Below are 288358 nucleotides of genomic sequence, written 5' to 3'. Positions count from 1 at the left end.
AGTGTCTAAAGTTCTTGGAAAGCAGATTGCCTGACTGCATGATGTGACAGTTGTTAAAATATGGGGATAACGGCATACATTTTCACTCTCTCCTGAAAGATTGTCATAGTGTTGACCTGGTAGCGCTAACGAAAAGCGACAGAAATAGTTGTGTAAAGTGATGGAAAAAAGGGCTAAATATAGAAGTTCAAATGCTGGGTCCTTTCTGACCTTCCTACAGCTGAAGTGGGTGTGCACAGTGTTCGGTACACAGAAATTGTCTCTTCTTTTGCCACTTTGTCACTGTGTTTGTTATTGTCAAGTTTAACCCAATCGCTTTAATAAATGTTGGCTTTGTATCTTTGTTTCTGCAAGCCATGGATATGCTACATTTATGTGTTTCATATTTTAACTTTATATGTTTTATATGTAGCTGACATGATATGTTGAAACATTTCAATTTTCAATTTTCAATTTTAGGTTTTGACAGCTCTGTGGTTAGGTTTAAGCACAAAAACCACTTGGTTAGGGTTTGGAGAAGATCATGTTGTGGCTTAAAATACCCAATTTTGTCATAACAAACACAGCTGGATATGTCCCTTTTTGTTGTTTACATTCCAGATCTTGTCACAACTAACTAGGCTGTAAATGTCCTGACATGTTGTTATAAAATACCCAGTCTGTTGCAAAAAAAAACATGGCAGGAAATGCCCCAAGTTGTTAAAAAATATACTCAGTTTGTCTTAACAAACCAGGCTGGAATTGTCTTGACGTGTCGTTAAAATGTGTCCGGTTTTGTCAAAACAAGCATGGCTGGTAATGTTTCAATGTATCATCCAAATATACCCGCTTTTGTTGTGTATTGGTCTCCCCTTGGTGTCACGTCATTAACCATCCCCTCCTCCTCCTGATGAGAAACTCACCTCATAAACGGGCAATCTGTACTATGTCACTTAACAAACGTTGATATGATAATTACGTAATGTACAAATGTAGCATATCTGGGGTTTGCAAAAACGTACAATGCCAACATTGTGTTCCGGCCACTGAATTGAAAAGTTTTGTAACTGTTTTCTCTTTATTTGGTTGACTTACTACTCTTGCTTATATGACACTAGAGTTGGCAGGGTGGAGGCCTGCAACTTCTCTTTGAAATCAAACAACTTTGTAACTTTAAACTGATCCACCAGTTTTAATAAATGTGAGCTAAACAGTGATATTAAAAGGGTCCTGTCTTAAAAAGCAGTGGCGGAAACGAGGGGGGAGGGATGTGTTTTAGGATTTTGAAGGAACTCATATCTCAGATTCAAAAGTTGAGATGTTACTACTCCCTCCTCTTCTCTCTCAGACTGACTGTGAGCTTGTGTATACACTATCTGTATATGTGTGGAGGGTATATTACAGCATATTACTACACAAATGACCCCTGTGTGAAATGAAAACTGCCAAAGAGGGAGTAAGGGAGGGAGGAAAGGAGAGAGAGATTTAAAATATAGAGGGAGAGTCATTGATTAAATGCTGCAAAGTGAGAGTAATTCTGCGAGCGCTGGGAATACACACACCACACTCCTTCCATTATTCATGCCTCTACATTTCTCTCTTCACCTTCCGCTCCTTTCATTCTCTGTCCCTCTTTCCAGCCTCTCTCTCTTTCATCTGTGGGCTGGCTGTCGATGACAGATGATGAATTGTGGCCGGTGTAGAACCTGCATTTAGTTCTGTCATTATTCAATAACAGGTGCAGCAGAAATCAAGGCAGCCTGGCAGTTATTGTACTGCTGCTGGCGCCATGTGATTATTCGCCATAATTTACTTTACTGCCCTGTCCTATAGAACCAACGTTAACTTGAGTTGTTTGTCTAACTGGGAGAGGAGAGAACTGTGGGTGTCCACCCATCTGAGTAAGTGCTTCAGTTTAATAAGAAACAAAGTGTTCCACAGTCGTAGATAATGAGAAAGTTGGCAGCGCTTTATCGGGAAAGTGGTGCATGGTGGCATTTATCTTTGGCAGCTTGTGCAGACACAACATGGAAGCTGCAGTAAGTATACTCGAGATATGGATTAAAGAATGGTTATAATCTAAGGTAGATAAACATATGCGATATTAAACAGAAATACAGTTCTGTTCTAAATACACGTCTTACGAGAAGTCATAAAATTGTGAAAATGCCTGTCAGAATGTTTCCCAGAGTCAGTGGTGATGTCGTTATAAAGCTTGTTTTGTCTCTTAGAAGTTCAGCGTCTGTGTGAGACACATCGCACTGTCCACAAACTCCAATGTAAACCTATTCACTTCCTTGATAGATGCTAAAAAGCAATGGACATAGTTTAAAGAGTACAAAATTACACACATGGTGGGTGGAAGGGGAAATGGATGGATCCAACAAGCACAGGACTTTGACCCAGGAGACTGTTTTTCAAGACTAACAAAACAAAAACATAATTGGTGTCACTCAAAGCCAGCTTTGTATTTTTATTACCTCTTCTTTAACTTTTAAACGCAATGCCAACATTTGCCTAACCTTAACCAAATTGCTGTGTTGCCTAAGCCTATGATAGGAGTCTGTGCATGAACCAAGGGTTCTGGTTTCAGGGTTCTACACTTTACACTTTCTTCTGCAGCCACCTCCTTGCAAAGCCTACATGGAACATGAATGTAGTGTTTGGTAACCTGAAAGAAACATAGTCTCTGAACATATACCAGGCAGATATAACAGTGTTGGGAAGGCTACTTTTGAAATGTAATAAGTTACAAATTACTAGTTACCCTATTAAAAATGTAGTAAGTATTGTAACTATATTAATAACTTCATCAAACATATTACAAAACATTATCATTATTATTATTAATATAACAAAAGTTTTGATATTGGCAATAAAGCTGAAAAATGTTTGGAAACAGGCTCTGCTAAAAGAAGAAGTTCCTGCACGATAAAAAGATGCAAGGCAATAGAATAAATGTGTATACAGTGCCCTCCAAAAGTATTGGAACAGTGAGGCCAATTCCTTTATTTTTGTTGTAGACTGAAAATATTTGGGTTTCACATCAAAAGATGAATATGGGACAAGAGATCAACATTTCAGCTTTTATTTCCAGGTATTTACATCTGGATCTGATACACAACTTAGAAGATAGCACCTTTTTTTTGAACCCACCCATTTTTCATGAGAGCAAAAGTATTGGAACATGTGACTGACAGGTGTGTTTTGTTGCCCAGGTGTCTCCCAATAACATTGATTATTCAAACAATAAATAGCACTGAATGTCTGAGCTCAGTTTCAGATTGGGTACGATAGGTTTTGCCTGTGCAGACTGCATTTAGAGGTGGAACCAACATGAAAACCAGAGAGCTGTCTATGGGTGAAAAAGAAGCAATTGTGAATCTGAGAGAAGATGGACAATCAATCAGAGCCATTGCACAAACATTGGCCATAGCCAGTACAACCATTTGGAATGTCCTGAAGAAGAAAGAAACCACTGGTGTACTAAGCAACAGACATCGAACAGGTAGACCAAGGAAAACATCAGCAGTTGATGACAGAAACATTGTGAGAGCTGTAAAGAAAGACCCTAAAACAACTGTTAGTGACATCAGCAACAACCTCCAGAGGGCAGGAGTGAAGGTATCACAATCTACTGTTCGCAGAAGACTTCATGAACAAAAGTACAGACGCTACACCAGATGATGCAAACCACTCATTGGCAAGAAGAATAGGAAGGCCAGGCTGGAATTTGCCAAAAGGTACAGAGATGAGCCTCAAAAATTCTGGGAAAAAGTTTTATGGACTGATGAGACAAAGATTAACTCCTTAACAACTCCAAAGTGATGGAAAGGCGAAAGTTTGGAGAAAGAAAGGATCTGCTCATGATCCCAAACATACAAGCTCATCTGTGAAACACGGTGGCTTGGGCTTGCATGGCTTCTTCTGGGACGGGCTCTTTCATCTTCACTGATGATGTAACACATGATGGCAGCAGCAAAATGAACTCAGAAGTCTACAGAAACATTTTGTCTGCTAATTTAAAGAAAGATGCAACCAAACTGATTGGGAGATCCTTCATCATGCAGCAAGATAACGACCCAAAACACACTGCCAAAACAACAAAGGAGTTCATCAGGGGCAAGAAGTGGAAGGTTTTAGACTGGCCAAGTCAGTCTCCAGACTTAAACCCAATAGAGCATGCATTTTACCTGCTGAAGAGGAGACTGAAGGGAGTAACCCCCCAAAACAAACAACAACTGAAAGAGGCTGCGGTGAAAGCCTGGAACAGCATCACAAAAGAAGAATGCAAAAGTTTGGTGATGTCAATGGGTCACAGGCTTGATGCAGTTATTGAAAGCAAAGGATTTGCAACTAAATATTAAGTCTCATTCACTTTAATCTATTTTAAGTTTATATGTTCCAATACTTTTGCTCACCTAAAAATTTCGTGTTCCATTACAAATAATGCTATCTTCTAAGTTGTGTATCAGATCCAGATGTAAATACCTGGAAATAAAAGCTGAAATGTTGATCTCTTGTCTCATATTCATCTTTTGATGTCAAACCCAAATGTTTTCAGTCTACAACAAAAGTAAACAAATTGGACTCACTGTTCCAATACTTTTGGAGGGCACTGTAAATAAAGTTTTTACGGAAAATAATATATATTCAGATGTAACCCCTCTGTAATCACCAATGTTTTAGTTAGTAACTGTGATTTAATTACATATTTATTCTCAGTGCCTGTAACTAATTACAATTACATTTATTTTGTAATTTAATGACATAACTCTGTTACATGCAACTAATTACTCCCCAACACTGCCGATTACGTTGCCACAACAACGTAATTAAGAAAGCAGTTCAGTAACACACAAATGTAATTAATAGGAGACAGGTATGGCCTGGCATGGCGATGATTTCATTGCTCTCCATTGACTTTGTATTGAGTGAAGGTGCCTCCTTGTCTTTTCAGCCAACAACAGAAAAATGTCTAAAAGCTGCTGTGTGGTGGGATGCACTACTAACGAGTTAAGGAAACCAGATATAAGTTTTTATAAGCAGCTTCTCTGGTAGACATAAGGTGTCAAAATAAGCCTTTGACATTCTGATATCTATTGTTTTTAGGGAGCTACAGGCATTTTGTTTGTTGTTTTGTTCAGCCCTAAGTTGCATGTTGGCGCCATTTGTTTCCCACAGTGGGCATGGTTTTCAGAGTACGATGCATTGCTCTTTGTCACCAGTGTGATGTTGTGTTGATTTGGGAAACACAGTTACACAGTGTTCAACTAGAGTTGCAAAGCTATGCCTGGATGGCACACTCTTAATGGGAGAAGTTTCGTGTACAGTCTGTTGATTGCTTTAGTAGTAGGTTGAATGCTGTTGGTTATGAACTCATACACATTGCCTGAGAATGTTTCACGTGTATCATGACCTCTACATTAGTAGTTTTGATTCTCTCAGCTGGCATCGTGCCAGCCCAGCCTGACCCCCTGCAACTGTAGCAGATATATCAGCCTGCTCAGCTTAAACCACATTGATATGTGGGGGATTCATTCCACAGTATGTTAAGCCTGCGGGCTGCAGCCTGCTGACTTATATTGGAGCCGGCCACAGCGATGGCCTACAAGTGTTAATGGGTTGGCAGTGGGAGCTGAGGACACAGGAATTAGGCCTCTGCTACTAATTGCACAAGGGAAAGATTTATTTAAATTGGGAGGGAATAAGCCTGCTGGGATGCAGTGGGGGGTACTCAGGCGAATATGTCGAGGCAGTGGAGAAGTGGGGCTGCATCTATGGAGCTTCACTGACAAAAGCAGAAACAGGGGGAGTTGCTCACTTCATGGATATCACAGATTTTGTGGCACAAGTGGAGGTCGGATTCTTCTTTGAGTTCAGGTCAAGCACAGAACGTTTAGGAAAAAAAATAAGCATTATTTGCAGAATGATGATATTGAAATAGAAAAGGGAAGATTTTATTGATACTGATGCCATTATTTTTTCTGCTTATTGGTCCGATTCTTTGTCAGTGCCCTTATTGATTCTTGATCAGTTTTCTGTGTGGAAGAAAAATAGACAGGTTTTCAGTGTCAATGCAATCATTTTATTCATCATCTAAAATGGATGAAATGAGAGAATATGAGTGTCAAATACATGGCATTCCTGAAACTTAAATCCATTTTGCGTGGAAAGATATTTCAGCATATTGCAGGTGCTTCCACCTTCACTTGAAATGATCATTTTACAGACATAACAAGCAGCACTCTTGAAATGAAGCCACGCTTCAGAACATTCATTCCTCTTCTCCATGACTCTGTCTTGTTGCAAGCTTCCAGCATTGTAGACACTTGAGTTTGGTGTCTTGCTCACTAGCTTGAGCCTTCATCCAAACATACCACCACAGTTGGAACTTAAAAACTTGTATTCATTTTTAAAAGCAAGTGATGTGAGCACCAAACCTGGCGTCACAGGGTGTTTTGAGTCACTGTCCCCACACTGCTAGCACTCTAAAAAGCCCTCAAAACTTTCCTCTTCAGACTCGCCTTCCAAGGAGCCCCCCCATCCTCTGTGTTCTTATTCCCTAGTTGACTTGATCAATTTTAATTTATTGTCTTTATTAAATAATTTACTGTTTTATTTTTTTAGTTTTTTACCCCATATATCCAATTATTTGTAAAGCATCTTTGAGGACTTTGAAAAAAGTGCTATTATCACTCCAGTGAGCTTTACTGTTTAAGGAAAATTGCTTTCAGTCCCACAATTTAATTCCTTACACGCCTTCTATTTATCAATTTGTATATACAAACCTTCACACTGTCAAAATGTAAAAATTAGAGATGGTCTTGATCTGATCCCAAAGATCGTTACTGGGATCAGCGATATTTAGCCATATAGAGCCTGATCCGATCCTTTATTTTACATCAGCTGCCACACAGGTGTTTTCACTGGTGAAGGTTTCATGCACAGTAATCGTCAACTCACCACCTCTCCATTGTCTGTCTGTCCTCCACTCTGTCGAGCTCCATATGTGTATAGAGCAGGGGCTGAGCCCCGCCCACCATAAAACACCACACAATATCATGTCCGCAAAACGCAGTATGAACCTGTTTATTCATGTTATTTACCTAAGATATGAGCACTTGTTTCATTTCAGCTCAGTCTGAGTCTCTTGCATTTTGCTGTCATCAATGGTGTGTAGTGTTTTTACTGCCCTGCTTGGAGAGACAGACAGTGTCATCACAACCACGCTCATCATGCCACTGCAAGTGCAACAATGGGACTCATTATCAGCAGATTCTCATTATTAATAATGACTCAGATCAGGGTTGGGAGCAGGGGCACAAAAAACCTGACTGGGACATCCCTAATAAAAATCAAACCTACACTATTTTTTGTTTTTCAGCTTTGACACAAATCTCTGTTGTCACTGTGCTTTGTGCACCCACCCAACCATCCTCCAGCCACTGCTATTACTTTTTCTATTCCTAACCAATAACAAGTAATCATCTTACCTCTTCTCTAATTAGGGACCTCGGCCAAAGAGACACAAAAATGACCACTGCGGCCCGTAGGAATGTTGTAGAAACATCAAACCAAAACTGGCTTGTTCGTCTCTACACCTACAAATCACATGCTGACACCCCTGACCTGAATCCAACAGGAAGTGAGCTAGTGCCTCTGAAAGTAACATGAGCAAATGTGGAGACTTCTAAAACTTTTGTCTTTAACTGTCTACATGAGCTGGAGGCTGAAACAGCGTGAGTCCGAGGTCCTGCCCAACGCTGCTTGCAGCTTTAATTTAAAATGTGACCACTATTTGATCATGTCAGGTAGCTAATCCAATTGTGCCTACATTAATGGTAAACATAGCCACTGATTGCTGCGGGATCCCAGAAGTACAAATGATTAGGAATGATGTTACAATGAGTTGAAGAATGGATGCAGAGTAATGACAATCAAGTGGCTCATCTTATGTCCTGCATATGTGTGCAAGCTTCTCTCCATAGCTTTTCTGCCATAGCTCCGGTTCCCTGCTTACCCTTCTACTCATTAAGTTTTTTTTGCAATTTGAGAATTGCACCAACAATAAATATCGCTTGTTATTCCCAAACTCCACATCCCCTTCTTCCCTCCTGGCTAACAGTTGCTAATCATGTTCATGTTTCTCCCAGCGGTGCTCACCGAGATGGTGTTTGAAGCTGGAGGTTCCACTCTCGGATGCAGCTGAGGATAAAAAGGCTCTTGTAGCGTATGTTTATTAAGCAACAGATGCATTCACGTCCCTTTCTTTATAAGCTCTTTTGCTCTGTTTCCCCTCTTTTAAATGTCCTCCTCCTCTTCACCCCTCCTTCTCTGACGCTCTGTTAAGCCTGCTATCTGATGTGTTAATGAGGCATTAATGAGACAAGGTCCGTCTTAATCTAAGGCAGAGAATCGGAGCGCCGGACGATTTTAAACAGTCTCTGGGATTAGCAGAGGGAAGGGCGTTTCTGTGAGGTAGGGCGTGAGAGAAAGAAAAGGAAGGAGAAAGAGAGACTGATGGAGACAAAGGTGAAAAGCAGAGTTGTATATATGAGTGTGTGTTGTAAATTAGCTGTAGACTTAGTGCACTGTTCTGTGCTGATGACATTAGAACATGAGTGGGTGGAAGGAGTCAGTATCTGTAGAAGAGTGTTGTGACCCTGATGGGAAACAAATAATGAGGCAGTTGTTGTGCACACTCAACTCCCACACACTTGTTTTAAAAAGAAAACAGACAGAAAGCACAATCTTCATCCCTCGTGAAGTCTCTCTACTGTCTTTATTGTCTCAGCATCTTTCATCCTCTCTCTCAGGTCCAGCTGTCCTGTGGCCGTCCCTTTGTCTTTCCTCGGCTGAAAGATGAAGGGATGTCCTTTATTTCTCTTGATAAAAAAATGAGGAGCTTGGCTGCAGATGTTCTGACGCTCCCATCTCATTCACCGTTGGGATCCCACTAATCAATCGAGTCAGTTACCACTGAAGTCTCATCATTTCCCCTCATCACACGTTGATTTGTGTTTGATTTACTTGAAAGTTCGCCAGAGTGACTTTATCTTGACTCACACGAATTCATGGTGGGGAAGAGATTTTGATTTTCTTTTGCCTAAACTTGGAGGCATAAATTATCTCAGGAGCAGTGAATTCCTTTCTCTCAGATTGTCACTGCTGGCTTTGCTATGAGTCAGGGGTTTGAGAACTTTTGACTTGCCGCAAACTTGCAAAGCTGACAGCTGATTTCAGCTGTCCCAGTCTGAACTGCGGCTGTGAAGTTGCCCTCCTGCTTGCCTTCACACTCTTTTTGTCTGACGCCATATGTTGCTTTTTTGACCGAGATTCTGCCCGAGGGATTATCTCGGATTATCCAGAAAGTCTCGTCTTCGAGCTCCAATCCCACTTCTGGCTTCTTCCACTGACTTCTGATTCCCCTCTGCAACCAGAAACTTTTCTCCTGATGATACTTGTAGAATTGTCCAACATCTACTTACCATTGAAATAAAATGCAAAATACTCTGAGCACAGACGGATGGATTCTCACAATTACCTGAAGCCTTTCATAAAATTTGTCTCGGCTGAGAAGTAGTAGTCGTTTCATACAGAATAGGAAAAGTTGACTTTTACCAAAACTTAATGCAAATTTATAAAACAATGCAAGGCATAAAAAATGGAACTACACAGTCAATTTACTTTATGTAAATATGTGTAAAATAACTAAAATCTTTTTATACCCATTAACTTTCTAATGTTGTAGTTAGTTCATTTATGATGGTAACAGATGGCAAAAGAAAGTCAAAAAATTACTGTCAATACACATAAAAACAAGCTATATGCATTTTTTTTTTTAAACTCAAGGTCCACTATTGGACGGAGCTTCACCCCTGCCTCTGGTTCCTCTCAGGAAATGCCACTAAGTGGACACTTGAGTTTTTCTTTTTTGTCAAATTATTTTTTGAGCTTTTACACTCAGGTAATATATTTTTTTCCTTTTATACTGCACTTAGCTTTTGATTTATTCCTGATGCAGTGTACTGCTCTTAAATGATGCAGCTGAAAATATGTCAAAGTACTTAATTGGGGGCGGCAGTAGCTCAGTCCATAGGGACTCAGTCCATTGGGAACCAGAGGGTCGCCTGTTCGAGTCCCCATCCAGACCAAAAACTATGGAGCGTGGACTGGTGGCTGGAGAGGTGCCAGTTCACCTCCTGGGCACTGCCGAGGTGCCCTTGAGCAAGGCACCGAACCCCCCAACTGCTCGGGGTGCCTGACCAAAGGGCAGCCCCCTCACTCTGACATCTCTCCACTTTGTGCATGTATAGGTCCTGTTTGTGCATGTGTATGTCTTTCGGACCTGTGTGTAATTGACAAGCAAGAGTGAAAACATTGAATTTCCCCTCAGGGGGATTAATAAAGTAAATAAACTTAAACTTAAACTTATAAAGTAATAACCTATTTACGTTTATTGACTTAATGTAATTCATGACTTTTACCTGTGAATAAAAAACATAATCATGGCTGGCTTTATGAGGCCAGAATCACACACATATATAGTACCATATTACTCATAGACTGATTAAAGGATAATAATAGATTCTTTTTTCCAAATAACTAATGTGTGTTAAAGGTTGTGGCAGCCTTTTCCGTTATGTTGAGATTACCACAACTCGGTGAAAGCACGAACTGCTATTAAATTCAAAGTTTAAAGTTATTTATTGTCAAGTAAACAACAATGGCATGAGCAATCATTTCCACTGAAAAACTTGGGTCACACACTCCCTCCAACAATGCAATTTAAATATGTAAAAAAATTAATAATATTAAAATCACATAGGTGAAAAAAGGTTTAAAGTAGAACAAGCTATAATAAAGGATAAAATATAAGATTATACTAAAATTAAAGGGAATCTTCACCCCCCACCATTCATTGTGTTATGTTGAATTCGAGAAGAAAGGTGCCGCATTTAATAGCAAAACTATAACAAAACATCTGTTTACAAATGGACACACATCTCATGCCGTATAATCCAAGTCTCGTTTATTTAGTCAGATGCTCAGTACTTCCCAAACACTTATGTGAAAACCTTACTATTTAAATCATGGAAGACTAGTGCGACTGCACTGTTTATGCAGAAGTAGCAGTGCATTCAGTAAAGTTTTGCTGTCGTTAAATGTGTTCATTAATGATGTTCACCTTCTTTTTTTTTTAGATTCCTCTTTCACTGTGAAGACATGCAAGAAAAGCTATGTTTTCCTCCTGAATTCAGCGTATACAGGGTGTGTAACTGACATGCAAATGGTCATTTGAGGGGTGAAGTATTTCTTTAAGGCTTTACTGCAACAAATATACCTCAGCAGTGCGACACAAACCACGGGAGATTTATGCAATATTGTGTTTTCCATCCTTTATGTTCACAAGTGTGTAAATTTTCCACCTCAATGGGAAATGTTAGAACATGTTCACATCTACTTCTTGGTTATTATGCATAAAGAAAAGTGTATTAGAATACATGTGAGGATACATTTGATACCATGCAGGATGTTTCTTGTATAACGTAAGTGACAGTGGGATTATGGGAAGCGGAGCAGCAGCAATCTGTCTCCCCGCAAACAGAACTGGGTCTCACGCCACATCATGCCACATGGGGGAAAGTGTCAGGGAAGTGATCTCTTTTTAAGGATTTGCTGCTGTAATATTTAGGACACACACACGCCACACATGGGCTGTAAGGATTGTGCATGCAAGCAAGCAATGAGATATACACAAGCACTGTGTTTGAATTATGTACATTATGCTTTCAGTACACACACAAGCACCCCCCCCCCCCCCCACACACACACACACACACACACACACACACAAACATTGCTGCAGATATGCTTCAGGCAGGCGCCCTGTGCACTCACAGGCAACCAGAGGCAGCTCCTGTTTGCATGCCAACTGTAACATACTTGAATTGTGTGAACTCGAATCCACTCAAGTGATTTATGCAGGAAACGTACAAAACAGCGACCAGAGAGAGAGAGAGAGAGAGAGAGAGAGAGAGAGAGAGAGAGAGAGAGAGAGAGAGAGAGAGAGAGAGAGAGAGAGAGAATGGAGGAACGCTGCCCCACTTGAAAACTGAATATTTATGACACCATGACACAATGCACTTCCACTAAGGCCTCCTCTATCTCTCTCTCTCTCCTGTTTAAGTGATAAATCTATTTTCCAAGGTTGGTATTACATTACATTGTTTCATTTCTCACCTCTGTGTATCCCCATGCAAATAAACTGAACTAAGCAAAAACTAAACAGAATTTAAATGAACAGAACCAAAGTCACAGTAAACTAAAATGAATATAAACTGAATTAATATTTCCTCTCCCTCCCTTTTTTTCCCTTTGTTTCATCTGCTATGGTCCAGAAACAACAAACTTTTCACGCTGTTTGGGTTCCCATCTCTCAGCCAGCTAATACATGTGCGTGCACCTGCTGCACGTGGCCATTTCATCATTCCCTCCTGTAGGAGGAATGATGTATACAGGCCATACACATTGTATGAATATGTCAGCTACAGAGGCAGACAGCGTAACCTAATACACTAATGCATAACGATATGTGGAACTATAAGAAGATTGGTTACGCTCTGATATACACAGTAATGTGCTCTTATACATATATATGCACACACATAACACCATTCACTTTTATTCATGGCAGCTATCCAGCACAAACAATATAGTAATGAGTTAGGTTGTGTATAAATGTATGAATACTATGAATGCTAATCTGACACTTAGCATAATACTCTTAAAGACTTTAGTTTTTACTCTCCTTCATAACAGCAATTTACAAATTTCTTGATCAGCCAAGTTGCTGTCAGATTTTAACATGGGAAATGATTTATATTCCAGCCATTAGCTACTGATGTCTGACCCTTTAAACTCACACAACATAAATGACATTGTGAAAACTAGAGATGGGAATGGCTAACCATTAATTGGTGAACTGCCTAAAATATTTTTGACCAATCACACATGTCGGTATATAGGTTAATTTTGCTACTCTTTAGTTTACTGCACTGCACACCACCTGCGACTGGTGGGAGCTAACTTTAGCTAGCAGCGCAGCACTGCTTGTAACGTCATCCCAACTCAACAGCGTTGCTGTAGAAACATTCTGCCCACCCTCCAAGTTGCCCCATTCAGTAAGCGGCCCCATTTTGAGTCGCAAACCCCTTTAACAGCGTTAACTACTTGTTCGTACAGTTAGCACTGTCAGCACGGCCAGTGGTGCAAACATAATTAAAAGTGTTAAAGGAGTTTTGCGGCTCAAAATGAAGCAACTTGGAATGAGACAAGAGGGTGGCCACCATGTTTCTTTAGCAATGCTGTCCTGCCACCATTGCTAGCAGTTGCTAGCTCCCAACTGACCCAGGTGGTGCACAGTGCTGTGTTACATTAGCTAACAGCTGGAGGGTGGGCAGTGGGCGCTATATTTCAACACGTTAACATGGGTAGACGGCTGTCTGTCAGCAAAGCCAACTGGAAATTTAAGGCAAGACATTAAAATAAAAAAACATTGAAATTTCACCAACTCTAAATGGAAATGTGGTGCTAAAATTCACTGAGTCAATGGCGTGTCAAACTAAAAGGAATTTTACATTATTTTGCGTTCTTTCTTATATTAACTGGTTAGTTACTGGTTAATAGGTGTCCGACTATTGAGAGTTAAATTAACCGAAACTGACATCCCTAGTGGGAACCCAAATATTACATTTAAAGATGAGCAACAATATCCTCTGTCTCACAGACAAAGCACTGACAGGCTGTCAGGAGAGCTGTGACTTGCACAGAAGAGTGCTGTTCCTCTTCAAAGTGGTAAACCAGCTTGGAGTCACTGACCTTTTCACTGCAATTAAAACAGAAAAATGTTTGACCATTTCCCAACAGTTGTAATTGTGGCATGCACTGAACAAGGAAACACACAACATGGCTCACATATAGAGCATAAATCCAGCATAACTAATCACATTCAACAACACCAGACTCATTACAGGATTTGCTCTCCCACATGTAGACTGAGATGTGACAGTCACCATCTGTATCCAAAGCAGTTTTATTGTGTATGACAGCTGAAGCCAAAGGTCACTTAACACATTATGTGGTATATGATTTGATTTTACAGTATATGCTGATTAAAATGTATATAGTAGGAATTTGAACATAGATGAAGGTGAAGAACAATATACATACATATGCACATACATGTAGCAAACACGTTATTTAATGTACAGTATGTTTATGCAGTGAATGGACCAGAGACACAGAAGGCAGGTGTTTTGTACATCTATTTTTTTTTTTCAGAGAGGCCGAGAGGGACTCAGTTGCCAGTTTGTGAGGTGATACTTATGGCTAAGTTTACCCCAGTCTAAAAAACAGCTCTGCAATAAATGCTACCTTCATCAATGTTTGGGTTTTGTTTAAATTGATTCAGAGAGGTAGTGATTCAGTATCATTAGCGTGTTTCTGCATGGTGATTTGGTTGGTGGGTGTAGCTTGGTACAAACAAAATAGTTCCCCACAAAACTGCTCAAACCAAGGTCTTTCGATTATCTGGAGTAATCAGGTCATGATTTCTGAAAAGAGACCTTGCTGTCATGTTTTTCTAACATTTCTTCGGGCACTTTGAGCACCACAAGTCCAGTGCCATCGAGTTCCTTATATTGGAGAGAAGGCAAACATCTTTACAGCCAATATCTCTAAAACTCAGCAACTTGAATTTATATATGGACTCTTGGGAGACTAGACTTCATCTAAAAGAGATCCAAATAAACAAATCAAAAATGAAAGTAATCATAAGTTGCAGCCCTAATGTAAGGTCAATAACATTTTCGCCATACCTGATCTACTTAGTTGAGATGATTGATGACCGTAAATGCCTCTGTGAAATCACATCACAGTAATTGTTTTCTTAAACCTTGCTATCTCTGCCCGAGACTTTACCACTCTTCTTGCAAACCTGTCACGAGAATAAAAACAGACACTTACAGCGAAAGGACCTTTGTATCGTCACTCTCTTTTATTGGACAACTTTTGAATTCAGCGGACCCTCAGAGCTTCAAAGCTTGTCAGAACTGTACTTCCTAGAATTATGTTATTCAGCATCGCCTCACGTCAGATGAAAAACTGGCTGCCCACTTTTAAAAGCAGGCAGATTAAATGCGGTGGTAAATCTTTCACCAAGCAAACTGTAGACACTTGCCAGGCCCCTGTGTGTACTGATGTGTTTTTCAGGGTGGCTAATTAAATACCTGTCTTATGAGTCCTGATTATGGTAATCGACTGCCAAGCAGGCAAGTCTCTGTAGATCAGACAGTGGATGTCCTTGTGATTAGAAGAGTAGCAGAGCTGGAGAGGACCAGGGAGCAGATCATTAGTAGGTCTAAATGTGGTAGCACCACTCGGGGGGCCCTATGATCACTCCTGAGAGAGCAGCAGGCACAGAGAGAGGACGGAGATTGAAGATTGTGTTTGTGTGAAGGCCTGTTTCCACTCAATTTTGTTCCGTGGGCTAAGGCGGAGAGTGAGGAAAGGTTTAGAGTAGATTAAACATCAAGAAGATAAGAGATGATGGATATCTTTACTTCAGCACCTGAGTCTTACCTGATCTGATTCCAAACTGAGTTACTTTGATGTAGCTGGGAGCTGAGTACGGCATGAGCAGGGCGGTTTTTAACTGAATTTTTATCCACTATGGTTTTTAACGACTCAACATTTTAAGAGTTTGTTACCGGGGCCAGATTAACCTGTTAAAGCATCCCAGGGCAAACGTTTCCTGTTAACCCAATGAACCAACTTCTTTGCAGTGTTTATGTACCAAGGGGTCTGAATGATAGGCCAATGCCAAAATGCTTTAAATGTGCATTCCTTCTAAAGGCCAACAGGGGGCGACTCCACTGGTTCCAAAAAGAAGTCAAATTGTAAATAAGTCTAAGAGAAAATTACTTCTCACTTGATTTATTGCCTCACAAAATATTTTCCTCACGAGTACATTGTCACAATCAATACTTTTAAGTCTTCTTCAATAAAGCAGGATATTCATTTAGTAAATGATATCTTCATTTAGAGTAAAATAGACGATAAATCAGGGTTTGCTTTAGGGCATGGCTATCATGTGTTTGAGAAGTTGCTACCACAGCGGTGTCCACAGGTTGTCAGTCAGCTTCACCCTCTTGTCCAAATATGGTCACTTCTGGCTCCAAAAGACCCAGATGGCAACAACCAAAATGTAAAACCCAAGGCTTCAAAATGGGCAGTCCACAAACCACTGGGTGACATCACAGTGTCTAAGTCCACTTCTATGTTTGACTTTGTTGCCTCCATGTTTTCATTAAGTTCATGGCAGCTTCATTTACCCAAACATCAAGTATTACTGCCATGCTGGGATAATATTACCTGTCAGTTAGTTTGTGGAAATTTTATTAAATAACTTTAATTAATAATATACACCATGTCAGTAAAAAATAACCTCAAATACTGAAGGTGTTATGACTAGATTTTGACACAGGGCTCGTTTACAAGATAGATCAGCTAATAATGCTTTGTTGATATTGTGTTTTAGCTACCAACTGGCACACAATTAACCTGGAGCTTTTGGGTCTTCATTTGTCAATGTTTTTGATCCAAATACTGTATGAGTAAGAGCATTTTAAATTGATATTGGTTATGGTCTTTTTGTTTATTATATGACAGTTCTGTTTGCCTATTGATGATTTCTGTGTTATTTTCCTAACGCTGCTTTTATGCTGGCTTTTCCCCCAGGACTCTAAAAAGAGAGCTTATTATCTTATTGAGATATTAATTAAAGCAGGGATGTCAATTTCGTTTTATTTTATGAGCCACATACAGCCCAAATTGATCTCAAGTGTGTCGGACCAGTAGGACCAGTAGAATCTTTGCATATTACCAAATTTACCCTTTCTTTTTAGTGTCAAGAAGTTTATTCTGAAAATTTTAATCTATTTATAAAACAGATGATGAATAGCCTGAGATGTCTGAAGAAAAACATTCTGCAATTTCAGCAATACGTCTCAGTTTTTCCACATTCAGTTCGTCTACTACTCACTGCCATTACATGTGAGTTTTACCATTCATTTCCACTCCTGTGCACCACTGCTGGCATCACCACACCAAACTAAGTGGAAGCTATTGAGGAAGCAATTTCAGTTATGCTCCGCTTCACAAACCATTCACAAATCTAGCTTTGACAGTGCCTTAGTAATATGGTTCCACAATTACTGTTTTCAGATTGAAGTACAGATTCTTTTGTACTGAAGCTGCTGATTGACAATATTTTGCACATTGTTGGATATTTTTAAACATGACCACGGTTAGTATTCATTGATTTTTAGAGAACTGTATCCTGGTCAGGGTGTAAAAGCCTCTGACACACACATGAACTAGGCCATTTCCTGTTTAACTTGCCCCTGAAACCTGGCACTAGGGCTGCCTTTTGGAAGTCAGAGAATCATCAGTTGGAGAACCCCTCAGTTGACTGAGATTTGCTAGTCAGTGTGCTGTACAATGTACCTCTGGGGGCATTTTGGGCCCCAGACTTTGCTGGGTAGTGAAAGCTCTTGAATTTCATGCTACTTTTTGGTACAGACAGTTGTGGACAGGATGCATCGGCAGGGAGGAGGAGAGACTTTGCTCCTTAAGGCTTTGAGATAACATTATCTTCTCTCTTTTGCTTAGAAGAGGGGAATTTACAGCTCACAGATACTTAATATGACACGGTCTCTGGCTATTGTTTGATATCTAGTGTTGGCAAAAAATGTTACCATATTACGGGAGTGCAGCGGTCACTCTGAATGTCCTGTTGAGCCCGTTCTACCTTTAGAACTTTATATGGAAAAAAAGCAACTTGTCAAATATTCATATGGAATAGCCAAATCTGATTTGACTGACATAATTCTGGGTCGGGTACGGTTTTACCTGGCACCTCTTAGCCTTCACAAGTGCATCAAGAATAGGTGTGCAAAGCCATCCAGTGGACCATTGAGGACCGGTTCTGGCTCCTGGGTTGTGTATTTGACACCCCGGAATTAAAGGAAAACAATGAAAGAAAGAAAGAATATGGTTGAACTAACAGAGGCAGTAAAACATTATGCAACACCGAATGTACTAAATTATGGAACTTTTTTTTTTTTTTTTTTTTTACACCTAGTACCATTTAAAAGACCTTTACAAACCCAAATATTAAACTTAAGTATATGTGCTTAATCAATCTTGTTAACATATATGTAAGTAAAAAATCTTCAACAATGCAGTGTGTCTGTCTAACACAAAGCACTGACACAATTGTGTACATTTTATTGAAAGGTACTTTTAATATTTCAAATCTGTGAATCTACTTTGAGTGGATGAACAGTTAGAAGTAATCAAATCAGAAATAGCCTAGATATTTTGTACATGCAGAGGTCATAATGAGATGAACTTTCAGAAAACTAATCGACATGAGAGTGATTTATTTGAATATTTGCATAAAAACGGTTGATCTGTGTTAGATATAGGAATAGAGATTACATGAGGTGAAAACTGTTCACAGCACTGATTGTGTCTGAGCTCCGGGATATGTGATGAGATTAGTTGTGCTGCCATGGCAACACTATCTGTGACCCTAATGTGTATGGAAAATATATGGAATAACAGTAATACCTACATGCTGACACGTGTGTGTGTGTGTGTGTGTGTGTGTGTTTCTGCATCACATTCACAATACACAGCTACTGTCTGTCTTTCTCTTTCGCTCGCTCCCCTCCCATCTGTCACACACACACACACGCGCGCCGACCACACATACGTGTATGCGCCTCTAGACCCACCACCAGCACTGTGCACGCACTGCAGAGCACATGCTTTGTGTGTGCTCGGAGTCCGCTGTGCTCTATTTGACATCATATTGAATTTGGTGGGGTTGAAGACAGGGTGTTTGCTGAGCCTAATTTACCTGGGCTAGACCTCACAGAGGGCCTGGGAGGGGCTGATAATTAAAATGGCTTGCTGCTGCTGGGATGGAATATTCATGGGAGATTACTTCCACCCTCAAACATCCCTGCACTTCGCTGAGATGTGTGTGTGTGTGCAGAAACATGCTTGTGTGTGTGGTGTTGCGTCTGCGCGTACGTGTGATAAGAGTGTGAATGTTGTCAATGACATTTGTGTGTGTCAGTGTGATTATGTGTGTGTGTTTGTGAGTTTTGTACTTGTCTACACCCCCCTGTGACCTTTCTCTCTCCCCATAATGTAAAGTCATCAACGCGCCGCACAAGATATTTAGGTCAGTGTGAGACACCCCACACAAGATGAGATGAAAGACAGGCGGAGTGAGAGGCGGACAGAGAGAGAAATAATGAAATTGACGGGTCCCATGAGGTGATGACAGCAGGCTGTCCTCACTAGTTGATGGATGACAAATGCTCAGTGTCCATGTCTATCAGAGTCCCTGCACATCTCTGTCAATACAGCACAAGTTAAACAGGAAGTCTGGCCTTTTGGCTTTAATTAACTTTGTCACTGACATTTTCTCCCACAGATAATGTTTTTGTGACATGTGGATCAGTGAGGATTTATAAAGTGACGCAAACTCAGCTTTGCCAGGGGAGTTGTTGGACATGAATATGTGTGCAGAGCCCTGGCTGCATCATACCTTTGAATATTTGCTATTTTCCTCCTTAACGTGCACACTGGAGGACAAACTTATGACGAGTCCTTATGTGCCTGTGAATGACCCAGTGGATATGCAGTCTGGAAAACTTTGACCTTCCATCCAAGGGGTGAATGAGCCTGGCCCCCCTCTTAGCCACTCTTTTTCCCCCATCTTCCCCCTCTCCTCCTTCCTCGCCTCATTACGGTGAATTTGAATCTGAGGCCATTAAGGAGCGTGAGGCGAGAGTCTGAAATGAGATGAAAACAGTAGGAAGGCAATAAAAAAGCCTTGTTAGAGGAATTTTATTACCGTTTTCCCCGCTCATAGTCTGGAGAACAGCCTGCGTCACACCAGGCGCTGGATCTATATCCGTCATAATGGAGCTGGGAAAAGACCTTTACTTTTTTAATTTTTCTTATGTTTAACGCAGACGATTTAAGAAGCAGTCTGGGCCATTTTCACTTACTCTAAAAACCAACAGCAGTGAATTTCTCCCCCCTGCTGATATCTAAAAAAAGTGCTCTACTGTCTCGCCATTTGCTACAATTTCTTTGAAATCAAGCAGCACGTGACCTCACTGTGATATTTCGTATGAGGATCCAGAGTGGGGTATCTTTTATATACCTGCGCAGCTTCAGACCCCTGCTCCGACCATTAATCATAATTCTGTGGCGTTGTGTGTGAGGGAGAGATAGAACAGCAGATGAAGACACAGAGCAGATTGAGCTATTTGTTATCACAGTTTATCCCAACACCGGGATGCCTGCTATTATCCTGCCAACACTGGGAATGGCAGGTGGAAAATGGGATTCCGCCCTCTGCTCTGTTATTTTATTGGATTTTTTTTCCCCTTTATTCTTTCTACTGCATTTTCGGACAGATTGAGAATAATTTTCCTGCGTGCATTCATGGAGGCTGTGGAGGCGAGGGCAAAAATCTGGGAAGAAGGTGGCGGAGGGCAAGTCGGGAGAGGAGGAGGAGGGAGGGTGGCTGACATGCTGATAGTGAAAGATAAACATTTTTCTGCAGTTGTTATCCTAGGTGAGGCTATGACCTCTCTGGCTTGTTGATTGTAATGTTTGGCCAAGGCGTTATCTCTCTACCACAGAGAGCAGCAGATACTGTCTGGGATATTAGCCTCATGTTAGCCGGGCAAAGACACTGGGATGCGGGAGCTTTGTTCTCCTTAGGAATGTGTGCGCGTGTGTATTTCTAAGCACGTCAGGTGAGCAAACACACCCAGTATCCTACGTATGGTGCTGCATGTTATCCAGCTCATTTTGCACGGGATCCTAAAGGCCTGTGTGTGAGAGAACACAAAGCTTCGGTGCCACAGCATGAATGAGTGAGAGGAAAATATGAAGTGTATTTTTAGCTTGGAGCGGCATGCGTGCCTTTACCTCCTGAGGTCAGCTCACAGGGGGGTTGCGGGGATTAAAGATAGCGTTCAAGTAGATTCATTATTTATTCATCTGCTTCCACCTACCTCCACCACACCACTTACATCCTCGGTGGGTGAGTGCAATGCAATTAGATCTTTGCAAATGAAGACTCACCTTATCTGAAGCAAACTGTGGATGAACTGCGTGTAGGGTTGAAATATGGGCATGATGAGTTACTAAGCAGTTTTGTGTAGTGAGAGGCGGACTGATTCTTTACACAGCATCGGTTCCTTCGAGTTGATACATGCAAATTCAATTCAATTCAGTTCAATTCAATTTTATTTATAAAGCCCAATATCACAAATCACAATTTGCCTCACAGGGCTTTACAGCATACGACATCCCTCTGTCCTTAAGACCCTCACAGCGGATAAGGAAAAACTCCCCCAAAAAAAACCCTTTAACGGGGAAAAAAAACGGTAGAAACCTCAGGAAGAGCAACTGAGGAGGGATCCCTCTTCCAGGACGGACAGACGTGCAATAGATGTCGTACAGAACAGATCAGCATAATAAATTAACAGTAATCCATATGACACAATGAGACAGAGAGAGAGAGAGAGAGAGAGAGAGAGAGAGATGCAGGTAATGACAGTAGCTTACAGCAACATTAATGAAAGTAATAATATTATAGTTATAGTTCTGGCTACTGTGGTACAATATGTTGAAAGTATGTATTAATATCTGACAGTATACTTGTGTGACAATAGTCATATGTGTATAATAACAAATGTTTCCAACCTTCCAAGTTTTGATACTTTCTGCAAAGTGTGGTGTCAGTTTCTCTCTAACACTCTGTTATAGTACACCCACATCCGACAGTTAGTGCAGCCCACCCCACAAAACTTAAATGCATTACCTCTCATCATGTAAAAATTCACATTAATAAAGATAAAACATTCATTTCAATGCATTGATTCATCCCACATGTATGTAGGCAGGCTTTGTAAGCTCAATACCATATTACAGAAATCTCACTAACTAATGACTTGCCATTCTTTGAGGGGCAAGCATGGGATGTATAAAGAGAACTGGATACAGCTTTGGAGGCAGAGACCCATTCATTTTAATGAAAGTTGCTCTGTGGCTCATGAAGCAAAAAAGGTTGAACTTCCCAGGTATACATGTACCTGGATCTTCATAGTGAAAGTTCATAGAGCAAGAGCTCTATGAACTTTCACAAGCTAACTTCCAGTTTAGCCCTTCGCTAACTTGAATGGGGATAAAATGATTTAATCTTGCAGCTCCTGTGGACTTTAAAATGGTATTGAACCAAATGGATCAAATCTCAATAGGAAAATGAGTCATTTCATAGGGGGTTGTGACATTCAAAAAATTAATTCATCGATTTGCATACATTTCTTTCCCAGTGTAAGTCTAGAGCAGGGTGTCCAAACTTTTTTGAATGGGGGCCAGATCAAACAACGTGAAAATACCTGGGGGCCAACTGATTCTCCCATCAAATGGGTTTATAAAAAAGTAAAACAAATGCAACCATTCTTATCTTTTATTTAACTATTACTACTCGATGCCTCAGCAAACTCTATGGTAGTCCTATCATTGTGAGGTGAAGGGTAAAAATGCAAAGTGATCTTGCTCAATTAACCATTATTGTGTAAAGGGCCACATATGGTATATTTTGAAAGTCAAGCCGAGGGACGATTAAAATTGGTCTGCAGGCCACAATTGGCCCCTGGGCCAGACTTTGGACATGCCTGGTCAAGGGGAAAAAGTCTTTATGGGCTCACTGGATTCATGTGACAGATGCGGAAGTTGTAATTCCACCGTTTGGCCACTACACTTCCTGGAGGCCTGTGGATGAGTAGCAGACATCCCAATTACCTTCACAGATCTGTTTCCTTTGCTCTTCATTATCAACATGTTGTTTAAATGCTGAGCGTGTTAAAATGCAACACATTTTCTTTGTAGCGTCCATATTGTTTCCACATTACAACCACAAGCTCATGAACACCGAAGTCAGAAGAATGACCATCTGAGGAGCACATGAATGCACCATCGACCTTAGCTGGCACAGATTTGACTCAAGTACGATTCGATAGCTTCTTGTGTACTCACTGTAGCACGCAGCCTGATCAGTACCCTATGATAACAGCAGGTGGGCAGGTGAAAAAAGTGTATTCATGGGTGTTGAGATGTTCAACAGGCTTACCTGGTACATAATGGATACTAAAAAGTGTCGCTCAGACAGATTTGTTCGTTTATTTTGCATATCGTGTCTGACTGTCGTGAGAGATGTTTCACAGGTTGTTGTGTGACTACTAAGTCACACTAAGTAGATAAAAATGAAGGAAGGATTAGGTTGTGATGAAGCTGAAGAGGAAGTTTAGCATTATGTGTGTGATGCAGTTGCATGAGAGAGAAGCAGAGTATGGGGGAAAGAAGATGGCATGAGTTCCTGTGGATTTGTGTCAGTGGGTGATTTCATGTGCGGGTGGACTGTAAGCATGCAGTGATGGTTGTGTGTGGCAGAAAATGAGGGCATGTGTGCATTATGGCGTGCCGTGGTGGCGTGAGTGTGTGTATATGCATGCGTGTGACCGTCTCCATACCCTCTGGTCAGGTACGAGCACTTGAGATTGGGTCAGCTTACCCCTGCTGAACAGATGGGGGTCAATTGGATGCACCCATGCAGAGCCAGCCTAACCTTGAACACTGGCACTGGGTGCAGGTTACCTTTCCAATTTACCCCTGGCTCCCACTGCCAAGTGGAAGAGCCATGCCAGCCATAACCAGCCCCCTCCTCCTCCCATCCAATCTACAGTGCTCGCAGCTGCCAACTACCCCCTAAGCCACCAGTCAGAGAGAGGGATGAAGTGGGGGAGGGAGAGTTGGGCGTGTGAGAGACGGAACAAAAAAGAGGGATTGGCAATGATGAGGATTTACAGAGAAAATGAAAGGAGAGATGTAGAGATGGCACGGTGGAAATGGGAGAGGGGAGATTGAGACAAAAAGAGAGGATTGACAGAGAAAATAGGTTAAATCAGGGAGGATGTGTTTTAGTAAGAGGGGCCAAAGGGGAGGGAGAGGGAGAGCTTCAGCCCCAGTGGCTTTCTGGTAAGCATGCATGCAAGGCCTTCTGATTATTGTATCTCATTGGCAGCCATTGCAGGGCTCCTTCATGTGTACTAATTGTCTGCTGAAAAAATGCAGACAATGGATTGTTTAAAATATTACACTGGTCACGATCTGCTGCGGGCAGAAAACAGTAGAAAAAGACAAAGAAGCCAAATGCCAAGTTTCCCCGAGGCCAATTACAATAAGCTGAGAAGACACTGTATAATGGTGACAACAGAAATTACTTCCACTGAGGCTTTTTGTTGAAAATGTAAAAATGACAACTTAATAATAGTTTTTGGTATGCAAAACACCAAAGGAACTTATTTCGTTTGCAAAATTGAGCCCATTTTCCACAGAAAACAGGAAATGAATTTTTGACAAATGCAGTTCAGCTCTCAACGTCACTCAATCATTTCTACTACATCAGCTGTAATTGGATGTGTGCCTTTACCACTACGAGTCTGACGAATTCACGTCTTAATGGCTGTCGTTTACAAGTAATGTGTCTCCCACCTGTATCGGTCAGCTCTGTTGATGGGTTACATGAAATGTTATCCTGTTGTTGAGCAAAATCAAGTCCACTGCTGAAGGCAGCCATTAACACTGACAATCTCTCATTTGTGGTGTGGAGGTACTGTAATCTTTCTGGTTACTCTGTTGTCCTTGTAACAGAAGTTGTTGGGAACCTGCCTTGGTGAACGCAGACAGGAAAATGTGGCCTGTATATAAAATACCATAGCTATGTGGGCCTCTCTAGTGTAGTGGTTCAAGTACTTGTTTTCCATGCAGAAGGTCCAGGGTTTGAATCCTGCTGGGGTCGACGTTAGCAAAAGGCATGTGGTTGCAAGAAGTTCCCACTGCGAAATCAAACGGGATCAGATTCCTTAGGAAGGCTTCAGGATAAGAGAGAAACTCCGGAACTTGAGCCAAATCAACAAGGGCACATCTCACCTTCCATTGTAGACAGGAGGTTCCAGACGTAAAATACCATATAAAAAAAAATAGGCTAAAACCTAAAATGTCTAAAGATTTTGAATGTTATGGCTTCAGTGAATTTTCTTCTTTCAAACCAATCAGAATAAATGCTGGCATTGCATGTTTCTGAAAACCACAGATATGGTACATTTGACATTTCATATGTAGTGAATATGTTGAATCTTTACAGCGGGGATGCCTCATCACAGAGGAACGGGAAATTCTAGGTGCCTGCATCTGTTCGTTTCTTTATGTTTCAGTTTTCTATTCTATGTTGTGACAATTATGTGGTAAATATGTGGTTAGGTGGGCGGCATGGTGGTGTAGTGCTTAGCACTGTCGCCTCACAGCAAGAGGGTTCCTCGTTCAATCCCAGGAGGGCGCCCTTCTGTGCGGAGTTTGCATTATTTTCTCTGGGTACTCCAGCTTCCTCCCACAGTTCAAAGACATGCAGGTTAATTGGTGACATAAAATTGCCCATAGGTGTGAATGTGAGTGTGAATGGTTGTCTGTCTCTATGTGTCAGCCCTGCAATAGTCTGGCGACCTGTCCAGGGTGTACCCTGCCTCTCACCCAATGTCAACTGGGATAGGCTCCACCCCCCCGCAACCCCCAAGAGGATAAGAGGTTACGAAAATGGATGGATGGATGTGGTTAGGTTTAGGCACAAAAACCACTTGGCCATGGCTCATGTTTAAGCTTAAAATAGTTGCTTTTGTTACCACAACCACCACTGAAAATGTCCCAACATGTCCTTAAGAAATATCAGATGGAAATGTCCTAATGTGTCCTTAAAAATACTTGCTTTTGTTGTTTGTTGGTCTCACACAGTGATCTGCTGCTAGGCTGGCTTAGCTCATATACATGTAATTTGAACCATACACTTTAGAAATGTTGATATAATACATTATCTAATCGTGGTATGCAGAAAAGTACAATGCCAACATTTTCTCCTGGCCACTTGGCGGCTTCTTTTGTACCTCTCACATCTAAAATACAGTTGCTTGAAAATTGTCTCAAACAATGGTAAGAGCTTTTTGGTGAAGCCAAACTTTATAAACTGAAGAAAAGGATGGAAGGGAGTGGCTTGTAACAATTTTCTTTCATGCATTTGTTTTAGCAGGAGAATTTTAGCACACTTTTCTGATTAAAACAAACAAACAAAAAAAACCTGAGCCCAAATTATAGTGTGGCTGCTGATGTAGTTTTTTTTTTAGTTTTAGTTTCTTTTATTCCCGTGTCATGCACCTAAAAATGCCCAACCCTCACGGGTTTATAAGACACCAAAAGAGATGTAAAACGTAGGCGGCAGCACCCAAAGGCTCAGCAGGACAACTGTAAATTAGATCCTTCTTTCCAGTGGAAACACACACCACATGAACACACTTAAAATGATAGATGTTGTATGTGACTCTAAGATAGTACATTGGGTATCTGATGTAGACAGAATTGTGTGTGTGTGTGTGTGTGTGTGTATGTGTAAGAGAGAGAAATGAGAGTATGTACAGCACATGCTGTCAAGTCCATTTAATTCATTCAGACACGCACAAACATGGGGGAAAACACACACCCCCACAATCCCCTGACATCTCCGCAGTCGGCATGTTCTCCAATCCGACGTTCCCGGGTCCGGTGACAGATTGCAGACGAGCCAAGCACTTCCTGGTTTCTGCTCTGCTTCTCCTATCAGAGGCCACCATCTCATCTGACACGGCCGGCCGAAAGCCCGTCCCGTAATCACATCAGAGAGAGAGCAGGGGGAGTGACAAATCACATTACAAGCACTGACTCACTGCAGTCATTGTGTAGCCTCGATCCCGTTCTCCGTCTTTGTCCGTATCTCTCCGAATGAAGATTCATGGTTTGGCCTGTGGGAGGAAGAGTAATGTGATAGAGAAGGCAGGCTGTGAGTGAGACTGGATGAGTGTGTTTGTGTCTTTGCAGGTGTATGCAGTCTATAAAGCTGACACTCGCCAGCCCACAGGCAGGTGGGACGTTTGGTGGGCTGGTAGTTCAGTTAGCCTGGTTTTGTTCAAGTGACTGTGCTGAGGTGAAGTCATTTCTTTTCCACATTTCCCATAACTTAACTTTTAATTCAGTCTGCAAAGCTAAAGGCAACATATATGTGTGTGTATGTCTGTGTGTGTGTGTGTGTGTGTGTGTGTGTACATGCACCAAAACATATTCTTTCGATATTTGTATGTATGACAACAGTGGGTGGGGGGTTGCAGTGAAAGACTTCATTTGAAGAGATATTTATAAATCATATTCAAATGATGTGTATCACCTGATGTATGGACCCACATAATGAATGCTTTTGGTGAAAAAAATGATACCACTGAAAAAATGCTATAAAAATGTTAATAAGTGAAATAAATACTGAGATTACCTGAAACATTTAAAGGAATAATTCAACTTTTGTGAAATAGCCTATTAGCTTGTCTTTCTTATAGGCAATTGAGCAGATAGCAATGGGCGATATATCAATGTATCACAGCTTGTTCGACGTGGGATGTATGAAATGATATATATTGTGGATATTGAGTATAAATTTGCATCATTTTTTCAAGCCACTGGCACAAACATGATATGACTAATACATTCCCCCACCCATCCAGACCATTCTCTCTGCTGGGCGATAGTGTGTGAGCCGAGGAGTGTGTTTTTGTATCTGCAGGGCTTCAGACCACAGCCATTCAGTTGCATTTTGTGACCATGGAGCACCAGTGTGCTATGCAATAATTATTAACATACAAACAGAAGAGCTCTTAGTTTGTTAATTGCTCACACTGAGTGAATCCTCACATTTAACAGTGCTGCTGTTAATGGTTTAACGTTCTGCTAAGTTGACTGCTTACATCCAACTGTCGACAGACAAGTTCACAGCAAAAATGATTTATTTCATAGTAACAATACTTTATTTAACTTTATTACAACAGTACTTTATTTAACTTTATTACAACAGCACTTTATTTAACGGTATTATAACAGTACTTTATTTAACTGTATTATAACAGTACTTTATTTGATTTTATTCTAACAGTACTTTATTTAACTGTATTATAACAGTACTTTATTTAACTTTTTATATCACTACTTTATTTAACTTTAAGTACTGTATTAACTTTTTAAAACAATGCTTTAACTTTTTTACCACAGTACTTTATTCAACTTTTTATTACAACAGTACTTTATTTAACTTTATTATAACATTAATTTATTTAATTTTATTCTAACAGGACTTTATTTAAGTTGTTTACCACAGCTCTTAATTTAACTTTTTAAAGCAGTATTATTTAACATCATTCTAAAAGTATGGTATTTAACCCTTTAAACAATACTTTAACTTTATCACAACAATAATTTATTAAACTTAATTATAACAGTACTTTATTTAATTTTATTATAACTACTTTATTTAAATTATTTGCCACAGCACTTTATTTAACTTTTTAAAACAATACTTTAACTTTATTATAACAGTACTTGATTTAACTTTAATATAACAGGACTTTATTTAATTTTATTACACCAATACTTTATTTAACTTTATCATAACAGTACCTTATTTAATTCTATTCTAACAGTACTTTATTTAAGTTATTTACCACAGCTCTTAATTTAACTTTTTATAGCAGTACATGAAGTACTGTATTTAACCCTTTAAAACAATAGTTTAACTTTATCACAATAGTACTTTATTATAACAGCAATTTAACTTTTTTATCGCAGTACTTTATTTAACTTTATTAAAATAGCACCTTATTTAAATGTATAAACAGTACTTTATGTAACTTGATTATAATAGTACATTTACTTTTTTACCACAGTACTTTATTTAACTTTATTAAAATAGCACCTTATTTAAATGTATAAACAGTACTTTATGTAACTTGATTATAATAGTACATTTACTTTTTTACCACAGTACTTTATTTAACTTTTCTGTGACTGTAGTTTATTTTGTAGTTTAGTATATTAGTAGTCTACAGTAGAGAAGATTTCAGAATATTGACAGCCTGGTAATGAAGCTATGTTATTCACAGGCCATATCATCCAGCCGTATGAACAGATTCTCCACATTGGTGAACTATTCTTTTAGCGGAAGTTTACAGACGATGCTATTTGATATATTTTCACTGTGGATGTAGCATTTAATAACACTTTTTGGTGGATATTGATTGAGTGGATGCTTCTTGTTTCCTTCTTTTGTATTTTTCACTCCTTGGGTTAAAAAGCAGAAGGATGCCCTTGTCTTCAGAGAAATACAATGCAGCAATAATTTGAGTGGCACTGGCAACGCACCATGAATGAAGCCAATCAAGTACAAATCGCTGTGTTTATAGATAACCCTATTAGTGCAGTGCCTTTGGAGCATAATTACAGGGATTTTTATGCTTATGAGGCTCCAAAGTGAGGGATAGCACCCTTCATGGAACAATCAGGCAGCTCAGAACAAGAGATTTTTTTTCCTGTGTAATTTACATAATTATGATGTAGACCAGTGGTAGATAGCAAGGTAAGTAGGTTGGTGGTACCGTATGAAAGTGACATTTAGAAAATGAGATGACTATTTCTCTGTGTTAGGGTCGGTATTCATCCAGGTTTGGTGGTGCTTAACTTTGATCAGACACACTGCTGGTCATATACATTGGCAAGTCCTGAAGAGGGCCCGAATTGCAGGCTGCGGGGATTTTCTCCTCTCCTCTCCTCTCCTCTCCTCTCCTCTCCTCTCCTCTCCTCTCCATATTGATTTGTTACTAGTACACCATCGGGACACACATGAAGCCTTACCACCCTCGTGCCTAGGAATCCAATATCAGAACACACAAGCTACACTGCGGTGCTGTAATACAAAAGCACAATACAATGACAAGCACCTGGTTAAATCGATGACGACCAGGTTCACACACACACACACACACACACACACACACACACACACACACAATAAACACACCAACACCAGACCAACCTGAGGGTGCATTAGGAATGGGCTGACTGGTATGTAACAGGAGTCTGAGAGGAATTGGGCTCAGGCTCAGGGCTTTAACAGCGTCACTTAGAGTGGTTTAATTTTCTACTGATGTCCTAACATCAGCGCTCAATTGACCAGAATGCAGGAAATTAAATGTTTGACTCTCAAAATTTTCTGGCAGAGGACGCCCAAACCCACCAATTCATACGTCCCCCCCAATGTTGAAACAAGACCATGTGTGTATTCACAAGTCTTTACGTGAGTGAGCATGCATACTGTACTTTTTTTTCGTGTGCATGTACATGTTTATGTCTGCATGTGACTGTGTATATTTGTGTGTGTGTGTGTGTGTGTGTGTGTGTGTGTGTGTGTGCGTGTGTGAATAATAGAGTATTTATGTCTACTCAAAGGCATAATTAGAGAGACTGATGTAAATAAAGTGTCAGCAGTGTGACAGCCGATATTTCTGTAAACGTTTTCTCTATGATCGCGTGGTTTAAATAAGGACCATCACTCGGAACACCTCAAGTTGTGTGATGTCAGCAATGTCAGGGTAAAGTAGGAGAACAAAACACCTCAATGGCGTAGCCTTGCAGTTTGTCTGTGATGTATAAAACATCTGATCCAGTATCATGGCAGTGCTCCAGAGCTGTGAGTACGACTGCTGTCTAGCACAAGCTGTCTTGGCTTACACAAGGACTTTTACTCTGCTGCAACTTGATGAAGTTACAAAGTGGACTGATGTTTTGGTCAAAGCAATAAGGGCATCCTGTTTCTGGGTCCAATTAATTTGCCACCAACTATCTCCACAGTGCTGTCTAATTCCCCAAGGCCTCCAGTGCCTATATTTGGCCTTTCATCTCGTCATTTTGGGCTGAGGAGGAGGGAATGGTTTACCTGATCTGCACACTAACTTTACTGTTCCCTCACTTTTCCCAATTTATGCGTTTAGAGGTGACTTTTACACAGCTTCTAAAGAAACTGTTGAAATGTCATTGCAGTTCCCCGTGAATGCAAGTGGCACACACAAAGCAATTTGAAAACCAGATGTAATCTCAAAGCATATGCACGCAGTGAAATGCATATATACACATAATCATGCACACACACATAACAAACAGATAGGATCTCGGAGCCACATAAAAAGAAACGCTGGCAGGTACAAGCACATGCCACACAAGCAAATAAACAAAAACAAAGTGTCAAAAGCAGACAGCTCATAAAAACTCCCGAGGAAGAAAAACTGCTGATTTTTCTTGCCTACACAACCCAAATTAAGCTTTATGCAACACAGTGTTACATATTTAATGCCAATGGAGGGTAAAGAAAGTTCAGCCAAAGTTTGAGGAACAATTTTTCATTCACACGCCTGGAGAAATCCCGGAGAGAGGGACCGCAATCGGAATGCATGAATATTCTGCTCTGGATTTACATACACTTAGCTCTTCATCCTTTGGCCCGCTTGTACCTGGCTCCATAGGCTGTAGGTGTAATCAATTATGCAAATAGCGCTGTTGTCCTAGCAAAATTGAGCACTGTCAGCGCACATTGGAGGCATCGGGGAGAGGAGTTGAAGGATGTTTACACACCTTCTTATCTTGCACTTGTAAATAAGGCAAAGCCTCCAGTAGCCAATGGGTGTTTGGAAGTTGTCAGGTGATGTCAATAGAGTAATGTAGTATGACTCAACAACTTCCTTTTAAGGATTGACAGACAGCCGAAAACATGATGTATAAGCAGTTGTTTGCTGACGTGAAGAGGAGTCCTTTGTCAGTTCTCTTATACAAGCAGTTTTTAAAGTTTTCTGTGCTGAAGAGTTTATAGCAGTTGGAAGTCACAACAGCCTGTTGGCATCGCCTCAAGCCTTTTTATTTTGGATTTCCTGAATTGACCATATAGAAACGCAACAAATTGGCCAGGTATGGGCTCCAAATCTTCTTGCCCCAGCAGCACTTTCAAAGGAACTTTTTGCTGTTAGTAATGGTGGTATCCGGCTTTATCTGGTGCTCTGTTACAGCCATGACTGCAAAAACATAATTCACATTGACAGGCCGATCAGTGCTGACAAAGAACCTGTCCCCACCATGACAGCATGCACTAGTAATGTAGTGATGATTCCCCTTCAGCCCTTTTTTCCCAGTTTAATATCTTTAGTTTCCTGTATCACTGCTACCTCCATGGCTATAGTATGTGTGCTACAATCATCACCAGACCAGTCGTAATTCACAGAAGCCAAAGAACCTCTCCTGGGAATCAAACCCCTGGCTTCTATGATTTGTGATCAAGATCTTTAGCCCTTGTCCCACCTGGGGTCCAGGCCTTGGAATCCACCCTCTCCTCCAGGTTGACTTATGATGTGAAACAGAGGTTTCTCAGTTTAAGTTGGTTAGGATAGAGGCAATGTCAGACTCAAGATGGAACGAGTTGACAATTACGTCTGATGTCAGGCAAACATGGGTCATAAGCTCCATGAAAGCAAACTTGGTATCACGTGTCTTTGTTTTTGACACATAATATGCAGCTTTACAATGCACAAACAACAAACAATGGCCATGAGGAAGAGGAAGGTTTTGTGTGTCTTTAAAAGGCAGTTGCTCACAAGTGGTGGAATGAGACTACAGAACGTCATCATGCTGAGCTGCACCAAACACGGCTTTACAGTCTTGTTATGGTAGTGACGTTAGGTCATGTGACCATAGTGTGGTTTGGTTATAGCCTGACATTAGCTTTTTACTACTGGTGATTGCATTTAGGCTTCAATCATCACAAAAGTGGTGTTCATTTGTGAAGATTATCTTGCTGAACAAACCATATAAGTGTCATGAACGTTTGTTTGCCACAAAGCTCATTTTCAGCAATAATTCAGAATCCAATGGAAAAATCGCATAGGCTTTTTGGCAAGGGAACTACTGCAATGCTAACTTCTGCGTCGGCCTACAGAAAAATGTCATCCCTGGGGCACTCTGTTAATGAAGGCACAGCCTAATACCCACTGCAGGACTTAACGATAGGTCAAAACATCATTTAACATTAACACAGGGCTTCCATTTGAATACTCACATAATATTTGTCACATGTCACTATGTGTATTAATGACGTCAGTATTTCAAGTTTTGGATTTTCTCACAATCATTTGTTAAAAATAGTTCCAGTCCATTTATAATTTCTGTGCACATATTGCAGGGTATCACTTTCAGAAAGACAATCCAAACTCTTTCTGTTGTAATCATATACAGCCCACACTCAGAGACTCTTTTCTGCACCGAGCTATCAACTGCAATCTACCTCTGGTGATTCTTTCTGTGAGAGTGGCCAGAAATAGAGAGAGAGAGGAAGATCTGCCATCTGTTAAGCTTCAAGATAACGGCATGGAACGCCTCAGTTCTCACTGCAACCCAATCTATGGCAGAGTATTGATATGAGATTGGTTTATGCTGTAAGTGGACCGATGTTATTGCCAGCCTCCGACCATTATATTCATATTCATTTTTTTGTAAGATCCAATCTTAGTGCAATTTGAAGTCCTCATCATCCGGCAGCAAGGAATAAACAAGGATGATAAAAACAGTTTGACCCTGGTCGTAGACCTCTATAACACCTCCCATCTATGCAGGAGTCTGGCTGTGTGCCTGTCTCTTTCTCTTCTCCAGGCCATGCATATTTCTCTCCCTCCCTTTATTGTCCTCTCAGTTGGCCCCGCAGTAACCTAATGTCTGCCAACTATCCAGTCATTGCTGGACCCCCGAGGAGCCTTTCCAAGCCTTCCAGTCAAATTTCGTTCCATATTTTTTTCATTTTCTTGCTTTTTAAATGTTTTTGTCTAGCGTTTGTGCATTTTAATATTTAAACTTTTCTGGTATTTGTAGTTGCAATCCCTTTTCTCACGGGCCAGCTGGATACTTCAAGCACATACACAATGCACAAATATTACTATATTTAATATTACTGTCATAGCTGTTCACAATACAGTGTCACACACGCACTTGCATAATATCCAGATATATTGTTGGCTGACATTAAGACATGCTAAAGAAGAATACAACGTGTTTTTGTTTGGTAATCTTATGTATTTCCTTCCTTTGTGTTCCTTCAAATGAGCTTTATTATCCTTTCCTCTGATATGCGAGCAGCTTCTTCTGTGCGCGCGTCTTTGTGTGCATTATTCTCCACTGATGCTCATTACGAGGAGCAGTAGGAGGGTGAAGAGCCGATTTCTTGCACGTCTCTATGACTACAGCGAGCAGAAAGTTGGATGTCTTAATTGCTGCAGTGAAGATATTATTAAACTACCTTTGATTTGCGTAGCTGTAATCTAATTTACACACCCTGTGCCCTGTATTAGGTAGCTGCTTAATTACACAGTGTGCCACACATGCCACTGCACATTTTGTATTAGTGAAGTGAAGCTGAACCCTGCGACTCAAAGCTGTGATGAGATGACGCTTGCAAAACAATTGTGGCTGCGACTTTACGGTGACATTCTGTATCTCAATAAATTAGAGCTCTACATCCAGCAAATAAAGACACAGCTGCTGAAAGTACTGTGTATAATATATTAAAGGGACAGTTCACCCCAAAATCAGAAATAAATATTTATTATCCTCTTACCTGTAGTGCTGTTTATCAATCTAGATTGTTTTGGTGGGAGTTGGAGAGTGTTTGAGATTTTGGCCGAGAGATGTCTGCCTTCTCGAGATTATAAAAATATAGCAATTAGGGCTGGGTATCAGTACTCCATACCTTTAATGTATCGACCTAGATAGCAGTACCAAGAAATTGAATCGTCACCAGTCACCAGAATATCTGCACTTAATCTTTTTTTGTGCTGGGGGTCTGATCCTGGACCACCCTGATTCCCTTCTGGATTAGCATACTTTCTGTTGCTGACGTATCAGCAACTAGTCTCCTCAGCACACAGTCAGTTCATTGCCTGACTGGTTAGCACGAGCTAACATAGGCAGCAGCGGCTAAGATCCAAATCTGAGCCGTTAACCCTTTGAAACCTGAGCAAATTGGCTTGATTTATTGTAAACATGGGAAGAAGGCAATGAGTAATGAAATAAGTGACCCAGAAAATTAGCAACAAATTCAAAGAGAAAATTAAAAACAAGAAAATTAGTAAAAAAAAATAAATAAATGAAATAACATTAAAAATAAAAAAATAAATAGGAAAGAGACAGTTATAAACAAACAAACAAGCAAGCAAATGACCTCAAAAAGAGTGCTTGAAAATTAAAATAATTCTATTACATAGTTTTAAAATTTGATAATAAAAACAATTTTTCTGTTTTCCATAGTTGTTTTTTTTTTTTTTAAATAATTTAAATCTTTTATTTATTTTATTTTTTTTAAGAAATCGCACTAGTTTGCCCAGGGTTCAAAAGGTTAAATGGTCCCAACAAACTCAGAGTGACTCTGATGTTAGCTGGTGTTAGCTTTGTGATGTTAGCCCTGTCACTGCATATGTGCAGATGGGCAGACTCTTACAACTGTCCCTGGTGCAGAGTTCACACTTTTGCAGCAGCAGCTACAACCCATACACACAGTCTGTGTTGAAGTGACATTGAGCACAGTGTGTTTGATGGAGTTGGCAGTTCAGCGTGCCGAGAGGCTGCTGAAATGTTTGCCATCTTATATACATTACGGGTATCAAATGAAGTACCCTGTTGGTATTGGTATCATTTTTAGGGTACCAGTACTGGTGTCATAATTCTTTAAACGATACCCAGCTATTGCACTCATTTACATTTGACTGTGGGTTATCTTGAGTAACTGGGTCATGATTTCTGGAGGCATTGCTGTTGAGTTTTTCAAACGTATTTTTTTGGCTATGGAGAAAGCAGACATTTCTATGGCTGATATTTCCAACACTCTGCAACTCACACCAAAAAAATCTAGATTGATAAATAGGACTAAAGGTATGAGGAAAATACTGTATGTATCATTGATTTTGGGGTTAAGATAGAAAGTAACATAAAGTAGAAAATACTTGAGTGTGTTTATCTTATTTATCATACTATTCGACTAATAATAAAATTCAAATCTTGATGTACACAACCAAACAAATGTAAAAACATTTATGTCCATACACTGCACACATCCATCAGTGCTGCCTATTATTGTATCATGAAAAAGGTTAAACTGTTATTAATAATATTACTGTCATTATGCAATGCAGAATTGGAGGTAATCATGTATGACCATATGCTGAAGAGAAACAATGAAACAACCTACGTTGCACATACATGGTCACATGTGTAGTCACATACACGCATACACACACACACTAAGAAAAGAGGGATACCACTGCAATATAATTTGTCTCTCGTGATGAATTCCCAACAGTGTCCCCTGAGACATCCAGCCCATGCTGACAAACCAACACATTTTTCACTCTCAGTCCACCGCTGCTTCTTCTTCTCTCTCTCTCTATTTCCCCTTGTACTTGACTCAATTGATTTTTCATGCCCTTCTTTCTCTCACCTTGCCACCACGAGGAGAAAAGAAATGTACATAGCCCCAAAATGTGGCCAACGGCTGCTGGGATCACTCTGGTTATTAAGAACAAAATTTGATGCTGTGGGTCTGACTGTTGTGGCACATACTGCGCTGTGCTTTATTTTCTCAGCTGGAGCCAGCAAAGTTGGTTTTGCATGTTTAGCTATGTTGATAGTTCACACTTTTTGGCACATTTCCTAACATGGCCCACTGCTGTTTTGCAGTAAAAATGAATCACTGCCGTTTTTTTCCTCTAGAGGTTATCCTTAAAAATCTTTTTTGCCTTTCCATTTTTAATGATGAAAATTTAGTTCAAGTTTCTAATGTTCCAGAACCCAGAAGCAATAAAACACTAACTTTGCATCTCATAATTTTGTCTTTGTGAAAAGCAGAAGGAGAGTCATCATTTTGTTTTCAATGTCACTGCTATAGAATTGTGACTGCAAGAGATAGAGAGATTGAGACAGCAAAACAGAAAGCAGGCAGGTGGCAGGAGGAAAAGAAGAAGTGAGGCGGAGACATAAATGTTACAGAGGAGAAAAGGTATGTAAAGGTAGGAGAGGAGGGACAGGAAGGAAAAAAAGATGGTTAAAGGAATGAAATAGAGGTGAAGAAAAAGCACAAGAAGTCACAGTTGTTCCATTTTCTTGGCTGTCTGATGTCGCCTCTAAAAATTGGAAACAGTGGCGTTCCCTAATCTCCCATCACCTGCACAGAGTGTATTCAGTGTCTGATAAACCGCCCTGCAACCCTGAACTTCCACACATACGCACACACACACGCACACGCACTGAGATTTAAATATAAAAGGATCATCCTGCTAAAGAGGAACAGACACACAGCTCCATACAAACCAAGGCCATCTGTGTAAACTGTATAATTGAACTTTATCTTAAGTCACGATAGGTTTGCACTATCTGTGTTGATATTTAAAAATACTGGCGCAGAAGCAGTGGTGGCTGGAATAACAGTCCTTTGGAAAAAACGATATGGGATTCGGTTCCTGCCGAGTGAGTCGCCTCAGAACCAGCCTGCTGTGGTTGAGAAATGAGGCCGCCGGGCAGATGTCATATCCGGGAATGTGTTGGCGAGCGGTAGATCACACTGTATATTCCTGATTACTTAGTCATGGGCCTTATCTGCAAACTGCCACATGGCTACTTGACAGTTGGCTTGGCCCTGATTTCACTGTGTCCTCCTTTCTACCTCAACATTCCTCTTTTTTCTCCTGCTCTTTTGAAACGTTTTCATTTTGGTCCACACCTTTTCTTTCTTGGTGTCCATCTGCCCTCCTTTTGTTCCGTTTTAGTCTCTCTTTTCACCCTGCGGCAACAAAATTAAAAGATGAGTTTCACAGAGTACAGATAAAAAGTTGGTCGGTGACAACAGAGCAGGATTTGTTTCTCATGTTTATCTTTTCTGCCAAAAGGTATCTAATACCTTTCAGGATAACGTCATGCTCAATATGATCTAGCACTTTTTCAAATGTTCTTGCCCTCTTAATTTCAGAAAATTGGAGAGAATAATGTGAGCAAGATGTTGTTTGTGACTGGCATTAAAAATTGAACCCCGCTGTGCTTCCTTGTTATCCCAATTGCCGGAGTGCTCAGCCAGAAATGTCAGGTCAGAAGCAAAAAAGCGAAAAAAACCCGTCTGGAAACAGGCCCACTTCAAAAGCAATATCACCCCAATTACACAAGATTTTTTATTCTTAGCCACAGTGTCTGTAAGTACTGTGATCGCGCTAATTGAAGGGTCTAATTCTAAAGTGAGATATGTGCCACCTACTTTTAGAGAATTAAATCATCCAACTGTAACAAAGTCCAGAGAAAAGGACCACAAGTACTGAACAAAAATGTGGTTGCAAAAATTTTGTTTCTGCCCCCCTTTTTTCACGAGTTGAAATAAAAGATCCAAGACTTCTTCTTTGCACACTGAAGGCTCTTGAATTTTGGACACAACTTTGAAAAAAACCTTGTTGGTGAGTATTTCTCCTTTGCCAAGATGCTGATTTAACAGCATGGTTACTACACATGTGTGCCTTGGGCTGGTCACAATATGAGGTCACTTTAAAATGCACAGTATTATCTCGACAAAAAAGAAACCTGTTAGGCACTTTGAACTATGGATTTCACATGACTAGAGCTACAGCAATCCATTTTTTGGTCACACTGGATTAATATGTAAAGAGACCACTTTTCCAAAGTGCCAGACGTCATTGAAGATGAGCATACGCCCACCCAAGTTAGTTACAATGATGAACAGCCCTCAAGTTAAGACCCTGCTGAGGACGACAAGCATGCAGATGGTCTTCCTAGCTAGTTGGATGTACTACGAAATTCTCAGAAACAACTTAAGTGATGGCATGTGGTAGTGATATGAACATTGAGTTCACAGTTTTAGTGGACATTCCAGCAGTTAGCATGGCAATGGCATACTCCCTCTAAACTCGGGTCATCTCTGGCATTGTGTCATGTGATCACACTTTTTGTTGTGACCAGAAAGAAAATTCAATGTTTAACACAGGACACCAACAAAAGTCTCCTGGGTGAAAGTCCTATGACCCATCCACCACCTTCCCTCCCTTCTACCCTACTCTGACTTTCTCACTCTTTATACCATGTCATTGCCGTGGATGGATTTACACTGAAGTTAACTGAAAGCCCAGTGCATCTCATGCAGACACTATAGGTGCCTTGTGTGTCGGAATCACACACTGAAGACCATTAACCAACCTGCTGTATTTGACGGCCTGGGCATGAGAAGGAGCTGTAATAGTACATGATAATTCTTTACTACCAAGTAGGATTTTCAGTGAAGGACTTTTACCTGTAACAGAGTTTTCCTACATTGTGACATTTGCATTTTTACTGAAGTAAAGAATCTGCGTCCTTCTTCTACCACTGAGCCCGCATCATGTCCTGATGCTCTCTAAAACTTTTGAGTGACCTTGATGACACCACAAACTCTTTTACCCGGAACTAATTGCAACACCAGGACTCATTAGCCAATGACAGTCATCCTCCCATGGGCCACTTTACCCATTTTTCCCAGGACGCATCACTGGGACACCAGTGTCACCTGCTTCCCAAATGAGACTGATGTAAAGATTTTAAAAGAGCAACTCCGTGCCGTAAAGTCTCAAATGTTACTTATCTGACGAACTACAACCTTTCCTCCCTCTGTTCTCACTTGTGACGTCTTACAATCATTTTAAGTCTGATTTACAGTCAAAACACATGTGAAGGTTATTATCTCATTTGCATTAATAAAGGAAAAGTATGATTGTAATAAATCTAACGAATCACAAACAGGCTATTTTAGAAATACTAATGAAGGCAATGAAAACAATCTGTCCAGAGATATTGTTTGAATGTATCTGTAATCTAATTTCATTATGAGATGTTGGTGTGATTAACGCCTGGCAGCCAATCATGTCGTAAAGGGAATGATGACTTTCTGCTCACCCATCTGAATAAAGAAAAGAGTGACGCCCACTCCCCTGTGCCCATTTAAAACACTCTGTATCTATTATAGTCACCACAGCTTTGTGTGTGGCATGATGTGTGTATGGGTGTGTTATCGCAAGACATCCTTGTGTATGTGTGTGTAAGTGCTCTGTATATGTGTGTAGGCGTGTATCTCTTTCAAAGACACATTAACACCTTTTCACTTGGCAGCGTTTGCAGGGTCCCGTCTTGGGAATAACACAGCTATGGTACAATACATCAGGGACTCGTAGCCTACTGTTATCAAACACCCGCTCTCTCCACCACCTCCTTCCCTCGCCCCGTTTCCTCTCCTCCATCTCCTTCCCTCCTTTTCTCACCTCCCACCACAACCACTCTTCACTCCTCCTGCGCTTCTCTTTAATCCCAAAGGGTGTCAAAAAATGACTGTGACATTATGCAGAAGGAGGATAAAGAGGGGGGGCAGTGGGGTTGTCAAACCTGAAAGTGGTCACCCTCGTTATTGTGACTTACACCATGTCCACACTAATCCCCCTCTCACACCGGAGACATACAGTACATATGAAATTGGTCTACTTAACAAGCAGGAGACTGCAGTCTGACATGTAGTTCCATAAACTTTTTTTCGATAAACCACTTACACTGCATAAAAAATAATCACCAAATAAAACTTAATGTCCCCCTCCACTCAAGAATTCTTCCACGTATGTTCCCTAACATGTCTGACCTTGACTATACCGTCTTGTATCTGTGCAAAGTTTGTCACCAGGGAGGTGTTTTCACATTCCTCTGCCAAGAAGGCAATGTCCCTAATGTGCACTTCCCTAAAATCTGAGATTCAAACATGTGCCTGGCAAGCTAGATTAGGTACGTCACTAATATGAAAAGCAATTGCTGTCTAATACAGGAAACACATACAGTATGAACGGGGGAACAGACTTCAACACAACACGGGCAACAAAACCTGAAACCTCCAGCACAAAGCGTACTTGTCAGTACAGAGAGCAGAGTTAGCATTAGCATGGTGAAAGTTTTGATAGCAAACTTTAGCAAGTTTTTGAATGTAAACTGGACCCTGGAGCTTTCTTCCACTATTTATTTTATTGTTGTATGTTTCACAACCACAAACACTGTGTCAGTCACAGCCATTAACAACATAAACTAATATAAGATGCTAACTAAAGCAGTCCGGTATGATACAGTTCAGTTTGTTTCCAAAGTGAAAAGTTGTGGATGGTACCAATGGAACCGTTACGTACCGTCCCCATTTTTGGTCCCCCTTCTGTTGGGGTACCTAGCACACAGATCTGGTAGCTACTAAAAGGTGGAGCTGTGAACACTGCAGGGCGTTGATTGGTCAATAGCGGATGGTCACTCTGCTCATGTAACCCCTGTTCATATCGTGGAGAGTTCTACTAGTAGACTGTTACTATAAAAATGGAAGGATGTTTTGCTGCCTCTTGCAGCAGCTGTAGTCTGAGAAAAAAATAACTTCATTCACTGAGCCAACTGCTGGCGACTTTTAAGGTGGAACGTTAACTTGTAGAGTTACTCAATGCATGAGGTGACAGTATGAATCAATCAGCACACCTTAAATATTCCATATGACAACTTTGGTTTTTATATGACATGCACTTAGTAATGAGTGGGCCGTCAAGTGTTTATATATATTAATTTTGGCTGGATTATGTGATCCGCATATTCTTATCCTCAGAAAATAAAAAGCATTGTGGAGTGTTGTTCCTGTGGGCTACGGCAACACTTCACCCCTGAACTTGCCTGAGAAGGACTAAATGCACAAACCCGCTATTTTTAAATATCCCATGGAGAGAGACTCTCACTGCAGCCTGTTTTATTTTGCTCTGAAGATGTTGGCTTGCAACCTCGTTCTGTGGATGATAAACGAGGTGCAGACTTCCATCTGTGTCACTGGCAATGAGGAAATGCATTGAGTGCTGGACAGAGCAGTGAGTGCCACCACCCCCGCCCACATATAAGGGCACTGTTTGCAGGGGAAATGCTGGGGTCTAGGTACCATGTCTGAAGGGTTACTTTTGGTTCCAATGGTACCATACTGTCAGTTTAGAGCAAGATTCCAACCTGCGCCTGGCAGATTGAGAATTTCTCAATGAAGAGTAGTTCTGCTTCTGGACCCGTCTTTGAGATTTTTATTTAATTATTATGTGGGGAAACCATATTAAACAAAATACTAGTATTAGTACAAGTATTTTACTTAAGACATAACTGGGCTGTGACTTAAAGTTTCAGTTTCACATCCCTCCAATATGCTCTCTCTTCCTCCCCTGACCCACACACAGATGCTCTCCATTTCTCTCTCCTCCATCCTTTCCTTTCTCTCTCTCCATTTGTCTCTTCAGGGAGTTGGCTAAATGACATTTAAACTGGGTTCACAATCTGTATATCAAATGAATTTTCATCCGTGCTAGAAATGGCAGTTCACTAAAGCCAAGCAGCATCTGACCTGTGTCTAACCCTGGTCTTGAAGGAGGTTTAGCTTACACACATTGATTCGGATGGATCATAGGTGTGTGTGTTTAACCAGCGTCACTGTGCCAGCCTGAATGGGGGAATGAGTCAGCTTAATCTGAAAACGCACATCTTTTTTTCTCTGTTTTTGCCCTCTGTTCGACACTAAGTTGGCATTTTTCATATATATAAAAAAGTGAGCTTTTGAAAATTCAGATACAGATCAGATACGTCGGAAAATGTCACCATCATGTTTAAATGTGGATGTTGAAAATTGGAGCTGTTCAGATACAGTTACAGTCTGTGAGGCAGTAAAGTAAAGAAAAATACATAAACTACAACTGTAGTTATTTATCTCTGTTAATGTGTGTTTTGTTAGATGACTTTGTCTTCATATTAAAATATAGTATACAGTGGAAATCATGAGCATAGAGTAGAATTTGGGGGTATTTTTACCTTTTGTTGACAGTGATGGGTAGAGAGGTGGTCAGGAAATTATATAGGGAACCTTGGTACACATCTTAGCCCTTAGGCCCCCGCAACTCCTCAGAGCAGAGGTTTACCCAGCTGACACTCCAGCAGAGTAACTGAGCTGTCTGTCCCACTCCTTACCAGATGATGGCTGTGGTGCACAATTTTGTTGTTTGCATACTGAAATAGAAGGAGGGACAAATTTAGCTTTTTGTCAAATGTTTCATTCTAAATGGAGCTTTTTACCGAAATGACCTCAATTTCAGTGTTTGCAGCTTTATGCCAGCTTTGTGTGGATGTAGTCTTAAACAGTCGCATGTGTATGATTGACAGTACACATTGCATTCACGCACCTCTTCTCCCATTATGTCTTTGTTCCCCCCTCGTTCTGCTTGGATGAGTGGGGGAACGGCCGGGGAACAGAAAAGGTCAAGTGACTCTGCTCCCTCCACTCCTCCTCCTCACCTCCTCTGCCTCTAATGTGTGTGTGAGGAGGAGGAGAGGGGCGGGGCCAGCAGAGTGCATCAGCATAAAATTGTCACATAGTAATGAACCTACAAAACTGAGCTGCATGAACGTGTATGTGTGTGAGGTATGTGCTGGAATTGACATCTGTTTACTGCTTCAATGCCCCCCCCCCCCCCCCCCCCCCCCCCCCCCAAGTTTGTCAAGGGGAGATTCAGGCAATGGTGGACTGCATGGCACCTAGGTATGACACCTGCTATGCTGCAGACCAACCCATGTTAACAAGTAAAGTTTAGCGCTTCATAATATCCTGTTTGGTTCACGCATGACAAAACGTAGTTTGGTGACGTCACCGCGTTATCTGGGGCTCTGTCGGCAAGGGCTTGGTGGAGAAATCTTGTGTCGTGTACTGTCGTGTCGTGTAATGTGAAGACGCCTTCAGGATATCCAAGTATTTTTGTGCCTAAATCTAACCACATGTTAACCACAGTGTCATTGAAATGTGAAGGTACATTTTCAGTTTTAGCATATCCACAACAAAATAACACAAAGCTACATGCGTTGTAGTGTTTTTTCTTTTTCTTTTTTTTTGTTTAGTTTGCTACTGAAAAACAGTCACTAGTGTGTATTAATGCACAGTCATAGTCCCTGGCAAATGCACTATTTAGTCCTGACTGACTGATGTTTATTAAAAACTACAGTACCCAGCTGTTTCAGAAAACTGCTGAGCCTTTTCAAAAGATAAAACTTCATATTTGTGACCCTTTGTTGAAGATTTACGTTCTCATAAGGAGCAGATGGGCTTGAGGCTGAGTGTCACAGACAGAGTTGGGAAGTCAGGAAGTATTGAAACACAGATTGTTGGTTTTGGTCTTTTATGGGTTTTGTTGACAATTAGAAAAATATAAAAAAACAACATCCTTTAATTTAACTGTAAGAATTCAAATGACAATATGCGCATCAGTGATTTTATAAGCTTGCTGTAAAACGTGCTACATTTTAAAATGTAGTTTTGAAATTTAGCAGATGTGGTACTGGCAAATATGTGATGTGAGACTGGGAGCATGCAGGAGACTGTGTGTATGTAATGGACTGTGAGGGGAGAGGCACAGAGTGAGTGAGTGAGTGAGTGAGCGGGGCTGTTGGCCTCTGTCCTTGGTGAGTAATGACCACAGAGGAGGACAGATGATCATGTTCATCAGCTCCCAGAACTGAGGCTACCAGCCCCCCTGCTGGGGAGGATCAGTCAGGCTGATGGCCCATAATCTGTGTGTGAGTGTGTGTTTTTGTGAGTGTGTGTGAGCCTGTGGTTGAGTAGAGAGAGCAGGGATGGAGAGGGGGCTGGGTGACGACATTGATAATGAGTCATACTGTTGATCATGGTGCATATAGGATGGAGCGTGTGCAGCTTATATATATGTGTGTGTGTGTGTGTGTGTGTGTGTGTGCCATTGCACGCAGAGGGGTTTGTGTTTGAGTGTGTGCGGTATTAAAAGTACTTACTACATTTATTACAAAGCTATTTTATGTCCAACAGTTGCAGGGCTTGCTTAAGGGGAAAATTAGGTGTGCTGACTAGCCTTTTCATTAGCACGTCATTAAAGTTTGAAAATAAGCTAAATAGCAGAGGCTGGAGGTACATATTGAGGAGCTGCCAAGTGGAGGCTCAATATCATTAATGCAATTCTATGGCCAATTTATGTTTTTGAGGAAGTCTCAGCTTTAAACTTTGAACTCAGCACTAAATGCTAAAAAATAAATGAAACCTTAACGTAAATTTCATGTGTAGTAAATGAGTGTACTTTGACTTTTTTGTGGACATCATTACACAATATTAAGTAATTGTATTTTGCAGAGCTACATAGCCTGAATTGTTCTTTAAAGGAGCAGTGTGTAGGATTTTGTGGCATCCAGCAGTGAGCACATTGCAACCAGCTGAAACTACTCCCAGTTAGAATTCCTTCAGTGTTCATTGTTTAAGAGGTTTTTACCAGGAGCCGAATTATCTGCAGAGGTCTCTTCCTCTACAAAACAAATGGACCGGATGATTAAAATCAGCAGATACACTGAATAAAGCGGTTTTTCTGATGCTGTTTGGCATGTAGCACACAGGCTGCTAGCCCAGCACCTGCTAATGTGTGCTCACTTTTTTTTTCTTCTAAAAACTAGATTCAGACATTTAGGAGGTTTTTACCAGGTGGTCTCCTCCTCTTCAAAACAAATAGACTTGGTGATTTAAACTGATAAAAACACTGACTATAGCAGTTTCATGTTTGTTGTTTTTAGAAGTTGCTCATCACGGAGAGGCTGCTAACTACGGTGGCTGACATGAAAATGCAAATGGCCATAGCTAGAGCCAGTGTTTGGTTTGTCCGTTCTGGGCTACTGTAGAAACATGGTATAATCGATTTCTTCTATCCCCTTAAATCCTACACACTGGACCTTTAAATGAAAGAATAAGAGCCCGTCCCAATACCCCCCCTTAGCCCTACCCCTTGGCACTACCCCTAGATTTGCGCGTTCCCGTGAGGGGTAGGGGTGTCCCAATCCCTTTGCGTGTAGAAGTAGGGGGCATAATGAGGGGTAGTGGGTATGAAACTAGCCCTTCTGAGTGAGGGATTTCAGATGCTGACTTGCCAGCGAGGGGTAGACGTCACCATACATGTACATATAATTTCGCAAATAAACATGGAACTTTTGTAAAAACGTTTTCGAACTGTAACTGTGTATTTGTGTAAAGAACGGTGTAATGATTTTTTATTGCTCACGAGATAGATTAGATTGGAGTTGACAGAAGGCTAGCCGGCTAGCTAATGTTACTGTCGTCAGGTTGCTTGTTAGCTAGCTAGCTAGCTCACACTATCTGGCGGCTGTCATCTGTCCTGTTCTGCAAATTGTCCGATTTTTCACATTACGGTAACAGGCCAGCTAGTATAACTATGCTGCCTCGTAATGTTAGCTTGTTAGCTAGCTAGCTAGCAGAAGTCCCCTGTCGTACATATCATTTCGTCGTCTGTCATTCATCAAACGAAGCATCATGAATACAGCAAACGCGATCGGTAGGCTGAACTCAGCTGGATACCACATTGTAGATGCCAGTTGGAAATGTAGATGGCTCACGGCTTCCTGTTTAAAATAGTTATGTATGCGTGAACGTAACCGACGCGGTGACGTAGTGAGTGGTGTCCCAATTCCTAGGGAAAGATTTCAACCCCTGCTCCTCGTTGCTTCATTTTGAGGGCCAAGGGGTAGTGGGCAAGGGCTAGGGGTAGGGCCAAGGGCTAAGGGGTAGTGGACAAGGAAGGGTATTGGGATTGGGCCTAAGAAAACATTTTTAAATACAACCAAATTCAATTAAAGGAACTGGTAGTGTACTGAACAGTATATTTATGTTCTCGGTGAGCTTTGTCGACAAGACCCACCATCTGTTTAAAATTAGGAATGAACCATGTGACGATTTCTAAAAATGCAGTGGAGAGAGCTCTGTGAATCTCCTGCAGCCTTCTCCTCTCAGCTCTCAGAAAAGACGGAATTGATCGGAGATTCAACCAGTGTTCACATCACTAGTTTTCTCTCTGCACAAAACAGTATCTAGCTTGTCAATCAGCAATATACTGTATTGCTTTCCAAGCTAAACTGTGAGAATGATCAATTCAGGGCAATGCTTGTCTACGTGTGTGTACACTCTGTGTGTGTGTGTGTGTGTGTGTGTGTGTGTGTGTGTGTGTGTGTGCGGCTATGACAATGAGAGATAGCGCAAGGGACATTTAAGTGTAGTCTCTGTGTTACAATGATGCAAACCCTTGAAACAGCACTTCCATGTTTCAATTCATCTTGCTCCCCTACTGTCTGGAGGAGCATAAACAAACCCGGTAGAAAAGCTTGATAACATTTGCTCAGTGCGGAATACTATGAACACATCTCCTCACTTTAAGTCAAATCAATATCCCCTGAGAAAGGAAATGATTTCCATTATAGAAATTGTCTCAAGTCAATTTGTGGAATAGGTCTGAAAAGAAAAGTGTTTAAAATGTTAAACTGTGTCAATTATGCAGATTAAACTCGGCGGTGTTACTGTAGATGTTAAGTGGAATGTTTTGCCCAAGTAGGCTTGTCAGTGTTTCTATATATATGTCAAAGAATTTAGGGACATTTTTGCCATGGAAAACTTGTTATATTTTCATTGTTGGTTTAGAATTTAATTTGTTCTAATGTAGTACTGTATCTCTGCTGCAGGGGAGAAGACAAATCTGTATTCATTATAGCATCTTTATAGATTATTGTGGTGACATAGGTGTCTGTTTAGCAGACATGGAGTCAAAAATGATTGTGGTGCTTTTCACGACTGTATTTGATATTGTCTTGTATGTGTTGCATTGTCTATGAATGGACAAACTATAGTCTCTGCTATTAATGCTGCAGTCTGTTCAGTTTAGTGATTATGTGGTAATCTGCTTTCTGTTCTTTATTGTGGTAGACAGTCCAGCAGCATTTGCATGTTGTGCATGTGAGTCCCTGTGTGAGTGTTTCACTGGCTAGCTAATCGTTGCTGCTCTGTACTACTCTCATACTGCAGTTGCTGCTGATAATCCTGACCCAACTCATGCCATTGTCATGGAAGCATAGTACCCACCCTCTGGTCCCCACCCACCCCAGGTTTACTGTTAACTGTGTCAGCACTGTTGCGGTGTTAGCACTGTTTACACTCAGCTGCCTCTATGTGGAGAACTGCAGGCTGATCTTATGCACTGTTTGTACATATACCTACTAAAAGTAATGACCAGAATTTGGCTATAACCCATGTAATCAGGAAGGCTGCGATCATATTACCAGTGTGTTGACAAGATTTAAGAATAACATAGTATAAAGAGTGAAAGTACGCATCACGAGGCAGCTTGGGGTGATGGATCGGTCAAACAAACACAGGACTTTCCGCCAGTGTGTTCATGTTCTGTGTGAAACCAAGTGAACTTTGAGTTTTTTTAAGATACCTTGTCACCATGTTCCTTTACTAAACCTAACCTGCATGACTTAACTGTCCTAAACCTAACCTATCTAACTTTATGTTACGTAATGTGATGATGCCCAACCATGACTCTTTTCCCAAACTAAACCAACTTTAGGCCTTAACCTATCCTACTTAACTTTACATTAAGTATGTAACATAACGAGGCCATTCATGGGTTCTGATTAGGTAGATACCATACACTATGTTGTATGAGGTTATGTTGAGAACCATATGCAGATGACCTGAATCAAGACTCTGAATCATAGACATGCTCTGAATGTCATATGCAGCTCCTTTAAAGTCTCACTTTTTTTTTTTTTTTTTTTTTTTGTTTACATTTTTGTCCATATAAACAATAATTAGGATAATCATAAGTGCTTATATCATAGGCAACTGGACTTGCTTGCGTTTCTTGAAGATGTTTCCTCTCATCCAAGAAGCTTCTTCAGTTCCAAATGACTGGTACGAATTGCAGGCTAAAAACCCTGTGTGGGTGGGAACCCTTGCTGAGTTGTAGGCGTCACATGAGCAGTATGTACCAGTTCTGCAGAACTGAAGAAGCTTCTTGGATGAGAGGCGAAACGTCCTCAAGAAACACAAGCCAGTCCAGTTGCCTACTATATTAGCACTTACGATTACCATGACCTGGATGACTGAGAATCTTCCCTGACAATAATTAGGATAGAATTAAATTCACATAAAGCCTATAATTGATGGGTCTGTCAATTTATCAAGACTAAAAATGTGCTGGATTTAACTAAGAATTGTCCCCCAGCATTATTTCCTGTAATCCAGAGCTGTCAGCTTCTGTTTGGAGTTGTTTGGGCCAGCATTTTGCCACATTTATATCCAAATTATAGCCACCTAAATGAAATGATAACACCAAATTGAGGAGCACCTGCGGCCCCTTTAGGATCGCCTTTTAATCTCGCACCCTGCATTTGAACCAATATTCTGAGTTCGTGAAACAAGCTCACAAGACTCTGTGAACAGAGGAGTAGCCTATAATCCTCACTAAACTCTCTGACAGAGCACCCAGGTCCTAACTTACCGAACTCCCTCCACCCTATAAAATGACAGTTTAAAAAAAAAAAAGGCACTACTGCGGGCGGACTGGGTCGACTACAGTGGAAACACCTGGCGCGGAGATTTCAGGTTGCAGCTCCTTGATAGGTCGACCCTCCCGTACCCTCGACTCCACATCCCACTTCATTGCGCTCGCCCGATGTCAATCTCGTCTGTAAAACCCTCCCCCGAGATATCAAATAGGCCGTGTGGCTCCCTGGATCCTGCACTATTTGCCCAGACGGCATCCGCTCCATTCAAACACTGAGTGCGTCTCTGCTGCGGTGCGTTGCGCGCAGGCTGGAGAGAGATGACAAGAGCCCCGCGGAACTGGCCAGACAAACATGGATCTCCGTAAAACGCTGATTTCGGTGCTTTGGATATTATTGCTGAACCTAAAGGAAGACTGTCACGCAGAGGAAGGTATGTGAAAACGTGTGCTTTATTTTGTGTGTTTGTTGTCATACCCAAACCGGTCGCCGCAGCAGGCAGTGTTGATCGACAGACAGATGTCCGCGGCGGAGATAGTTTGGCGTTTGTCCTGTGGTGAGAAGCAGGTGCGTTTATTCCACCGATGAGACGGCGTGGATAGTAGTGAGAGTTAAAACAGTCTTTAAATGGCTGTTAAACCGCACATGTGAAGGAGAACATCTTTTTTCTGCTTGTGGAGAGACGCGTCTCAGAAAGCTGTGCGGTGGCAGATTTACGCATTTGTGCTCAGTGAACTCAACGCGTTTTCCCCCGAATAACACGGAACAAGCAAGCAAATGTGTTTTTGTTATATTATCACGAGTTAATTGCTTGTAAATCAAACTAAATAAGCACGCCACTAGAGTATTATAGTGTCAAAAACCCATAAAAATTGGTTATTATTTACAGCATTCACTCCAGTTTTACAGATTGTGAGCTGAAAGACTTATGTGGACAAGTTCCCCAATGATCTTGTCCAAAAGACAAAACACAGTAGAGCCACTGTTTCCTCCAATATCCAGTTTCTGATTTATTCAAAAGTCAGTTTCCTTCAGGCAGCCGTTCCCCTTATACGAAATAAATCCCCGCTATGTTGTCACAAAGATTTAAATTGTGCGGTGGGTTTTTGTCACGGCATCTTTGTGCAACTGGTTTCTTTGTCTTTTCATATTCTGACAGTCACTGATGCTGTGGCACGGACGACAGGATGCATTATAAGCTGATGCCTCACTGCTTATCCCACTGCATGCAACTCTCCTCCGTTTTTTTCAGCTCAGATCCTCTCTAACAAAACAGCAGCTTTTATTGGTCTCAGTTACTTTCTTTGTCTTTCCATCAGCATTACACCAAGAATCATTATTAAGAAGAGTAATGCAGGAGAACATTGTGAGATTCACTTTGTCAAGATGTAATGCTGATGTGGGATCCGGATTTGGATTGCTGGCTTTAATTGCCCCTGTGCATCTGCACTGGAGTGTGTGAGAGAGTGAGGGAGCTGGGGAGGTGCTGCTGTGGTCCAACAATTTACCAGCAGCCTGGCTGATTGCCACAGATAAATACTCTGTTCACTTGTGAGTTAGCCAAGATATTGTAAATTTATGTAACTTGCATCAGCTCAAACTATGGCACAGCGCTGATTGAATGTGTGTGTTTCTGAGCGGCTGGCTCAGGTGAAGCCAGAAAAGTGTTCCTGATCAGTTCCGAGATTGTGAAGTGGAAAAGAACATAATGGCTCCAGACCCTCAGGCTCTTTCTAAAGAGGGGCTTTTATTGCCAAGGTATAGCTGAGTGGATTTTGGATCCACATGCATTCATGTGCATACAAACACACTCATCATCGTCCCAAACACAGACTCACATATACAGTATCCTATATGCACTCAGGAAAAGTACATTTGGCACACTTCACAGCCATACATCACACATTAATGCACTAGTGGCACACACGCAACTCAGTATCAAATGCACACGCTCACTTGACATGTATAGGTCTCACTTGCATGCGAGCCTTCTCATGAAACATACACACTTGTCCACACAGGGTCCTTTTGTGCACGCACATGCAGACACACCCGCGCTCTCGCACCCTCTTCCATTTACACATGCACACACACTTCCTCTTGAGCATTGGATGCAGCACATGCGGACTCATTGCCAGATTGATTTGGTTCCCTGGAATGCTGGGTAGCCGGATTTGGATGCTAGCTTTTGTTTAATTGATGTTGTGACAGCGATTAATTGCTGTGAAAGCAATGTGCTCCTGAAGGCTGGTATTGGCAGCAATTCTTCTTTCTGTTCCTAAGGATTTGGGAGATAGAGAAAACACTGGAGAGAGTTTCTCCCCCTTTTAAATTCACTGCCATTATATCCATATTAAATGAGGCAATTTACTTACCTGTTTATGTGTGTCCTGTTGGAGTGCAAAACGCCATGGGAGCTGTGTTTTAACAAAAGAAGAGTGTGCATAAGTCTTCCCTGTATTTGAGATTTTGAGAGTATCTCTTTAAACCTATTATATTATATTACAGTATTAATGTGTCTCTTTGATCATGATTCATTAAATTTCCATTTTGCAGACTGTGCTTGTTCATATTTTAATCCTTAGTAGCTTATATTCACAGTATTAAATGTCCCTTTGTGTTTGTCTTTGCTCTTATTTGATTTCTCCCCATGTGCCAACAGTGTTTCCCTGTGTTGCATCTATATGAGGCTGCATTCTTATGTTGTAGTTCTTCCTTCCTTAGCGCTCCTCTCTTCCCTCTGCCTTCCTGTTTTCCTTTGTTCTTCCAAGTCTCCTCTCATATGTCTTCCTCCTCATCTTCCTCTCCTCCACTCCCTCCTTTTCTCCCTCTCCTGTACATGCCTCCCGCATCCTGAGCTGACTTAGCAAACACTAATACGACCTGGGGGCTCCGCACAGGCAGAGCCGGCTGTCCACTATCCCACACCGGCACCTCACACACAGTCAATCTAGCCAACCCCCCCCCCTCCTCCCTTTAGGCCGCTTTTCTCATTCCCCATGCCTCACCGCTAACACACCTTGGCATCTCATCGGGATCTCATTTACTTCCCCTCTCCTCCCCTCTCTCCCCTCCCTACCTCTGCATCCATCCATTCTGCAGCAAGTCGAGAGAGCGAGAGAGGGCACGAGCTCGGCACAGAACAATAGAGGCAGAGTGATGGAGAGCGGTGGAGTGATTGAGAGCGAGAGAGTCTCAGCGTAACCTGTGGGATCATCCTGTTTGTGCGGCCGTAGCTTTGTTTGATGCCTTGTCGTGTCAGAATTGCCGGGGTGACTTGACTGCACTGTGTTCTTGGCAGGCATTCAGCCTATTGTTTACCTGCAGCCTTATTACGCTGCTCTGCCTCCAAAACCTCTCATGTCATGTGTAATTTCAAATTTAAAGCTGACATTTTCCACCGGGATGCTTTGCGATGCTGAAGTCACAATATTTATTTATACTCTTAAATGTGTCAGAAATCTGGAAAAATATCCATCCATGGCTGAAAGTCGACTTTTTTAGAAGTCCACTCCTCTCTTGAGGACAAATCCTGATATAGTTTCACTTTAAAATAAGCGTACCTTTAGGTTTCTGTCAGAATCTGTCTTATCTTAAAGGTTAAAAGTGCTGTGCGGTCTCATAAAGCCTTTGTGAAACAGTAGGGGTTCTTTTAAGGTTGTAATCCAGCATGCTCTGATTCTGTAGTGCAGTCTGAGTTCAGTTTGAGTTTAGGGTCCAGGAAGTTATGTAGGAAAAGTTTTTGAGTTTCAGGTTGGTGGAAGGGCATGCAGCTTTAATTCCGTCTCAACGTACCCATTGACCCCGTGTGTGTGTGCAAGTAGAGAGACTGGCTGTGTGTGTTTGCATAACAGCTCAGCCTATGACTGATCTCAACTTTCAGGGAACTCTGATTTATTTTCTTTTCCTCCAGTTTCTCTCCTTTCCCCTCTTGTCTCTGCAGGTTCATGAAGAGGAGTCACAAGGTTTTGGCGTAAGCTCAGTTTTTTTGGTTCAAGCGGAAACATTTTCAGCGTGTTCAGTCGCTTCTTCGCCTCAATTTGCACTGCGCTAGGTGATTTTGCTGCCACTTGAATCTTTTTATTGACTTTATATGCAAGCCTTCGTCTCTAGATTCTCTGTTGTGTTTGGTCAGAATGTTCATAGCTACGTGACTACTGTCCATGAGCATAACCAGGAGTTTGGCCTGTGGGACCCGAATCATATATTAACCACTGTTGCACTTTACATTGGAACTTGATTAATTCATTTGAGGTTTTGCACAACATTCTGGAGAGCAGGGTTTTCCATGGGTTTTTTTTGAGACCAAGGTGGCAAAGGCCTGTGGCGGGGGGCATCTTGACAGCTGTACTTTTAGGTACCCCCCCCATTAAATATGAAAGGAGGCCCCCACATGCTTGAGCTTTGCACTGCTGACTTGTATAATCAGAACAGACATGTCCTGTGATTTTCAGCTTTCTATGATTATATTTACCCTTTACAGCAGCCACATCCTGACAGCTGAGAATATTACTGTCAGGTATTGTCCCCCCTCTATTAAATATGAAAGGAGGCTAAAAATCACAGGACATGATGACGCAAGTCCCTGAAGTGTGTGCTTCTCTTCTATAATACACATTCTACATCTCTCTTTCCACATACGGTCTTCCTTTGCCTTTCAAACGGGGTAGAGCTCCGTGGGAAACAGTAGGAGAGACACAGCCTGAGGGGGAACCGGGATCTGACATAACACTGGAGGGAGAAGCAGGTCCGTGGAGGCTATGGCGTCGCTTTGGGTTGTGAGTGCACATGACGCGCGTCTACATTGAAAGTAATGGGTTTGTGCGCGCAAAAGACGCTACATCTGAACGCCCCCCATGCATGCACGCATGCTTTAACCAAGGTGGTGGCCAAAATCACCCATGCCTTTGTCTTAGATAGGCAGGGAAAACCCTGGAGAGTGAATTGCTGCAATTTAAAAAATCCTGAAATGCCCTTTTCTGTTTTAAGGTGAGGCAGAGGCAACCTGAATCAAAATGTGACAAGGTTTAACTCATCAGGCCTGCTGCTGTTATTTCTATAACTTCTGTGATATCAATTTTAAACACTTGCTTATTGAGATGAACAGCCTCGCTGTCTTTGTTTACTGTTAACTTGAACGCAACATAATTCAAGTGACTATTCATTATTAAACTCCACTCATACGTCATATGATTACCGAATCTTATAATAAGTGCTTAGAAGCAATCTGACTAATATTGGGTTTACCAGCAATTGCCAGGCTGGCAGAGAAGAAGCACTACACCCTCCACCCAGGCATCAATTGGGACTAATTGTCTGTGATTGATGCAGGCTTATTTCTGCTCTGCTGCCGCTGCTGGGCCCGATTCACTGGTCCATCTTTGGCTGGCAAGGACAGCCTTGGACCTGCGCGTGTTGGATCAGATGACTGTGACCTCTGCGAATATGAAAGGTCAGAGTGATTTGTGAAGACGGCAAGCGTAGCGCCGTGACATTCTCTCGTCGAGGCCTCGGGGACGCTGTCATTTCCAGGAGGCGTGTGACGACTGGAGGAAGGGTAGAGGCACAGGTGCAGCAAAACGAATGAATGAAGGGGACGGCGGGGTGGAAGAAGAGTCTCATCCAAAAAATGATGCATTACAAGCAGAGAAGGGAGAAGAGGTGTGTCAGGTTAAGGGGTGAGGAATGAGGGAGGCTGAATTAAAGCAAAAGCTAGCAGCGGCAGATGAGGGAGTGACAGAAATGAAATTGGAAGAGAGTAAAGGCATGTGGGAGAGAGCAGAAGCATGAGGGAATTGTAAGCTGCCACCACTGCTTTGTTCCACAGCCACTTGTATGTTACATGTAATCAAACAGACCGACGGTTCCTATAACAAGTCAATGCAGCAGCTCAGCCGGGTCCTTATTTACCTCCCACTCCACTGGAACACATTGACTGAGGCTGATGAATTGTGTGTCTAAGAGAGTGTATGCGTGTCTATTGGATCTCAATAGGGTCACCTGATTTCTTTTGTTTAGGGTAAAGACATTACTACAGTATCGAAGCTATTCTGCTGGATCGGCAAGAATGAGCCATTGGAGAGGGTGGGAGGGATATTGGAGAGGTGTGTGTGTATGTGTGTGTGCACATGTGGCAGGAAAGATGGGGGGTTTAGCAGGTGTTTCAGCCATATTGGACAGTGAGGAAGGGGCTCTGTGCAGCTGCCTGTGATAGATGAAGGAACTGCGGATGGACTGCGCATTTGGGTAGTCATTTTATTGATGAATCTATGCTGAAACACATTCAGCTGCTGTGTGTATGTGTGTAAGTGCGTCTGTGTGGGGGAATGCGACAGCCGCTGTGTATGTGTTCTGCACATACTTGTGTACATTTGCTTGCATCAACATTTCAATCTAAGTTGTTTCTGAGAAGCATCCTCAGAACGCACAGCTCGGGGAAGAGTTAAGTCAGTGTAAACAAACTGCATTCTGCTCAACGCATCTTAAGCAACTTGTTGTTGTTCTGGAGAATAAATAAATAATAATAATAATAAATTAATGAAATGAATGAAATGTTATTAATTTGTGTGGTTGATAATTAAATCATCGCAGCAGCAAAAGTAATTCAGCATGGAAGAGGACGTAGAGGACAGGCTCGTATCAGCAATAGGAATGAGAGAGAGAAAATACAATTTTAGAAAATGGGATAATGCTCATAACACAAAATTAATGTTGTTGCATACCATTCGTTAAGAAAAAAACATCAACTTTCACTTCCCAAACATGGAGATTTGCTGCTCTTGTCTATTTTGTTTTGTTTTTTAAAGCAACCCAGGTTGGAATTGAACCTGGGCCACTGCTGTAAGGACGTAGTCTTGGTAATTGGGGCACATGCTCTGCCAGGTGAGCTAACAAAGCGCCCTCTCTTATCTCATATCAATTTAAATTGAATATCTTTAGGCTTTTGACAGGACATTTTTGCCTTTATTGATAGAGCAGCTGTAGATTGACAAGAAAGGTGGGGGGGAGAGAGAGGGGGGATGACATGTAGCAAAGGGCCGCAGGTTAAAATCGAGCCCTGGCTGCTGCAAAGAACTCAGTTATATGGGGTGCACACTCTACCAGGTGAGCTAGAGGTGACCCTGAAGCTTCTTATATTTATAGAATAACCAATTAATAGATTATTCAAATACTAAGTGACAATGGAAATAATATCTAGCTTCAGCATTGAATAGAATATAAAACAAATTTTTTTGGCAACATGTACAACATGTTAAAGGTATGCTATGCAGGAATTGTCAGCTACTGTTCACTTGCAGTAATTAAAGTGAAAGCCAACCCCAGCTGCTGTTTTTTGCGCTTTGTCCGCGATTTTCATAGCTTCGTCTTGGATTTGTCACCTGCGTGCTGTTCCCAGGGAAGTCGCAAACACAGCAAGATGACAAGATAATAAGAAAATACAGAAGAGGGCAGAGTCTCTGCAGATAAAAACACCGTCACACTCTTCTCGTGGGTCATGACAGAGAGGGGTTATGTTTATTTGAGTCCATTCATTGGTATTTAAGAAACTCCTGCATAGTATACCTTTTAGGTAGTGGTGCAAAGACAAAATGATTTAACATTTTAATTGGTTTTCTTACTGGAGATTGTGGACACACTGTACATGCACACCCTTAATCAATAGAATTATGGCTGTAACTAATGACTGTTTTCATTATAGATTAATCTGCGGATTTTTTTTTCTTGGTTAGTTGTTTGTATCTAGTATATTCATCCAGGCAGTCGGACCTTTATGCTCCTACCTGCAATATTTGTAAGCCTCAGCTACATTATCATCTAACAGAAAGGACAAGAAAAAGCGTAATTAAAGCTGCAAGCAGCGATGAACAGGCCCTCGCACATTCACACAAATCGAGGATCCTTACAGGATGCCAGCTGATGCCGCTGCCGCTGTGACTATGCCGACCAAATTTGAGGTTGATCTGGTCACACCTGTGGGATAAGTATGTCAAATTATACAACAGATTGTACAATGTATGCTCAAGTTACGACAACTTCCTCTTTTATGGCGAAACTTGCAAAATGGCCACCATGCCACGGCAACTTTGTTGATGAAAACTCACAGTTTCCATTAGGAAGCATCATCGAGGCCTTGAGACTTTTCTGTGCAAATTTGAGGAGGATGTGGTCAACCTGCTAGGAGAAGTAAGTGAAAACATAAAACTTGGCATTTCCTGTTGCCAGTAGGAGGTGCTATAGCTGGAGTTACAAACATCTTCCTGTTTGGTGGCGAGACATGGACGTTTGATCGGTTCGACTTTGAGTAACTTTTGATGTCAAAGGTCTTTAGGTGGTACAGACAAAAATTGAAGTCAGTCCGATCAAATCCCTAGGAGGAGTTCATCAATGTACAACCCCTGGAAATGGCCAAAATAACACATTTAATTCAAAATGGCTGACTTCCTGTTGGGTTTAGGATGTGGTACCTCTTGGGATGTAACATGTCTACCAATTGTCATACATATAGATGAAACAGGGCTGCTTAGTTAAACGTTTGGAGTGGGAGACCCATAAAATATCAAATTTTCACCACTTCTGATGAGTGCGCTAAGTTTCACGAATTTTTGAGCATGTTAAGTCCCTCAAAAGAGCGACCTATTTCTAGTAAGAAGAAGAAGAAGAAGAAGAAGAAGAAGAATTCCTTCAATTTTGAGAGGATCTTTGCACCGCATGATGCTTGGGCCCTAATAAATTTATTAACATGTTTTTTCATATTAAATAGAGAGCAAAAATGATCATCTACCGTTGCATACTGTAGTGGAAGAGTAGAGGAATAAAGTCTCAAAGCCCAAAATAAAGCATCAACTAGAGCTGCTTTAGAAAACGCCCTTATGCTTTCATGCCAGAGCCTTATGTAAACATCTCAAGGGCCTGTTCTCTAAAGGTTCTTCAAAGGTTATATGCAAAAGAAGGGAAAAAAAAGACCCTCCAATAAATTAAACTGGAAAAAAATTACATTAAAAACATTTCCTACCACCCACACCACCAGCATCCTAGAGTTAAGACATATTTTTTGCCTGATTTTTATACGGATGCCTCAAACACATTATTCATCTTTGCTGCTTTTGTTGGGATACTAATGGATTAGAGGAGTACTTGCTGGCAAGCTTTTCAGTCCTGAGGTGTCTAAAGTTGATAAATGTCATTGGTGTGTATTTGTGTGGTGCTGGAGCTGTGCTCTTGGCATAAATTTCTGCTCGGGGTGTTTTTGCATTGAGAGTGAACACTAACTGCATTAATGCGAGGCTTGATGTGGGTGGGCATGTTGGGAATTGAACTGACAACTCAGCGGAGCTCAGTCAGTCTGCCATCCTCACACTCCCAGCATTTTATTTAATTTCCTTGTTTTCTGATGGTGAAAACAGAATCTCCCACTCATTTAGGCTTAAGTTTGAAAAACAGATTCACGAGGATAGATTTACTGAGGCAAGCAGGACTAAACTTTGTTTATTCCATCTGTGGTTTGGACGAATGGGAGCTACTGGCCAAATACACTGGCAATCTGCTAAACGCACCTGACAACTCCAGTTCCTGTAGAGATATGGGTCTGCTGGAAAATTTGGCTTGCTGATCCCACTTAATTTGGCTAGTGTTTCTTATTTCTTTGTTCATCCGATCCTGGACCTGTTATTGTAGGTTTCAAGTGATGAATGACCTTTGTAACTCAGAGTGGAGTCGGATTTGCTCGACATTATGTAGTTTTGACTACGTGTGCTCTGACACATCAATTTCTTTTGAATCAAGAACCAGCTTTGAGGTTTGTGTGGGGAAAATGCTGGGAAAGGAAATGTAACCTTTTTGTGTGTGTGTGTGTGTGTGTGTGTGTGTGTGTGTGTGTGTGTGTGTGTGTGGAGGTAGATGCAATGTTCTACCAGAGGTTAAATGCATTGCCCTCCCTCTCAGATGTTGGCTTAGAGACCATCAGACTCAATTGAACTGGTTTAGGCAGTCCCATCACACCCTCATGGAGGTGACAGAGGTCCTGGCTTGCACAAAAAAACAACCACACTGACACAGTTTAAACATATGCAATTACACATGCCTACTTAAAGCGGAGAAGGAGTACTTCGCCCCGTAAATGATATCAAAACATCCGTTCATGAACTCTCACACAACTCGTGCAGTATAATCCAAGTCTCATTTATCCAGTCTAATGTTCAGTACTTCCCAAACACATGCATTTTTGCGTAAACCTCGGTAATTAAAACTGAACTGAAAGTGAAACTTATTTATGCTCTCTTCAAAGACTCCAATTCGATGTTTTTTTTAATTTTTTTTTAAATGAAATGCATTTGCTTGGAAAGAGCTGAGCACACGACTGGATGACTCAGTGTTGGATTATACTGCACACGTTGTTCAGAGTTTATAGACAGATGTTTTGATATAGTTATGTGCTTTAAATTTCATCCCAAGCAATTAATAAATGAATTGGTTCAAAGTTTTCTTCACAAATTCAAGGGAACATTTTGTGGAGGGAAGTATTCATTTAAAGAATAACAAACTTTGTGGATAATCCTAAATTTTGATGAAGTAGAAATACAATTTGTTATCTACTATTTTTTGATGCTTTTGATGGTTGATGCCAATGAACAGCAGTCCAATATTTAGTTGAGTGATCCATCCACCACAACCTCTTCCCTACACAGTTGCGACTTCCTCTTTGCTCTTGTTATCATAATTAGTAATGCCGCTAGAGGGTTTTGTCACTCAAGGCCCTGACATACCAAGCCGATGGTCAGTCATTGCTCAGTGGTGGTCTGTCCGTGACTGTTTGTTATCCTAGTTTTCGAGTGCGTCCTGCACTGTTGGCACTAGTTGGCCCTTGTCTGCGTCAGAGATGGCAGAGCCCATCGATGAATGAAATCATTCTGAAACAAACGACTAAAGTCAAGAGGGGATCAAAACGAACTTATTACATTAGGTAAGATTATCAATTGAGCTCTGTAGCAGGAGCAGTTTGTAACTGTATAAGTTTTGCATGATAAATATCCTTTGTTCTTTTAACATTGGGTTGTGTTGTTAATGTGCTACTAGCAAAACTAGGGTCCTGTTGGTCTTCAGGTTTCCCTTCTTGATGAATGAATACAGACTACCACTGTCTGCTGCTAGGAGGAGTTACTTCCTCTCACGCAGGTGCAAAATGTTTGTGCGAGTTGAGCATGGGCTGTAGTCTTTGCGATGTGTTCAAGTGCAACTGTTTGACCGAGACACTGGCAATGGAAGGCCACACAACAGGCAGCCATCATTGCCACTGGTTCCTTTAAGTCAGTTTGGTGTGTCTGGGCCTTTAAACATAAAAAGTCTTGTGTTGATATAATAATTTTCAAATTCAATGTGTATACCACAGTCTGGGAGAAATGGTGTCTTGGGCACAAGGTCATCCAACATGTTTTGAACGTTTGGATTGGCTGCAGCTGAGGCAATGTTGTCCAGTAGTCCAGATCCAGTTATGTAACAGTTATGTGAGCAGACAAGTGTGTTCTCATCTTGTGACAACACGAGGCGCAGTTCTTTTCATGTGTCCATGTACCAAAGTGGCAATACACTGTACATGCTTTAAAGGTACACGAAAATCCACACTCACAGATTCATGAACATGCTGCCAACAGTATTTCTCTCTTACCATCTCACACTCATGTGGCATACTTGGAGACCCCCAACACCTCCACAGCTGAACTCAGTCCATTCCTCTGCCATTAGCCTCTCGCCTTCCTCTGTGTTCTGCTGTGTCAGTGTGCGCCTCACTGGCTCTGGCTGAGGCTCCGACCTGCTGCCTCTTAATGTGCTTTTCATGTCCGCTCTGCCTCCTCTGCCATGTCTGACCTAATGACACATGTTAGGAGAACTCTGTGTGTGTGTGTATGAGAGGAGAAGAAAAAGACTGCACATAACTGTTTGCACCTGATTAAATTCTCCCTGATGCTTCTCCAGTCCCTCTCACGTTTCTCTCTCCCATCTCCGCCCTACACAGCCGAGATTGTTAATAAAAGTTTAATTATTTTCTTTACATTCTGCCAGAGCATTTTCTAAAACTGGTTATATAACTTTTGTGCATTTAGAATAGAGGTACATGCAAGTCAAAGTATGTGTGAAGAACTACCTTTCACACTTACTTGGACACAATTGCATGCATTCACCACTATTCAGAAACACGTCAGTTGTAAAGACAGAGATAGAGTCCTTCTCTAATGGCAGCCATTTGACGACTTTTGCAATTACATACTTTGCTCAGGAATCAAGATTCCAACTTTTTAAGACACTCAACTCAAAGGAGAACAGAAAGACTGAATGCAGTCTCTGCCATGCTCTATGTATGCATGGTGCATTCAGGTTCTGACTTTAAAACCTGTGGACATCTGAAAGTCAAGTGTTGGCTGCCAAACAGTATCACATTAAAATAGTACTTGAGCAGTTTATCATTGCACTAGTGTAACATTGTTGGTTTCCTGATAGGGCTGGGTATTGATAAAAAATGACTATAGCAGTACCAGTACTACTACCCTTAAAGTAATACCTTTTCTTTTCTACTTCATTCAATGGAATGGAAGCATTCAGTTGCATAAAATGTCACCAAACACTACAGGCGTGCAGTATAGCCATACTATTGAATGTTTTGCTGGCATCTCAGCACACTGAACTGCCAACTCTGTCAAATATACCACACACTGTTTTGGTTGTAGCTGCTATGGTAGTTGGCCAATCAAACGTCATTAAATCAAAGCTTGAGTTGACTGGCTGCAAGCAAAACGTGTGTTGAACTGGAGAAAATTCAATACTACTCGGTACTTGTTTATTGCTGTTGATACCTTAAGTCCAGTTCAGACTGATGATTCGCAAAGAACTGAAAACATTTTAGAATATTGTAGAGAAAAGTTGCAGTGGTGTGAACTGGCCGGTCTGAGCTGGACTCAAGCCGGCTGATGGTGTCACCTGCACCTCCATTGGTCAAATTGCCGGCAGCTGGTTTTAGAACATAAAGCACATTGCCTGTTCCTATAGCCAATTGGCTTGTAGTGAAGTCTGCTGGTCAAGTCAAAATGGCCACAGATGGCGTGTTCACTTGCTGTGGCATTCTCATTGACCAACTAATTGGCGCTGCTTATTTATATTATTGTGACATATTTATTATGAATAGAGTCCATCTGATGGTCATTTTATGTTTTTGCCTTTTCTTCACTGTAGCCAGTATCTCACTATCACTATCCTCATTCATATTTTAAGAAGCTACAAATTATATTTAGCCTCAATATAAGCCTGAAACCTGCAAATCAGAGCGTAAGTATCGAGAGTTGTTGCATAGAGATGATACACCATCGCATCTAGTTGCATTGGTGTGCAGCAGGTTTTTATATCATTGCAGAGTGGCAAGTAGTTGCCTGTTTAAACTTGTCTATTTGCAAATCTTTGATCTGAACTGGGCTGTAAAGATACTGAGTACTGATACCTAGCCTTAATTCAATGTGGACAGTTTTAAACATAGAAGATCAACATCGAGGCAGAACCAGAGACATTGTCTTTTTTATTCCATTATTTTTTTCCCCTCCTTGTCCAAATATTACCCACAATGCAACTGTAACTACCATCAGTTTGAACAATGATATTTTTGCCATCACTTGAGTCGTTTTATCAGAATTTGGGCAGGTCCCTCTGGAGCCACAAAAGGCTTACTACTTTTACTTTTACTACTTTTTTTTTTTTTATTACATCTTTAGTATACTCCCTAGGACCTGCACACACACTTTGATGTGTAAAATCAGTGGAGTTTCCCTTTAACTAATTTCTATCAACAGTTAGTTGCATATAAATGCAAAATCTGTGGGCAATGGGACAAAATTTTGGTATCAGAAGTATTCTGGTTTGTGTTTCGTTCAGTTTTGTTGTCCTGAGGAGTAATGACCAATCATGTTTGAGCCAGGTTTGGTTGCATGCAGGTTTAAAGTCCATGTGGAGATCAAAAGTGGCGGAACGAATTGGCTGAAATGCAGTCTAGGAACCCATTGGCTATCTTTTGATGAACGTTTGTTATTTTTAGCTTTTTATTATTTAAAACAAAAATTGCATTCCTATGCACAGAAGGTGAAGTTTTGCCCAGATGTCTGTCCTCTGGATATCAGGATACCTGCAAGCTACACCGGAACCCCTGAAATATTGGTCATTGGTCCCAGAGGCTAAATTGTTGTCAAATCAATAGCCGATGAGTTCTGAGACTGCGCTTTAACAAGCTACATCTGCAAAAAAAATCCAAATTTCAAATTGGCTGCCATTCAGGGTCCAAAATTAACATTAGCCAAGTGTGGGTAGATTTTCCAATTGGCGAGTAAATCTCAGAATGCTGTCCGATCAGCCAAACCATAATTGCTGCCCGTCTGCTGCGTTGCTACCAAACTTATGAAGGTAGTGAAATAGTAACAACGAGGCCCTGTAATCTGAACCAAGATGGCAAACTCTTAATTGCCTCCCACATTGTCAGTGACGAGGCATTATCTTCACTTCTTCTGTTCCTCCCTTTCACAATAAAAGCCCTAGACATAAGAAATGCAATACTGCTTACCATAGGAAACTTACTCACATATTGGGGCTGTGGTGATGAGTTACTCAATATATTGAAATCATGCTGCTTCATATTTTGCTCTGACCTCTTCTTTAAGTTTGTATTCAACATAATACCTTGTATTGTTTAAATGAAATGCACTGAAAAAAAAATATATGACACAAGAAGGCAATTTATTATTTTGGCCGGTAAAAAATATGCTTGGCCACATGCTTTTTCCATCTATCAGCCTCCTTGGCCAGTGAGTCAACAAGTTGATTTTGGACACTGCTGCCATTCCTTAGCTGACTGTCAAGTGCTGTCAGCTGGAGACTCCTACAGTACCTGAAAGCACAAGTGTCAGCTATGCACTGGGAGCAGCCTGAAGATGACTTTTCAAATCAGATAAAACTGGTCTTGATCACAGTCGTTTTAGTAAATGAAGAGGATTGCATATATATTTGAAGGATTTGTGGAGATTAAGGATGCTATAACCTGCGGTTATATTTATTTTCATGACAAATAGCGTACTTGTCTTTTTTTATTATATTTTGCTGTTTGTCAAAATTGTAGATTTGTAGTGGTAGAAATAAAAGCTTCAAGTTAAAATGTGTTTAGAGCCATAATCTGCCGACTGCTATTCAAATAAGGGATAAAACATCCAGTGGAATCTCTTATCAAAAGCTTAGAGTTGCATACACATCAACAAACATGCACAAGAATGACTGACACATATACATCAGGTGGACAGACACACACGGTTCTCTACCCAGTGTCTGCTCCCCAGCGGTTTTGTGTCATCCTTGTATTTGCTTGTGATCCCTCCTTCCGTCTCCGCTATGTGGTGGTAATGACCATCATGTTGGAAATGTGTCCGGCTGGGCCTTGTAAACCATTACCCCCCGTGCCTAGGAAAAACCATTAATCTTTCTGAGAGGCATTTGACCTTTCAAACTCATTAACCACAGCCGGTGTGCAGACAGACGTGAACACGTACACAAAACCGCAGATGCACTCGCTTATTCTCTCGTGCACAAACAAACAGCACGTGCACACAAGCAGGGATGCCTAGGCAAACTTGGCTACACACTCACACGCACACACAGAGGTGAGGTGTGAACGCAGCGATGTGTGTCCAACTGCCAATATCGCCTTTACCAGCTTGCCATCGTAGCCCCTCTCTCTCTCTTTATCTCTGTTGTCTCTCCTCTCTTGTCCTCTCCATCCCCTCGCTTCCTCACCGTGTGGGTTTGGTCAGTGACCTGGAAAATTGCCCGACCTTTTAATACGCAGCTTCCTCGGTGATGAATAAATACATAAATCGCGCGGCTCCGGCTCAATCACTTTTATGATACCCCTCCCTGCCCCCTTTCTTCTCTCCCGCACACCTCATCGCACCCCGTCATCTGCACCCTCTCCACACAGACACAGGAGAAGAAAGCACGGTGTCTTTGAAGTGATAGCCCCCCGCGGAGAAGACTATCCATAATGAAAGGGTGTTAGTGACTGGGCTGAGGGCGAGAGAGTGTGAGTGTGAGCTGCGTAGATGGCGAAGGATGTAATGGGGTGAGTGGGTGAGGCAGGTTAACACGCCAGCATGGGACCTGCTCTTCTCAGTTTATCAGAAGGCGAGGGCAGGAGTGAGAGTGCTTTGTAGGTGGCAGAGGATGTAATGTGGCGAGTGGCGAGGAAAGTTAACATAGCAGCATGGGACCTGCTCCGCTCAGTTTATCAGAGGTGCAAGGGAGAGCGGAACAGGCTGTAATAGGCTAAGTGGAGGGGCGGGGATGGATGAAACTTACTCTGCACAGTTTGCTGTAGGTCCGAATAAGGGAGGGAAAGAGGAAATGAAGCATGGAGCGAATATGGGGGGGCAGCTGAGTGGAAAAAGGAGACAAAGAAAGAGAAAAGGATATGGTAAGAAAAATGAATTAAAGTGTGTGCAGAGGTGTTGAGGAAGGCAGTGGACCACTACACTGGCTTGAAATGTAAGCACAAACCCACTCCACAGTCCTAACCTGGCCTGAAGCACAAAGCCAATATTATAAAGTCAGGTTACGGACCTTTAAAAAGCAAAAACATCCTCAGAAGACACAGCGATGTTCGGGAGGGAGAGGAGAAAAGAGATGGAGAGCAGAGGCAGATATTGGGAATATTTGAATAGCAGAAATCCTGACAAAATATACTTACACTGTATGTTCTCTCAAAATTAAAGGTGCCCTGTGGAGTTTCCTGTCAGTGACCAAAAAGTGCCGTTACATTCAGTGCTTCTCACCAAAATACACGTGTTTAGCAAAATGATTTAAGTGCATTTTAATCCTTTTAAAAGAGTTGCAAATGCATGTGCATCCACATGAGCGATACAAACAAAACATAATACTGCTCATGGTCAACAACTCCACAGGGTAAATTTTAACTTACTGATGTTTTTAGCATCACACACGACCTCAGTCGAACCATAGCTATGTCGCCATTTTAACTGTCATAAAGTCACCCTGTTATTTAAAGCCACATTAAGCACCAGAGGCCAGAAAACAGTCTACAAAATAAACTCAAAGCAGCAAGCCAAAATAAAATATTCCTGTCTTTTGGGGATGCTGTTGAACCCTTTAAAAAATGGACTTCCTGAGGACAGTAGCGGGAGATCGTTATTTACATAATCCTGTTTAAATCGATCTAAAATAAGAACTATAATAGCTAGAGCATTCATTCTTTTTTGCAGAAACATAAGGCTTCTGTCTTTGGAATCATCATGGCATTACCTTACCTAACCTTACCTTGCCTTACCTTGCCTTGCCATACCTTGCCATACCTTACCTTACCTTACCTTACTTTACTTTACCTTGCTTTGCCTTACCTTACCTTACCTTACCTCACCTTACTTTACCTTGCCTTGCCATACCTTACCTTACCTTGCCTTGCCTCGCCTCGCCTCACCTCACCTCACCTCACCTCACCTCACCTCACCTCACCTCAGGTATGCAAACCTAACCTTGCCTTGCTTTACTTTACTTTACTTTACTTTACTTTGCCTTGCCATACCTCACCTCACCTCACCTCAGGTATGCAAATGTGGAATTTCATCATATTACACCAGTATTTCCTAATAATGGCTGCAGTACATCGTTGTTTGCAATCCTGTATATATTGATCTAAAATAAAAATCATAATAGCTAGAACATTCATCCTTTTTGAAGCAGAATGCTAAGGTGTCTGTCTTTCATGTCATCACGTTATACACTCATTACGCCGTTATTATGCTATGTTGCGAGCGGTGCAAACCCATGGGAAAACATGTGCCGTGCCAGAGGAGTGAATGAAGAATCTAGCAAAATGCCCTTTGCATTCTGCTCATAAACATGAGCATATCTCAAAAACCTAATAATGTATATAGTTTAAATAACCTATGGAATGTTTAGAAATATTGTGTTCATGTTTCTACGTCTAGAAATCTTCAGGATTAATATGTGTTGTGTGTTTATTTTGTAAATTGTGGAAACAAAATGTCAAATGTTGTGTAATTTCAATACTGTTAGCAACTATCATGGTTTATTGATTTAAGAAATGACATCACAGTAAGCAAAAGTACCAATCTAGGTACCGGCGGGCCATTTCTATTGCAGAGTTCAATTAACTTTAATCATAAGTGAACTCTTCACTTCAGCTTTTTGATTAAATGATAACAATATTGCTCATTGGAACTGTGTCTATCAACGTGTGCTACTTGTTTTTGTCCATGTGCATGTTTTATGTGTGGGTTCTGTCAGCTTTGTGTGTTTGCACTCTCATGATTCTTAGAGCTACCATATGTACATCTTGAACATATGTGTGTGTGTGTGCATGTGTGGGTTTGTATTTGTTTCTTTGTGCGCCTGGTCGTGATTGCAATCAGAGTGTCATCAGTGCAGGATAGTTGGGTGGAGCGTGCTCCTGTTGTTTCTCAGCTTCCTCCCAGCTTTAAATGCTGCCTTCCTGTTTGCAAGTCAGTTAGTCTGCCAGCCAATCAGTGCACCAACCAGCCCATCAGTTAGTTAGTTAACCAGCCATTTAGTCAGGCACTCTGCCATTTAGTCAGGCACTCTGGCAAACCAAGCGGCCACTAGGACAGCTAGCCAGGAAGCCCTTTAATCAGGCAGCCAGCAGTCAATCAGAAAACTATTCAACTCATAATCAAGTTAGCCAGATGCCCATTGCCATTTTGTCTTCCGCTCTGTCAGCCAGCCAGCCAATCAAAGAGCATGGCATTTGATTAATCAGTCATTTCAGGGAGCAGCCAGTGATTGTCTGTCAACAGTGTGAGCACCAAAGGCATTTGTTCCTGTGCTGTGTCTGTAATAGATTAATACATTGAGATCTCACTGAACTCTAATCTTGGCACTCTTAACCTTACATGATGCATAATCATCCTCAAAGCATCAGTCATCCTCACTGTTATATTAAAGGAAGGAATAATTGTTCCTCAGGCAATATACACATTCAGCAAAGGAAGTGAATCCTGCTTGTGTTGGCAGCACAGGTGCCAGAACCAGGACTACAGTAAGACTGCAGAGGCTTTATTTGCTAAGAAAATATGCAAATCGAGTTGTAGCACTGACAGCCATCAGAAGAGCACTGCACAAGCAAAACAAAAAAAGTAAAAATAAATCTTCGCCAACTGTTGCAAGTACAAATTGTGCACCTCAGCTGGAAGACTAATCCACATTCTGGCACCCAGGCACCCTAAAGCACCCTCTCTCACTCTAACTGGGACATTCTCTGATCTGATTTGAGATTAAAGGGTGGGAAACCCCCTCCTCTGCACATGTGACTCACTGCTCATGCCTTGCAGTAAACATTGATCTGTATACATTACTGTAATTTCAATGTCAATAACATGAAACAAAATTGCTTTTCCTACTCCCCATCTCACCTGTAGTGCATGCGTGCAGCAGGCTTGCATTAATATTGGTTTAGCCATAATACCACTGACACACATCATGAATTACAATGTCATGTTTTGCTGTACCTCACAAGTATATACATACACACACATACATTGACACCTTAAGCACATACTCCATTGCGGCTTGTAGTGTAAATACGACATGCAATAATAAGAAAAGGGAATGCTTGATATAAAATATTGAAAAGCTTTTCTTTTCCTCAGCAGCTTAAGCTCTGAAACTATTATACGGTTTTTCAGTATCTCTCCTTGGTCCAGCCTGTAGCTAAACACTAGCTATGGTTATTACAGCTCTGCTGAGAAGGACTGAGTGCATGGTGGTGTGTGTGTCTGCGTGTGTCTTTGCAAGAATTGGTGTATGTGCTGTAATTGGTTTGCCCTGCTATTTAACATATGTGCTGTGTGTGGTTAGTGTGTCTTCGCTCTGTTTCTGTGTGTGTTGTGGGTGCACCTTCCATGGATGAATTGATTGTAATGGGGTTACTGAAGATTATTAAAAGAGTGATAGTGATGTAGGCAATATCCCCCATTTTCTGTGGTGCGGCTGGGCGCTGTTGTTGTCTGTGTACTTGCTGCTCAGCTTGAAACATCCAGTTTTTGCACAAGAAAAGCATTTAGTGGTGTTTGTTCTGTGAAGTTATTTACTGGGCGTTTGTGTGTGGGGTATTTTTCTCATCTATTCAGATGGGATTTTATGTGCATTAATTAATGGCTTTGCAAGCGAGTAATCTGCGTGTGCATGTTGCGAATGATGTAATGCAGGAGTGGTCAGATGGTCCAACTTGTATGGGGCTGAAGTGACTGGGATACTCTCTCCATGGCAGAAGGGAAGGGATGCTTTTCCTGAGGAAGTGACAGAATAAAGTCCCTTCCTCACTTGCGTCCTTTTTCTCACTCGCTCTGTCACTCTGTCTCAATCACCCCTTTCCATCTGTCTCTCCCTCCCTCTTTCTCTCATTCTCTTTCACATTCTCTTACTCCATCTAACTCGCACACGCAATTGAACTTGGCAATGTTTCAGGGATTGAGTGGCTTGAGTTAATGGCGAATTACCTGCCTCTCAGAAGTCTTGGGTGTGTATGTGTGTGTTTGGAGGGGGGCAAAGTAATGGACTTTACTAGAAGGTCATTTGAAGGAGCCTGCCACTAAATCACTAAATGCCACTGAGGCACTCAATGAAGCCCATTCATTGGCCGGGATTGTGCGGATTTACATGTGAATGTAAATTGGTTACCAGTTTGTGGAATGTAATTGTTTTCCGTGCTGAAGACTTTGTCTCAAGCACGCACTGTGGCACTGGCACTCAACTCTCGGTACTGAAGCCAAGAGCCACTTTTCCAGCAACCTTCAACCTCCAAACATGGCTTTTGTTTGTTTATATAGTGCAGTTGAGGTGTGTGCGCTCGTGTTTATTTGTGTCCTTGTGGGACTTTTGGGGGATGTTGATAATGACGAAGACTGGCAGCACTACTCAGATGCCGGAATCAGACGGCAGCACACAAGACTCGAGTTAATTAACCAACTAGACGTCATTTATCGAGCCAAGATGACTAAGAGCACTTTCCTTCCAGCATCAGTCTCCTGAGTAGCTGCAGTTAGGAACGCTTTCTTAGACATGTGAATGTGGTAGGTTCAGCACAGATAAAAGATGGTAGTTGGCATGCGCTCAGGATTTTTACCTGCAAGAGTTGGCAGTGATCTAGTTTAGTCACTCAAACTTATTTGTCCAAGTTGGCTCAGTATTCCAGCTTGTGACCATGCTGTAACAAAGTCTGTGTCTTAAAATTGGATCTATTGTGCTCATTTCCAGGTTTCTATTTGTATTTGGAGTTTGTACTTGAACCTATTTACATGCTTGTCCCTCCAGGATGTTGCGGTCACAACAATTAACACTAATCCAGCTGATCCCTGTGCATTCTGTGCAACTTTGCAATTTTGTCCAATCATCACAACTTTAATGCTAATTTGACTTTTTAAAATAGGTAAAATCTCATTTCTTTGCAGAACTGTGTGCAGCATATTGATTTGCATAGCCCCTTCTAGCACCTCTCTCGCTGTTTATCGTAAGACTACTGCTGTGGGAGTGTGAGCTTTGTGCCTGGGACACACACAATGACAGGGCTAAATGTTGGCATCACATGGCTAACATTACCAAACGGTTATTAACAAGTTTGAAGTCAGAGTCGAGCCATTTCGGTGTCGGTAGGCAAATTTTTGGGACCACTCTGTGTTGGATTTTAGCCGTTGCTGCTGCATTAGCCTGTGCTAACCGGGCAGAGAGCAAAGGAGAGCAGCTCAAGGAGACTGTCCTTCAGTGCTACTTTGAACAACAGCAACAACAGCCCCCCCACACACCATCACAAATAGATTCTAATTCAGTGGTAAACACTGAATACTCTTGATAACAAGGTCAAAATCTGAGACAGTGTTGCAATTATTTTTACAGTTAAAACTTGAACCCCATGATTTTATTGCAACAAAACGCCTGTAAACATTGCAACATGCAGCACTCTTTCTTTTTTAGCAAAGCTGCCGTGGAATTGGTCATTTCAGGCAGCAACAATCCCTAAAACAGCCTGCAAAATCCATAGGCACTTGTTTAGGGTCTGTTTAGCTCCCCCAAAAGCCAAGTCTGCTCTGATTGGTTGCATTCTCTGTCGTGAAAAAAATCACCAGTAAAAACTGCTAAACATAGAACTGGACATGTTCAATCAGGAATATGATATGAAATCAGTGAAAAATTAAAAATCAGTAACTACAATTACATGTTTTCCTGACGTTAGCATGCACCTTCATGTAGCAGTGTACTTGCAGCCAGTGAATGAATGTGTATTGTGGCACTTTCTCCCATGAAAAATCACAGATAAAAACTTCTAAATAAAAATAGTCACAGCTGTACATGTTTCAGTAGGAATATAATCCAAAATAGGGAGAAATTAACCACGTTAGCAACCAAGACTACATGTTTCCCCAGCATTAGCATGTAGCTACATGTAGCCGTGTTGGCTACATAATGTAAACACTTACAGTAGCGTGCCTGGAGCAAATCCGTCATGAGCTGATGCCAGTCTTGGTCTGAAGCCTTTTTTGCTCGCAATTACTTTTACATACCTCATTATTTGAAAATTTTGCCACGTTTAATATGAACATCTGACATCGTAATATTATATATATGAAAATAAAGACAATAAGGAAAAGCATATTAGGTCCTCTTGAAGTGTCACACTGCGCTCTCATGCAAAATAATTTTCATATTAATTTAAGATTATCTTAACCTACGTCCCCAAACATTTCCTGTGTTCTCCGTTTTTGTGTTTAGTCCTGTGGTATCTCTTAGATTTCAGCGTCCCCCTTCTTTGTTGTATGCTCTGCATCTTTTATTTCCTGTCTTTATATTTGCTCCCTTATTCTCTTTGTTTCTCACAAAGCCGTCTCTGGGACTGAAAAGTAGCCGAGAGCTCAGAAAATGCCCAACAGCAGCGAGTCAAAGTTAATAGTGAATATATTAGCATGTCCTTGTAAACGGAGTCCTCCTTTACTTTCTACTTTTCCCATATTTTGAGAATCTGTAAAGATGTATTTTTACATAAGCCAAAAAGATCCCCTCAGTAATAGTACATGTGACATACCTACAGATGCATAGTTCTTTTCCCCCACTCTTGCTACATATACACACATATACAGCATGAGGACACATGGAGAGCTTGCTTTTAGCTGGTCACCCCCTGAGAATGGAGGCTGATGAAAAATTCAGCCCAGTTAGTCAAAGAGTGGCTCAAAGGAAACGTTGTTTGGTTTGGTTGCTCTCTTTCCTATCTACCTGTCATTTTATATTTCCAGATGTCATCCTCTCTGCTCTCATTTTCTTTTTGTTTTGCATTTCGTCTCTTAAATTTTCTCTCCATGTCTCCTCTCCCTCCATCTTTCCTGCCTGTTCCTCCTTGTGCGTGGTTAGAACGCCTTATTGTATGTGTCTGAAAAATGGAAATAGCTTGTGATTCTGCCATGTCTCAAACAGTGTAACCATTGGTCACTGGGCAGTACTTTACGGTTAACATTTGCCCTCAGCTTGGCGTGAACTACAAACCTTCTGCTCACTGGGACCACGTGACCACAGTGGTTGAGTGTGTTTCTGACCCGTGACTTGGAAAGGTTTGAATTCATATGGTGAAGTGATGGCTTTGTAACAATTAACAGGCCAAACCAGAATTTGTCAGTCATTAAACTCTAAACCAGCTCATAAAAGCTGATTCATGCCAGTTTTTAAAATTATAAAATGGCTCATAATGCTTCCAAATTTCCTGGCTGGGATTAAACTTTTGATGTAAGGTCCAGTAATGAAATTGTGCCTTTAAATCTTGCGGGTGAACTCATGCCACGACTTGTCAAATAAACAACTTTAATCAGTTCTATGTTTTAAATTGTTTTCTAATATCCTATTTGAAAAAAAGTTTTGTTATTGCTTCGTGGTGCTCATTAGGTTGAAGCCTTATTGAAGTTCTATTGAAATTGCGAGCAGACAAGGGCAGAAGGAGAGGCAGCGAGGATGACGATTGAAATGCAGCTCGGAGAGGACAATACTGAATCTAATCTGTTTATACAACCTCACCTCCAGTCTCCCTCCTGTCTCCTCTCATTTCAAACTTGACAAACAAACAAATATACACACTTGTGCATAAACACACACCAACACACACACACCTACACTTTATGAAAGAAACAGAGGTCCTTCGCTTATCTCGCAGGTGAAATCTGGAAAAATGGAAGTGTTGCATTTGCATTTTAATTTGCCCTCAATCAGGCATTGTGTTTGGTGTTGCAGCGAAATTGCCTGGTGTTTGCTCCTCGTCCCTATTTATAGGGGCTCCATGAGAGACGGGCCCTAAATTCAAATCTGCTTGCTATCACAAAGTATGGAGATGAGGCTTCCTCTCTCTTTTTTTTTCTCATTGTCTTCCGCTGTCTTTTCCGTCTGTCACTCATTCTGTGGATGTCTGTCCTCCTCCACCTTTCTTCATTTTTTAATCACCTCAGTCTTTTATTATTTCTCCTTACTTCTTTCCCCACACACACCTTATTTTTCACTGTTTTTTTTTTTCCCTCTTCCATCACCTTTCTCCCCAGCTACTTCTCATCGCCAGGAGAGTGAATGCACAGATTTCATTAGCGATGCCATGTGCTGCGCTGCTCTGCTCCGAAGGGCTCCAGCAGTCATGGAATCACGACCCCGCTCTGCCCTCATCATCTCACCCCTCTGTCATCCCCCCCCCCCCTTCATATCTCCCGCCCTCCATCCGTTCTTTCCGCTCTAGCCGTCTATAACATGGCCATAAGCTGTCTGTGGCAGATGAAGGACCTCCTTCACACAACTAACTGCTCCCTGGAGTCCAGAGCAAGGGAAGTTTAACCCAAAAGTGACTGTAAACGCTGATATGGGCAGTAAATGGTGTGTGCAGGAGTGTGCAGTAAATGGTGCCACAGTGTGTTCCCACAGGTTATTATGCAGCAATTTGATAGAAAATACACACATAAGTAATCAGATTGCAAAATGTGTCTCCAACTGAACAAAGAATAGAAGAGACACACGGAGTACAGCTTGTTTGTAAAATTGCCACTGTGAACGCGTTTAAACCTCACGGCGTTCCGGATTGTTGTCCTCGTCTGTTTTCCTTCAAAATCTCCTACATGAAGATGTGACTGCGCCCGAGGTTTTCTCCCCATATCAAAACCCTTTATGGCCATCTGTGTAGGGTGCTTAAAGCACCTCATGATCAAATGCCTCAGTCAATCCATCATCTATGATTTGCACATGCAGGAACAAAACGCCTGTGGGCTCGCTGGTTGTAAAATGAGGTGTACATACATTTGATCAAATCCCCCTACAAGCTGCTCCGGGTGCTCTGATTGGTTCCTGTACCTCTCGGCCTTGTCGACACGACCTCTCACTCGATAGGCTGGGACCCCCGGGGACATGACCTTTGAGCTCTACGCTGGCCGTTTTGATTGTTTCATACAAGATGTCCGAGAGGACTTTAGAGGTCAAGACAGATGACCTTTCCCCTTTAACCCTCCGGGGTTAGTAAGTCAATTGCAGGGTTATTGATGTGGATATGCGGCCTGTGTGTCTGTAGGGTCATTTATGGCGAGGGAAAGTGTGTGTGATTTAATTGTAGTGGCGCAGAAATATCCTGCAGTTTGTAGGGCTGTCAGGGTTCATTGCCCTTTAAACATCTCATTCATGTGGATCAAAAAGATCATAATTATTTTTGAAACTCTGCAGGCCGAGAGTTTAAATGGTGTTATATGTTAAGTGACAAGAAATTAGGGATGCACCGATCGGATATCTGGATCGAATCAGATCATCAGAATAGATGGATCGGGTATCAGAAAATGCAACCTATACCTGAAACGATCCTTTCCCTTGATCTATTGCGATGCGAGCTATGTCATACGTCATGGAGCGAAGGAGAGAATCTGCTGTGTGGAGGTATTTCACATTATTTCAACTGCTGCTGCACGGATTGGTATCGGGTATCGGCAGATACTCAAAGCCACAGCATCGGGATCTGTATCGAAACTGAAAAAGCTGGATCGGTGCATCTCTACAAGAAATTTTACCAACAAGTCACCAAAATCAAATGACAACACATCGCGTAGGGCTGGGTGGTAAGGAGGAAATCAAATTTCAGAATATTTTTGACCAAAGACCTTGATATTGTGCAACGATATTATAGAGTTGACCACCATAATGACTTAAGTCAGTAAAGGCAAATAATAGAACGGCTAGGACAGTCTGGGAGGTTCAGAAAATTACATCACCTTCCCGTTATGCAGCTTTTAAAACCAAGAAAACACAATACGACAAAATCCAAAATATAAGACCATAACTAGTCTCGAATTATGGTATCAATTTAATTTTGATATATCGCCCAGCCCTAATATGTCATTGGTCCATGCCCTCTAGAACAATCCTTTTAATTATGTGACAAATCTAAGGTAAAGATCGGGTTAGGTTTAGGGAAAGATCAAGGTTTGGGTTAAAATGACTACTTTCTTAAAGTTAGAGGAGCTTCGTAGGTTTAAAGACAGTCATGACCATGCTTATTTTTACTCACATTGCTCAGTGTTCTTCATTATATCAAAGCTCCATCTCATTTGCTAATGTTCTCTATATAAAAAGTTAAACAATAAAAAAGCTAATGGCATTAAGCATTAAATAAAACCTGCAAAGGTAGGCTACATGTTTTTCTATAACATTAATCCTCTTGAATATCTCATAACACTGCAGATGACAGAAATTCCAGAAGAAAACAACCTTGTGTTTTGTTTTAATCCTGCCCCACTAGTCAGGCCTAATTATGAAAATGCTGTTATTGTGGTAATATTGTAAGTGTGTATGTGTGTATATTAATGGCATGATTAGTACGAGCTGAGTTGTCATATTGATGAACTATAATTAACCAAGGCCCCATCTGCAGATTTTATCGCTCAACACGTTGCTTCTGTTGCTCACTGCATGTCTGTCCTGAGGATGTGGGACTGGCTCGATCACCACGCGTACACCCCTATGCATTTGTTAATGAACACACGCGTAATGATGCATAGTCAAGAAGACACACAGCTGTCCTCTGAATTACATGAACATGTGTGTGTGTGTGTCACATGTTTACACAGTGTTTGTTGAAGTGACTGTAAATTGTGGTTTGAGTAATGCAGCAGAGGGGGAATGTGAGTCTCTGTGTAAGGGATGTCAGTTTGATGTCAGTTAATTTTGCTTTCGATGGCCAGACACCCATTAACCAGTAAGGTATTGGTTATATTTTAAGGACGACGTGAAATACAAGAGACCTTCCCTTTTCGTCTGCCACTCCATTGACTCAGTGAGCTTTGATCCTGCATTTCAAAGCACTGTCCATTTAGCAGTGGTGAAATTTTAATATTTTATGATGTAAATATCTTGCCTTTTATGTTCAGCCGGCTAGCCGTGTCTAGCCTTGTTAACATACGGGAACATAGGGGCAACACTGACAACCCTCCTGTCTTCACTAGTTCTCCACACAGCGCACCACCAAGGTTGGGTAGAAGCTAGCAAGCAGCGTGGCACATTCTGCAATTATCGCTGGGTTGCTTGCCATTACTGTTACTGTGGAAACATGGTAGCCTCCCTCCAGTCTCCCCCTATATAGCTCCAGTGAGTAAGCAACTTGAATTTGAGCTGCAAAAACCCTTTAGCATTGTAAACTATGTTAGCACCACTAACCATTCTGACACTGCTACACTGCTGACAGAGCTGACAGTGATAATGTAGCTAGCAATACTAAAAGCTCATTTGTACTCCTTTACCTACAAAAATAGATACGTCTGTTTCAAAAGTTGTAAACTTCACTGCTGTCATAGTTCCATGGGTCCTTTACGTTTGCATAGATGCAGACAACAGCTGGCACTAAAGGGTTGACATTGGAGGAGGTCGTAAAATTGTACCTTTTAAACAGAGGCAACATTGTAGATGGCGGTGGTCTGTGGCCATTCTATACATCCCGACATGTGGACTGAGAATTCTTTTCGCTATGTTACTGATTTGTTCAGTTCCGCCATTATCCAGATTTTAGGGTTGTATCTTGCTTGAACTATGCTACACTGCCTCAAGATCTCCTGTGGTACTGCTCCGTTTTGTCTGTATACTCAAGCTTTCTAGAAATGTGCACGAATACGTACGAAATGAACAGAGAGGACTTCATTCGTCTCCTTCTCCACATCTAACATCAAGCTTAAATGAGCCCTTAAGTGGGTTTGCAGCTCAAAATTGAGCCACTTACTCACCGAGGTCACCTGCTGGGAGACCAGAGGGTGGTCACAATATTTCCACAGCAGCACAATGGGTCCGGATTGTGTTACTAGCAGTAATCACCAGGATGAGTGGCGCCACTAGCTAGGTCCCACCAGACCTCATTGGTGTGCAGTGCAGTAAATTGAAGAGAAGCAAAATGAACCTGTAGACTGACATGTGTAACCGCTCAAAAATACTCTCTGTGGTTGACCATGAACTAAGGATATCGGCCGCCGATATTAGCAAAAAACGGGCATCGGCATCGGATTGGACTGCGTGGAAAAATGCCGATCCATGAATTTATTAGGGGGCCAAAGTACAAGTGTGTGGAGTCTTGCTGCTATTTTAATTTCATTGTTAGACATTTTAAAGATTTCTTGTGTTGATTCATTTTCTATTTATTAAGGGGCCAAAGCAGCCAAAGCAAACCAGCTATATTTTTTATTTAATGTTAATGTTCAAGTTTAAAGTTTGTTTATTTAACCCTGTTAACAATAAACAGGTCCATTTCTCATACCAACTGTTGTGGATCATTCTAACTAACCTGATTAAGTAGTTGTTCTTTGCTTGATCAAACCTTTTCTAACATGACTGACAACAAAATAAGTGAATATGTATAATACGTGCTTGGATCGGATCGGTATCGGCCAAAACTCAAGGTTGTAATATCGGTATCGGATCGGAAGTGAAAAAGCTGGATCGGGACATCCCTACCATGAACATCCCTACTCTATGTAATTAGACTGGTCTTGCAGGGGAGTACCACCACTACTGGCACTGCTAGATGGCCACTGATTCACAATAATTTAATCAGAACACTGAAAGAACTCAGGTCCATGTGTAAAAGTTCTTGTCGTACACATTTCAGACTGCAGACACAGACAGTTTTGTTGTAGCCAGACACAAATGAATACCTGCTCGCACAGCAAAGTCACAAGCCCCCAGACGACAAACTGATAATTTAGAATGTCGTGCTGAGAAAAGACATCCTTGTTTCCTGGGGTGTTCTCTCACCGCCTGGTTCTTCCAGTGAAAGCGGTGGCTGCCTCAGGCATTAGCACCCAGGGAAGTGTAGCAGCGGTGGTGGCCCTGTGGTTAACAGTTAGAGGAAAACAAGTAATTAGCCCTGATAATTAAATCCTCCAGTCAGCAAGTCAGCCCACGCCGTAGAACCAGTCCTGCTTTCCTGTCCATTTACATAAACAGTAGAATTGGTCGGTTCAAAAATGAGGAATTAGCAGATTAATTCTGTTCTATTATCTGTGCGGTGATAAGCAAATAAACAATTGGCCGTGGAGAAATAAAATGGGATAATGGCTGGTGGAAGGGTGAGGAAGGGGAGGAGGAGGAGGACAGGGTTGCGGTGCTTAACAGCCACTGGTACAAATGAGGAGCACAGGCTGGCTGTGCCCTCTCACAGGACTGGAAAGATTTTGTTAATTTGTGTGTGCATTTGTCGCTAAGCTGTGCTTGTCTTTGCCCCTGTGTGTTTGCAACTTTATTGTTCAGAGTGTGTTCGCTCATCTGTGCGTCTGTGCGTGTGTGTGTGTGTGTGTAGGCATATTTAAGACCAAACTATCAGTGCGCACTTGGCTGTTTTTGCAATCTGTCCTATTGGGTCCTTGTTTACCCGAGGGGGGAAGTCATCAGTAAGGGAAGTGCTCTTTGTCTCTCATTAGAGCAGCTCTTTGATTTCATTAATTACTGACCTACTGCTGCTGCTGCTGCTGTGGTTTGGCTCAATCTGGCATTCTAACCACTCACAGTGTACTGCCGCTGCTCCACTCTGCATTATTTATTTATCGCCTTGGCTTGATAATTAATAACCATGATTTCCCAAGGAGTCCTCCTCACTGTGTGTATGTTTGTGTGCATTTGTGTGGTTATCGTGAATGGATCACTTGCTGAGGAGCTTCTACATTTCTACAGATTCTAGCACTTCCTTTTTCAGCTCTGTGTAGGGCTTGAGATTTTTTTCTTCTTTTTTTGTGTCTTTGTATCAGAGTGACTACAGCAGGTCTCTTGTGAAGCAGCCGGCTCAATTTTGCTGATGAGCTCCCATCTGATATGAATCTAATATCACCAGCTGCACAACCAGATCATTAAAGGGTTGTCTGAAACGAGCTCAATGGCACTGCTCTACCACAGAAATTTGGGAACTTTTTTTTTAAAGGATTAAAGCTAGTTGTGGCATGGTCGGTACAAAGAGAACTCTCCTCACATGCACCCTTTGACAGGTGAACTCAACATATGAATCACTTTTCCTTGTTTGATTAGCATGTACAGAAGCTGAAGTCGACAGACAGCGGAACAATCCACAAAGCCTTTTTTTTGTCTCCATAGGGCGGCTCTTCCAAATGCATTGTTTGTACCTGTCCTCTAAAACGACACATATAGTTTCGTCCTTTTCTGATCCAACGTCATGTGTCAGTGCCTTCAAAAACAGATTTCTGATCTGACACTGCTATGGTTAAGGTTTGGGCACAAACAGTGTTAAGGTTGAAGAACAATAATGGTCAGAGGCATTATTTGTTTGGATGGTCCGTCCGTCCCAATCTCATGACGCATATTTCAAGAATACCTCGAGGGACTTTCTTCAAAAATGGCATTAATGTCCATCTGGCCTCAAAGACGAACCGTTCAGATTTTGGTGGTTAAAGGTCAAGGACACTGTGACCTTGCTTCCCTCTCATTCTCGTAAATGTTATATATCTTAGCAAGGCCTTGGGGGGTGGGTTCCTGAAATTTACCACAATCAAGAATGGACTGATTAGAATTTGGTGGTCGAAGGTCAAAGATCAAGGTCACTTTGGCCTCACAAAACGTGTTTTTGGCCACAACTCGAGAACTCGTGGTAATTATGACAACATTTCCCACAAATCATGGCCATCATTCAAGTTATAACTCAGGAACAGAAGGGGAGACATTTGGTCAGACACTGAATTGGTGACACTAATCTTAGGTATCCACCTTGAAACTGTGCTGATTGTATAGCTCTTCTGCGCTGCATCCACATTTTAGTATATGTAGTTTCTCTGCAGCAACATCCACATTTGAAGCATAGTAAACTGTCATGGCTACATGTCGACTCTGGACAGACATGGATGTAAACCGTAACTGCTACTTGACTGGTTCTCAGAGGCCTACAACTGTGAATAATTCAAGTGTATATGAAATACTTCTTAATGTTTGTTTATTAATTGGCCACTTGCCTCCTGTCATTTTGCAAAAGTGACTGGGTGACTATACCGAGTATCCATGGTTTACAGAAACAAATTTGAGTGCGCTTAGGAAGTGGGAAGCAATGGATCCTTCTTCAAATTTTGTGGTTCTATAACTATGTAACACTGTTTCATTCTTTGCTCCTGATGGACAAGACTCATTATTACAGCTGCTGGAGAGCTTAGTCTCTTGAGTGTAAACACTTGTTTTTTTCAAATGTTGAAAAGACTGATGCTGTCATTGTTCTTGGATGGATTTTCTCCAAGTATACACACATAACCACAACACTGGTTTCTTATCATTTCTATTCATTCCATGTTATCTCATCCCTCATCTGTCTATTTGATCTAATCCATGTTCTTTTCTATCCCTATTACCCTTCACCCCTTCTCCATTGTGTTTTTGTGCCATTTATACTGGACTAGTGTCACAGCGGACAGGCGGTCTGTTTTTCTGGCCTATTGACTGCTGCGACCAAGCCGTCTTTTCTCCTCCCGCTCTGCTCTCTGTCCTGCCTAGCAGAGCTAGTTATGGAGCCTATTGACTGATTGGCTGTCGGCCCCATCGATCCCCAAGGTCGCACTGCTGGCTATTGACGAATGGTCCCACAATGCCCTCCCTCCCTCCTTCAATCATCTTCTCTCTCCACTTTTTACCTCTCTTGTATTTTCCTACTTCTCCCTATCTGCCTTGCTCCTCTATCACTCACCTCATTTAATCTGCAGTCCCCTCCTTTTCCCCTCCGCTTTCTGTATTCATCTGTTTGTCCATCTCTCCATTCTTCTCTCCCTCTATCTCTTCTGGCTCCGTGGCCGCTATCGCTCATCGATGCAGCTAGAGATCGATGCTGAGGATAATGGGTGCGGGGCCCGCGGGGAGCCGGGCAAAGGCTGTACGGGTCCGCAGACGCGGTGCTGACACGACTCGGATGATAGGAGGAGAGAGTAAAGATGAATAGATGGCAGGTGAAGTGAGGTGGTGTTGTCGCTCAAGGTAAAGCAGAGGAAGAGAGGGGAACGGGACACGGAGAGACGCAGAGAGAGAATCAAAGAGGAGAGGAGAGGGTGAGGAGTGTCTGCCTGAGGGCAGCTATGAGACACATGGGGTGGCTTTTGGGAAAAGACAAGACAGAAGGCGATGAGAGAGGAGAGAGCTGGAAGATGCCTGAAGCTGGCAGAGTGCTGACTTTATTTTGTGGGTTTTGTACATGGAAGTGGTTAATGTACCTCCAGAGCTTGAGAGCTCTGCTCAGTGAAGAACAAGCTATCCATACTGCCTGAGCGTGGTGGCATGGTCACCGACAGCATAGCTGGGTTATATATCAATATATTATTGTAATATATTGTGGATTTATCAAGGATCATCTACCACTATCGTAAAGCTCGAAGGATTAGTTCACCCCAATCACAAAAAGCCACCGTTAGCCCTTATCCCTGTGGGTATCTAGCCATTCTGTTAGTGTTGATTTGATCTGCTGAGATTCTGACATGTATGTTACTCTGAGATTTTTTCTGCCAACCTAACCCACAATCGGAGTGAATGGAATGTTGTGTGTTTTGCATAGGTGCCATTTACACTGGGGACACTGGGCACATGTCCCCACCATTTTTTGATATGGCAGATTTTGTCCCCACAAAGAAAAGATAGGGACAGCACTCCACTTTAAGTCCTTTAATATTGCCACATGGACGTGTTGGGCAAGACGCCTTTCTTCAGCGAATATTCTGTATAAGTTTTTTATATTGAAAGAGATTATTTCCCCAAACAAAAGAGGACAGATGAGTAAGGCCTTGATCACACAGAAAGCTTTTTGCAGGATCATGCGGAGTACCAACAGTTGGTCCAAAGGCTTCTTCCCTATGATGGCCGTTTCAAGTGCTGCACGTATATGCTTCCACACCTGCTGTTTTCTACTGAGATTGTGGTAACTGCAGTTTGTACAGTTGTATAGCTATAGCTCTGGGTATCCAATTACTGCTACGACCAGCTTCTCCTCCATTGTTTACCAACTGGAAAACATGTGATGACCAAAGAAGGCCTGCCTCTCAAATCATCCGATTGGACAATGTGAAAGAAACAGATGCCAGGCACCTAGAGCACAGAAACACAAGTTAGGGCCCAAGTTATGCCTACATGTATGCTGATTCAGCAGGGAAAATATGTATTAAGATGAGCTGATCTAAGAATAAATATCTAAAGAATTGCAGAATGCCTGAGAGCTACTATAATCTTACATTTTGAATTGTCACCTGCTGCCTGAATTTTGCATTTACCTTTACAGAAAGACATTTCCACCATAAATTGATGCATAAAAATACACCAGAGTGCATGAAATGATGTGTTTAACGCTCAAAATTGCATTCAGAAACATTGCATCAGCCGAGCACACATCCTAAAAAAACAGCTTAAGCATAAAGTTAAGTGGGCTTAAAGATGAGGTCATCATCTCATTCTTGAATGTGACATCCTCACCAGATGGCTAATACATATGTATTAACCTAGTTTAACGGCAGCATTTTCAAAACATTATACCGCTGTCACGGCTGTAAGACAGAGGTTATTTGAAATGAGTTGATGTGAGACTATTAGAGGATGGAAGATGGAGGCAGCCCAGCAGACTGCCCATATAGACCCTAATGTCTTTACATTACTGCTCATGGAGGGAGGGGAGAGTGAGGGTGAGAGAAGATACTAGTTTGAGAGGGTAAGGTAAGGTAATGATACAGAGTCAAGGCACAAATAATCACACTCAAGACGGTTTTCAGATTTGAGCAGCGCTGGGTGATTGGTGTGATTTCATATAGGTTCACCCAGCAACACAACCAACATATGCGTGCTAGTCACATGGGGATGGGGTGATATATGAGATACATCTGTATCTCTAAGTGGCGAATATGAAACAAGTTTGTAGGCAGAAGAAATCTACAGCTTTTTACATAGTTACTGCCTGCACATGTGAAAAGATAACTACCCTGACCAGAATACATGTTTAAGAGACATTTGATCTTGATATAAAGTGCCAAGCCTTCTTCCCACGTCTGGCAGTGGAGGTTCTTTGCCTATATTTAGCAAAGGGCACTGTAAAAGACGCCAAACATTACTATCAGCCTGTGTGTCCTGCACAGTCTACCTGACATATGCTTACCATATTTCCCCTTATAAACTATATATCACAGTTTAAAGCAGCGGTTTATGATGGAGGAATGCTGCCTACCCTGAAATAAAGAAATAAGAAATATAATACGCTTACTGAACTTCAGAGAGAGCAAGCAGTGGTGATGCATCACATATTGAGGAGGCATGTTTTTAATGAGTGAGGTGATTGTATAAACCAAGTAGAGATACTTCAGACTGTCTGAATCAGCTCAGCAGGTGACTGATTGATTGATCACATACGTTCATTGTGCAGTGATTAATCAGAGCAGCACGTCTTGATGTTCGGGGAAAAATGTTTTTTAGTTTGGAAGAAAAGTGGAGACAAAAATGCCTAATCAGACACAATCAGGTGCTGATGTGTCAGGGGGGAAAAACAACTCACTACCTCACTGCAGGTCTGGTTAGGTGTCTGTATTTCAGGATAGTATGGTGATTATTCTGATAATATAATCATAGCATCAAAATTTGATAGCGTCTCATCCCCATTTGGAAGCGGGAGAAATTGCCTTATTTCAGGCAAAACCCTAAAAGGACTTCATAAGCCTAAGGTAGAGGTTTTGATTTTTTAGGCATAATTCTAACACCCTGAGCACAGTGCTGTTTGTGAGTTGAGAATAACTTTCTTTTTTTTTACGTGTCGATGATGTCGGATGAATTGATGGATAATTCAACCATCTTCAGTAACAGATACGGTATGTGATTAAAAGTAAAACCCCTCAAAGGAGCGTCAGTAGTTCACTCTTGCTGTCAGTCAGGATTGATATATACGTTAGAGATATTTGTTGATCTTTATTAGCTAATAATGAGCTTTTTAGGTAAGTGGGATATATGTCATTATTTCAAGAGGAGAACAGGCACTTACATAAACATCAATTTAGGTACGGTTTGAGACTCTGATTTCCTGGAAATTGAAGTCTGACAAAGCTGCTGATGTAATTGCAAAGTACAGCATAATGAGGTTGGTAGACTTGGATTGAAAGATGTGTTTTTCTGGTATTAGATAAGTATTGGATTATGAAAGTGTAGTTTGGATCTACAGCCAGAACCTCTTTTAAAAAGACTGGATGATATCCAGGTCTAGTACTTCTTTTACATTGAGGAGCTTTTCAAACTACCTGATTGGCAGGCAGATTTAAAGGTATACTGTGCCATACTTTACTGAAAAACACTGCATGTACTCATATAGAAGTAATCCCTCTCAGTCATTACTTATAACCCACTAGAAATGTGTGGCGGTGTATTTATCTGCAGAGACTCTGCTCCACAGCGCTCAGGTGAGGTCAGGGCTTTATAAAAAGGTTGCGACAAGGTGCCAGACCAAACGCAGCAGGCCGCTAAGAGACACTATGCCGAAAAAGTGCAAACAGGGTGAGGTGGCTGCGGTCGCTGAATCCGAGACCTGTTGATATAGCCGTGTGTTCACTTGGTTACACATTTCTGAAGTCCCTGGGTTGAGACACATCACCTCTGCCATTTTGGGATCAATGTATATGTTCTGAATGACACAAGTGAGGTTTTCTGAAAAAGATCGAATGTTCCGACTGCACCAGAAGTGCTCTGTAAGCAGGGGTGCTGAGCCACTGCAGACATTGTTTGGGGGAGAGCTGGGTCACCCATGGTTTCATACTCAAAACATGTTTTTATGGAATTCATCTCTCTATAAAGTTGTTTTCGAAGCCTAATTTTCAGCGAAACAGTGTTGCCGGTGTGTCTGCTTTTCGTTGAGGGCATGGTGTGTTTGTTCACCTCTTCACAGCGGGGTATTTGCTTTGCAGTGCACTATGGAAAGATGGCAGAGAGATGATGAATACTGTTATGTCTCCATAAGTGTCTGTGTGGCGTGTGTTCATTTATTTCTTTAGTTCTGCATGTGGACACTTCTGTGAGTACAGGAAGAGAAAAATGACCCAGGAAGGAAAACAATAGAATTTAAGATATGTCTGAGATGTATTATGGATCATACTGTATATGCAACGGATGATTTATGGTGCACAGTGCGTTGTGTGCATGTTGACTTCCAGTCAGCCCCTGTGTGCATCAGCATCAGTGCAGGTGTTTCTCCTTCTTTCAGTTGTCAGTGAATAGAAGAAGAGGGGGCTGACAAGAGCAAAGCAGGGAGGTGGGGGGGGGGGGGGGGGGGGGATGAAAGAGACGAGGAGAGGTGAATGTAGAAGAAGACAACCTAATTTAATCCAAAGTGGTACTCAAATTGAACCAGAGGGAAAACAAAGTCAGCACAAAACTCTCTGCACTTATGTAACTGCTCTGCCCTCCCCTCCCCTTTCCTCGCTCGCTTGTAATGGGGGAGAGGGAGCAAGGGAGGGTATATAGAAGAAGAGGAGGGCAGAGAGAATGAAAAGGTGAGCGCAGGTGAGTGGGAAAATGGAGGGAAAAAATTGTAGAACAGAAGGATAAAGAGTTGTGGACCTCTGGAGGGGAGAGGGCAAAAACAGACGAGAGTGTTGTAACGGATGAACCTGACAAGAGAAGATGACAAAAACTTTTACTTCTCTTTGTCACACACGCTATTATATTCTCTCTCCTCCCTCCCCGTCTTGCCATGTTTTCTCTCTGTCGCACTGACATCAAACTGTGAGGCTGCAGGCTCTATTCCAGATAGTGGCCTGAATGAGTGTCTAGTTAAATAATGCAGACTGCTGGCTGCCTGGCTGGCTGGACTGAGGATAGACTAAGGGAGAAGATGGAGGAAACAGTGGCACAGTGTAAAGATACAGACCTCTATTATTTAACGGTCCTCTGAAAGGCTTGCAACTAAGTCATTCCCAGAATTAAAACCAGGGCTAGGTGTGTGTGGGAATTTAAACACACAGGCTGGGAACGCTCTTTCTCTCACTCTCTCTCTCACACACACATTCACCTACATATATCCAATAAATGCTGGCATTCAAAGTTCTGAGTCCAAGCATGCATGACATATGCTGATGCAGGTGCCCTTATATCTTACATGCACAATTTCAGCTTATATTAACCTGTGGAGGTGCATGTAAAAATGTGTGTGGACATGAATGACACACATGCCACTGTTGCTTTATGCTCTGTTTTTTATGACATTTGAAACAGTCTCCTGCACTCAAAAAGGTTAACGTTGGAGCTTGTCACGGCAACGAGGGAATATAATTATGTGTTTGTGTGTGAGTGTCATTGCAAGACGGAGAGTTTGCTACTTAATCTGCCTTCAGTGACATTTTCAGTCTCCTTTTTTTCAGAACCTTTTGAAATTTATGAGCAAACAAGCATAATATTTTTAATTTGGCATGGACTGTGATAAAGCAGCATTCTTTATTTGTTGTGCAAAATGATGTAACACTTGAGTACTGATGCTGTACCCATGCAGCCAGCCTAGCGTCTACACATACAAATTCCACTTGAGTTTCCTCTGCATGAATGACCTCTAATTCAACTTGTTTCCATCTTCAAACATGTCTAACAATCTGTAAGATGCAGCCTATATGCACTCTTCCTCCAACATTTATAGCCATGCGAGCATTTATATTATGCAAGCACATTTAAGGCTGGGTCACTGAGCTCCACACATATGCACACTCACTGTTGACTGCCTTAACATATTTAAATAGGGCGATGCATACCATAACATATGTATATGTGGTTGCATAAGAGCCAGAGGTTTAAAAGTCAAGTTTACTGGAAGTGGTTACGTATTAATAGTTGCAGTGTTAAATGGGTGTTATTTGGAAACACAACAGCAGTTGCTTAACATCCTTGGTTTTAAGTTCAATTCAAGGCCTGCTGTTTCCCAAAAGCCTCTTTTTATTGGCCTTGTAAAGTTGAATGAAACATTTTTTGTCACTAAGATGCTTTTGATTTGAAAAAATTAAGATTTTAAATTGTTTACTTTAAGGTAGCAAGGTTGCACTTTTTGGCAAGTCATTGATATACACGGTCTCACTAATAGGACTTGGATAGAGGGTGAAAGGAAGAGTTTACCCCAGAATCAAAAACACATTTTTCCTCTTACCTGCAGTGCTTTTTATCAATCTAGATTTTTTGATGTGAGTTGTCGAGTGATGGAGATATCGGCTGTAGAGATATCCATCCTCTCTCCTATATAATAGAACTAGATGGCACTCAGTTTCATATAGGAACTATTTTCTTCTTATCGAACCACACCTGCCAACCATATCACCATGCAGAAGGAAGCGTGCATCTACCACTAGCACACCTAGCACCACTGAGCTAGCTAACATGACAACTCAGCCAAGGAGGATGCCATTAATGTTTACACTTGCATTGTCATGAGCATGAGCCTCTGATCCATGAATATGCTAGCATCGACTCATGGTAGACAGAAAATAGTTTTCTACATTAAACTGCTCACAACAAGGTCTGTGGATTATCTTGGGTAACCAGGTTATCATCCTTGAAGCCCATCAGCTATCAGTCTGATGATGATGAGCGTCTGGGGGCGAGGGCAAATACTCTGGGGTGATCTAGTGTAGCCAGCGGACATACAGGCCAAGACTTCCTCTTCTGTGTGAAGGCCATTTTGGTTAATCTTAACAAACGGATATCTGCATTTGTGTGCAGATAAATTATCATTAGACAGTAGCCAAGGGGTTCTAAGATTGCATTTGAGCACTTCACCTCTCCACATGGACTGTTTATCTGCCATTCAAACATGATCGGTAAATAATGCTCTGCCTACAAATGTCCTACAAAAGGAAACCAGAATTCCGATGCCAAAATCTTGTCCCCACACCTAGACGTATGCCACGCATATGCATACTTTTTATAGGTATTACCAGGTCATGATATCTGTAAAGAGACATTGCTGTTGAGTTTTTCAGTTTATATGTATTTCTTTTTGCGTGTGTATGTATGTGTGTTTTGAGCACCACAAGCCGCAAGACATGTAGTTCCATTATATTCAAGAGAAGGCAGACATGGCTGACATCTCCAACACTCGGCAACTCAACCCAAAACAATCTAGATAGATAAATGGCACTACAGGTAAGAGGGAAAACATGTATTTTGATTTTGAGGTGAACTGTGCCTTTTAAATTTTCCCTTTGGAGACTATCACACCTCCATATTGTGTTGTAAACTGAACATATACCGAAGTCATATCTTTTAAAAATCAATTTGAGTGCTGCGGGCGAGTTGCTTCATGATATGTAGGATGTCGTTCAGGGTCAAACTATCAGTGAATGAAGCTCCATTGGAGCTCCATATTGCTGGCTCTATTGCAGCTACTGATGATGCACAAATTGTTCTTTTTAAGAAATAAATGATCTGTGTCACGTTTAATGCCTTAAATGATAAAAAGGAAAAGATATGAATGAACCGTCAGTTCTTCTTGGTTATTAAAATCAACCAAAAAAGGTTTGCTGGTTATAGATTTGGTCTGTTTCTGTAGCCAGTGTATCACTTGTGTCACCCAGCCCTGCAGATTATTGTGACCAATTTTGCACCCATTGGACTCTACTGGCAACGAGGCCATGCCCCCAAAAACAGAGCTGAGTCATTCCAGCATCTCGTCTATATTTAAGCAACTCCTTCGTCATCTTTCATCCTCTCACTTTTCATCCATCTCTTCTATTTATGTCTATATCTGCAAGAGTCTCTTTCACCAGCATGTTTGCGTGGTTGATTTCTGCCATGGAATATTCCAGCGATTTTATTTCCAGCACTTTGCTTTTAGAGCTGTGACTGTTCCTGAAGTGGTTTCTGCATTTGTCCCTTCGCTTACCACTCCGTCCGTCCTTTAAATAGGTTCTACTTGCATGCTCCACTCGTTCCTTTAAACGGCTCATTCCTTTTGCTAAAAACCAGGGTTAAAATGGCTTTCCTGAACCCGAGCCAGCAGTCACGGAAAGGATGGAAGGTATTTTGGAATGTCCTAAATGTAACCTGATACATTCTTTGATAAGTGCAGTTGCTGCAGAGTTAAATCTGACGTTAATGTATCAGCCCATCTTCTATAAAATCTGTCGTAAATATTTTATAAGTGAATTCTTTGCTGTGTATGCCGCCTTGTTCTGCTTTGCAGAAGTTTGACTTTCAGCCTAGTTGCCGGTAAAGCAGGCCTGTACCTCAGAGCCACTCTGTCGTAACAATAAGACCTGACAGCGCTCTCACCGCTCTCACTATATCAATCCAGACAACCAATTACAACCTCTTACAAGATCCTACAAATGAAAATAAGTTCCTTTGGCCTCTGGTCTCTTTATCTCTCTCTGTCTTTTGCTCTGTCTCTTGCTGCATTCTGTCGGCTTGTTTCTTCCTCTAGCTCCCAGTTTTTTTTATCATTCCGTTTCCTGTGTCTGTCTAAGAAATGAAAAAGGAAGGAATATCTACGCCTCGGAGCTCCAGAACATATTGTAATAAAAACGCCCCGCAGCTGTGTATTTATTCAGTAGCAGCAGGTATAACTTTTATAGCATCTCCTTTTCTTCCTTAGGTGCCCGACTCAACCTGTCGTTCTATTTTTTTTTTTTCTCTTTTTACAGTCAGTCCTCACTCTTTGCCTGAATTTAGCCATTTCCTGCTCTGCTATTTTTTTTTTTCTTCCTTAAACACACACTTGCTTTCCCCGTCCCTCTGACTCACTCAATGACTCTTTTCTTTCGTTCCCTCGAGCGCACACAAACATGCATACACACACTCACTTTATTCCCCCCGGAAGCGATTTGTCTTAACAGGTGGTCATTCAGATTCAAGGCCGGCACTGCAAGAGAGGTAGAGAGGAGGGGAGGGAGAGCGGAGAATTACGGGAGGAGCAGATGAGGAGGAAAAGGTGGGAAAGTGATTAGAGAGAGAAATGATGTGCTGGGGCATAGAGGGACATTATGTAGCATGTGATGCACTGTACTTTGCCTCTAAGGTTGTGTTGTCATCAGGGTGCTATAATAACAGCAAGGGTGATTTCTGTACAGCACCTGTCACTTTTACTTCCATGCACGTTATTCCTTGATCGCTGTAATTTCTTCTGTTTTGTGAAAAATCGTTCTATATTGTTGCTGATGTTGAAGCTTTGACGGCTTTGCTGCACTTTTCAGTCCTTTTTTTGCTAGTGTGCCCAACAGCCGCAGAAAATCTTCACTTTGAAAGTAAAAAAAGAGGAACTATGACCATAAACCAGCTGTTCCCACATCTGTACACACTGGCTTCTACTGCAAGTAAGCATGGACTTCAGGATTTTACCTTTCCATATCAAGCTGTGAGAGGATAAGCCCCTTCTCTATATATCAGCCCACACTATATGTCTCTTGACACACAAAACCGAAACCCCCAGCCCACTGCGCTGGCTGGCTCAACAACACATGCACACAGGATCTTATTTTATTATATTCCTTTTGTTCCCAATGGAATTATCATTGTTTTATGTTTTATTACACATTTACAGAGCAAACTGAACTGACCATTAGCTGTACCTGATATAGCATTATGTCAGTTAAGTCCAATTTGGCTGTTCAATACAAATATTCAACCATACATTCCTCTTGCCATATGGAGTTTGAACAGTCTTTGGCAGGACATTCAGGCTGAGAGTAACATTTTTTGTAATATTGTTAACAAGCCAAGTTAGCCCTTCGAGCTAATGTGTGCTAACTACTGTAACGACTGATTGGAAATATGCAAATTTTTTTGCAGACACTAACGTTAGGTATCAAACAAAAGCCAGAGACTGTATTGTTTTACATTACTGTGAGCTGTAGAGAACGTTATCCTGAACCTGATAAGGCAAAGCCTCTTTTTCCCTGGGCAGCTGCTTCTGTCTTAAGCCTAGTTTACATTACATGATTTTCACCCCGCATAATGCGTCGCAAGGACTATCGAGTGTTCATACCTGGCGACGTGTGTTTCTGTCATCGGGAGTCTTGCCAACTGCGTTATGACCTGTGTGTGCACACCACAAGATTTCTCCACCGAGCCCTCGCCGACAGAGCCCCAGATAACACTGTGATATCACCAAACTTGGAGACGACCAATCGTAAAGGCATGGATATTCTTCGCAGTGTTGAATCAGATCTGCCTCCAGGGTCTGGGTCCAAACACAACGCGCTCCCCACCACTGCTGTTTTTGCTTGCCGGCTTGTCAGTGTTGCCAGATCTTGGGAGAGGAACAAGCAACCAGGGCTATGGAAACAAGCTCAAAAGAAGCGATGGATATATAGAGAGAAAGGTGACATTTAGAGAGCAAGGCCAAAATAAGCAACTCCACTTTAGAAACAAGCCCAAAAAAACGCAGCCCGCAACTACCAATATTTGTAAGCGACTTTACTGAAAAATAAGCGGACCTGGCAACCCTCCTCACATTTCTTCTGTCCTCCTGCGTACTGACGTGGGATGTATCCCGCCTCTCATTGGCTGATGCTCTTTGTCAGTCGTGTCAGACTTCTCCAGTTTTCTAGCATGCCAGATATCCAGTCCCAGTCACAGACAACGGGGCGACTTGCTCGTAGGCTTGTTCACACATGAGGTCAAAATCGTGGTGAAAATCGTGTAATGTGAACTAGGCTTTACTCAGACCGTGGTTTGGGTCTGCAGCTGCCTGTACCTGGAGAGCATGGTCAAAGGGAGGAGCACTCACTCTGCAGCTAAGTCTGAGCGCTGAAACGTCCCCAGAAGTACACTGCAGACTGAGTGGCAAAAAAAAAAAAAAAACTGCTTGAATTGAAGACTCTTGGTTGACTTTCAGGAACCAGATGTTTTGACCGTAGCGAAGTAATGGCACAGACAAGAGCTGCTCATTTCTCGCTTTAAATGGTCTAAAATCAACCAAAATATCCACGTTAATAGACACTTCCCAGTGCCTGCATGTATAATGCTGTAAAATGCTGCTGAAAAAAAAACATCCCTGCTTGCATGGATCCAATTACTTAAATGTCAAGATTTTTTTTTTTTCATTATGTTTATATCATTGTAAATTGAATATTTTGCGGGTTTTGACAGTAGGTAGCACAAAATAAGCAATTTAAATGAATTCCCTTCAGCTGTAGCAACTTATGATGGGCATTTTTTTATGACTTTCTCAAACTTAATAGACTCTAGATTAACGATCAATACAACAAAAAGTAAACAAATTAAGCTAGACTGGAAGTTACCATGAGTAGTCGTAGTTTATATACTGCACACTGCTTGACAGCTTATTTGAAGACACTGCGTGAATAAGAGACACATGCTCTGTACCATGATAGCATTTAACCGTTCACCCCATTGTCATGCATCATGTAGGTAATTGCATGGTGGGCCTGAGAGAGCGGACAGCCCAGTCTCTTTACAATATGTCACATTACCCAAGTTGAAAGTTTAATGACTCTGTTAAAAGGAGAGCCCTGTTTGAAGTTAATGTGCTCTGCTGTTAGAACTGCTATTATGGTACCGCTGGCTCTGTGTATGTATGTGTGTGTGTGTGTGGGTGTGTGTGTATATATCAGGGACAAAGAGTTCCCCGACACCATTTGTCTCAGATGGTGGCGTGTGGGTGTTTGTTCCTGATTTGTGTGTGTGTCCGTTTATACACAGCATTTATCTTTTTATGTGCCTGTTTGTGTTTTTATGTGACACTTCATATCCCCGTCCATTTATCCTTTTTTATCTGTCCTACAGAAGCATTACTGTATTGCTTCTGTTGGAGTATATATTATCTTCCCTCCCACGTTCTTTGAGCAGCAGGGTGGTGCAGCAAACAGGAAGATCATTTTTCATATGAAGTGCTGCGATTTCAGGCCCTCCAAGTCCCATGTTCCCACCCTGCTCTAGTGTCCTCGAGCAAGACTGTATATCCCAGCCAGCCTCGAGTGCTTCTGCACCGATATTTCAGTTCAGCGGGGAACGTGAAGAAGCAGTCTCCCTCCTTGGGGAGCAACAAACTACCCCCTGCAAAAACTCTATGCTACAGGTGTACATACATGTGTATTTTTTATTTTACATGTGCTACGTGCTGTTTAAAACTGTGCTCAATCATTCTTGTGTAGCTCTTGGACACCTACCTACATTTCCCTTCACCATCTGTCTCTCTGGGTGATTGACTTTTTATAGACAGATGCAATTTTGTAGCTGTTTGTAGGTCTTTTGGGGCAAGTCAACACTCAGGTCATAAAGACCGCCTAGTCAGGGCTCAAGTCACATAAACAAGTCTAAATCAGGTCTCAAGTCTGTCAAAGCCAAGGCTGGGTATTGCTAAAAAAAATACAATACCAGTACACTTGAGTGATACCGATACTAATAGAGTACTTTATTCGATATAGTTGCTTAACATCTCGGCATGCCTAACTGCCAGCTCCATAAATACACTGCGCTCGACTTCACCACAGCACAGATTGGGCTTGCAGCTGTTGCAGTTGTTGGCTAATCACACGTCAAATTGAATTGAAGAATGCTTGCAGTGATTGGCTGTAAGCAAAACCATACAAATTGTCCTTTTTTTCGAGATCCGGGTACAAAAAGGTATTGTTTGCCTGGAGAAGTTTCAATACAACTTGGTAGCGGGTTATTTCAGTCAGTACCTTAAAGGTATCAAGTACCTAGCCCTTGTCAAAGCAAGTCTTAAGTAATTTAGACAAGTCTTACACAAGTCATAAGTTCAACAGACAAGTCCAGGACAAGCCTTTGTCTGTTAAGGCAAGTCTTGGTTCATTAAGTTTAAGCCGACTAATCGATGACTAATCGGCTATTGAAATAATTGGTGATTATTTTAGCAGTCGACTAATCGGTTCTTTTTTCATAGAAAAGTACTATAAAAGTACCCCAAAATACTCTGATTGCAGCTTCTTAAGTTCAAATATTGGCAGTTTTACACTCTCCCATGATGGTGAACTAAAACCCTTTGGCGTGAGTACGAAAGAAGACATCAGATGACATAATTTTGGAGTTTGGGAGAGACAGACCGACATTTTTCAACATTTTAACACATTTTTTGATAAAATGATTAGTCGACTAATGGAAGAAATAATCGACAGATTAGTCGACAATGAAAATAATCGTTAGTTGCAGCCCTAATGTCAAACTCTGTTGATACATATGCAAGTCAATTCTAAAATTCGAGACTCAGGTCACTGAGGGTAAATCCGGGCAAAGTTTGAAGGCATGCTCAAGTCTCAAGTCATTGCAACAAGTCAGAATCAAGTCTCTAGTTTGTGCAAGTCTCAGATGCAAGACCTTCAGGTATCTATTACACTTATCAAAGCTGTAATGATAATGTTATCCCCATAGGTGAGACTATATCCCTTTTATACATAGGATATTCTATTTGTTTGGCTTTGCAAAGCGGGCCTGTGACTGTTTCACTTATTAGTTATTGCTCTGAATGTTGTTGCTTTCAAGTCCGTCCTCCAAGTCTTTAGAGAGTCAGATCACATCACGATCAAATTTCAGAGAAGTCAAGTCACCAATTCTAATTTTCTGGACTTAGCCTGGCCTGAATCCAGCTCTCAAAGCTACAGCTCTGTTTCGTGTTCTGTTTCCTCTCTCAGTCCTTCCACCTCATCTTCGGAGCATTTAAAGTCTCAGTTTCTCCTCCATTCCCCTGTTGTATACGAAGGATAATGACCGGACAATAGCTGTCCCAGTGGAACGCCAATGGCTTGTGTTTATCCCCGTCTCGGGGCTCTCTCTCCGAGCAGGTTGAGCTTCCTGAGCCCCGTGGTCTGCCTGGGCGTAGACTGGCTGATAAGTCGCCTGCAGGTCGCAGTGAGGACAGCCAAAGCCAGAGCTAATCCGGCCATGAAGCTATAGAATATTACCAAGACGAATTATGAAATGAGTCCCTTTCACTGAGATGGATTTTAATCATCTGTAAGAACATACTTGTGTGCGAGACAATATATTATTGAGCTGTGTTCCAGCAGAGGCGGCTTTCTTTGTTGGTGACAGAATGTTGTAAACTATTTATACATACCTTTGTTTATTAGGCATGTAGAGCATTGCACAACACTTGTTTTTGTTCTCTCTGCTCTTTTTCCTCCCCTCTCAGATCAAACACTTGGCCTTGGAAGTCTGCCTTTACTCTCAGTTCAAGAGTTGCAAACACATTTAGTTCTAGCAGAAAGAATGAGAACCCTTAACATTGGAAGCCCTTGAAATTGGCCTCTGTGAAGGAACTGTCTTCGTGTTGCCATCCACCAATATACCGGCAAAAATAGCTGTGTAAGAGCTGGCTACACACTTGACAAAGGCCAGTCTTTAGTGTTGGCTCTTTCTGAGAGCTGTTGCTGCACCAAAACCCCCTTTCCTCTCTTTCTTTTGTACACTTGACCTGAGTGCTGTAGTGTACGTCTCTCTACAGCTGTCTCTTCCCTCAGTGCTCGCTTTGTATCCATCACCGCGTCTCATCCTTGTGTGTCAGCAAGGCAGAACAGCTCAATTAATACATCACACACAAACCAGAGAAAGATGAAAGAGTGAGTGAGGGGAGGGAGGTAGAAATGGAGGCACACACTTGATATACACTTTTAATGAAACTCAATGATCACACTTTTAATGAAACTGCAGAACACAGAAGAAAGCAACACAACTGTCAAACACACTCAAGCACACACATGAAGGCAGTCAGATACATGAAGCAACAGCACACATGATATTGTCAAAGTCTCTTCTTGATGCATTCTGCAGCCTGGAAACCTTCATAAAGTTCATAGAGGTCTCATTTTTAAGAGAAAAACATGGATGCTTTTTACTCTAAAGTGCACAACATTTCTTTCAGTATTTCTGCTGCATTCCTCTCATCCAAACGAGTGGTTGCTGGAACTTGAGTGTTTGCTCAAGTGAAAGGTTTGGATTCCAAGACAGGCATAGAGGTAGCCTTTGCTGCATTCTGTGCCTTCTTGTGGGAATTGATTGTTTTCTTTACATCTTTTTTAAAGGTTTCTGTAGTCTACTATTTTAGTCTCTCACGTCTTCTCAATTTTAAACGAAGGTGTCATCGGAGTTCTTTTTAATGTTTTTCAAATGGAAACTCAGCCTTTACCAGAAAGCAGTGACGTAGTTTACAGTGCTGATCCTCCCACACACTCCGCACCCCTGCTTATGGTGTAAGCACTGAGAATGAGAGAGTTTGGAGGTTGAACATGGTGCTCTTAAACCTTTTACTTAACCAGGTGAGGACACATTGATTCAATATAATACTTAGCATTTGTACTGAGAAGTGCATTAATCGATCTATAGTCAGTGTAGTACCTACAGTTAGATTGCAGTCGGCACACTCCCATTGTGGAGAAGCAGACAGGAGTACCAGGGCAAAGAAGCTAAACGACGTGGCCTTCTGCTGTGGACAGCATGTTAGTTTGGTTCCAAAATTCATGTTATAACATAGGCTAACTAATCAAACAGAGGCAGTGGTAACTCATAACTCCTTGTGAAATAACAGGGCAGCAGCAAAACATATTTTAGCCTCCTTAAATAAAGATAATAAAAAAGTCAACGTCAGTTTAAGTGTAGGTCGACAACTGACTCGATCGTGTTGTCAGAACCCAACTAATGTGGCGCCCACATGTAGGTTTAAGAAGCAGCAACGTCTTGCAGAAACCTATGTCCATGGATGGATTACTGAACAGGCCTACGGGGCATAAGCCCTGGGGCCCAAAGTGTAAGGGGGCCTCTTGGCCTTCACTTATAAAAATCACATGACACACGCACCAACCAGGAAGAGACACAAAATGACTACAAAAGGACACAAAACCACAAAAAGATGCATCACAATGACAAAGAGAAAACCACCACAAAGTATGTGTGTCTATGTAGGAGAGCAGGTGGGGCCCTTTGCATACTGTATCTGTGCCCAGGGGCCCCTTGTCTCATAATCCACCAGCGCCTACATCAGGTCACGTGGGAAAAAGTTTTTTGAGGGGCTTGTGAAAATAACATTTTTTGGCTAAAATATACATACTTTGAGCAAAATTCGATTTTTGGGATTTGAAAACATCAGGAACGCTACCAGAAAGCTTCAGAAGGATATGAAAAAAGAAGCCACCCTTTAATTTGACATCAAAACACAAGCAATCAGACATCCAATTCTTACATAAGGCGTGCTCTCTTTGTAATGTGGCTAAAGCAGATGAGGCTCTGTTACTCTTAATGCATCGTCTACCATCTGGCCTGGACTGTGTTTATCTATTGGCAGGCCTCGTCTTGTGTCCTCTAAATAGGGCTGAGGCCAAATGGACAAAAACACCTAAAATTGGCTCACAGATCCACATTGTCCCTGTAATGATGGGCAATTATTTATGAAACAACCTTTGAAATTGGTGTTTAGTAGCTAATGTGTCACAGCTATTAGTCAGAGCCATGGGTTGCAGAGAGGGAGAGCTTTTGTGTCTTTGTCACATGTTCTTTCTCTAACTTTTCCCTCTCCCCCTCTTTTTTGTGACCCTTCTCTACCCTGCTTTGGGTTTCTTGTCTCAACTTTTTTGTCTCTCTTTCTGTTATCTGTCTTTCTGTATTTCTCTCTCCCCCTCCTGCCCCCAAAGGCCCATTAGTCTGTCTAACTAGGCTGTGATTACAGGACTTATGTGTTCAGTGTGTGATCATAGTGCCAACTTTGTCCTCTGAGTCTCTCTCTGACTGACTGACTGCTCACTAAGGCACACTGATCCCTCTGTGCATTGCCCGGAGTATTCATTTATTTGCACTTCATGTGCTCCTTTCTCTCTTCCTTTCCTTTTTTTTCAGCCTCTCTTGCCGACTTCACTTTTTTTGTCTTTCACTCTTTCAAGTCTGCTCCCTTTCTCGCTTCTCTTCACCCTCCTTCGCTGATTATTTTCTCTCGTCGTCTCTCTCCGTCTCCCGCCTCAGCCTCTCTCAGTGTCTCTCCACCACCCTTGGCCTCTTCCACTCTAATCTTCTCCAAATGCCTCTATGTTATCAGCTAACCACAGTACCATGCTTTGGGCACCCGGCAGTGTTAACCTAAAAAATAATAAAGTTAAGTGTTGAGTAAAGGATCTCCCGTAGTCCACTGAGGCCTCCTCACGCTCTAGCCAAGGCGCCAGTGTCTCGTTTTCAAGCAAAGAAGAAGAAAAAACATTCACTCTCATTGGCCTCTCAGGGTTTTGGCTTTCCAAACTGTGGTGACATTGAAGAGCAAGTCTTTTTTTAATTTTTTTTATGGCGCTTAAATAGCATTTATGTAACCTTGTATTTATAGTCTACCCCTGAGTCATGGCTGTGGGATAAAAAGATGTGAAAGAACACATCTGAGAAAATTTTCTGCAAGTGATATGATTATTTGAAAAGTTCAGCTGGTGTATCGACGGCTTTGTTCCGACACTTGTTTCTCTGTGCAACCGTAAAACATCGAAAATCTTTCAGCAGATCATCGTGTCAGAGTCCATCACCTCCCTGTCAACGCATTAGTCAGCAAGATTACAGGTCTCAAGTCGCCACATCTGACAAGGCCCACACCATGAGTCAGACTGCGTAGGTTCCTACTCTTTGCTCACCAGTACATCCATGTGCCCAGTTGTTAATGTCAATATGGCCAAATATTTGTCATGTAGCAGTGGGTATGAGATCCAAGTCTTTGTAAGAACACCAACACTGCTTTGGATGAGGAGAAATGGTCACTTGTCGAGGAGCCTGCTGCCGACTCAAGACCGTGCCACACAGGTTATTTTCGATGGCCCTCACTAGGCTCTGGAAATGGTAGAAATTAGAAGCAGAAAACAAAAGTTAAAGCCAAGTAACACACACGAAAGTGCAAGAGTGAAGGTAATACTTTTCGAGGATGAAAAATAGCAGCCCTTGCGCAGGGCGCTCTTCAGAGTGCTGAAAAAAGGGTTCTATTTGGTTGTCAGACTCATATTGCCTCAAGGCTGTAGGTGTAAGACTGCAAGAGAGCCTGAAACTCCTTGTGTGTGTGTGTGTGTGTGTGTGTGTGTGTGTGTGGGCAGGCAGGTGTGGGGTACAGGGGAGGGTCTTTTTAAGCAGATGAGCTTAAAGCATGGGTAACTTTAATGTCAGCAAAATCCCTTAAAAATGAGGCGGTAATGCAACTCGCCATATGCCGCTACAGATGTTGATATTACATTATAGATTAAGATAAATGTGCTGATGATGGCTTTCGTGCACGCCTGCTGCATACTACTGAGTTTGAAACAACGGCCATTCTCACTCACTGACTGCTCAAAGACATCACGACGAGTGAACTGTGGTGTCTTGGTTGCCATGCCAACTTCGGTTTCGACGGGGTGCTTAAGTACTTGGCAATGTTTCTTAGTGTAAGAACAGATATTTTCAGTGATGGACGTATTTAGATCTTGTACTGAAGTAAAAGTGGTAGCATCAGTGATGTATTCTGGGGGGGATATGTAGGTATAAGGCATATGCCAACCTCCTTTTGTTGCCATTTACAGTATAACTACATTTCAGCTAAAAAGCCATTGGAGCATGAAGTTTGTACCCACTTCCTTGTCAGTAACCTCCCTATCTACCTAGTAGTACAACCCCTCATCAAAGACCACTACACCACAGGGTAGCACTACAACATAACTGTAAGGGAAGTGTTTTTTGTCATTGTTAAATTTGATGTAGATTTGTCACAGAACTGGAATTTCCAACTTTGATGCAGTGTCATGGAAAAAAGTGATATTCATTGCTACAGGGAAAAATTGACATCTAGAGTACAGCATTTAAAATATACATAAAATATATCTGTATCTTGGCGGTCATTTACAATTGGATCCCCCAAGACGCATGTTATACCAGGTATAAACAGTTTACATTGTATATAGTGTAAAGCCCTATTCGGATGGGATTAGTTTAACGTGGAGACGTGGGGTAAAGTAATTATTACCAGGGATTTTAGTCCCGTCCGAACGTGCCATGTCTCTAATAATTACGGATAATGTCAGTAAAAATGACGTCGACTTTAACCTTCTGTAAAACGGTCCGGAGAAAATACCTCGGGTAATATTAACCCTGTGCGAACGCGATCCTCTGTACAAATGTATATAAATATTTCGTCACGTCCTGTTTAGAACGATTTTTACGTGTTTACACCTAGTTTTCCACGTTTTTTCTAGAGATGCACCAATCCAGCTTTTTCAGCTTCGATACCAATCCCGATGCTGTGGCTTTGAGTATCAGCCGATACCCGATACCGATCCAATACCATGGCTGACCTAAAAAGCTGTATACCTTTACATGTAGAACAGAAAAGACTAGAGGCATCAGGCGTTGATGACTACACAGTTCTTTCCTAAGACAAAATGAAACAAGATGAAACAGATTAATGCAATGATGAACTATTTATTTTTAACAAAAATAAACAATTGTGCAACAGCAGTTGAAATAGTGTGAAATACCTCCAAACAGCAGATTCTCTCCTTCGCTCCATGACATAACGTAGCTCGCGTCGCAATAGATTTAAAGGGAAAGGGTCGCCCCAGGTATAGGTTGCATTTTCTGATACCCAATCCATCTATTTTGATGATATCTGGGCTGACATTCGATCCAGATATCGGATCAGTGCATCCCTACTTTTTTTGATGATGGAGGCGCTTGAAGAAGCATTCGGTGTTGTCGGCAATTGTGACAGTGAATGATCGCATAGCACTTTTCAGAGCCACGAGACTTCTGGTTGTGTTAGGTAGGCCTAATATAAATCCATATTGCTAATCATTGTGTGCACACAATCCTGATCATGGGCGATATTTCATATTGGGTGAATCATTATTTATTAATACACATACAGGAAGCAACGTAGCACGCACATGCCAACAGGGAGGTGACGCCAGGGCTTAAACTGAGTTACCACTCCCATCTCTGGTAGAAGTATGGAGATTTCTTGTCCCGTGCGAATCGGACATTCATATTACAGACATCCTGTGGTAAACTGACATTAGTTCACATCCCCATGTAAAACTAATCCCGTCCAAATAGCACTTAAGTAATAGTACAGATGTTTTAGCAATAAAAGCATAAAGGATCAAAATCAAAACTATAGAAATAAGATGTAAGATTTTTTTTCAGAGAAAAAACAACCAGTTGGATAAATGCAGGGCAGTAAAAAGTACAATCGTTCTCTCTAAACATAGTGAAGTACAAGTCTAAGTAGCATATCAAAGAAATATCTCAAATGGTACCTTAAGTCAATAATTTGGTAAATGCAAGTGTAGATAGGCTCTTTCACTCGTATTGAACGATAGACAGATATACTTTAATATAAAAAATGCTCAGGTCAACTCAACTCTTAGATGTTCCTTTTAGGAAACTTCACCTTTACTGTGTCTCGTCTTTGAGCAGCACATGCTTACAGCAGTAATGTGCTGAGCTCTCTCTGGCTTGTGTAGCTGTCCGTGGTCCTGAACACAGACTCAAAGCTCCTGCTCTCTGTCCACGGTGCTGAAAGGAAAAACACACCGAGTGCAGACCTTTAAGTACAGTGAGTTCTCTGCTGCACTATTGAAAGCTAACCGAGGGCTCTCTTTGTCTCCGGGCTTGTTTTGAAAAGCCCCGTGGTCGTGTTTTGTGTGCGGCCTTTGGTGTGTTTTTGCTGCTGAAGCCGGAGGATGATGGAAAGCTCTTTGTCCGGTTTAAGTCCTCAACAGATGGTATTAATGCACTTATCAAAGGATACGTTCGCTCTCACCGGATTTTGACAGGCCTGCCTTGGTGTTAATGGCCCTCTTTCATTATTCCAAATTTAACATGTCATGTTGTCTTACATTGTTGGACTTGTAAATTTAGGACCACTCTTTTTTTATGAGTTGGCCTTTAACATGTTTTGTTGACATGCACTTGTGGCACACTGTTGACAAACTTATTTATATGGACAAGATAAGATAAATGCAAACAAGCTCTATAATCCCTCCTAAATTGACCTCTATGCTTCTGTTTGTTTTTCCTCCTTTATTTCCCGCAGTGGTGCTGCTGAATTCTAAAGAGACTCAGGCAGAGCTGGGCTGGACGTCCTATCCCCCCAATGGAGTAAGTGTGCTTACTTGCATTTTTCATCATCTTTATGTTTGTTCGTACACATGCTTGTGCACTCGCTCGGCTCCACAACACAGCTGCTTGCTCAACAGCTGGCACACACACCGCCCCTTTTCATCCCTCTCATGCTGTTTCTACTTTACCCTTCTTCTACTCATTGTTCCCTTCCTCTCTCGCACCTTGCCTTCTCCCCCAGTCCACAGCTCATCATTATCATTAATCGATGGCGCTTATGCAGGCTAGGATACTGCGGTGTCCAAACCAGAACACAAATATGCTGCCGCAGATAAATGGTCCCCCTCCGTATCGATCGTTTTGGCTTGTAAAAACCTGAACGCTAAGTTATGACTGCAAGACAAAGGCAGGAGCCCTTTTTAAAGAATCTGCCACTGAGGCAGTTTGTCACCCACTTCCCACCTGGAGTTTGGCCTTTCTTTTGCGCAGCACACTCAAAATGTCTATTATATAAGCAGCAGTGTACACGTGTGTGCTGTTTAGTGTACATTGTGTTGAGTCACTGTCACCTTGAGGTGGCTGCTGGACCACATGCAAAGCTAAATCTGAGATTAATGGACCTGTGACACTCGCCCACCATCCCCGATAGAACTGAGAGAGAACACACTGCATCCACTTTGATGAAGTCACCTCAACATTAGTGCAGTTTATCACGTAACCATTACAGATAATCTATTTCCACTGTCTGCTTCGCTTTGTGTGGATATGTTTTTGTATGCGAGAGAGCCACATTTTGTGCTCCGTTTACTTTCAGGTCTGTCAAGTCAGAGTCATTCTCAGGAATTCAAATAGTGACACAGACGACGATATATCAGATAAAAAGTTTTAAAGTTTTTCACACTTTATACAGCAAATGCTGACATGCAAAGTAAATCAAGATACTGACTCTGCCACTGTTGTACATTCTTAGGGACAGTGTGAAAGTTATTTGAGTGGTGGTGGGGGCTGGCAGGCTTAACTTAGGATGCTCCCAAAGACTAAGTTTAAACTCAGCCTAGTCAACTGGTCTAAACATACAGCAACACTCAGAAAACAGTCAGACTTGAGCACAATTTAATCTAGAAGTTTAAACATTGTCTGAAAAAAACACGATCATGGCACATTGTCCTATGAAATATGATGAAAAATCAGTAAATAAAAGTTAACAAATAACTTTTATTTATTGTGTATTGTGCATGCATGTGGTTCCGTCCATTGAGTCTGTGAGTGCATGTGTGTGTTTGTGAGTGTAAAAGAGAGAGACAGAGACAGGGAGAGAGAGACAGGGTCAGAGACAGAGACAGAGAGACAGGGACAGAGAGACAGAGACAGAGAGACAGAGACAGAGAGACAGAGACAGGGACAGAGAGACAGAGACAGGGATGGAGAGACAGAGAGACAGGGACGGAGAGACAGAAAGACAGTGACACCGAGAGACAGAGAGAGAGAGAGACAGAGAGACGGAGAGACAGAGAGAGAGAGACACAGAGACAGAGAGAGAGACAGACAGACAGACAGACAGACACAGAGAGAGAGAGAGAGACAGGGACGGAGAGACAGAGACAGAGAGAGAGACACACAGAGACAGACAGACAGACAGACAGACAGAGAGAGAGAGAGAGAGAGAGAGAGAGAGAGAGAGAGAGACAGGGACGGAGAGACAGGGATGGGAGACAGAGAGAGAGAGACGGAGAGACAGGGACGGAGAGACAGAGACACAGAGACAGACAGACAGACAGACAGACAGACAGACAGACAGAGAGAGAGAGAGAGAGAGAGAGAGAGAGAGAGAGAGAGACAGGGACGGAGAGACAGAGACAGGGATGGGAGACAGAGAGACAGGGACGGAGAGACAGAGACAGAGAGAGAGACACACAGAGACAGAGAGTGACAGACAGACAGAGGGAGAGAGAGAGAGACAGGGACGGAGAGACAGAGACAGGGATAGGAGACAGAGAGAGAGACAGAGAGACAGGGATGGAGAGACAGAGACAGAAACAGAGAGACAGGGACGGAGACAGAGAGACAGGGACGGAGAGACAGTGAGAGATCTGTTGATGGTTGGAGCAACTGCTTAGTCTCTCATGCTGATCCAAACTTCTCCTTTTTGGCATCTTAATACGTTTAGCGTAATTCAGGAACCAACTAGCGAGGGTAGCTACATTTAATTGTCTAGTCGACTAATGCCACACATCATTAAGCCTAACCCCATTTTTCATTTCATAAAAGAAAATAAAAAAACACCTTCTCCATCATCTATACATTTTTTGTACCCCAGCCACCCCCACCCCTGCTTGGCTAAGAGAAAAACTGCAACACCTTCCCCCCAAATACTCAGAATAATATAACAATAGGGAATCAGTTCAGTCCACTCACCATTAATGACTTAAAGTGCGTATAGAATTTAAATCTTTAATATTTCAATGGACTCAAGTTTTCGTACAGCTACCAATTGTTAGAATTATGATCTGATTGTTGTCCTGTGCACATGGCTAAACACGCTTATGACCTGAAGCACACATGAAAGCCATGCTGTTGATGTGAACTTTGAAAAAAATGACAATAACATTCACCAAAAAGTTCAGTTCAGCAAAAAGAAAAACAGAAAAAAACATCCACTTTCTGAACCGGCCACCTCCTAATAACTTCTGTACAGTCCCTAAACTGGTGGTAATACTGTATCTAAAGAGAGGCTACAGTTGCTTTGAATTCTACATTAGTCATTTTACTTGTGTCAGCAGATGCGCCAATAATTACCACTTATTGAAATCAATCAAAGAGAAACCCCTTTTTTTCCATCACCATTTTCAAAATAGCATCAACAAAAATCAGTTTCTTTCAGTATTTCTAGACATCAGTGCCACGTTGAGACTAAATGTGAACCTAATAAGTTGTTTTGAAATACCATGTTTACACTTGCCTCCTTTCATTTCTCACATCTTAGATTCATCTTACTGTATAACCTTTCTACCGTACTATTTCTTGGGAGTGTAGCAGCAGAGCGTAGGCAGAAATATTTAACAAACACTCCTCTCAAATGCCATTACTTTTAGTGACAAAGGCGGCGGAGATGAAAAGAAACCAGCCGAAAAAGCGGCTGGGGTCTGACCCTCAGTTTCAGAAACACCACTCAAGGCTGATGTAATGACTGAGGTTGTGCGGTTTGTCATTTTCTCTGTGACGCTATTAAAACAATCTGAGTGCCGATGCTTTTCCAGACGCCCACACACCCACTCATCAGATTATGTCATTAGACTGTTAACCTGTACCGACTGTATTCTTTCCTTCTCTGACTTGTGGCTTTCTTTTTCATTATCCTTGTTGCCTCCCACCCACCCCACTTTACTTTGGTTCTGTCTTCTCACTCCCTCATAACTCCCCGCTGTTTTTCCTCTGTTGTTTTAATGATATCATCGACTCCCTTCCCGTCTGTTTTGTCCTCCACCTCCACCTTTAATCCTCTGTTTTGTCCCTCTCTGCACCTGCTTCCGTCTCTACAGTGGGAGGAGATCAGCGGTGTCGATGAGAAGTACAAGCCTATCCGGACGTACCAGGTATGCAACGTGATGGAACCCACGCAGCAGAACAACTGGCTGCAGACTGGCTGGGTGGCGCGCAGAGGTGGCCAGCGCATTTTCGTGGAGCTCCAGTTCACGCTGCGCGACTGCAACAGCATCCCCGGCGTAGCAGGCACGTGCAAGGAGACCTTCAACCTCCTCTATGTCGAGTCCGACAGGGACCTCGGGGGCGTGACCCGAGAGGACCGCTACACCAAGATTGACACCATCGCTGCCGACGAGAGCTTCACGCAGGGCGACCTGGGCGAGAGGAAGATGAAGCTGAACACGGAGGTGCGCGAGATCGGCCACCTCAACCGCAAGGGCTTCCACCTGGCTTTCCAGGACGTCGGTGCCTGCGTAGCCCTGGTAGCTGTGCGAGTGTACTACAAGCGCTGCCTCGCCACCGTCCAGAACCTGGCGGTGTTCCCGGACACAGTGGCTGAGGCGGCCTTCGCCACACTGGTGGAGGTGCGCGGCACCTGTGTCAACAACTCTGAGGTTGATGCTGACAGTCCTCCCAGGATGCATTGCAGTGCCGAGGGTGAATGGCTGGTGCCCATTGGGAAGTGCAGCTGCAGCGCTGGCTACGAGGAGGGACACAGCAGCTGTGAAGGTAGGCAATGAATAAATAGACAGTGGGATGCATGGGGTAGATGAAAGAGGCCAGAAAACAAAGCGGGAATAAAAGGAACAAGAAAGGGATTGAGGAGGGGAGAACGAAACAAACAAATACAAGAACAAGGCAAAGAAATGTTTGCGAGGCAGATGTGAAGGTAGGAGAAGGAGGGAGGAAAGTTGATTTGACTGCTTTAAGTCCTGTTGATTATTTCTTTGCCAAAATAACAAAAAAAAAACCTGTGAAATATTTCTCTGGTATGAGGGGAAAAAACAGAAAGTGAGAAATCAAGTTTGTTTGTGTATTTTTGAGCCCTAAAAGTTGCATTTTCTTGAAACATTTTTAAAAATCTGCCAGCACAGTATGATTAATCTAGTTGTTTCCAGTATGATTCAGCTTGGTTTAAGGATTTTGTAGAAATGAGTTGTCTCGTTTGTGCATTTCTTTCTAACTTCACTTCCCCAGATTTGTATTCCTTCTCACAGGCAATAGCCTTGGCCGTAGCATTTTGTCTTTGGGTTGCCCCTTCATCCCATTCCGGTGAACACGATATCTCAATAACGAATTTTGAAGGAATTTCTTGAAATTTGGCACAAACGTCCACGCAGACTCTATGATGAACTAATTTCATTTCGGTGGTCAACACCTCAAAAAATATGTTTTTAGCCATAATTCAAGAATTCATAAACTGATTATGACAAAAGGATGAATTGAATTTGCCACAAGATAGTAACTCTAGTTTTTAAAATTTTCAAAGATAGACAGAGATGACTTGATACAATGAAGACTTTTGCAGTGAAACAGAAGAGAATCTGACAGGTGAGGTGAGAAGGGAAAAGCAGAAGACTGAGAGAAGCTGGAAATGAAAAATGAGGCTGTTCATGTTGGAGAGAATAGAAGAAGAGATAAAACGAGCGGAAAGAAGACGAGAGGGAGGAAAGGTTCGATCTATGTAAAAAGAGACACCAGAGTTGTTAAGATACGACAGATGCTGTAAGAGTGAAGGGGAACAGTAGAGGTAATTGCATGTGAGCAAGGAACGAGAGGAGACATGAAGAAGAAAGGACTGTTAACAAATGTAGAGACAAGGAGGATACAGAGTGGACAATAGAGGTACAGAAAAGCCTTTCTCGCTCATTTCAATCCATGCCTGCTTTTGTTCAACACTGACAATGACATCAACGTGGAGAGCCTCAATTTATCCTTAATGTTACCTTGTTTCATGCGTACGCCCAGAGGCTGTTGTCACACATATCGACATGTGAGGCGTGGTGTGTGAAGGCTGAACAGGCTGAACACCTTGGTTTGTGGATGAGTGAATGAGTGTGAATGCGGTGACTAATGTCTTTCTTCAGATGGCTGTGCCCTATTGAGTTTAACACCATCAGCCTCTCCGCTAACATTTGCATGTGGCCTGACTGTCTTTCACACACACACACACACACACACACACACACACACACACACACACACACACACACACAGACTTACTGAACACAGTACCGTACAAGTATTGCCAGTGAAAAGCCGGTGGGTGGCGTGGGGTGTTGCACTCTGACGTAAACACAGAGGGACATCACTGGAATCTTTTGTCACAACCCATTGCTCATACAGCAGCGGCAGTTTGATCGCCTGACTGTTGCCGTTAGCTTTCGCACCCCATCTTGCATTGTTGTGCAATGCAACGTGGGTGTTGTAGTCACCGGACAGCAGACTGTGCAGACTGGGTAATTTAGTAGGAGTGCTGCACTCTTGAGTTGTTGTTCTGTCTGATGGTTGCAATTGATTGCTATTATTGGACATTAACTTCTACTGTTTTGTTTCCTTCTGCCAACGGTGTGTTTTTATGGCTGTGATTTACAGTTCCAACTCACAGCTGTTTTTTTTTTTGTTTTTCTTAATCCAAGTTGAGACCTTGATACTGTTTTTCACTTGGAGCTCATTGCCAATAATGTTAAAAGACTAATAAACTGCATAAGGACAGACAAGGAAATAACAGAACATTTGAGCTACTGATCCTGTTCATCTGCACGTACAGTAATTAACAAAAGAAAAAGATTGGAGGCAAAAAGAAACAGAGGACAGTAGAAGACAGAAAATGAAAGACAAGCAAGGTATGAGGCAACTTGTATAGAGGCAAATGGATAAAGCACAACCTAGTGTTAAAGCAGGACAAAGGTGAGAAGGTTAAAATGGTGGTTGTAGAGTAGTAGAGATAAAGGGCTAGACATCTAAAGGATGCAGAGACATAAGAATCAAGCACAATCAATGGCTATTAAAAGAAGAAGAACCTGCAGTGGGAATGAGGTTTTGTGATTTCTTTTTGTTGACATTGGAGGCATCATATTATTTCTTTGTGCTAATATTTCCTTTCTTTTCATTTTATCCTTTGTTGTAAAACTCATTGTAAAGCCTGCATTAGAAATGTTGCTATAAACTAAATCACCGACTATCTTTCTGATATTTTGACAATGTCTGAGATGAAATAATGATGGGGATGCGGATTGACAGCTTAAAAATTGTGCCACATCTTTCTTTGTGTGAGTTAACAACTGTATATAAACATGGACGACACATCTCCACTTCCTCCCACTGTAGAAAAATGAAGCCAGAATATCCTGGATACAACTGTTGCCATGCTGCGCTGGTGATGCCATTTGTAGCCATTTGAGCTCACTGATTGGCACACACAGCTGTCAATCATGACGTCAAACCCCATTTCTATAGCATCAAATATCTTGTGCATACATCAGCATAATAAGAACTACCTTAAATGACAGAAACCATATTTGGGAAAACTTTATTTGACGTACTTTTTTAGTTTGGCCCATGTCCCATCTGCTGACATGGAGAGGGGCGGGGTTTGTGACCTATACTGCAGCCAGCTGATCTAAATGTTTTGGCTAATGCTGTGATCCATTTACGTTGCTACGAGCGGTGAAACTCAAGATAATGTCGTAAAATGTTGTAACTTCCTGTTTAAATTGGCGATATGCGTCCCTATTTACGTTTTTACTGTTTACGACCTAAACTTAAACAAAGACGGACGCCTCCAAGAAAGCAGTCGTTGCCATTGCAGTAGCGGAGCCTTTATTATTAGCAACACTGCTAGCTACTTTCACCAACACCAACGGATAAACAACACATACACGACATTCCATGCACAACAGCACATCACAAAGCATTCCCATAAGGCAGTATAATGTGCACAAGTAATTAAAATGAAGACTCAAATTTGCTAAACAGTAAATATAATAGTAAAGAGCAGAGCCACTTATGGTAAATATAGGGCGCAGCCATCTTTGCTTCCATCAGTAATTTTGTGCAGCTTCCTGTCTTTCCTACCGTCTTACTAGCATTAAGATCTATATGGAACGCACCATTAACTTTCTTGGAGCTGTCATATTGTTCATCTTCATATACAGTCTGTGCCTGGTGTGAGTAGTGAAGGCAGAAGTACTGACGAAAACAGGTCATTATTTCAGGGCGTGTCTTTATCATTTATAGTCACCGTGGGAGTGGAAATGAGCCTCGTTCTTGTGCGACCAGTTGCATGCATTCTTTTAAAGACTGAGATTAAACAAACGGGAATGCACATCAAACAACTTGAAACCTACCAAGTAGAATGTGTATGCAAACTTCTTAGAACAGAGTTGTATTCATTTTTCCCAAGAAGTTTGGCTGGTTTGGGATTGCATGATTATGATGTTTTGAGAAGCAGAATAAAGGCAAAAGAAAAAGTGGGCAAAAGGAAGACAACTTGGAAAGGACCAGACAGACAGAAGCAACACTCAGCTTTTTAGAGGAACCAGAAGTTGAGTGAAAATAGAAAAAAGTATTAGTTGAAAAGTTGGAGGAATCAACTCTGCTGATCATAAGTCATGCAGAACTTTGGCTGCGTTGCAGAATTTCTGGTCCTACAGTAAGTGTTTGACAGTTGGAGATAAGCACTGCCCACTGATATTGGCAGTCGGTCTGTGTGCAAACAAAGTATGTGTTGCTTGACCTGCTTTTTGTAATTACCAACAATGCTTTGTCTACAATAAAGGCTGAGTTGAGGACGATAAAATCTGACCAACAGACACTGAGCGCAGAGTGGTGATGAGCTATGAGCACAGTCAGGAAACACGGGGAAGGCGAACGCGAGGAGAGGAAAATACATGATTTCTGACAGTGACAAGAGAATAGAAAGTTTTAAAGACAAAAGCAGGACTAAAGGGAAAACTGGACAGGCCAGGCATGGTGCCAGTGGAGCAGGCTAGGATGGTGAAGTCCAGACGTGACAGCACCAATGAAGACAGGAAGCCCAGGCAGAGAGAGAAAGAGACATCTTGTGCTGCACCTTTTGGTAGCGGATCTTCCCTGGGTACAGTTTAGCATGTTACAGTGTGGTCTACCAGGTGACAGGGCCTGTCATCCCCCTTACAGAATCTACCCATACACACACACACAAATTTACACACACATAACTTCTCCCGTAGTGCCTCATTTCTCAGTTCAGCCGTAATGGCATGAATATGCAGCCCCAACCTCGACATCTCCCACTGCACCAGAGCTATTGATCAGCCGTAATGCTCCACTAAACTGAGGAATTGCGCTGGGACTGCTCACACACACATAGAGTAAGGGCACACATTCAGTAGGATGCTGTGGCAAGTGCAACCACACAGCAGATACACACACACACACACACTTGGGTTGATTTCATTGTGTGTGTTTGTGTGTACCTGGTAGAAATGGATAGCGCGACCTTGTGCGCACATGTCACAATCATGCTTATTGTGTGTTTCTTGCGCACATGCATGACTGACCACTGTGAGACATGATATGATGAATGCAAAGCAGGCAATTAAAACGTAACCGTGATGTTCAATTAATTTCTCTGTTTGTTTGTATGCAACTACATCTTATTTACTCCAGGGTCCTAATTGTGTTACTGAGTGAGAGCAAATGCACTAAGCGTCTCTGTGCTGGTCAATAATATCGAATAGCCAGTGAGAAGCTACTGATAATGGTGTGAGCAGATAATGCTGTGCAGTAGAGGATTATTACCACACGCGGTGTAACAGTCCCGCCAGACCCAGGCAACACTGGATTACTTCAGATTATAGTGTCCGTTTTTGTGACATGTATTCTCTCTCCTTTTCTGCCATTGTAATGCTGAAGTAACTTTGTTTAAAGGAATAGTTCACCCACAAAATGATCATTTGTATATCAATTACTCACCCTGTGTTATGTTTTATTTGTGAAGAAAACAATGTTTTTCTTGCATGCCTCCACAGTGAGTGAAGAAGTTCTTGATCAAATGGAGTAAATGGGGGCCACGTTTAACAACAGCTAAAACATACGAAAAGCATCCATTTATGAACTCTTACACTCTGTCCCAATACCCACACTTCCCCTAGAAACACCCACTTGCACTTGGTTGTGCGCGTTCACGTTTAGGCTAGTGGTGCCCCAAAACAGAACTGAGGTAGTGGAAGTGGTTTCCAACACTTAAAACCCGCCCTAGATTCCAAGGGAGCCCCGACCCACACTTTCAACAAAGTGGAAGATGAAATTTCTCAGAACACCTTGCGAAGTCAGCAACGTCGGCAAGTTTTGTAAAACATTTTGTTACTGTACAATCGGAATGTAGGCTATACAAACAACAGATGGTTGGACTAGCGTGAACTCATCAGCAACTCAGTTGAACACAACGTCAAAATATTTAAACAAATCGACTTACCCGAACAAAGTCGATCAGAACTAGAAGACGTTGTAGGCGCCTCCTGTTTTCAGCATTTCTTCTCCGTTGATTCATCAGACGGAGAAGAATAAACACAGCACACGCCACAACACAAGCGCTGGAGCCGGCATTTTCATTGCGTCACTACTACGCGTGACGTATGCCTGCATGTCGATTTGCATGAAGTGGTGTCCCATTTCGTAGGGAAAGATCTCTACCCTAATATTTCTCATTTCCCTCATCAAGGGTTATCTCACAAACAAGGGCACTCAATACCAAGTGGAAGATTTAAGGGGCAGCAGTGGGACGGGCCCTAAGTCTTGTTTATCCAGTTGTATACTCAGTAGTTCTCAAGCGTGTGCATTTGAACTCTACCCATGTATTCCATTGAGCAGCGTTCAAATGCACGCACTTGCCCATGCGTGCTACTCGTCCATGCCTGAGATTGTTTGTTTTGAATAGAAAGGTTTTGGTGAAAATGCATGTGTTTGGGAAGTATTAAGCATCCAACTGGATAAATGAGACTTGCATCATAATGCACAGGTAGTGTGAAAGTGTGTGGGAGTTTGTAAATGGATGTTTTGATATAGTGTGGTTAAAGCAGGCGCCTGTGACTTTTTTTGGAGTAATTAATATATGAATGATTATTTTGTGGGTGAGGCACTGCTTTAATGAGAAAATAGAGCAAATAGTCCAGGCCTGTTTGCTTGTTACATTTTTTTCCATAAGGTCCAGGTGTGAATTTGAGTGAGTGTTTTTTTTTTTTTCTTTGTTGTTTTTACACTTCCTCTATATACTGTGGTGAGCTAGAGATAGAGATTTCAACTTCAGTTCAGTTCTTGTTTGTGCAGATGATAAAATAAGACAAACGGGGCAAACAAATACAATAAAATAAAATGCACTCGTGGTAAAAACACCCTGAGGGCTTTTAAAATGAACCCACCTAACATTTAAATTAAATTTACAAACATTGATTTTTAACATATTAAGAAAAAACAATTTCCAAACAAAGTAATACTAGAAACAGTGTGCTTTATCAGCAGCAACAGGTGCAAATTCACCTACATTTTAACCATTTTAACCACAATTCACTCTGAATCAATAATTTATAAGAACACAGATGAAATGTGGAGCAGCTGGAACTTTGTCGAACACAGAAACACGCCTAAAGTGAGACTAATGCCCCTATATCCATTCCCCCTAATATGCTGAGGCTTTTCTTAATAAAAAAACAAAACAAAATAGACCCAAAAACACAGTTAAAGTCCGATTGGATTAAAAAAAAAAGTGTTTGGATTTAAATCTGTGAGAAATATGAGGATTTTCAGCTCCCTTATGCTTTGTGCATAATAACTGAATGAATGTCTAATTGTAGAAAGCCGGAGCAAGAAAATTCATGCAGCGTTAAAATGCTATTATCCTCTGTTTCCCTTGCTTTGTCTCGTCAAATTGAGTTACCACAAATAAACTATACAAACGATGAATGAATGGGGGAAAAAAAAATCCCGGCATTTTAAATGAATGAGAAACACTTTAATCCCCAGTTGCTCGCAGGACTGTAAGACAGTGGTGGCACTTGACCAGCTTCTAATTGTGAATGTGAAGAGGAGTGTAAATGTGAAGGAGGATGTTATTGAAAATTAGCATATGTGCCCAGTCAGCTTCCTCTTGTGTAATAAAGGTGTAGACGCAGGAAAAGAAGAAGAGGGAATTAAATAAACGGAGCAGTTAGAAGTGATATAGTGCAGTAGCGTCCTTTAGCTTTAGCTCTCTGTCAGCGCATAGCATTGTTACCATATATCTTGACCCCGCGTGCATTCACAAATTTGCGCTGCGTGTACTCGCGGTGATGAGCGCTCTCACATGTTCTCCCATCTCATTATGAAATGCCACCAGCAGGAACAGACCGAGGGAGAAATAAATTATGTAATAATTCACCTCGCAAATGCTATGTTTCATGTGTGTTTGTGCGTGTTTCTGTCACACTCATGAGCTCCATCCTGTTCTAATTAAGGCAGGCTGCTCTTTCTATATAATTACTGAGTGTAGCGTGTGCCTTCAGCAGATTCTCTTATTATCTCCGTTGTTTGCTGCTCCACAATCCGGCTCCAGGCACATTCGCCACCCTGCTATTCCTTCCTATTGCTCTCCTTCCTTCTGTAATTTACTACACACCTCCCTTCTCCTCCCCTTTCCCCCCTTTTTGCTTCTTTATTTCCCTCACCCATTTACCCCCCATGCACTCCCGACGCTGCCAAAGAAGTGTGCACTTAATTTCTATCCCACTGATCCCAGCAGTGCTTCATGACTTCCTCTGAAACCTCGGTTAGTTTGCTTTCTTTCTCCCGTCCTCTACCTACTCATTTCTCTTTTTCCTATTTATTTCCCTCTATCTCTTTGCTTTCCTGTCACCACATTGCCTCTTTCTTTTCGATTTTCACTCTAACTCGCTGTTTCTGTCTCTCCAACCCTCCCTGCCTCCCCCCTGTGGGGACCATGTGGCCGGGTGAGATGGGATGAGGCAGGGTGAGTCAGGTTAACAGGCTGAGATCTACTGGAGAAGCTTGGGGATTCATGTGATGTGTGTGTTAGGGGGGAGGGAGAGAGAGCGAGTGTGTTTGTGTGCACTCGTGTGGTCGAAATTGGCACAAGTGGCCAATCATATGTTTCTAAAGTCGCTCTCTCTGTCGCACTCATCCTCCCCTTCTGCCTTTTGTCCCTTCTTGTCATGTCCCCCCGAACTCTGTCTCAGACAGACGTCGCCTCGTATTTTCTTCTTTGACTTTTATTTTCTTAAACCGTCCTTTCCTCGCCTCCCTCCAACTGATTTGTGCCTTTATACAAAAGCCTCTCAAAGCCGCTATCACTTACCACCCCCACTTTCCCTCTCGAGCTTCTGACTCCTCTTTCATGCCCCTTCTCTCTTTTATCACACTCTTTTTTTTAACCCCTTTACTTTATACCAGCTCTCCCTGGCTCAGTGCCAACCCTGCCCATCTGCTCTTTCCCCCTCCCTCCATCTTTCTCCATCCCTCTCCTCTCCAGCCACGTCACCCGCTACTGTTAGTCATCTCTCTCTCTCTCTCTCCCCAGCTTTCATTTTAAATAATTCACATTCTCCTGAGAGAAAGACAAATGTGTTCTTTTGAGCCCAGCGTCTGATGTATTTGTTTAGCTGGCCAGCCATACAGTAAGTGGGCAGACAGCACAAATACACACCGAGACTTGGAGCATTTGCACACACTGTTATAAATGTAGAAACATTCCCACATAGACATACATGCACCTGTGTGCGCACGCTCACTTGCAGAAGGACCATTAAAATGTCCTTTGGTTATTGAAAATGTGAGCTGGAGGGAGGCCAAGCATTCACCATTCATCCTTCTTCTGCCTTCCTTCACCTAGGGAGAGTGAGGCAAGGAAAGAAAGGAAGGAAGTAGGGGGGGAAAAAAAGAAAGCAGAGGACATTATGAGTATGGAAGGAAATGAAAATGTAAGGGGGGAAGGCGAGGAGGAAGGAGAACATAGCGATGCAGAAAAGAGAAGTCAGAATTCTAGTGGTTGCTGTTTGTTAGTTGCTATGCATAAGAGCTGAATGCATAAAATATGAGTTGTAAAAGCGGAGGATGATTTGAAACGCACACAATAGTAGTGTGGAGAGATGCCTGTGAGAGATGGGAGTGAGGGAGAAGAAAGAGGGGAGGATGGGTCGTGTAAATGAAAGGAGGGAGGACAATGTGGGGGAAGAATTAGGAAGAAATGAGTGTTGGATGAGAGTAAAGATGAGAAGGTTGGAGGCGAAAAACTGGGAAAGATGTGGAAGAGAGAGGGAAAAGTGCCAATCATAGGGGGTGATGAGAAGTAGAATGGAGAAAAAGGAAGTAAAACCAGAAATAGAAATAGAGGAGGCACGGGCGGAGCAGTGCAAGATGGGATAAACCAGTAAATTACAACGTATTACCTCCATCCTTCCCTCTCTTCTCCTCCTCCTCTTAGCACTTTCAATCTTTAACACCAGACTCATGAATTAAACACAGCCGACATGAATGCATCAAAGTTAGAAAAGGTTGGCATCCAGCTTAATCATGTTGCTAACTCAACCGACATGACAGCCTCATTTCTCTCGGCCTCAGACATGACCACTGAGCTGAATCAAACATTCGGTTAAGGAGGGAAATATCCTGAAAGAGAAACTCTTGTATATAAGGAAATGACAGGTATGATGTTAGTAAGGCATAAAAAGAGACTACTAAGACAGCTTTGTTCCCTGTCATGCCACTACCTTCGTTTCTCTTCCCTTTTCTTCTCACTTTCAGTTCATAATCATTCTGGGACCACTACAAAATTGCCACAGTGAACCACAATACATTTGGTACTTGTTGTAGGAGCTGAAATTAGTTGCTCTTATTTTCGGTGCTTTTAATTAAATCAGCAGGTAAAACCTAATGTATAACCTAGCATATTAAGAAATCTGGATATATCCCTGTGGGGGAATTGTGTTCTTCAACAGGAAATGGAAATTACATACAGAAGGGACAATAGTATGTAAATCAAAATGGAATGCTGAGGGAAGATTAACAACGCAGCACTGTTTGTCCTCCTCCTGGGAGACATTTCTACCTGACTGATGGTGTAAAGAGCATGTTATTTTCTGTGGCCCAGTCTGTAAATAGCTGGATATTTTACCATAACCAATGGGCGTTCTGAGCATTTATTTTAATTTTTTTTTTAGCAAATTCGAATTTGCACTGCAAGAGGATCTGGCCCGATGAGCAGAGCCTGCTGAATCGCCATCGGACCAATCAGATCAGTCTATCTGACAGAGGCGGGCTCTAGGCGGGCGTAACATGATGAGGACAGTGCTGCGCTGTAGGAGTCGGGGCGGGATACGGCAAAAGCATAATATATCAGTTAGCCCCACTGTTCGGCAAACAAATGGGGCTAACTGCAATGAATACGTCACCTTGTTTTTTGCTCTGATTGGCCATCGTGCTATCCAATTGCGTGCGGCTGCATTTGAAATGCCTCAGTTAGTGCCGCCCCTTGGGTAGGAAGGGTGTATCGGTGAGCGCCAGACTCAAAAAACTTTCTAGATTTGAGTCTGGATTTCCAGGCTAAGGGTTGGGGTCAGGGTCAGCTAAACTTGGGGAGAGATTTGCAGTAGTGAGAGTTAATCAATAGTCCGACAGACTGACCATGCTGAGAAGGACCAGAAAAATGCCAGGACAGTTTTGGAGCTGGTTTTATGATCCATAAAATTAAGCTAGTTTTTAGTCCTCTAAAACTTATGGAGCGGACAACAAGTAGTGTATGATTTGCCCGCGGGAGTGGCTTTAGCATTGAGACAGCTGGATGTCCAACGCCACTCAAAGTGAAATATTTGAAACTGTAAAACTGTACAAAGATGCAAAGCAACATAATAACACTAATAATAATAACTTTTTATAGAGCACCTTTCAGAACAAAGTGACAAAGTGCTTTACAATAAAACAAATAAAGTAGTATAAAGAGTAGTAGTTTATTTCTTTATTTAGTTTATTTCTTTATTTCTTTGGTAAAAAGTGGACATCTTGGAGATACATTGTTTTCACAAGACAGTGAGTGCGTTTACATGGACAGTTTAATTCCCTTTTCATTCGGAATGAAAGTTCATTCCTATTAAATGTGATCTTGTAAACACCTGAATGAATATTTCCCATGTGAACTACCTGGAAAAACTTGAATTCCGAATGATTTCATTCAGATTTATTTCATTCCAAATGAGAAGCCATCATGTAACCGCACCCAGTGATGTAAATCTTCAGCGACAATATCAATACCCATCTTGATATGCAAACATAATAAAATAGAGACTAATGGATAAATATGCACTGTAGTTACAGATTGTGTAAAAATGAATATTGTCTTGATACGGCCTATATGTGATCATGTGTTTACAGAGGCAGGAAATAATTAGCTGAAAGACAAACCCATGTAGTGTCAAGTCAAATCACCATTGCCCCTGAGAGTCGATGACACTCATGACTTAAGGTCACGGTTGCTGTTAGGTACAGACTGTGAATCCTGTGTGAAACACATAAAAGTTTGGGTGAGGACAAGCTGCCTCTAAGCCTGAAAAGAAATTCTCAGTCTGCTTATGTCAGAGTGTCTAATTTTTTGTGTCCTGAAGTGACACAACAGAGGGACGCTGGTGCCCTAGACGGCTTACAAGTACTTCCGTGTTATTGTGCACATGCAGCCACGTCATGCAGGCAGAGATGTCAAAGAGTTATGTTTGTTGGGCTCTAGGGAACAGAGTAGGACAACTTGAAATTCCACACAAGATACATGCACAGATACACACACGTGCATGCCACCTGGCTGCCATTCATGTGCATCTATCGTCTTCTGTCTTCTAATATATTGTAGGTGAGAAGCCACTGTCGAGCAATTGCCCCGCTGTCCCATAATCACCTCTTTCCATCCCCATTCAACCTCCAGTAATAACTTTCCATCTGTTCAAAATTGATGTGGGATCAGTCTATAGATCTGTCCGCCCCCACTTAACCTCAGAGAAATGTACTTATTCTGTCGAAATGGTCAAAAGACGAGGAGCGCAGCGGTGCACACACACGTGCTCTTATTCAAAAGTAAGTCTTAACAGGAATGGCATTAAAGCAGTAATTATTTTAGGCATGCAGGTGTCACCGTGGTCACAGGAGTGAAATGAAAAAATAATATCTTTAATGTATCTAGAAGTGTGAAGTCAAAGGTGACTGGATTTGCAGAATTAGTCTTGGAAAATGTGGAACAGCTCAACCAGTTCTGCTTCTTGGTGAGGTGATCTCCGGCATTTTCAGTTTTTTTGGGTTGTCCACATGTTGAAGTCCCATAACTCATTAGGTCACATGGCATTAGGGTTGGCTACTGTTACATCTGAACCAATGCTGGTGCCGATACCTGATCTTTGGTACCGATACCCAACGGTACCTTTTTTTGGAAGGGGGACCAAAAATGGGGACGGTACAGAATGTTGCCATTGGTACCATCCACAACTTTTCACAGTGGAAATGGACACTAAACACTAGGGATACTAGGCTAATTCTAAAACAAAGTAGAAAAGACAACAGACCAGACGCTACTTCAGGGTGCTTGTGTTGCTTCTGCCTATTGTCTGAACCCGCCTTTCTCTCTCACAGACCAAAATTCGGCAAAATTCGGTCGGCACCCTAAAACTACCGAGTTTGATACCCAACTTTAAGTGGCATGTGAGAAATGTGCTGATGTTGCAATCCTGACATCCCATCGTGGGGTCTGTTCGTTTCAATCAAAGTTTCTCAGGAGCATACTTTGAACAAGTTCATCAGACTTTGTTTTTTAGCCTACAGAGCATACATGTGCATTAGTTTCCATCTACCCCTCACAACTTTGTGTATCTTAGACATTTACACTTGGATCTTTAAATATTGAATAGTTAACCAAATACTCAAAGAGCCTTGTGCAAATGCAGGCATTGACAGAGATTTGAACCAAACAACTCAGGGGGTGACTTTGTAACTTTTTATTATGATGAGTAATTCCTGAATGGAAGAGATGCTCAGTTTTGAAATGACTGTGACTGGGAAAAAGTCCTTGATCGTCACCACTGTGCTAAAGTCAGGCCAGACTGGCTCTGTTCCCAGGGGCTTCAATCCAACAAATAACCTTGTGACATCTACATGTGATCGACCCACAAAGCTTTAAAAATGCCTGAGGACGCCCCACCAGTCCGTAAAACTAATCAAGTCTCTGGTAGGTGGCAAATCATTTTCTCCATTGACTTGTCTCCTCTGGCTACGTTCAGACTGCAGACAAATCAGATTTGTTTCTCAAATCAGATCTGTCAGACTGTCCATAGTCAGATCGGATTTATGTCTCCAGACATCATCAGTCTTTCTGATTGGGTTGCTGTGGTAATGATGTAGGCATTAGTAGGTATATAGCAACGCTAGTGACGCAGCCTTTCATCATGGAAACATGAGAAATAAAGGTCCATCATTTCACTATCTTAACAGTTTGTTTTGACATCTGTTCACAGACTGTTTTTCCTCATGTTGTCATCTTTAGCGTTCTGCTCGTGGCAGCATGGATCTGTTCTGCACTTCCGTCACTCTGGCTTTGACGTCATCATCGTGTGTTGTGTTCAAAGACACTGTGAAAACTGATATGTGCAGCCTGAGCATCCGGACTGAGATGCATCTGTAGAAATCCAATTTGAATCGCATTTCAAACCCCCTTCAAATGTGGTTTGGATCAGATTTGCAAAAGTCACATTTAATGTGTTTTTTTGCTGTCCACACTGCCAAAAGTGCCAAAAAAACAATTTGGGCTGGCAGTCTGATCATGGCCTTTGATACTTCAAGATATCCTATCACTGTGATGAGTAATAACCTGAACTGCTCATCATTACAAACCATAGAGTGTTAAGATTATTTGACTGAGCAGTTGTAATTTATTAGAAATTGTGGAATATGACAAACCTGCACCCCGCTATTGTGCATTTGTACAAAGGTTTACGTTTGTGTGTGATTGCATGTGACAGGCTGCAATGCCATCACTGTTTGCTGCCACTCTGCGTATGGGACTGTGTGTGTGTCTGTGTGTGTGTGTACGTGTGCGTGTGCGCGCGCGCGCGTGTGTGTGTGTGTGTGTGTGAGTGAATTCGCCGGCTGTTGTCTCTGTATTCACAGCTCGGCTGAGGGGCCTGCCGTGAGGACAGAGTGCCCGCCCCCCCGGCTACACAGCGAGCCTGGCATGCCAGCCTGTGCCAGCTTGGCTTTCCATCCCCCTGCCTTCCTCATTTTGTTGTCATTTGTCATCATCCTCCCTATCACGCGCCCTCCCTCGTACACACTGATACACGTTCACAACAGAATCCACATCCCGATGAAAATGGATGACATTTCCAGGGACACCTGCGCCTCTGTGCTCCAAATCCGCACCCCCCCCCCCCCCCCCGACATGTACGCACTCAGATGCACACGCCCTCACATATGCATGTAGATGTACACCGGGATTTCTTGGACACGTGCATTTGCATATCCACACACTCGTGTGCATCCCATGCATGCACACATGCACGCACAGAAGCAAACAACACCACATATGCGTGCTCAGACATGGGCTTACTCCCACTCTCTCACAGGCTCATGTGCGTTATTTGTCCATAACCCTCTCCATCTGTTTCTGTCTTCTGCCTACCAGTCAGCACACTCATACTCAGACACACACACACACACACACACACACACACACACACACTCATTGTTTTGATGTATAATCATGCACAGTTCCACAAACACCTGTAGTCCTCATATTGACGAGACAACCCATAATCCCCTTGGATGGACAGGCTCATTAGCACTCAGACGCTCCCACGTCGCTGAGCACAAACATAAAAACATAAATCTCGACATACACTTTCGCTAAATCTTGTTTTATATTCTGGTAGAGATTTGGGGGATTTTGTGCGCACACTATATCAATAATTGCAGCATACTCTCTTTACACACATGGACGTGTCCCTTGGTGTTTCTCCTCCTCACACACACACACACACACACACACGTATACACACAAACACATTCACGGTCGGGAGCAATTTGAAGTGATTGGCATCCTGAGGCGAGTGTTATGGGTGACATTTCCACTGTGCTGTGGTATTGAGGTTTCCTGCAGAGCCTCTGGTCCACTAGTGCACAGAGAGATTGGGGACATTAGTTGGGTGGGGGTCACAAAAAATCCTTTTCTGTAATCATTGCTTTTTTCACTTGAATTACTGAAAAGCTTTAACCCTTCAGGTTTCTAAAAATATTTACATTAAAATGGGACTTTAAACTCACTTCCTGTGACAAGAGGTCACAAGTGCGCACAAGTCGTTTTCCTCATTTTTAAAACACCCCTTACTTTGCCTTTCCGTTGCCACAGTTCTTAACACTGCACAAAACTTCTCGAGATTACCTTGAAACTTAAACTTGTTCTCTCAAGAATAGCAAACTGCCCACAAACACAGAGAAATTGAGATGACAACGTGAAAGACGCAGAGCTCGCATGTCTTTTCTTTATGCGATTTAATTTCCTGTGATGTCCTAACACCACCGAGCAACAAAGAGGAAAACTGGCCTTCTGAATAGGAGATCAGATCTTTTCAGAAGTGTCTCTAAAGAGCAGAAAGCAAAACAAAACTCCCAGCACCTGAATCTCTCTCTTGAGTTTCTCTGTGCTTCTCGCTTGCTGTCTTTGTCTGTATTCTACATGACAATCTTATTAGAGGACATGACAAGCTGCTCATATGCTGTACTGTAACAGCCCACACAGATTACACACCATCCTTGTCTCCTAGTGGCCTTTGTAACACACTGTGACGTTCGGCAGTCTGTTTTGAGAGGATGCAAATATGCCTGCAATTGTGTTCAGACTGTGTATACAGGCAGCCTCCGTGGATGGTGAGACTAATGCCGAAATGCCTTAAAGGGGGCCTTTTCTGCTTTTCCTTTTTTTCCTAACATATATATAATGTTACAATGCTGGATATTCATATTAAACATTACCAAAGTTTCAGATAATAGGGTAAACATAATGTAATATGTATGTATGTATGTAAAAAAAGCACTCCCTGTGAGCAAAACCGCAGGCTTTAGAGCATTCTGAATACTCTGTTTCAATTTTTTTTTCTACTCTCAAGACGAGCTGACGTCCGCTTGTGACAGATTTTTTTGTTTGGTCATCTGTTCCAGGCGCGCTACTGCAAATGTTTACATTATGTTGCCTACAGTGCTACATGCAGCTGCATGCTAACATGAAGGAAAGATGTAATCTTGGTTGCTGATGTTGTTAATGTATCCCTTATTTCGGTGTATATTCCCGGTGGAACATGTTACAAAGCTTTTATTGGTGATTTTTCACTGCAAAAAGTGCCATTATACTCCATTACAGTCGTGCCCCACGTGCACTGATGGTGCAGATACCAAAGACCTGGAAACACTGACCAATCAGAGCAGACTGGGCTTTTTTTGGCAGGGGGAATTAAAGAAACAGGCGCTAAAACAGAGCGTCTCAGACAGGAAGTGAATACAGGTGTTGCAGCTCAGACAGTAGAAGGAAAATAAAGTGTTTTTTTGAACATTAAAGCATGTAAACATGATCTATTATGAACGTGAAAATGAGCATTAGGTCCCCTTTAAGCTGCAGTCCCTCAAATAGCCACCAGATGGAGGATCCAAGAAAACATAGAATGAAGTAAAATTAGATGAAAATGATTTAACATCTCTTTTGTATCCCACAAAAGTAAAAATGGCAGCAGTTAAAGTCAGTTAAGTTTTTACGGCCACAACCAGGGATCCTCAGATCGGGTATCGGCATCGATCACATTATTTTTACAAAATCGGAATCGGTAATAAAAGATAGGAGGAATCAAAACAACAAAAATGGCCAGGTTTTTCATCTATGTTGTTCATTGTTGCCTCTGCTTTCCAATGTATTGTAACTGAGCGTCTTGGGTTCGCATAACAGCTAATGAGCAATAAACGGACAGGAGTCGAGACAACCGGTTCAGCGGCCACCGCTTCTCTCTTTATTCCGAGCAACACAGCCACACCTAACGGCGGAACCTCGCCTACCACAGCCCTCCAGCAACTCTGGAGGGACAGTTTGTTTACAGTTCAAAATTTTTTTACATTTTGTGCTGCTGAAGCACCGATAAGCTTTTTGGATCCTATTTAAATAAAAAACAAACCTTATGGGACAACTTGGATGCATTCTTTTTTTTCTTTCTTAATGCTTTGCAAGGTAATGGATCAGACTTGGTATTGGACTCGGTTTCAAAACAAAAGACTCGGTATTGGATCGGATGCAAAAAAAAAAAATGTGATTGGGACATCCCTAGACAGAGCGTATTTAAGTCCCGCCCCCACTGGAGGGGAAACCAATTCATTGCTCTTCATTGACTTTGTGTTGCATTAAGGTGCTTTTTTAAATGAATAAAAAGGCTTGTGATCACATGCCTTGAGAAACCAACTGGTCTAAACTAGGAGAGAGAGATGTATGTGCTGATTTGAGTAAAGATTTGGGAAAGGTTAGGTCACTGGACCTTTTCATTTCTGTGGGTAGGCCTGGCCATGAGTGACAATATTGGGTTACCGGTAAAAGCTAAAACAAAGTGTAAAGGTAGCACAAGTAAAGAAGAGGCTATCTGAAGTTTTCAGACATTCACCAAATTAAGCTAATTGTCAAACCAAACCAAATTAGACTGTAATTTTAGAATCCTTAAATGATTTGAGTGGAGTTGAGGACGATTGTGTAACTCTTTCTTTCAGAAGTTGCAAAGTTTCAATCACGATTAGCCATGGTGTTTGTCGTTTGCTCATCTCAGTTCAAATCTGAATTCTCTGGGTACAGTAAAATAAAGGCTTTTAAACATCCCCTCTGACATCCATGTGTACTGTGAGGGATATTTAGTCCGTAGTCTGCAGTCCATTATTTCCACCTCTTTTAATCAATTACTAATGAAGCAATGCAAATGCCACAAATAAACCCCGACGTGTAAGAGCTTGACTTCCCCTCCTCCCTTATTCTCTTTCCCACTGTGGTGTTGTGTTGCTCGCCATCCAGAACAATGTAAATCTACTGTTGAATTAGTTATTTTCCCTCCCTATCATCCATCACGCAGGACACACTGAGAGGGCGGAGTGCGGAACAGTGAGAGTCTGTGCAGTGCAGTGAACCGTCGCCCTGTTTGCACAGATTGAAAAATCGGACACGGGAAAACACAAGTACACACATGCCCGCCCATGTACACTCTTGCCAGGCAATGCACACACATAAACACAACACACACATATGTGCAAAGAAAGTCTTGCACAAGGTTGACCTGCTCATGCACAACATAACACAAGCTTTACATTTCACAGTTTGGTCTCTCTGTTGTGTAAGTGTGCTTGGATGTGTGAATGCCTGTAGTGCAGTGGACTGTGTCTTTGTGTGCATGCATGTATAATACCTGGATGCAAGCACACAAACAGTACACACACATACCTGCTTGTCAACACAGACGCTCAGCGTTGCTTCTCATTACACATGGAAACTCACTCAAGTGATGTGTGTACATAAGCACAGGTGAATGCCCATGTTTTCCTTCTTTTTTTGGCTCTACAGTATTAATGTGTTGTGTCACTGAGAGGACACACACACACACACCAAATCAATGGTGTGCATGTCATGTGGTTTTAACTGGCCCTGCCGGCGGTGATGGATGGTGTATTTATGAAGCCCCCTTTCCGTGCTCTGGATCAAGGACTGCAAGCGTCATCCAGTCAGACACAGAGAGAGGGAAGGGTGGATCAAGGGATGACAGAGGCAAGGATGGAGGGAAGGAGGAAGGATGGATGGCTGGAGGGAAGGAGGAGATGGCAGAACACAGGGATTTAGGGATGGAAAGAGAAAGTCGGGGGGGTAGTGGGGAATGAGAGAAACAGGACCGCCTGCTTGGAGGGAAGGTCATAGTCAGCAGGGAGGCTCGGAGTCCTGCTGAGCCGGGGACAAGTAACATGAACACACACACACACACACACACCACAGTTGGACCGTTTTTTTAAAATCCAAATATAGTCCCACATCTTTTGTCACTCACTGACAAGCATTAGTACATTTTTTAAAAACATGAAACACACATAAAATAAAACTAAGAAGACATGAGGTGTCAGCTTGTTACGAAGGTGTTTGATGGACATTTATTGTCTTCCTGATGAACTCGACAGCTTTACCTAATGCAGTGCACATGCTTGCACACACACACACACACACACACACACACACACATGCAAGCAGCCTCGCCCCCTCACGGTTTTTATTTGTCCTTCCTCCTGTGCTATCTCATCTATCCAGGTTCATCTATTCCCGTGTCATTATTCTCATTTGGCACGAGGATAAATCTGGTGCCGGTTTATGAGGCAGCACTTGTAAGGCAGATAGAGGTAGAGATAGACCAGCTAGTGAACTATTAGACAGAAAGACAGATGGGCAGAGGAGGGACAGACGGAAGAAACGAGCAGACTAGCAGCTAAATAGGAAGATGAATAAGCAGGCAGGAAGAATGTGAGACAGACACACTCACATTTGCTTGCTGTTTGAAAAAAGACAAACATTTTCCATGACAGGTTGCAGGTTTTTTGGTTACATGGCTATCTTATGAAAGTAGAGGCACTCTGGAGGGTGAAATAATCTCTATGGTCTCATATTTTTGTCTTTGTGAGAACAGATATAATTTACAAGAAATGAAGGAGGAGAGGAGGGTGACGTGCAACAACTGTGGACTCAGACTTGGGACGTTGCGGTTACATGGTTAGCATTTAAAACCCCTCGGTCAGGACACCCAGGAACTATTTAATTTTGAATGTGGAGCTTAGGGTTGGGCTGATCCAGTCATCGATCACTAAGCCCAGCATTGTGATTTAAAAGCCCCTGCCCCCATCCATCTGCCCATCCACACCAACACCAGGGAACATGGTGCTAATGGCATTAATTGTGTACTTCAAATGTAACAATTCTGATTTTTATACCAGGTGAACTGCCCTTTTTTTTTCTTTTTAATCTTCTCAAAGTCACAGGTATATGAATATCATGGGCTCTAAGTCCTTGTCTCTCTGTCCTCAGTCCTGACAGTTGTGCTACCGTAACAGTACGTTCACACCACAGGCTTCCAAAGAGGCAAACTCTGAAAGAAGCACAACTGTTGAAAATATTTGTGGCAGCTTTGGTCGCTGTAGTCGCTCATCACGTGAATCACTGAACGTTCGATCGTGCTTGTCAATTTAAAGGAGCCGCAAAGCGTACTGTTGGCTTGAAAGCAGCGTAGTTGCTGCTTGCTGTTGTCCAGTCAAAAAGCTCATAGTTCAATGAAAACAGAAAACAGAAATAGAACACCTAAAATGGTCATAATTAAACAATAAAACCCGCAATTCTCTCCTCTATTACTAACATTACACACTTTAAAACTCACCAGACCAACCAACTACCTCTGCGACGCGGTCCCAAGTCTCATTATTTTTATTTTGGTCTCTGTAACCCAACAGCGACACATTATAAAGGACTGAGTGGGCACGAACGCAAGTAATAAACTTCTTGATATCCACTGTCAGAACAAGTGTGCTGTAGGAACCAAAGTTACATGGTTTGTTCTCTGGGACACGCTTCATCGAAGCACGTCAGCATTCCAACTGGTTGCCGCCGAACCGTGTCAGAGCTCATTACCATAAAGTTAAACAAGTTTTAACTCCCCTTCGGATAGCTCCGGTCGCTTTGGTCGCCCAAGACGTGCGACTGACAACCAGGTCGCCCAAGTTGCAAGGCTCTCATTGAAAGTGAATGACCTCCGCTGCTTTGTAAGCTCTGGTCGCTGTTGGTGTGAACGTACAATAATGCATAAAGCTAGCAGTTTGCAATACAGGTTCAAGTGGTTGATAATGTGGTGATGGAATTTAAGATTTTAACTCACTGTATTAACAAGCCAGCCATAGACATTCCTAAGTATCCAAGGGTAATGACTAAAGTTCTAACTTTGAGTTCGGACACACTGCTCTTGCCTTTCGCCGTGGGCTTCAGTGGTGTTTTGGCCTAACTAAGCCCAAGCTTTTACTCCAAATTAATTCACAAAATCAGCTCTCTTGCTATTTTTCTAACTAAAGCTCAAACTTACAGCTTGGAAGGCCATGACTGAAACCTGCATTGTCTATGGAATACATGATAATGTGCAGCATCTAGTTCCAGGCCACCAGTACAAGCGTTTCCAAGCCAAAGAGCCGTTTGCGTGGGAGTCCAGCTCAAATCCTCTTATAGCAGGCTGTAACAAAACAGAGTTTCCTTTCAGTTTCTTTGAACAGCCTACCTGCTAGCTTTAGAGTTACAGTTTTGTACTTTACAAGGCTGCTGCTCTGTATGTGGTATCTATAAGAGCACTGGTCAGGGAGGCCTGTAGAAGGCTGTGTCAGGGCTGTAAATGCCAATAAATGAACTTTCTCCTCTATATTTTTTATGCTCCTGGGGCCCGTATCCTCAGGAATGAAACTGACCCAGGACTTGATATACCAGTGGGATCAACTGTACAACTCTTCGCTTTTTTAGTTGTTACAAATTTGTTAAAAATGTACCATTTTCCCCAAAGATATAAGTCCTCTTTTGTCAGCTCTCACAATAAAATTGCCGTTGCTGAGCTTGCTGAAATAATTGTGCCTTTATAACTTTTACATTTTGGTATTTTAAGTGATTATCCTGTATACCCTCAGGGACTGGTGATTTTCAGAAAGAAAGACTGGATTGATTTCAGCGGAATTAAATACCTCTTAGTAATGAAATTAATTTGAAGCATGCCTCGTATTTACTCAATATTTGATAGTACTATTAAAGAAAAGTGCTCTCTATCCCCTCAATCCGACTTGTTAATTTTAAAGAAATTGCCCACTGCTGCAGGAATCAGTCTGCACTGGTGCGGCAGATGTCTCTCTCTCTGTCTGCCAACCTGCCCGGCTGTCATGGAGGTGATGTCCTCTATCAGGATAGCACAAATTGACCTGGCCCCCGGGGCTGCCTGCGGGGACACTGCTGACTGTTCCTATACCGTCTTCAGTAGCTGTCAACTGCAGAAAAAGCTCTGCCAGCACATCTTACTTAAGGGAGGACACAGTCAAGCATAGTTCACACTGAAATGTCAGGGCAGGGTATTCAGCATGTGGCTTATTTCCATAGTAATTATAAAGCAGGTAACTTATTTATGGCTCTTAATTTCTTCATAATGAAATTATTTCTGGGAAAGAACAATGTAATTTTGTTCTCAAAGGATACATAGAGCCATTTTGTGAGACAATGCATATTGAAAGTAACTTCTTTTAAATTTTAAGGCCCAATCCCACGTCTGTCTTCAGTATGCTGGCGTTTATGCAAAACAGACGCGACAAGTGTTGCCGGTAGGGCTGCAACAATTAGTTGACTGATTGAAGACTAATCGACTATTAAAATAATCGGTGACTATTTTAGTAGTCGACTAATCGGTTTGAGTCATTTTTCATAGAAAAGTACTATAAAAGTGCCCCAGAATACTCTGATTGCAGCTTCTTATGTTCAAATATTGGCAGCTTTACACACTCCCATCACGGTGAACTAAAACCTAGTGTTGTAGTCAAGACCGCACCAACCGAGACCGAGACAAGACCAAGACTTTTGAAGGTCGAGACTGAGACAAGACCAAGACCATATATATCAAAGGAAAATCATAACAAAACATCAAAATGTGAGTTTTTTTATTTAAGTTTGCTTTTAAATAAATATAACAACAAAAACAATATCTGCTCAGTTGTTGCAGAGCACAATGAAACAAATCTTAGCAAACTTGTTGTTTCACTTTTTGAAAAAGTTCACCGTATCAAAACTGAATTGACCTGACAAGTCACAATAAACCTTTCATTTCAGAGAGAAAGAATGAAAAAACAGTAAAGAACAAGGCCTAAATTAACCTTTGTATTGTCCTCCGGGGTCCCCATCTGTTTTGACTGTTCCTTCTCTCCTTCCTTCCTCCCTCCCTCCTTCTCTCTTTCTTTCCTCCCTCCTCCCTTCCTTCTGTCCTTCCTTCCTCCCTCCCTCCTTCTCTCTTTCTTTCTTCCCTGATTCCTTCCTTGTTTCCTTCGTTCCTCCCTCCCTCTTTCTCTTTTTCCTTCCTTCTTCCCCTCCTTCCCTTTTTCTTTCCTCCCTCCTTCCTTCCTTCTTTCCTTCCTTCCTCCCTCTCTCTTTTTTCCTTCCTGATGATGCTTCCTCTCGAGGTGACGATAAAAGTTTGACGTCGTCCCAGTGGTTTCAGTCAGCTGCGCACTGCAACTGGGGGAAATCTTTATGCTACCAGTGATTTGAAGTTATTAGCTGTTTTTGAGATGGTCTTTTTCACTCTTATCAGTAAAGCACGGACAAAAAGCATCAGTGGTGGTCTCAACCAGTCTCATTCAAAAAACCCGAGTCCGTCCAGTCCGAGACCGAGACAAGACCGAGTAAAAATGCCCTCGATTCCGAGACGAGACCAAGACCCTCAAAAAATGGTCTCAAGACCGGTCTCGAGGCCAAGACCGATTTCGAGTACTACAACACTACTAAAACCCTTTGGCGTGAGTACGAAACAAGACATTAGATGACATAATTTTGGGGTTTGGGAGAGACAGACCGACATTTTTCAACATTTTAACACATTTTTCAAAAAAAAAAAAGATTAGTCAATAATGGAAAAAAAACATTATTTGCAGCCCTAGTTGCCAGACATTGTGAATACCGTTTACTGCTGTGGTGATTTGCGAGGGCTACAGGCATCCTTTTGTGGTTGTCAGGGCACCTGCGACTTGTTCACAACTTAGGTTTCATGCTATCAATCAATCAATAATTCAATCAATCACTGCTGCATTATCGGGCAACTATGCTATGTAGGCTAATGTTAGCATCCTGTGCTTGTACCCTGCCAGCCTGCACTAATATTAGAGGAGTGGTGACAAGTGCAGCAACTTTCCTGTGCTGGACCTCAGTTACATTTCAGGTGTCACATGCCATCAGTGTGGGGGAATGTGACATGGAAATGTGTCAAAATGTAGAGCTGTCATGCACAAATCAGCCACGACAATGTAACAGTAGCCAGCTATCTTGTTACTTATGGAGACACCGGCATACGATAGCAATTTCTTTTTTTTATGTTTTTTAAAGGGCCAGTGTGTAAAATGGGTTGAAAACAGTGACATCAGTGGTCAAATTCTAGATTGCAGGGCTCACTCGCTCACCCCTCCCATCGGGTAAATGACGGCGGCCTCGTAGGGACAAAAAGCCTTGCGCACGACTTTTTCAGGAGTAGGTCTATCTAGCGATGAGGTGAATGTTTATTTAGAAACCTAAACCATGTTACGATATTGTAATGAATCCCTCACGAGCAGGAGACCAGAGGAGCGTTCGGGAAAAAGGCCTGTTTATTTGAGCACTCCAGAAACTCCGGTAACACTCCAGGGGGTAAAAGACTCCGTCCCAAACTCTGACTCTTCTAGCGTAACAGACACACTTCATAACTTTACACACATACTCGTTTACCATACTGAGTGGGGACCCCCCTCCCCTCTCTGCTCCGCCAATCTCCAGCCCGCACACTAACTGACAGCGTAGCCGGTAAACAGTGCTCAGCTGTTTATTTAGCCTAGCAATATCTCCGGACTATAGTAGCTGCAATGGACGACTTTGAACGCAATTTTGAAGAGTTTCTTGTAGCGGACACAGACCTAGAGCCATACCTGTTTGAGCCGGAGCATACAGATGAGGAACTCCATGTGTTTGATGCTGAGCGGGTGAGAAGAGAGGCTGAATGCACAGAATGGGATCCGGTGCTACTGCTGCCATTGTTGGGGAGATATATCATCAGGACGAAAAGCGCCGCAGAGAGTGCATCACAAGGAGTGAAGTTGCGTCTTCTTTTCCTCGCAGATGACGGTTCGGGTTTATTCTCTCCTGTTGCGTGGTAAGTGTGGTCCATTCGCAAACTTTATAACTAAAAAAACTTTTCACTACTCTCTATCGACGAACTACTAACACTCTCTGCTGTTTCCTCCTCCTTCTTCCTTCCTTCCGCTGTCTTCATTGGTTCATTTATACATGCGAAACACGTTCTCTGGCTGGCTGGATTGTCCACTCGGTCTGCCATACATACATGGCGGCGCAAGATGGCGACCTCTCTAAAGCAAGGCCCTTGCTATATATATATATATATATATACAGTACAGGCCAAAAGTTTGGACACACCTTCTCATTCAATGCGTTTTCTTTATTTTCATGACTATTTACATTGTAGATTCTCACTGAAGGCATCAAAACTATGAATGAACACATGTGGAGTTATGTACTTAACAAAAAAAGGTGAAATAACTGAAAACATGTTTTATATTCTAGTTTCTTCAAAATAGCCACCCTTTGCTCTGATTACTGCTTTGCACACTCTTGGCATTCTCTCCATGAGCTTCAAGAGGTAGTCACCTGAAATGGTTTCCACTTCACAGGTGTGCCTTATCAGGGTTAATTAGTGGAATTTCTTGCTTTATCAATGGGGTTGGGACCATCAGTTGTGTTGTGCAGAAGTCAGGTTAATACACAGCCGACAGCCCTATTGGACAACTGTTAAAATTCATATTATGGCAAGAACCAATCAGCTAACTAAAGAAAAACGAGTGGCCATCATTACTTTAAGAAATGAAGGTCAGTCAGTCCGGAAAATTGCAAAAACTTTAAATGTGTCCCCAAGTGGAGTCGCAAAAACCATCAAGCGCTACAACGAGACTGGCACACATGAGGACCGACCCAGGAAAGGAAGACCAAGAGTCACCTCTGCGTCTGAGGACAAGTTCATCCGAGTCACCAGCCTCAGAAATCGCAAGTTAACAGCAGCTCAGATCAGAGACCAGATGAATGCCACACAGAGTTCTAGCAGCAGACCCATCTCTAGAACAACTGTTAAGAGGAGACTGCGCGAATCAGGCCTTCATGGTCAAATAGCTGCTAGGAAACCACTGCTAAGGAGAGGCAACAAGCAGAAGAGATTTGTTTGGGCCAAGAAACACAAGGAATGGACATTTGACCAGTGGAAATCTGTGCTTTGGTCTGATGAGTCCAAATTTGAGATCTTTGGTTCCAACCGCCGTGTCTTTGTGAGACGCAGAAAAGGTGAACGGATGGATTCCACATGCCTGGTTCCCACTGTGAAGCATGGAGGAGGAGGTGTGATGGTGTGGGGGTATTTTGCTGGTGACACTGTTGGGGATTTATTCAAAATTGAAGGCACACTGAACCAGCATGGTTACCACAGCATCCTGCAGCGACATGCCATCCCATCCGGTTTGCGTTTAGTTGGACGATCATTTATTTTTCAACAGGACAATGACCCCAAACACACCTCCAGGCTGTGTAAGGGCTATTTGACCAAGAAGGAGAGTGATGGAGTGCTGCGGCAGATGACCTGGCCTCCACAGTCACCGGACCTGAACCCAATCGAGATGGTTTGGGGTGAGCTGGACCGCAGAGTGAAGGCAAAGGGGCCAACAAGTGCTAAACACCTCTGGGAACTCCTTCAAGACTGTTGGAAAACCATTTCAGGTGACTACCTCTTGAAGCTCATGGAGAGAATGCCAAGAGTGTGCAAAGCAGTAATCAGAGCAAAGGGTGGCTATTTTGAAGAAACTAGAATATAAAACATGTTTTCAGTTATTTCACCTTTTTTTGTTAAGTACATAACTCCACATGTGTTCATTCATAGTTTTGATGCCTTCAGTGAGAATCTACAATGTAAATAGTCATGAAAATAAAGAAAACGCATTGAATGAGAAGGTGTGTCCAAACTTTTGGCCTGTACTGTATATATATAAAAGCATAATTATAAGGCTACGAAAACCAAACAAATTTTATTTTATAGCGATCATACACTTGTATAAACATATTAATGGGTAGAATATTCAGATTCAGATTGATAATAAACCATGCCAAATATTACACACTGGCCCTTTAAAAGGAAAAGGACTATAATACATTAAAACATCAAACTAAGATAATAGGATGGTAATCACCTTTTAAATATCATTATTAACAAAGAGGATACTTATGTGAATGTCTTTTATGCTTGTGCAGTCATCTTGCCAAGATGTGACTAGACGTGAACATGCGAAACGGAGGGCAATCACACAATACTTATGCTGTTACATTTATTTTATAAGTCCAGTGGCATTTTGTTGAAAGATAGCCAAGTTCTAAATGACTGGGAAAAGGGACAGAGATCCATTTAAACTCAAATAAAGGTAAATTTGTTATAACTTTATTCCCCATTATTGTTGAATTGTGGACCTGTGCCTAATTGCTGTCTTGCTAAAACACATTTGTAGCCGCTGTGTGCAGAATAAAAGACTCTCAGGGTATAATTAGTACCACACGACATATCTATACCCAGGAACCCTACTAATGTGGTTACACAATCAGTTCTTTTCTCGGAAATCCATGGGACCTGTGAAATAAAGTGTCACCAAATTATTCTTTGTACATTACAAGAAGTGCAGTGAACTCTGCTTAAAGTCAAATTGTATCCCTGGCCGTCGCTGAGCTTTGACTAGTGGCTGTGGTAAATGTGGTTAAAGCATGTTGTAGTATTTAGCAAATACGCGTCTCAGAGCGCAGACAGTTTTAGTGTCATCGTTATATGTGTATATTTGTGCGTGTGTCTTGAGGGAGTCGTGTTAGTGGCAGGCCTGCTTTGGCGTCCCCTCCATCTGTATGCTTTGTGCTATGGTTCCCCAGAGGCCCTTACACACTCTCTGATGGCACATCAGAAGCCTCCACCTGTAAACACCCGCATCAATAACCTCTCTCTCTCTCTCTCCATCTCCCTCACTCTCTCCCACTCTCTCTCTCTCCGCTGGCTGACTGTTGTTTATATGGCTGTAAAATTCAATTAGGCTGCAGGGGAGCGGGCCGGCCTGCATTACTGCCTGCCAGGGTGACATTTCATTTGCAATGAATCATGGGCCAGAGGAGGACCGGGCCGGCGAGCAAAACAACACTTCTCCTCCTATCTGTCCCCTTCTCCTCTTTTCTTTTCTTTTTTTTTTCCTTTCTGCTTCTCCGTGCCTCTTCACTTACTTTACATCCTCTCACTATTCCTCCGGTGCATAAACCCTTCTCCCCCTTTATTTCCCGCCCAGAGTCGTGACGCTCCGAGAAAACCTCCAGGGCTCGTTCTTGTTTACTGCCTGATGTCCATGAGAAAGTAGTTGCATATTCACCACTGCTTTGATTTTCTCAATCTTTGCCTGCTACTCTCTCTGCTTCTCAAATCTTCCCGTTGTCTTACTGTAATCAAGATGGTCATCTGATGCTTTTTTTTCGGTCATTCTCTTCTTTTCCACCATCTTTACCAAACTAAAGCACTACATTTATCTTCCTTCCTTTCTCCTCACTCCTTTCCATCTTTAACTCTTCTCCGACTTCTGTCAAGATTAGGATTTTAAGCCCCAGTGAGCCTCTGTTCTCCTCTTACCTGCCTCATTTTGATTGAGGCCAGGACCTCCACATTTCAGGTCCACTTCAGCTCCAACCAAAACCCCACAGACGAAGAAAATGTTTTCATCAAATTTTAACATGCATCACTTTGCCCGGCCAAAGCGGTGTCAGGCCACTGCCACCGCCGAAAGGGGTGGGACAAGGCCGGCTTTGCCTGGGGACATGAAAAAGAATTAGATAAAAGATTGCCCAGGGGCCCCACTGCAGGAGCTTGGGAGTCAGAAAATGATGGATTTAGGGAGTTTCCCGTTCGTACTATGCAAGCGTGCTGACTGCATTATTCTAGAATAGATAAAAAAAAATTCTGCTTAAGACCACAGAGAGAACTGTAGGATGAGAAATTGCCTCTTGTGCTTATTAAGTCGATGTAAACAGAGAAGAATGAATAGGGTGGCATTGAGAAAAGCGTGCAATAACGCTCTAAATTAATGCATAAACTGCCGCTCTGATTACACAGCATAGGGATTCTACTTAAATCGGGGATAAACTGTGAATAATCTTATGCAACGGCAGCCACTCTGAGGAGGTATTAGTGTCGCCCTTGGAAGCGTGCTTATGAAAACATACCAGTACTCTTGTAGTTTTGAATTCAATCTACCAGAAACAGGCCTGGGACTCATTTTGGGTTCTGGCCTGTGATTCAGGGAAACCTAGTGTACACTATTAATAATGCATGTTAAGTGTTCTGATTTTAGCTCTGGTTTGTTCTTTTGTTCTTTTCCTGAGTACAAAGTTTGGGTTGTTTTAGTTTTGTTTGTTTGTGCGAGTCAGGTCGGGAGTGTTTCTGGCATTTGTGTGGAGTTTGTGTGTCTTTGCATGTTTGTATTTGTGTGCCTGTGTGTGTTGTAATGCAGCTGCACACATGTGTAAAGGAATGTGCTGCAAGGCAAAGTCCCTCTCTATTTAAAAGATTGATGTATGTGCGCAGTTTGACATGGAGTGTTTCTTTGTGCATGCCTTAAGTCTGAGTTTCATGCTGAGTAGCAACTCAGAGCTTGACAATTTCCAAACACCCACTAGAAAAAGTTCAATGGAACACCACAAAAGTCAGAGTTCCTACTTATAAACTGGTTGCAAATCCATCTGCCCAGATTTTACAAAGAAGCAGTTGTCTGACATCACACAACAATGGCAGCACCCATGGAACAGCACATTGTTAATGGTAAACCATCAAGTAAAAGGCAACAAAGACTATCATATAGCTATTTAAATGTGTTTAAGTTTAAAAGTGCTGTAAAATAAAATGTATTTGGTTATATTTGGTGTGATGCACCAGTTGTTGGAAATTTTACCTTGGGAATTTCAACTTCCGACTGGACTTGAATTGCGCATTAGACGTGTGCAAAGGATAATGATTTTGTTTCGAACTAGTTTCAAAGCCAACCTTTGTTCAGTATTCAACTTACACAAGTGTGAACTTGAACTTCCAGCGCACTGATACACCGAGGATAGACTTTTCTAGAGGTAGGAGAAAGCTTGCATCCAGTTGTTAAACTTTTGAAATAAACAGTGTTTGCATATTCATGGATTCTTGATTTTTAAATGAGGGGAGAGTATTGATAACTCTTTCTAACTTTATTTTTTAACTAAGTAATCATATTTTTTCTCTGTGTGTGGGAAAACCATATCAGACACAGATTATAATTCAAAGCTGAATTATTTTTTTATATCTTAAAATATGCCTGAAAGGGATCTCTAAGCAGGCTGTAGCCCTGCATGTACACTAAGTAGCTTGTTTATGAACTGCTCTTTGCTGTGCTCAAAGCCAGTGTACACACACAATTAGTCTTGGTATTGATTGATCTGTCGACTGTTTCTTTTCCCAATCAAGAAAGTTGTGAAAAATGCTCACCGCAATTCCCTAGAGCCCAAGGTGACATTCAAATCTTCCAAAGCCCAATGGTATTCGGTTTCCAATAATATACAGAACAGAAAACTGCAAAATCTCCCAGTTGGGAACGCAAATTCAACAAACATTTGGCTAATCGTTCCAGCGCTGTTGTCTGGTGTGTGTCTGTCAGAGTGAATGCTGAGTCTTTTGTCCACACAGTGCTATCTGACAATCTCAGTGCTGTTTACTGGATGAGTGACAGAGATAACATGTCCTCTCAATTATCCGATACTGTACCAGATACGGTGATTGCTATGATGGTGTGTTTGCATGCAAATGGGCTGGAAGAATCATCACTCTTTTTTCCCGTAAAACTGTCCAGTATTCAGTTTCATGTAATAGTCATGTGACACAGGAATATTATCCATGAGTTCAGGTCGGTGGGGGGGCAGGAAGGAGGCGGTTAATATACAGCGACGGCAGATAGAGAGAGCGGTGTAGTGGGACGGGGATGGGAGGGGTTCACTCCATGTGACACCTCCGATAAGGCCAGCTCAGGGAACAAACGCTAAATTCTCCGCCTCCTCCCACAATGCATTACAGTTCAGCAGGAGAGAGCTGCAGCTGACCTTCAGGTGTCAGTATTTGCATGTTATCAGGCAGGTGTATGTGTGTGCTTGTGTTTGTGCATTTATGATTGTTCTCTGAACTCCGCCAGCTTAAAAAAAAATCTCATTTTATATTCTGGTAGAGATGCTCGGTGCAGATTGCTTTTACAATGCAGTTATCACCATGACATGCACACACACACATGCATACACAGAAACACACACATGAAGGCAATTTTGCACTCTAGATCATTCTCTCTTCACCTCTCTCTCTTACTAGTTTTTCAACACACACACACACACACACACACACTGCATGTCCACAGTGGGTCCGTCCTCACTCACAGTTTAGCGATGAGCCCCGTAGGGAAGGTGATCTTTATTTAAATCCAGTTGTCTGTGCTCACTCCTAATCTCCTCCCTCAGAAAGAAGGGATTTCTCTGCTCTGCTCCGCTCACTGATGTGATTTGCACCAGGAGGGGGAGGGATGGAGGGATGAAGGCCTGGTGGTAAAAGTGAGTGATGGAAGATAGATAGGATGCGGGGAAATGTTATCCGTCTATGAAAAGGCTGTGAACATAAAGGAAAAGGACTGTAAATAAGAGATCGCGGGGTTGCTGAAATCCACTGTGAGAGAATACATATTGTGGTGTATCTGTGGTGCGGTTTAACTTCTGGGGTGAATGTATGTGACTGCCATTAAAGGAATACTTCACCCCCCAAATGACCATTTGTATATCTGTTACTCACCCGTGTTATGTTGAATACATGAAGAAAACTTTGTTTTTCTCACATGCCTCCACAAAGAAGGAATGATCCAAAAATGGGGGAAATTGATGATGAATTGAAGTCATAGGGGTCCATGTTTAAAAGCAACAAAACTGTATCAAAACATCTGTTTATAAACCCTTACACAACTTGTACAGTATAATCCAAGTCTCATTTATCCAGTCTAATGCTCAGTACTTCCCAAACAGACAGCCCTTTCCAACTGGGAACTGAAGTAAAAGTGAAATTAACCTATGCTCTCTTCAAAGCCAAACTCCATTGGGAAAAACAGTAATTTTTCCTCACTACATGGGAGCTGCTGGTCAACCACTGCCTTAATCAGTTAGTTTGTTTGTGTTATTGTATCATTTTGGTGTTCTAAAGGGTTGGTACAGATCAGAGTTGTTATAGTTTTGTATTTTTCAATTGCTTTTCTTTCATATAGTTCATGTAAGTTTTCAGTTCAGTTTAGTTTTAAGTGTTAAAAATGTTTAGTATTAGTTTTCTTTTTATTAGTTTCAATAGCAGTTTTAGTTTTTTATTATCATTAGTATTAATATTATTAGAAGTAGTAGTAGTAGTAGTATTTGTATATGAGGGTTTTAAGGGAAGATTTAGGAAGATTTAAGAAGTTTAGAATAGGTATTACAATACAAACACAACACTTTGTAAAGGCAGTTTACTCACATCCATGTAGACATCTCAGTCTCAATAAACATATGCATCAGTGACAAAGACTTAAACTAAAAACATTTACTTTATATTTTATTTTAGATCATTTTCTAAGTACACAATTCCATTATTATTCCATCCATTATTTCAGTTAACTAAAATGATTTTAATACCTAGTTTCAGTTTTAGGTAATGATAATAACTTTAGTTCAGATTAATCAAAGTCACAATTACATACAATTTTTGTTGTTGTTGTTGTACACTGGGGGAGTAATTGACATACAAACGATCCTTTGTGCTGTGGGAATAGCATTTCATTGATGTGCTGTGTAGAAGATTTCACCCCCTTTCTTTTTATGGCCATAACTCAAACAAAGTGGAATACAAAAGTGTCACATTTTGGTATCGATACAACAGGTTTCAAGGAGTTAAAGATACAGAAATTTGCTCTGTTGGAATGCAGTTGTGAAAAAAAGGACACATGGAGGTTAAACGAAGAGCATGAAAGCAAAGTTTGTAGGTCATTGAAGTTATTGATGAGTTTTTGTAAATTCATGCTCCAGTTTAGTCCTGTTTTCTTTGTGAGCATGAGCAGTGTGAAGGCTTACTGCTGCATGCATGTGCTCGGCAGCTCTAATTAAAGTTTGACTGGCACTCTGGGTGACACACTCAGCGTGTTCCCCTCTCTGCATCGCCTCGGCATTCTGCATGGCCAAACAGCATTACAGAGCTAATTCCTATTACTCCTACCGCCCTAACTGTTCACCTCCAGTCTCCTTTCAACTTCTCTCCCTCTCTGTCATTCACTGGCTTGCTTGCTCACCCTTACCGCAACTTTCTCCCTGTCTCCGCCACCCTCCTCCACCCTTCAGCAGTTCTTTCTCAAAGACGAAAAGTTTTCCACCCCTGTCTGAGGGATTGGATCGATCCATCCTCAGACCTCCCGCCAGCGCCCTCGACCGCTGGGCCGAACCATTAAACTCCGCATGGGGGGATTACGCCTCGTTCCTCTCTGTATTCCCCTTGACTTGTCTTCTCCCACTACCCCATCGCTCCCCCATCCCTCTAACTGACACTCTAATACCGCCTGAATCCCTCTGTCTTGCTCTCCTTCGTTTACACTCGCTCCTTCTCTTTGATCGATACCTTTGCTTCCTCTCCACTTTTCTCCCCGCTTGTCTGGGCATCTCCAGTGCCCCCGCGTCCTTCAGCTGTGGCGTGTGCTCTTATGTGTGCGTGTGTTTGTCCGAGGCCCTCCCTGCATCTCGCAGGAGGGAGGTGCCAATTAGTGCATGGGCACGGGATACTTCAGCTGCCAGCTGCTGTGTCTTTGTGCTCCATATGACTTTTGTTTCTGTTTGATCAGCTCCTCATTGTAAACTGCAACAAACATGAAACCACAAAAGTTAGGAAAGATCAGTGTGTGTGTGTGTGTGTGTGTGTGTGTGTGTGGGTGTTGTCTTGTGTGTGTCCGACACTGCGACCCAGAAAGGCCCACCCCCTGATAGGGTGAGTCAATACACAGTGTGAGAAAGGCAATAACCCCTGGTGGCAAACCTCTTATCTCTCATCTCTTCCTCCTTTCTTTTTTCCCTCTCTTTCTTTCTCTCCATCCCTATGTCTCTCTCTGTCGCGCTGCCTCTTTCTGCCTCTCGCTACCCACTTCCACTCGTGTGTGTCTTTGACCCAAAGGACGCCATATAAACACCCCTGGTAAGAGGAACCAAACAAAACACACAAAGTGAGAAGGGAAAAAAGAACAAATCAATAAAAGAGAGAACACAGTAGGTTGACATGGTCGAGCTCTCGGGAGAGTGTGTGTGTAAGTGTGTGTGTGTGTGTGTGTGTCTGTGAGAGAGAGAATGAGAGCAGCTTGTCAAATGCTGTTTGGGTCTATAGTGATGTGTGCTGTCACTACTCGATCACAAGTATTGACACGTCTGACAAATGGAGATCATGCACAAATGCAAACTCGCACACGCTAGAGAGAACGGGATATTCACACAGCATGCGTGATCAGTCACTTGGCCCTTACATCACTCTCTCCGCGTCTTGACACACTCTGTCGACTCTCCTTGTCTATTTGTGTTGGTGTGGTGTGGCAGTGTGGAGTTTGTGTTTTCCTCTAACCCTGCAGAACTCTCAATTCCTGCTGCCCTGCTCCCTAAAGACACATTTGTCACTTTGTCATTTGTCATTCTGGAGTCCCCACAGCTGGCTGGCTTCGGTGTGTGTGCGTGTCTTTGTGTGCTTGTGTGTGTTCTGCTGGACACGACACAGCTGCAGCCCTCATTCTGGCCTCATTACTTCACACTTCACCCCTCTCCTCTCCTCCCAACTCCACATAATCGCCATCTCCCCAGCCTCCCCTCCTCACTCTTCTCCGGCTCTCTGGGCTGCCGTCCTTTTCCCTGGCTGTACCTTTCTCCGTCTCTCTCTCGATGTGTTTTTCTACTGCAGCGTTTATGGTTTTGCTTCTCAAGCTCCTGTCATGCTCACAATCATATAAAATATTCTGTATTCTAACTCATAACTGGCCCGTTTCTAGTCGCTTAAAGAGCCCCGTGGGTTTTCAGCAGGGAGTTAAATGCAAAGACGTCTCGAGGAAGGGAAGAGGAAATAGTTGAAATCTATTAGAAATCTAGTTCAGCTCACCTGTCAGTCAGTTCAGTGAGTTCACTTCACCCGAATTAAGAAAACATTTATTGATTTTCTCACTTATGTTTTGTCTAGCCATGCAGATCATTTGGGTTTCATTTGTTCCCATTTTGAGATTACCTCTGAGATTTCTGCCTCCACACAAATACAATGGAAGTGAATGGAATCATTTGTGGTGCACACAGTGATTAAAGGTATACTAAACAGGATTTTCCTAAGAAACAATCTTTAGACTCATTCAGAAGTAATCCCTCTCAATCATCACTTAAGACCCACTAAAATGCGTGGCGGTTTATTTATCTGCAGAAACTCTCCCCTTTTCTTATTATTATGCTGTGTTCAGGACGTTCCTTGGCACAGCACACAGGTGAAGCCGGGACTTATAAAAAGTAACTATCAGGTGCTAGGCTGTGAGCAGCACACATCCAAGAGGAAGCTATGAAAACTGTGGACACAGTGCCGAAAAAATGCAAACATAGCGAGGCAAAACACCGTGCGGAGTGAATCTGTTACTTTCACTTCCGCTGGCAGGGATATTTACAGACACCAACAATTCCCTTAAAAACATATTTGAGAAATTCAACACTAGCATATCTTGCCAGGAGCAGTGTCACTGTTTCGCGTCCACGGGCCTCACAGTTTTCCCTGGAACTGCAGAAGAAATAGTCCCCATGAAAACCACCTCCATAAAATATGGGCAGATAAGGTCATGGTTATAAACAAGAAAAAGCTAAGCAAGGGGTAGACCAAAGGTATGGTAAAAATGAATTGGTACATTAACAACAAAACTGGATGCACATAATTATAAAGTAGCTGTCAATCCTGTTAAAAGTTCCACCAGTTACAACATACCATATACCATTTTTCTACCAAAATCAGCACCTATATGGAGATTTTTTTAAAAATGGGTAATTCTGCTAAAATTGGCTATAGACTCTTTTCCATTGCCAGTAGACCAGAAATGTGTTCATGGCTCTGTAGCAGACCAGTGTGCCTTTATTTGTGTGTGTATTTTTCTGGTGTGTCATATTCAACGTCACGGACAAGCTGGATACCAGAGTACTGAACCTGTTACAGTGGTTACTTCTTTTTATATATCTTTAATTTATTCAGCCTCTCTTTCAAACTTGGAGCAGACTAATTTATTGCAGTGTTTGAGCGCTGCTTTGGCAGAGACGGGTGGTATTTTTTGGTGGTGCATCATTGCGTCTCGCTGGTAAAGGAGCTAAAAATAGCACGGTCACCCAGTTGTTGTGTTTCCATCAATGCCAATCAGAGGCGATAAATACCTGTGATTACTGCAGAGTCATTTGACCCGGGTGTGTGTGCTGATTGAAACATTTCCCATTGCATTAAAAAGCCAGATGTTGATGATATTTGTGCAGTGGGAAAGTGGCTATAGTAAGAACAAAATGATAATGAATCTTGTAAAGAATCCACAAGAGTAAAATTAACGAGTAAAATACATCAGTTAGCCCAACATTAAATTAAATCCCTACTCCAGTGTATTTAAGGATTTATAGATTTCATACTTAAAAAACAAAAAAAACCCCATTGTGGCTAAAACAGGAAGAGGTTGTATGATTATAGAAGAAGCTGCAGGACATACCTCATGCTCCAAGCCTGTGCAGGTGACTGTCATGCCTCTATGTCAGAGTGGTGAACTAATTAACATTGTTGTGAGCTAGCTACTCATCATGAGCACAACCCCACACTGCTGAACCGTGAGTCTTAGTTAACTTATTCATAAGCTCACACCCTGAGTCAAAGACGAGTGAGAGCTGCTGCTCATCAACACTCTCCTCCATTTTTGTAATTTTTCTGTCTCACTATGTTTCACTGTCTTGCTCACTTTCTCTCTCAGGACTCTGAGTATTGCTAATTCATTCCACCCATTACCTCCTGTGCCCCCTCCAGAGTAGATGACATATTTAATTCATTACTTTGTGTGTGTGAGAGTATGTAGCATTTAATGCATTGGCATTATGATGAGATAAATGTGCATGTTTATGTGTGTGTGTGCAGCTTAAGGCTACCTGGAGTGGAAAAGGGAATCTGGGAATTGCAAAAAAGGAAGAGGCCTTGGCAATCCTAAGTCCCAAGTGGACACACGCGCCCAACACACTCACATGCAAACATCTAACGTTCCCCTAGATCTCCTCCTATAGCATAAAACTGCCCTGAGGCGCAGAGTAAAGGCAAAATTGCACACACACACAACAGACATGTTGCTCACACTACAGAAAAGCTTCACACACACACACACACACACACACAAATTGGCATATGGCGTATATGTTCCACAGGCCAAAGATTAGCATGCACAGGAAATCACTCCACCCTCTCCGCATTTACCCTGTATATTCCAATTACCCAGCTATACACACACACTCATCTATACTTTGAAAACAGACACAAATCTCAGTTGTACATGTGGAGTCCCAAGCCAGTCATTGTGTATTCACAGTGTTGTCATTCTGTCTTTATCTCAGCTGAAGGCTCCTCAGAGCAGCACGTCGTGCCTGTCACGATCTCTTCACCTAGGCATCAGTGATATCTTCCCAGGAAAAACACCATCATTAGCTCCTCCTCAAGGGAGCTCTCTGCGGGGGAGAATAAGCGGGCTTTTACATTTGCTAGACAGTGGACGAGCTGGAATTCCTATTCACTCAATTTGAGGATTGAAACCACCATCAAAGCGAAACAACCATCAAAGCTTATCACTGGGCTGTGGCTGTGGCTGGAGGGCTCCATTCTATGCTTGTAACTCTCGCTGATCTTCTCTCAATTGATTAAAGCAGCAGTATTATCATCATTTTTCCTCCGAGCTCCCATTCTCAAACTATGAGACAACAAAAGAAATGCCATCTTCTTTGTGATTTATTTAACACCCGTGACTGGCCGTGCATTTTATCAGCAACTGAGAAACGGCTAGGCCGATTGCATCGAGCTGTCATAATGACAGCGGCGCCATTAGCGCCGGCTCCGTACATGAATAAGCTCAGCTGTGTGTATGTGCGAGTGTGAGCGCAAGGTTTATAGACCATGCTAAATGTCCCTGGGATGTGAGCCATGTCGTATGGCCGCTGTCTGTCTGTCTGCTCTCTGCAGCACAGATCAGCACAGCACTGATAAAGCGTGAAGATAACAGTGGCACTAGTCAAGGACACACTCATCTCTCTCTCTCGCCGCCTTCCTCCTCCTGTATAGATTTCTTTGTCTTCCTCTCTTGCTCTCACTTCATCTCTCATCTTTGTCTCCCTCCACACCCATCTGTCTCTCTTTATGCTCACATTGTCATCTTTTGATCCCTCTCTCTCTGTTTTTATTGGCTCTGTCCTTCTCTCTTTAGCCCTAATCTTTCCTCCCTCTGGATTCACAATGCTCTTCCTTTTTTACTCTGCTCATTCACTGTCTTTCTTTTACTTTTTATCTTCCTTTAGGCATGTCACATTTGAGCATTTCACTGTTTGTTCACAAAAGAAAAACAAGACATGAACATATTGTATGGGGAAGGCCCTTTTCTGTTTCAACTTGACAATTCGTGCGTGCGCAAAGCCCTCATCTCAACCCCTTCCAACACCTTTGGGATGAGCCAGAGTTTATTGCCCAACATCAGTGGGGCAATAAACTCAGAAATGATCCTTCCTCAGGCTCTCCTCTGGAAACCTTGTTACAACTTTAGCTTCCTCCAGATAGTCCAGTTTGATCATGTGGAGTATGGACCTCACTCATGCTCTTGTTGCTGAATGGCAACACATCCCTGCAACCAGGTGGGAAGAGTTCACTGAGTAGAAACAAATGCCTGTGTTCTGTGTTAGATGCTAAGATACTTTTGGCCATAGCTGTGTATTAGGGTTGAGTACCAAACTTTGGTACTTTTAAGGGTACTGACCAAATTACATCAGTACTACCGAGTACTGATTGACTATTAATCTATTTGTGCCGAATGTCATTACCTGAGAGCACATTTGGCTGAGAATGCCGGGTTTAGACAAGAGTTGGAAGTGCCACAAAGCACCGCAAACCCTGGAAGCCAGCAACAGAGCTCTGTGGAACCGCCGGGCTCAACTTCAGAAAAGAAAGCGTAAGTGCCCCAAAGCCAGGAAGCCAGCCATGGAGCTCCGCGGCTGCTCTGTTGGCTTCCCAGCAAGCCAAAACTATCACTGCAGCAAAGTTTTGGTGTCAGGTCTATTTTCTTTTCTGCATTATTGTAGTAACAGCCCAGTATCACTGCCAGACGAGCAGACACACATACACAAATTGCTTTGTCAGCAGTGTCTACTATGTCACCCCCTGCAGCTTATTCAAATTGTACAACTCTGTTATTGCAGAAAAAGTAAAGTACAGAAAAAAGATACTGTTAGGATTCAGTACCAGTATCGGTGTATACATCAGGACCCCTCATATAAGCAGTTATTGATTGTATGGTGGTGGCAGTTTAGCACTGGTTGTATAATATTAATCCTAATGTGATACTTTATTGATCCCTAAAGGGGAAGTTCTATTTCCGTTTGCACCCAGACCTCCACAGTGAGGTCAAAGGTCAGGGTCAGCCTCACACCAACTGAAGGGCGTGTGTGTGTGTGTGTGTGTGTGCTGTGCAATCCACTCCCATTTACTTTGGGTTTGGTAGAGTATTGACAGATTGATTGATTTTTGCATGTGTGTGTTTCCAGCTTTTCCCTGTGAGTGCTGTCAGTTAGATTGAAGTGCATTTTCCCCCACAGAGCGAGACAAGCTCCCCGCTGCTCCTGACTAGAACCGCCTCTTTAATTGCATGCTCTTTCCCCCTCTTTCTTCATCTAACACACATACACCTGTTTGTGCACAGGCTGCACTTGGAATGAACCCTTTATTATCTGTTTGTTATTAGAAAACTGGGGGAGACAGATGAAAGGAGAGGAACATGAGTACCCATGTAGCACTCCGAGATGAAGGGCGTAAGGAGGGAGAGCGAGGGAGGAGTCGATGCTTTGGAAGTGTCGTCCGACTGTTAAGTAGCTGTCAGACTATGAAATATCTGTCCAAGCAGATCTGAGCGAGCATCTGACCGAGCCAGGGTTGCTCGCTGTCATGCGGACCGAAAGGAAGATGAAAGATTCTTTTTGCATTTCAGCTCCTCGTATTACCATAATACCAGATTTACTGCCGGTTAGAGATGGACAACACAACTTCAGTGAAACACTCACATCCTCAGCGACTGATGTTTTGCTCCTAACATGTGCCGTACAAGTGCTACCCTCGAGTTCAGACAAAAGCCTGTTGCACACCATCAAGACAGTCACACACCCTCTCTCTTCCTCCTTGTCTTTCTTTTTAAAGTTATAAAGAAAACCACTCGACATCAGAGCGAGATTTAGAGGGCGAGGAAGCTGCGAATCAACACCCTGAGACTGAGAAAGGAGACAGAGAGGGAAAAACCGAATGACGAATGGAGATGATGATGCGAGATGTAACGCCTACAGCTGCCATACCACTTGCCCTCTTACCCTCCTTTCCTTCCCTCCTCTCTCTTTCACCTCCTTTTCCGTCATTCTGCCTCCCCTGCTCTGCCTGAGGCACTTCCACTGGATCAGATCTGACTTGTCACGAGAACGCAGTAATCCCTCCATTACAAGTGACCTGCCCAGAGTGTGTGTGTGTGTGTGTGTGTGTGTGTGTGTGTGTGTTAAAGTCAATGTCTCTAGGGCTATGGCCTAGATTGAATTATTCATGAAGCATGTTTATTCCCTCTCCTTTACTCCCGTTCTCTCTCATTTGTGGCTTTCTATCCCTGCACCCCACCACTCCGCATGCCATCACCCTCATTCTCCTTGTCTGACCCTGCTGCCGGGTGCTAACCGACAATTCCTCTCACGCCATGTCAGCATATTTCATACACACGTTATATACTATACACTGCATCTATACATTACAGTAGAGATGTGGCGTGCATGCATGCTTGGGTATGTGTGGTGGGGGAGGCTGAGGACAATGTGTGAGTAAGTCTAACAGACAGATATGTCAGCGGGGTGGCTTGCGAAGTACGACTCTGCCTAGACTCACAGAATGACTTGCGCCTTGCACATGAACAGAGCACACACACAAAGTCAGGGATGAACTTAGCTGACCCGAGGGTTCACTCAAGTCCTCGGTTGGGTTTCTCTTTCATGTCACATTTTGTCTCTTGGTGGTTTTCAGGGTTTTTTTTTTGTATATTAAGGAGAGTTGAATGTTACTGATTTAAAGGAACAGTGTGTAAGATTAAGGGGAAACCAAACATTAGCTCTAGATATACCAATGGTCTTATCTAGAGCCAATGTTTAGTTTGTGTGTTCTGAGCTACTATAGAATCACAGCGGTCCAACATGGCAAACTCCATGGACAAGGAATTGCGTCCTATATAGATCTGAATTGCTCATTCTAAGGCAACAAAAACACAACAATTCTGATTTTTAGGTGATTATACACTGACGAAAACATACTTATTATATCATATTCCATTTCTGCCAATACATCTCCCTAAATCCTACACACTGGACCTTTAAAGGCTGTTTCCTTGATACCGAATCATCATCTCATCTTGTCTAGTGTCTTAGTTGATTGACAGAAAATGTAAATTTTGTGAAGTGATGAATTGTTTGTCATTTTTCAAGCCAAAAAGCCAAACATTTGCTGATTACAGCCTCTTAGATTTTGACCGTTGGTGAAACAAAGAAAGCTATTTGAAGAGGTCAGCTTTGGCTGTGGTAAATTGTGATGGATTATTTCTGACATTTTATTGACCACTTGGTTAACGGATTAATCCAAAAAATCTCAGATCTCTTATCTCATCTCAATAATGGGTGTCATCGTATGCCTGCCTCCGCTTCATGTGTATATACACATGTGTGGCTGGCGTCTGCTGTTATTGATCTGCAGCGACCCGCGATCAAACACAATTAGGTGTGAATTCCCCTGATTGTATATCGACATGTCTCCTTCGTTTGTGTGTTAGTACTGAATCAATAGGCACGCAGACACTTCACACACACACGTTCGAGGTGTTATCACACTGAGCTTAAGCGCTGTAGTAGTAAGAGCTGTTAAATTAAATGCAGGGGCTCGGCGCTGTTATGCGCTGCCCATTTGTAACATGAAAAGTGCAGACATAACCACGTCTCCATCCACAGTCTTTTCTGTCCCCTTGCACTTCATATCTCCAAATCTGGCCTCTTCACTTTGTGTGTGGGAGCTCTGGGGTTGCACTTGTCTCTGCATTGATCAGAATAGTCTGCATCTCAACATCTCAATTCATTATTGATTCACTGGTCACTGTATGTGTGTGTGTGTAGTGCGTACCACCACTGCAGGCTGGCTTCATGCCTCAAGCCAGAGTGAAAAAGACAGCGCAGATTCCTTAGTGCCCCCTTTTCCCGGTATTTTTGTCCAACCCCCTGCCAACTGTTGTCTTGACAACCTTTGTTTACCCCGTCATTCCCAGATCAATCTAATTGGCGAGCCCTGTCTGCTCCAGAGTCCCCCTCCCTACTTCGCTCTCTCCCACCACCAGCAACAAATCACATTCACTCAATGAAAGACAGGTATAAATAAAAGGAAGGATGGATGGAGGAATGAATGGCTTTTGTCATTTATTGACCACTGTGTGTTATATCCCAGCATGTTGTGGTCTTTTGTCTTACTGCATTCGTGTAGATGCATTTTTGTGTAAGTGTGTGTGGGGTGCGGTGGGGGTGGGGGGGTTATGAAATGTGGTTTTGCAGCTCAGCAAAGGTCATGCATTATTTGGCTGTGCCGCAGAGTGAATGCAATATGATGTATTTCCTTTTCTCTCCATTGTGGATTTTTCTTTTTGTGTTTGGCACTCGCACATTTATGTGTGTGTTTGTGTATTCTATGTGTGTGAGCAAGGAGCAATATAAAGGGCTTGGCACTGTGTCAGCTGAAAAACAAGCAGACTAATTCAGACAAAGGTACTCAGCTCGTTGTATCCAATCACAGAGAAGCATGCCTTCTCTTTGTTTGAATGCTACCCAGCAGGTTTTGTGGCCATTTAGCTCAGTAACTATGAGTGCGGGGCCCATTTAGAGTCATCAGATCCCATTCTAGTCCAATTATACCGGCTCTCAGTGGTAGATATCATAGTAGCACAACAAGTGTCTTGAGGAAATACTAATGAGGACTCTTCATAGACACAGTGGGACACACATACTCGGAATGCATGCCCAAATGCAAACCAACCAAGCAGAGAGAAATATTTTTGTACACAGAGTAGCATAGTTGGGCCGGCCTGGCAAAGCTAATGCATTAAATTGAATTAGCAACTCCAGTTAACAACTCATTACATAGCGATGGCAGTTATGGAATTTATTCATCCAATAAAAGAACAATGAGGCCTCAACAAACAATATTAACTCTTAAAAGCTGTTTAATCATGTATAAGCAATGATTGTGTACATTTTTACGGTTTACGGGCTCCACTGTGGGTGTTACTGTAGAGTTGGACCATAATCAGAATGTGCCGCCTGTAATCAGCCCACATCAGTTGTGTTGTCTAAAGTAATTTGCCGTAACATGTTCTGCTAGCAACACTGCTCATGCTAATTGTTTGTGTTTGTTGCCAGATCCATTTATGGCCACAACTGTGATATAATTATGCTGAAGCTGGAGGAAAACATTTTTCCCATGTCACTCACTTTCTTCAGTCCCTCTGCTGGCAGCCTGTAGCTGCTCTGAGTGAATTCGGAACCCTGCTGCCGGTGTTGAAGGCAGCTCCGTACCTCCCAGGCCCGAGGCCCAGACCTGAACACCAGCCTTTGATCTCTGCTCTGCCCCAAGCAGCTGCTCCCCTGCCCCTACTCCTTCCCATGCACACTGACACATAGCTCTGATCCTTATGTCTTCCCAGTAATAGAATGACCCTCCTTACACCCTCTTAGAACTACAGTCATGCCCACTTCCCGTCATGGTTTGAGAACTCGTCTCTGAGAGAGTAACTTTCTTTTTCTTTGCCGTGTTGTCTCTGCCGCTCAGTGGCCTTTGCTGTCGCACTGCAGTGTTTCTGAACCGCACTAAGGGCCTTTTCACACCTGAAAATCTGAACCAGAGTTTGCATGTTTGTGACATCATATACATTTGATTCAGTAGTTTTGGTTTTACATTACAATTTTGCGAACGCAATAAAGAACCATACATGACATACCGTTCTATCGAGAGTTGCATCTCCTTATACTTGACATTGAATGGTTTGTAGACAGACTTGTCTTGTATCCCCTCTCTCCCATCCTCTTGGAAAATTATTGAAAATAGTCTGAGTTTATTTGAGTTTTACTAGCTGATCCTGTCCCCATGAGCTACCGTGGCTCATTTTTTTTATGTCGTGTTGTTCATGGACAGACTGTACACTGTACATTCACTATAACTTGACAATTTTACCACTAATTTCTCCTCTGCTGCGATCGGCAACACGTGTCTGCTCTGAGTACAGTCACTGTCTGTCTCTCTCCTTGTTGCTAAACCACACATACACACTTGGACTGAGGCACTACACTACTCTTAGCACATGATGATAACCTGCCAAAACTTCCTGTAATTGTTCCGAAAGTCCGACCACCTCTTATTGTCGGATCAAGGTTCAGCTGTTTGGTCTGGACCATGATTCAGGGAGATTTCACACTTGTGATTTTGGTTTGGATCAAACTGAAAAGTCCAAAGTCCAAACTAAATGAGCTAGTTGTTAAAGGGATGTTAGATACCTCCACTTTATTGTGGTGGACCTGGGCAGGTAGTGAACAGTGGGTATATCAGAGTAGTGAGACTGAACCAAAAATGTGAAGTTGCAGGCTGTAAAACCAAAAATCTGTGAAACCAAAACAATGAGCCGATAGAGGTTAAAACATTCCATACATAGCACTGAGAGAAACTGCAGTTGAGTTGAGTGATGATTCTCTGTTGGTACATCACTATGATACTCTTGGTACTAACAGCAAAAACAATGCTGACAATGGCAACAGTGCTGACAGAGCCAGAGGTGTTAACGCGGATTGAAACCGGGTGGATGAGCGCTTTACTTGCACGACAATGCCGTCCTGCAGATATGAGCTGGGACGGCGTTATCAGTGGCAACTGTGGTGTGAGCGCACTGCAGAGTGGCAGCGAGTAGCTAGCCATTGGGATATACGGGTCCGACAGCCCATTGGTCCGACATCCCATTAGTCCGACGGTCCGCGGTGCTGAACGGCTCCCGGCAGGCGTATTTCTACCTTGATGGTGCGCCGCGACCGGCTCTGGGTCAGCTGGGGAAGGCTTGAGGCGGAGCAGGCTCATGGCTTATGTGTTTGTCACTTTCTTTTTCATTTTAACCCACACCATGATCTTTTCCTGACCCTAACCAAGTGGTTTTTGTGCCTAAACCTAACCAGACCTTAACCACAGGGCATCATGATGATTTCGGAACGGACTTCGGAACAATGGGTTTAATATGGTCGGTTTAATGGGCAGTTCCCGGGATATACACACAGGGACTCGCAACAAAGAGCCAAGAAGTGACTTCATTGTCTGCTCAGGATGCCATTACTCCACTGTATCTTTACATAGCAAATGGTGGTTTGTTGCTATGTTAATGCTCTGAATGTTATATACAGGGCCTTTGAAGCACAGTGACATATGAAACTTTTATTAATTAATGCTGGGCAGCAAGATAGGAAGGCAGTTGAGGTGGAATGATGATGGAAAAGATGAGATGGAGAAACATGTTTCAAATACCTCAGAAGTTTAAATGTTCCATTAACTGTAAAACTGACATATGGACACATTCTGCATCTTTGTGGGGATGCACATATTGCAGAGATCTCTGATGTCCATCTCTGTGTGTTAACAGAGCTGACATCTGCATCTTTTGAAGGGTTGTGTATGTGTGTGTGTGTGTGTGTGTGTGTGTGTTCTGCATTGAGCAGAAGTGGACTTGGCTGTGCATGTGATGTCTGCGCTGTTTCCTGTCTTGCTCGTGTCATTTCCTCTCTAATAAACTGTCATATCCTCTAATCTGCCCAGCTGGCACTGTCGGATCATATGTCTGGAAACGTAGCAGTGTGTGTATGTGTATATACAGTACAGGCCAAAAGTTTGGACACACCTTCTCATTCAATGCGTTTTCTTTATTTTCATGACTATTTACATTGTAGATTCTCACTGAAGGCATCAAAACTATGAATGAACACATGTGGAGTTATGTACTTAACAAAAAAAGGTGAAATAACTGAAAACATGTTTTATATTCTAGTTTCTTCAAAATAGCCACCCAGGTAGTCACCTGAAATGGTTTTCCAACAGTCTTGAAGGAGTTCCCAGAGGTGTTTAGCACTTGTTGGCCCCTTTGCCTTCACTCTGCGGTCCAGCTCACCCCAAACCATCTGGATTGGGTTCAGGTCCGGTGACTGTGGAGGCCAGGTCATCTGCCGCAGCACTCCATCACTCTCCTTCTTGGTCAAATAGCCCTTACACAGCCTGGAGGTGTGTTTGGGGTCATTGTCCTGTTGAAAAATAAATGATCGTCCAACTAAACGCAAACCGGATGGGATGGCATGTCGCTGCAGGATGCTGTGGTAGCCATGCTGGTTCAGTGTGCCTTCAATTTTGAATAAATCCCCAACAGTGTCACCAGCAAAACACCCCCACACCATCACACCTCCTCCTCCATGCTTCACAGTGGGAACCAGGCATGTGGAATCCATCCGTTCACCTTTTCTGCGTCTCACAAAGACACGGCGGTTGGAACCAAAGATCTCAAATTTGGACTCATCAGACCAAAGCACAGATTTCCACTGGTCTAATGTCCATTCCTTGTGTTTCTTGGCCCAAACAAATCTCTCTGCTTGTTGCCTCTCCTTAGCAGTGGTTTCCTAGCAGCTATTTGACCATGAAGGCCTGATTCGCGCAGTCTCCTCTTAACAGTTGTTCTAGAGATGGGTCTGCTGCTAGAACTCTGTGTGGCATTCATCTGGTCTCTGATCTGAGCTGCTGTTAACTTGCGATTTCTGAGGCTGGTGACTCGGATGAACTTATCCTCAGAAGCAGAGGTGACTCTTGGTCTTCCTTTCCTGGGTCGGTCCTCATGTGTGCCAGTTTCGTTGTAGCGCTTGATGGTTTTTGCGACTCCACTTGGGGACACATTTAAAGTTTTTGCAATTTTCCGAACTGACTGACCTTCATTTCTTAAAGTAATGACGGCCACTCGTTTTTCTTTAGTTAGCTGATTGGTTCTTGCCATAATATGAATTTTAACAGTTGTCCAATAGGGCTGTCGGCTGTGTATTAACCTGACTTCTGCACAACACAACTGATGGTCCCAACCCCATTGATAAAGCAAGAAATTCCACTAATTAACCCTGATAAGGCACACCTGTGAAGTGGAAACCATTTCAGGTGACTACCTCTTGAAGCTCATGGAGAGAATGCCAAGAGTGTGCAAAGCAGTAATCAGAGCAAAGGGTGGCTATTTTGAAGAAACTAGAATATAAAACATGTTTTCAGTTATTTCACCTTTTTTTGTTAAGTACATAACTCCACATGTGTTCATTCATAGTTTTGATGCCTTCAGTGAGAATCTACAATGTAAATAGTCATGAAAATAAAGAAAACGCATTGAATGAGAAGGTGTGTCCAAACTTTTGGCCTGTACTGTATGTATTTATACTGTGTATATTTGCATGTGAGGAGATGTTGAATTTCTTTTTTCTGTTGAGTTTTAGGGTTGCAGTCATTTTTTTATGCTAGAATTAGGGCTGTGTTAATGTCCAGTTCTTTGCTGGCGTTAAGTGTTGCATTACATACATTAACTTACAACCTACTGTAAATGTAAGGCACGTCATGTCACAAGCACCAGCTCAGCAATGTAAGCATTCCACCTTGCAATTACTGCTACCTATTGATTCTTAAGAGCAATGCTAACACAAATACTGAGTGCTAATAAGCTCCTTGGTTAAGCTTCTTTAGCACTTGATGCTGAAATGATCCTGTGATGCTGGTCTGTTATCAAAAGCTCAAATGGGAGTCCAATATTTGCTGGCAGCTTGTTCTCCCACTTGTCAAAGCCCACACAGGCTACTGAGCTCAATTACAGTCTGTCTTTGTGAGTACATTCTTCATCATCATTCCGATCCAAGTTTTAAAAATGTACTGGGAATCAAACTAACTCTTCACCAGTCAAGCATCTTGACACAAACTCCAGAAACTCATCTCTCAAATTGCATTAACTTTGTGACCCTGTCTTCATGGATCACTTATGAATAAAGTTTTTGTGTTGTTTGTTGAATGACTTAGCAGCTGACTGTGACCAATTATAGCACACTGACAACACTGATAATATGTGGTTATGTTTAGGCACAAATACAGCTTGGTTATGGTCAGGGTTGGACTGGGAACAAAATTCAGCCCTGGCAACTTTCTTCTGGATCAGCCCCATAGCTACCAGCTACAGGATTCACACTGCAGATACACTCAATTAAAGCTGAGTAAGAAATAAATTTAAGTCACCTGAGTAGTACAGCATTGGCATGGCAGTTCTGCTGCAAACTGGTAAGCTCTGTTAACTGTCTACTTCAAGAGCTAGCCTCGCACTGCTATCACCTGCAGAGAAGATGCCATGTCGTTCTTCCTCAGCAGCTGGCAGCAACCTTTTACAGCCCCACCGGTGTTGGCCTTGCAGCCCACAAGAGATAGCCCATCTGGCATTTGCCAGAATTGCCCAATGGCCAGTTCGACCCTGTTTATAGATCAGGAATGGATGATTTTTTAGCTTAAAAATCTGTTTTGTTGACACAACTGTCACTGAAAATGCAGCTAAAAAACATCTGGTTTTGCTGCTGTCTCAAATAGTCGACTGCAGGTTGGCAGCCTCATCAAAAAGCACAAAACCCACTTGATTAGGGTTAGAAAAAGATTGTGCCATAGCTTAAAATACTTGGTTTTGGTGCCACAATCACAGCTGGACATGTTACAATGTCTCGCTATCACTCCATCCCCAACCTTTTCCACCTCCCAGTGACACAGTCAGCTAAAATGTATGCAACTAGTTACTTTAAAAACGTTCATATGCTACCTAAACGTACAAATGTGACGAATTTGTGGTTTGTAGAAATGTACAATGCCAACATTTCCTTATGGCGACTGGGCTGTTTATTAGTAATCTGTCTTTAAAATCACTCTATGTGGGAGCCAGCTTATTAGCAATTGACAAAGATTTAAATAACAAAACTGTATTCAGATGTCAGGCAGTCAGGCAGAAAATGACAAGTGTTCAGCTCAATCAAAGCACATATGCACATTTTATTTTATTTCTTGTATGTGACATGGCCAGTGATGTAAGTGTCACAGATTATGCTTCACTGCATTAATTGGTGTACGTGCAAAAAAAGAAAAAAGAAAAACAAGTTGATTGAAGTATGTGTGGGTGGGTGCATGTCATGCAAATGGACAACAGCTGAGGTCTGAAAAGTCAGATTTTCATCAGCTAAAATTCCTAAAATAGAATGTATTTTAAATGTGTTATTGATTTAATTTCTTCCTTACTCAGAGTACAAGTTTTTACGAGAGTTCCACTTTGCTGAATCCTTTTTCATCAGTGTTTGAGCAATTGAATTTCTCCTATACATTTTTCTTCTGCGGCCGTAATTATTGCCTGCAGGGAGACGTAAACAAGTGTGTTTAACAGCCATCATTCACAATCTTTCTACTGCTGTTTTGGCTTTTTCCAGTGGGAGATATTCAAGTACATCAGGGAGAAGGGACGAAGACGTGGCGAGAAAAGAAAAGAGCAGAGAGAACGCTGGGAGACATTGAGTTTGTGTACATGTCAGTTTTGAGTGTCTCCTCAACTTTCCCGCTGGCTACCACACATTTCTTTCCCTCTGCTCTCACATCGCTGCTGTAGGTTTCACTTTGTCCTCTGACACGCAGCAGAATGTCTGCAAAGAAAAAAAATCAGTATGTCTACAACCCACCTGAACACTGCATCAAGCACTGTGTGCGTTTGTGTGTGTGTGTTTGTCATGTGCCCGCAAATCCACACTTTGTGACAAAACTGCTATCTTACACTTAGCAGGGAAGAAACTAGACCTTCATATAAAAGTTGGCACTGTCCTTGTAGGAGGTAGACTTGTCTCTGTGTCTCCGCTTTCAGTGCAAGAGAAAAAACTCAAAGGGGCAAGACTGATGGAGAGAGACGGGGAACATTAAATGCCATAAACCCTGTAGATAAACAATAAAACTGTCCAGAGGGGCTCATATTGTGTATCCTTATATCTCTGACACTTCCACACTCAGTCAACCTCTTTATTCCTCCTTCTTCCTGTTCCATACTCCTCTCCAGCCACCCACCTTCGTCCCTCCCTGTGCCCACCACCTCATCTCTACAAGCAGCTAAACTCCGCAGGGGATTCGGTCCAGACAGGCTCAATTCCCTTTGGTCATGTTGTGGTCATGTCGCATCAGGCTCCAACAATTTGTGTATCTGTCTTCCTCAGCATCCCTCTTTGAGTTGTTTACAGCATTCAGCCCTGCAGTCCACATGCCACTGCCTCCATTATAACTTTTTATTTGCTTGCTGTGGATATCTGTGTGGGCCAGTGTGCTGGAGCTTGTATTTCGTTACAACAGCATGTCCTTGAGGCTCCAGACGATTTGTCCCTAAATGGTGCCGGTACACTTTGTTCCAGTACAAAGTCAGGAGCTAACAACTTGAGTAAGACTTAGTGTTGTACACACAAAGCTCTGTTCTATTGTGGTTTATATCAAAAGTGGCAAACTGTATCATGCTTACATCAGATAAGGTCACCAATGCTTTAACCATACCTCACTGAATTTCACAATACTCCTGTCAACATCAAAAACCATCTGTTTCAGAATATAGCAGCTAAATGGTATCAAATAAAATGACCAAATGTACTTAATTTTAGTATCTATCCAGTGGTTTTCAGCTAGATATAGAATTAATGTCAATGCATGTTAATCACTGATCCTTGATGCTTACCCATTAGCACACCTTTGGACCTTAAGGTAGGGCCTTTTGATTTGATCTGGATCAAATCTTGTCTGCCTGTGCTTGACAGTGGTCCAGAGGCAGCATCTGATTTTCTGCATCACTCTCATATCTGTGGTTAAACTAGGCGCCACCGAGTGCCCGTGTATTCTGACCCATAAATGCATTGAAACAGTTCAGGATACACATGACTATGTCCACTTTAAAAAAAAAAAAAAAAAAAAAGCAAATATGTATATATATATATATATATATATATATATATATATATATATATATATATATATATATATGTATATATATATGTATATATATATATGTATATATATATATGTATATATATATATATATATATATATATGTACAGTACAGGCCAAAAGTTTGGACACACCTTCTCATTCAATGCGTTTTCTTTATTTTCATGACTATTTACATTGTAGATTCTCACTGAAGGCATCAAAACTATGAATGAACACATGTGGAGTTATGTACTTAACAAAAAAAGGTGAAATAACTGAAAACATGTTTTATATTCTAGTTTCTTCAAAATAACCACCCTTTGCTCTGATTACTGCTTTGCACACTCTTGGCATTCTCTCCATGAGCTTCAAGAGGTAGTCACCTGAAATGGTTTTCCAACAGTCTTGAAGGAGTTCCCAGAGGTGTTTAGCACTTGTTGGCCCCTTTGCCTTCACTCTGCGGTCCAGCTCACCCCAAACCATCTGGATTGGGTTCAGGTCCGGTGACTGTGGAGGCCAGGTCATCTGCCGCAGCACTCCATCACTCTCCTTCTTGGTCAAATAGCCCTTACACAGCCTGGAGGTGTGTTTGGGGTCATTGTCCTGTTGAAAAATAAATGATCCAACTAAACGCAAACCGGATGGGATGGCATGTCGCTACAGGATGCTGTGGTAGCCATGCTGGTTCAGTGTGCCTTCAATTTTGAATAAATCCCCAACAGTGTCACCAGCAAAACACCCCCACACCATCACACCTCCTCCTCCATGCTTCACAGTGGGAACCAGGCATGTGGAATCCATCCGTTTACCTTTTCTGCGTCTCACAAAGACACGTCGGTTGGAACCAAAGATCTCAAATTTGGACTCATCAGACCAAAGCACAGATTTCCACTGGTCTAATGTCCATTCCTTGTGTTTCTTGGCCCAAACAAATCTCTTCTGCTTGTTGCCTCTCCTTAGCAGTGGTTTCCTAGCAGCTATTTGACCATGAAGGCCTGATTCGCGCAGTCTCCTCTTAACAGTTGTTCTAGAGATGGGTCTGCTGCTAGAACTCTGTGTGGCATTCATCTGGTCTCTGATCTGAGCTGCTGTTAACTTGCCATTTCTGAGGCTGGTGACTCGGATGAACTTATCCTGAGAAGAAGAGATGACTCTTGGTCTTCCTTTCCTGGGTCGGTCCTCATGTGTGCCAGTTTCGTTGTAGCGCTTGATGGTTTTTGCGACTCCACTTGGGGACACATTTAAAGTTTTTGCAATTTTCCGGACTGACTGACCTTCATTTCTTAAAGTAATGATGACCACTCGTTTTTCTTTAGTTAGCTGATTGGTTCTTGCCATAATATGAATTTTAACAGTTGTCCAATAGGGCTGTCGGCTGTGTATTAACCTGACTTCTGCACAACACAACTGATGGTCCCAACCCCATTGATAAAGCAAGAAATTCCACTAATTAACCCTGATAAGGCACACCTGTGAAGTGGAAACCATTTCAGGTGACTACCTCTTGAAGCTCATGGAGAGAATGCCAAGAGTGTGCAAAGCAGTAATCAGAGCAAAGGGTGGCTATTTTGAAGAAACTAGAATATAAAACATGTTTTCAGTTATTTCACCTTTTTTTGTTAAGTACATAACTCCACATGTGTTCATTCATAGTTTTGATGCCTTCAGTGAGAATCTACAATGTAAATAGTCATGAAAATAAAGAAAACGCATTGAATGAGAAGGTGTGTCCAAACTTTTGGCCTGTACTGTATATATATATATATATATATATATATATATATATATATATATATATATATATATATATATATATATATATATATATATGTGTGTGTGTGTGTGTGTGTGTGTGTATATATATATATATATATATATATGTACACACACACACATACAGTACAGGCCAAAGGTTTGGACACACCTTCTCATTCAATGCGTTTTCTTTATTTTCATGACTATTTACATTGTAGATTCTCACTGAAGGCATCAAAACTATGAATGAACACATGTGGAGTTATGTACTTAACAAAAAAAGGTGAAATAACTGAAAACATGTTTTATATTCTAGTTTCTTCAAAATAGCCACCCTTTGATCTGATTACTGCTTTGCACACTCTTGGCATTCTCTCCATGAGCTTCAAGAGGTAGTCACCTGAAATGGTTTCCACTTCACAGGTGTGCCTTATCAGGGTTAATTAGTGGAATTTCTTGCTTTATCAGTGGGGTTGGGACCATCAGCTGTGTTGTGCAGAAGGCAGGTTAATACACAGCCGACAGCCCTATTGGACAACTGTTAAAATTCATATTATGGCAAGAACCAATCAGCTAACTAAAGAAAAACGAGTGGCCATCATTACTTTAAGAAATGAAGGTCAGACAGTCCGGAAAATTGCAAAAACTTTAAATGTGTCCCCAAGTGGAGTCGCAAAAACCATCAAGCGCTACAACGAAACTGGCACACATGAGGACCGACCCAGGAAAGGAAGACCAAGAGTCACCTCTGCTTCTGAGGATAAGTTCATCCGAGTCACCAGCCTCAGAAATCGCAAGTTAACAGCAGCTCAGATCAGAGACTAGATGAATGCCACACAGAGTTCTAGCAGCAGACCCATCTCTAGAACAACTGTTAAGAGGAGACTGCGCGAATCAGGCCTTCATGGTCAAATAGCTGCTAGGAAACCAACTGCTAAGGAGAGGCAACAAGCAGAAGAGATTTGTTTGGGCCAAGAAACACAAGGAATGGACATTAGACCAGTGGAAATCTGTGCTTTGGTCTGATGAGTCCAAATTTGAGATCTTTGGTTCCAACCGCCGTGTCTTTGTGAGACGCAGAAAAGGTGAACGGATGGATTCCACATGCCTGGTTCCCACTGTGAAGCATGGAGGAGGAGGTGTGATGGTGTGGGGGTGTTTTGCTGGTGACACTGTTGGGGATTTATTCAAAATTGAAGGCACACTGAACCAGCATGGCTACCACAGCATCCTGCAGCGACATGCCATCCCATCCGGTTTGCGTTTAGTTGGACGATCATTTATTTTTCAACAGGACAATGACCCCAAACACACCTCCAGGCTGTGTAAGGGCTATTTGACCAAGAAGGAGAGTGATGGAGTGCTGCGGCAGATGACCTGGCCTCCACAGTCACCGGACCTGAACCCAATCCAGATGGTTTGGGGTGAGCTGGACCGCAGAGTGAAGGCAAAGGGGCCAACAAGTGCTAAACACCTCTGGGAACTCCTTCAAGACTGTTGGAAAACCATTTCAGGTGACTACCTCTTGAAGCTCATGGAGAGAATGCCAAGAGTGTGCAAAGCAGTAATCAGAGCAAAGGGTGGCTATTTTGAAGAAACTAGAATATAAAACATGTTTTCAGTTATTTCACCTTTTTTTGTTAAGTACATAACTCCACATGTGTTCATTCATAGTTTTGATGCCTTCAGTGAGAATCTACAATGTAAATAGTCATGAAAATAAAGAAAACGCATTGAATGAGAAGGTGTGTCCAAACTTTTGGCCTGTACTGTATATATGTATAAAACAAGCCTGGTCTCACATCGAAGTTATCGAAATCGCTTGGGCGGTGACTTGCGGCATCAGAAACCAACAAAAAAAGGTGTACTTTAATGTCGGCATGATACACAACTGGTTGGCGTTATAGTTTAAAGGTGCCCGATGGTGTCAAGTTGAAACGTGGCAGGACAAGGACGAAAGTTAAGGTGGCGAAGGTCTGAAAGGGGCGCACAGGAGGGATGGTGGATGGGTTAAACAAACACCGACGTTCACCCGAGAGAGCGGTGCTTGTGTCCCATAAGATTCTAAAGCCAAAGCCTGTTCTTTTGTCCTAAACCCAACCACGTGTTTTTGTTGTTGAAGGAAGAAAAACATCAATTTGTGATGTTTTACCGATGTAGTGGGTTTATTGTGAAAGAGACTGTATGGAATTCCTGTGAAAATGGGAGTATATCTTGAAAGAAGAGAACTTGACACGGTGTCCAAGAACGTCAACAACTGACGCACCCAATGCACGTCCTATGTGGATGTGGAAAGTCCATGACCAAAATGTAAATATGTGACGAGGTCAGAGTGAGAATGAGTTGTGTAAGTGCAACCCTTATAAATTAGGAAATCCCACTAAATTGTGGGGGAAATTATTTTATGATGGGCTGTTGGAAGAAAAATCCTGACATTGAATGTTATTTTTGGACCCTGCAGTCAAGAAACAGAAGAATTTGACTCTTTCCACTTCCTCTTATATCCCTTAAACCATTCCACACTTCTTTATTCATGCATATTCAAACATTTAATGTGTTTTGAAAACTTCTGGACTTAGAGGCAAACAATCCAAACAAACTTCCAATTCTGTAAATATTATTTTCACAACCTGTATGTATTCGTAGCACCACTAACATGGTAATTTAAGGCATTTATGAGTAGTCTAACTTCTATAAATAACACCACCTGACATATGTAGCTGATACTTGCAGTGATTTAGCCATAAGCTTGTAAGTTAGTGAAAACCAAAGAGTAATATAGATCAAAGGGTTAATGTCAAGTGATGTTACTCACTGGTGGTTAAGGCGAATCATTGCTTGTTCTCAGTTGTTTGAGGCCCTTAGAATGATCTCAGCTCGGGGCTTGTATTCATTTTATTGCAGTTTTAGCCATAGCAGTGCAATTGATTCCCTCATTACCATGGTAACTGCTCACTGCACTCTGTATACAATCCCCAAAGGCTCACCAGGGATCATTATTATTTTTGCAACATGTGTAAAACTCACAACTTCTATTGCAATTTCATCAAAGTGCATATTATTTGTGACACCAAACCATGCATATTTATTTCATCTAAACTATAGCAATGGACAGCATGCGAGCTAGTGAAAGGGAAATTACATTAAGCAAACTGCCAGCTCTGAGTTTTCAGAGTTGCCAACAAGAAAGCTAGAAGCATATTTGGAGGAAGCCTGCAGATTATTAAGTAGTAGAAGGAATGGTGGTGGGTGTTTCTGCTGCTGGGTTTCTGGGTGATTGTGTGTGCGTGTGTGTGTGTGTGTGTGTGTGTGTGTGTGTGTTAGGTCCCGATTTGGTGTGTGTTTGTGCGCACGCGGATGTTTTCATTTTCGACTTGGATCGCGGCCGCTTCTCACAGAGTCGGAGTGATCCCACTCACTTGCTGCTCTTTCCTCGGGGCACGGAGATAGCGAGAGGTATTAATGGTGAGAGTGGTGGGAGGGAAGAGAGTTAGTGAGTGGGAGAAAACATGTTAGAATGAGACAAGAGATGGATGGGCAGAGGTGATGGAGGGGTGAAAGAGCGAGATGGATGGATGGATGGAGGAGAGTGGGCGGACGAGGTCAGCTTGGAGAGCGATGCAGATCAACAGCGGGCAAGAGGAGGTGGAGGGGTAGAGAGGCTCGGATCCAGATGGGAAGGTATTTTGGCAAGCAACCCCCCGACTGGCCCGCTGCAGAATCTGCCAGTAATGACCCATCCGGCCCCGCCAGAAAGCAATCATACAGCAGTTTCATCTCTCTAATAAAATCGCTCTCACTCACTGTCTCTACAGCCTCTTTGTTTTCTTCCTCCTTCCTGACCTCTCTCAAGTAGTTTCAGATATTTCTCTCTCTTACTCTCTGATGTACTCATCTTTTGTTCTTTTTCCTTTTTAATCAGTGTGATCTGCCCAACCGTTTAGGCCATACGTGACCCCTACAAAGCCGAAGCAACAAAAAAAGTAACTACATGTAAGATAGATGAGCCAAAAGCAAGAAATCCTGAAAAAAAATCACACTCTGTCCTGTTCCGCTCTGCTCTTGGTATTTGCTGCCTCTGCATAAGCTTGAGTTGTCGTGTACCCGAGTCGACCCTTGTGCGAGGACAACTGGCTGATGTGCCAAAGGCAGGATTGTAATAAGGACACGGCACAGCAGAGGGCAGGGAGCAGGACTCTGCACGTGTGAAATGGGGGAGAGGGAGAGCGAAAGAAGTGCTAGAGATAGAATAAGTGTGTGCAAGCGACAGAGATGGAGAAAGGGATGGCAAACGTGTGTGTGTGGATGGGGTAGCTAAAACCGTGAAGTTACAGGGTTTCTAAATAAGCTCAGTCGACCATACGGAGGCATCTGCTAGGCAAATCCAAGACCCCAGGAGCTTTTTTGCAGACAAAGGGGCAGACACTTGAACTGATGCTGAAGGTCGAGAAGTGCAGCTTAAAAATGACTTGAATCTGTAATTGTTGGGGAAGGAATGTCTGTCCTTGTTTACTAATACTGGGGACAGACTTTGAGATTGTTGAATCCCACAAAGACCAAATATCCCACATGTGCTGACTATGACTACAAAGATAGATGTTTTTTTAGTCTTAATAGTCAGTAGGGATGCACCAATCCGATATCCGGATCGAATATCGGCCTCGGGGGGCATCTTTCAAAATAGATGGATCGGGTATCAGAAAATGCAACCTATACCTGAGGCGATCCTTTCCCTTTAAATCTATTGCAACGCAACCTATGTCATATGTCATGGAGTGAAGGAGAGAATCTGCTGTGTTTAGGTATTTCGCACTATTTCAACTGCTGTTGCACAATTGTTGAAAATAAATAGTTCATCATTGCATTAATCAGTTTCATTTGATCTTAGGAAAGAACTGTGTAGTCATCAATGCCTGATGCCTCTAGTCTTTTCTGTTCTACATGTAAAGGTATACAGCTTTTTAGGTCAACCATGGTATCGGATCGTATCGGGCATTGGCTGATACTCAAAGCCACAGCATCGGGATCGGTATCGAAACTGAAAAAGCTGGATCGGTGTATCTCTAATAGTCAGAAAAGAGCAGATATTGAAGGGTTGAAACAAGTAAAATTAGGAATTTGGTGAATAAGGTAGCAAAAGCGATATAGCCAGCTTCAGTTTTTCATAGTACATGGGGGTGTGGAGCACACCAACATGGCTGTGATTGGGCACCAGTCAAATGTTTTGTTTTATAGATGAGTGACCAAAACTCTAAGCAAATGTGGGCATGAGTAGTAGGAGATCAACTGCAGTGATTAGGCTACATGAGGTACTAACGTCCACAAAGTACTTACAGTAGACTTTTCTTTTTGTGTTGTCCAGTTGGTGTGATGCAGGATTTCGCACTGCATTATGTAATACATGACACAGCTTGACAAGGTATGGAATCTTTCAAGATAGACTGCCATAATTGTAATCTCTGTAATATTAAACGTTAAGTATTATGAAACACTACACAACTGTCAACACCAATTGGCCCAAGGTGGGACTCACCTGAACTTGCTCTGATCAGTCGGGACGTCCAAATCACAACTATAATTGCCTCAGAGTTGCAATATGTGTATCACCTTATAAGAGGGAAAGGCAAAACTCTTTCTAAAGTTACAAAGTACCGTGTAACAGAGCAGCATTTACATCAAAACCGTTGCACATTTTGAAGAACTCTTAAAAGGTTTTCTGTGCCTGAATTATTGAATAGTTGAGCCTTTTCATTATAACGACAATGTAGAAAAACTCAATAATGAGTTTGGGTACTGCATCTATGATCCAGTTCTTTTGTACTGAGTACAGAAATATCCCAAAGTAAATCATTGGGAAGCATGGTGTTGGATCGATACTGCATACAGTTTTGGCTGTATGGAGAACAAGGACTTGAACTGTATAGTAATCACTGTAGCCTTTTCTTACAGCAGTGCCCCCACAGTGAGGCTTAGTTGGAAATACAGAGAGAGGGTTATATTGAACCACGCTGCTTTCACACACATACACACACACACAGACACACCTACACTCGGTCCACTTCGGCTCGCCTCCCAGCGATAGAGAACTCCAAGTGTGGAGGGTGTGAGCCAACAGGAAAGCAAGGATTGAGGGAGGGAAAAGAAAGCACAACAAATGCAAAGGGAGGGATGGTGCTACAGCGCTTCAGGGGAAGGACAAATCGATACACTCGCACACATAACACTCCCACGCAACCACTAAATAATGCTGGTAGTTTGTCTTGCCTTCTCCCTCTGTGACCTCTGTCATCTTTACACACTGTGTGGAAGAGTTTATTCTTGTTTTGCAGAATTACAGAGTTTTAAACAATAGTTTCTGTAAATGTGTTTACAAAACTTTGCCTGTCTGCCTTCTCGCTATTAAAAAGCTTTTTTATTAGCCCGCAAGGACTCTCTTGAAGGACTCATTTGATATTTTCTTTGGCTGCAACGCCTCTGTTGTCCCAAATTGACACTTTCAGTCTGTTCTGTGTGCATGTGATTTGCTTGGAGAAAAAGATCTTTGGCTGCAATATGACTGGAAATTATGCTCATTAACACGTAGTTATGTCAAGGGCGTTGGCATGGGTGTGGCATTGTTTCCATACAACCATCGGTGGTGCCCCAGCACATAGGGGTATATGAGTATGATTAAGCTTGTTGTGAAAGTTATAAGTATAGTACAGTTTTAGCTCCAGCTGTGGCCAATGGCTGTTGCTAAGTAACTTGACTGTACACAAGCATTTATTTCAGTAATTGGCTTTTTTCCTCACATTACCATTGAGAAGGCAGCTAGACAAGAATTTGGAGTTTTTCAGCAACTGCATCTGAACCCTTCCATGTCTGCAGTTAAAGACCTAATACATCAAACTGCTGCTGTCTACATGCTTTCCCAATCCTCTTTAAATGTGGTCAAAAATGTAGCCTCGTTTTGCCCAAATTTGGGGAACACAGCTGGTTTATCTTCCACTTTCACTGGTCAGTGCTTTAATGAGACATTTGCACATCCCTCATCAGTTTGTAAAGCTTGGAAATGTGCATAATTTTCCAGGCATTTGCCTTCAGTCATTTATTCATAAATAAATACCTTACTTACATGAGTCAATGCCAATAATTATTTACCTCACTACAGGATGTTAACAATGCAAGCCAGCATACACTTTGCTGCTTGTTCTTGTCAGCAGTCTAGACACTGTAATCATACAGTTACACGGTAATGGAAGTTAAATGGAAAAAATGACCATCAACCTGGCATTTTTCCAATCAACAACTCAGATATCGTTATAGTTTCCTGGTTGTGGTTTATAATGTCTCCTTTGAATATTATTTGGACTTTTTCTGTTATCACAATAGGGGAAAATGTGGGGAAGACTTTGCTCCCCAGTAAAGGTGGATTAATTTAACATTCACTTGCAGCCATGATCAGACCAGCCCGCAAAAATGGCTGGGTCTCTGAAAAGGTCCAGTAAATGGGCCCTCCCGAGATCTGCTTTACTCATATCATTGCATGTCTGGTCATGTGACAAAGCCACCCACAGTTTCTTTCTGCAACACATACAAAATAAAATAGACTAATTTGATTTTAAGGAGAGGGGTTTACATTCTAAAACAGGCTACTACTAAAGTAGCAATAAATACAGTGTTTATTTTTTGTTGTTTTGATAATTAGTGGTTCATTTTTTGATTTGAAATAAAATGTAGTTATCATTGGTTATATTTATGATGAAAAAATACATTCTCACTCACAGCGCATCACATACTGGATGCTAGGTTAGTGGCCCTATATGTCAAACTATGATGCTTTAGGTACCCTCTGATATCAGTTTTGGATGCCCAGGGAATGCGCGTACTAGCACACTATGTTGTTATTAAAACAACTCAGTTGACTTTTGGTTTTACACAGGAAATGAACAGTTGACTCCCAGGTGAAAGTCCAGAGTTTGTTTGACCATTCCACCCTGTGCCGACACTCACTAGTGCTCGAAGCCTCCAAAAATGTCGTCAACCGGTTGGTCTCATACTACCGCTAAAGGTTGCCTCGTTGCATCGATGATGAGTATTTGACGAATTTTGATTGAGACGAGGTTTGACAAACATGATTTTTGCTGTCCTCCATCGACCCCCTTGGAGCTGGAACCCAGAAAGCTTTCCCCTTGTCCCCCCTTATGGGCACCCCTGGCCATGATAGACGACATCTCTTTATATTGAGGTGAAGCAGAGGCAGTGGAGAAATACTTGACCGCCTAAGCAGTAGCAGCAGTAATGTGGATGTGCAGCAGGAACGAGTGTGAGACAGGCCAGTTTAACTGGACCGCCTAGTGTCTGCATTTGATTGTAAGCGGTGCTGATGGCTACTGTGGTGTGGATGTCTGCCCCTTCTGCCCAAATTATTGAGAGTACTGTGGCTGTCTGGTCAGTAGATTTTAACATCAGCCAGTGCCATTTTGCCTCTAAGTGACTGGTTTGTCAGCAGGCTGTCTGACAAGTCTTATTTACCAGCAATTTATGTTGGACTCCATTTAATAAAGTAGTATATCAGCATGTAACTGCAGTCTCAGAAGTGCCTAGAGTGGGGTTTTAAGGATTTGTGGCCTTAAATTAGAAGAAGCTAATGAGTCAGATATTGTTTATTATGCATCACCCTTAGGTTCTGTGCTGGCACTGTGACAGAATTGATATAGAAGAAAGCAAATTTGGGGATTTGGCTAAACATATATTTTTATTGACCACAAAAGACAGGATGCTTGATGTGTTCTTACTGCACTCTTGGCTGCTGTATCCAAAGTTTATGGTCTTACTACTTACCTTTCAACTGTTCACACACCATTTTTAAGTACAATCTGACTGTGCTGTGAGTCTCCAGCCACCTGTTTGTCTACCTCTCCTACCTGTTTCAAGCTGAGACTCACCACAGCTCTCTGCCTGTATTAAGCGATGGTTGTTGACAGCACTAAGTGAGGCAGTAAATAGCACAGTAAAGTGGGTCTCGGAACGTCTGTCGCATCTGCTTGTGCAGCACGATTCTTTTTAGCTGCTCCCTGCTCTGTTTGAACAGTTGGTTTTAGGCAGCGAGGCCTCTTTGAAGCACAGATTGTAAGGTATCGCACTCCTCTACGAATAGCTTGCTGTGTCGGATGCACCCAGACTGCCTGAGACCCTCATACATGTAAACAGAAACACACACCAAGCAGGAAGTGAGCACACCCAATTGCAGTCACACAGAAACACACACATGCAATGCAACGCTTTCTTGAGTCACTTCGGTCGATGACTCACTGTCTGGTTCAGTCTGTCTCCACATGCTACAGCGTCTGGACCATAATTCCCAGCAAAGACCTTGGTAGAGTTGTGTGTGTGTGTGTGTATGTGTGTGCTTGCTTACATGCCCTGAGGGAGTTTGCACTCAGAATATAGTGAAAACCCTTCTAAGCAGCAACAAACAAACAGTCATTCATAGATTTATATTCTAGTTGACTGTTCTCTGTAAACTTTTTGAGGAATACTCGAGGGTTCAGAACAGGAGGATGTTGTGACAGATTGGTTCAGAAAATAGTTGCAGTCAGGGGAAATGAACAAGATGCAAAGAGCATTTTTGAGGTATAAAAACACAAACACAAACAAAAGTGAATGGTACACCGAGACTATTGTAAAACAGAAAAAAAGTTCGGAGAAACAGATTTCACTTTCTGTTCATCTCTTGTCATGTCTTCTGATTCCCCTCGTTTTTCTTTTGCCCCCATCCCTCCCTTCATCCCTTCTTTTCTCCGTACCTTAATTGCTTGACTTCTTTCCCCTGACCTCTTGTGACGCCATCTTGCATGTCTTAATTAAACGACTGCTTAGAAGAAGGAAGGCACTAAGTGAACGAAGAAGGGATGTGGGGGGGTAGTATTGGGGGATGGAAGGGATGGGTGGCGGGGATTAATGAAAGAAGAGTCCGTTAATTACACAACAAGGTCAAGGCCGCTTTACCTTCACAGCTTAATTGCGGCCCCTGATTGTGTTGCAAGGCCTCATTTTTAATTCAAACAGCGGGCAGACTAAACTATGTTAATTGTCCGTGTAGTGTGTGTATGTGTGTGGATATGAATGTGCATTTATGTTTGTGTGCGTGTTTTTATTCAACAATGCATCAACTCACCCTTGACAGTGTGATTTTAGGGCGGGGTTACATTATTTTAAAGAACTTGTTCTTTAGGAAGAACTGGGCGTATAAGTGTGTATGTTATATTTAATCACTGCTGGGCAGAAAGCTTCATTGGCTACGGTTACATGATGGCTTCTCATTCGGAATGAAATAAATCTGAATGAAATCATTCGGAATTAAAGTTTTTCCAGGTAGTTTACATGAGAAATATTCATTCCGAATGAGGGTTTACACGGGAGATCAGTTTAATCGCCTTCTAATCGCCTTTATTCGGGTCTGCTCAAGGTTTGGGGCAGGGAAGGTTTCTGATTGGATAGGGGGCGGGGCGGATGTTACGTGTTTACGTTTACCGGAAGAAAACACTGTAGTCTTCGTTCCAGATAAGAAGATGCTTGACTACGCCGTTCTTAGTGCCTTTTTCGGGCTTGTTTTTCGCTTATATTCTTGAAGCATCAGTATGACCACAACCTTGTTCTGCTAATGCTTCGTCTGTTGAGGAGGAGAAGGGAGGTAGAAGGTCGAAGAAGGGAGATAGAAGACCGTACTTTGGCGAATGGAAACCGGTTAGTGCAACGAGTCTTGCGAGCACTATATACGCCATCGCGCCAGAAGGGCAAGGAAATGAGCATGCGCAGAAAGACCGGAATGAACTTAAAGAGGAATGAGTGTATACAAGTGCGAGAAATTCTTTCATTCGGAATTAGAAACGGAATATTCCATAAATATATTACATAAATGCCTACTCTACTAAAAACCTACTCCGGATTCAGGAGCGCCGCGGGAAACTCAGATTTGATCGTAAACACGTGTGTAAGATCATGAATGCCAATCCATCGTAAAGTGACAGCATGCTTCCCGTAATCAGCAATTAGCATAAATCCCCACCCATGAATAGCCAATGACCACCATATAAGGAGGTGTAGGTGCATCCAGTCGGTCGGTCAGTCAGTCATGGCGCAAAGAAAGAAAGACAGAGAAAGAAAAAAGAATTTTTCCAAAGCGGCGATCGAAATAATTTTGGGTGAAGTGGACTTAAGAAAAAACATTTTATTTTCTTCAGTTAGTAGTGGTGTGACAGGGACAGGCAAAGCCAAAGCCTGGAGGGAGGTAACAGATGCTGTTAATGTTGTCTCTGTGGTACAAAGAACCATGTCAGAGGTGAAGCGTAAATGGTTTGATATGAAACTGGAGGTAAAGAAACGCATAAGCACACACACACACAAAAATACAGCAGTCACCAAACAAACAGAAGATTCATTTGTGGGGTTTTGAATGAAGTGGGAACGGGAAACCAGAGATGTTTTGTGCTTAATGGATAAACTCTAAATCAGTGATGGCTGTCAGAATGTAGAGCTATTTAACATTTATTTTAACAAATGATACGGATAACATATAGCCTACAGCAGTTTGTATGCATTGTCTTCAAATTATTTGAATCTTATAGCCTAAAGCTCTGTTTTATACAAGGTAAATTAAACATTTTTCAAAACAGATTTATTCATTCAAATGATCAAAAAGCCACACAAAAAAACAAAAACAAAAAAAAAAACGTGTTGTCTCAAATAGTTCTTTCAGCTGGCACGTGCTCCTTCGTGGCTCCACCACCTGCTGCTCCTGCTGCTCCTGCTGAACCCAGGCACCGAGGCCGAAGAGGCTGTGATCCGGCTGTCCTTACGGATATTTTTATTATCATCATTCAACATGTAGAAAGAACGTGTAATCTATTGAGTCGATTTACACAGATGGTTCACAATCATGAACCTAATCTGGATCTTAAACCTGCTAATTGCCAACTAATTTAACTAAATGTGTTATATTTTTAATATTTTGTCATGTTTAGATTACGTGTTTCAAAGGCATCTGTGTATTGTGTACATAACAGAGTGCAATACGAGTTAAAATTTCAATTTCCAATAGTGACAAGCAATATTTATGTGCTTTACTAAATTTACACAAGCACTACGAGTGGTCAGGAGCAGGAGTAGATTTTGTTAGTAGCTACGAAAAGATCTTGATGAATATTGATGAATGCGGACATGCACGTAAATTTCCGTCTGTGAACAGTTTACACACAGATTCCTTCTGCTCACATTTCATGAATGAGACCCAATGTCCAAAACTGCCAGGCAGGCTTTTCCAAGCAGGCTAAAAAATTAAGCCAATACGGGAATGCCAAAAAACAGCAGTTCCTCTAATGGCCACTTGAGGCTCGCTTCAGAAGCCAGTCAATCCCCCAGCGTTGGGCGTCACATTGGGGTGGTGGCAGTGAGTTACATTAACCTTCATAGAATGTTTCTTGAGTTAAGGAACTGCTGTACTTATTCAAACAATCAGTTTTTATTTCAAGTCTGACAAAATCACCTTGTTCCTACTTACCTTTAGTTTTGCTGTGTGTCACATCAATGATAATCTATTACAGCACTTATTCAGTGGAGGCAGGGTGGAGTTATGAGGTTTTGCCAACAGTTTATAGATCCAGTTTAGTCACAAGCTCTTCATACGTTGTACTTTTCATTAGTGAAATATTTTGTAAAACCCACATACAGACATAAAGGGTGACCAATAGCATTGATTTATAAAAAAATGAATAAATGAAATGACAAAAAAAGGGAGATACAAGGTTCCCGCCTGACAGCAACAATTTGTATTTACTAGTGTGTTTATGTACAAGCAGTCTCATCAGTCTGGGTCTTTTTGGAATTTGGAACCATGCGAATTTAGCTGTGTTTATTTTTGTTTATTAATATGTTGCTGAAAATTGCACACAAACACCAATAATAAGAAAATTTGGGCAAAAATCACATTTCAGAAATGCAATTTGTAGTGAAAACACTCCGCGATTTCACAGTTTTTTTTCTTTTTTAACTTTCTCACAGGGATGCTGTTGGATAATCAGCAGCTCATTTGCATTTCCTCCTCTCACTTTTTATTACAGGAAGCGTTTTCTGAGCTGTGATTGTCACAGGAAGACCCTGTTGACTGTAAACTGTGGTGATTACTGTGTTTTTGCAGCAAGAAGCACAGTCATTTTGGATGCTGGGAGACATGAAATCCTGGCGACAATCAAGTGAAATAGATTTTGTTTTTTTGTTTTTTGTTTTTTTTTTTTGGTAGATGTATCATTTTTCACTAAAAGTCAGTAAGAGCAGAAAATGATGAGTCTAACACTTAATGTGTGTTGGCCATTTATAGTTGTGCTCCTTTTGATTCCCGTTATGAAGCTCAGCCATTAGAATCAGTGGGGGGGGGGGGGGGGGGGGGGGGGGGGGGGGGGGAGTTGGAGGATCAGCCCGCCTCATCCGTCTCCTTGATAGACCAACTGCTCCTCATCACATGGGGTCTTGTGCACACATATATACACACACCCTCCAAAAACATTTTAACTGTCGGATCCTCTTGACCGTGACTCCCCCTGCCAGTGGAAACACTTAATCAGCCTTATGGTCCAAGTGACCCCCCATCACCATCACCATCCATCTCTGCAGCCGTTCAGCTTTTTAATAACTTTGGATCAGAACGCTGGATCTCAAATGTCGCAGGGGATGAGCGATGAGCAGGTAATTAGGTTTGCCTTCAATGGTCAGCTGGACACAGGATGTTATAGTGAAGAAATCATAGAAACCTGTGTTGGACATTAATATTTTACAGCAGGAAAGATGTGTGTCTGTAACATCTAAAATTAATAGTATCATCATGTATTTAGAGAGCTGATCAGTGATTCAGAGCTCTGCCTTTCTGAGCATTTTTTCGACAGTTTGGGGAAAAGAAGGATCCCTTTTGCTACTGAGACAAGCCTCCACAAACACCAGCACACATTATCAAGATGAAAACATCTTCTCGTTTCCTTCCCCAAACCCCTGACATTCATTGTAATTTGTATATTTAATAAGATGAACAGCTCTTTATAACGCCTGTTTAATAATAAGGATGCTAACACTGCTTGACACTCATAGAACTACACTTATAACTTTAGAAACCAAGCGCAGTGCCTGCTGATATACGTGGTTTGTGTTTGCATGAAAAGGAAAAACGATTGATTTCCAGTTTTCTCTGGAGATTGCTGTATGGCTTTTGAGATTTGACCCCTTGGCCTTGGTTAATACATACAGGTCAGGTGCTGAATGAGGGTCAGGCAGGTGGATCACTGAGGCACTCATTGTGTATTCCAGCTTGTGCATGACAGAACAGAGAAGAGCAAAGAAAACAAACACTGAAAAAGAAGTGAGCTGAATGCTTATAGTGACTATGTCTACATGCACAAAATATTCTAGTTCTTGCCCTTATTCTGACTGAGAAAATATTCCTACAAAACTCCTACACGGTTAATTAGTATTGCTTAGTATTGTTGTTTATCATATCAAAATATGGCAAAGTGAAATGGCTGGAGCTGCTTGTGCCATTATGTAGTTTTCCTCTGGTGGCAGATTTGTTCAACAAAGCAAACATAGTCTTCCTCTTTTGTGTAATTATCCTCTTGAAAAAGGTCAGTGTTGTGATATTTGCTCATATTATTCAAAAACCTGTTGATATCTAAGTCTTTCATAGGGATTAAAAGTAGTTTCTCCTTCTGACCGATTTTGTTTTGGGCATGCATCTCTACCCCACAGCCTTACAATCTGTGGGCGAGTTGGTTTGTGTACAACACATCTAAAACAATGCACAGAGTGGACCGCAAACAGGCGAAAGGCTGTCTGCACAAACTGCGTCAGAAACTCCAATTAAGATGCATGTTCTGAATGCACTGTGAACAATGAATTAATTAATTTTTATTATTTTGTCATGCATACAGCTATTCCCAGTCCACATGGGCCTTAAAGAAACCATAAAATCAAGGATCAGGGTCTAGTGTACATATTTTCAGATGATAATAAAAGGATAAAAAATGGCGCAAAACAACAAAAGCATCCTATAGAATCACATCATTGTTATGTGAGATTGAGTTTGTGAATCACTCTCAAAGGCATTGCTTTGTAGCACTGAAAAAAATACAAAGAAATGCTTCCAAAAACCCCAATAATACCAGCATATCGCACGTCTTCATCCGAAGATGCTACAGTCAGAGTATCCAAACAGGATATATGCTGTTTACATGACCCATATCAAATTCAAAATGATGTCATATTCGGAATAATAATGGAATATTGGTGTGCATGTAAATGTAGTGTCAAGCAAACTTAAACTAAGTGATGAGAAATACAAACACCTGTATGATGTAACACAGTGCAACACAATTACTCGTCAATAAATACTGCCGCTAGTTGTTTGTCTTGACAGGTGCATTTTTAAGATGTACTTTGTGGATGTGGTATAATGGACTGCATCATGCTGAAAGGTGTCATTTGCATGCCTGGACATGCAAGAATCATAGAAACACCTTACAAAAGAATGCAAATCAGTGGAACAGCATCATGTGCAATACATATCCCCACAGACATCAACAACTCCCATTGACAGTGTCAAAAAATACAATTTGTAAGTTTGAAAAGGTTGTATTTATCGCAGGGCTGCTGTATCAGAATGCATTACAATGTGCAATGGTTTCTATTATAAGCAGATGGTTGCTCCTACACAATAGTCTGTCAGGAGACTAATGTCTGCAACTGGAATTTGCACCTCCAATCCCCCTTGCATGCATGTCTAAGCACACACTTTTTTCATTCACACACATTAGGCACTAATATGCTGTAAAAGATACATACTCATATAGGCCCTTATATGCATAATAACACTGCATAAGCACACAACCTTACCCTGTCCTGGTCCCCTCTAAGTGACTCTAATAGGTGAGTCATCCAGGGTTGAGGAGCTATCTGATTACCCTTGACCTCCTCTCATTTAACAGTTCGACAAGACAGACACTAGATTGAATGAACTGCTATACAGCTTCTTTTTTCCCTCTCCGTCCTCCTCTCCTCTGTCGTACTTAAGGATCTGCAGCAGCGCTCATCTATCCGCACTCATGGGAATCAAATTTATCAGGCCGTTTTGTCTATATCTGGGTCACAGTCTTTATGAAAATGGCAGATTCGGATGAGGCGAATGAAAATGGAATGTCATTAGTAGTCGAGAATCATTCAAGTTCACATCCCAGATTTGAATAGCTGATTTAAAAGAATCAAATGAAATCGGCGTGTCACAACAGACTGCAGGCGCAAGATTATGCTTGTTAATTTCCATAACCAGGCCATATCCAACACACACAAACACGGGGTCTGCAAGAAAAGAAAAACTCTCTTCTACTCTCCATATCCTCCCTAATGCCTCCACCAGTGAATGTGATTAGATTCCAGTTGCATATATTATTAAATGTTTAGGAAATGTAAGATCTAGGCGTACGTGTTGCAGTGAATTATGATCCGAATCGACTGCGCCAAACACATTTTTACTCAGTGTTTTCTTTGTCTGAGGGTTTTAGTTTTTATTTCAGCCTCCTGCAAAAACACACAAATTGACAGAATTTTCATTCGATACTTTTTCACGACTCTGTGGTTATTACATACAGCATACTTACTGCTCAGACATACTGTCGACAACGCACTTGATGCATTTTTATACATGAAAAATTGGAAGTAGTGAAGAATGACATTACATATTGCCGTTGCAAATGGGGAGAGATGTAAGTGTCTAAAAGGCTGCTGTGTGTATAACCTTCAGCAGCATTACAAATCAATATTGCTTCTCTTACCTAAGCTTATCTTCGCTCTCAGTTTGAGGGAGGGAATTGTATTTTAGTGAAGTATGACAGGCAGGGGAGACGGCATGCGCACATGCACAGACTCACACTCTGAGACACACACATGGAGCACAACAGCATGACTGTTCAAAAAGAGCAGAACATTGAATCTCATTTTGCGAGCGCTCAACCTGAAATTGCCTGACATTCACATGCAAACATGTTTGCTGACTTGCAGCTGATATGGTTATGATGTAAATGACTGGGACGCGCCCCGTTTTTGCTCAAATGCACACACACACACACACACACACACACACAAACATACACAATATATTACCCTAACATTAACATTAACTGAACCCGTCTTCTGCTGCAAGCTGTTTTCCATGCAGGCCGGGCATGTGCAGTAAGGAGTGGGACTGTGCGACTGTCCATCTGGATGTGATGGTGGTGGTGATGATGATAATGGGTATCAGTGGGACGTGAAGGCTCAGAGCCTGCAGGCCACCAGGCTTGACCGATAAGCACTGCATTTTGTTTTTACGGTGTCTTACTGTCCCCCTTTCTTCCAAATCTCTTTTCATTTGTTCTTCTTCTGTGTCCTTCAGTCAGACGAGTCATTTCCTGTCAGTCCACTTTGGATTTGATTTTGGACTCTTAGACAGCAATGCTGCTTTGTAGTCTACAGGGTGTTTTGTGTCTGTATATGCACATTAGCATTTTGAGACATCCTGTGTGTGCTGTGCGCTGGCAGCCGCCTGCAACCTAAATGTGTCTGTTTGCTTTTTCCACACACGTGTGCTTGTATGCCGGCGCCACGTGACTGGGATCAACACAAACATAAATAAATGCCTGTGTGGTTGAGCTAAATGGAATCCATCAATCACACACACGTGGTGAAACAAAAACAGCACACGCTCTGACACAGTAACCGCTGGACAAGGTTGCCAATCCCACAGTCAGGGTCTCATGATTTAGATGAGGTTTGATAATGTCAAAGTTAGACTGTGAGGCTTGAAGCCTAAGCTGATGAAAACGCTGTTTAGTATTTAGTTTGTGACAGAGACAGTCAGAAAGCATGATAAGAGAGAGTGAGGGGCAGGCGATGCAGCAAGGGCCTCTAGCCAGAGTCAAAGCAGGGGCATCGTGATTACATGGTATGCACCCCAGACAAGGAGGCAGCAGGAACGTCACAAAACCAGATAACTTTTATCACATTATATTAAAGGAATACTTCACCCTCAGAATGACCCTTTGTATATTAATTACTCACTCCATGTAATGCTGAAATATTGAAGAACTCAGTACTTCCCAAACACATGCATTTTCACTAAAGCCTTAGTACTTTAAATCGCTTCTGCATACCAGTGGTGCGCCTGGGCATTTGACCACTGACCAGAGTTCGATCACAAGCCCTCACCCAGGTATGCTACTTGTCCATGTGTGAGACTGTATTTTAAATAGTAAGGTTTTAGTAAAAATTCACTTGTTTGGGAAGTACTGAGCATTTGACTGGATGAATGGGACTGGGATTATACTGCTAGAATTGTGTGAGAGTTTATAAACAAATGATAAAGTTTTGCTGTTGTTAAATGCAACCCCCATTTACTCCAATTCATCAAAAATTTTCTCCATTTTTGGACCCTGCGTTCGCCGTGGAGGCATGCAAGAAAAAAAAGACTTTTTCACAAAGTCAGCATAACACGGGGTTAGTAATAAGCCAGGGGTAGTCAACCTGCTGCTCTGGAGCTGCATGCAGCTATTTAGCACCTCTCCAGTGGCTCCCTGTGGCTTTGAATAAAAAAATCTTATGGAAATGAATGATAGTTATTTCTTATTTTCAAAATGTAAAAATGCGTAGCCTTTACAGAGAATTTAAAAGAAGTTTTAATGTTTCGGCAACTAAAATATATGTCTACGGCCTGGCGCCTTTTCCTCTAATTTTTTTCCAAATCTCAATAGCAGGGCTTGTCTTCAGTCTCTCTAGCTAGGCTGGCTATGGATACTATGTCAAGAAAAAGTAAGTTTTTGAGGACAATAGAGAATTTATTACTGCGTGGACAGATTTGTTTGCTTACAGCACAACTGGGGCACCTGTGCTCTCTTGCGGCGACAGTCTGCACTGCACCGTTTTCTCTCTTTTGAAATACTCGCTTATCAATTAATCCATAATAATCCTTAATTTTTTTGATGATCGAATAATGAATTTTGATCCTTTGCCCATCCCTACTGCAGAGTAACCACCTTTTGGTATAACATATTTATGAATTTAGACCCATTAGTTATGTTGATGGGCTAATTTAGACTCACTAGGCTGTGCTACCTTCATTATAAGGCTTAATATGTTTGTGGCTCTAGACAGATTGTTTTGTATTGTTATTATCATTGGTCAAAACAGCTGTTTTGATAAAGTTGGGCAAGTCCTGCTTTAAGTCAACGACTGCCTCTAGCCAGGGTCAGTGCTTCTGTCTGAAATCACTTTATTTATCTTTTAGTGATTGTATTTACCATCTGCTATTTTATTTGAGAGTCTGAATTCTGTGTGAATCATCTGCCACAACACAAGCCATTCACAAATGTCTTTAGTGAATAACTGAACCAGACAGTGATTTTGGACACAGCCAGTGACACAGCCTTCTTTGGCCAGTGTCTCAATGAGGCTGAGAAACTCCATGCCAGAGTTGCTGATCAGGGTGTAGAACTCGAGGCCTAATCTGAGACGTCACGGTTAAGATGTGAAGCATGAGCTTTAGTTGATGATGTTCGAGTAAGGCAAAGATTAAATCAAAGCGCCAGTTCACCCAGATTACAAAGCAACATATTTTTACACTTAACCCGAGAGGTGCCTACACACGACCATATCTGTTTCTTAAATGTCTGCCTCAATACAGTGCCCATACATGAGCTTATGCAGCTCACCATGAATAAGATCACTGCTAAATACCTGAAATGTAAATAAACAGTGTGTCTGTGAGATGGGTAGGGGATAGGAGGAGGCGATAATATCCTGAAATTGTTTCCTCTCAGGCTTTTGTTTCACGGCCTCTGATAAAAAAAAAAAAAAAAAAAGATAGCCGGAGCAAAAGTAGGGATGGCGGATAATAGACTAAAAGGGAGGGAGGCTGGGACAGAGCAAACATGATAGAGGGAGGACAGGGAGGCACACAGGGGGGAGTGGGTAGCATTTGGCAGGGAGCAGAGCTGATAGCAGTCAAGAGCTATTTGAGAAGATGAGATGGGAGACACAGATATTAGAGAGAACGGCAAAAACATAGGAAAAGAAGAAAGAAAGAGAAGAAGAAAGAGGCTCTGTCAACAGTCAGTGATTGACATCAGTGTGTATTTACTTGTGTATGTTGCTTCTTGTGTAATCGGCAGCACAGCCTAGTGAGTGCGTGTGTTCATAAAATACAGATATGCATGCATCCTCCACCCATCTGTCTGTAAACATGGATAGATAGATAGATAGATAGATAGATAGATAGATAGATCGCCATGTCTACTAGCTCAGCTGCCTGTTCCACCAGTAAGGCTGACCTCTGGTGGCATATGATGTGCACTACATACAATACATCCTAAATACAGCATCTCCGAAAGGGTGTAATAGAAAGACTAGTATCAGCAGCAAAAAATATCTCAACAATTATTGGATAAATGGCCGTCAAATCTTGTATAGATATTCATGCTCCCCAGAGGATGAATCCTCCCGACTCTGGTGGTCCCCTGACTTCTCCTCTAGCACCGCCATGAGGTTGACATTTGAGGTTTTGACATTTGAAACGTCTCAATGCAACTATTGGATGGATTACAATGGCCTTTGGTTCAGACGTTATTATTCCACTCAGGATCAATTTTGATCTTCTGGGTGACCCCCTGACTTTTTCTCTAGTGTCATCATTAGGTCAAAATTCAAATTCGCCCAACACTGTGCTTTATGACCAAATACCTGCAACCCTAATGATGTGTTGTGCTGTATTTTGATCTCCTCTGTCCTCAGTTGTTTACCTGTTTTTGTGTCTGGATTTATTTGTTGTATGTCTATATGTCTGGCTGAGTGTGAGTACATTTGTGTTTGATCCTCTCCTGGTTCAGGTGCATTTGTGTTTGTTTGTCTGTCTGGGTTGCTGCTTGTCTGTTCCTTTCTGCACCTTCTGTGTGATATAAACAGTACAGAACTGGCACTTCGGTGCTGTGATGTAACACAGCAGCTCTTTGTTGTGTCCGTTTTGTGATGTAACCACTCTGGTATTGTTAAATGTTGTGTGTCTAAGTCCATGCCTGTGTGACAAAGCCAGTGAATGAATCTGCCGCTGTTTACATTCACACAAGAGTGTGTAATTGTGTGCCTTTGTGAGTGTGTGTGCGCATCTGTCACTGTGCATACGTGCTACACTCTTCGTTGGCAGAATTAGACTTGTCTCTGGCACCGCTGACATTAATACCTCTGGCGGCATTGTTCACTAGTTATCCTCCTGTGTTCTGTGTGCGATGTCAGTCTGTGGTAACCAGGGCAGAACAGAGAATAAAATGATAAAGCAAAGCGTTGACCTGAATGGCATGGCTCAGAGCTTTCTCCCCGATTACACTGTGAGGCAGCAGCCAGTCAGTGGGTAGACTTGAATGAGGTCTTTACTTTGAGCTGATAACAGGGATTTCTGCTGTAATTCAGGGCTTGGTCATATCTTCAAAGCCGCTAGAGGCACAGACAGGTTATGACACTGCATGTAGCGTGAGAGAAAATTGTTGTTTTCAAATAGCAGACCATGGAAAGTGTCACAAAATTGCCTTTTCTCATCAGTCACTTTGTGTCAGCCTGGGGCACTAGAAAACCAAAGCCTGATGACGCACTGTTAGCAACAGAGCCTGGAAGATGTCATTGAGAAAAAAATTGCAGTTTCAATGTAATAATTAATGCTTTGAAATTGGTAATAAGTAATTATACAGACAGTCCAACCTATTCTTATTGCCAGGTAGTCACTCTTTGGTGTCTTTCTGAGATGCTGTCTCTGTGATGAAACACACTGTAACACATTTTTAACATTGTGAAACGGTCATGGTTCGGTTTAGGCAACACAACTACCTAGTTAGGTTTAGAAAAAAAGGTCATGGTCTTGGTTAAAATAGGTAAATGTGTCACTGGTTTAGGGTTATATGTAACGTGACGAAAGGTAAATAACTTCCTTAATGTTGTGTTAATCACATAAAGTTGACTTTTGGCATCACATGGGACACGAACAACCGTCTCTACGGTCAAAGTCCTGTGTTTCATTGACCCATCCACCACCCCTCCCTTCCATCTGGGCTCCCAAGAAGTGCACCAGGGTTTGAAGCCAATATTCATAGTGGTAAAAAGTGGAATTACACATTATGAGTCTGTCACGTGATGCCATCGGGCCCAGAAGGTGAGTTGAGGTTTTTACAGTAACGACAAAACAAGGAGGGAGGTAGTATAAAGCATGGAGAGACATATATTGTGTGTTATCTCTGTTGCCTTGTTTCTAGAGGGGAATACATGATTGGCCTTATATTTCTATTGGTAGATCAAATTTTATTGATTACTGTGTGAAAATAGTGAGTGTGGCACATTTTGTGTCCCCACTGCTGTGTGTTGTCACCATAACAACTAACAAAAATCAGATTTGTCTTCGGAGACCACAGCAAACAGTTCAGTTTCCAATCTACTCTCATTCTATTTCTGTGATTTTAAAGCTTTTCAGAGATCAGAAGTCAGTTATTACATCTAACACACACATTCTGCTACTTTTTGCCAGGGCAATTGGCTTGATCAATAGAGGGAGACAGTATATGTGCCTTGACCCAGGTGCTTCAGTAGCTGGTTTTGGGGAAAGAGAGCTTTTTCCATTCATTGTTCACACTTCTACTGCAAGTCTGGGGGTTCACACTGGCAACCCTCCAAGCCCATTCCCCTAAGCTCCAGGATATTTTAAGTCTACTCTACATTTGGGCTGGAGTTAATATCTTTAGTAAGTACTTGGTTTTTGGAGTGGATAAGTTCACTCCAGTTCAGTCCAGTTGTAGCTGGTCCAATTCAGTCAGACTCATCTGGGCACCATGACCTCATCATTTCACAATTGTATAATTTGACCCAACCTGAAACACTACCAACATACAGTCAGTCAGTTCTCTCCAACCCGCCTACCTGTCTGAACCGAAGTTTATTACGTTTGTGTGTGTGTGTGTGTGCGTGTGTGTGTTTGTGTGTAAAAGAGACCTTCAAAACAGTTTGATGGTAATGAGAATTCATTTTGCGGATGTTAAAGCTGCCTACCAGCTGAAAGAATTAGCATCAGAATCAGCATCAGCCACACAGAGGGCACTGATCTGAATTAAAGCTCTCTGAATTATTGATTTCCACCTGCTGGGATCACATCCTGTCTCCTTTGTATGTCTCCTTCATGCCTTCACCTCTTTCCCCCCCTTTTTTATCCTCCCATGCCTGGTAAACCTCTGCAAAAAGAAAATTAATAAAAATGAAAAGTGTCAAACCAGTGCAGAGTAAAACCGCAGCCAGAAACCAATGACGGTGTCATTTGGAATCTGTGTGTTTTGGTCTGTGCAAAGTCAGTTTTTCGGTTTTGCCTGCATATTTGTGTCGATTTTGCAGTGAATGTGCACCTCAGTGGAGGTTAAGATTTGTATATGTGCAAATGTCTAAAGCAAACGTCTTTTAGTGTTATTAATATTAATTAATGTGAGCTGTCAGGGAGGCCAAGAAACAATTCATCGCTCACATTATTGTATTAAGTGCTTCATGATTTATTAATGGGCATATTTAAGGTTAGAGAAAAGAAAAGGAAGGGAAAATAAAAAAGAAGGGCAAACTGTAAATTGATTCCTCCCACAAATACAAAAGTCTATTAAAGTAATTACCGGGCGCACTGAAATGTGGATTCTTTGGCCTTTTCAGTTTTCATTCATCAGACGATGAAACTGTTGACACATCTCAAAGTGTAATTTTGATCCTGAATATTTTACTTTATTTATCTGATTAGAGCGATGCTGAGCTTCACATTTCTCTCTTTGTCCTACCACCCACAGGCTCTCAGCAAGTATACACACTGAATAATGCTGCAGTTACATATATTCCCACTATAGATGACCTTAGTCTCACTCGCTGTCACTGCTTCTTTCATTGCTCCTCATCTGCATGCGTTACACGTCTGTGCTTATCTGTTTTCCGCCTCTGTCTATCTGTCAAGCTGAAGGAGTCCATTCTCCCTCCCTGTTTAATGTCCCTTCTTTGTACAGTATGTGGCCCGCCGTCTTTCTGTCTCTGACGCACCATCTGTCTGTCTGTTCTCAACTAACTAACACCAGTTGGTCTCCTGCCTCATCCCCCTCCCCAACCTCCCAGACCCCCTTCCTATAGGACTTGGCAAGATGCTGCATATCTATATTATTACACCTTGAAGAAATATGTCTGTATATGTGTGTCTGTGTGTACATGTGCTGCCGTGTTCCGTTTAATCGAGGCTCCCTGTTGGCGCATAGGACAAATTGATCAGTTGGTTTGCCAGCTGTCCTGGCAGATCTCTCCTTCTGTCTCTCTATTTCTCTAACAACCCCCTCTCCCTTTCTCTCCCTGACGCTCTCATTTCCAGTTTAACTTGTATACCTTGGCAATGAAAAGGCAAAGACAGGATGAAAAAAAAACATGTCCCCTAATGATTTGAGTGGTCTTCCTTACAAGAATCATCTTTTCTTCGCTGTTGGATGCATTTAAGGGATTCCTCGTTCTCCCATTGGCAGGTGGCTGCTGGCCCATTTTTGACTGACATGACCTTTGCTGGCATTGGCTGCTGGCGTGCCTTGGAATGATCCCTTGCTGTGGAAAATGATGGGCAGCGCGCAAAGCCAGCTCCTTTTGTTATCTGAGCTGCACATATTGTCTTGATACACCCCTATCATTAGACGCACGTTTCCAAGGTGGGCCGGCTAAATGTGTATCCACGCTGAATTGAAGAGATAAGTCAGAATTGCAGCCAGCCGCGCATGTGGCTAGCCTGCTTTTAAGCATGATAGGTAGAAAATGCAAAACCCATTTCTGTTCTCATAGATCTATGCATAATTTTGCCTTGATCCGGGTGCTATTCACGCTTGATGTCCTTGGCGTGGCAAGGGAAGGATAGTGGCAGCACGGGCAGGAACAAAGAGAGTCTACTCCACTGCCGCTTGACAGGGTGTGTGTGTGTGTGTTTCTGTTATGTCCCCATGCTTGGCTGTGCTGTGAGCTGAAAGTGAGAGGCTTTTCTCTGTGTAATGACAGACATTAGAAAGTCGATTACAAGGTTCTTACAGCCGCGGATACGCAACTCGCAGGCATACACACATGTACACAGGCGCAAAGACACACTCACGTGCACGCTCACTCTGGTCTGAGCCAGGAGAGGCTGACGAGGCCTGCTAATCGATGTGTGATGGCAGGCCTTTTGTGCATGTGTGTGTGTTTTGTAAAAGTGGCTGAGTAAAAGAGGTGGGATAACACAGGCCCCCTTCATTATTGTGCTTGTTCCTTGGTGAACGTCCATAAGCCAAAAGCATTTTGGGACACCAGCTTTGTGTGTGTGTCTCTGCACCTGCTGTGTGCACCTAGACTGGCCTGTCGTCTCCTCTCTGCATAATTGACTGTATTCTAATGTGACACAGTGCCAGAGGAGTGACAGGTGCTCTGGTGTCTTTCTCCACAAAACTTCACTTTCTGTTTAGCCCGGTTAGACCTCTAAATCTCTGCTTGTACGTCTGATTCTGTCACGCTATTCAGGTAGGTCTGGTGACTTACATTGCTATGCTAACATTAGCTAATAATTTATTTAACTTAGTTGGCTAGCTCGCTGATATATGAGAATCAGTTGGGACAACCTTGAATAAATCTTCTTAATTGCTTTAATTATTTGTCCTGACTTCATTAAACAGTCTTCTGGATGTTTTTGGTAAGTGTCCAATAGTGAGATTGCTCTCTGAGGTGTCCTCACACAGAAAAATTATTGATTTTGTGGTTTTTGCTCATCTATTATTTTGTTACACAAAGGCCCTTCATTGTGTGTTCTCACTTATTTAATCAGCGAAGTCTTTAGGGAAACAACATGCATTTTCAGTAACAACTTCTATTCTTTTTATAATACACTAACTGGGCTAACAGGCTTGGCACTATACATACATATTAAATTAATATCATGATATTAAATTTGATATTGTCTTAGATTTTGAATCTTGTAATATCGTTAGTTTCATTTCCTGGTTTTAAAGGCTGCATTACAGTAAAGTGTTCTAGCTGTTTCATTGTTTGCCTTTAGCCACTTAGCCATTATATCCCAGCAAGTTCTCATTCCTGGGGCTTAAAGTACTACCACACTGTCACACCCCTCAGCATGTGATACTATGCATGCATATCAATGCAGCCTTTATGCACAGGTTTTGAAGAAATGTCAATCCATCCATGGGAGGGACTGATGTCATAAAAAGAGTGAGAAAGTCCACATCTGGGGGAGGGAAGGTCGATGGGTAAAACCATGCAAGATTTTCATCCAGGACACCATTCGAGACAGTTCGTCTTTTGTGTGAAATCAAAAGTCAGTGCTGTGTTAACAAAACATTAGGTCACTTACGTACCTACATCCCCCGTCAACTAAATGTCAGTGTTGTTTAAAATATTGTTACACAATTTCCACAGAGTCGTTGCACACTGACATCACACATGACATAGTTATGTCACACTACATTGTATAACAAACATACTTATTTCAACCCAAAACATTATTTTTGCCAAGTAGTTTTGTTGCCTAACCCTAACCACAATAGTCTGACAACATTAACCGCAATGTTACAATGTGTTTCAGCTCTGCGTGACATAGACATGCTAAAGGGTGGCCTCTGCTGACACCTGGGCCACACTGCCTATGTGGGCAGTGCTTAACAGCTCCCTAGCTGAACTGCTGCGGTTCACATGCGAGTGGTGTTCACACAGGCAGCATTGCTGCTGCAGAGCTGCCTGCTGCTGTGACTACTGTATTTCCATAAATAAAAGCTGGTACTTCACTCGTATAAGGAGCTGTGCAAGCCATGGCATTGTCAACAACACGATCATGAAAATCTTTTACAATAAAAAGTCTTGTGTTTACATGTAAAGGGATTCTGTCGACAGACATATTGTCAGAGGGCTTTTGTTTTGAAATGGGAGGGGTTGATTTAAAAAGATTATACTTTTTCATGCCTGTGACAGATATAGATATTGAAACTGTACCGAGAGGTCAATACACTAACACACACATACAATAATGACGTCAATACAATTATCAAAGGACCATTATTGTGTTTATTTTTAGGCGAGATTACTATTCTCTAATGTTCCGCTGCTGAGCTGCACCTGAGCAGCACCGCTCATGTGGGCAGCATGGACGTCTAATCTGTTTACACAGACACCAGAATAAAAAAACGAGGTTCCACAACGCACATTCACTGCTCACACAAGCAGTGTGGCCTGGATGTGAGGGGCACGACAAAGTGTCAATATTTGACAACCTGGGAATGAGAACTGGTTGTATATCCACATGACTGATGATTATTTATAAAAAATCCAATTAAGTAAATATTTTGTGAAAGCAATGATAATCAACGCTACAATATTTCAGTGCCAAGGTATCACCCAGCCCGACGCTAACTGCACACTGGCTAACATAGTCTTAGTGTTGAGTGGCAGGCACTTGTGATCAGTGAGGCTAAAAGTCCATCGTTCACCTTCAGAAAATACCTACCAGAAGCCATAACTGAATAATGCAATGGTAACAACTTGCTCAGTCATTTCAATGTCAGCTTTTCCTTCTTACCACTCAAACTGTGGGAGTTAATGCATGGAAACCGAAGCCTGTTGGAGGTAATGTGTTTTTAATTGGAGAAGGGAGAGAGACGGTTATACTGAGGGAATAAGACAAGAGAAATGAGGAGGGGAGAATGGGAGAATACAAAACAGAAAAGAAAAGAAAACCATGAAGAGTGGGAAAGGGATAAGAGAGCCAGATGTATTAGGAGAATAGAGAGAGCGCGGAGGAGAGAAAGGAAAAGAGGGAGCGAGCGTCCCAGAGCTGTTAATGTAGACCCGCTGTTTAGTACACAGTCTCAGAAGAGAGGGGAGCAGAGCATCGAGCGGTAGCTGGCTGCCTGATTTCACACCCATTATCACCTGCTACAAAGGCACGGCAAGTGGAAAATGAAACTGCATACAGGGAGAGTGTAAAATAACCTGTTTTATTCTCTGAGTGTTTGTGAGTGCCTGTTTACGCACCGCCCATTGTCACACATGCATTGATAAGCTTCTGTTACATGGTTTGTATTCTTGTGTGCTGCACATGTAAGGTCATGAGTGCTTATCACCCTTGCCCACATTCTCACCTTTCATAGTCTCTCTCTCTCATGTGGAGTTGTCGGGTATCACTGACTGTACAGGGAGATGTGTGACAAGAAAACCAGCAGATAAAGTTTGAAATGTGGAAGACAACAACAAAATTAAGTTTGGGGTTTTGCAGTTGCGTGCCGGCACATTGCCTCGGCTTGTTTTCGTTTGCTTAGCTGGTTCAATCCGGTGGCAGCCTTTGATGCCATTTGCCAAGGCCACTGATCACACGTAATGTGAGAATTGTGTTTGTCAGATGGATTTAGCCAAAGTCTCCTCTACTTTTCTCTCCTAATCATATCTTTTATCTCATCTGTACTTCCCTCTGGATCCACTTCCTTTTTGTTTTTCTCTGCATTCGTTCCTAATTTGCTCTCTCATAAATTGAAAGGGAGATTAGAGCTTTTTTTTCCTTTGGCTTTCAAAAGCTGCTGTGCTTAGTGGAGTACTGGAGCTTCCGTGCAAAGAAGTGAAAGTGCAAAAGTTATATAAAAAAAAACTTCAAATATTTTTCTACAGAGCTGAAGTTTTTTATTAATCTCTCTGCTATCTAATGCTTCTAAATGTTTTTTGCACCATGTGTGATTTATTTATTCATCCCCTGTATACAAAAAAGGACTTTCAGTGGGATTTCTCTTGTTAAGACAAAGGAAGTAGGACTTGTTGTATCAAATTGGTCATGTAGTATATTTCTGTGTGTTCTTCTCCAGCGTGTCCCCGTGGCTCCTACAAGATGTCCTCCAGGCAGCAGGAGTGTTTTCCCTGCCCAGCCAACAGTGTCGCAGAGGAGGAAGGATCGGTGGTGTGTGTGTGTGAGGAGGACCACTTCAGAACCCCGCTGGACACACCCTCAGCACCATGCACAAGTAATATGATTAGAAATCTTTATAAACTACACGTTTTCCCTTTACCAGTGACTATCACAGTGTCACTTGTGCACTATGTCCTTTTATCTAGTTACCGGTATCTTTGCACCAGTGCTGAGCCTGTTCAAAACATGCCTAATCATAACGGGCCAAAGTTTGACCTGTGGTGTTGCTGCTTGCAGCTTTCCCGAAAACCGCTCATAAAAACAGCTTCACACTTAAAACCATGCTTCAGTGGGTCTTGGCCCAAAGAAGCTTTGGAGTTATCATGATTTTTAGCTATGAAAAACACTAAATTTTGTTGCTACTCTAAGTCCTTGTACCCCGAACTTACTTAAAAAAAGCCTCACAAAGCACTTTAAAACCTTGCAACTAAAGGGTATACTAGTTACTTACTGTGATCTTTTAGTTCTACTTCAGAGGAAAGCATTGTACTACAGTTACCTGACATAAACTGGTTACGTTGCACATTCACACTTTACTTACAAAATATAACAATTAAAATATGATGCATTATTATAATTAAATCAAAGTAGATTGTGCTGAAATTGCCTTTCTTTCACTCTAAGTAAAATTTGAATGTAAGACATTTACTGTGTGGTTTTATTAGTTTTACAATGATTAGTAAGGGGTGGCAGTAGCTCAGTCCATAGGGACTTGGGTTGGGAACCAGAGGGTCGCCTGCTCAAGTCCCCGTCCAGACCAAATATGGAGCGTGGACTAGTGGCTGGAGAGGTGCCAGTTCACCTCCTGGGCACTGCCGAGGTGCCCTTGAGCAAGGCACTGAATCCCCCAACCGCTCGGGGCGCCTGACCAAGGCAGACCCCTCACTTTGACATCTCTCCACTTTGTGCATGTATAGGTCCTGTTTGTGCATGTGTGTGTCTTTCTGACCTGTGTGTTAATGACAAGCAAGAGTGAAAACATCCCCTCAGGGGGGATTAATAAAGTATATAAGTTCAAAACATTAAATTAAATTTAAAAAATTCGAACTTTTAATTCAGAAAAAAAATTCTTCCTCTACCACACAAATATCCTAACAACATCACCAGTTAGAGAAAGGGGGCGATCACACAGAAATGAGACGTTAGAGACGCGGACGCTTCAGAGACGCTTGAAACGCTGAAAGCGCTTATTCAATGCGCACTAGACAAAAAAAAAAAACAGCAAGGAGCGCCTGTGGAGCGGGGGTGCGTTTGCAACACACACACACACACACCCCTCCTGTCATTTCCCTATGGCTCCCCTTGAATATAGTGTTTACCTCAAAGACAGTAGAGACAGTACTAGCTTACATGAAACTATCACGAGCTATCAAATCAAATCCAACTTTGTTTATATAGCACTTTTCATGCATAAAAATGCAGCACAAAAACTGTGAACTACGAAATAAGGTCACCAGCCCTCTCACATATCCCATTATCTGAAAGTTAACTAGCTGCTACGACGATATCATCGTCGTCAATTACATTGTACTCACCAGACAAATTCGTTGCGCTGCTCGCACAGCTCCATGCATGTCTCCTCCTGCGTTTGTTCGAGTACTGAGGTGTGTGTGTGTTTTATAATTCTTAAAAATCAAATATTGTCAGGATAAATTTCTTGTCTTCGATTGCATTGTGTTGTCTGTCGCTGGTAACTGTCGTAAAATGCTGTAACTGACCAAACTGCCGTAACGTTAACTGCCACAACAAAACAGAAAGGAGGATTTGATTGGCTGCCTGGGCCAATGACGACAATGACGAATGGTGCTACTGGCGTCTGATGCTCATAAAGTTGAAAATATTTTAACTTTTCAGCATCTACGTGCGTCTACAAAAACGCACGTCTAAAAAGACGCCGGAAAAACGCCTGTCTAAAAAGACGCTTGAATGCCGGTCAGACGCGCCATATCATAGGAAAACAATGGTTTTACTGGCGTCGCGTTTCTGGCGTTTCATCTCGGTGTGATCGCTCCCAAAGGGTGAAAGTAAAGCAACATCCCCAAATTACTGAATCTGCCCTTGAAACACACTCTGTCACGGCCACTCATGGTCAGAAACGTGTGAAATACTCTTTAAATAAGCATATTAGTTGCTTGCTTTGACATAACCACAGCAATTAAGTAGATAATTGATTAAATTAGCAAAGATATATTGCCAATGGGAACGCTATTAGTTTTATAAGTTAGTAACATGATGGCAAACTTACACATTGGATGAAGGTAAAGACATCCAACTCAGTCCGCATGAGTGTGGCTCTAAAATTGAGCGTAGATTTTATTAGTGGGTGTGTTTTGTGGATGGTATTGTTACTAGTTTTATTAGTTAGCATGGCGAAGAACACAACCCAAGTCACAGCCATTAAGAAACATGGTGAAATACACGTGGTGAGATTCATTTATTTATTCAAGTTTATTAATATTGAACATTTTGTGTGTCCAAATGGCACCAACTTAGACAATGCACCTCTCAAGATATGTCAAGGACAGATAGGCAGAGATTCCTTGCTTTTTGGTTAGCTCAAGAGAGCAATTTTTATGTTTTTGAGCTAATCATCAGCCTTTCATATGTCTGCCCTTGCCTCTTTATCCTTAAAGACCACTCTTACCCGTCCTTCACCCTGCATCCTTTCATCCACCTCCCCCTTTTTTCTATCTTATCATCTCTTTGTCTGACCTGCACCCACCTCTCCAGTCTCTGTCTCGCCATCTATCCTCATTCTCCCATCCCCATCTCATCCTCATCACCCTATTTCCATGTCTCATCTCACCCAACCTTCACCTCTCCTTCACCTCACACCCCTCCTCTAATATCGCATTCCTTTCATGTAGAAAAATCCACCCGAAAACACGTCAGATGTTTCCTTTAATCATCCCTGGAGCAAGGGAAAGGATTTGTGCCTTGTGTTGCTCTGCTGATTATAAAGTTGCAAGATGGTCAAAGAGTTTTTAACAGCTAAAGCTCAAAGAATGTGCGCGCTCCAACACATGTCACTTTTTCTTATTTTTCCACTGATAGCGTCAGTAAACACTGAACATTTGCTGTCTTGTTTGAGATGGACTTAAAAAGTAAGGCTTTATTTTGAATTATGTTTAAGATGTAGTAGAGTTTAAGGACATCAGATGAATCCAGTCCTTGTTTGACAATTATTTGAGTTAATCTTCCATAGAGAAAACATCCTCATGATCATACATGTTATTTTAGTTTTTAGTTCTTCCCCCCTCGTGACCTCTAGCTACACCCCCTTCTATTTCATCTAATAGTATACACACATTATGTATCCATCCACTGCAGCAATTTTCTCTGCCTCTTAACCTTTATCCCTTTTATCACTCACCCATCCTTCATCCCTCCTGCCATCTCTCCTAACATTAGGCCCACATTATTTATTCGTCCAAAAAGCCTGTCACCCCATTTTCTCCATCTTTTTGCTTAACCTTGGACATTTTCCATATTCCTCCACTTTTTATCCTGACATTACAGATGCATTTCCTGCTATACATCCATTACCCAACCCTTCACCGGACCTCCCCATCTTTTTCTACCCCCCGCCACTTTTCCTTTTTGACCCCTAAACACATGTGTCCCTCCATTCTCTCTCTCTCTCTGTCGTCGTAACTCGGCCACTCATCACTCTTCTTTCCACCAACTGCCTCTTCACATTTTCCTTCCTCTTCATCCTTTCATCCATGCGCGTTATCACCCCATTATTCTTCCCTCTGTCAAACTAAAATCTCATGCTTCTATCCTCAAGCGGCAAACTGTATGATCTCATCCCCAATGTCCGCGCATTATCCGTTCATCCGTCACCTCTTACCTTTTCTCGTCCCTTCTCACATACTGAATTCTTCTCCAATAAAGATGCACCACAAGGCCAGTAAGACAAAGACCATACAGGGTAGCCCTATCGATTCCTGCATGGGGGAGCAGCCCATTGATATAGCTTAGTAATTAGATGGAGGAATAATGGGCTCTATATCCTGTGAGCACTCAGGGCGGTAAAACAGTTGGGTCACAAGGTCTGTGTTTGTATACATTCACATTTGCTTGTGTGTACATGTGTATGTGTGAGTGTGTGGTCATATAGCTTTTATGGTAACCCTGATGGAGGGGTGTAATTACAATATTGATCGCGGAGCTCTCTGATCCCAGTGTGATAACATTTATAGCAGCCTAATGACCACATTAATTACACTATTGATTCGGTAATTATGATCCCCAGACTTGGCTAATCCACCGCATGGTGCAAATGGAGAAAGAGAGAGCCTGATAAATCTGGAGTTGTAAGAATAATAACAGAAAAAGGGAGATTTCTCCAGATGTATGATATCTGATAAATGCACCTTATTATCTCAGCAATTAAAGAATAATACCAGTGTAACTTTATCCTTCTCCCCCTGCCATTAATGCCTTTGAAGTACCTATAGCCTACTGCGGTCACGGCAGCTCTCTCTTTGAAATAACAAATGCTTTATTGTATGAAAAATCCTTTCAAAACAGGTGATAGAATTTAGCTACATTTTTTCAAACAAGAGCCATCTTGTAATACTTCGCGCTATGACAAATTACCAGCGTTAGTGATGACTATTTACAAATCATCCATTACAGCGCATTATTGAATATTCCTAGCGGCAGTGAAGACTCAGTAAAACTTTGGAAACAGTTAAAGGAAATGTTTCACTGGGGACACAAATATTTCTATGTAGTCAGTTTTGGCAGAGTGGAGCTACTGCTGACAGGACTGCAATGGTAATCATTGTAGCATAATAACTGTTACGACTACAGAGAAAGAAAATATTTTAAAGTAATGCATAATGTTTGGCAATGCGCGACTCTGCAAATGGATTTCTGAAAACAGTGGGAGCCGATGGCTTCCAGGAGTAAGGATGGAGTTGTAGCACAACAGTTTTAACTACTGATTTATAGAAATACATAAATGCAGACTTTTCATAGGCCTTAATGGCATTAGTCTAAAAAAACATCAAGAGCAGGTTTGGATTTGCTTCAATACATCGTAAAGGAATACTTCACCCCCTAAGTGGTCATTTGCAATTACTCACCCAGTGTTATGTTGGATTCAAGAAGAAGACTTTGTTTTTCTTGCATGCCTCCAGTGAACAAAGAATCCAAATATGGAGAAAATTCTTGATTTATTGAAGTGAAAGGGCTGAATCTGAACAACTCTTTAAAACACCAAAGTCACACATTAGCCCTTTTTAAATAGGAATTGTGCAATTTTGCAGGAATGCCCAATCGGCCTTCGTTCAGCATTGGCAGTATAAAAACAAAATCAGGGAGCATAGCAAAATGCCGCCTGCCTACTTTTGTTTATACAGAATGTGCCTTTTTCGGCGAAATGGAGGGAGTGAGCAAGTAACAAAATGTGTAGCTCAGCATGTGACATAAACAGTGACGTACTCCGAGGGAAGCCGCGGCTGGTCAGTCCTTCAGCGATTCTCTCATAAGTCGGCCCGTCCTTCACCATTCCCGTCATCTGATGGTTAATGGCCTCTTCGTTTGTGAGGGCAAGGAGGGTGCGCAATTCCTTGTCTTCCCAGTTGCTCATCTTTACAGTGGTGGTTTGCGTTTCGCCCCTGTTCATTCCTGCTATCAGCTGTTTCCTGTTAGTCCACCGCCAGTGGGTCGCACGTGCAGCGTCATCAACAGCTCCTTCCACAAGTCTTCAACAGCCCCTCCCGTGGCAGAAGGCCGCCTCGCTCTTTTTAAACCAAAAAGGTTCCTCCAATATGTCTACCCTACGTGGTGGAAAATTGGGCACCTCGGATCAACTTGCCAATCCGGCTCTGTGTGTCTAAACACTCGCAGCTTGCCGGCAAAACGGCCCAACATTCGCTGAAAATCTGGCAGTGTAAAAGGGGCTAAAAATACAACCTAACTGATTGAGGCAGTGGTAGACAACGACTCCTGCATTAAGTGAGGTAAAATTATTGTTTCTGTCACTAGAATTTGGCTTTAAGAGCGCATCGTTGGAAAGGGCTGCCTGTTCGGGAAGTCCTGCATATATACAGTACAGGCCAAAAGTTTGGACACACCTTCTCATTCTCATTTTTCTTTATTTTCATGACTATTTACATTGTAGATTCTCACTGAAGGCATCAAAACTATGAATGAACACATGTGGAGTTATGTACTTAACAAAAAAAGGTGAAATAACTGAAAACATGTTTTATATTCTAGTTTCTTCAAAATAGCCACCCTTTGCTCTGATTACTGCTTTGCACACTCTTGGCATTCTCTCCATGAGCTTCAAGAGGTAGTCACCTGAAATGGTTTCCACTTCACAGGTGTGCCTTATCAGGGTTAATTAGTGGAATTTCTTGCTTTATCAATGGGGTTGGGACCATCAGTTGTGTTGTGCAGAAGTCAGGTTAATACACAGCCGACAGCCCTATTGGACAACTGTTAAAATTCATATTATGGCAAGAACCAATCAGCTAACTAAAGAAAAACGAGTGGCCATCATTACTTTAAGAAATGAAGGTCAGTCAGTCCGGAAAATTGCAAAAACTTTAAATGTGTCCCCAAGTGGAGTCGCAAAAACCATCAAGCGCTACAACGAAACTGGCACACATGAGGACCGACCCAGGAAAGGAAGACCAAGAGTCACCTCTGCTTCTGAGGATAAGTTCATCCGAGTCACCAGCCTCAGAAATCGCAAGTTAACAGCAGCTCAGATCAGAGACCAGATGAATGCCACACAGAGTTCTAGCAGCAGACCCATCTCTAGAACAACTGTTAAGAGGAGACTGCGCGAATCAGGCCTTCATGGTCAAATAGCTGCTAGGAAACTACTGCTAAGGAGAGGCAACAAGCAGAAGAGATTTGTTTGGGCCAAGAAACACAAGGAATGGACATTAGACCAGTGGAAATCTGTGCTTTGGTCTGATGAGTCCAAATTTGAGATCTTTGGTTCCAACCGCCGTGTCTTTGTGAGACGCAGAAAAGGTGAACGGATGGATTCCACATGCCTGGTTCCCACTGTGAAGCATGGAGGAGGAGGTGTGATGGTGTGGGGGTGTTTTGCTGGTGACACTGTTGGGGATTTATTCAAAATTGAAGGCACACTGAACCAGCATGGCTACCACAGCATCCTGCAGCGACATGCCATCCCATCCGGTTTGCGTTTAGTTGGATGATCATTTACTTTTCAACAGGACAATGACCCCAAACACACCTCCAGGCTGTGTAAGGGCTATTTGACCAAGAAGGAGAGTGATGGAATGCTGCGGCAGATGACCTGGCCTCCACAGTCACCGGACCTGGACCCAATCGAGATGGTTTGGGGTGAGCTGGACCACAGAGTGAAGGCAAAGGGGCCAACAAGTGCTAAACACCTCTGGGAACTCCTTCAAGACTGTTGGAAAACCATTTCAGGTGACTACCTCTTGAAGCTCATGGAGAGAATGCCAAGAGTGTGCAAAGCAGTAATCAGAGCAAAGGGTGGCTATTTTGAAGAAACTAGAATATAAAACATGTTTTCAGTTATTTCACCTTTTTTTGTTAAGTACATAACTCCACATGTGTTCATTCATAGTTTTGATGCCTTCAGTGAGAATCTACAATGTAAATAGTCATGAAAATAAAGAAAACGCATTGAATGAGAAGGTGTGTCCAAACTTTTGGCCTGTACTGTAGGTATACAACTGGGATGTGAAATGAGACTTGGATTGTACTGCACAAGCTGTGCAAGTTTGTGAATGGATGTATTGAAAACGTTTTGTTGTTTTTAAAGGCGGACTCCTTTCACTCCAATTCCTCAATAATTTTCATCATTTTTGGATTCCTGATTCAGTGGAGGCATGCACGAAAATCTTCATGAATACAACATAAGATTCACACTATGCCATGGTATTAATATTGATGTTTGTCATTGATTTGTCATACCCAGCATGCTTTGCAAAACCGCCCAATGAGGCGTTCTTGTGCCGCAACAGTTACGCCCCATGCCGCAGATCGACCCTCCTCGATTTTTCACACATACTTATTAAAAAATGGTTTTAGGATTCATTAATATTAAGTGTTTGTCCCCCTCATTGCACCGTGAAAATCTCATACCACTGAAACCCTGTTGTAAACACCACATCAAGAGCAAGTTCTGATTTGCCATGATGCAGTATGTTGGAGCAGCAGCAGAGAGGGAGTCACAGACTCATTTGGATGGACAGGGGGAAAAGGAGATGGAAGACAGAGACAGATGGAGAGTGAAAGGAGGCAAAAGATGAGAAAGAGCGGGGGCAAGAGAGTCGGGGAGGTCAGGCTTTAATAACTCAAATTTGAAGATGATGCGAGAAAAAAAAGGGAAACTTCAAGAGAAAGAGGCAGCACAAGGCCGAGAACGCACTATAGCAGAGAGAGAGGAGAAATAAAAGGCCCAGCTGTGTCTGCATCAAATGTGTGTGTACGTGTGTGTTCACACTCTGAATGCTCTCTGGGCTTATGTAACTCTGTGCGCCACGTGTGTCTGGGAGCGGGACGCAGCTGTGGTATGTGACGTGTTTAACAGCACGCACAGAGCAGCGCACCTTCACTTATTCATTACACAGCACATGCACACACATACAGGGACACATATAAAATTCATGGCCTTTAATGGACCTTCGCTCTGTTCAGCCTGAGTGTGCAGGGACCTGCAGGAAAAGGCACAGGTCATTCAGGACACTGACTTCGTGATGAGATACAGTCCTCCAGTGTGACATGTTACAGCCCTTTAAAGGAGCAGTGAGTAGGATTTAGGGTTAGTCACATTTAGCTGTGAGGAGCTGAAACTTCTCCAGGTTGGAATTTCTTTAGTGTTCATTTTCAGGTGATTATACACTAAAGAAACATATTTGATATGGTATATTCCATCTCTACCAATAATCCCCCTAAATCCTACACACTCAACTTTTAAATACTGCACTGTATATTTTAGCTTTTGTATCACATGTGGTGGTTGATCTTAAAACACTTGAGGTTTTACATTTCAGAAAAAGCCCTGTGCATCAGACAGTGATCCAAAGACGGATGATTTCATTGCTTGTGACAGCTCAAATATAATCCAGAGAGGCACTATAATTGTCCCATTTTTTACCTCGAGCGTCCAACCACACATTTTGACATACGCAGCCGTATAGTAGGCAGTTTAGACTCTCGTGATGCTTCTGGCACATCACAACCCTCATATCAAATTGGGTTGATGTTCCAGGAGAGTTAAAAGCCTTCTCCATGGCGACGCACCTTTATTTACTGATAGTAAGTGGGGGATTTGTTCCACGCAGCACTGTTGACATCAGCGCATAATGGACAAATTTGTTATCCATGCTCGAGCCCGCACATGTTCAGACAAAAGGTAATGTCACTTCTGACTGAAACACATTCCCGAGTGCCTTTCCCGTCTGTCTGCATCATCAATAATCCCTCTTCCATCCCAATCCAATAAATGTTTTTCTGACTCCCACTGCCAAAACAAAAGTAGTGCCACATGTACCCATGTAACCCAGCAACCACCCCACATTTTTAAATGCCCTGTTTCCATTAGGGTCAAATGGTTCTCATCAAATCAATTGTTTCTTATCAGCAAATCCTGGATAAGAAGGATCACCAAATCCTGGATAACCAAATCCTGGATAAGAAGGATTATCGTAGCATAATGTGCAAACGGAGCATCACACCTTAATATCCAATGCATCTGATGAGTCCATCATTAATGTGAGAAATGTCAAGCTTTCAGCAACACCATGTTTGAGCAGTCTCTTGAAACCAACATTTATACAAGCCTCTTTTCCAGAAATGCTCACATTTACAGTTAAAGGGATGATAATTACTGGGTAACAGGAAGTAGTCTTTGAGTGCAACATTAGAGTAAAGAATGGCTTGTAATGACGTGATTAGACAAAGTGTAACATCCTTTTGTCAATTTCAATTGCTGCATAACAATCGCAGAAGCAAGGATGTGTTTGATTAAGTATTGATGTTTACAAAAATGGGAACACACATTCTTTAGTTCTCTCTCTCTCTATTTCTGTGTCTGTCTTTGTTCTCAGAAAAGACTAATATATTCTCCAGGGCTTCTAACAATAAACCAAAATGCAATTTTCTTACTCCTGTCTCTCCAGGGCCCCCTTCCCCACCTAGAGACTTGGTCTACACCCTGAAGCAGTCCACGCTGATCTTGGAGTGGGCTGCACCATCTGACACAGGAGGCAGGGTGGATCTGACTTACAGCGTAGGGTGTCGTAGGTGCGTCCTGAGGCAGTGCGAGCCGTGCGGGGCGAGCGTCGGCTTTGTGCCTCAGCAGGTCGGCCTGACAGAAAGAACGGTGACTGTGGTCAATCTCCTCCCCAACACCAACTACACGTTCACCGTCGAAGCCTTGAACGGAGTGTCGGAGCTGCTGCCCAACAAGAGGTTCTACACCCAGGTCAACGTGTCTACGAGCCTGCCCGGTGAGTCCCGGTTTGACCTTTTAAAAATAGCCACACACATTACACAAATTCTCATACATGGGAGCGGGCACGAGGAAAAGGACATTTTAAATAACACTGCAAGTCTGCACAGTCAGGAAACAAACAACAGCTGAGCAAGAATGAGGTCACACTGCATTTACAAAAAGAAGATGAAGCAAATTGACTCAAATGAGACAAGCCAGCACACGTGGATGTCTCAGCTGAAAATGAATTTTTGATCAGCTTGCACCACATGTGTCAATTTGAATATCTTATCATAGGCTGTATTTTAAGGAAGTCCATGAGGATCTTGCTGATTTGACTGATTTAGCTTCTTTTTTTTTTTTTCGGAAGGTTAAGATACCATGTCTGTGCTGTTTTGCTATAGCTTGTGCTAACATTTAAAACCGGGCTGTAAGAGATTATCTTCAAAACTGGGTCTGATTCTGGATGTAACAACTGGCTATGATCTTTCTGCTACAAGGCAGTCTAAAAACTAGCCTCACACAAAAAATATATTGACTTAGCTATTCAATTCAATTCAGTTCAATTCAATTTTATTTATAAAGCCCAATATCACAAATCACAATTTGCCTCACAGGGCTTTACGGCATACGACATCCCTCTGTCCTTATGACCCTCGCAGCGGTTAAGGAAAAACTCCCCAAAAAAAACCCTTTAATGGGAAATAGCACCTTTGACCTCTTTCAAAAAAGCACATTAATCTTAGTATATAATGACGAAAACTCTGTCTGTGTGTCTGTTCCACGTTTTTCTCCTCACTGACTTGGTCAATCCATGTGAAATTTGGCACAGTGGTAGAGGGTCATGGGAGGATGCAAATGAAGCAATATTACATCAATTGGCCAAAGGGGGGCGCTATAGCAACCGATTGAAATTGCAGATTTGAATGGGCATATCTCATGCCCCATATGTCGTAGAGACATGAAACTTTACACAGAGATGCCTCTCCTCATGAGGAACAAATTTACCTCAAGAACCCATAACTTCTGGTTATATAGATTTTCCACCATTTTGAATTTTTTGAAAAACACTTAAAATCGATATCTTCCTAGGAAGTTTGACCGATCTGCATGAAACTCGGTGAACATAATCTAGGGACCAATATCTAAAGTTCCCTCTCGGCAAAAGTTGGAAAACTTACTAAAACTGAGCTTCTATAAGGCAATGAATATTGCGGAGGGCGTGGCTCATCACATAAAGGTGTATAACATCTCAAGGGTTTCATCGATCACCACGCAACTTTGTAGGCATATGACCACACATAATCTGAGGGGACCCCTCCATTACTGACCCCATCAAACAAAATGGGGGCGCTAGAGAGAGATTTTACTAAACTTGGTAGATATGTAGAACAGGATGCCTCTAATTGGCAACTGGGTGGCGCTATGACCACATAGCAGAAAAATGCTTAAAAATGGCTAAAATGCGATCGCTGTGGCTCCCCCTGTGGCTGAATGTTTGGGGGGGTTTTTTTCTAATTTTTGGTCAGTCATTCTGTCTGTCCCACGTTTTTCTACTTACTGACGTGGTCAATCTATGTGAAACTGCACATAGGCATTGAGGACTGGCATAGGTAGAATGTGACAAAGCTACCAGTGGGTATGGACTAGTTTCTGTTAATATGAAAAGTACATTTAGCTCTCTTCCCAGCGAGTTATGCCAACATGGCCTTGGTTTGTCAAGCTCCACAAGATAACACTATCTTTGTGCTGGCTTACACAATGAGCGTGCAGCAGGGGTGGGGCGCACTTGTCACAGTGGCCATGGTTCCCCTCAGCCTCCGTTTGGGACTCCTCTGATAATTGGAGGCAGTTGTCAATTCAGCAAGTAGGTTGCTCATGCCTACACACACAACTATAAAGTATATACAGTACAGGCCAAAAGTTTGGACACACCTTCTCATTCAATGCGTTTTCTTTATTTTCATGACTATTTACATTGTAGATTCTCACTGAAGGCATCAAAACTATGAATGAACACATGTGGAGTTATGTACTTAACAAAAAAAGGTGAAATAACTGAAAACATGTTTTATATTCTAGTTTCTTCAAAATAGCCACCCTTTGCTCTGATTACTGCTTTGCACACTCTTGGCATTCTCTCCATGAGCTTCAAGAGGTAGTCACCTGAAATGGTTTTCCAACAGTCTTGAAGGAGTCCCCAGAGGTGTTTAGCACTTGTTGGCCCCTTTGCCTTCACTCTGCGGTCCAGCTCACCCCAAACCATCTCGATTGGGTTCAGGTCCGGTGACTGTGGAGGCCAGGTCATCTGCCGCAGCACTCCATCACTCTCCTTCTTGGTCAAATAGCCCTTACACAGCCTGGAGGTGTGTTTGGGGTCATTGTCCTGTTGAAAAATAAATGATCGTCCAACTAAACGCAAATCGGATGGGATGGCATGTCGCTGCAGGATGCTGTGGTAGCCATGCTGGTTCAGTGTGCCTTCAATTTTGAATAAATCCCCAACAGTGTCACCAGCAAAACACCCCCACACCATCACACCTCCTCCTCCATGCTTCACAGTGGGAACCAGGCATGTGGAATCCATCCGTTCACCTTTTCTGCGTCTCACAAAGACACGGCGGTTGGAACCAAAGATCTCAAATTTGGACTCATCAGACCAAAGCACAGATTTCCACTGGTCTAATGTCCATTCCTTGTGTTTCTTGGCCCAAACAAATCTCTTCTGCTTGTTGCCTCTCCTTAGCAGCGGTTTCCTAGCAGCTATTTGACCATGAAGGCCTAATTCGCGCAGTCTCCTCTTAACAGTTGTTCTAGAGATGGGTCTGCTGCTAGAACTCTGTGTGGCATTCATCTGGTCTCTGATCTGAGCTGCTGTTAACTTGCAATTTCTGAGGCTGGTGACTCGGATGAACTTGTCCTCAGAAGCAGAGGTGACTCTTGGTCTTCCTTTCCTGGGTCGGTCCTCATGTGTGCCAGTTTCGTTGTAGCGCTTGATGGTTTTTGCGACTCCACTTGGGGACACATTCAAAGTTTTTGCAATTTTCCGGACTGACTGACCTTCATTTCTTAAAGTAATGATGGCCACTCGTTTTTCTTTAGTTAGCTGATTGGTTCTTGCCATAATATGAATTTTAACAGTTGTCCAATAGGGCTGTCGGCTGTGTATTAACCTGACTTCTGCACAACACAACTGATGGTCCCAACCCCATTGATAAAGCAAGAAATTCCACTAATTAACCCTGATAAGGCACACCTGTGAAGTGGAAACCATTTCAGGTAACTACCTCTTGAAGCTCATGGAGAGAATGCCAAGAGTGTGCAAAGCAGTAATCAGAGCAAAGGGTGGCTATTTTGAAGAAACTAGAATATAAAACATGTTTTCAGTTATTTCACCTTTTTTTGTTAAGTACATAACTCCACATGTGTTCATTCATAGTTTTGATGCCTTCAGTGAGAATCTACAATGTAAATAGTCATGAAAATAAAGAAAATGCATTGAATGAGAAGGTGTGTCCAAACTTTTGGCCTGTACTGTACATTCCCCATGTGGATACATGTGCACACTTGCAGGTGCTGTGCATGTTTCTGTTCATAAATAAATTTATGCACACGGTGACCTTTGAATACGCTTTACTTTATGTAGACTCTCAGCAGGCATACATCAACAACATGCAGTACTGTACACACATACGCAGAGGCATTCAAAAGCAAATATGCATCCGGTAGACTGATTTTCATTTGTATGTATGCTTACGGCCACACAGACTTCTTCCCCATACTGTGCCCATCATTGCAGACAGAGCAAAATGTCTCGCCCGGTGGAGGTGATCTCATTCTCATCAGCAGAAGTCTTCAGCAGGCCATTAGCCAGGGGCTTGAAAAGCACTTTGCCAAGTAGCCCTGTCAAACAGCACTGCAACAGCACTATTTGGAGGAGCTCAAGTGTGAAAAGACCAAACACACACACAGTAAAAAATGTACAGGAACACACTCTGGCTCGGATGCTGACAAACACTCTCTAATACACTAATGCATTGCGCACATACATTTACCTGTCATGCCTACCGTGCATATTTTTGAAAAATCTTGTTTACTCTGTTTGTTTGCAAATCCTTCATTTGAAAATGCTGAAATAAATATTAGTCTGAAGGGACTGGAAGGTGCTGCGCGAAGGAAGCAGGTGATGGAGAAACAATGAGAAAGTGAGAATGGCAGCGTGTTTTTGATTGGAAATTAGCTTAGAGAAATGAGCTGCATAATGAATGGGGAACCGTTAGTCATATGTAAGTGCTGAGATGGCAGCAGCACTCTGAGGTAAGTGAGCTATAACAGTTTGTTTTGATAGACTCTCATTTTAGAACTTAAAGGAAGTTAGAGGTTGGCATACAGTCTTTTACCTTTTATATGTTGAAAGTGGGGCTTGTGACTGACACTGTGCCTCTTGGTGTACAGAGATGATGGCCTTAAGGAGATTGCAGTTGAGAGTATTCATAATGATTGTGTCCTCCCCAGTGGCCCAGATTCTCCTGTTGGCCAAGTGTAAATGTTATGTAAGAGTAACATCTGGACCACATAGGGTGAGTGAGAGGTTAAAGGACGGCTTAATGTTTGTGTAGTACGCACCCAATCTCTGTGCTATACAACATCAGTGACATGTGGTTCAGAATTGATATCACAGTCGCTCTCCTGAATATGAGACTGCAGTATTTTACAGGGAACATAAATTTGTTTTGCAAAGACTTTTTTTCCATTTTAGCCTTAAGTTACCCCATTCAACGTATGTGCATTCCACTAATGGTGTTTTTAACTTAACGCTGCATTGAGCAATGTTTGACAATTAGGGGCCAGACAGGCAAAATAAAAGCTCAATGCAAGGTGTTGTTATGGCTAAGCTTTTAGCAAAGTTTGCCTTCTTACACATCCAGCAGACACAGAACACTTAACCCTTGTTTTGTGTGCGAAATGCTGGTTTAAGATGTCTGCAACTCTTAGCTTGCTACATGCTCAACTTTCTCCTCCAGTCACGGGATTACTTGGAATCTCTATGTCTATGTGCAGGGTTGATTGTGTACTGATGCTTTGTCTAAGCTTGTTAGCTGCAAAATGTCTGCTTCCACCTTTATCATGGGAGGGTTAATGAGAGCCACAGTACTCAACTATACAACAGACTTCCCAGCCCTGAGAACTCAAAAATAGTTAGATATTGAAACCAAAGTTGGGGGTCAGGGGGGTCCTCCCCAAGAAAAATTTGAGTTTCAGAGACTTTGTTTTCTGCAATCTGGTGATTTAAAAATAATTCTAAATCCTGGTACTCCTGCAGAGTAACAGGAGGAGGAAGGAAGGCTGCACTACCACACTAAAGGCTTGACCTGCGCCAGAAACCTCCCCACCCCCCATGCAAGAGCGTCCAATCAGACTTTCACATACGTAACGCGGTCAGCATGGAGACAAGGTGTCTTCCGGCAGTCACATCCAACTCACGCATGCCTGGCGGGGAGCCCCTTTACGGCTTAGGAAGGTCTGAGAGAGGGAAGGTGCCAACAGATAGGGAACAGTACACTTGTAGAGTCATAGGGCTTATACTGGCTGTACAGTGCCAGGATCAGGCTGTGATAATGAAAAAGAAAAAAGGTGCGAAAATTTGTCCTGAAATGGGAGGAACACGTGAGAGTTGAGACTCTAGGAAGAAACATGAGAGGGCTGTGGTACTGTCAGGTTGGCAAGTGTGGCAAGTGTGCCCACAAGCGAAAGTGTGTGCTGGAATAAGAAAATGAAAAGTTTTAAAATTGAAAAAAATAAAAATAAATCAAAGCCTCCTGCTTTCGACAACTGTTCGACACAAATATGTGTTTTCTGCTCATACGGCCCTATCAGTGATAGTATGGCTGACACTAACATGGCTAATAAGCTACAACGTGGTCGTCTCAGCCTCCTAAAGGGATTTAGCTCCAAGGTTAGGGACAGTGTATCAGAAAAGGACAAACCTGTGGTGATTTATTTTTCCCGTCCCCACAGTTCTTTCAACCTTTCTCTCTTTTATCTCCCCCCTTCCCTGTCCGTCTGTCTTGTCAGCAGTTGCCATGGCGTTGATTTGTGGTTATTACGGGGTATTAGGGTGTGAGTTGTCCCGCTAACCGTGTCATCCAGAGGGATTGGACAAGGGGTTAGGGGAGTGTGTTTGCAGGGGTTTCAGAAGACTTTCTGTGTCAGGGAGGATTTAGACTGACATTTGGTGTGGGGTGTTTAATGCTGCTTGCGTGTGTGTGTGTGTGTGTGTGAGAGAGAGAGAGAGAGAGGGACAGAGAGGGAGACAGAGCAAGTATTTGATTTTGAAATGTGCTTTAGAATTACTGTGCCGTGTGTCTTGTCTTACCTCTCCTGACTTTACCAGTCGCGTGTCAGCTTTTGTTAAAAGGCCGGCGGTTACCACACGAGACCAGCAGAGCATGGTTCAGATCAACAGCTAACAAACTAAAGGACATCTAAACCCTCTTGCCTGCTCTACACAATGGGCAGATTCCCTCAGGGTCAAGTGAGATTGGGCTGTGTGAAGTCTGTGTGCGCATGTATTTTAGTTGGTCTTGCTCTCGTGCAACCTCTTGCTTCATCTCTCTCTTTCTTTCTGGATGTGTGTATTCAGACTGATGCTTGTAGTCAGTTAGACTTCTATTTTTCAAAATCAGTAGTAAAAAAAAAAGTATATAAAATTGCATCCTTAATCCATATCTGATTGTTTCAGTTTTACCCGATGTTGGCAGTAGATTGATTGTAAGCTCACCTCCCAGCCCTCCTGTTTACTGCTGGGAGCGGATGCAGACCCTCAGTATTACTATGAGTGTAACCGTGTGCGCGTTCACGTGACAGCAAGTGTCTGCAGACATTCACAGTGGAAAGTATGTTTCAGCCTAAAGAGGGACTGGCAGATTGATCATTTTTTTGTCCTCTTTTAGCCTCTACGACCTCAAATTAAATCCATAAGGACTCTGTGGGTCTTATTTTTGCTGCAGGATAAACCCAATAGATTTCCAATAGAGAATATTAGCAGGGTTAATCAGAGTCTGTGTGCACTGCGATGTAGGGTAGCTCGTCTGCAGGAGCGGGCAGTTATGGGAAATGCTGTGCAGCCAGGTCAGGTACAGAGCTGAAAAAAAAAAAAAAAACCCCATCCCTGCACAGACCCCAACCTTGTGTCCGTACATGTGTGCGAGCCTCCACATCAAGACTTTACACCATCAAAACTCACTGACCTTTATGAATACTGCAGCAGGGATTTGGAGCAAAGCTAACACTCACTAGCTCCTGCACACACACACACACACACACACACACACACACACACACACACCCCTCACCTCATCATCTCTTTATTACCTTTTGCTCTTTTTTTTTTACCTCCTCCTTCCCTGTCTGTTCCGATCTCTTCTTTTTTTACCCTCTATTTCCTTCCTCATTTCCCTCCACCCTATCCTTTCCTGCTCTCCCCATAAACTCACTATTCTTAGATGGTAATTTCTCTCCCTCCTCCTCCCACCACTTCATCCACAACCTCTCTTCCCACCATCTTCTCTTTCTCTCTCCGCCTGTCTCGGCATAATCACAGCTGGCCTCTCTCCCTCCTCACCTCTCTGCTTCTCTCTATCCTCTCTACAACTCTTTTTCCCATCTTCTCTGACTGTATTTGTTTTTCTGGGCACGGTAAGCTTGTTAGCAGCGGGTGGTGTGGGTTAGCTGGCAGTGGAGGGGTAAGAAAGCCTCAGGATTTAAGGGCACTGACTGAGTTGGGGAGAGAAGGTGCAAACAGGTACTATATTGTGACCAAAAGGAAACACACACACACACACACACATAGGCACACAGGGGGTCAATTTACATCTATGCATATGCTAAGATTTTCTTTCTTAGTGGATGAAAAGCATTTTAAATCTAGTCACATTAAAGCCCTCCATTAAAACTAAATACAAATTGAATTCTTTAAAAGCATCCCTTCGAACCAAATGCTTGCACACGCACAGCGGAGGAGTGGATTTCCCACAGACAGATGGGTTTTTATCAGGACTCTCCAGGCCACCAAGGGGAATGGGGGGAGTTTTGCATGGTGTGTCAAGGATGGGCGGATGAATAAAAGGGGAGAGGAGAGAGGGGGATAGAAACATGACTGGAGTTGCGTGAGGAGACGGGGTATGGGCTGGGTAAATGGGGGATCAGTTTTGCCCAGGGCTCATGGGGCCCCTTATCCAGCTGTGGATTAGGGATGCATGTATATGTGTGTGCATGAGTGTCAGCTCTGAGTGCACCAGGCCACACATGTATGCCGACATTTTCATGTGTGTGCTTTACCGTGCTTGCATGCAATGCGCTCTGTGCATTGCTTCATGCTTGATTAGTGTGCGAGCAAGAAGAGATGCGATAATGACGTCTTCTTTCCTCGGCATCTATTCAGTGTGTGTGTGTGTGTGTGTGTGTGTGTGTGTGTGTGCAAGATCAGAACACACTTGGGTTGAATGTCTTGGCCCCCAGTGGTACATCCAAAGCGCTTTAGCTGAGGCAGGGAAGAAGAGAGGGCTGCAGGAAGGCTGTAGAGATGGGGTGGAGGTGCGGGTCAGGGAGGAGGAAGGATTGGCATTTCAATATCCTGAGAGGATTACTGGCTGGGCTTTAGATGGCTGGTCCCCGTGGAGTTACATGGGCCTGAGAGGTGGATGCATAAAGGGAGGAGAGGAGAGAGGGATGAATATAGAAGTGGAGGGAAGGGGAGAGAGGTGAGCGGTGTAGCATTGTGAGCAGAATGCCTTCTGGGTGCAGGAGAAAGGAGGCATGTGGTGAAGAGCAAAAGCAAGAATACATGTTTTTTCTTTTTTTTTCCCCCCCAAAAAAATATTGTGCACACAGTTGAAACTTTTTTTTTTGTCTGAACTATCTGCAGCTATCTGGTACATTTACAAGTTCTTGTGTGTGGATAGAAGTCAGGAGATGAGAGGACAGTAAGGTCTTGAGATAAAAGGCAGGAAACAGAAGAGGAACATAAAGAGTCAGGAGATGTGCAGAGGCAAGCGAGAAAAGGTGAGACGAGCTGCACAAGATATACAGTGTAACAACTGGAGAATAAAGCTGTAAAGTTGAGGGAAGCAGAAATTGGAGGGAATGTGGGAGAATAAATGGTGTAAGAAGTTCTCAGATTATTTACGCAAGTCAAAGCACCAACAGCTCAATTTGAAAGTACTCCATTACTCCACTCCAGTAAAAGTCCTGCAATTAAAACCCTACTTCAGTATTTTTTAACCTCAACCCTATTGACACGTTTTTGTGTCTAAGTGACGAATGGAGACAACAATTTTTTAGATTGGTCTAGTATTAAGAGAGAGCGCAGCAGCAGCAAAACAGGCAATTGTGCACTGTTAGTGTACTTCAATTAAAAGTGCTTGTTGCTGCTGCTGCTGATAGATTGTTATCATAAGTGTCTGACAACATTTCAGAAAAGACCCTGCAGAGAAATGAAACATTTTCTTTTACCTTTCGCTGATCCGGTTTGTTGTGTGTAACCAAGTCTTGCTCCAGGAGAAGTCTCATTCTAAAATCTCGCGGACTTCACCACATTGTTGAAATCAGCTAAATATTCAGCCATGACACTGAAAATATTTTAGGTAACACTAAGCTGCGCTTTCTTTACTCCAACATGACAAACTCTTCCTTGCACTCTTCTCTCCTTGAGTGAGACTTGGTCACAATAATAAACAGACCGGATCTGTGAAAAGTAAATAAAAATGTTTTATATCTCTGGTCTTTTTCGAAATGTTGTTAGACACTTAAAATAACAATTTGAGCCTGTCAGTGACAAAAACAAATACTTTTAGGGCCTGTTTATACGGTTCCGTATATTTCTGAAAACGGGTATATATCTTTGCGTTTGCACCTATCATTTACACGTAACTGAAGTTTTTCTCGACGAAAACAGAGATTTTCAAAAACGGCCTCCAAAGTGAACGTTTTTAAAAATATCCATGTCTGTGGAGACATGTAAACAGGATAGACGGAGATTTTGGAAAACGATGATGTTGCAACCCAGTTAGCGCATGCCCATTAGGCCCCCGGGAACTACAACAACAATGGCGGATATATGCCGGGTTGTTTACGTTTTGTTAGCACTTTTGGGACTACTGATGAGCTTACAAATGAACTTAGCACTGCTACATCAACATCACCGCTACATCGGCGCACAAAGACGTCTGCTGTGCCCAATATTAGTAAGCGCATTGCAGCTAACTATGCAACATAAGGTTAAAATGTAGTTTATCATTGTTTTTATCACTAGTGCCAAAAGGAAAACAAATCACTGCATGCGCAGAATGTTCTTCTATGGTGTTTGACGTATGGCATATCACCACCTACTGGCCTGGCATGCTAATTGCAGCAAAAAGCTGCCGTTTTTGCGTTTTCGTGTAAACTGGGACATCATTTTCACTGTAGACCCGGAATTTTTTTCATACGGGATAAATAAAAATCTGTTTTTATTTGTATCGGAATCCGTGTAAACAAGGCCTTAGTGCACGTAAATTGACGGTGCACAATTGCTCGTAGGAATTGCTGCAGCGCTCTCTCTCAATACTAAACCGGTTTCAAAAACTGTTATATTAGGCACTAAGACACAAAAACATGAGGTTTCCCTTTAAGTAAAAGTACAGTACTTTCAGCTAAATTTACTTAAAGCAACAAAATTAAAGGTACTCATTCTGCAGAAATTAGCATATTATTATTATATTAATGGGTTAGGAAAGGAGAAAAGTTTTTTGAAACAGATCTAAATTTATTTTTTGGGATATTATCTCATGTTTGTTTTTCATTTTCTTTTTGTCTGAGAACATTAGGAGGGAGCTACTCCTTTTTTTGTAAACCGAAACTTTTTGAACAACTGGTAAATTCTTGAACACTGTATTGTTTTTATTGGCTTATAAATAAATTTCTTATTTTAATGTAAAATCTAGCTGTCAAATTAATGTATTGTATTTCTTTCTAAAATGTAGTTAAGTAGAAGAGTAAAGTAGATTAAATTGGAAATACTAAGTTAAGTGAAGTAAACGTACTTGCCCAGTGTACACTGCTTGGATAAATGTACTTACCTACTTTTAAAACACTGCCTGGTATATATGCCATTTGAGGAGTAAGTAACTGAGGAAAAAAGAACATTGGATGTTGGAATGATGAGAAGAGTGGCTGAACTGAACGAGAGAGTCAGAAACGACTCTGACTAGTAACACCTCATCATTTCCTGAGAACTCTGATTGACTTCTGAGTACACGCTTCAGTTTGACTGTTTGAATATTTACAAGTTTGAGCCTGAGTTCATTTGGGATCACATCTTCCCTGCATCGTGACAGAGATGAACTGCTGTCAGCTAATGTGTTTTTTTTTGTTTTGTTTTTTTCCATTCCTCCACTGAATGAGAGCTCCTCAACTGTCGATGTACAAAACTTTACCACTTTGTCATTTCATGTCTAATACCCTTTTTTTCCACACCTCTCTACCGTCTCTCCCCTCATCCCCGCCTCCAGCCCTTTGCATAGAGGCGTTTGGATCCTCTTTGCCTCCTTAATTAGAAGTGATGGGAAGGTGAGGCTTCAGCAGGCACCAAATGAATAGAGTCATCAAGCTACTTTTCAGGACTATAGCCCAGCCACTTAAGACGCTTTTTCACCCTGTGATGGGAATTTTAATTGCCTACCTCTTGGCTTATAATTGGAGTCTATGAAGAGGCACTCTGAGGGTCTTTAGTATGTGTGCTCTGTATGTGGATTTACAGGCTCTTTCTTGTTGTTCAGGGAATTGTGGTGTTCACTTAGGAAGAAAAACAAAGCTTGGAGGTAGCTGATGACACACACACACACACAATAATCAGAGCACTATACAAGGCTTGAGGGCTCTCTTTGATGCACTTCTTTTGCCAAACCCAGGAGGGGAGAGAAACAGGAGAAAACACAAACTCTTATCGTCACGAAGAGGCATGGGGGAAAAAAAAAAAGTTGAAACTTCAAAATCATTCTCATCTCTCATTTTCTCCGTCTAATACCTTGTGAGGTCTTTATCGTGCCACTGTTGAGAGAGCTTGGCTGTGTTTGTGTGTTCGTGCCATCTTTGTTTTTGTTTTTTTTTTCATGGGGGTTGTTGCTGGAGGGGAGGCGAGGTTGGCGGCATCCTGCTGCGAAAGAGAGAAAGTAAGTTGTGTGGAGATGCAGCTGTCTTTGTGAATGACAGCGTACTCGTCTCTGATACAACAGTAGGTGGGTGACAGACAGTTCAGCTCATCAGACCAACACTGTACACACAAAGACACAAACACACCTCTTTGTCATTCACTGCGCCTCTTTTACACCATTTCCAAACAGTTGTCTTCAAAACAAAATATACAGTATATTTTGTGCAAGACTGTATATTTGCACTTTTTTTCAACATCTTAGTATTCATCAAAGTTTTCATCTTCACTGTGTGTTTCTGTCTTTGCATTTACAATAGGAGTTTTATTCTTTACTTCAGTACAGTTACTCAAGTACTGTACTGAAAGGGATTCTATACTGATTTTCAACCAGCTCTGTATCATAACAATGTGAGTAGAATGTATAAATGAACTGCGGTAAACTTCCCTCCATCTTACCAGCACCCAGATCTCCTGGAGCCTGTTTTAGAAAGCAGGTTTAACAAACTCTGAGTCTAACCCTGAACTCTGAGTTGACTGACCCTGAGATGGAAAACTCTGAGTTCTCGGTTCCAGAGCAGCTCGTCAGAGTCAGATTAATCAACTCTTAGTGTGTTCACTCTGTGTTGAGTTAGTGAATGTTGACTGAAAAAAGCCATCATCAGCGGAGCTCTGATACAATAGGACTGCACCATGGTAACGGGTAAATAAAAGGCAGAGCCTCCATTTTAATCCAATGGACATGGAGGTTTTACATGCATGTATGTGCGGACTGTGCACATTTATCTTAAAAGAAGTCTGAGTCAAATGCCAATAAAATAAGTTCAGACTGTACCCAGCCTCACTTTAATTTTGTAGCTCACTTAGAAATAGTAATGACCTCCAGTATAAGAATTATGTTCCATTACCGATTTTTACAATTAAAACTAAGATTACACATGATTTGCATTAAACATGCCCTCTGTAAGAGTTGGCTAAAAAAAAAAAAACAGTCACAGAAAAAAAAAAAAGGAAAATTAAATAACTTCTACTGACAAAAATCCAGACATGCAGGGGTTTGAATTTGAGTTGGGGGTGACTCAATCTCAGAAGTCTAGATACGGTACATATGCAGACATCTTTGTGTAAAGGTTGGGGCTGACTTGACTTGACTGTGTATAAAAGCGGTAACTCTCATAGTCCTGAGTAACTACCACTATCCAACCAGGATTTACATTCTGATATACAGTAAACACCACTAAGTATTGCGCTTCGATCTGGGCTTTCATACAATACTGAATCAATGAGTGTCTGGCTCTGTCAGAGAGAGGCCACAAAGAGAAACTCAGGGTTTGTTGAAGAAAACCTGCCACCAAGCAGGTTAGGTTCACAAAGTCAGTTACCATAGTCATTGACCCAGAGTTTAAGTTACCTCTCTTTCTGAAACGGAAACCCAGAGTTTCACTCATCTCAGGGTTAACTTACTATGAGTTTTCACATAACCGCTTTCTGAAACAGGGCCCTGCTCATCTGCACGCTCAAATCCACTGGATCCGGTGGATTTTCGCTGGCTCTGGGGCTGCTGCTCGAGCTTCAGTTTGTACTTCTATACTTTTTGTGAGCATGGTCGCGGAAATCCAAAAATGCAGAACAGATCAAACTCACACCAAACTCAAAACAAACGGTAAAACTAGGCAGCACTTGTCAAATATAAACAAAGATTCTGTCACTGCATTGCCTTTTTCTCGCCTCAAATGGTTTCCAAATATATTTTAGCTCACTGTTTAACTGCTACACGAGAATTGTTTTCTCTCAAGCAAAAGCAAATGCCACAGCTGTTTTCCTCTTGTTTCCTCTGGTCATATAGCACCAGTTCAAAGACCATCTTTTAAGCAGTGAAATCCTTCTATAAGTACAAAGTTGAGATGATTTTACATGCATTCCATGTCATGCTACTATAAACCTCTACTCATTCAGAGCAGAATTATTAACTTACTTTAATTTTTTGACAGCTTTATGTGCTAGTTTACTTTAAATGAAGATTTGACAAAAAAAAAATATGATGCATTGTTATATATTAAACTACCTAACACTATATAAATAGCTCAAATTTGCTCCACCTCAATCAAATACAACAGTAAAATACTACTTTTACTTTTTTAAGTACGTTTTGCTAATAATACTTGTGTATATTGACTTTTCCCTGCAGTGTTTTTTACTGCAGTATTGCTATTTTTGGTGAAGTAAAGGATCTGAATACCTCCTCCAGCACTTCATTTTCCAAATCCAGTATGTACTGTATGAGTTCACCTCTCTCAACATGTTTGACTTGCACTATGTCAGAAGTAAAGAAAAGAGGATGTCGAGATGTAAGCGTATGTGTGCGTGCCTTTGCCCTCCTTGCGAGTCTGTCAGGGCAGATAGGTCTTTCTTCACCTTCTCAGCCAATCTCCTGTAGCAGACTTGGGTCAGCCACTCTATGTGTGTGTGTGTGTGTTTTGTGTGTGTGCGTGCGCGTGTGCGTGCGTGTGTGTGTGTGTGTGTGTGTGTGTGTGTGTGTGTGTGTGTGTGGCCTGTGTTTTTATTTGTTCGAGGCTCCGGGCAGAGTCTGTCTGGCTTGACGGATGTGTCGTGATCAGACCATGCCTCTGCCTTTAGGCTGAAGCACACTGGGCCTGAAGAGTGTTCAGAATCAGTCAGCGAGCAGCTGTCAAGAGCAGTTTAAGCAACTCGGCCCGAGTCGCTCTCCCCTGGTGGGTGTGGGATGCCAGGTTTGACAGATTTGTAAGTGGTAAAGTCAGAGCCAACAGGTAGTAGGTGGGTTTTGACATACAGCAGGTCGTCCTGTTAAATCATCCTCTAAAATGACCCAGCTCCCCCTCATCTGACTTTAATTGCATGCATGTGGACAAATGTGCCACCATTTCGTTGAAAGCTTACATTTCAGGACCTGGTGTTTTTCCACAGCTGGATTATGTTGATTGGGCCTCTTTTAAATATATGATACAGCAAGACGCTTTGTCCAGCTTGCTCGTTCACCTGCTGTTCTGGTCTTTCTCTCGCCCACCCACCAACTGACTGACACATTTAATCATTCCATCACTGAGACTCTCTTCTCTGCCACACAAACACACACACATGCACACAACTTGGTGGATCATGTCCCTGCAACATATAATCTTGTAGTTTAGATGGAAATGTGTCTTATCCAGGTGTCTCTCCTGCACCAATCCTCCCCCTCACAGACAAAAACATCCAAATTTGTGTGTGTATGTGACACCTAGACAAGACTCTTTCCCTCTAAACACCTCCCCTCCCTTTTTGTTCCTTCACAGATATGAATGATAATAACCACAGATAATACCCGTCTCTGACTGCATCTGCTCACCTCGCCTTTGAAGCATGATCCTGGATAACATTTTTCCTTTCCTACTGTTGCTCCATCGTACTGTATGCTCCTACTTTGCTTATTTGGAGCAGAGCAGAATAATTGTGGGTATATTTGTGAATTCGGGATGAGGCGTCTGGGCAGTTGGATGCTGATCGGGCAGATTAGACTGAGTGGCGAACAGGGACGGGTTGCCAGGTAGCGCTCCACTGCTGGGGCAGGCAGATTAAAACAGCAAGACTTGCTGCAAGATAGTGAGACCTGGGTGGTGGAGCTGCTCTTTATATAAAACATCATTAGATTGGGATGCAATCGCATGCATGCACATATAACCACCTGGGGAACTGTGAAATAGAGATGTATGATAAAAGTATGATAAAAGCTGGGAAGCTAGAATGCTTTATGCTATAATATTGTATCTTTGCCTCATTGACTTCATCATTGTGTTATACTGTTGAATAGGTTTAAAGCTGGGGTGCGGAACTTACAAAACCTGAGCAGCAAAGTTTAATTCATCCAGATTTACAGGCATGGTAAACAAGAGAGACCAAAAAAGGGGCGACTCCCTATCTTTGAAGCACTCTCAAAGTCCAATATGTGTCCATTCATTGAGTATTTATATACTTTTAGTCTGTAAGGGTCCACCGATCAAAAGAATCCAGAGGGGTTTTCATGACATGAATCCAAGTTGACCGAGGACCCATCCATCCATTTTCATCCGCTTATCTGGGGCTGGTTGTGGGGGCAGCAGGACGAGCAAAGCACTCCAGACGTCCCTCTCCCCAGCAACGCTTTCCAGCTCCTCCTGGAGGAACCCAAGGCGTTCCCAGGCCGGACGAGATATGTAATCCGTCCAGCGTGTTCTGGGTCTGCCCCGGGGCCTCCTACCAGTGGGATGTGCCTAGGACACCTCCAGCAGGGGGCGCCCAGGAGGCATCCTAGTCAGATGCCCGAACCAACTCAACTGTCCCCTTTCGACGCGAAGGAGCAGCAGCTCTACTCCGACCTCCCTGTAGGACCCACTGCAATAAAATGGGGCCTAAATTGGACCCCACTGGCCATGATGTAATGTTGACTCGAATCTGTACAAGTCCCAAGTCGGGTCTCAGATCCTAGGGTTCATGTAAATCTGCCTGCAGGTTAGCTTGCTGTATATTCTCCATCCCGAGGAGCACTCTCTTTCAATCTTCCCCAGCAAATATTTTGACTTTAATCCTTTGTATGAGCACTAAGTTTTTGTATTATCTGGAGCATCAACCCCAGAAGCCTTTCTCAGGCGCTTTAAGGATTTTCCGCCATAGCTTCCTCCATACTTGTTGTTGCTGCTCCGTCACTGTCTTCTAACATCAGTGATCCGCTGACCAACTGTTGTAACTGTGTGCTTGTAATTCAGTCAGTACAAGTGATGCATGGCTGTAAGACTAACATCTGAGAGGATACTGCAGTATTGCTCTACACAAATGGTAGTTGAAAGTGTGCAGCAGTGGATTCTGGCTTCAGACAATCAAACATGTTTAAAAATCTGAGTGAAATCTGGCGAGGAACTACAACAGACAGACGTTACTGTAAAGTCAAAATGAGTGGAATATACTCGAAAAAAGTTAACCACACAACTACTTGTCTGTTTGAAACTTTAATGACTTTATTAAAGTATCGCACATGCAAATATACGCTCCACTGGGAATATGGAACCACTGACAGCAATGCTTGCGGCGGTAGGTGTATAAAAAGCCCCAGGGATAGCCAAACCAAAAGAAACTAAATGTTCCCACTCCTCTGCTGTCAGTCACATAAATCGTTGCACTATCCGTTTAACCCCAGGTAGAAGCCAGTGGTGCTGTGCCCAGAGGGAACGACGCTCTTGCTTCCCATTAACCCTTTGAACATGAACAGGCTTGACAGATACATTCTCTCAATCATCTCTCTTAATCATCCCCGCCTATACAACTTATAGCTAAACACCCTCTGCTATCTTGTCTCTTCATTCTGAACACACGCCATTGCTTAATATGCGAAGGCACATGGGAGTGCGTAAAGTTGCACACGAGGCGGAGATGGTGAGAAGTAGAACAATGAAACCCCCTCCTGACAAGATGGATGTCATCTCAGCAGAGGCACAAACAGGCCTGCGGGGAACAGCGGATTCCCCCGAGAACAGAGATGGAGACGGAGCTGTGTTGGGGGAAATGGAGAGATAAGGAGATGGAGAGACGGCGAGGGAGAATTTCCAGAGAGAGGACCCATAGAAGTGTGGAAGAGAAAGAGGGAAAAGTAAGAATGACTGCGAGATGTTCAGCCCTGCTTGTGCCGACACCCCTGGGGACAGCAGCTCCTCTGCCTGTCTCCTTTGATAACGGCACAGAGATGCCAGTTGCACCTCAGCTGCCTCTGTACACATGGATGCAAGAGCCTACAGCAGCAGCTGCCATTTTGTGCCATAGTCTATTCATAGATCTACCTGCCATGGAGACCTGAGCATAGAGCTGCCACATAAACCCCAGTGTCTGCAGGATTGGGTATCAAGAACCGGGTCTGAATTCAAAATTAAATAAACCACAGGATTTGTTAAAACACATGCTTTGCAATTGGCTTTTTTATTTTTGAGAGCAAGTTCAGGCCCAGGCTCACAAAACTGACATCAAAGAACTAGTGGCATCTTCTCATGTCATCTTTTTCTCGGCCAAAAGCTGCACCTGAACACACAGCGAAGACTACAGCCAACAGCCAGCTACACATACACTCTGCACCTGCATGACAGGAGATAGCTCTCAATAGCAGCAGGTGGCGGTAGTCTGTATTTGTTATTCAAAAAGGGAAGCCGGAAGACAGACAGGACAGATTTAAGACACTTGTTAGCCAGTTAGCTCATTAACACCACAATCTGATGTTGAAAGAACAAAGGATATTTATATCCTTAGGGCAGCTGTGGCTCAGAGGTAGAGCGGGTCGTTCACCAATCGGAAGATCAGCGGTTCGACCCCCGGCTCCTTCAGTCTGCATGCCGAGTATCAAGCAAGCAAGAGCAAGACACTGAACCCCAAATTGTTCCCAATGGCTGTTCCATCGGTGCATGAGTGACTTAAAAAAAACAACTAAGTAGCAAGTGGCACCTTGTATGGTAGTCTTGGCCACCAGTGTATGAATGTGTGTGAATGTGACTCGTAGTGTAAAAAGCACTTTGAGTGGTCGGATGACTAGAAAGGCGCTCAAATGCAGGTCCATTTACCATTTACCATATATAACAAGTTTGAAACACTCTGCCAAATCCAACACTGTTTCAACATGGTGAATTGGACGAAAAAAAGTCGACAAGGGCCAACAGTGTGGGACACACTGCAAAAACAGGGCCCTTAGGACCACCTGTGCTTCTGTCCATATGGCTAATTATGCATGGACCAACTCACGTGTATGCTGTTTACAATATAGCGGACTGTTGCGAGAACCTTAAAGGGCGAACTGTTATCACCACTGGAAAATAATTTAATCAAGTCCATCAACATTATGAAGGGTGTACAGTAGTGTGGTGTAAGCATTTTCTATGCTCCCAGTCGTGGTCATGACTTAAGAGAAGCAGCTAAATGTGTATTCAAAGTAAAAGATAGCAAATATTTCAGTAGTCCGTGGAGAATATTCATATTTCTCCTTTAACCAAACAGAATCTTAAAACATCATAACATTCATGAAAAATAACCTTTTACGGCACCCTAAATCTGCAAAATATTAAAGTAGTTTTTGCTTTCTACATGTGCTTTCAGTCCTATTCAAACAAGATGAAAAGGATCGGCACTTCGATTTTGTTGTCTGGAGTTGTCTGGCCTTCAGTTTGTGACAAATGTCTCACAGGTATAGAAATGTACTAACAGTTTGGATTCAACAGAAACTGGAATTGATGAGCAGAGTGTATAAAACCTAAATGATACCCAGCTCTAGCTTGTACTCACAGCCTGTGGGAGTTTAATCACTGAGAGGTACAGCTGTGTGCTGCCTGTTTGGCATTTTGTGCCAAACTCCATCTATTATACTTCCTCTTGCCTCACTTTTTCGCTCTCATCACAGCCTCCCTTTGAAGTCTATAGATCATTATCTGTAGCAGTGATTGGTATGTGTACAGCAAAGCTTTCATACTGGATGGTATCAGGAGCTGTTTGTCTTTGTGACGACTGCCTATCAGTGTGTCTGCCATGTGATTTCTGCTGTGTGATGAGGCTTTGAAACGTCTGCTGCGTACTTCCACAGCCGAGCTGAAGAGGCTTATTGCCCACAAGGCCATCACCTCTTCTATATTACTTGTGAAAATCACTGTGCAATTGTCTGCGTGTGTGTGTGTGTGTGTGTATGTGTGTGTGTGTGTGTGTGTTTTTTTTGTGTGTGTGTGCGAAAACCATTTCAGACGGCAGTCAGCATTGATTTCTTCCTCTCAAATACAATGCCAAAACCAACACTACTCGCCATTTGCTGCCATACACTCTCTCGTGTGTTCTGTATGTGTTGAAGTGGTGGATGTACAGTATCTGCCAACTGGAAGTTTGTGTATGTCTTGGAAACTGTTATGTCCACATAGTAATCATTGCTCTAGTGTTGAGGCCAAATTCCTCATAGATGCACAATCAGTATTGCAATGTGGAATGTTAAAAGGCAAATTCTGCAAGAAATGGACAAAAATCTAGTGATCAACAGTGAAGTTGATGGTCCCTGAAAGATTGAACCTTTCTCGTCATTCTTTGACTTCTTGTTTCCTAGAAGACATTTTTCTAGATGGATAACAAAAAGGCAAATTCAATTTCTGGTACTTTTTTGTAGGCCAAACACAAAGTTATTTTACCTTGACAAGAAGTCAATGGGATATTACCTTCCCATTGCTAAAGAAAATAAGCTCTGTGGCAATTTTTTTTTTTATGAAACTTGTATGTTTTGTTCAGCAAATCACATCACAATAATGTTGTCAGAATACTGGCATTTCTAACTTCGATACAGTAACTAATCTATATTTGATACCAGTTTTAATACAAAGTAAAAAATTGCCAGTAAGGGCATACAACCTACATTTTTTTTTATCAAAGAAAAAAAATGCAATGTGGCTGTAACAAGACAATGGCTTTTCTTTTCTTGGTTTGAAGCAGAGAATAACTGAATGATTGTAGTAATCATAAAGAGAGCATGATAAAGCACAGCCAGTATTGGTGTATTAATACTGCAGAAAATTTGTATTAAAACTGTTCCACATATTCGTAATGGACATGTATCAATAGATCAGTATTTTTAAACACCATTGTGATGATTTTTAAGTGAAAATTAGGCTATAAACGAACTATACTACAGTTGTATGTCTTCATCCCCACCACATCAGGGCTGTAAAGCCATGTTCGGTGAGATGATGCTCTGCAGTCTTATCTAGCCACTTGTTCACATCCGCCTTTCATATGACACGTAAAAGCTTCAAAATTCATAAGTGGGGTATTTACTGACATATTTTTTGCCGTAGAACAAAACGTGGCTACACTTTGGTGCAGTGGTTAGCATTGTCACCTCACAGCAGGATGGTTCCTGGTTCAAATCCAGGCTTCAAATCCAGGGTGGGGGAGCCCCTCTGTGCAGAGTTTGCATATTCTCCCCAGGTCAGCATGGGTTTTCTCTGGGTACTCCTGCTTCCTGGAGCTGATGTGAGTGTGAATGGTTGTCTGTCTCTATGTGTAAGCCCTGCGATAGTCTGGTGACCTGTCCAGGGTGTACCCTGCCTCTCACCCAGTGTCAGCTGGGATAGGCTCCAGCATAAGCGGTTACAGAAAGTGAATGAATGAAGAATAAAACGTGCAAATCTCTCCCTACGAAACAAGTTAAACCATCATTAGCTTCTGTTCTGTGACATATTTCCAAGTGAAACGGAATATTTAAGCTGTGTACAATTACAGGAGGGATTGACAGCAAATCATTTGCATTTGATTGGACCGCTAACAAAAAGGGCAGGGTTAGAATTTAGCACAACACGGAGCAACAGCAATTCACTCCTGAGCAGACTGGCTCCACATGCACCTCCCTCATTGTTCCATCAGGAGGAGGGTGAAATCGGAGGTGAATGAATTAGACTTTCGCCACATTGTTTTGGAAATGAAAAGGTTTTTCCAACTGATATCAACACACCTCTTCCTGTTTCTCTCTATATTGCTCCATTAGCTAGCGACTACAACCAATAAGTGGTTAGGTGCAGCTTTATAAGACCGGTGTGGCTAGCTAGTCGCCCAAAAACTCATTCAAGTGGATAAAGTTTTGTAAATAACCCTGAGTGCATGATGAGACATGAGACATTTGAAACACTTTTAGCTGTTTTTTGAAAAAGAGAAAAGTTGGGGATTTAAGTGTAAATATGCTTTGGTGCTGATTTTTGACATATATTTGGCATATAACAAGAAAGAGATATATGATCAGTTAACACAGGGACACAGGATTAAAACTGGAAAAATGCATTTTTATTTCATTGGGACTTGAAGCTTGTGTTGACCACAGACATTATTTCAGGCATCTACCCATAAATCCAATTGAAAAACCTATTGTTTATGAGACGAGGGAACCAGAGGTGCAAATATGCCAACTCATATCCCCAGTTTAGGACTGATTCCTGCTGCGCGCTATTACTTTACAATTTAATGATAAAACATGTTTTAGAAACTACAGAGCAACGTTTTTAGACCTTAGGAAAGGTCACTTCCACTTTAATATAAATGTCTGATATATTTATTAGTGTACATGTTACACACTGCATCAATTGTACCAACAGTTCGGACACTGCTAGTTTGTCTGCCACACTTCTGTTGAGCTGCAGAGGTGGAAAGACCACTTAAACCCCCATATAACTTTGTGTTTGAGCCTTCAGGTGACCGTGTGTGTGTGTGTGTGTGTGTGTGTGTGTGTGTGGGTAGAGAACTCATGCTCACCTGTTTTTTATGTGTCAGATTGAGCTGTGATGTGATTTGGTTTGGTTTGGAGGCAGGCGCCAGTCCTATGCATAATTCAGCACACAAGACAGGAAAAAAATAGCAAACAATAGCCTGCAGTTGTAGATGGGGGAGAGCAGGTTGACACTGTGTTCTTGGTTTAGTGTGTTTTTGTGTGTTTCTATGGCAGGGACTTTAAGAAAGGGGGTGTCTGTCAGAACTTCCTTTCACTCTTAACTTTCATCTTACTACAGAGCACCTTTCTCTTTTTCTGTTTCTCAATTTCTTTAATATGAATTCTTTACCACCTGCCCATCTCATCTGTGCACTTTATTTTTTCTTCCCCCTGCTTCTTATGTACGGTGGGAGTAATTACTTTATTTTCTAATGAGCCAGGCTGCAGTCTATTTCCTCTACGCTATATAATAAATGCCTGTACATATTCATTAATCACTAAGAATAATCTCTTTGCGAGTGTTTATTTACATTCCTGTATACTGTTCATTAGCATCTTTCCTTTCCTTTCAGTGGATTTTTTTTTCTGCACCTCCCCTCCTCCCACCACTTATGCTTATGTTGCATTATGGGAGGATGTTACAATGGCTTGATGCCTCAAAGCAAAGTCTTCATTCTTTCAAAATGCCACTAATTGGAATGATTAGCATTTGAACACTTTGAATATGTATTTGTTTACGTGTTTTTCAAACCAGACCACTTATTTACTGGCTGTATTCTGCATATATATGTGTGTGTCTGTTTATGTGTGTGTGTCCCATCAAGGATCAGAGAAATGCCAAACAAATGCACAAGAAAAATGTACAACTAGTTAATTATTTTGGGTAATGCTGCATTTTACTCTAATTATATGTAATTCTACATGTAATACTAGTTTATTTCCCCATTTTTATTTTCATAATTAGGAAAGTTACTGAGCCTGAATAGAAAAGACACAATGATTATGTTTACATGCACAAAATATTCCAGGTTTAGCACTTATTCTGAAAAAGTAATCCCTTGCGAAGCTGTTCACATGGCTAATGACAACTATAATATTCCCCTCCACATGGAGCCGTGCATATTCTGATTGGTATGCCCTAGCATGCTGTTTATGTCATACTATGGAAAAGTGGAACAGCTGGAGCTGCTTGTGCCATTTTGCTTCTTTGTGTCAGCAAAAAGGATTTTTGAGTGAGTTGTTCGAAATGCACTGTATACATGTCCAAAGATTGCTCCTAAAACCCAAAAATTATGCTTAATTTTCTGCTTAATTTTTTAAAAAGGTCTAATTCAGAATATCCAAACAGAATATTCTGTTTACATGACCCGTATCAGATTCAGACTAATGTCATATTCGGAGCAATAGTGGAATATTAGTGTGCATGCAAACATAGTAACTGATGGCTGTGAACTGCAAAGGCTCAGTGTCACTGAATTAAACTGATTTTTTTATTATTACTTTTTAGTTAAAAATGTCATCGTGAATTATTACCCGCTCACTAGATCTCCCTTCATGATTCTGAATGTGAGGTTTTAAATATTTTAATTTAAAAAGCTTGATAGTCTTAATTTTTTAGATTAAGAGCAAAGTCACACTGTACACCAGCTGAGAGACAATCAAACGCACACACACATGCTTATCTGTCATCCTGCCTGGATTTTCTTCCCCCTCCATTCAGCTTTACTGGGCAGATATAAAATGCAATGATAGAGGCAATGATACAAAAATTCCCCATGAATAATAAATAATACCTGTGTTTTCAGACATCACAAAACAGACAGATGGAGACGGACAGTGAGAGACAGATACAGACAGATCTAGTGTGTCTTTGATCCGCTGCCTAAAATGACTGTATTATCCTGCTGCTCCAGAGGAGGACTGAAGGAGTGTGTTTATGTGTGTGTGTGCATATGTGTACAATTTTGTGCGTTCCCTCAGTTCCACTCGTGTGAGTGACAGGCAGAACATATTCATTAGTGTGGCTGTTTTCAGCGAGGAAAGAGATGAATTGATGGTTAAAGGTCAGGAAAGAGATGAGCAGGAAGTGAGAGGAGCAAGAAAGAGGAGCCGTGAACTGATGGGGTGACTGAGGGGAGGAGGAGGAAGGACGGAATAAAAATGGAAGAGAAACAGAAAGAGAATCGGGGACTTCAGTGCCATAGAAAATCCTGAGCATCGTGTATTTTTAAAAATTAATTGAAAGGCATTAAAGTAAGTGAAAAACAGCAATAATTATTATCCTGTACAAGAAAGAAGACAGGGAACACCCCTAACACTCCCCTGCCACTAAATTTAACCCTAATGTCCTTAATGGTAGCGCTCCTCCGAAACATAAAGGCCTTTCGACTAAGCTAACTGCACCCCTTTATTTTGCATAGTATTTCTGAGTGACAACCCATTTTGCTACTTCATTATACATGGCATAATTAGCACTTAAGCAAGAGTGGGTGGTGCTTGTCGATTATCATACTACGTGCTGCCTGTCATTTGTTGACAGTGAAACAAAGAACTGGTCTTTCCACAGTAATGAAATTGTTTGCTTAGCGAGCCCGCAGCATCACACACCGCATCTGAATTTGGAAAGCTTTGTGCGGATAATTCAGCTTCAATTTTGCTCCTCCGTCGTAATCAATAAGAGATGAGATATCTGTCGGGATAAATTTCACCGCGGCTCTCGCAGATTGAGTCAGAAAAAAGTTCTGAGGTCAGTTTAATTGAGAGACTCGGAGAGGAAACGGGGAGTCCAGATTAAGAGCGTCTCCATCCGTTAGTCTCGTGTCGATACGGACTTGTCAGTCAATCCATAACTGTATTGATCTATTGTCAGTCCCAATGTACTGACCCAAGCACTGTTCAATGCCACACACACACACACACACACACACACACACACACACACATATACACTCAGACAAAGAAGTGTGTGCAGTGTTTATCCATTCACGGAGTGCGATGAAGCTGTCTGCTCTGACACAGCTCAGCTTTAATAATTAATCCGTTACCTCTCTGCTATCTACTTGTGTCCTCGTTCTTTCACTCCCTTTGTTCCTCTGCTCTCCATGCATCCTTGCTGGACTTTCCCCAACTGTCCTCTTACGTCCGCAATCCACATTTGCGTCCTTCTTCTTTTGCTGTCTCACCTCAGATCTGTGAGTACAGTAGGGTAGATTGGATATATATCAATGCCTGCTTTCTGGCAAAAGAGAGTTCTCTGTATTCCTCCCTTGACCTTTGTTTGCACACAAGCTTTGTGTAAAAACTGGAAATACAGGAGGGTAAAGACTGTTTCTGATGTCCTTGAGAAGACTCCTCAAGCTATTGCATCTATATTAAATGAGACTGGAATCCCCAAACTCATCTCTCTTCTTCCTCTCTCTCTCTCTCTCTCTCTCTCTCTCTCTCTCTTTTCTCCTCTTTGTAGCACCATCTCTGATCAGTGAGCTGCGAGCGGAGAAGATTGAGCAGAAGAGCATCACTTTGGTGTGGAGGGAGCCCTCTTACCCAAACAGCAGCCGCACAGAGTACGAGGTCAAATACTATGAGAAGGTAAATCCACTGGTACATCCTAATCTGCACATTGTTGTTTTTTAACTGCTGTTTTTCTGTTACCAGTGAGCTGTTATAAATTAAATTTGGTAAGAGCCAACCAAATGGAGGAAACCAATAAAGGAAAATCAATGTCTAAGGAATATATTAAGTGCTTTTGTTCATGATCCTTTGGTATTAGAACCCAATAGATACACCTGCATGACTGATACTGTGCAAATGGGGGTCACTAAGTAGCTCGAACTTGCACTCCAGAAATGCCAAATATATGTCTGATGAAGAGGGAAACAGGGAAATCACAGCAGCAGAGGCTTGGATCTCCTGACTGTATGGCTCAAGCTCCAAAAATGCTGGATCCTACATCTACTGTACTGCAATTCAGTAGACCCTCTCTGCCTCTTAAATGCTTGCTTCTTTCAACAACACCGCTCCAGTTTATGATGCAGATGTTCTGTTGCAACATTTTTTATAATGCATGAGCACCGGAGTCACAGAACACATTATACAGCTACTTTCACAGGCTGAGGTAAGGTTCCTCATGATGAGTAAACTGAACTTCATTTGTATAATTGATTGAGTGCCCCTGCAATGATTTTGTGTAAGACAATCAGACCGTCAATACAGCAGCAAACCACTTTGCTATGTAAAGATATAGCAGAGCATCCTAAGCAGAAAATGAAGTCACACGCCCTCTATGTGTGTGTTGTAATCAGAGTTTCTCGATGGTTTCTTTGGAGTAAGTCAGTCCAGGCACGCATGCGTGTTAGTGCACGTGTGTATCCCACTGGCTAGCTCATTGCCACCACTTTGCCCTGCAGTCATACAGTGGTTATCAGTGATATTGGTATGGCGTTATGGCGGATGTGTAGTGCCCACTTTATGGTTCCTCCAGTTAACACTTATTGTTTTTCCACCAGTGTGGCACGAGTTTCTGCACCTAATTTTAAACCGTCCAGAGCTGAATTGGTTCGGAACCTGAAAAGTTGGCTCCCAGCTGGTACCAAAAAATAGCAGGTTTTTCTTAGTGCGTACTGTGATGACGTCAGTGGATTTGTCATATTCTGTAGATTGAAAAACAGAAGTCAAGTTAAAAATTGTCTGGAAAAAAACAGCGTTTATTGGTCTCATCAGTAGTTGGTCCATGCTTGTTTTTTGGATTAAAGCAAATATCTGTTACAACAGGACAAAAGCTCACAGGTAATCAACGCAATTCGCCATTTTGCTGCTTCTGTTTACCTCCATTGTGTGTTGTGCAACGCCCTCCATTGATGACTCATCCTTGATTACAATGGCTCTGCTCAGAACTGGTGGAAACTTGAGTTGGTTTACCAGATAGCACCAAGGTTCCAAAAATCCTGAATGGAACCAGTTCAAGAGCCAGAGCTAATTCGTTTAGCACTGTTTATGGAGTTAGCGCAGTTAGCTTCTAGCCGCCGGCTCAGCCACTTCCACGTTCAGAACTGTCTCCACACAACTCGTACGTTTTGAATTTCCCATAGAGCCCCTTTAATTTTTATTTTTTATTTGTTGATATAGTCATCAGATATTTGTTTTAAATATTCAAATATCATCATCTGCGTCATATTCAAAAATCCTGTGGAAAAAGCTGAGACAAAATCTTAATGTTTCCTTTGGTGCACCTGCTAATTTGCCAGCAAACCCCATAATGAGTGACAATGCATGTTGAAATGATGAAAAATTTAAGGAGAATAGAAACTTACCATAAAGGCAACAAAGGGAAGTAATTTAGTGACTGTTGTTGTGTGACTTTGGAGCAAATTAGAGGTGGTATTTTTAAAACCCTTTCCATAAATGAAATCATTGTCTTAAAAACCTAGCTACTGAGAAATTGTTAAAGCAAAATGTGTATTTTTTCATCCATTTACAAGGGCCAATTATGTCTAACCCTGAGTCCATATTACTGCCACATTTTCTTTTGCTTTTATGGATAACCACTGTAATTTCATCGGCCTTATCATGCTCATTTAACACAGCACTTAGTCAGATTGTGGCCACCACGTCAACAAGTCATAGTCTTCACAGTAAATCTGTCATGCACGTAAACCACAGCTGTCACGCTCGCACTCCTCCATTTTCATACGCTGCGTTTTTTGGCAACGCCAGGTCTTTGTGTTTGGCTGTGTCACACTCGCACCCATTTTCACACCACCTACTCTTCTCTATGCTTCACCATATTTAATAAAGCCCTGCTCCGCGCTGCTCTACTCCCACAGCTTTAAAAAAAATAGGGAAAGATTTAGAGAAGGGATGGGCGAGGAAAGACTTGTGGGAAAAAAAGAGAAGAGATAGCAAGAGGTATACAGTGTTGCATTTTGAAAGAATGAGGTGCCTGTGTGATAACTGAGGGCAAGGAAAGATTAGAGAGGGTATTAGGTACAGATGAGGGGAAGATGACTTGGCGGAAAGATGCTTGTAAGAGCAGAGTGATAGAGAAAGGAACGAAGGTGCTTTGTGGGGCCGGATGCAGAAGAAAAGCAGAATGAGGGAGGTAGATGAATGGAGAGAGTAAAGGATAGATGGAGAATAACTGAGAGTGAGACAGGAAAATTGGTGACAGGCCATGAAATGAAAAGGCAATGCAACTACACTGCAGCAAAGAGCCTATTAAAGTATGAAATATGGCTTTGCTTAGTCAGTGTATAGCCTTTCTTTTCCTTCTTTTTTTATTTATCAAGATGCAGCTTTACAGTACGGGCCCACATGGTGCTGTATGAAATATTTAAGTGTTTAATCTGCCTCATAGCAAATAACAAATTGTTGACGACAATAATGACCAACAATGATGATGACTAATAATGATTAACTCACTGTTTATTCATAACTCGATGTTACAAAGTGTCATCTGTGAGTCTGTTGTTGTTTTCCTCCCACCAGTCATGTCTGAGGACTCTGTGTTTTCATCCTCCTGTGTCCGTCTCTTCTCTGTGTCGCAGACTTCATTAGCTCACGCCACAGGAGTCACTCATTATACAGTAGCTGCCACTCTCATTCTCACTTAATCTCTCCTGATTTCATTCTGCTTGCATCCCTCTCTCCGACGTTCGTTCTGCTTTCTTTATTCCTTTTTCGTGCGATGCTATTCTCGGACATAAAAAGGCAATAAAGATCATGCTAGCAGCACTGCGCACACTCAAAAGCTCACTTTCACTCGCTTTACCGTGACTATTAAATCAGATTTATCATTAAAGCTCTCATAGAAGCTCAGTTTCAATTGGAGTGATCTTGTTGACGTGCAGAGGCATGATGTGCAAAGATACAATAAGGACTACTTTTTGAAACAAGGTGTGAAATGGATTACAACAAACCAACATTATGAGGCAACAAGTGGAGTAGTTACGTTAATGTGTCACCTGCCCACCGCCCCTATTGTGCCCACTTTAGCAAGATATGAGTCATTCTCACAGAGAGAAACAAACAAGCACCGCCTTTGGTTTATTTTCCTCTTGAATGAATAGAGCCATGCTTTCATTGGGTTTTTATCATTTATATCCAAAGCACAGAGGGATACTTCTTTACTGAAAGCTGGTTAAAGGTGCTGTGTGTAACTCTGGAGAAATATGGTTGATTCCCAGGTCGTCAAATACCGATCTATGCGGTTGATGATTCAGTCCGACTACCAACCCAAAGCACTGGAATTTGACACCCTGGGAATGAGACTCAAGAATCAACTTATTCCAGAGTAACATACAGCACTTTTAATCTAGAAAGAAGTTTCAGCCCTGGATTCCACCAGGTGCAGCTGCACCACGTTCCGACTTGGTATTGTTCCGTTGTCCGCGCAGCGTCCTACCACATCGGTTGTTTTTTGCGTGCCCGATTTTGTAGACTCTGTCATTCTTTATCGATGTTTGTACTTTTACCATAGGTGGGTAATTAGGCAACATAGTTATATGGTTTCCTTTTGTCTATTTAAGTCGTTTTTATTGTTGGTATTACTACTATTAATGCTGTAGCCTACAGATGAAGTTAACACCTTAAAAGTCCAGATATGTTGGCTCAAAGATATGTAGTTTTTTTCAAAAATGCATTCATCCTTATAATTATTTTGTATCTATATTTACATATATTTCTATTTACAGTGTGTTTATTTGGAAAATTGACCAGATGCTACCGTTCCACTTCCTGTTTGGCTGAATTTGCACTTTAAAACATGTTGTGACTCTGTCAAAAATAGAGTAGAGGCTTGGTTTTTTTTTAGCGGTGCAGAGCGGAGAGTAACTGCTGGGTCGCTTCCGAAATGCTCAGCAGTGCATCTGGTGAAATAGCAAGCATTGTCTAGAGTGGCCCAATCAGCTCCACCCAACCTGTTCTTATTCCAAGGGTGTCAAATAGTCCCATTCCCTACATAGTGAATTTAAGCTTCTTGGCTCAGACTGTTGGCTCTTAGCCCCTAGGAGCAGACCAAACCATATAAGGCCCGTTTCCACTGCAGGAACTTCGGGGTAATTTTTCGGGGCCGGGGCCGTTGGTGCATGTCTCCACCACAGGAACCACCCCCGAAGGACAGAGTTCTGGAACTTTTACAGGGGCTAAACAAGTTCCTGCCTCGGAGTAGGTACTCAGAACAGCTTCAAAAAACTCCTGGGTGGGGCTTGGGGTTTACTTGGTGCTGATTGGATATACTCAAGGCGGGATGTGACGTCAACAGAAAGCAACAAAATAGCCGGCATTTTTAAAACTCAGCAGACAAGGGTTAGCTCGTTCATAGCTTCTACCACCATGTAAATAAAGAGACACACCAGAAACCCAGCAACCACCTCAGCTCCTTCTATGTTGATTATCGTCTTTCTTATGTCTGCTTTCTTCTTCTTACTTCTGCTTCGTACTTCTGCTTCTTCTTCTTTGTTGTTCTTCTTCTTTGTTTGTTTCTTTGCCGCGTCGCCCCGGTCGAAATGGTCGCGCAACAATTACGTCACATCCAGAGCCCGGTAACTTTACAGGAACCTTCCTCCTACTCTGCCCTCTCAGTGGAGACACGGTGGTTGAGAGTGCCGAGTGAGAGGACGTTCCTGTAAAGTTCCTGGCCCCCAAATAGTACCAGGAACTTCTTCAGTGGAAACGGGCCTATAGAAATACATTTGTAGGAGTTCTTATGCTTTGATAAAAGATGATACTTGTTTTAGTGTGTTGTGTTTTAATGTCCTTTAAATCTGTATTGCTTTTGAATACTGAATTTCCCATCTGCATGATAAATTCACCCTTGGGTACTAATAAAGAAACTTTGTTGAGTAATCGCAGTTAGGTTTAGGCCACCTTGCAGCTGGAACTTATAGCTGTGCTCGTTGGAATCCAGGGGTAAGACCTCAGCTTGGCCTAGAAAACCGTATAAAAACTTTGCCTGACTCTTTGAAAAGCTGTTCCACTGTCTCAATAAGTGAAACATTACCAAAGCCCTTGATTCAGTTACAAAATTGTCTCGCACATCTCCCGGCATTACAAACTCTGCCATGGAAATGAACGAGGCATCTGACAAATGGATTCCACCTACTCGTCTCACTCCTCCTCCTGTTTTTTCTCATTCTTTGTGTTTTCCGTCTCTCACTTCACTTTCTGTCTCCGCAGGAACAAAAGGATCAGAGTTATTCTACTGTGAAGACAGCCGCCACACGGATCAGTGTCAACAACCTCAAGCCTGGCACCACATATGTCTTTCTCATCCGCCCTTTCTCCACGCCAGCCCCCTCCTCATCCCTGTCGTCTTCGCCTTTGTCATCCTCTTCTTCCTCCTCTGCCTCCTCCTCATCCTCCTCTACTTCTTCCTCCTCTTCATCATCCCCCTCTTCATCGTCCTCCTCCTCCCCGCCACCCATTGACTACGGAGCATACAGCGCTCCCCTGGAGCTGCAGACACTTGGCGAGTGTGAGTAGCCGTTTTACGCCTTCTCCCCCCTTCTCCTCCTCAGTCTTTGCTCCCTCCTCTCAGCACCGCCAGGCAGATTGGGATAGGGGGTTTGTGTAGGCACTTGGCCAGCCCACACAATGAAGTGTGCTGCTAGAGTGAGAGAGATAGGCAGAGACAGCGAAGGGGATGTGACTGTGTCTGAGATTATGTGTGAAGACGCAAGATTTTACCAGTAAGCTGTGAAATGGTTCTTCTTTGTGCAAGTAGATACTGTGTCCCTTGTGTCACCTCGGGGTCTGGCTGGGACTCTGTGTGAGTCGAATGTGTGTGTATGTGCGGTGTAGGGCTTGTACTTCTCATGAATTCTTTGTTTTGAACCGTTTATCTACCAAGGAAAAGGGATTTGTTGAGCATTCACAGTCTAACTCACCCGAGAGCTGCCCTGCACCACCACTATCTTCCACAGTTGGCCAAAGACCAGCTCTACCAACGATTATTTGTTTTTAAGCGAATGGGGTCTTGCACTTCTTTTGTTTTGCTTTAGGGTGAGGGATCTTGGTTGTACCGTAACTTTTTTTGGACGATGCATATTCAGTTTGCTTCATTCGCCTCAGGCTGGATCAAGAGTCAAGTGACTGACGACCTGACACACTCACAAGGCAGCAGCACAGCTACCTCTAGTGGTCATGTACGAAACGCAGGCACGCAAACAGATAAACAATATTAACAACACACTATCATCAACCTTTGTCACATTATTGTGGCATTTATCTGTCAAGTGCATGAGGCATTAAGCAAGTGTAGGTTGATTGCAAGCAAACAGAGTTGGCAGGTGCACAGCTACAATATTGGGGGTGAATGTTAAATGCTTACAGTGAGGTTCTGAAGATTAATGTTCACTTTTGAGAAGATAACTAATGGCTACCGCATGCTCTGGCGTGTCCCAGGGCAGTAGGTGTTGCAGAACTGTTGAGGTTCAAAGTAAATGTTTGACCTCAAAAACAGCAGAAAACAAAACTGTTGCTGTTTTTAATAACTGCACAAGTTACTGCAAAGCCAACAGCAACCTCAACTTTGAAATCAGTGTGGACAAGAAGTCCTTACATTGCTTATTAAAACTAGAAATGTAAAAGTCTGTAACTCCATGGCAACGGGCAAACTTGAAGAGCTGCCATCTGCTGATGAAGATAATGTTATGTGATTAAAAGTAGTTTTACTGCAACTGTATTTTCTGCATTACTGAAACACATGGTGTCGTTATATTTGTTCCTTTGAGTAATTTTAGTGAAGTATGCAAGTGCTTTTCATACAGTATAATATAAGAGGGTCAAGTGTAATATTAGTAGGTCGAGTGGAGTGGAGGTCGTGGCTTTCCGAAAAAGGACAGCGTCAGTTTACCCTGTGCTCTAATCAACTGCCTATGAAATTAATTCAGTCCTGAAGGTCATTGCATTATTATTTGTCCTTATCTCCTGCTCGTGTTCACACCTAATACACAGTAATTGACTCACTGCATGCTGGTGTGTTAAAAAGTGTGTTTTTGATATGATGAGGAGCGTGCAGTTCTTTGTCCAGCTAACTGTTGCACACCCACTTCAGTAAGGTGTGTTATCAGTGGTTAAAAGTGTCAAAGATTTGGGTTAGAAAGGGCCTGCCACACCTAATAAGAAGGCCATTAACAGGCCATGTGAAATGGACTCATGGGTCAAACAAGCACAGGACTTTAACATGAGAATGGGGTTTATGCCCTGTGTGAAACCAGTCGTCTGCACTGACTTATTTTGACTGAAGACGTTTGTTTTAACTGACGTATTATTATGTTGTTTTTGTGCGCAGCTGGGGGGAAGTTTGCCAGAGGGCTTTCTAACAGAAAGGGATTTATTGGTTAAGGTTAGGGGGAAAAAAGTGGTGGTTTGGGTTAAAATTAATAGATTCCTGGCAGATAGCCTACAAGGAAAATTTCTGTCTTGTGCGTTTTGCACCTAAACCAAACAGTGACCTTCAAGGCTGAAAAATGAAGCCAAGTGCCAAAATCCGCAGTTTCTTAAATGACCACTTGGGGCTGGCCTCCAGAAGCATGTTAGTTCCCATGTTGAAATGCCCAACTTTATGAAAAGGACATGTTTAAAACTTGGTTCAAGAGATGGTTTTGGTTGCTATAGCTAAATGTACATATGTGACAGGCTGTTTGCAAGCAGTCCCTACAGTCTGTGAGTCAGGTCCACCCCTCGGTCATTCACAGCTCCACCCTCTCACCCAACTATGGTCACTTCTGGCTCCAAAAAGCCTAGTTGGTGACGGCCAAAATTCAAGGATTCAAAACGGGATTTCACAAACACATGGGTGAAGTCATGGTAGTTACGTCCATTATTCTACACAGTCTCTGGCCTCAACCTAACGAAAGTGAAAAATGAAACTCAACAAAACTGTGCCTGTTTCACAATTTTGGATAAACAAGCAGCCATTTAATGGGTTGATAACAGCTTTTAAAGCTAATGGTAGATGTGGCAGGTCCCTGCTAACCCATATTTATAAGGCTAAAAGATAATGGCCATTAAATGGACTAATAACACCTAAATCAGGTGTTTTTGTTTATAATGTCTAACAAGTGTTTTTTGTCATTTCCAGTGGCACTGGCGTCCAGTGAACAGAGTCCGGTGGTGATCATCGTCGTCGTGTCTGTGGCTGCCCTGATCATGCTGCTCTCTATGGGAGTTGGGCTGCTCATCTGGAGGAGGTATATATGTGACTATTCACAGATGTAAAACATGCATTAATCCACTATACACTTCCTATAGCTCATCCTGTCACTCTCAGATTTTAATACCCTTTGTGTGTTACACAAACACACACTGACATGCAAATGTGTTCAAACACTCAATCACATACTCCATCAACTGTCACACGATATTCCGTTATAATCCAGATTACAGTAATCCAGAGACAGGAGGAAGTCCCTGTGTGAAAGGAATATGCAGTGGCGGAGGGAGATTGGCTGATATTACAAGATAACCAGTTACACTCATCGTTTAATATGCAACCTAAAGAAGTCAGCTCGATAATGGCGCTGTCTGCGTTGAGGGGGGGAATGTTGGCAGGGTCAAAACCTCCTTTGATCATTTTCTTGGCTCGGAGTTCATAGTTCTTTGCTATTTAATTAGTTTTCACATAGAGAAGTGGGAATTGTGAAACAGCAAAGAAGATGAGAGAGAGGTTAAAGAAGATGAGAGAGAGGTTAAAGCAATGGCACTTGCATAACAGCTGACACATGGTTTACTCAGACCGATAGTATGCCTGCCCACCAAAGAGAGTTCATAATTCTTTTGTGCTTTTTACAATATGAGTGGACAGTCATAATTCATTCTTTCACCACATTTTGAAAAAGAGACCTTAAAAAGATCAGACAACTGAGGTATTTCACCTGTAAGCAGATGGTTGGAATCCAGGTAATTACAATGACATCTATGGCTGTGACCTGTGGGCGTACTGCTCAGTCTTATTAAATCAAGCTTCTTTCAGTTTGGAGAGTTTTGTGGTGGCGCGAAGAGACCAGACAGACTGCAGCAATCAGTTTAAGAAGCTTTTTATGTTACATTTTTTTAATTTGAAGTGGCAGTCTGGTACACTTAGCCCCAAATACTGGGTCAGTTTGGGTCCACTTTAATACTCAAGTGCATGAAATGTAATGACCAACATAAAATGGGGTCAAGCATTGTGTTAGAAGTAGGACAGTTAAAAGATACACACCTGCAATTTCAATGGGACAGTCCACCCAAAAATAAAAAATAAATATTTTTCCTCTCACCTGTAGTGCTATTCATCAATCTAGATTGCTTGGGTGTGAGTTGTCGAGTGTTGGAGATATCAACCGTAGAGATCTCTGCCTTCTCTACAGTATATTGGAACCAGATGGCACTCCGCTTGTGGTGTTCAGAGCTTAAAAAAAGACAGCAGTTTCATGTGGAAACTTTTTTTTTTAATACGTAGCTACACCTGCCAACTGTATCACTGCGCAGAAGGAAGCGTGCATCTACTGCTAGTTCACCTAGCACCACTGAGCTAACTAATGTCCCAGTTCAGGCAAGGGTGTCGTTAATGTTTAAATCTCGCACTGTCATGAACACAAGCCTCTCGTCCATGAGTGGGTGCATGCTTCTAGTGGGTGCCATCTAGTTCCATTATATTCAAGAGAAGGCAGACATCTCTACAGCCGATATCTCCAACACTCAGCAGCTCACACCAAAGCAATTTAGACTGATAAATAGCGCTACAGGTAAGAGGAAAAATATGTATTTTTGATTTTGGGATGAACTGTCCCTTTAATTTTGTTTTTTGATAGCTTTACAGTAGAAATACAGAAGAGAACTAGGGTGTCGATTTTGGGGAGAATCTATTTAAAGTTAATACTGTAGATACGTTTTATTGGACTCCTTTGGGGGCTAACTTGCAAGTCCTTGCAGGCAGTGGTCTGATAGGATACTTAAGACAATATAGACCAAAAATTAGTAACAATAGAAAGCCTAGTTTTTACTTTTGTTATTATTTGTAGCAAGTATCACATGACTTAATTTGTCTTTGAGTTTTATGATTCTACTATACTGAGAGTCACACGCAATCGACCAGTCAATCAACCAGACACTTAATGAATGTCTTGTTTCAATTCAACACTGCCATTCTGTGTCATCTGGGGTGCTTTAATACATGTTTTATTGTCTTGTTTACTTCACTGAGTATATCTCACCATATACTTGCATGTTTTATTCAGCTGAGCAGATAAAGGGGGGGGCGAGAGTGCATTTCTCCTCGCCATTCCAACCACTTTGCTCTTTGACTCCTGTCCAATTCTACATTCTGCCAGCTCGCCTCACACACGCCCACACAGACACACACACACACTCTAACACAATGTATAGTATACGCGCCATCGCACATGAGAACACATAGGCAGGGGGCACATATCTCCTCCCACACAGGTACACACATGGCCAGAGAACCATTGTTTTTTTTTTTTTTCATTTGGCTGGCATTCAATTGATATCTGTCGAGGGAGATTTTCAGATACATTGTGAAAGTGTTTGTTTGCATAGTTTGTTTGCATTCTCTTGGACTTTCCTCTACATACATGCTACCTTTTCTTCCGGACAAAGCAAAGCAAAGGGAACGCCTACTTGTATTAAAAGGGAATTGCGGCATAGAGACCACCAAACCAAATCAAGATAGACACAAACAACCCAATGATTGAGTCAGCCAGGTGTAGAAATGGGCTCTATTCACTACCAGGAGCACCATACAAACTGGTGCTGTCAGTGGAAAGGAATATATGGGAATAGATGTACACACATGAAGGACACAGCTGTGAGACAGGAACAGCCCTGTAGTAGAAATACTGTGCACAGAATGTACAAAAAATGTGCTTACTCTTTGTACACACACACACACACACACACACACACACACACACACACATACACACATAAGTATTTAAACACATTGTTGCTTTGAGGAAAGGCAATGTCATCCCCTCATGCACAGCCAAGTAATGAATAATAATGCCTATCTTTCTCTCCTTTATTTCCATCACTGCATTCATTGCAAGTGGTCTCCATTGTTCATCACTGCTGGACCATTAACTTGCTCTTCATGTTTTGCATAGAGACAAAGAGGGAATGGCTTGATGCCTCAATTACCATGCTCTCCTGTTTGCAAAGACAGCCAGCTCCTGGCCACAGCTGGGGGGGACTCAGTTACATCGATCTGCCTGCTCACACAGAGGCATGCAAATGAGTCTCAGTGCACACACATATGAAAGACACAGGCGGCTGTGTACATGTGAGGCATGCATTTGCATTTATGGAAGCCCACTTAATCAGATGTCTCACTTTTGATGTAAGGTACGTGTCAGCAGCAGCAGGTTGGCTCTGACTCTTTTTAAGACCAAAACACACCAGCAGCTTACTCACCGGTTGTTTGCTATGTAAGGGTATGTGATAGACAGAATGCACTACTGTTCTTTTTTCCAGTATTTTTGCTGGTCCATGATTCAGAAAAGTACCATGTAGTAGTCATGTTTTCATCAGATTTGCCTCTCAGTTGGCGCATCTATACTGACTTCTTGTCTTGTTTGGTCGTTTTATGTCTTTTTCTTGGGTCTGACACCTGTTACAGTGGATAAGATGAAATTTACTGAGATATAATAGTGTCCTGACCTTTACCAGGCTGTTCCTTTACCGCTGTCCGTCAGCCAGACAGCAAGATAGCTGGACAGAGCTTGGTTGTTTTTAACTATCTTTTAACGAGCTGAAGGATTTTAGTAATCAGACATCTGGGTCTAAAGTTATCAGAGCAGCTCAGCTAGCAGCTCATCCTGGTGTCTGGCCACCAGAGAGTGTCGGAGAAACACTGATGTTTACGTGGAACTGCTTTAGTCAGTGTCTTTACAAGTTTTAATTATCTGGTCCATTCGGAGAAGGAGGAGACCTCTGTGGATAATTTGGCTCCAGATGCCTGGACTACAAGGCAGGACTTGGTGCTAGCAACTCTAGCTAACTGGGGTTAATGCTGGTTTCCAGTACTTCGAAGCCGGCCCACTTTTTACCTGGCTAAATCCCCATAGTACCTTAAACTCCTATTCCACTGGACAAAAAACCCCACTAGCACCCTCTGATATCTGGCTTTTGTATAATCTGCATTCACACCCAGGACAAATTACCCTGAAGTAGTGATGGGTATTTATTGGCAATGATGGAAATTAAACACCAAGCTGGATGCGTTCAAAGATCGTTCCAAATTAGTTGGAACCGAGTTTGAAAAGAGAGACGAAATAAATAACATTTACACTGGCCTCCATGCTGCTTTCTGCTGTTTACTAACCTGCTTCATGATGCTTATCGTGACATTGAACATGACACACCAGTAGAAAAAAAAAACAGGAAGGCATCTCATCTACTGCAAAGCTGTGCACAGGACTCTGCTCTACTAGCAATGGGAAAAGTGTATTATATTGTATTATTATTATATTGAATAGCTGATCTGCTCTGGAGCAGGTTTCACAGGATCAGATCACAACCTGTCAACACCTCAACCTCTGACGAATCAGGTAACTGGGGATAAAAAATATCCCAACATGGATTGAAGTCTTGAGTGACAGGTAAAAAGAGAACATATTCTTATAGCTCAGAAGAATCGTTTTATTGTTCCCGGCTTTCTGTTCACACTCCAGTTTTAAAACAGAGCGTCTAACAAACTGTGAGATCGTTTAGGACACTAAACACACAATAATGATTATGGCTGCATTTTAATTTTGCAAAGTTTTTTATATCCCCCAAGTGAGGGCTGACAGTGTGGCTGATTTTACACTCTGATTCCATCACTGCAGCTCAGAACAACAACAGACACCTGTGTGATGAGAACTGGGAATAAAAATGTCTGTCTTTTACTAGAATAATTATCCACACGCTGTTAATCTGCCTCCGTGTTTATAAATGCAGCACTTTGGTCAGATAACCAAATCAGTCATCAACTACTTTTCCACTCTTTCCTTCAGTAGCAGAGAGTTTTTTGTATTTAGAAGGTAAAGAATGATGTGGGGAATAAAAATGGAGGAAAATTATAATGGAACAATGAGAAATTTTCCATACCCTCTTGTGACACCTCATCCCATCACACACACGCGCGCGCACACACACACACAGTCCATTGGTGCCTGACAGACTTTGATAGAGCCAGAGTTCCAGGGCATCACCCAGACATTCTCCAGGAAGCCCAGGCTTGACTGGTCAGTGCGGGGATTGTTTACCCTTCAGTGGCCACACCAGCGTGCACGTGTCTCTTGTGATTGAGTGAGTGTGTACGTCTGTGTCTTACAAGCGTGTGAGAAGTTATCAGCAGCAGGAGATGGAGAGGAGATCAAGAAGAAAGGAGGAAGCGGGAAGTAAAGCAGAGGGTCATTTCATAGGGCCATTGACTCTTGGCGACACAGCGGAAAAAAGTGGGATACGAGGGGAGAAAAATGAGACGAGGGAGAGACGGGCAGGCCGGGAGGAAAGGTCTCGAGCGCTGTGGTGTAGTTTCCTGCGTGTCTAGTACAGATCAGTGCTTTCATGTTTTAGAGAGCCCCCCACCAGCAGACACAGACATCTTCCATTTTTTATGTGAGAGCTGTCTTTCCAAAGGGCTCTGCATCAGTTTTGAAAATGTGTTGCCATTTAGTATAGTCACAAATGAATAAATTATTACTTTATCTGTAAGTATGGAGCTGATATTGATCCTTAACCCAAACCTAAAACTATATTTGGCTGGCATTCAATTTGTGCAAGAAAATGGGGGAAGGTTATGTAATCAGCAGGGATCACTCTAATGTTGATTCTCAAGGAGCAGCTTCTTCCAATGGAGGAAAACAAAGGTGTCAAAGTGAGTTTCATAAACCAGAGTCGTGCTAATGGATGAAAAGTATGATAGATAAAAGTGAAAGTGGCTTTATGAAATTCCCCTATTCTCCATGTATTTTGCCCTACATAGTAGCTTTCCACTGGCCTAATTCCTCTCTGCTTCACTTTCACCTGTCAGCCAAGATTCTATTCCTGCTGTCTCACCTATTATACATATTATTTCCATAACTGCACTTTATTTTAGAGGAGAATTCAGGTACTGAGAGGCAGTGAATAGGCTTCATTTACATGGCATCCATTCCTTTTTCTGCTTAATGTTCTTTCCCGAAAACATGAGTGAGTGAGCTCGTGCTTGTACTTGAAAATGAGCAAAAATCTGAATTTGCCATTGAGATGCATAGTGTGTAAGTAGATAAGGTTAGAGCTAATTCTGTCAGCCCAAATCATGATATCTTTTCTTTTAAACAATCATCACTACTATTACAGCAATGCCACTTAAGAAAAATCTTTGCCTCATACGGTTGCTACTTCTTCATTTATTTCCCTAATGTTGTTCTGAGTTATGTTTTTTACCCTCAGTATGAGTGTAAATCACTAGCGTTATCATGATACAATATTATATCAATTCTTTAGGCAATAATATTACAGTATATTTGCCGCTATCACAAAGTCTGCCACAACACAAGTTCAGTTTTATTCAGGGGCCTGTGATAAATATGAGACAATATCATATGCCCATTTAACATGATCTGTTACATTAGAAGCTGCCACCTCTTTCTCTTTTTGCTTTTGAACATAAAGATAGAAACAACACATAAAATTTGTATATAATTGTAACTGATTAGGTGCAGTAAATTTTACTTCAGATTGACTCCACTAACTCTCAGACAGCACATAGAATAAGTTAAGCTTCAGGGCTTTCTATCAGAAAGACCTTTCTGTAAAAAAATGCTTTAATTTCAACCCAAACCATGATCTTGATCCTAAAACTTGAGGGAGATCTGGCTTAAAGCCCCGAGGGGAAACTTCTCCCAACAGCCATAAAAGAATAAAATTCAGCTCAATAACACCTGTCAAGATTCATAGACAAATCAATTGTTTTTTGCTAGTCACTCATTATGAGCTTAAGCACTTTTACGTCTCATAAAGTAGACTGTGGCTAGTGGCAATTCTGGCATTATCATCCAGCCTACCTTCAAATTCAGATACCCATTCATAAGTCAGGGATTTTATGTTCTTACATACTATAATTTTCTTGGGTTGGTTTAATTTTCTCTATGGCCAGTATACCATACTAGGGGGGTCACCAGCCCCCGTGTTAGCAACATGACCAAAATACGTCCCTGTTGCTAACCAGTCATCCACTCTTTCCCCTGGGTCAGGACCCGGACGCTATCCTACCCGGACCCCGACCTGTAAGCAATACTTTATTTAGAGTTATTGAATTTTGATGTAACGTTTCTATATTTACTTTCGCAGCATTTGTAGCACTGGTTTAGCAACCAGGAAACTCACAGCCCAGTTGAATGCATTAAATCATCTCGTGTGATGCTAAATAGCCAATCAAATCTGTGCATTCCAGTAAGCATTGGGACTCGATTGAGTGAGACATACATGACACAGGAGAGACCAGATGAAAGACGACAGTTTGAGAAATAAGAGATTCAGGCGGAAGTAATTTTACATGACGTGTTCTAAAGACAGAGAAGCAGAAGCGTTTAATCAAGAATGGACAGACTTTTGATGTCCATTCTTCTCACGGACAGTTCAAACTCAGTATGTCCCATTATAGTTCAGGGACCATGCGATTATTAAAAGCAGCAATGTGAAGCGTCATTATGAGACAGAGCATTTTGTTTAGCAAACATACCCACTCAAAAGCGAACTGAGGGCACAGAAAATAAACTTTAGTTAAACAGTGCCTATTGTTTATATCTATTGTCCTTTCCTTATTTAAATAATGACACATTTCCTTTCTCCAAGTTATAATGTTAAAGGGGACATGGATTTCCAATGTATTCTATATTTTTCTTATTGACGAAACCCTTGGAAAGACCAAAACCAGCAATGAAGTGCTCCTCCTGTCCATGATAATAATGCAGAACACACCAGTGAATCACAAGGTTGCAGTGGGTGACATGTTTTCTTCATTTCAATTAACATGGGTGCTGTAGTTAATTTTGAGTCAGTCTAGTGTTTTGGTCTTTTTATGGGATCTGTTGATGCTAAAGAAAATATAGAATATGACTTTCCTTATTCTTTAAGTTTAATATTGCTATGCAGACAGTTGAAGAGAAAATGTATTTCTTTGGGCAAATCTACCCTTTTCTATTAATTACAGTGATGCATTCAAAATGAAATGCATTCTCAACAAATCTCTGAAGGACAAAGATTAAAACTAAGATGGCAGTTCTTGCCAACATTAACATTTGATGAGGCTGAGCTGACAGTGACAGAATTTGGCCCGAATCTTCAGTGTTTTGGCATCCACACGTTTCTTTCTGCCATCTGGTTCTTTAGAAGTGTTAACATTTCAAAATTGGTCCAGAATTCAAGTCAAAAGCAGAAAATTGGAACCAATTTTTGCGAAGGATTGAAGAACTGCAGGATTTATTTTCAAAATAGAGAATATATGTTTTCAAAGTATTGGTGATCCATGAATACTTGATCATTTTTGCATGTTTTCTTGGCAGCATCTGCCATAATCCAGTGGTTAGTTATTAGATTTGGGAGAAAGGAGTCTATTCATCAATCCAAAGTTGTGTTGACTAAAGTAATGAGAAGAGCCAGAATTGACGTTGGCACTCCCCCCCCTCCCCTCCCTTGTCTTTTTCCCAGCAGCGTCTGCTCGAGCTCCTCCAATGTAACTCCTGCTAGCGTGGTGCTGCTCTCGACCTCCTTCTCCACTCTTCCTCCTCCTCCTCCTCTTCTTTCTCCTCTTCCTCCCTTCACACAGCTGATGCCCAGGTACACTGGCATGTCTGCACTCCCCTCTTCCCTACTCTTTTTTCCCCCACTTTTTTCTCCTCTTTTCATTTCCTCCCAGTTGTCCTGCCATCTCTTCTCTACCTCTGTGCTTCTTTTAGCTTTCCTCACACCCAGAGAATGATAATAAGCCAAAACCGCCCCCCCCCCCCGTCCCCCCCCCCCTTTTTTTTTTTTTGCCAAGCTGTTTGGCCCAATTCCATATACTATATCCTCAGTACTGCGGTCTACTACAATATGAAATGAACTTGAAAATGTGATGGAGACTGTTACTGTTGAATTCATACCCCAAAAAGAAGCCACCCTCCAAAAAGAACTACTTTGCATCAGCTATTTCATTTTCGTCACATCTGTGACATTTCAAAAGAAGTAATGGAAATGGAATCATGTCAGGCAACTTTGCCTTCATGCAGCCCTGCCAATTTATTATTTTTTTCCCTTATTTCCTTGCTCCAAGGCTTAGTCACCTCCTTGTCTCCTCCTCACTCTCTTTATATCACTTAACTTGTCCCCTTAAATTTGATATTTCTGCACTCCTGCTTGCTGTTTGGCTTCATTCCGTCAACTCATCGTGCTGTGCCCTAACCGCAGTTTTCCACCCCTGCCTTCCTTCCTTCCTTAATTTCTAGCATCAGTTCTTTCCCTTCTTTCTCTCCTTGCTTCTGCCTCTGCCCCCTAACCGTGTACTTTATGGGCTATTCTGTGTGCCTCTTCAACTTTTTCTCCTTCCTTGCATATCCTTCTGCCCAATTATCCTCTTATCCGTAACCTCATATTTTCTTGTCACTTCCTCTGCCTCTCCGTCTCCCGACTTCCTTGCATTTTGTCTCACTGATTTTTCCCCTGCTTTGCCCTCATCCTCTTGTCATGTTAACCATTTGCTCCCTTACCTCTTCTACCCCCCCTTTGGTCTCTTGCATCTTGTTTCCCCTGGTACCGTCCTGCCCTCCGTCCTCATCTCTCGCTCTCCCCCATCGCTCCCTTTTCCGCTGTGCTCCTTTATCTATTCATTCTTGTCTCCTCTCCCATGTCTGGTATCTCCTGCCCTGAGGATCTGTGCTGCATGTGTCTGCTGGTGTGTTTTGACAGACAGGGTCCTGACCTTGTCTCAGACCCTGCTGCTGCACAGGCTGAGGGATGTGTCAGCCTCACCCTCTATCACATCTCCCCATGCAAACACTCGCATGCAACAAAAGAAACCACAATCCCGTAAACGCACGCGAGCATTTGCGCGTACGTGCGCGTAAGCACATACATATACACACACATGCATGCACGTAAAGAGACAAGAACACACATACTTAAAACAGTCTATCAGGCTCTCTGTGAACTCCCTCTCAGCTGTGCACCTGTTCTGTGTGAAGTGCTGATGTGCTCTGACATTCATATTAACGCACGGCTCCCTGAGCAGATATTATATTTCACTCAGACACACACACGCACACACACACGTCCAGGTCTGTAGACGCATGCATGGGCAATCTCACTCCTTGACTTTCCCAGATACCGACTGAGCACCTCAGTGTCAATCAAAGCTCAATTGCCAGACTGCATTTTGGGGTAGACATCTGAAAATCTATACGCAATTAAAAGTACAATTAGTCCCATAAAAATGACTCGAGTAAAATTTAAAAAATACCTGGTTAGTAAATTACTCACAGTACAAGCTACTTTCCATTTTAATATTCTGTAGAGTGTGTGGGCAAATGCAGAACAGTGTTTAAACAGCACTTGTTTTGATGAGCAGGCCAATTTAACAAATAAGGAGAAAGTCTGTAGAATTTATAGCACTCTATACCTTGAGCTTTATCATAACATCAAAACTTAACATTAAATATGAAACATTAACATAGCTAATGTTAGCTTGCTAACTGCATTTTCACGCACCGTATTTGCAACTTACTTCAATGTGCTTGAGGAGGTTAGAAGAGGAGTTTTTAAAAGCAGAGATCTCAGTGTTTTTCAGGAGGCACAGCATGCACTTCATCACTTAACTGTTGTCTTTTTATGCCTCTGTGCGAGCGATAGCCGGACGCATTATGTTTTCAGGTTGTCCGTTTATCCCATTCTCATGAGTGCAATATTTTAATGATGCCTTGAGGGAATTTCTTCAAATTTGGCTCAAATGTCTGGTTGAATTCCAGGATGAACTGATTAGATTTTGGTAGTCAAAGGTCACTGCGACTTCACAAAATAAGTTTTTTGGCCATAACTCAAGAATTCATATGCTAATTATGACAAAACAAATTATAATGTGATGTTTTATATCAAAAAAGTCAAAGGTCAGTTTCACTGTGACATCATAAATGTTCTGCATTAAACACTTTTCTGGCCATTAGTCAATGTCAGGCACAGAAGGGGAGACATTTGGCGAGATAACTGACTTGGTGACACTAATCTTGAAACTGTGCTGATCTTCTGTGCTGTGGAGTTGAAAATGTTTGTGAAGCATCCATGCTTTAGAATATGCAACTTCTTTGCAGCAACATGTAAAGCACTGTCAACTGTCATAACTACATATGAGTCTAGACAGACATGGATGGAAACTGTAGCTGCAAATTCACTGGTCCACAGAGGCAAAAAAGGAAGCAATTGTAGTTAAGATTTTGGTTCAAAAAGGGTGGCCAGATGTGGCTAGAGATTGTCTTTGGAAACTGCCTCTTTTTCAGGGTTTTGCTCGATCATCATCACATCATGGTCAAAAGACAGGCGGTGCCTTTTTCCTTTCAGGCAGCTGGCAACGTGGCATCTGCAGTAGAAGTGCTCTTCGTGCTCTCTTCCCCCACTACACTCAATCCCTGCTTTTAGAGCAGACTAGTGATAATTAAGGTATAGATGGCAAATGTAGTGAAGTGAAAAGGCTCAAAAATATTCTTGAGTATAGAGTAGAAGTACAGTTTTAAAAAGAAACAAGCATGTTTTCCTTAAAATATCTACTTTTTTAATCATGTGCGTTACTTGTACACCTGGTAACCAGACACAATAATAATGTTCCACGTTAACTTGTTGTTATGATGCTGGCAGATGTAAAGACATTTACAAATATGTCATAAACCAAACAGTATATGCAAAGAGGAGCACAATATTTCCATAAATATCTGGGGTATTTAGAATATATTTTATCAGCAACCTGTTTGTAACAAGAGCCTCTGATGTGTTGTCGATATTACCATCAAAACTTTCTTCAGTTCCTTGGCTGTATCCCTCTTGTCTTGTTTTTCATCCCTCTCTCTAATCCAAGTAAGCACGGCACTGGCCATCCAGAATGTCTGTTCATCACTTGTTAATCTCTCACTTACAGTATGTGTGTGTTTTTGTGGTTTGTGTGTGTGTGTGTGTGTGTGTGTGTGAGCGTAAAGAGCCAAGTTACCCCTCTAAGCCGAAAAGCCGTCAGCAGTCAGATCATAGAGAGCTCTTTCCTCTTTAGACCCCATATGGTGGCAAGGGATGAGAGATAACAGTGTGCACATATGTGTAGAAAGTACCGTTGCCCGTGTATGTGTGTGCACATGGGTGTGTGTGCGTGTGTGTGTGTGTGGGTTCATCTTTTTCATAAAAACTCCATCAGGGTGAAACAACAATAGCGTATCAATTCCCAGCCTATCTGAGTGTATCTGTGACTGGCTCAGTCAAATCAGGCAGGATTTCCACTTATTCAGCCTCAGATCTTTCTGTGGCTCATCAGTGCTGTCGCATCAGAGTTTTTTGTGAATGCCTCTCCGTATCCTCTCCATCTCCACTGTCGATACTCTTGTCTCCGCTTTCTCTCATCTCACAGTTTTTGCACATTCTATGTAATCTATTACGTTGCCAGATAAACAGCGTCTGATGCTTGTATTTGTTTGTGTCGGTGGGATAAATCAACTGTCTGATGCCTTTCTTTGTTTCTCTTTGCAGACAATGCGGCTACAGCAAAGCTTCACAGGAAGGAGATGAGGAACTTTACTTCCAGTGTAAGTGACAGTCGTCAATTAAATATTACAGATGTGCATGTATTAATCTGCAGAAAAAGCAAAACTGTGTTAGCTGCTAGTGAGAGTCGGCAGCTGCGTGGCTCGTTGTTCAGCTTGTGGGGTGTGTGTGCTTCATGCTGCTGAGTTAAGGGGGATTTATGCACGTGGTCTACGCCATGGTGAGCATTTATAGTTGTACAGTGGTGAGTTGCACCTCCAAACCACGAGTTGGCAGCGGAGGTTTCTGTGAAGTGCTGTAAAGTTTAGTTGATTCAAAACACACCTAAAACACACATTAAACGTGGCTTAATAGAGACAATCTCAAACGCAAGTACACAAATTGGCTTCATTATAACTCGCAGCATTCACAGACAGCGTTTTACATTGTATAAATTAGCCCGGCAGCTAGCGGACTTTTCCTCTTCTCATATAAAACCAGGGACAACAGTAACATTTAACAAAGGTAACGTTACAAAATTCGTCTCCATTCCAACTCACAAGGTTCACTGACAAAACAACTGTCTTACACTAAACACGTTTTCCAAAAACAAATATGTCATGCTAACATTATTAGCATAAGCCTATAGCATTTTGCATTGTAAAAATTAGCCTAGCAACGAGCGGAGATTTCCTCTGCTGATATGAAGCCAGGATAAATCCTGAAGTATAAATTCCCGTAGGATAAATTGCACACAAGACTTAAGATGCTATTTTCGTGGAGGCGACGCATAGTTACATTTCTGGGTAGGTGCACGTCAGGCTAAGGCTTAGGCTCTACGTCGACGCAGAGCCTACAGCGTAGGTACAGCATCGTTTCGACACAGAAGTATAAATTCCACCTGCTATTTAGAGTCCATCACTTTGCAGCAGCTAGATCTTTGTTTCAGCTCCTTTAGTGGACACACCCTCAGCGTCTCAGAGCAGAGCATACCGCTAATTTTTTTCACGATTTTAAAACTTATACTTGACCATTTTTTTACTCATTCAAATTTGGCTGGGTGGCTGGACACATTTTGGTGGCATGACGGAAGTCATTACACAAATTAATTCTTTACCCGGACTGCAGCTGTGAATTTTTATGTTCAAACTCTGATGATATGTTGAGGAGTCCGTCAATAAATTCTTTGTCTTTGCTATTCTATGTGCCGGAATGTACGCGCGTGCATTACACATGACTTTTGAGGCATTAAGTAGTGCCACGGCATTAATTCTTAATTCTGAGTGCATGCTTAGCCAACTCTGAACACACTGACACACTCCATTAGGTGGTGTGTGCTGCTGAGTTTGATGGAGAGAGATTGAGATCAGGAGGAGGGGGAAGATAAAGAGCTGGAGACGGGGGGAGGGGAGAAGGAGAAAGAGGGTAAAAGCTCCAGAACAAGGCGGGCAGCAGCTTAGGTTGCGCCTCCAGAACAGATATTAAATGTTGTTGTTGTATATGTTGTACAAGGTCGTAAATGCTGCTTCTTTTTTTTAAAATTCCACTCACAAAACTCTCAGTGGGCTTTTTTTGTTTGACAGTGACAGAATGGAAGTAGTTTGACATATCTCTTCCTGTTTGTGTGTATGAGTGTGTGCCAGTGCTTTGCTAATGTGGTGGATGTACGTGCGATTTTAGAGTTTCCTTTTGTGTGTGTGTGTGTGTGTGTGTGTAAATGCAGTGTGTGCGTGGGTACCCGTGTGTGCGTGCTCATTTGCGTTGTTTAATCTCCCAGCATGCTGAGCCCTCTGGAGAGGTTTGGAGCACTATGCCTGATGAATAATGAGCCGAAGCCATGCGGCTGGGAATTAAATCTGCCCAAACAAAGACATGCCAACAGCTGACAAGCACGTAATACACACAGAAACACACAAACACACACTTTTGGCCCACTCTTCAAACACACACATCTTTTTTTTTTTTTTTGTAGAACACAGACACTCACATAAATAGGCACAAAGACACGTTTTTGTTCTCTTTATCCAACACACACTCTCTTGAGTCCACTTCCTGTTCCGTGACTGTGGACTCGGTACAACATCCTCTCATGGCACTGCAGGTCTGATGTGGAGTGTGTGAGAGTGTCATGTAAGCCTGATTTAAATTTTTTTCTCTTCCCATCTGTTCGCCCGCTAGACTCTTAAAAACACATTCCTCGACCATATATTAACACAGACGGACAGGGGAAGAGAGAATGAGTGAATAAATGAGTGTGCGGGTAATAAAGTAGAGGAGGAAGGAAGGAGTGAAGGGCGCAATAAGAGGGGAGAGAGTTGGAGTACGAAGAGGTGAGTTGGCGGAGACAGAAAAAGACTCATCATAAGTGACACTGCTCAGAACATTAGTTTTATGTTGGAGTGTGTGACCTAGAAACATGCAATGGGAAGGATGGGGGAACAGATCATCTGCACTCTCCAGTTTTTAGATATCATCCTGAGTTTGATTCTATGTAAGAGAGTGACGAAAAGAGAGGATGTCTGAGGAAGCAATGGAGAGAGAGAGAAAGGCGCAATGGATTTTGCGGCCTTTTGTTTAGAATGAAAATATTTGGGGCTGGGCATGCTCACTCCATGGTCCACTGAAGATTATGCAACCGAGTGTGAACATGCTTCACTTTCCCCTCAATCGCTCCTGGCATTGACACAGTTAACCCTGAAACTAATCAGCCACAGAGCCAATGAAGCGTGCACCTGTGTATGTCATACGTGTTTCTGAGCGTCTGCAGTCATTTTCAGCTGATATTGTTCATTTTATGAGGCATGTGAGCACCCCCTTCTGTGTGTGTGTGTGTGTGTGTGTACTGCACAGCTGGCTGTTAGATACAAGAGTGTGTTTGAAAATCCTATTTGACAGAAGAGACTCTTCGATCCTCCACTCACTCCTGGCCTTGAATAGAAAAGGTTTTATTTGCTTCATAATTGGACTTTTGGCTTTATTTGTCGATGAGTGTGTATGTGTGTGTGTCTGTACACAAACATTTCTGTTAGTGTGTTTGTGTTGGATCAATAAGCCGTTATGAGGCAGCCAGTATAGGGTCCCTCCAGTCGATCTAGAGCTGTAATCACATGTCGGAGCCTCGGCACCGGCATTTGGGAAAACTACCAGGCCTTTTCCTGGAAGATTAGCCTTAACGTGTAGTAACCAGGGTCAAAGGTCGACTAATTGAGAACTATAGTCCACTGGTTAATGATTATTGGCTATCTGCTGGCTAGTTTATTTGCCACTTGTTAGTGTTCGGTAAATACCATTGGCAGTTGATAAAGAAAACAAGAGGCTCACTGAGAAAGCGCTTTTGTTTGGTTGTGTACAGTCGAACAGTCGGGGTCAATATTACTCACAGTTTAAATGTCACCTGAAATTTCCAATTGTTTTGTCTCATTAGTGAGTTAATAACAACCTTTTCTTTGAAGAGTGGATAGGGAATATGAATTCATCTATTTGGAATTATACTACAATGCCTAACGTGTACTAGAAGACTTTGAAAGGCTTTTTTAAGACTGAGACTTTAAAGTCTGACACCCACTCGCATCTAAAGACAATGTGTCCTTTTAGTCACACACTATAAGATTTTACAAAGACTGGGGATCTGGCAGGGTCACTATTTGCAAGATTATAATTAGGTTCCTTTTGGGATCATTCCCATCCTGCACTGGGTGGAAAATATTTCACCTAACTCCCTTTAAGAAATATGATATTTAACAATGCCACACTTGTCTGCAAAACATTTTCCTTGTCAAGTCGGCATCAATATAATCCATAAAGATGAACTGTATTTGCATACAAACTTTATTTTTTTCCACTCACTGCCAACCTCCATTTGGTAGCTGCACTGTTTCTGTAGGAGGAGACTGTGGGAATGAGAGGCAAACCATTTCACAAAATAAGTGCTGGTTGGTGGATCAGATACAGGCTAAAAAAGTGCTGCTGCTCCTGTTTTCCTCCTTTTACACAAAGAAAACTTTATTTCCATTTGCAGGATTATATTTTGCGGTATGGCTCTGTTCTAGGGCCCCTCTGCCTTTTCTTGGGCCTACATAGAAAGCCTCTTCCATGCTTCTACGTGGAAAGCATAAGGCGGAGAGAGCACACCTATCTGCCCCTCCACGTGCAAATGATGAAAACCTGAGAGGCAAACCTCCCTGCCCTTCCATGCGTCTACATGGAAAGCCTAAGGCAGGGAGAGCAGCAGCAAAGACCCTCCGGGAACAGAACAGAGCAGCATCAATGACAAACAGAAAGGCCTTAATAAGTCAGTCAGCATGGAAAGGAGGAGCTGGGGTGGAGGTGGGTTGCAAAGCGGCTTGCAGAGGAGGCAGCAACAGTAGGCAGGCCAGAGCAGTTTAAATAGGGCACCCTGAATGAGATTTGCCAATTGGTAGCATAGAAAGGAATCATGTGATCTATCATCTGACTCGCTTTCATCAATCAGCTGCTATCAGTTGACTGGGCTGTTTGAGATCAGCTGATGTAGTTGCGACGTGAGCTGAGCTTGACATTGTGTCCTGCCTGAACTAACGCTATGCTCAATTTTGAGCCAACACAAAAAAATGCATGATAATATTAAACATGTTTGATTTTGTTGGGACGGCAAGATAATAAAGGATGACTTAGGAAAGCTCAGAGTGAGTTTTATGACCACCTTACACCAAACAATTAAGATCACAGAAGCGTGTACCAACTGAGTAAAACTCTCATGACTTAATTCCAACATTGGACATTTGTCTCCAACAGTGAAATGGCAGTAAGTCATTTAATTTAGGCCAGCATGTTGCTATTTTTACTGATATTAAACTCTTGTCGTTGTTAGCAAGTTATTTAGCCCACAACATATCACTTTTACACTAACTAGGCTATTTATCAAATGTCACATTAGGGATAGAGGACACAGAGACATTTTATTTTGGGAGATTTTTTTTTTGCAGAGGTACCTGTGCTGTCACCTAAGCTGTCAAAATTTTTGGGAAGTACCAGTAACCCCAAACTCTAAAACTAACAACAAAGCAGCAAGCCAGCTACAAGCACCCTGCCACTTTAAGGTTCCTCTGCCTCAGCATTTCACTGTCTATTATGCCCTGTCCCAATTTCTGCCTGAAGATTATATTGTGTTTGTGCGTGTCGTTATTTTGCATATGTGTGTGTGTTGGCGAGATAACATTTTGAAGCAAGCAGAAAAGACAAAAAGCCTCGTGGAAGAGCGCTGTGATCTAACTAAAGCCATGCGGAGGAAACCCAAAGTCAGATTTGAGCGCTCGGGGCCTTTGATCTTGGTTTTTCTCCCTGCCTCCGGAGTTCGCAAGGTCAAAACAAACAAAAACAGAGAATTAGACAAGTTATGAATACATAAACGGAAGCATCTTTTAATGGAAAAAAAGCAGTGTGAAAAAATCAGCTATTTTCAAAGTATATTCAATTTTGTGTTATATTTGGTTAGTACAACCACAAATAATTGTCTTAATACGCCAATCTGAGATGTTGAAAGTCGGCCTACAGTTATAGTGGGGTTTGATAGTAGAAAATGTTCCAGCTATCTCAGACATCAACAGTAAAACTGAGGTATTGATTTCAGTCTTCAGATCAGAGAGCAAGGGCTTCTTCCCAGACACAACATTTTGGTCTAATGTTCAACAATCATACAGAGAGGAACTCTTTGTTGGAGGAGGAGGCAGAAATACCAATTTCTCCACTGACTGTAGTCTCAATTGAGCACAAAGCGATGCAGACATGAGAAATGTTTTGCTTTGTGTTGAGAGAGAGGTACCGCCAGGGCAGCAGACTCTCTTTATGCTACCAAAACAGTTGACCAGCTATCTGTATTTACTTGCTTATACGCAGTTTAATGGTATGTCAATCTGAGAGTGGCTTCTTTTATCTGTTTTGTGCCTCATCTGGACATTTTTGCTGCTGGGACTGCAGACTTCTATCTTTTAATGTGTTTCTTTGTGCAGACAAGCATGTGGGTCATACACTTTCTATTGCTGTCCTTTTGATTTGATGGACCAGGGAAAGTCTTTACTCACTGCTACACTTCTGAATTAATTTTTTTTTTGAGGTCTTATATTGTGTGTTTGTGTGTTCAGTTAAGATCCCAACACGGAGGACCTACATTGACCCAGAGACTTGTGAGGACCTCCTGCAGGCTGTGCACGCCTTCGCCAAGGAGCTGGACAACTCAAGCATCAAGATAGAGAGAATTGTGCACACAGGTACGTAAAGTGTGCACGGAAAAAAATACAGAATTGTTCCTGTTTTTAAAGGGCTACTTCAGCAAGTATTTAGTATTGAAGTATTAAGTTTTAAACCCCCTTTTACACCTTGCATTAAAATGTGTCTCGTATCCAGATTGTACCTAGATATTAACCTGGTTACAGTTACCCTTGGAATTAATACAGTATGTGTCTCCAGTGTCCACACTGAGACCCATTTGAGATCCAATCACCCTGTGTAGTAGCCATTCTAGACCATTTGCTCAGCCCCTGCTTGATAAAAAGCTCAGTTGTTATTTGAATTGCCAAGTTTCACGAACATACTTTCATCAGACAAAATTGAAAGCAGACACTTGGTCTCATCTTGACTCAGTTCTGCAAAGTAAACCCCCGCAACCCACAGCAGTCCAAATGGGTCCCTGCCAACAACTATTACGATACGAATAAAAGAATTTTTTTTTTTTTTTTTAATTGGGAAAAAAACATAGGTTGGACTTTATGCTATCGTCTGCATTTTCAGAGTCAATATTGGCATAAAAATAAAACCAATATTTTTGAAAAATCTTAGCTTCTCTACAGTTTTCTTTGTTAAATACGTCAGAGCCAGTCAGGGAGGTTTACAAGACAACAGCGAGGCTCACGAGGATGAAACAAGCCTACCTGATTGTAAAGACAGCGACTTACAGGAAGAATATATTACAGATGAGGGAGACATGGCAGTAGTGTTAGCATCAGATGACAGAGAGACCATTGTGCATCCCGCAGCTTCAGCGTCAGGTTAGAGCGAGTCCCTGCTACCGCGAGATTATGTATTTCCGCCTACGTAGTTGTTGTATGTGGATTGACAGTGTAGTTACATTTACGCTTGTGTTCAACCTCCTCTGGTGATGGTTTGGCCAATTGATCACAAACTGTCCTCAATGCATTTTCAGTTTTATTTATAAAGCCCAATATCACAAATCACAATTTGCCTCAGAAGGCTTTACAGTATACGACATCCCGTATTTACACCAGTCCTTTCATGTGGTCAAGCACTATCTGTTTGCAAACCATACACCCAAACAGATTTTATTGCAAGGTGTAAAGGGGATCTTAGTCTTAAGTATGGGTCACGCTCCTAACACTGGACTCTACATTTCCCAGAATGCGAAAGCATCTTCTGTTACACCCTGCTTCTGTAGTAAATACCCATGTCTTTCAAACTCCACATCCAAAGTTAATTGCACAGGCTGTCTCAAGGCCGTCATCAGGGTTGTTTTTTCAGGCTTTAGAAAGCTTTCTTCAGAACCATAGCAGCCATTTCACATCTGTTTTTACAGGATGAGTAGCAAGTAAAATGATCTTCATGTGTAAAACCAGTGGAGTGCCCCTTTAAATTTACAGCAGGATATGAGCACCACATGTATGGAAGTATGGAGTGTATGGCACAGTGGGAATGATGCAATTCAGTTTAAATTGTCCAAAATGGTAACAGAAGCAAAATTATTTTTTACCATTTCTATTGTGAAATCTAAGAAAGATAAGGCAAAGACAGACGGCAGAGCAGGGACTATCAACAGCTGCAGTAATCTTGAGGCAACTCGAGTTATTTTTTGCACTTTCCTTCAACCTGCCTTGAGACAAATTGGAGAAACCAGTTCAATCAGTCTGGCAACTTACTGATCTGCCAAAATTGAGCTCCACTGTTTGCCTCGTCTGCACTTGATGTTCCACTGTTTCACCTGCACCCTACTCCATCTTTGATCTCTCTTTGATCCCTTTGTATTTCATGTCTCTCTCTCCCTCAATAGTGTCTGTTCATTTGCGTCATCTCTCTTCCTCCACAATGAGTTGGTATTTCTCCATCTGAATCTGCTCTGACCTGTTTCCCCCTCTGTCTAACTCCCATTCAATCCTTCTCACTTTCTTTCAAACTTTGCTCAGATATTACTCCATGTCATCAGTCCGACCTGCAACACACTGCCCTATTCTCCCCCAGCTCTCTGTAGTATTTCATTAATCAACAGGGATCATGATCTCTGTTTGTGTGTCTCCCGCTACAGGCGACTTTGGGGAGGTGTGTCGCGGCTGCCTGAAGCTCCCCAGTAAGAGAGAGCTGCCGGTGGCCATAAAGACGTTAAGGGCTGGCTGCTCAGACAAACAGCGTCGCTCTTTTCTCAGCGAGGCCGGCATCCTGGGGCAGTTTGACCACGCCAACATCATCAGGCTGGAGGGAGTCATCACCACTGGTAAGAGGGATGGATGGATTACTGCACAGGTCAGGGTCCCAAAGCATCAGGGGGCCCCCGTATCAAACAGAAAGAGACACACAATGGCTACAAAGAGATGCAAAGGAACAACAAAAAGACACAGAATGACTACAAAGAGACACTTAATTACCAAGAAAAAGACACAACTATCCTTCAGAGAGACACGAATTGACCTTTAAAGAGACACAAAACAACAACAAAGACATCAAAAGGAACTACAAAGAGAAACAAAATGATTACAAAGAAAAACGCAATGACTAAAAAAAGACACAAATATACCTCAAAGAGACAAAATGTCTCCAAAAAGACACAAAAAAACTACAAAAACACACACACAACTACAAAGAGAAACAAAACAATCAGAAAAGACACAAATATACCCCTAAGAGACACAAAACTGTTACACAGAAACACAAAACAACAAGTCTATTGCTGTGTCTCAAATCGCGTACTTCTGTACTTACTGGGGGTGTAACGGTACACAAAAATCACGGTTCGGTACGTACCTCGGTACACAAGTCGCGGTTCGTTTTTTTTTCCGGTACAGTAATGAAAAAAATAGACAACTATTAAATATCTTTTACTTATTGGTAACCTTATTAAAACATACCACCACAGCAGTTAACTCCTTTTACACAATTTTTGAATGAAACAAATATATATAAAATCCTGCTTTTTCACATTGTTTGAATGAAAATAGAAATATAAAAGTGAAAAATAAAGTCCTGCTGTTTTTTAAACACATTTTTTGAATGAAAAATATAAATTTCTGCTTAAACAATTTTACTCAATAAAAATAAAAAGTATAGTGCAGCTGGTCAGCTTTAAAGCCTGCTCAGATTCAGTTTTACTAGGAACTTACTTAGCTTTCCCACTTTGTTAAAGTGCAGTAAACAAAACATGCTTATATCTAAAGTGCAGCTTAAACAATTTTACTCAACTCCAATGGCGTTGATTATTTCTTTAGCGCGATGGTCAGGGAAACGCTCTTTATTTTTAGACGACGATTTCGTAGTTTGCACCAGATTGCTTTTTCTAGTTGTGCCGGTTAACGTTCAAACTCGGGTGGTGTTGCTTTAGATGCGTTAGCATGTTAGACGTGTTTCCAAGTACATACCCGACCGCTGTTCTGCAGTGTCGGCACACTGCTTTTGTCTTGTCCACTTGTTTATTTCCATCTTCGTATTTTACCCTGAAACCAAAGTGTTCCCAAACGGAGGACTTAAGGTTTGCGGGTGGGTCTTCAGGTTCGTCAGACTCACTTGCCATGTTGTCAAAATGCGAGAATGCGCTGCACAAAGTGAAAGCAGAGGTTTACGGGACTCGGTCCATCACTCACTTATGTCCGTCGGGGAACTAGATATTTTAAATGGTTCGGCTCGCAAAAACGGAATTAAAATAAAACAAAATAAAATAAAATAATATCCTGCGCCCAATAATTCAGTACAGGGTCGTGCCGAACCGAAAGTCGCGAACCGAACGGTTCGACACAAATACATGTACCTTTACAGCCCTAGTACTTACACTTAATATTTTGAGTGCATAAGTGCGTTCACACTGAGAAGTATGGAAAAATGCAGTGCACTATGAGTATCCGGATGGTGCACTCAAAAAACGATCAAGAAGTTGAGTGTGGAACTATGGACACTTCTCACTCTCAATAGTCGCCATCTTGACTACGTAGCAGAAGGGAAGGGACCACTTTTCAAACTGGAAATGGTGGCCGAGGACTGTGCGACCATGAACGTTGCTACATTGTACAAATACCTGTGTTTTTTGCAGTAAGCACCACTATACTGTTGTTGGGTATAAGCCAGCAGTATGTTTATTGGGTTAATTTAGCAGTCTGTAATGATTTGGTACCACAAACGATAACGCGAATGCTAATGCTAGTTTGCTAATTAGATCATTTGCGGCCGTCATTTCTGGTGAGTGCACAACGGCCATGTTTGGTTTGAGACAACACTACCCTGTCGAAATTCGCGCACTACGCCAATAAGTACATAGTGCACATAGTATACTACATGGAAGTGTACTAACGAAAGTATGTGATTTGAGACACACCATAGGTGTCTTTGTCATGTGTAGGAGAGCTTTTGGGGCCTTTGGCATGTCTGAGCCCAGGGGCCCATTGTCTCATAACCCACCCATGGTAAGGAGGATGGGGATGGAGATCAAGAGATCCTGGTCATCCAAGGATCAAAGGAGGGATGCGATAGTTTGACCCCCTTGAAGACCATAAAGGGGGTTCATCACCTCCATTACCAAGGAGGAAGGGATGGCAAAGGCTTCACGGAAGCAGAATGGGGTAAACAAGGGAATTGGAATTTGACCATTTCAATATCGCACATGTGGAGGGGGTCACCACTTTTTGTAACTGTGGAGAGAGACGGGAAGAAAACGGGAAGAGGAGCACAGACAGGAGAAGACAGGATTGGGAAGAGCACTGCACTACTCCGACCACTTCAATATCACACGCACGGAGGGGGTCAACGCTTACAGCGAAGAGGGCGGGACGGGAGGATGGGGAAGAAGAAGAGGTTGAAGAGTAGAGAGCAGGGTGGCGGGATGGATGCCGTACGCTGGCAGCAGCTGAGCTACATCAAGGCCCATTTTCCGCTGACAGATAGCAATTGAGGTCCTAGAGCGAAAACAGGATGGGAGAGAGGAGGGTGTGGGAAAAAAAACTTGAAGGGAGGAGACGGAGGAAAGAGACATGAGAGACAGAGAAGATGAGGTAGAGGTTAATGGGAATGGCAGGTGAAGGGAGAAGCTTTAAAGAGTTTGTGAAGTTTTTGTTACTGCCGCAGTGATGCTCAGTGTGGTGTTTGTGTGTGTGTAGGTGTGTGTGTGTGTGTGTGTGGGTGGGCACGGTGCCCGAACACACTCTGCGCTCAGTAGGATGGCAGCAGATGTGCAGGGTACAGTAATTGGTGCTAGAGACCCAGCGGGGCACTGAGATCCACTCCAATCTCTCCCACCATCATGTGCGCAAACACACACACACACACTCATTCACACACAACTCACGTGCATGCTCCCTCACACACACACACACACACACAAAAAGGCGGTCCCATATGCTCACTCTCTCTTTCACTATCATTGACACACACACACACCTGCTTGCTTGCCTCCTCACTTGGCATGAAATCACACATCCATGCACACAAACAGTAAACACACACCCACATACTGTTAGAGTACAAATCACCTGCTTTACATCACTTACCCCCCACCAGATCCTCACTCAGCCATCCTCCATCCCTCCCCCGCCACATCTCACCCACCTGCCAACAGCACCCACCTCCTTACTCATCTCCCCAGCCTTTCATCATAATTCAAGGCCGCATGAAACCCTGGGTGTGTCCCGTTAATTTGAAAAGCTTCCACCTTTTCTTTCTACCTCTATATGCTCCTTTATTTTATGACCCTGCATTCGCTCCACCTTCCTACCGGCAGTTCAAGGATTATAGGCAGTGTTGGAAGAAGCACTGAGATCCTTTACTCAAAGTCCAGATCAAAAGGCATGTCAACAGTATCTAGCTTCAGGATTGTGACGTATTTCTGAGTGAAACAGGATAGGCAGGCAGGATATAACATTGGAAGGAATTTGATTTGATTTGATCGTTGGAAAGTGAGCGTGTCATAACAAATATGGAGAGGATAGAAGGTGTAAACCACCAAGATAGCCGCATCTGTGAAGGAAAGAGACGGAAAGGAAAGAGCTTACTAACTTAATCTTAGCTTTGTGTGGTTAAAAATTGCAGATTGATTGTTGGGTGGATGTTGTGGTATTATAGGTAGAAACTGGTTGGCACTAGCTTATGTAAGCATGTCATATTTTGTTCTGCAGAAAGAAAAAATCATAGGCGGAGTTTGAGATTCATGCTGGGGGGGCAAAAAAAAAATCCGACTCTAGGCCTAGACAGTTTCGAGATCTGACCCTGCCACACTGGGTGAAGCATAACAATTTTACAGTGCATTATGACTCATAAATGCTAAATAAACACCACAGACATTAAATTGTAAAGCAGATTTTAATTTACATTGCTAAATGTCCTAGTGGAGAAGTAAACGTCTTTGTTTGCGCCCTGCGTATACGGCCACTATGGTCTCAGGTGATAGCTGCACTGATGTCGCTGTCGATGTGAAGTAGTGCAAGGGACGAAAATCTTGTTGCCCCCATAGTTGATCGCAGCAAGTTCCGAAGAGTTCAGATTTGGATAGCTCTGTTTTTTGCAGATGTTCCAAGGACTTTGCAGTAGAGGCTTTGACAAAGTCCATTTCGGCTTCAGCAAGGTCAGAGTTCACTCTAAGTGGCTGGGCATACTTCTCTGTGTCACATGACTGGAGCGCCAAAAAATAATAGATATTTTTATCTAACAGTCAAATGAATTCAGGTGTATAATCTGCTGTCACTGTGTGTTTTGTGTCACTTAAAATAATGTATTAATTCTATTCATGTCAGAAGTCATTTTTGAAATTGATTTGGAAACACACACACACAAACTCAGTGATGGGTAAACATGATTGGAAGAAATGTATTTTTTGTGGAAAAGATCACACAATATTATGGGGATGTGAGATAAAGGGGTTAAAAAGCTTCTTTTTTCTTCTTTTTTTTTTTTTTTACTAATACCACAATGTAAAAATATTCAATTACGGGGAAAAGTCCTGCATTAAAATCCAATTTAATTCAAAAGTCCAGAGTATTATCAGCTTCACATACTTAAAGATATACTCCGCAGGATCTTCCTATGAAAACAAAGTATAGAAACATACAGAAGTATTCCCTCTCAATCATCACTTAGAAACCACTAGAAGTGTTTGGTTGGTGTATAATTCTGCGAAGATTTTGCCCTCTGCCTGCATTTTCTTTTTTCATTCCCTGTGTTCGGGAGGTTAATGGGCATGTATCTCTACAGCCCACAGCACACAGGTGAGGTCAGGGATTTATAAAACGGTAGTGACCAGGTACTAGACTGTAATCAGCAGGCATTCAAGAGATAGAGGGCCAAAAAAAGGCAAATATAAGCGAGGCAAAACACTAAACGAGAGTGAATCTAGGGTTGGTCTTTATGTTCACTTTTGCCAGCGATCGTGTTCACAGACAGTAACCGATAATCCTGCACCTTTAAAGTATCAAAAGTAAAAGTACCCATTCTAGTAATTTAAAAATTTGAGGAAAGTGTTTTATTTTGTAAGATTATCATAATGTAAAATCTCAATATATAAAGTAACCAGTGACTCCAGCTGTCAGATAACTGTTGTGAAGTTAAAAGTACAATGTGTCCATCTGAGATGTAGTGAAGTAGAGGTATAAAGTAGCAGAAAATGAAACGCTCAGGTGCCTTAACTGTACATAAGCACAGTAGTAGAGTGAAGGTACCGAGACTTTCCATCACTGCTAATAGGAAATGCAATAAGGTGATGTTCTGAGGAGGTATTTTCACATGCAACACCTCGAGGTAGGAACTGCTAACACTTCCTGCACTCGTCTATCAAAGGGCAGATCCTCTGAGGTCTTAATCCAGTGAGTCCGCTGTGGTTGCTATTTTAGCGCACGTCTTTTCCAACAAGAATGTGACATCTTGGATAACACCTAGCTCACCTGGTAGAGCGTGCACCCCATACAGGCTGAGTCGTTTGCAGTAGCATGGGTTTGATTCAATTCCCGTCTCAAAACCTGGATATTTCAATTTTCATCAGGTCCGTAAAAGATACAGTTTTGCTGCACACTGTAGAGTACAGTAAAATGTCAAGGATTTGCTTTTCAATATGTATTCAAATGTTGACATACAAGTGTGTATGACTTTGTTTGAATTTGTATTTGTGCGAGGGAGCAGACAGCGCTCGTTACTCCCTCGCTCTCTCTGTCACACGCTCAGCCTTCCTCCCTCCGCATTTCCGTCAGACTCTAAAATACAATGTTTTCAGCAGGTAATCACATAACACAAATTATATAATCCTTTTAACTAGGTCCTTGTTTGTGGCTAAATGTATCTGTCATGCCAGCCCTGCTCAACCCACCAACACACGGTTTAAACCACTCTCCAGCTCGCATTAATTACACGATGGCTGCCGAATGATGCCGGTGTCTCTGTGCTGACTCACAGTTCCCTCATGTTGTTGGTAACCTTTCCAAATAGCTTCCTGAAAGCCCAGTAATACTGGCAAAGCATGAATTGTGGCGATTACAAAGCCAAGTTGTCATTTTTGTAATATGCCTGCACAAACTGTCAGCACTGATAGCCTACAGTAGCATCCCTTTTTTTTTTGGACATATCTAGGATTTCTAGTCATTTGCATATCTATGAAGGTTTATCTTACTCTCTCAAGCTCCCATAATCCACTCCTCCTTTCTTGTTCTCTTCTTCTCCAACTGCTGCAGTCTTATTTTCCTCCTCTGTGCACTTCATAGCACTGCTGGATCCCCGCCATCTGGGCCTGGGCATAGTGTGTATGTGTGTGAGCATGCATGCATGTGTGCAGTGTATACAAACATGCACACCTGGGCTGTGTTGGTCTGTGTGTACGGTTGTGCCTAGACTGTGTGTGTGTGTGTGTGTGTGTTTGAGGGTCGTTAAACTTGCTGAGACAGCCAGGGCAGCACACAGGTTCTCCTGGCTTCACCACAGTTCACTGGGTGAGGAATGGCTTTGCACAATGCCTGCCGTGCTGCCAAGTGGACTAGACTCACTTTATTCTCTCCCTCCCTCCCTGTCTGTGTCTCCGTCTCTATTACCTCTCTCGCTTTCTTCTCTCCCCTATATTCTCTCCATTTTACCCCAATTTCACATATTCACACACTGTGTTTTGCTCTCTTTGTCTTCCTCAGGTAACACCATGATGATCATAGTGGAGAGCATGTCGAACGGCGCCTTAGATTCCTTCCTTAGGGTAAGTTGTGCGTTTATATTGAATATGCACACTGACATGTTTACTTATCATATAATGACTAAATTGAGCCCCATCATTATCGTCTGTTTTGGAGCTGTTTCACAAACAAGGCAGTTTGTTCTAATGATCCTAAATTCACTATTATTATAGTGCCGTCCTAGGGCAGCAATACTTGTGCTTATTACAGTAATAAGGGAAACGCAGCATAATTAACAGCACAAATGGAGTGTTCCTGCTTAAAGATGCTGTAAGCTTCTGTAAACTGTTATTGTGCCCCTCTGCTCTGTGAACCGCTGCGGCGTGGTTTATAATGATATGAATTAATGGCCTGTTTTTTTTTATTCTCCAAATAAAGGGATTCAGCTCAGTGAGCACAACATTGTAGTGTAGTAACAGATGTGCCGCCTTTTTTGGATCACTACATACATACTATGTACACTCAACTTGTTTTCTCCTCCCCCTCCCTTCTCCTCTTCCATTTCCTCCCTCTCTGTTCGTCCGATTTCCCATCTCCTTTCTACCTCTTGCCTCCCATAACCTCAGAAACATGAAGGCCAGTTGAGTGTAATGCAGCTGATGGATATGCTGACTGGTGTGGCATCCGGGATGAAGTACCTCACCGAAATGGGCTTCATCCACAAACGGCTGGCCGCACACAAGGTAAGGGAGCAGGTGAGAGGAGGTGATAGAGGCGAGGGCGTAGGGTGATGTATTTCCCAGGCTATTGCAAGTTTTCGCAGGTGGCTTTTGCAGAACACAATTTGTCCTCGCCTGCAAACATCTTTGACAATCACTTGCCTGTAGGTTTTTATTAGAGTAATACACGGAGCTGAAAATGACTAGACAACGCTGTCGAAATCATTTTGCCACGTTCAGGATTCACTGTGTTGTGTTTCCCTAAAAGAGCCCATCTGTCAAACTGCAAATGCAGTGGTCACGTTGCGGAAAATGAAGAACAGGGCCATTTGTGCTTGTAAACAATCAATTGTCCCCGGTGCGATAAGAGCTTTGCCCACCAGGGTGGCAAGCTCTCACACTGAGATTGTTTCCTCTCTAAATGTAACCAATGCTAATCAGTTTGTTTTCCCCAAACCTCAGGTGCTGGTTAACTCCAACCTGGGCTGCAAGGTATCTGGCTTCAGACCTCTCCAGGAGGACAAGATAGAGGCCATTTACACCACACTGGTAAGAGAAAATGTGTGTGTATGAATGTGTGCGCACTACAGCCAGGCAGTTTTTATATTGTGTATTTTGCATTCTACTTCCCTGATTAAAGCTACAGTTGGTAGTTTTTATAAACATAACTTACTGCATAAAACTTCACTGTGCCCTGACAGTAGTACATAAGGCAGGTAATCTGTGAGAGAAATTATGTTCCCCCTCCTGAGAGTGCTTCTAATGGCATTGACAAGAATCGACTGCGTCTGCACAAAACAACCAATCACAGTCTTTAACACAGCTAAATCTTATCAATTATGGCTCACACTGCGGTCAAACTGTCAAAATATAAATCAAGATTCTGTTACTGCATTGCCTTTTTCTCATCTCAAATGTTTTCAGAAACATATTTTAGTGTACTGTTTAGCTGTAAAATGAGAAAGCTGTTCCAGCCAGTGGGTGGTGCTTAGTTTGGGCTCAACTGTTTCCGACATTCTCATTTTACAGCTAAACAGTACACTAATATAGGTTTCTGAAAATTTGAGGTGAGAAAAATCATGCTCCTCCTGGCCTCCGACTGCTCCTAATGGCAATAGCTAGAATTGACCCAGTCAGAGCTGAGGAGTCTCTATTGCAGCAGTCAATTATGTCAGCTGTTTGTGAACTGCGGTCAAACTATCACACTAGGCAACACTGATCAAATATGAATCAAGATTCTGTTACTGCATTGCCTATTTCTCACCTGGAATGTTTTCAGAAACATATGTTAGTGTACTGTTTAGCTGTAAAGTGAGAAAATTGAATTTGGTTGTTTTCATTCAGACACGGTTGATTCTTGCAAATGCCATTAGCAGCATTAAGAGGAGGCAGAGGAGCATATTTTTTTCACAGATGCTCTGCCACATGTACTGCTACTATCAGGATATAGTGACAGTGTTATCAAATATGACAAAAACGTAGGTTTATAACTGTTACCGACTGCAGCTCTCATGACAAAGTGGCACACAGCTGGTTGGTAAGAAGTTCACACGTGTGGTATATTTAATGAGCCTTGGACCACATGAGAGTTAACACATGCCAGGTTCAGTCGAGGTCATATAATTAAGCTTTCACAAAAACAAGAAAAAAAAATGGTGATTTATTTCCCTGGATATTTTGGGGTTCCACTCAAGGTGAACCCACTCCTCTAAAGATTCTTTTGATCTACTGAAAATATGTTCAAAGCTGTTCAAACAGAATATTAAAGCTTTACTTTTGTGAACTCTCCGCACCCTCTTACTCCACGTCTTGCCTTCCCTTTTCCAGCACGGAGGGAAGAGTGTGGTGCTGTGGACCGCTCCGGAGGCCATCCAGTACCATCGCTTCTCCTCGGCCGCAGATGTCTGGAGCTTCGGCATTGTCATGTGGGAGGTCATGTCCTATGGAGAGAGACCCTACTGGGATATGGGCAACCAGGATGTAAGTGTGTGTGTGTGTGTGAGAAAAGCTTAGAGATAGGAGGGTGCTTTCCATTAATCTCCCCAGTCATGTCCTTTTTATTCCTCCCTCCATTTTTCATAGAATATCTGCACTTTACCACTCTCCCTCTCTCTTTCTCCTCCCTCTATCAATGAACTCTGTAACCATGCCCAGCTTGGATCTTATTAAAAGAAAGCCAAGAAGCCACAGTACCTCTGAAAGCTTTTGCAGGGCCTAAGTCCCCCTCTTTAAGTCTGCATCAGCTCCATGACCAATCCTGTTTTCTCTTAAGGACGCATTGACCCCCTTCTAGTGGCCTCCGCCGGTCCCAGAGTGCCATCCTGCTCTTAAAAGTGTTAAAAATCCCTCTGGAAAAATTCCTTTTTCAGGAAATGTAAAGCGCTTGCTATTTGAGGGTTGAAGAGATTGTCCAGTTGATAGGACCCTGCAGCTTGTCCCTAGAAACCTATCATTTCCAAGTCAATGTGGGTGGATGGTCTGTTTGGCTGTCGTTACTCCTGCCTTTTTGCCCTTCAAAAGAAAAAGTTGTTTTTATTCCACTCTTTTGAAGGAAGTCGTGCTTCTAAAGAGATGAGAGAGCAGATTATTCTTTGTGACTCATTGTCTTTTCACTGAGGCCAATAACACACAGGGCACTGAGAGGATCATTTTAAGGATTATTATCATTCATCAAGTCCAAAAGCTTCATCATGCTAATGCCCTCTTCAATTACTGTCATCAGAAAATAATGCCTTCACTTAATGCAGGCAGGTGGATAGTTAAAAAAGCAACGGATTATTACCATGTTCCATTTTTGAATGTCCAAAATTAATATGCATGAGTTATTCAGCAGGCACAAGAATAGCCTGCTTTTTAGAGTCCTTTTTTTCTCCCCGGTGCCCTTTCACAAAGCAGGAGAAAGTTTCCTCTCAGCCTGGTTCATATTATCAAACTTTCCAATTGAGAGGGCAAAGGTCAAGCTTGTAGAGCGCCAGGGATATTAATCCACTTTAGATTGATACATTATATCATAACGGAATTGTTGGTCGGCCTGTCCACCTGTGATCCATCGTGCCCTTTACCTACCGGCTTTGATTAAATGGAAAATGTCAAATGTTGAAAAGCATTTTATGAATGCTCTTTAGTGAGATAGGAGCTTAAGGGGCTGAGAGGACGCTGGAGTGGGGTGGTGGGTGGTTAGGTAGAGAGAAGAAAGAGTGTTTTAGGAAATAATGCCGCTGATGGATGTCATTTTTGTGATTATGCTCCGACTCTTTTCTCCTTTCAGGAGATTGTATTTCTTAGAGTGATACAGGTGGAGGACGTATCGCATGTCCCTGGATATACTGAGAGGAAGTCTCTTGTGAGGTGTAACAGTGAATGGTTTATGAATGGGGACAACATTAGTTTGATGGAGGAGTGAGGAACATTGAGGTCTGGAGGGATGCTTTAATGCTCTGCTGTTTGAAGACGGTGAAGTTTCACGGGGCTAGATGGAAAATGCTGAGCTGAGATGAATCATTGTGTTTAGTAGCTTATCTTTTAGAGTGAGTCAGCTTCTCTGGTCTGTTTGTTTCATCTAATTTCTCTTCTTTTTCATACCTTGCAGGGTTGTTTTTTGTCTTCACAGGCCTACAGCACATTATATTATAGGAAATTAAAATGTTAGAATACATTTTTCTGTCGATAGAAGCCCAACTATTGTGATACCCCATCAAATATCCTGTAAAGTGACACTGAGACATTGAATATCCTGTTAAGTGACCTTTCAATCCGCAGACAAAGTCAGTCAGTCGTGATGGATTATGCATGGTTAGGAGTACTTTTCTTCTCCTTCAATAATAGCTGCCCATTGGCTGTATGGGTTGATTTTTTGTAGCAGTCTTAGTCAGGGCATTACTGCAGTTTTGTATTTAGCTCATATTGTTTAGGTTAGCAATATCTCTCAGTGAAATTCTGTTTATTTTGCAGTTGGTGCTGGCTCACAAGGTGCTTGCTAGCCTCAAAATAAGTTCAATTACCAAAAAGCAAAACAATGCGACGGAACTTTTTAGGTGGTGTAATTAGTGATGGGAAAATGAAAGCACCAGCACTTTTCTACTCTTATTTATCCAAGCAGGACCTGTACTGTCCAAAGGCATCTATTCTTGGCAACTAAGCCACTGTAAAGAAAAAAAATAGGGTTTTAAATACCTTACTCAACTTTTTTAAGTAGGACAGAACTTTTTTTTTACATTCTTATCCACTTTCACACACACATGCTCTTTGGGAATTTATCCAGTTAATAGTACAGAGGCAACCTCTTAAAATGACCACATCTGTCTGGGTCTAACTAAATCGCTATAAGCAAAGGATTTCTCATGCAGATTACCCTCTAACTGACATTTGTCAATTATTACATTACAGGGACAGCTTTGCCATTTAGTGAGTTTTATTGACTGTTTCACTGCACCGAAGGCCCTCTTAGGGGGGCATTTGTGACCATTGCATTGCCTGATCAATCCACTTGACGAGGGCGTGATCAATCGGCTTCAACCAAAGGGTGTTTTCCTAGGGGGCATATGTTCATTGTCTATATCACTAGTAGCCATGACTGTTTCTCATTGTTTGAGGAGACAACAAAAGGTAGCCATAACACTAAGCTTCACCCATGCATCTTGTTGACTTGCTTTGGGCAGTTTGTCAGAAGTTTCAAGGAGACTAACTACGTGTTTCATTGAGAGAACAAGACTCTTTTTTGATTTCAGTTTCATAGATTTTTATGCCTCCACGCTGGCGATAGTCGTGGCTAGAGGTGTTATGTTTTTGAGCTGTCCGTCCATTCATCTGTCCTATTTTAGTGAGCGTGGTATCTCAAGAACGCCTTTGGCACAAACGTCCACTCAAACTCAACAATGAAATGATTAAATATTGGTGGGCAACGGTCAAGGTCAATGTGACCTTGCATCTTTCTCATTCTTGTGAACATGACATCTCAAAGATCAAGGTCACTGTGACCCCACAAAACATGTTTTGGGCCATAACTCAAGTAGTCATATGGTAATCATGACAAACCTTGACAGAAATAGGACATAATGATAAAGTGATGGCATTTTATATTCAAAAGGTCAAAGGTCAACTTCACTGTGACATCATTATGTTCTGTAAAAACTTTTCTGGCCAACATTAAACGTCATCACTCAGGAACAGAAGGGGAGACATATGATTGGAAACCGAATTAGTGACACTAATCTTGGGTGTAGACTACTTAATTATTATAAGTAAATTATTTAAACAGTATTTGTATATAAATTATTCTGGCACAAGCTTTTTTGATCCATATAAGCGGTTGATCCTGACTAGCGACTTCCACTGTTTGAGTTCTGGAGAAATCACAACGCTACTTCCAAATTTTCTTACCTGAAACCTAAAACAGTTTTCCTCTTTTTGCATATCCCATAGGTGATCAAGGCCATTGAGGATGGTTTCAGGCTGCCGGCTCCAGTTAACTGCCCTCCACATCTCCATCAGCTGATGCTGGACTGTTGGCAGAAGGAGAGGACAGAGAGGCCCAGCTTCAGCCAGATCCACTCAGCCCTCAGCAAGAGCATTCGCTCCCCTGATGGCATTGGTTCCTCCACACTGGCACGCAGGTATGATCTGGTAATATATCGGCTCAGTAAATGGATGGCTGTATAAATTAGTTTCTACAAATTTCCTGTCACCACACAATCAACCTATTTCTTTTCCTCTAGAACCCTGAGTTCATCCATTACGCTCGCAGAGAGGCCTCTGCCCTCCTTCCCATCCTTTAACTCAGTGGGAGAGTGGCTGGACGCAGTGGACATGGGACGATACAAGGACAACTTCACCGCTGCAGGATACTGCTACTTGGAGTCTGTGGCACGAATGACTGTACAGTAAGTGTCTTTACACAACTCTCTCTCAGTGACTCTATGTCTAGAAAGGATGATGGGCAATAAGGTACTAAGAGAACGCATTAAAACAATAACTAAGTGAAAACATAAATTACCAGGGGGATAATGTCCACCCTTTTGCTTGATGTTGGGTTTTTTAATTTTTAGCTATTAGACATTTTCTCAACTAAAAGGTATTGAGTTAAAAAGTGCAGACCTGATATATTCAATTGTTAAGTTGTTTCTCACTTTTCACTTATGAGGATTTGCTTCTTTTTCATGTCATATGTAATAACGAACTAAAAATGTTTAGGGTTAGAGTGTAAATTTTTGTGACCTTTTTTGTTTAGTTTTACATTTTACATTTTGTGTTACATTCTATACGATGGCTTTTTTTTCCCTGATACATTTTTATGCCACACTGTACTATGATTTTTTTGCTAGATTTCTATGGCTGTGACTTTTTAAAAACCTTTTTGGTTTCATTTTGCACTGTGATTCCCCCCCCACCCCCTCATTTTTTCTGACAGACTATGACTTTTTTGTTACATGGCATAATATATTATGTTTTTTTTAGACCTTTCTTGTTCCATTTTTATGACATACTTTACTATATAGCTACATTTTTTATGACATACTGTTTAATGACTTTCTATGACCTTTTCTGTTACATATTTAGGACATTTTGCATTATGAATTATTTTTCTAAAATTTTATAAAATACAATACTATTACTTTTTTGGTAGATATTTGTGACTAACTACAATGACTTTTTATGACCTTTTTGCCCTATGATTTTTTTTCTTAAAATTTAATGAGATACTTTGACTTTTTGGTTACATTTTTATGACATAAGAAACTATGTTTTTTTATGATATACTATACTGTCACCTTTTATGTTACATTTTTCTGACTTACTACACTGTGACTTTTTATGACATAATATACTGACTTTTTAATGTTACATTTCTTTTGATATACTATATTGACTTTTTTATGGTCTATTTTTATGACATTCTACAAATTTATCTACCATTTTATGGCATATTTTACTATGACCTTTTATGTTACATAGTTATGACTTACTATACTATGACTTTATATGACCTTTTTGTTACATTTTAGGACATTTTGCACCATTTTTTTTCTGGCATACTATACCAGGACTTTTTTCATGTTACATTTTTTTTGGCATACTATACTATGGCTTTTTTGACATTTGTATGACATCATTATAGCATATTGTACTAGGACTTTTTGTGACATTTTTTGACAAATACTATGACATTTTATTACCTTTTTTTTTAGGAAATACTTTAGTGTAACTGTGCGTCATTTTCTTATTTGGTAATAAATATTTAATTTTATTGAGAAATATTTAGTATTTAGAGCCAAGTTTTCAGGCGCTTTAAAATCAGTAGCATGTTTATATTTATTAGAAGTATATATTTCTCTTGAGTTAGGGAGTCACCCACCCCAGCCAGTGATATAGTACAATAAATGTCTCTCTCTGTTTCTTTTTTTTAATTAATCTTGTGATCTGTGTGTCCACAGAGATGTACTGAGCCTTGGCATCACTTCCCTTGATCACCAGAAGCTGATACTGGCTGCCATCCAGACCCTCAGAGCCCAGGTCATTCAAATGCACGGCCGTGGTGTGCAGGTCTAACAAACAGTCGACACACCTACTCTCACACTGCTGCTGCAGACCCACACGTGTGTGCAGGTGGATAATGGGGTGGAGAAGAGGAGAGAGAGAGAGAGGGAGAAAGAGAGAGAGCTCTTCTAAACTGAAGGAAAGAAGAGCAGATCTTTCAGCTAACTGCACTCTATCTACTACTCCTTCCCACACTTCCTCATGCCTCCCTTGATTCCTTTCTTCCTTTTTTCTATGAACGCCCTCAGAGACGAGCAGCGTGTCTGTCGCGTCTGGGGCGTAGCAGAGGAGGGATGTCACCAGACTTTTTTTTGTGACCTCCATCTGCACTTCAGTAACTGTGTCAGCTCCATCTCACTGGTTCTGGATCCGTGCGTTAGGACAAATGAAATATTGTCTCTAGTGGGACGAGCTGTGTCTGAAGCTGACCTCTGGGCTGCTGGAGGGGGCACAGATGTATTACACTGCAAACAAACCAGTTACGGACAAGTGCTCAAAGAAAAATTTTGGGTAGAATTTCCCTTTACCACAACATCGAACATTGATTCACTTAAAGAAAAAAAAAAACAACAATTTGTCGTCAAAGCCAGGAACTACTTTACTGGCCTTGGATCAAATTACTCTCCCCTCAGAACTGGCACTGCTGATTTCACATCAAACAGGAGCTGATTTACTATGAAGATACAGAATCATATCATCGTACGTCAGAGCTAATCTCATATCAGACGGCACAGGAGCAATTCTGAAGATAAAACATGGCTGCAGTAGCTTAAGGAGACTGTGCTGTCCCATGTCAAGGGTCCATTAAGAGTGAGGTTAGACGGTAAGGCCTCAACAAAGGCTGGACGAACAGGGCTAGCACACAGTATAACCCTGTATACAGTATATATGAAGTGTGCTGACAGGATGAACGGAGCTGATGGCATACTGTACTTTCAGGAACATGAACCTGATTTTTTTGGGGTGCTGGCGGGGGGGTTACTAATGTTTGAACAAAAGCTGCAGGATACAATTGTAAAGGTTAAAAACGTGTGTTTGATTGTTCATTAATTTGTTGTACATCGCTGTCCGTTTCACTACTCTCATCGTTTTACTTCCTTTCTCTTCTCCTCCGTTCTCTCCAGTTGTTTTCTTTGTGCATTTAAAACATCTGATTTTCCCTTTCTCCTGCTGGATGTCATCTCGGTATCACAATCCTCCTCTCCAAAGCCTCTCTCACTACCAATGTTTAATACTCCGTATGGAGCGCGGGCCAGCTCTGGAAGATGGTCTGCGTCAAATATTTATCCATATTTATTTATGTTTACAGACTGTAACACAAGCCTCTGCAGAAAGAGGTTAGAAGGGTTTATTTAACTTATTTAAAAAAAGTTGTCTCCTTGTTTTGTTTCTTTTTTGTTGTAAGATTATACCTGAGCAAACGGTTTTGTACACAGGCAGTGAGAGGAACACTGGAGGGTTTTTACTGTCAGCACACAGTATCTGTGTATTCTTGAACACTGGAGTTGGTACAGTTAATTTTAAGGTCCATTATCATTGGATTTGCTGTATGCATTTCAGTGTGTGTGTGTTGCAGTATGGATACAGTATTACAGAATGTCATATGGACTTTATTTTCTTCGTAGCTGTTGGATTATCATGTTTAATTTTACGTTGCTGTTAATATCATGCTCTGCCATACTACATGGTTGCACTTTTCCCCCCCAAGATAACTCTCCCTGTACAGTGATCTGCCCCTCGCCTTTCCTGTCCTATTTCAGTACAGGAGACTTGAAGGATGAAGTTTATTGGGGCATTATTTGACTATCATACATTCTCACAAAAGAAGGTACATACATTTTTGACGGGGATATTGTAACTGGTTTGTATTTGGTACAAAACTAGTTTTTTGTTTTTTCTCCTCCTACTCTCCTTCTCCCTCTGTGAGTCAAATGAAATAAACTCATATGTCCTTTTAGATGTTATCACGCACATATTGACATATCTGAAGAGACACACTGATGGTCCCTACACACACACACACACACACACTACAAAGACACACACACACGCAGTCGCTGACACGAAACAAGCTGGACCTCGTCACCATGATGAATGAAATGTCGTTTCTCCTCTCTGTCCCCCTTCTCTGTTACTGTGACCATTATGATATATGTTTAATACTGTACATATGTATTTGAAAATGCTAAATCTATTTTTATAATTTGTTTGAAGAACAATGTGTTGAATATAATATCTGCTCACTGTGTAAGGGTTTTATTTGTTTGAATTTAGGGCCATAGCCAAGAAAACAGTGTTTGGAATATAAAATGGAAAAAAAAAAGTTTCTTTTTTTTCGTTCGTTTTTTGATGATTTTTACCTGTTAGAAGAAAATCTGATGGCTGTTGCAATATTGAAACGTGTTATTAAAAAATCTCCAATACAAGCAAATGGTTTTGCTCCTTGTCTTGTATTTTGGCACTGATGTAAACCTCTAAACTAAATTTGCATTATAGATTTCATGAGCACACAACAGTTGTGACCCAACTATGTTCTGCATTTTACAGTTAAAAAACTTAAAGTTGTCAATGATCTCTAGTGAACAAACTACATAATCGCGACATTGTTTCTAACGGTTGCTAAAGGTTAGCCTACTGTAGCATAACATTGCCTGAGCCTCTGTATTATCTTCCTTGTTCGTTGGCAGTCACCAGTAATATCTAACATTAGCGTTTATAGCGTTATATTCTAAAACTCATCAGTCATCACTGACCCCGGATAAGTTTCAAAACTCCAGGGTTGCATTTGACTGTGCAGGACATTATATGACAACACAGCATCCAGTTGCTAACGGCTAACGTTAGCCTACTGTAGCGTAGCCTCTGAAACATTAACGTTATCTTCCTTGTGCGTTTCCACTTACTAGTAATGTTGACGCTACTATCTAACGTTAGCACTGTAACCTTATTCTAAAACTCATCAGTCATCACTGACTCCGGTTGAGTTTTAAAACTCTGGGGTTGCGTTTGACTGTGCAGGACATTATATGACAACACAGCATCCAGTTGCTAACGGCTAACGTTAGCCTACTGTAGGGCAGCCTCTGAAACATTAATGTTATCTTCTTCCTTGTGCGTTTCCACTCACTTGTGACGTTAACGCTACTATCTAATGTTAGCACTGTAACCTTATTCTTAAACTCATCAGTCATCACTGACTCCGGTTGAGTTTTAAAACTCCGGGGTTGTGTTTGACTGTCTTGGTGTATCTTACGTTACCTTGCCAACGCCTACATCTATCAATTTTAAAATCCACTTTTGAATATTTAAATGTATGGCAACAGAATATCCTTTTTAATTACCATTCAGGATGTATTAGTAAATCATTTCACATTAAAATGTTCTCCTTGATCTTGCTTCTCTCTTAGAAAAGCTTACTGTACAGCTGTCTAAAGGGGCAGTTCACCCAAATTACTAAAAAACAAACATGTCTTCTGACTTTGCATGCAGGTAGTTTTGGTTCAAAGGTACCCCAGGGAGTTTCTGACCACTAAGCACTGACCAGTTACAATAAAGCACTGTTTATATGAGTAGGCCAAAGTTTAGACTGTATCATGCATGCTCATTTCACATCATTCCGCTTGTTGACTGTCAGTGGCAGTAACATGCACACAAGCACTAAAGAAGATGAATGCTAGCTACTAGACATGTATGTTGTTAATACACAAATTGGCTTTGCAAATGAGTTGACAGGTGTTGGCGATATCAGTCGTAGAGATATCTGCCCTCCCTTGCATATAATGAAATGAGATGGTACTCAGTTTGTGGTGCTCAAAGTACTAAAAAAAATAGTTTTGAAAAGGTCAACATCAATGTCTCTTTCCAGAAATCATGACCTGGTTACTCAAGATAATCCACAGACCTTGGTGAGAGCAGTTTCATGTAGGAACTATTTTTTTCTACCGAACTACACCTGCCAACCGTAACACTGAGCAGAAGGAAATGTGCATCTGCTGCTAGCTCTCCTAGCACCACTGAGCTAGCTAACATCACAGCTCAGCCAAGGCGGACAGCATTAGTTTACATCTCATGCTGCCATTTGCCCATGTGTGGATGTGCACTTCCTTCTGCGTGGTGATATACAGTACAGGCCAAAAGTTTGGACACACCTTCTCATTCAATGCGTTTTCTTTATTTTCATGACTATTTACATTGTAGATTCTCACTGAAGGCATCAAAACTATGAATGAACACATGTGGAGTTATGTACTTAACAAAAAAAGGTGAAATAACTGAAAACATGTTTTATATTCTAGTTTCTTCAAAATAGCCACCCTTTGCTCTGATTACTGCTTTGCACACTCTTGGCATTCTCTCCATGAGCTTCAAGAGGTAGTCACCTGAAATGGTTTTCCAACAGTCTTGAAGGAGTTCCCAGAGGTGTTTAGCACTTGTTGGCCCCTTTGCCTTCACTCTGCGGTCCAGCTCACCCCAAACCATCTGGATTGGGTTCAGGTCCAGTGACTGTGGAGGCCAGGTCATCTGCCGCAGCACTCCATCACTTTCCTTCTTGGTCAAATAGCCCTTACACAGCCTGGAGGTGTGTTTGGGGTCATTGTCCTGTTGAAAAATAAATGATCGTCCAACTAAACACAAACCGGATGGGATGGCATGTCGCTGCAGGATGCTGTGGTAGCCATGCTGGTTCAGTGTGCCTTCAATTTTGAATAAATCCCCAACAGTGTCACCAGCAAAACACCCCCACACCATCACACCTCCTCCTCCATGCTTCACAGTGGGAACCAGGCATGTGGAATCCATCCGTTCACCTTTTTTGCATCTCACAAAGACACGGCGGTTGGAACCAAAGATCTCAAATTTGGACTCATCAGACCAAAGCACAGATTTCCACTGGTCTAATGTCCATTCCTTGTGTTTCTTGGCCCAAACAAATCTCTTCTGCTTGTTGCCTCTCCTTAGCAGTTGGTTTCCTAGCAGCTATTTGACCATGAAGGCCTGATTCGCGCAGTCTCCTCTTAACAGTTGTTCTAGAGATGGGTCTGCTGCTAGAACTCTGTGTGGCATTCATCTGGTCTCTGATCTGAGCTGCTGTTAACTTGCGATTTCTGAGGCTGGTGACTCGGGTGAACTTATCCTCAGAAGCAGAGGTGACTCTTGGTCTTCCTTTCCTGGGTCGGTCCTCATGTGTGCCAGTTTGGTTGTAGCGCTTGATGGTTTTTGCGACTCCACTTGGGGACACATTTAAAGTTTTTGCAATTTTCCGGACTGACTGACCTTCATTTCTTAAAGTAATGATGGCCACTCGTTTTTCTTTAGTTAGCTGATTGGTTCTTGCCATAATATGAATTTTAACAGTTGTCCAATAGGGCTGTCGGCTGTGTATTAACCTGACTTCTGCACAACACAGCTGATGGTCCCAACCCCATTGATAAAGCAAGAAATTCCACTAATTAACCCTGATAAGGCACACCTGTGAAGTGGAAACCATTTCAGGTGACTACCTCTTGAAGCTCATCGAGAGAATGCCAAGAGTGTGCAAAGCAGTAATCAGAACAAAGGGTGGCTATTTTGAAGAAACTAGAATATAAAACATGTTTTCAGTTATTTCACCTTTTTTTGTTAAGTACATAACTCCACATGTGTTCATTCATAGTTTTGATGCCTTCAGTGAGAATCTACAATGTAAATAGTCATGAAAATAAAGAAAACGCATTGAATGAGAAGGTGTGTCCAAACTTTTGGCCTGTACTGTACTTACACGTCTAGTTCCATTATATTGGAGAGAGGTCAGACATCTCAACAGCCGATATCTCCAACATTCACCAACTCACACCAAAACTATCTAGACTGATAAACAGCACTACAGGTAAGAAGAATAATTTAAAAGAAAAAAGTTGGTGTGAACTGTCTCTTCAATGTTAAAGTTTTCAGCAGAGACTGTAGAAATCTCAAAACCTGACCAAATAAACCCAAACTACAGGTAGATAAGAAAATGTTTTTTGGGTGAATCGACCTTTTAAAAGAACCTCACAGTTGGTTTCAGTGTCTCGCCTCAGGGAACAGGTTAGAGCAATGAGTAGCTGAACACTTGAGGCGAATGGGGTCTAAATGATAAACTCCCAATTATCTGTCTACCCTTTAACTTCACTTCTGGTGCAAAGAAATGAACTGACAACCTTTAGAGCTCAATCAGTCCTCTAACCTTAAAGCTACCTGGGCCTCTTGTACGACTTACTTATCTGTGTTACGAGGTTAATGCCCTATATTCTCTTCCAACACAACTTGCAGCTACCTCTCCGAGCCAACTTCTGCGGTTGGTGGTTTTCTCTCCTCTCTACCATGTAAACTTATTAAGTCTCTCTCTGTGGGACTGCGGTTATATTACTTACTGTTTTATTACACAACGCCCACCTTTAGACTAGCACCGAGCGTATGGGAAATTATTGTAAATGCAAATTAACTTAGCGTGGTATTGCTGTGGGCAACTGTGTGGGTGTGCAGAAGTGAGTGTGCTGGTACATGCTTCAGTGCCTGCTCACATGGGTCAGTATGTGAGCACAATATTGTGTGTAACTGCATATGTGTGTGTGTGTGTGTGTGTGCGTGCCAATGTACTCGGAGCTTGATGACGGTCCACGGGCATACATTTGAGAATGAGATCTTTTTATTTATCTCACACAGTTGCAGCAGCAATCCATACTTTTTATATTAAATTCTTATTGGAGTTGAGGATTGGAGTTTGAGACTTAATGAGTTTCATCTCGGAGCCATCGCAGGCTGCTGCTTTCTAAACCTCCCACGCAATCAAACATCACCTCCTTCAGATGCTGCTTAGCAGACCTCGGCTAAGCAACATTTGAACTCCAGCAGCAGCAACACTGGATTTTGATAATTCATTATCGGAAGCTTAGAGAAAATGTTTCTGCTCGCGCTCAAGATGTAATGTGATGAAGAAAACACAAAAAGCTTATTTACATGTCAGGCTCATCAAGATTATGTGTGGTAGATTTCAACACCAAGAACTGGTGCCTCAAAGAAATGTTTATGCAGCCTGCCATTATAGGCAGACTCCTGTATTTGACACAAAAAATATAAACTCAAATCTAAACTACAGCTGTAAAAAATGTTGCCGGCTCTTATCTACATAATATAAATGATGAAATCCTAATAGCCTTGACACTTGACTCCTTCCTACTCTGGGTCATGAGCCATCTTAGCAGCTGCACACACGCTAAATGAACCGAATAGCAGGCCTAATCAACTGCTCCCTGCCTGCTATTCCCTCACGGTACAATATAATAAATGCTATTGGTTTGAGAGTGAGGTCTTAGTATGCAAACAACATATCCCACAGTAACTCTCCTCACTGGCGAGGGGGGTTTGTGTTAGTTGGTATTTTATCCGGCTTCTCACGGTTTGAGCGTAAATCTTCAATCAGATTTGCCTGTTTATTCACTGTAAATGAGACTGGGACAGGGAGACGGGCAGGGATTCTTCCAAGAGATTAGAGCAAATCATGTTTCAAAATGCAAAATATAGATTGTTGTACCTGGATTCCTTGACTTTTTCAAAACCAAGTCTGCACTCAAGATGGGTTTCAGGCCTTCAAGTAACTTAACTTATGCTATGACTCTCAGACATTCTGTGAGATGCTATACTATGATTTTTTTTTTAATATGTCATATTGTGACATTTTATGGCATACACTACACTATGGCATTTTTAAGGACACTTTTTGTGGCATACTATACTATACTATACACTATGGCATTTTTAAGGACACTTTTTGTGGCATACTATACTATACTATACACTACACTATGGCATTTTTAAGGACACTTTTTGTGGCATACTATACTATACTATACTATACTAAACTATACTATACTATACACTACACTGGCATTTTAAGGACACTTTTTGTGGCATACTATACTATACTATACACTATGGCATTTTTAAGGACACTTTTTGTGGCATACTATACTATACTATACACTACACTATGGCATTTTTAAGGACACTTTTTGTGGCATACTATACTATACTATACACTACACTATGGCATTTTTAAGGACACTTTTTGTGGCATACTATACTATGACTTTTTTATGAAAAACAACGGTATGACATTTTTTATAGCATACTATACTATGGCATTTTTAAGGCACGCATTTTTTTATGGCACACTATAATGCTGCATTTTTATGACATTTCTTATAGCATGCTTTACAATGGCATTTTTCACAATGGCATTTTTTTACATTCTTTATGGCATACTATACCATGGCATTTTTTATGATTTTTTTTTTATGGCATGCTATATATATATATATATATATACACACACACACACACATATATATATATATATATATATATATATATATATATATATATATATATATATATATATATATATATATACACACACACATATATATATATATATATATATATATTTACATTTTTATGTGGCATTTTTGGATGACTTTTTTATAGCATACTATACTATGGCATTTTTTTGACATTTTTATGGCATATTATACAACAGCATTTATTAATGGTATATTATATATATATATTATGTAAATTTTTTATGACTTTTTAATGACATACATCACTACGGCATTTCTTAAGGACATTTTTTATGACAAACTACCAAGGCATTTTTATTAAGTTTGTCATGGCATACTATACTATGGCATTTTTGTATAAAATTTTATGACGTGCTACACTGTGGCATTTTGACATTTTGTGACATTCTTTATGACATACTATACTATAGTATATCATTTTCTAAGGCATTTTTAATGATTATTTTATGGTATACTATAGTATATCATTTTTGTATGAAATTTTATGACATACTATTCTCTGGCATTTTTAATGACTTTTTTGTCACATACCATATTACAGCATTTTAAGAACAGTTTATGGCATCATATTCTATGACAGTTTATGACATTTTTATGACACTTTTGATTGACATACGATACTGTGGCTTTTGTTTTTGTTTTTTTTTTACATACTATAACAATGCAGTTATAACATTTTTATGCCAATTTAGGAAGCCAATATATGACTGAGGGCCGCACAGGAAAAATGCACACACATGCAAACAAACTATGTTTCAGCAAGTAGCTTTCTGTCATTCCTAATCCGGCAGATGCTTGTTAGAGGGGTGCAGTTTGACACAGTGGCCAAGTAGTGCATTAAATATAAGCTACTGAAAGTAAAAGTATAGAATTGGACCATGGATGGTAAAATTAAAATGCATGTGTTTCATTTCACATTCAGGGGACACACAAAATGTGGCAATGGCCCCTGAGCTGCATTTTTGGGAACTATGCTCTAGAGTCAGCTATCGTGATGGCTTTGTTTTTCTTTTTAACTATTTTCTGAAGTTTAATAGACCATACAGTTCATCTACTTGGTGAAAAAATAGATTTACTGACACTGAAAGCAAATCATTTTCAGACTGCAGCCTCTAAAATCTGAGGATTTGCTGCTTTTTCTCAGTTTTATATAATCAAAAATTGGATAACATCTTGATTTTGGACTGTAATTTGACAAAAATTGCAATTTAAAGGTGTCACCTTTGGCTATAGGAACTGGTAAGGATGTTTTTTCACTTTTTTCTAGCATTTTGTAAACTAAACGATAAATTATTCATTAGTAAAAATAATTGTTGGATGACTCAAAAGTAAAACCCTGATAGACTCTCTACATACTACAACATCTACTCTTTCTCTATCAAATACAACCATATAATAAAATAAATGTTTGTAGTTGGGAAAAAAAGAACAAACAAGAGCCCAGAGATGTAAGAGGAAGCAATGCCAGAGAGCGGAGGAAGCAAAAGGATTCAAAGAGGCACATGGGAAAGCAGATGACACCTCTGTAAAGACATTAGTGATTCCCAGCTGTGTGTTGAGAGCCCTCTCCCCTTCTTGTCCTCCCTCTATCCCTCGCTCCCTCCGCTCCGTGTGAAGATTAAAGCAAGCGGCATAAAGGGGAGCGCAGTCCACCTCTAAGCTACTGTGAAGGGGAAACTTCCCCCAGCACAAAAGTTCTGCTCTCCGCTCTTTGCCGAAGCGTGCCGCAGCTCAAATCGGCTTTGAGAAATTAATCCCTGCATTATGGAAGCAGTAAAGTAAACAAACGGAGGACAGGATGGGGACCTGCGAGTGTGAGACGGTGAGGCTTTTGTAGGTAAAAGCTTGTGTTTCTCCAGAGGGAAAAAAGAGCTGCAAAGGCTGCGTGCGCTTGTGTGTACAGCGAGAAGAGAAGGAAGGGTGAGCTCAAGAGGTGACGGGGGGGGTGAATGAAGGAAATGAAGCAGCAAAAGCCTGCTCAATCCTCTGGGACACTCCTGGGAGAAGAGCGTCACAGTCTTTTCGCTGCATGGTCTTAAACCTCTCTGTCTCTCATATGTCCAGCTTATTACTGGCTTTGTCTTTCTCTGCTTCATTCAACCACTTTGCCCCTGTGGCAAAGAGTCATTGTCTGCAAATCCTCCTCCTGCAGCCTTCTCTCCTTTTCCCATCCTATCTATCCACTGAGAGGGTACTTAGATAAGGCCCGGGGTTCAGACTGACGAAATCAGAACTTCCCACTGAGCAGAGATTAAACTCTGAGTGACCGAACGGACAACTTCTCTCACTCTCTGTGGTTGGCAGAATGGAGGCTGGCGGAGTTTCTCTCTGTCTTTTTTTTTTTGACAGTTAAAACACCCGTCTGTCTGGGTGCCTCCTGAGACTCTCCATAAGTGCACTTTCAGTCTCTCTCCACTTGTCTGCTTGTTGCCTCTCACTGTCTCGCCATATAGCTACTGTCTGTCATCATTCTCCATCTCTTTTGACTTCTCTGCGCATACTTTTAAGATCTCCTCAGATCCTTCTCTTTCATCTGTCTCCCTACACCTACATCTTCCTTCACAAGTACAAGTCCCGCCCCCCCCTTATATAAGTCCCTATTCTTTCTGTGTTCTATTTCTGTTGTGTTATACAGCTGTATCCTACTGGTCTCTATGTGCCAGTGTTGTGATCCTCCCCACCACCCAGCAGGCAGACAGATAATATTCAGGGTTTAGCAAAGTGCATCTGCTGTTTGTGTTTTTCCCCTAAAATCCCCCTGAATGAAGCAGCCAAACAGAATGACACTAAATTGACACCCAGCCTTTGACCTTGAGGTGTTAGTAGAGGGTCAGGCTTGTAGGGTACATTTTGTAGTCCCATACTGCCACTAGGTGGTATATGTGAGAACTGCATCCTATAGAAATGACTCGTGCTCTGAACAAAGGTGTAAAGCACTCTTATTGGTCCTTTGCACATAACTAAACTAAACTAAAACTTTTAACCACTTGTAAAGATTGTCCGCCTAACATGTTTTGTATTATTGCCGGCTTTTAGAATGTCATACTTTGCATGATGCTGCCTTATTTCTTTCAGCGTTTTATCCTATTATTTTATAACAGTAACATTTTTGCTTTCTCAGGTGCTAATTCTAGTGTTGTGTGTTTCTTTGTTGTTTCTATCCTTTCACTTATTTACTGATCAACGCACACTGTCCCTGACAAAAAATAAATAAGATAAATAAGCAGGTAAACTCCATCAATTACACTTCTGTGATATGTAACTCTTACCTAATTTAACATTTTTAATTTCATGATACTTTATTTCAGAGGACAGAATTATACTTTCTGCTCCTACTAATTTAGCTGACAGCTTTAGTTACTCTGCAGATAAAGATTGTATACACAAAACATATGACCATGTTGTAAAGTTTTAAAAGAAGAGTTCAACAAATTGTGGTTTTACAGGCGGTTTTGTGGTGACATTTTTTTTTGGCCGGAACATAACTGACAGTTAATTTTGTTTGGGGATTTTTTGGTACTGATTAATCATTCATATAATTTACAATAAATGAGCTTTAGTGGTGCCGCTAAGTTGATTTTGTAACATTCAAACAGAGCCGGACTCTGTTTGCCCCATTCCGGTCTAACTAATCACTTGCTGGCTGTAGTTTCATATTTGATCTACAGATCAGAGTGGCCTTGATCTTTTCCTTTAACTTTTGTCAAGGAAGTAAATGAGTGTATTTCCCGAAATGCTTACCTGTTACTTTCCGCATTACTGTAGATTAAACCAGCAAGTTATAGAAAGACATTAAAATTTACTCCACCTCAAACAGCTGCAACAATAAAATGCTGCCTATGTATAAATGTATTAGTAATAACAATGCATCAGTATATTGACTAACACTCTAAAAGGAGACATTTTGATCATACTTTTTTGTTTGTTTGTTTTGTTTTGATTAATTTTTTTATTTATTTATTTATTTTATTTTTTTCAAAAGTATTTGTTCTGATAAGCAACTTGGGAGAAAAAGGAAAGACATGCAACTAAAGTTCCCAGCTGGATTCAAACAGAGGATGTTGCGGTACATTGACATCCAAAGCCTACAAAACATGTTAAAACCCATGATCAGCGTGGCATTGTTGCCTTTGACACTGAAAGGTACATTCTGATGAGAGTAAAAGGTAAAAAAGGGTACATTTGTTATGATTTTACTTTAAAAAATAATTTTGACACTGAAGTATTATTTCTTTTACTCATTTAAATTCTTTTAAATACTTCTTCTTTGAATGATTCGGAACATTTCAGATCTAATTTAATCTAGTTTAGAACAAAATAATTACAATTAGGACACTATGGACTGTAACACATTAGACAGCAATCATTGAACATTTTTTTTTTTTAGATTTTATTAAAATACTTTAGTTCAAAGTTAAATTTCAAGTCCAAATTTAGAGTATGCATTAAAATATAGTTACTATCTCAATTGTTCTTACTTTTTTTACAGTTTCCCTAATCATTACCGCTGTACCAGTGTGTTACAAAAATGTAAATCTGTGTTTTCTTAAAAAGCCTCCCTTACTGTGTATATCCTTTACATAACATCGTTATCTCTTCAGTCCTTCCAGCTGAGCCCAAGTGTCTCGGCGATGAAGGAGAAGATGTGCGCGTCCTCCAAGATGGCCTTGGCAGTGGGTTTCCCTGCACCATGCCCACTGCGGGTGTCTACCCTTACCATCAGAGGCTGACGCTGCACGGGGCTGCTGCCCACTCCGTGCTGCAAAGCAGCGCAATACTTCAGGGTGTGGAGAGGCACCACGCGATCATCGTGATCTGCTGTCAGAAGCAGGATGGCAGGGTAAGGAGGCCCGGAGTATGGTGGCTGAGGGAGATTATGGAGAGGAGAATACCTGGAAAGAAGGTGGGAGAGATAGGTTGGATGGAAAACGTGAGAAAATCAGAAAGAGAATATGGGAGAGATTCATGAACTTAGACGTGTGATTCAGATGCTAATTTTGTTAGCATATGTGGGAAAGTATGAATTTCCCTTGAGATTATTGAAACCAACACAGACTAAACACCTAACACATAATGACTGTTTAGACCACACTCAGGTTTTCTAGTCTACAGATTCAGATAGATGAAAATACTGAAATTAGTAAGTACGAAGAACACACAATGACAACTATGAATAGAGATGCGCCCCCACTAGGGGTCGCCAGAGCTTCACAGGGTCCCACAAGGCCTTCTTGTTTGAAAGGGGTATAAAAAAAACTTTAAAAAATAAAAATAAAAATACACAGTAGCCCGCTGTATGTTTTTTTATAACTCATCTTTTTATATCTCAGCATTTCATTTATTTATTTAAAGAAAACTTAATGAAATAGTTATTTTTAAAGTTTAGATTACTATGCAAGATAAAAGTTTTTAACATAATCTCACAGGATAAGGACACATTGAAGACCTGAATGCAAGCTCTATTCACAGCATTCACTCTCTGCTAAACAGCCTTGTCCAGCAAAAAAGAACCCTATGAGGTACATATGATTGTTAACAATAAAAATACATAGTAGACACAGAATCAATTAAAAAGTTCCTAAAAATATCAGGATAACTCTGATACTGTATTTACAGGAAGTAATCTGCTCAAATTCATCCAAATCGCTTGTTTTACACAAAATTCCTGCAGTTACTGAGTTCATTATTTGGGTGAATTGCACAGTTTATCAGTTGTTCTGTATTGTTGTTATGCATTGAATATAATATGAAATATACATAAAACATGTCACTTGGTCAGAGGTTGTCAAATTACTGACAGAAAAGAGGTCCCTCAGGTGAAAAGGTTGGGAACCACTGCTCTAGACAACCCCCAACCTCCTAAAATCCAGCAAGAAGACAAATCCTTACGTCTGACTATACCTAGACAGAAATGAATATGCATTAAAACTCGTTTCCTTACTAATTTATGCTGCAATCAGAGCAGCAAAGGCAACAAAATGCCCACATCTCTCCATCCACCATCTCATCCAAAAGTAACATTTTACTGCATTTTGTTGCCTTTCCTGCTCTGATTGCAGCCTAAATTCTTAGTTTTTATTTTTGTTTCTTCCCTTAGTGCTACTTTTATATGTTTGTTCTATTTTACTGCCTATTTTGTTGTTTATATTGTAATATAAATAGCTGAATATCTGATTTGTTGTGTCTGTGTGTTTTCCCTACTTGATGAGCCACTTGAACTGCTCCGGGTCGTCAGCACAGCCATAATCGGTGGTCCAGGCGTGGCCGATGGTGAATTTGTGGAACTTCAGCATATCCATCACCCCCACCTCTGCAACAGCACAGCCGAACAGGTCTGGACGCTGGTTCACACATGCAGCTGTGTGTGTGCAAGGAAAACTTGTGTTAATTCTCTTTCAAATATACACACTAAAGTACACACACATAACCCCCCTCACTTCATACAATCACTCCTAAATGGCCACTTACACACCAGGGAAGAAGGCATTAGTTGGGTTTGTGCGATGCCATATGGCAGCCAGCCTTTGGTAAATGATGTGACTAAGCACTGTTTAATGTGCTGTTTAATAGCTAAATTAATTGAAGCTAAGCAGCTAACTACTGCTTGATGAATTTGACATTTGCAATTATGCCAAAAATGTAATAAAAAGAATGCAATGCATTGTGATCAATGCAGATGAGACTAGGAATGGATCGGTGATGTTTGCTGGCTCTTCTTTGGTTTTAAAAAAACTGTAAAAACATGGAGATGTACAGTACATGTATTATTAGTAGCCTTGAGGTTAAATTGCAAAGGAAGTGGGAGCTGAGCTGTTACAGGAGGTAAACGCAAAGCTCCATTAACTGATTCTAGCCATAAAAAATGAAAGGCAGGATTTCCCCACCTTCACAGCTCCTTAAAGCTAGATAACACAACTTTTGTTTTCCTGTCTGACAGTGGAAGTAATAACACAAACACTGTCGACACATGCTTAGGACATGTGCCTGCAGGTGAGCTCACATGTCCCTCGCCCTCAGGGGCATTTCTTCTAAAGCAAATATTGTGACTTTAATCCCTTCTCTGAATGCAGAGTTTCATTTTTTTCTGAGCATCCACTTTAGAAATATTTTTTGGATGTTTGTAGGATTTTCCAACATATTCCTAGCCTCTGCTCCGTCAGTTTTGTCTCTCTCCCATTCCTTTTAAAAAAAATCTTTATTTCAATCTGTCAGCATCACAATTACACATAAACAGAGGAAGCATTCAACTCATTCTTCAGCTCTGGCCAGTTAAGGTAAAACACATCACTTTCGATGCACCAGCGCTGGAAACTCACCACAGACAACTCACACCAAAACTCCAGCATTCTCAGAAATTTCTTGTTCTCCATTTCCTGCTTTCACGTTAAATACATCAATGTATCACACACAGTTGATCCTGTACTCACCCACTAGCAGCCCTCCATTAGAAGCTCCGTTGATGGCGATGCGGCTGGCTGTGGTATACTTCTCCTGGATCAGATACTCTGCTGCACACTGGAAGTCATCAAAGCAATTCTGCTTGTTGCCTAATGTTCCACCTGAAAACACACCATACAGTAGAAGATGTGTAAACACAGAAGCACATGATAGCAAACTTATCTTTAATGTTTCCTAATTAACACAGTCCATCTCTCTGAAACAGTCGTTTCAGTAGTTCAGTAATGTCTCTCTGGGTGCATTCCCTGGATATCTGTACCTTTGTGCCAGGTGAGACCGTACTCTCCACCCCCTCTGATGTTGGCCACTGCCAGGATGCCTCCCAGGTGTCTCACATACAGCAGGTAGGCAACACTGACCACAGACAAGGGGGAATAAAGCTTTATAAATACAAACAATGTTACAACATAAATGGAAAATTAGATATAGCAAATGTTGCATACATAGGGATACAGATAAATCGTATTCAACGTATTAGTTATTCAAAAAGAGAAACCAGAAGACCAACAGGATGGATTCAAGATGCTAGTTAGCCAGTTAGCACATCAACAACACAACCTGATGTTAATTTACAGCGCACTAGCACACATTAACACAGTTCCGAACTCTTTCTGGTAAAGAGCTCAACGGCTAAAAAAAAATATTACCTAATATAACAGCTTTGCTTTAATCTTACACCATCTTGACATTAGTCATTTGTTTGCTTCCCGCACTTTCACTTCTCTTTTCGTGCGCAAGTTGAACTGCCAACCGGCATGTCCGACACAAATTAGACACAAAGTAGGCCATCATATTTTTATCCTTGTGTTTGAAGTATCTGACCAGCAATCAGCTAACGGTTAAGGTTACTGCATAACTTAAAAGCTAGCAAAGATGATGGGTTTAAGAGCACAGGAGGGTTTTGCAGGAAAAACATGACAGCTGCTTTCCTGTTGTAAAAAGTTTGTATACCCCTTAGTCCTTATTGCTTACAATGCGGACATTATGTAACTCATTGGTGTTGTAGAAGAGAGTTTAAGAAGAAAGTGGACACACTGGGGTAAGAGATTTCCAGCAAAGCAGTTGTACTCACTTGTAGTACGGTTGTATGGAAGCCTCAAAGCCTCCGTAGCCGTAAAGGAAGACAGGATGAGTCCCATCCGTCTTTAGGCCCTTTGCATGAACTAAGAACATTGGGATCTTCGTTCCATCTTTACTGGGATAAAACACCTGTAAATGCATGAGAGAAGATACATAAAATCAGTTTGTCTTTCCAAACATCTCCTGTGCCAGTGTTATTAAACAACAGTTTTCACATAAATTATTTTGTTCTCAATAATCTATAGTGAGCTGTGCACAAACACTTTTTACCACTTCCTCAACCAGAGTGAAACACATTCTGGGAATTCTGCATCACGATATGAATATGCAATCAGTAGATGTGATAAGACAACAGGAACAAGAGTCAACATAAAGAAGAGGGGAACGAGAATAACAGTACTAAGAAACAGTAATGAGG

General features: G+C 41.9%; 2 protein-coding genes across 4 annotated transcripts in view; one reads left to right on the top strand and one right to left on the bottom strand.

Moving 5' to 3' along the window:
• The first annotated feature begins 49828 nt into the window (after nucleotides 1-49828).
• Nucleotides 49829-271668, top strand: epha10 (EPH receptor A10). Of its 2 annotated transcripts, XM_078175712.1 has the most exons (19): nucleotides 49829-50026; nucleotides 103151-103215; nucleotides 106716-107388; nucleotides 189740-189895; nucleotides 199992-200321; nucleotides 226208-226332; nucleotides 231916-232213; nucleotides 234824-234932; nucleotides 243421-243549; nucleotides 247465-247520; nucleotides 253578-253703; nucleotides 255746-255931; nucleotides 262794-262855; nucleotides 263399-263515; nucleotides 263954-264040; nucleotides 265319-265471; nucleotides 268913-269103; nucleotides 269206-269370; nucleotides 270922-271668. In XM_078175712.1, exons 1-19 carry the CDS (start codon nucleotides 49948-49950, stop codon nucleotides 271034-271036), a joined length of 3222 nt encoding a protein of 1073 aa, XP_078031838.1. In that variant the 5' UTR covers nucleotides 49829-49947; the 3' UTR covers nucleotides 271037-271668. The 2 variants fall into 2 exon arrangements, with proteins under 2 accessions (XP_078031838.1, XP_033492955.1); XM_033637064.2 differs by lacking the exon at nucleotides 243421-243549.
• An 11768-nt stretch (nucleotides 271669-283436) lies between these two features.
• Nucleotides 283437-288358, bottom strand: part of LOC117263087 (prolyl endopeptidase) — a 21263-nt gene continuing 16341 nt past the window's right edge. For both annotated transcript variants that reach the window (XM_033636213.2, XM_033636215.2), the window contains exons 11-15: nucleotides 287933-288069; nucleotides 287120-287214; nucleotides 286830-286961; nucleotides 285604-285760; nucleotides 283437-284294 (exon numbers count right to left, since the gene is read on the bottom strand). In XM_033636213.2, coding sequence (XP_033492104.1) covers nucleotides 284000-284294; nucleotides 285604-285760; nucleotides 286830-286961; nucleotides 287120-287214; nucleotides 287933-288069 — 816 coding nt within the window. In that variant the 3' untranslated portion in view covers nucleotides 283437-283999. The remainder of the gene's footprint in view (nucleotides 284295-285603; nucleotides 285761-286829; nucleotides 286962-287119; nucleotides 287215-287932; nucleotides 288070-288358) is intronic.

This window comes from Epinephelus lanceolatus, chromosome 16, assembly GCF_041903045.1.
Source record: "Epinephelus lanceolatus isolate andai-2023 chromosome 16, ASM4190304v1, whole genome shotgun sequence".
Lineage (NCBI taxonomy): Eukaryota > Metazoa > Chordata > Actinopteri > Perciformes > Serranidae > Epinephelus > Epinephelus lanceolatus.
This window is presented reverse-complemented; position numbering and strand designations above follow the sequence as displayed.

Excerpts from the sequence above, each read along its gene's own strand:
- epha10 (XM_078175712.1), top strand. The coding sequence starts at position 49,948 with ATGGATCTCCGTAAAACGCTGATTTCGGTGCTTTGGATATTATTGCTG. Across the intron at positions 243,550-247,464 it reads TTCACACAGCTGATGCCCAG|ACAATGCGGCTACAGCAAAG; the intron begins GTACACTGGCAT and ends TTCTCTTTGCAG. Across the intron at positions 265,472-268,912 it reads GGGATATGGGCAACCAGGAT|GTGATCAAGGCCATTGAGGA; the intron begins GTAAGTGTGTGT and ends CATATCCCATAG.